General features: G+C 42.3%; 1 long non-coding RNA gene across 19 annotated transcripts; it reads left to right on the top strand.

Annotated features, from left to right (window-relative positions):
* Positions 1-30,857: 30,857 nt before the first annotated feature.
* Positions 30,858-271,678, top strand: LOC138843694 (uncharacterized). Of its 19 annotated transcripts, XR_016212870.1 has the most exons (7): positions 31,404-31,593; positions 31,754-31,853; positions 36,654-36,719; positions 94,608-94,700; positions 244,494-244,547; positions 249,234-249,317; positions 261,754-262,172. It is a non-coding gene; the product is annotated as an uncharacterized LOC138843694 (long non-coding RNA). The 19 variants fall into 19 exon arrangements; XR_016212876.1 differs by lacking the exon at positions 31,754-31,853 and having other exon boundaries at positions 30,858-31,593; XR_016212868.1 differs by lacking the exon at positions 94,608-94,700 and having other exon boundaries at positions 31,420-31,593.
* The last annotated feature ends 2,274 nt before the right edge of the window (positions 271,679-273,952 follow it).

Raw genomic sequence — 273,952 nt, 5'->3', positions numbered from 1 at the left:
TCATCTCTGGATCTTTAAATCTAATTATGAAGCCAGAACGAAGCCCCTGCAAGCCTGTCTGCTACCCTTCAGGCGGCCTTTTCAACATTGCTTTGTGCATGATCTCCTTATGTTTCTACCTAACAGAGCTCCTTTCATCTGACGGTGGCACAGCACTTTAAATAGCTAAACCAAGCCTCACTACACCCCCTTGAGGAAAGAAGCCATCATAACTGGCTTTTCCCATGTCTGAGAGGATGCGGGAGTGGGCAGTGACTTGGTTAGGAAGTCCCAGCTACTGCAGCCGTCCTAAAACAATAAGAGCACTAGCAGCAGTATCCTGCCATTGTACATTTCATTGGCATGGACTCACAGGTTCAGAAAGATCTTTGTCTATTTCTTATTAAACTGGCTGCTCCTCCTATATAAAAGTGGCGTGTGCCAACCTATCAGTCACCCGAGCCTGGGACTTCCACCTCTCCCTAGCAGGTAGAGATGTGGCCATGCCTATTCTACCTGCTTCTTGCCTGTCTGTGACACTTCAGGGTACTCCACTCGCCTAGATTACTACCACAGCGTGCTCTCCACAGTCCCCATTTCTCTTGTGTTTTTCTCCTAATCCATCTCCTGGCTGCTGTCAGAATAATCTTCCTAAAACACAAACATGTTTAGATCATGCCTCCACTAAAACCTTTCTACAGGATAAGGTGCAAGCTCCTTAGCCTGGGTCAACCTGTCCAACCTCATTGTCCATCTGTGACCCCTTGGTATTCTACCAAACCATGTTGAACCACTTTCTCTTCCCAAGACAGGATGCACCCTGCTTTTGCATGTGTCCCAGTGCTAGCCTGACCATCCTTTCAAGGGAAGTCCTCCTCTCCTGGTCCAGCCCTGGCTGCTGCCCACATTTGGGAGTGAGCCACGGGATGAATGGTCTCTCTGCCTTTCAAATAATATTAAAATAAAACAAAAAACTCAGCTCGAGAATAAACTTTACCCCTAATCATCAGATGGAGTTGACTGCTTGCTCCTTTTTTTGTTACATTATATTTGATTGGTTTTCTGTTAGAGCACACAGCAAGATAATTATACTTATTACTTGTTTACATGCTTCACCCTATTCCCAGAGAGTCTGTGCCTTTCTTCTTGATAAGTGTTGTGTCTTATTCATTTTGGCCTCTCTGGTACCCGGGACAGTGCCTAGCAAATTGTGTAGTCATTCAATTCAGATTTGGGTAGGGTCATCAAATCGGTCTACCAGATGTGCAACACTGACAGACAGGCAGATGGAGGCTCAGGGTTTTCTAAACTCATGCTGTGAATGAAGTACCAATGTAAGGACGAAAGCCCAGGTCTGGTTTCTAGATCATTCCATGTCTTTAGTCCCTCAAACCAAGAAATCTAGAACCCTGCTTTAGGCAAGAATATATATTAGTCTACATGTCACAGAAAACATTCATTTGTATAATCAACCAATATTTTTGAGTGTTTAGGGTATGCGAGAAGTGTGCAAAACATCCCTTCCAGCAATGAACTTTCTTGGACAGACACAAGACAGATAGAGGAGTAAATAAATGAGTCATGAGAATAGCAGGTGGGGACCAAATCAGGCAGAAACCTGTAAGCCAGAACAATTAGAAGTCATCAGTGGCTGTCAAGGAGGATGCTTGATGGTTGTGTGGACAAGAGTTTGGAATAGAGTAGATGACAGTACATGAGTTAGTGCAGGTTTCTGAAAAGATAGATGGTGGCTGGGATGAGGGTGATGGCAGTGGGAGTGGGAGAAAATGGGCCAATTCGAGATTTGTTTCACAGGCCACCTGCCAGTACTTGCTGATGGATCGGTTGTGGTTAAGATCTTTGGTCTGGAGGAGCAGTCTTAAGCCATTGCTCTCATTTGCCCGTCTCCCTGCATTAAGCTAATGACTGCTGAGGCAGTAAGTCAAAGTCTTAAGCTACTGGGAGATTCCAGCTTTCAGTCATCACTATTTCTGTGAACTACTGCATAACACTTTATTGTGTGAACAACATTACTGAAGTTCTTCTTGGGTGCTCAGACTTTCCTCTGTACCTCCTAAGGCCAAGGACAATAGCAAGAGGAACTGGTCCTGGCCACTACTGGGCTTGCTTGTGGCTTGGTAGGGTTTGACACCAGAGCTGGCATGGTGTAGGAAGAGCCTGGAACTCAAAGGTCTAGTCTCTATTTCAAGTCCTTCCTCAGCAACACACTAGCCCTGTGACTTTGGGAAAATCTTTAAAAAGTCAATCATCTGTAAAATGCGCATCAAGAGTATATACCTCATGGAGTTGTGGAAATTAGTGACATGAATATCAGGCACTCTCCTCCCTGGAAGCAGTAAGGGGACAAATAAGAAGAGAACGTTTTCGCATTTCCTGCTTTCAGTCTGGGCCCTGACGTGACTGCTCTCCAATAACCTGAATTTTCGTTTTCTTAGATGGGTGCTTACCTAGTTATAGGGGAGACATTTTTTTCCTCCTTGTTTATGGAACTTTGAAGAGATATAGGATGGAGTACAAACAACGCTTTTAAGCAGCTTGTAGCTTGCACTTGCCTTTGTCCCAGTGAAGGTGATGATAGGGTATGGTTGTGACAACATGATGAAGATGTCCATCTTTAGCTCATACTGGGCAGCCCCTGGTGCTGATTTTGGATCTGGAGGTTATGTGGAAAGTGCAAGAGGAGGATCCTGCAAGAACCCTTTTCTTACTGATTCTCACGTAAGTGTGTGGTTTTGAGTTGGTGAGTGAAGAAGGGCACCTCTTGGGCAGGTTGGCTCCACTGACAAAATTTGTTCCTGGCAGATCACTCACTTGGCAATTAAGTGGTCTTAAGCTATGACACCAAGAACTCAGAGGATGTGCCTTAGGCATGCAAAGGTGAGTTCTGACATTCAGCTTTTAAAATGACTGAGAATTCTAAAGTGAATGACAAGCTCTTTACCTCTGAGTGGTAGTTGATACCTGAGTGCTGAAACTGAGTCTTCACTCAGTAAGAAAAAAGTGTGTTGATTAGTGATGGTTGATTAGTGATGCCTGCCATGAGCACAAGTAGGAGACTGCAGCATGGCTATAGATTGGCCATGTCCTGTGTCCTGTGTAGAGATACAGGAGAGCCCTCTAGGAAGGCAATACTGCAACATGATCTCCACCACATGTAGGGAGGCCTCCCTACAGGGAGGCATTTATTAAAAACAGAGAAACTGGGGCTGGCACCGTGGCTCACTTGGTTAATCCTCCGCCTGCAGTGCCAGCATCCCATATGGGCATCCCATATGGTTGCTCCTCTTCCAGTCCAGCTCTCTGCTGTGGCCTGGGAAGGCAGTGGAGGATGGCCCAAGTGCTTGGGCCCTGCACCTGCATGGGAGACCAGGAGGAAGCACCTGGCTCCTGGCTTCGGATTAGCGCAGTGCCGGCCATAGCAGCCATTTGGGGGGTGAACCAACAGAAGGAAGACCTTTCTCTCTGTCTCTCTGTCTATAACTCTACCTGTCAAATTAACAACAACAACAACAACAAAAAAAAAAACAGAGAAACTACATTGTGCAAATCAGAAGGTCTATTTGCTTATTTTCTGCATATTTATATTTTTAAATCTCTTTTCTTTAACTTTTATTTAATGAATATAAATTTCCAAAGCACAGCTTAGGATTACAATGGCTCCCCCCCCCCCATAACTTCCCTCCCATCTGCAACTTTCCCCTCTCCCGCACCCTCTCCCCTACCATTCACATCAAGATTCATTTTCAATTATCTTTATATACAGAAGATCAGTTTAGTACATATTAAGTAAAGATTTCAACAGTTTGCACCCACACAGAAATACAAAGTGTAAACTACTATTTGAGTACTAGTTATAGCATTAAATCACAATGTACAGCACATTAAGGACAGAGATCCTACACAGGGAGTAAGTGCACAGTGACTCCTGTTGTTGACTTAACAAATTGATATTCTTGTTTATGGTGTCAGTAATCACCCTACGCTCTTGTCATGAGTTGTCAAGGCTATGGAGGCCTTTTGAGTTTGCCAACTCTGATCATATTTAGATAAGGTCATAGTCAAAGTGGAAGTTCTCTCCTCCCTTCAGAGAAAGGTACCTCCTTCTTTGATGGCCTGTTCTTTCCACTGGGATCTACCTCACTCGCAGAGATCTTTCATTTAGGTCTTTTTTTTTTTGCCAGAGTGTCTTGGCTTTCCATGCCTGAAAAACTCTCATGGGCTTTTCAGCTGGATCCAAATGCCTTAAGGGCTGATTCTGAGGCCAGAGTGCTGTTTAGGACATCTGCCATTCTATGAGTCTGCTGTGTATCCCGCTTCCCATGTTGGATCATTCTCTCCCTTTTCTATTCTATCAGTTAGTATTTGCAGACACTAGTCTTGTTTATGTGATCCCTTTGACTCTTAGTCATATCATTATGATCAATTGTGAACAGAAATTGATCACTTGGACTAGTGAGATGGCATTGGTACATGCCACCTTGATGGGATTGAATTGGAATCCCCTGGTATGTTTCTAACTCCACCATTTGGGGCAAGTCAGCTGAGCATGTCCCAAATTGTACATCTCTTCCTTCTCTTATTCCCACTCTTATATTTAACAGGGATCACTTTTCAGTTGTTTCAACACTTAAGAATAATTATGTATTAATTACAGAATTCAACCAATAGTATTAAGTAGAACAAAAAAAAACTACTAAAAGGGATAACGTATTAAGTTGTTCATCAACACTCAGGGCAAGGGCTGATCAAGACACTGTTTCTCATACTGTACATTTCACTTCAACAGGTTTCCTTTTAGATGCTCGGTTAGTTGTCGTCCATTAGGGAGAACATATGATATTTGTCCCTTTGGGACTGGTTTTTTTAATCTCTTAATCTCAAGGGGTCAAAAGTCTTCCAAAAATTCATATAAAAGTGTTGTGGTCAGATGTCTGCTTTGTCACAATGGAACATGTGTGGGCTGCTACAAGGGGGGAAGCACAGGCCTTTGAGAACAGTGATGCTGGCAGCCAAGACCCCAAGGAGAAGGCAAACCACAGGCCCAACATCCTCTTCTCATCAATGGGGTTCCCTTCACTACTCATAGGCAAGCTGAATCCTAAGTCCTTGTATGTAGCATTTCTTTTTTCTTTCTTTTTTTTGTTTTTTTTTTTTTTTTTTGGCTTTACAGTTTTCAGAATTGTACCTGTTGCCAAAGTGGCTAACCAGCCACTTCAATTTTTAATTCCAGTGGACAAAAAAGAGAAAATTCACAAAAGTAGATCCAAACCAAGAATTAAATGAGCAACTACGTTTGTATATTTTATATCATAATTGTCCTTCTAAGTAAGTACTACTGCCACCTTCTTATCGATGATGAAACTTAGGTTTGGGGGAGGTTCCAGAACAGACTGGAAGTGTGAAATCCAGTCAAGGATGGAGCCACACCTCAGCCCCTGAGGGGCAGCTCCCACTGTGCCTGCTGTCCGTTGACCTCAATGCCTGCTGGAGCAGGTCTGGTCTGTGGTCTGGATGGAGCCTCTCAGGGATGGGGCTTCTGATCTGCAATGGTTAAACCCCGGGCAGAGGCACAGGGTTTCCTGGCCGAGACAGCTGGGCCTCTTGGGGGAGGGCTGGGATGAACTTGAGCTCTTTGAACCAAGGAAGAGGGCAGCATCTGCTGCTGAGTGGGGTCACTGGGAATCAAGGTACTCACAGCTCCTGCTGGATTGCTGAGCCCTCGGGAGACTAACAGCCTGGATGACATGTGTTCAAGGGACCCCTCTGGGCTTCCTGTCTGGCCCTCTGTGCTAAAAAATGCTTTAAACCACAAGATTTGTTCTCTGGATTTTTTTTTTTTTTTTTTTTTTTACTGAGATAAATTTCCAAGCATGGCATGTGGTGCTGGTTATGTGACTTTCAGTGAGTTTGAATGGGGGTCGTGTCGCTGAATCACCAAACAAGGCATCCTGTGTTCTTGCTGTGTATGTGATGGTGGGGTGAAGAGGGGTGCAGATTTAACTTGTTATCACTGCGAATATTTTTAGAGACCTCTTGAATACAGTATAATCACACCATCTGTACTTTGGGCTTGTGTTATTATTCAGTTGACAAAATACTGCTAATTATAATAAACAAAGGACTTCTCTCTCTCTCTCTCTGTAAGAAAAGGTATATCTTCTTGAAACAGTCCCAAATAGCTACCAAAATAAAAAGAAATACCTAGGGCAGGTGCACACCATTTTTATCACAATTACATCTGTATCGCTTGACAACAAGGATGGCTCTCTTTACACCTTCTGTCTGAATGTTGCGGCAGAGATTAAAGGCGTTTGCTGTGCAAAGTTTGAACTGAAGCCTGGATTTGATGTGGCTAAATAGCAATGCTCACCCCAGCATTGTTTCCCGGCTGCCTCCAGTGTGTCAACAGAAGCCGGAGGAGTGGTCTGTGAACGAGGGAGAAAGGTGAGACTCGGCCAGTGAAAGCGGAGGTGGTGAAGAAGAGGGGGAGAGCATAGGTACCCTCTTTGGGTGCATCTGGGGGCTAAGTCCACTGGACAAGAGAGATGTGTGGGAAGCTGGGCTGGTAGACAAGTGGAATTTCACTCAGTGTGTGATCTGAGGCACATCCCCTTACCTTTCTGAGCCTCGCTGCAAGAGGCAAAGTAAAACAGTACCTCCCTTGCAGCACTGTGATGAGCGGATGCAAAGTACTCGGCATAGCGTGCATGCATAGAGCCTTTACGCGGTGCTGCCTATTATTTTTAAGATGTGCCCAGTAAATATGTTGTGAATGAATGAAGAATATTTGTTCTGATCACAAGATGCTTCAGGCAGCCTTTTCAATTTTAAGTTACGCCAGGAATAAAGTCTAAATGAAGTGCCACTCTCCCCCAGGAACCTTGTAACTTCTGATTGTCTCCAGCAAGGCTGGCTGCTAATCCTCCTGTTTAACTGTGGGCATCTGCACTTGCAGCGACAGCAGCCAGGCGCTCTCACTGGAGCAAGAGTGGAATTAGGACTGGGCTGAGGCAGCAGGGCCCGCAGGGGCTGGTAGGCGCTTCTGTAGCTAAATATAGCTGAAGTTGATGGAACTCGCCACAAGCCAGCACTTCATGCTCGGAACAACAGCTTCACCAATAGGCCCTGTTCTTAGCTACTCTTATTCCCATTTCACAGATGGCTTCACAGGCCTGGGACGGACAAGTCCACCTAGGAAGTCCTCTGAAGTCCCAGCGCTTGGAAGTGATGGAACCGGGATGGGAGCCCAGCCCTGTCCATCTGGCTCCACGGGCCTGTCCTTGCCTCTTCCCCCCCACCCCCCCCCCCACTCAGCTCACCGCTGACCACTGCACTCCCCTGCCTCCTGGGAGCTGGTAAATCTGAGGGTGGCCTGAGTGTGATTTATGTTATGAGTCAGAGTGCAAGTTGGGAGCAGATCATTGGTTCTGTGATCCTCAGAAGCCCTGCTGAGAAATGTATCCATAGTAGCAGCCAACTGGCCTGGTTGAATCAGAGATACACACACACACATACACACACACACACACACATACACATATACACACCTGGTCCTGAGTCTTAGACACACACACACACATACACACTTATACACACCTGGTCCTGAGTCTTAGAGACACACACACACATACACACATATACACACCTGGTCCTGAGTCTGAGACACACACACACATACGCGCCCCTGGCCTTGAGTCTTAAGCATTTTCACAGGGCTTAGGCAGGCAGATGAAAAGTAGCATGAGAACCACAGGGGAATGCTGTGTGACTAAATTAAGGAATGTTGAAGACAAGGGAAGAAATGGATACCCAAATACTTTATACTTGCTGGAAGGGCTCTCACAGATTTATCTTATTTCCATTTACCCTTAAACATTTTTTCGGTTGGCCTATCTGGCTGGAGAGAATGTCCCAACCCTCCCTAATGTGTCTGCCTCCCTTAGGAGCCGCTCCTGCTGTAGGCGAGGAAAGCTGCCAGTCTCAGAGATGGCCATGGACAGGCACTACATATCCACCTGTCTACCTTTCCCTCCAGAGATGTCAGACCTGTGTAAATCAGTCACGAGGAGGACTTAGTAATTAAGGAACCAGACACCAGGGAATTGTTCCATCCTCAGGGATTTCCAGACCTTTTAGAGCCGTGAAACTATGTTCAATCCAAGTCCTACCCAGATAGCCAGAGCATGAAGCAGCTAACAATGGAGCTGCTCTAGTGAAAACCAACGGGTTCCAGAACCTTACGATAAAATCCAGGGGGGCAGAAAACACAATCTTTTTTTTTTTTAAATATGTATTTATTTCTATGTATTTGAAAAGGGAGAAAGAGATAACTGCTATCTGTTGGTTCTTTTTCCAGTTGCCTGCAACAGCTGAGACTGGGCCAGGCCAAAGTCAGGAGCCAGGAACTCTGTCAGGGTCTCCCACATGGGTGGCAGGGACCCAATTTGAGGTATTAACTGCTGTCACCTAGGGTGTGCATCAGCAGGAAGCAGGAATTTGGAGCAAAGCTGAGACTTGAACTCTGGCACTTCAATGTGGCATGCATCCAATAGGCCAAAAGCCCACCTGGAGAAAAGCAATTCGAAAGCCACAGTGGGTGACCCTCACAGCCCCTGTTTATAGTTTGGAAGACCAGCTTGTCCCTGCTCTGTCTCCATTCTTCTCTCCTGGGCAGCTTTGTTACAAATAGGCACAGCTGAGGCCAGCACAGTGACACAGTGGGCCAAGCCTCTGCCTGTGGTGCCAGCATCCTGTATGGGTGCCAGTTCATGTCCCAGTCGTTCCTCTTCTAATCCAGCTCTCTGCTATGGCCTGTGAAAGCAGCAGAAGATGGCCCAAGTGCTTGGGTTCTTATACCCCCATGGGAGAACCTGGAAGAAGCTCCTGGCTCCTGGCTCCTGACTCCTGGCTTTGGATCAGCCCACTCGCCATTGTGGCCATTTGGAGAGTGAACCAGCAGATGGAAGATCTTTCTCTCTATCTCTCCCTCTCTCTGTCTATAACTCTACCTCTCAAATCAATAAAATTTTTTTTAAATGTAAAAAAACATACAGACACAGCTAGAGTATAGGCAGCATCAAAAGGTGCTTCCAAGGAGCCAACTTTTTAAATTTTTCTTTTCTTTTTTTTTTTTTTTTTGACAGGAAGAGTTATAGACAGTGAGAGAGAGAGAGAGAAAGGTCTTCCTTCCATTGGTTCACTCCCCAAATGGCCACCACGGCCGGCGCTGAGCCGATCCGAGGCCAGGAGCCAGGTGCTTCCTCCTGGTCTCCCATGCAGGTGCAGGGCCCAAGCACTTGGGCCATGCTCCACTGCACTCCCGGGTCACAGCAGAGAGCTGGACTGGAAGAGAAGCAACCGGGACTAGAACCTGGCGCCCATATGGGATGCTGGCACCGCAGGCAGAGGATTAACCAAGAGAGCCACGGCGCTGGCCCCCAAGGAGCCAACTTAACACTCATTCTGCTCCACTCTGCCCTACAAAATCAGAGTTTGTGGTGGTGCAGTTTTTCAAAGGTAGAGTTTAGTTTAGTGATTGGGAGCATGGATTTTTGAAATCATGCAGACTGGGTTCAGAGCCCAGGCACTTACTAGCTGCCTCAATTTTCTCATCTGTAAAATGAAATTAAGTAGTAGCAAAACATCTCATTGGATGTGGAGGCTTAAATAAATTAATAAATGTTGTGCACCCAGAACAGTTGTTGGGCAGCCTAACAGGTGTCTTGACTACTGCCTCAAATGCCTGCTCTAAGCTTATCCTCTAACTTGGTTTTCCATGAACTTTCTGAATCACCTTCATCCGTGAGCCTAGGGGAACAAGAAGGCCAGCTTGGGTTTTATGTGACAATTTTGCTTTACGAACCAGCACCACATCACCCAACCATTTTATAGTAAGTCATTTTCTTTCTTTCCTTTTGGATTTTATTATGTCAGATGCTGAGGTATTTGGAGATATTTGGGACTGGTAGCCCTGCTCCAGGTGCTGGGCTGGAGAGGCATCACGTGGTCTGGCTAGGAGATTTCCTGAGGGGTTGAAGAAGGCTGCGGGCAGAAATGCCAGGTTGCTCTGGCAGTCTCTAGCCTGCTAAATATAGTGGGTGATTATGCAGTTATTTAGCTGATTTTTTTTTTCTAATCACAGTTTACTGGAGGCCTTAACCTTTTGAATACTGAACAGCGGGAGGGTTGGAAAAGTCGTTCTGATGTCCTCCTATAGAAAACATCTTCAGAGAATAATTAAAGCCATGTATTGCTACCTTGGTTACAGAGAACCATCCCCAGAGTGTGAGTGTGGGGGTCCAGAGCCAGGGTGTCAGGAAATAAAAAGACTTCAGGTGCTTGGAGTCAGAACATGGCTGGGCCCGGGAGCCTAGAGTTCAACACTGGGACTACCACTGATACAGGCAGCTGGGTTATAACACATCAGCTGTGGATCCTTCCATACATATTTATGTATTTATGTATTTATTTATTTATTTGGAAGGCAGAGTTAGAGAGTGGGTGGGATGGGGAGGAGATCTTTCTTCCCCTGGTTCACTCTGCAGCGGCCATGGCTAGACCACTAGTCTGGAACTCCACCCAGTCACCCATGTGTGTGGCAGGGGCCCAAGCACATGGACGATCATCTATTGGTTTCCCAGGTATGTTAGCAGGGAGCTGAATCAGAAGTGGAGCATACAGGACTTCAATTGGTGCTTATATGGGATGCTGGCATTGCACGCCACAGCTTAACCAGCTGCACCACAACACCGGCCCCAAACCTTCAGTTTTTCCAAAGCTGAGAGCAACAAGAATTAGGTGCAACATAAATATAATAGGATATATAATATATATAAATATATAATAAATATAATAGTGTTAGAATCAAAGGAAATGTTGGACTAATGTAATCATAAGAGGTATATAATCATATATGGCACATTTATAAGATAAGACATTATAAGAACAATTGCAATGGAGACAGTGGTGATGGTATAAGGAAACCATGATGGCCATGAAGACCTATCTTCCTCCTATCACTCTCAGTTTTGACTTTTTGACAGCACTTTGATTCCAGAATCCAGAGCCAAATTGTTTAGTTTGCTGAGCGTACGTGAAGGGAATCAGAGCTACACATGTGGCTTTGTTAATGCTGGCTCTGGTAGTTATTTTGGCTTTGGGCTTGCAAGGAGAGGCCTGTGGTCAAGTTCAACCACAGCCAGTCTCTCTCTCTCTCTCTCTCTCTCCCCCTCCCTCTCCCCTTATCTCTGTCTTTCAAATAAATAAAATACAATCTTTAAAATATAAAAGGTAAAAAAAAATACTCTGCCCTGGCTACCCACCCCCAAATTTCTAAGGTAAACTGAGGAGAGCAGGGTATTTTGGAAGGAGCTCAATGCTGCTCTGAAGATTCTCTGAAAATGTTTAGCTTTTAATTTTTGATATTCAGCAGATGTTTACTAAGATTCCAGGCACTACTTTGAGACTGAAGGGTGGGCAATGAGGAAACAAAAATAAATATACATTTTCTGAGCTTAGTCTAAACCTCAAAGCAAGAGAGTAGATGTGTATACAAATAACACAAGGGTGAGATGGGAAAGTGGACTTGTTTTGAAATTATCCAGTATTAATTGGAGCAGAGGTAAAGGGGTCCCCCTTCTAAAACCCATTGTGGCCATGGTCCATGTTGGCATCTTGACCTGTGTCCCAGGATAGAGGACACATAGGTTGATAGGGCAGCTGCTACAGCCTCATCTCTCCTTTTTAGTATGGCAAATTCTACCCAGGTCTGGGGGACATTAATCTTTGTAATAACTCACTGTATTTTGGGTCATCGCACCTGAAAAAATGAACTTGTCAGCATTTTTATTCTTGTCCCTTTGGGGGAAGAGAGCTAGAGAAGTGCAGAAGGGCAGTCAGAAGCCCAACTGCCCATTTAGCCCCTCTCAGCATTTGTTCTTGAGAAAAGGCAGCCGGCCCAGATAATTAGACTCAGAATCCTGACGGAGGTGCTTTGTTCAAAGTTCAGTCACAGTCTGGGATGGAGAACTCTGCATGCCCACTTCCCTTGTTAATAGCTTTGCTGACCTTCTCCAAAGAACAAGTCATTAGAATGTTGAGTTATGATCTGTTTCTTGTAAAATTGCGCCAGTCCCCCATTTATAGCCCTGTATTTCAACCGATTCTAATTACCTCTTAGAATATACTTCCCAGCTCTTGGAAAATATTTAAACCCTGATCCAACCAATCAAGCACATTTCTTGGTCAGAAAGCTCATTGTAACCCACTACACACAAGTCTCAATGAATGATCCCCTCCCCTTTGCCAAAAGCTACATAGAACCCATAGAAATCCTGGGGCTTTCAGGACTCTGAAGAGCAGGTGTCGTTTGGTTACTTAACCTTGGAGGAATATGACATTTCATGGAGGATGTTCAGTGTCAGGAAATTAATGATGAGGACCAAAAGTCCCTTGCATCTCTTGCAATCATTTTCTGCATCACCCAGGCAGCTTATCTCCATCCTCCAATTACTAGAACATACTTTGAAGTCAGTGCCATCTTCTTCCAACTCTGGAGAGTGGGCTGGTCATTTCAGAGTCCACTGGGGTCCCGGGTAATATTGTTCTTTTTGTTGCTTCTTCTTTATCCCTACAAAATACGCACAAGTAAGTTGTATCTTGACTTCTGAAGTCAATTGCTCCTTGGTACATCTTGAACTTAGCTGTGTCCGGTGATTCCACCCCCTAACCCTCTTACCTTCTTTTCTGTATTATCTTCTGTTACTTTGAACTCTTCAAGATTGTTGGAGGTCTCTGTTCCTTTTATGCTTTGAATGGGACTAAAATCACCAGCACTACTGAGAGGGAACATTTTTATAGACTTTCTAAATCTCTCCACTGCCAAGAAGAATTACAAAGAAAAAAAGAGAAAGAGAGAGAGAAGCATTTCTCTTGTCTCTTTATTTCTAATCACTTTTTCCTTCTAACGGGACTGAAGCACCATGAGAAATGGCTCTGTTTTACGGCAAGGACTCATTTGCCCATAACGAACACTGAGTACAAAAGCAAATTAAAAAAACCCAACCCTATGCTTAGAGAGACCATTAGGAACGATTTGACATTTATTGAACAACAGATGGCGATTAAAAGCATAAAAGCTAGATTGCCTTGCTAGAAACAAAGGGTAGTTCTACTGAGGAAGTCTAACGTTTCAATTAAAATACCTCTCAATGTCAATTAAATCATATGAAGATAAGACTGAAAATGGTTTTTAGCTGCACTATAATCAATAGTGCAGTTAAAATCCTCATCAAGAAGCACCCAAGTTTTTAGTTTGACAGTTTGCTGAAAGATTAGCCAAAGCTTCAGGAAATCATTTCCTTCAGTATAGGGTTCAAAAGGTAAACATTTAACCAGAAGTGCTTCATATGGATTAAACAGATTTATTTCAACGACAAGAAGGAAGCCTCACTGCTGTTGCATTGTTTCAAACCTCATCCACTTTTCAGTATGGATTAGACATTGGTGAGGGGTGGAAAAATAACCCCATTACTCCACAGCAAGGATTTCACTTTGATGAAGTTAATATTCTTTTGTAAAGTGGCAAGTTGGCTTGGAGTGAGGAAGGACTCTGTAGTTACACATTGGTTTGAATCATAGGGTGGATACCTTGGGCAAGTATCTTTAATGGTCAGAATATGGTCTCTCCTTTGTCTCATTGCCATCACAATACCACCTTTTTTAGATTGCCTGTGCATTCCAGGGACCCAGTAAATATGGTCTCTATCCTTAGTCCTCCAGTGACTGGACTTTATGATATACAGTCTATGCTACCCAAACTGACTTCAGTGGAACACAGTTCTGATACACATTGCATGCATATGGCATTACTGTGTGCTATAGGTTGAATCATGTCCCTTCCAAACTTATAGGTTGAAGACTTCAAAAATGATTGTATTTTGAATTGGGGTAGTTGCAGATGTAACTAGGCAGGTTGAGATGAGGTCATATAGGAGTAGTCATACAGAAGTAACATGGGACCATGGTCAGGGTGATTCTACAAGCCTAGGAACACCCATGCCAGAAAACCAGCAGAAGCCAGGGCAGAGGTATGGAACAGATTATTCCTCCAAGCTTTCAGAAGTAACCAACCCAGCTGACCCCTTGATCTTAGATGCCTTCCCCCCAAACTGCAAGACAATGGATGTCTATTGTGTTCCTTTGCTAAGGCAACCAGGGCTAACTAATATACTCTGTCAAATACATCTGGGAAAACTTGGTACTGTGTTCTGCTTTTGAAGATTCATAAAAACACTGTGCCAGTCTAGTCTCTGAGAACTTCATTATTAATAATATTTCATCCAGTATTTCTCAAACATCTGACTAGGGTAGACTCAATTGTTTCCTTTTAAACCTATGTTAGAAAAGGATGCTCTAAAAAATTTTTATTTGAACCACAGCTCCTGTCTTGCATCAGCTCCATTTCTTCACCTTAGCCCAGGGCTTCCACTCCAGCTGTGGCCCCATCATCTGCTACTACCAGTCCCTTAGCCACATGCTCAGTACTACTCTAGAGGGATGTGAGTCCTTTATTCTTCACTCCGTCCTGGGGCACCTGCCTCTGCTACTCTTAGTGTCTTTCTCCATTTCTGGTCTCCAGGTGACAGGGGTTGCTTGAGAAAGTGACAGTGTCAAATTAAATCCCACGGTAGTGAAATGCAGTACACTTGGAGCTGGGTCTCCACTGTTGCTACTGCTCAGCAGTCTCTACAGGTCATTTCCCGACTGTTTGCACACATTCCTCCACACGCGCGTTGATCCATCATCTAGTGCATGCCTCACTATGTGCCAAATCCTACACCAGTCACTGAGCAGGAGATGAGAAGGGGCAGGCACTGGGTCATCTCTTCTCTCCACAGCTGATGTCTTAGAGGAGATAAACTAATATCATGATGGAAAGGCATTAACTGAAGTACTTTTGTGTTGGAACAGAAAGAAGGATACAGGGTCTTCAAGAGTGTGCCTAGCAGACAAGGTGGGAGAGTATATAACAGACAGCAGAAAGAGCAGGTATATTTGGTAAATTCCAAGTTCTGGTTGTGGGGAGCAAACCGGACTAGACTGTTACTGGAATTAAGACTTATTCTATGCATCTGCTCTCCCACAATATGGCGCTGGGAGAGAAGTAAACAGCTTCCGCACAGCTGCCTCCAGTTCAACCAATTAACTGTAGGACTTGCTCCTGATTGGAGAGCAGCGTACTCGGCGTGTGGGCAGCCGAGTTAGGATTGGCGGAGGAGGACTATAAAGGAGGAGAGAGACGGCATGCACCAGGAACATCTATGGGGAACATCTAGCTGAAGGAACACCTGTGCAGCCCCCGAGTAGAGCCGGCTGGCGGTGTGCCGCTCCCCTGCGGAAGTGGGGAATGTGGCCAGGGGGAACTGCCCTTCCACGGAGGTGGAAGGGATAGTAGCCAACCCGGGAGGAACCAGCAGCAAACCCGGGGAGGGCCGAGCAGACTGAAAGAGCAGCGCAGGGTCCTGTGTCGTTCCTCCACGAAGAGGGGGAGCGACATAATGGTGCCGTGACTCGGATAGGAAACTTAGGACGGATATGAAACTTAGGAGGGAAGAAACGGGAAGAAACGGGAAGAATTGGGAAAATATCGGAGAGAGAGACTAGCAAACAGCCTAGGGAAAATACCGGAGAGAGAGAGACTAACAAACAGCCTAGGGAAAAGCCGGACGAAAGAGGTGCCGGAGGAAGCTGTTGAAAGCCTAGGCATACCTTGCGGCGCCGGCACACCGGGTTCTAGTCCCGGTTGGGGCGCCGGATTCTGTCCCGGTTGCCCCTCTTCCAGGCCAGCTCTCTGCTATGGCCAGGGAGTGCAGTGGAGGATGGCCCAGGTGCTTGGGCCCTGCACCCCATGGGAGACCAGGAAAAGCACCTGGCTCCTGGCTCCTGCCAGGATCAGCGCGGTGCGCCGGCTGCAGCGGCGGCCATTGGAGAGTGAACCAACGGCAAAAGGAAGACCTTTCTCTCTGTCTCTCTCTCTCACTGTCCACTCTGCCTGTCAAAAAAAAAAAAAAAAAAAAAAAAAAAGAAAGCCTAGGCATAGACTCAGATACGGACTACGGGGGGAAGCTGGGAGAAATCTCTAAGGTCGAAAGCGAAAGTGAAAGCTAGAACAAACAGACTCGGACGCGGACTGTGGGGAGAGGCCAGGAGAAATGAGGGAGGAATATCGTTGGAGGAAAGCTTGGGGAAACATACCGGGTAGAGAAAAATGTTAGGGAAATTGAAGCCGCGGGGGGCAGGCCGAGGCGGAAACGAAAGCCACTTTGGGATTCTCAAGTTAGCCCGGGAATAGGGGGCGAAAAGTTGAAACCAGAAGCTGAGACGTAAGCCAGATTGGGATCCGTCTGATTAGCCCGGGGAGCAAAGGACGGGAAGCCAAACCGTGGGGCGGAGACGTACGCTGGGTTGAATTCGCCAGGCTAGCCCGGGGAACTTGGATTGAATGCTAGTGGTGGAGACGCAAGCTACGCTGTGTTACTTGCGGAAGCCGCCGCGTGCAGAGAGAGCACGGGGCGTGAATAGATAGGGAACGCTGGCGTAGGCCGTGGTTCAGACGCGAAAGGGTTAAGCGTGGAGACCGCGGAGCGCGCGAAGCCGAGCCGCGCAAAGCCGGGAAGCTGCGCAGATGAGAGAGGCGCACGGGCTGAAGCGGCGAGGTGCCGGGAAGCTGCGGGGATAAGAGAAACAGAAGTTTGGAAGTGAAGTAAAAGAGAAATGGGAATGCTGGAAGATAGAAGTGAAATGGGAGAGGTAGGAATGCCCGGAGATAGAGAAATAGAGAAAAATAAGGCCTCCCCTCAACATGCCAATTAGAAGGCTTGGATTCGGTCTGCCCGATTAGTGAGGCGATGAGCACCTGGGCGGCTAGCCGCAGGTCACCGAAGACAGGCACGAATTAACATCAGTAAAGCTTCCCCACAATGCAACAATTAGGAGGCTTGGATTCGGTCTGCCTGATTTAAGGCGGTAAGCGCCAGCAAAGCTCGACCAGAGTATGAGCTGCAGGTCACCGAAGATAGGCACGAACCAACACTAATAAGTCTCCCCCACAATAAGGCAATGAGAAGGCTTGGATTCGGTTTGCCTGATAGGTCTTGTAAGTCCCCTGCAGGCAGAGCAGAGCATGCGCTGCAGGGCACCGAACACAGGCACGCATCAGCGCCTAAAAACCTCCTCACAATGGCGAAGAGAGGACCCGGATTCGGTTTTCCTGATTGATAGGACTTGTAAGAGCCTGTGGCAACTCTAGCAAGTAGAGCAGAGTGTGTGCCGCGGGACACCGAAGACAGGCGCGTATCAACGCCAAAAATAAAAAGAAAGGGGGATCTGTGGGGAGCAAACCGGACTAGACTGTTACTGGAATTAAGACTTATTCTATGCATCTGCTCTCCCACAATATGGCGCTGGGAGAGAAGTAAACAGCTTCCGCACAGCTGCCTCCAGTTCAACCAATTAACTGTAGGACTTGCTCCTGATTGGAGAGCAGCGTACTCGGCGTGTGGGCAGCCGAGTTAGGATTGGCGGAGGAGGACTATAAAGGAGGAGAGAGACAGCATGCACCAGGAACATCTATGGGGAACATCTAGCTGAAGGAACACCTGTGCAGCCCCCGAGTAGAGCCGGCTGGCGGTGTGCCGCTCCCCTGCGGAAGTGGGGAATGTGGCCAGGGGGAACTGCCCTTCCACGGAGGTGGAAGGGATAGTAGCCAACCCGGGAGGAACCAGCAGCAAACCCGGGGAGGGCCGAGCAGACTGAAAGAGCAGTGCAGGGTCCTGTGTCGTTCCTCCACGAAGAGGGGGAGCGACACTGGTCAGATGTGAAGTCTGTAGTTGGGGGAGAATCACGTGTGAAGGAGAAGGATGTAAACGCTACATACCAAGTCTCTGCCTCTCAATACAATGTTTTTGGTATCTTGCAAAATTATTTAAAAATTCATATGGCTACAAAATGATGCATGATAAGCTAAGATAATTTTGAAAAAGAACAATAAGGAGTATCCATGTTGCCGTATATTTATAAAAAAATATTATGTTTAAAAATAACACATAGTCGGTAAAAGAATTTGTAAGTAAATCTGTAAGTAAATTTGTAAGTAAACCTGGATGGCATAGAGACCCCAGAAATGGGTTTAGGCATAGGAGTTGGTTTGTTGTTGAAATGAAATCAAAATCAGTGGGAAAAATATCCTATAAAATACGTGGTGTTGAATCAACTTTCTGCAAGGAAAAAATGTAAGTTGAACTTTAATAGTTCTCATTTATTTGAAAGGCAGGGTGACAGAGAGAGGGAAATGCACACATGCAGAGAGAGAGAGAGAGAGAGAATGAGAGAGAATGAGAGAGAGAGAGAGAGAGAGAGAGAGAGATCGATTGATCTTCCATCAGCTGGTTCACTTCCAAAATAGCTGCAATAGCCTGGGCTGGATCAGGCTGAAGCCACAAGCCCAGAACTTTATCCAGGTCTCCTGTGTTGGTGCCATGAACCCGAGTGCTTGAGCCATCATATTCTGCCTCCCAGGTGCCTTATCAAGAAGCTGGATTGGAAGTAGAGGTTAAATTAGTCCCAGGCACTCCAATATGGGATGCAGGCATTCCAAGGGATGGCTTCACCCACTGTTCTACAACGCCTGCTCCTGGAAATTAGATTTTTATTTTATACCATACACAAACAGATTCCAGACAAAACTGTGGATAATGAAACTAAAACTACCAGGAAAATGCATTTAAAAAATAGGAGAAAAGTGAACTTTGGATATAAAAGAAATTCCTTAAAAAGATAAAGAAGAGCAACCTGTTAAAAATGGTAGATAAATTTGACTGAGTCAAGACAAAATACTCCATAAGTAAGGTTTAAAAACAAGCTATAGACTAGGGGAAGGTATTTCTGGTGTACATGATAAGGGATCAATATCTAGAGTAAGTTAAAAAATTTCTGGGAGTAAGAACAAAACATACTGAAAATAGAAAAAACTCAAAGAATACAAATGACAGGATGTAAATGAACATTAAAATAAATATACAAAGACCTTTCTTTTATATTTGCTACCTAATTAAAACAGGGAGCAACATGTTTTTATTTCTTGTTTTCAAAACATAAAATCTGACATTTTCATGCATTAGTGGAAAAATACTTAATACGCCATTGAAAGGAAAAAATGCAAGAGTACATCAAAAAGTTCATGGAAATTGAATTAAGAGATCAGTCTATTTGGTGCAAAAAATTTGAAAGTCATTCATACAGAGTCATCAAACAATTTCATGGGAAAATGTACTTGAAAAAGCTATGCATGCATTCCCTTGTTGGTATGAAAATAAACATCTTTTAATTCCATTTTCCACAAACTTTTTCAAGAATCCTTGTATCTTCCATTCAAGCTAGTTCTTTACCATTTTCTTTTACCATTTTATGCTGATCCTGGCATAGAAATTAGCCCATGGGCACAGTAAATGGTATTTTTTAAGTGAAACAATCAAAGAAGCTGAGTATCATTCCTCCTTGACACTTTGTCTCATTTTCTTTGTATCTTTTTACTGCCTTTACATTATTTTGTGTTTGTTGGAGTCATTTGCTAATGTGTCTACTTGTCTGTCTTCAAACTATTTCCTTATTCTTCCAAATAATACAATTTTGGAAGGCTTGGGCCACTTTATATCTGACTTCCCTGTACTTCATAGCATATTGCCTTGAATGTAAAGGCACTCAATAAATACTTGCTAAATGGAATTCAATATAGGTAAAAATCATGTGATCCTCGCTAGAAAAAATATGTGCTGGTATGACCACCATTGTTTACCAATGAATTTCTTAGAATTTTCATGAATACATTTAAAGTGTTCCATAGTCTAGGAATGAAATGGATCTTTTCATACCACCTCATATCTTAAGATTTTCCTTTGGGGGGAAAATATCCCCTGGACTTATTTATTTTAGGAAAATTGTGCTTAGAGGAAATGAGAGTCATGTAAACAATCCTGAAAATGTGCTAGGTTTTCCTCAAAATTGGATTTGCCTTTCCTCAGACCACTGAGGCTCTCTGGAATTCTGATTAGTAAAGACAGCAGGATCAGGCAGTGACTTTGGGGATCCTGGAAAGTGAGTGTTGGTTTCAATAGGTCTCGCTGTATAAACTGCACACTGCTTTACTCTGGTGGGAAGAGGGAGGCAGGAAAAGAGTAAGTCTGCTTCAATTCTCCTTGCCTATCTCTTCCTAAACATCTGCCACTTCTCAGGCTGTTCAATTATAATTTAGTGCCATTTATTACCCACCCACCCCCACACATACCTATGGCTGCAAACAGTAGCGTACACAGCCTATTGCTTGTATGGGACCTTGGGGACTCCTTTTCCACTGTTGTTCGTGTCTCTGACCTGATGCTGTTTCCAGTGTTAGGCTCCAGACAGGTACTTGGGGTGCCTTTGGGAAACCTCAGGGCACAATGGCCAGGGTTCTCATTGGTCAAGCCATTATGACCATCTGCATCAAGTTGCAGAACAAGGGCCCTAGGCATGGCCAAGTTCAAGTTCTTGGACTGCCAGAAGATCCACATCTCAAAGATGTGGGGCTTTATCAAGTTTGCTGTGAGTGAAGTTGAGGACATAGTGACTGAGAAGTGGCTCATCTAGGTGTGTGTTAGCTCAAATACTTTCTCAGTCACATTCCCCTAGGCATAAGTGGCATTTGTGAGAGCTTCCACTGTGATGTCCCCTTGTTAATCACAGTGACCAATAAATCCTACCTCCTGTCCATCAGACAAAAACCCTTAAATCTCCATCTTACGCCTATGTCTGTTTCCACTTTTCTTTATCTGCACACAATTTAAAATTCTCAGAGATGAGGAAGAAGGATGCCTTGTGTATTAATGATACATAGTCTATAACATACCCTAGAAAGAACTATTGCTATTCAATGAATGTACTCCAGTGGTTTAGGAAATAAAATACTCACCTAGAAAGGGGGAAATTTTAGCAACTCAGGATGCCTGGGCATCACTGGGTAGAAATAATTGCTAATTAGTTTCCTACCAGCTTGGGAGCATTAATTGGCTTTGGGGGATCTGCTTTCTGGACCCAAAAGTGTATTTTGCTCCTTTTAGTTTGCTATATAGGATGAGAGAGGAATGACAATTACTGAAATAGTTTCATTTCAGTAATTCAACCTAACGAAGACTTGTCATTTGAATGATTATCCAGTAGTTGGTCCTTGTTTTTCTGCCAAGTTTTTCAGAAAAACAACTCAGATATTCCTCAAGCCTGAGAAAACACAACCTTTTTTTTATGGTCAAAATAATGGAGAAAATTTTATTCATGGATACAGAAATGCTCACAAAAGAATTGTCTTCCTATATGACTATGTAAGCAGAACACAAAAAGAAGATATCCTTTGAAATATTTAATTTTCATTTAGAACACATCCAGTAATAAAATAAAGTGCCTCAAATTGATTTAATTTTCTCCTAGAAAGAAATTCTTTAATTTTCTCCTAGAAAGAAAATTTGTCAGCTATTTTATGATTTATTGAGGCTAAAGGCATATGTGAGAACAAGTTTAGGATTAATTAAATGAAATTACTTAAGCATAATACTCGCAATGATATTATCTTTGAATTAAAATTCACTTGAATAAGATTGATGACATTTTCAATCAGCAGATTAATTAAACTCTTGTTAATTACACATAAGTCAATATGTTTGGATTATATTTCAATCAATATACTGAAACAACATACACTTAACTGTGTTGTAGAAAACAGCTTTGCTGATTTTTTTTCTATCAGCTTGATTTTAGAAGTTACAGTGCTTTCACTTTCTTTGTATCAGGGGCCTTAATATTTAGCAGATTTAGATGTGCAAATAATTATTGCAATGATATGATTTTTGCTGCTTCTTTCATCATTGTGAAGGCTTTCTTGTCTTCTGAGGACTCCTGTAATGATTGCTCTCTTAACTGAATTTTGACTTTGCCACTCAGATGTTTTTGTTAGAATAATGATGGAACCAGAGCTGACAAAGTCTCCAGCTGCATAGCTCGGCCTGCTGCCTGTCTGATTTGAGCTGTTATCTGCAGTTCTGCTTCTTACTTCCACGCAAGGCAGTGACAAAAATGAAATCTCCTATTGTGTTTAGCATTCTGAAGGATTATTAACTCTTTAGATGTCTCATACTTCCTTTGACAGTTTACCCTCCAAGTCCCATTTCTAGAGGTTTAATTCCTGAGGAGCTCATGTTTATCTCTGTAGTTGAAGGCTAGGGGGATAATGAATAGTGCCTATAGACACAATGCTGTAGAAAGATGCATTTTCTATGTCGTGGTGTGCTCGTGGGATAGCAATAATACTGCATACTGTTAACTTTTTGTTTTGAGTGCCTCTGTGCAGTGCAATAAAATCAAATGCTGTGGAGGGACAATCAATCCAGAACTTCTCCTCCTACATCTCTGAGCATTTATTTTCTATATTTTTATTCACTGTGCCAAATTCTCCTCTCAGCCTGGCAAGAGTTTGCATGCTACAAATAGCTACCCTTGAACGAGGAGGAGTTTTCTAGGCTCTCATCAGAGAATCCAATTTTGGGCTGTCATTTAGCTCCTGTCAAAGCCTGACTGAGACAATGGATAGCTGAGAAGTGGAGTTTATGGGCATACAGTTGCTGTACTCTGCATCACCAGAAAGCTCTAAATGTGGCTCTCATTAGCTTAGCCTTTCTCAGTACAAACTCTTTCGTGAACCACGTTTTAGTGCTAGGTCTTTATCTTTTTTTTAAGCGTTAATCCTAGAAACAGTGAAGTGAAGAATATCTCTGTAGCTTCTGTAAAAACTGCTTGAAGATACTGCCCATTATATTGTTCAATGTTCCTTGTGTAAGAACTCATGCGACGAATTCCTCTCAAACTTTGTTATCAGGAAAAAGTTTTTCTTGATTTAAGACGAGAAAGTTTTGCTTTCTTCAGACAACGAAACTCTCTCCTTTGTTGTTTCTCTTTCTGCATTGGCTGTCAGGAAATTCTAAAGAAAAGTAAATGTTACTTTAAAAGGAGAGAATGAGGGACCGGCACCGTGGCTCACTTGGTTAATCCACTGCCTGCGGCACTGGGTTCCAGTCCCGGTTGCTCCTCTTCCAGTCCAGCTCTCTGCTGTGGCCTGGGAAGGCAGTGGAGGATGGCCCAAGTGCTTGGGCCCCTGCACCCGCTTGGGAGACCGGGAGGAAGCACCTGGCTCCTGGCTTCAGATTGGCACAGCACCGGCTGTTGTAGCCATTTGGGGAGTGAACCAACGGAAGGAAGACCTTTCTCTCTCTCTCTCTCTCTCTCTCTCTCTCTCTCTCACTGTCTATAATTCTACCTGACAAATAAAAAAAAAAAAAAGGAGAGAATGAGAAATTACTGAGAGGTTCTAGGAGGAGTGAATCTTTCATTGTCTCCCCAATATCTATTATTCATTGATCCAATTGATGTTTATTGAATGATCACTACATTCCAAGCACCATTCCAAATGCTGGGGAGAAGAGCACAGTCCATACCCTGAAAAAGCCCTGTAGCCTATAGCCTAGGACGGGACAAAATGATTAAACAAGTCGACCAGTGAGAAGTGTTGGTGTAAATAAATGCATGAGGGCCAACCAAGGCAACACAAAGCTCTACTTGGAGACATCAGGAAAGGTCTCCTCCATGAATTGCAAGGAATAAGTGCTGGGTGGACAAGGTCAGGCTGGAGGGCAGAACATCAAGGCCTAAGGAAGGAATCCAGCACAGCAACCAGCGGTGTGGGTTATGAAATGAAGCTGGAGGGAGGTTGAAACCCAAACCTGAAAGACCTAGGAGATTGTGGATTATCCTCTGCGGGCATGGATTTGTAAGTGTTGCTTGCAAGCAAGGTGGCAACATGATCAAATTTACATTTTAGAAAGCCTTCAGGCAGCCTAGTGGAAGACAAGTGGGGAGGGGAGCCAGATGAGAAACTGAGGGCTCAGGTAGGAAAATCGTTGGACAAATCAAGGAAATATAGGGGGTGACCACAAGGAAGCTGGCATGAGGTGGAGAATAGGGAAGGTAAGCACAGGGAGGAGTATCAGTTAGAATCAGCAAGATTTGGTGTCCAGTTAAATGTTGGGCAAGAGGGGAAGGCTTGGCAAGATGGCAACCCAGGTTTCTGGCTTAGGAGACTGTGGATCATCGTGTAAGGAGAGAATATGGAAAGAAAACCAGGTGCAGCTATTTGTTGGAAGACGATGCATTATATTTTGATTGTGTAGAGCTGAAGTACCTGAGAGACAGATGACAGAGATGCTTAGTGAGCAGCCAGATTTAAGGATCTGGATCTCAGGGGGAGAAATCAGAACTGAAGACGTTGATGCGGGTGTTATTTCTACATGGGTGGGAGGCAGAGTCCTCAGTGCCAGCGGTATTCCTCAGGAAGTGCAGCAAGTGTGAGTACAGGAATGAGGATATGGAGATGACACACACTAAGGGAGGGGCAGAAATATAGAAGACCCTAGTGAGTTCTTGGAGTCAGGTACAGAGAGGGAGGGAGGGATCTAGGGAACCATGGTGTTGACTGATGGATCCCACTGCCTAGTGGTTAGTCCAGGCATCACAAACACAGTAGGTGAACAGCTGAGCTCTTCCCCCATCCATAGCCTCCATGAATATTCCAAGTGAGACCCCAATGAGTCTCCCTGGAGTCTTCAGTCACCAAACCTTACAGGGAACATTCAGTTTATTAATAAGCCCTTCCTTTCTCCAGGCTTGGCCATTGCCTCTGCCACTTCTGGCCTGGGTTTTGGCATTAACACCCAATGGGTCCTTGACTCTGGTCTTGTTGTCAAATTCAAATTTTCTCACATCATTTCCAGACTGCAAGGCACTCTGTGGATTCCCATTTCCTACTGGCTAAACTCCAAAGCTTTTGCTTGATACACAAGGCCAATGTGGACAGTGTGGTATAAGGCAGACATTTTGATGTGCTTCTGCAGAGTATGAAGAAGAAGTGGTACCATGGACTTGTTCCTTGGCTTCACATCATTGCTGAGCCTTGCTCCATTCTTTGTGCTTAACTTTTGTTAGTCTGTGGATGATAATGGAGTCCACTGACCCCAGGTCAGGAGAGAGAATGGCATGATGTTTTGTGGCATTGTGAAATCTACTGCTGTAGTATCATCTTTGGCAAATTTTCTGATACTGAACTGCAGTATTTTTCCTTTCATCACCATACTTTGGCACATCTTATTTCTTTTTGCTTGGAATGACTTCCTCTTCATTTTTGATAGGTTTAATACAAGAAATAGCACAGCTGTAGTGAGTTCTGTATAATACGGAACATTTGTTCAGGTTATAATGAGCCAAGATGTTTTCAACCTCTGCTCCTGACCCACCCCCCAGTTCTCCTCACCACCAAGTCAGGATTTATAAAATCTTTCCCGTTGCCACAATACAATTCAAAGAGAGAGAGCAGACTAAGAAGGTTACCTCTGAGTGACTATTAGAGGCAGCCATTGTTTGTAGAGAGAGTACACTTTAGAGAACGCCATGTCTCCCCAGAAATAAGCCTGATGACTTAAAGGTAAGTTTTGAACCATTGTTAGCTGGAAAGCTGAAAATTCTCTGTCATTTGAATGAAAGCCCTGATATAAACCAGTGTCCTTTGCAGAACACAATGGTGTCAGATGCAGAATTTTGTAAAGCAAAGAAGAGGATCAGCAAATAATATAGCTTTAGGGCAAAGGAAAAAAAAAGGATGTGCACAGTGTCTGTGAAGAGACATTTCTCTTAGCAATAGCTGAATAAAAGTTTCACCAATCTGAGTTGAGGAGGAATGAGGTTACATTTTCAGAGAGTAGGTTAAATGCTTAAGCTCATCATGTAATAATCCATATACAATAAATTCTAAAATAGGCATTGATTTAGTCATTCTCAGCTGGGAAAACAAAAATTATAAACATAAAACTCATGGTTAAAATTAAAAGCAACTGGGTGGATGTTTGGTACAGTAGTTAAGATGCTGATGGGACCTCCACATGCCATGTTGGAGCACCTGGGTTCCAGTCCCAGCTCTACTCCTGATTTCAGCTTCCTGTCAGTGTACACCCTGGGAGGCAATAATTGATGGCTCTAACACTTGGTCCCTGCCACCCGCATGGGTCCCTACCACAGTCTGGGCTCCTGACTTCACTCTGGCCCAACCTTGGCTGCTGTGGGCATTTGGGCAGTAAACCAACAGACGGGAGATCTCTGTGTCTCTGTCTCCCCCTCTCTCTGTCTCTCTTCCTTTCAAATAAATAAAATAAATTTAAAAATATTTTTAAAAGGAACTATAAGTCATGGTGCTATTTGATAACTTCCAGAAGGAAAAGGAATCCTATATGTCAAGTGCTTTGCATTTTGAAAGTGCTTCGCTGATGAGATAAAGGTATTTACATTCTGTGACTGTAGTGACAGAGCCAGAAAGAGTGTGGGCAGGAGAACAGACAGGAGGAGAGGGCAGTACTTACATTTAAATTTACCCAGGCTTTGTCTGTTATTAAGTCTATTGCAAAAGAGTTAGAAGCTTCCGGACAGGTTCAGTAACCATAATTTTTCCCCCTGAGATATTAATTTAATGTTAACTACAGAATCACTGTTTAATATTCATGGAATGCAACCTTTCACTGCCACATACACAGAAGATTCTATTATTGACTTAATCCATATTTGTTTTGTAGAAGACGGAAGTTGTTTACTTAATTTGTAAAGAGAGCAATAGCCTGTGTTAATCTACACAAAAATTGTCCTTGCATTTCTTGGAAAATCCTTCTATTTCAGGAACCCCCCCCCCTTTTTTTTTCATTGTAGGTGGCAAGTAAATACATGTTTTTAGTGGATTCAAATCCAAATACCACATGAGGACTGGTTTCTGTGGCAAAGCAACTTCAGTTTCTCAAGTGTGTACTGTGCGCCAGGCACCGTCTTGCACCTGAGACCTGCCACCTCCTCGTCTCCCTTGGTGACTCTGAGTCACTGTGGGGGGTGTAGACGTGGGGCTTAGCCTCTGGTGCTCTTCAGCTGGCTCCTGAGAGCTTGGTGTGCCTGTCTTCTCATGACTTAATGTCTGCGGCTTGACAGTTGGGAGTATTTACACCTCAGAAGTCAGCAAAGACATTCCCTGGGGAGGTGAACGTCTGGAAGAAGGAGGTGGAGGATCAGAGGTGTCATTTTTCCAGTCTTCTTGAAGCAGTAGCTTAAGTGGACAATCAGAGCTTGTAGAGCAATCAGAAAAGACAAGCACATCCAGCTGCCAAAGATGGATCCCTGAAGGGGAAACTGTTGGAGAGGACCCAGGGAAACTGCTGCCTCTTCAGGTTTGCAGCCCAGCCTCTGGGAGTAGCCCCTGGCTGTTGTCAATCAACAGAGTCAGCAGTTGGGCAGAGAAGCTAGGCATGGAGCGGGGGAAAGTCAGTACCAGCAGGGATCAGCCAGGTCCCACTGTCTTGCTCTATCACCATCATCTGACTGCAGAGCACCTCTGTTCTTCCTCTCACTTCTGTTGCACTTCCGCTTCACAGGTTTCATGCAAGCTCCTCTTGTGGCCAATCCTAAACTTGAATCATAGGCTCCAGCCTAATCAAGTTCACATAGCACAGCCCAACATGCTTCCACATAGTGCAATGAAACAGATATTATCTTTATTTTTCAGAAATAAAGATAATCAACATCTAACAATGTAACAAATACATCACTAGAGCTGCTAGATTCTGAAGATTGTCTTCCTAACTATTACAGTAAACTGGGAGTGCTGTTCTCTTTCTTTTTAATTTTTTAAAAAGTAATAATTTAGATTCAATAATTCCATTCCGAAAGTGCTACAGAAAACATGTGTGTTGGGTGGACTCATTTGACAACTCCAGCGAAGCTGTTGGGGCACTGAGTGGCTAGATCAGGTGAGCACTTACTAAATGCATCTTAGTGAGGCATGGTTCTGTCCAGGTATGTCATACTTTTCCCTTAGCTTCTGGGGACATAGAGATGAACGAAGAGATTGGACCCCTTCCATCAGGAAGCACATTGTTTATTTGGGAAAAAGGACACAGAAATAATTTTGGCACAGACCGTTTTGTGTACTTTTCCATGTTTGCTCAGTGCTGCCTATCCACCAGATACTGGATGGTTGCTCACTAGAGAGACGCCCTCAGTGCGTAGCCTGAATATTCCACCACTATTTAAGATATCAGTTTGGGCTCCATTTTGTCTACTGAGGCAGGGACTTTAGGGTTTCTTGACTTAGATCTGACTCACCAGAACTCAAGAAGGGGAGCTCTGACTTCCCCCACAACATCTTTTTTTTTTTTTAAGAGATTTATTTATTTATTTGAAAGTCAGAGTTACACAGAGAGAGAAGGAGAGGCAGAGAGAAACAGAGAGAGAGAGGTCTTCCATCTGCTGGTTCACTCCCCAATTGGCAGCAACTGCCTGCCAGAGCTGTGCTGATCTGAAGCCAGGACTTGAGCCATCTTCTACTGCTTTCCTAGGCCACAGCAGAGAGCTGGGTCAGAAGTGGAGTAGCTGGGACTCACTGGCACCCATATGGAATGCTGGCACTGCAGGCGGCGGTTTTACCTGCTACACCCAGCACCCCTCTCCCCCACTTCTGCCAGGGGAATCATAGTGTCTTCCAGGAAGAAACAGGTATGGTAACTGAGAAGTGGGTCAGGAGTTGACACTAGGGAGGGTGGCCTTTGACTAATGATAAGCAGGAGCTGGAGAACCCTAGCAGATAAATCATCCCCTCCTGTCCACCATAAACTCTTCTGAGGTGCAGTGGTTCCACACTGCATGGGGTCATGGGGTCATGGGGTCGTGGACTCGAACAACTGGCCATGCTTCCAGGGAAGGTGTTGCTAGTTGGTAATACACCACTCTGTTTATGCCATCTGTTGTCCCTTCTTAACTCTCCTTCCTCTCTGTTGTCACCTTAGGACTGGAACTCCTGTCTTTTAGCTCTGCCTCAGACCATGATCTCTGGAAATCAGGTAAAGGTAATTACCTAAAAGCAAGCAAATGCCAGTAGTGGTATGGAGAGGGTTGCTAAAAGACATAATTCTTAATTTTGATGTCTATCTTATATTTCTTTTCTTAAATCCCAAGCCTTTGATATCTAACTCATTAACTACGTTCTTAAATCCCTAAGCATTGACATGTCATGATGTGACAATATATTGTGACCTGCAGTTAATTTGTTTGCATTTCAAAAGAGAGGTCTTTAAGCCAAAGGAATTAAGTAGCATGGATTTCATCCTGTCAGTGGGGAAGACCTATGCGGGAGGGTGTTGCTCAAATTCCATGCCATCCATTGATAGAGATCTAGTCTATTCCAGTATCACAACCCTATAGGTAAGACTTGCACAGTAGGCATGACTTTATGTTGGAACACCTGTTCAAAATTACATGAATTAGCAATATTGGGAGGCAAACAACTACATGTTTTCTTTAATGCAGTTGGTAAGTGCTTTCTTTGGAAAAGATATACAATTATTATCCTCTATGGCTATGGAAAATAAACAAAAAAAATTATCGGAAGATCTGCAGTCTCATGGTCCAGATCTCATTGTAAAACACATTAAAATGAATAGAATAATGAAAAAGTAACAGATTGCATTAATGATAAACATGCTAGGGAACTTTAAAAAGTATATTACAAAACTCAGGAATAACATGCATGTATTCATATTTTTAAATGAGTTTGTTTGGCAACCACAGAATGGGAAAATTAGCTTCTCTTATTAAAAGAGAAGAACTTTCCCAAATTGACTTTGGAGACTAAATCCCAAACTGCAGATAATTGAAAATAAAGGTTAAAAATGAACACGCTGAGACAGCAGCCTCCTAGAACAGAATGTAGCATCACCATACAATTATAACTGGGTTTACCAGGCGGAAGATTAAAAGAGAAACTGTCATTTTCAACACTCTGGTCACAGTGATTTTTAGGAGAACTTTGTAGTAAAAACTAGGACGAAGGTCAAATAGTAGATTTACCCTAAATCATGTGCAGTCTCCAGAATAATTAGAGAAAAAAATTTTTTTCCTATCAAGATTTTACCTTTCCTTTTCTTGGTTGGAGACAGAATCATCTCAATGGAAAATTAGCAGTCACAGAGCAATGTTCAATTTCACTAAATTATGGTGCAATTCTGGCTCTATGTTATGAAGAGCCTTTACTGCCATTGCTGCAGGACAATCAGAGATTTCTCCAGTTCTTGGTACTTGAATTGCAAAGGAGAATATTAATAAGATAAAATCCTAGGATGGAAAAATCTTTCAACTTTGAAACTGTATGCCTGGAAGAATCATAAGATAGCATTTTCTCATAAAGTCCTTTGCTTTAGAAGATCCACAATCCTGATTATTATTCAAACCTAATTTCAGCTCAGAAAACTTAAGTAAAGGACAATCTTCAAGTTCTAAGGATTATAAAAGATGACAGGACGTATGTACTTTTGATAAAAAAAAAAAAAAAAAAACATACCGGGGGCAATGGCTGCCCACCAAAAGACGGCTCAGTGAGGCTGTCAGTCAGAATGACAGGGAGGCAAGTCAGACTCCCGGGCAGTAAAACTGTTACTCCTTAAATGCTGGCCAGTTAGGAGATGCTGCTGTAGCGTGAAAATGACATGATGGCATTCTCGGTTTGTTATTTCTCTTTAGTTTTCATTTAACGCTGATGTACTTGAGAAGGCAACCAAATTACACATTGTCCTCTTTAGGGTTTCAAACACAGAGTAATGTTTATTTCATTCTTTCGGCAAATATTTATTAAGTGCCTGCTATTTACCAGGCACAATGCTAGATTCTGGGGCTATAAAAATGACTGGGTCTTGATCCTTGTGCGTTAGTAGCTGATGGTTCAGTGGGCCATGGGAATTGAAGAATGATTAGAGATCATCTAATTTTACAGAGAAAGGCCCAGAGAGCATTAGGGGCCTGTTAAAGGTGACCTAACTCATTGGAGGATGAGCTGGGATGATCCACGTGTTCTTATTTCCAGAACAAAGTTCTTTAGAATTCATTCTTCATGCATTTATTTACCCACTTAACACGTAAGCATTGAGTGCCTGCTCTGGGTCACTTGCCTCCTTTCCCTCTTGGAGTAAGTAAGGAACATGACTGTCAAAATGGTGAAGAAGGGCCCAGTTCCTTAAGCCACAGCACAAACACGTACATGGTGCTGTTTCCTTTCTAAATAATCTAAGTGGTGTTTCAGGCATCCTGCTGATGGCAGATCACTGGATGGGATCAATTGCAGGTGCAAGGTATTTACGCCAGTTTTCTCACTTCTCCTCCAGGTTGTATTCATTGCTCCAGGAACTTATCGATCACTGAGGACCACCTGGTCCCCGGTCATCATCTGTGGATATGGGTTGAGATATCTGATTTTCCCCATCTGTGACTAATACCCGTGAACTCTTCTGGGCTGTGCTACTAGATTCCTGCATAAAACCCATTGTCTGGGCAACCGGCCCCTTTAGGTCTACTTCTCAGACTCTCTTTTCTTTTATCCAGTAAAAAAAGGTTTGTTTTTAAAAATCTTTCCTTAGCCTGGCAGACTCACTGTTACATGTTGTCTTCCAAATTTATTATCTAGGCTGTAAATATTATTCTTTTGAGTTCTTTAGGGCTTTGTCTTCTGATAGTCAAATGCTTGGATTTTTTTTTTTTACTCCAATTCTAGCTTTTTAAAGCTATTGTTATAGGGATGATTCTTGGAAAATGATTTCTGCAACTTAAAAAAAAGTTCCTGCATCTTTTAGCAACATAACCTGAGAGCAGAGGTAAGTAGTGAGGTGTTGTATTAGTCATTGCCCAAAGCAGTGATACTCAGTTATTATACTTTCTCATGGTTTCTGTGGGCCAGGAAGTCAGAAAAGGCTGCTGCATGGTTGGGGGTGGGGTGGGGTTGGTCTCAGCTGGAAATCAGCAAGGATGAGGGCCCAGAACCATCATAAAACTCACAAACGTGGTGTCTGGAGGTTGCTGTTGGCTGGGGGCCTTGCTGGGGCAGTCAGCCAGAAGAACTTCACGTGGCTACTCCATCCGTGTGCTGTGGGCCTTTGTTACCATGCAGTGGCTAGGTTCCCCGGCAAGGTTCCAGAGAGAGAGAGAGACAAAGTCAGGTAGAAGTCAAACTGTCTTTTACGATAAACCCTTTAAATCTCACAGCATCTTTTGAGTTGAGGCAATTACCCAGGTCTACCGTGTTCAAGGGGAGCAGAGGATATAGACCCCACCTCTGGGTGGGGAGGCTTGTTTATGCCGCGTTGTAAGCATGTGGAATGAGATTTATATTATTGTGGCTATCTTTGGAGAATATAAACTGCCACCAGGAGGAGATTAGCAAATACGGGAAATGGACAACATTGGCGCTTCACAGCAGTGTTTTGGCACGTGGGCAGCTGCCGCTGATAAGCATCATCCCCGTTTGCTGAATCTCCCTCCTTAGGGGAGGGACACTTTCCAGTTGCCTGCCTCCCACTAAGGAGCAGCAGGTCAGCCCTAGCACAGCTACGAAACAGCTGCGGTGCTGCTCCCCAGCCACCCCTTTGGGTTGTTGCCTGTGATGGCTAATGCTGTGTGCCAGCTTGGCTGGACCGAGGGAAGCCCACGTAGATGGTGAGACATTACTTTTGGGTGTGCCTGCGAGGGTGTCTCTGGAAGAGATTAGCATTTGAATGCGTTAACTGAGTAGAGTGCACCCTCAACTATGAGGGCCGGTATCAGCCAGTGTACTGAAGGCCTGGACCGAATGCAAAGGCAGAGGAGGGGTGAGGTTGCCTTCTCTTTGTAGGGGTCAGGGGGCTACCTCCTGCCCTAGGATGTTGGCATTCTTGGTTCTTGGCCCTTGGACTCAGACCACATACTGGCCTTCCTGGTTCCCCAGCTCTCAGATGGCAGGTGGTGGAACATCTTGGCTGTGTGACCTAATTCTCATAATGAACTTCCTCCTTATCCAAGTCTATATAGATCCACGGGTGTCTATATATATATCCTACCCAGTCTGACTAATGCATTGATTGCCCTTTTCTCCTTCCTGGGCACTGAATTTGTTTATGGAGCTTTTCCCCAGCCCTAGCACCAATTCTTGTCCATTTCCCCTCCTTTACTTGTCCCTGTCAGCATGAAACAGTCTAGTATTTTTCTGAGGAATTCATTGGAATTACTATGTCCTTACATAGTAATAGCTCTGTGTGTGTGTGTGTGTGTGCTTTTGCCCATTCATTTCAACAGCTTCCTAAAAGAAGTATCTAAAGCATGTGACAGTGAGAAAAAGGATGTTTTTTCTTTTTTTTTTTTTTTTTGACAGGCAGAGTGGGCAGTGTGAGAGAGAGACAGAGAGAAAGGTCTTCCTTTGCCGTTGGTTCACCCTCCAATGGCCGCCACGGCCGGCGCGCTGCGGCCGGCGCACCGCGCTGATCCGATGGCAGGAGCCAGGAGCCAGGTGCTTTTCCTGGTCTCCCATGGGGTGCAGGGCCCAAGCATCTGGGCCATCCTTCACTGCACTCCCTGGCCACAGCAGAGAGCTGGCCTGGAAGAGGGGCAACCGGGACAGAATCCGGCGCCCCGACCGGGACTAGAACCCGGTGCGCCGGCGCCGCTAGGCGGAGGATTAGCCTAGTGAGCCGCGGCGCCGGCAGGATGTTTTTTCTTTAAAAAAGGTTTATTTTCTTTTTTTAAAGGTTTATTTATTTATTTGAAAGTCAGAGTTACACACAGAGAGAAGGAGAGGCAGAGAGAGAGAGGTCTTCCATCCACTGGTTCACTCCCCAATTGGCCGCAACAGCTGGAGCTGCACCGATCCCAAGCCAAGAGCCTCCTCCAGGTCTCCCAAATGGGTGCTGGGACCCAAGGACTTGGGCCATCTTCCACTGCTTTCCCAGGCCATAGCAGAGAGCTGGATTGGAAGTGGAGCAGCCTGATCTTGAACTGGTGCCTATATGGGATGCCAGCACTGCAGGCGGTGGCTTTACCCGCTACGCCACAGCATTGGCCCCAATTTATTTATTTTCAGAGTTACAGAGAGAGAGAGAGAGAGAGAGAGAGAGAGAGAGAGAGAAAGAGAGCTTCCATATGCTGGTTTACTCCCCAAATGGCTCCTAGGGTTAGCGCTGGGCTGAGCTGAAGCCAGGAGCCAGGAGCTTCATCCAGGTCTCCCACTTAGGCAGCAAGTACACGAACAGTTGGGCTACTTTCTGCTGCTTATCCTCGGCTATTGGCAGCATGCTGGGTCAGAAGTGGAGCAGCCAGGGGTGGCGCTGTGGGTAGTAGGCTAAGCTTCCGCCTGCAACCAGACGTGAGACCTGGAAGAAGCTCCTGGCTTCTGGCTTCAGATCGGCTCAGCTCTGGCCATTGTGGCCATTTGGGGAGCAAACCAGCGGACGAAAGACCTTCCTCTCTGTCGCTCCCTCTCTCTGTCTGTAACTGTACCTTTCGAATAAATAATTAAAATATTAAAAAAAAAATAAAGAAAAGAAGAAGAGCAGCCAGGACACAAACTGGCACCCATATGGGATGCCGGCGTTGCCACAATGCTGCCTCAAGAAATGAGACCCAGGCAGGGTAGGTAAAAGCCTCTGCATAACTCTGGATAAATTACAGGCTGTGTGGTCAGAGCCCAGGAGTGCCCTGCCATCAGGAGGACTAGTTAACAGGGTCAGAGCTGCCTTTCTCATGTTCAGGAGAAGCACTTGATTTAGCAGACCGTTGGAGCCCAGATACTCTTCTCTTTACTGTTCTATGTTCTTCAAAATGAATTAACTTTACTATTTTATTCTGGTTATAAAATTAATGCATGCCTACTCTTAAAATTTTAAACAATCTTGGAATGTAGAGAGAAAAAGAAAAAAAATAATTTGAAATATTAGCCTCCAGAATTAAATATTACAATGTTGGGCAAACATCCTTTCATATATTTCTAGAAGCATGGGTACCTACAGCTATAGCTATAGAAAACCTTGTGTACGTGTTACACTATATATACAGTTCTGCATTATTTTCATCCAATAATAGGAGATGGTTTTTTTCTGTGTCAATAAATATAGATCCACATCATTTTTATAAACTGCATAATATTCCCTGTGGGACATATCATAATTTATTTAACTAATTTCTATTGAACAACAATTATGCCATTTCTAATTTTTGATATTGTAATCAATTCTCTGATGAACCTTTTTGTACATCCATTTTTATGTACTTGTTCAAAATTCTGTTTGGGATAAATTCCCATAAGGGGAAATAGGAAGATATGGCACAAAAAATAAGAGAACTATGGGTGAGCAGCCTGGTTCCAGAGAATCATGCAACAGAAATGCACACAAGCCGACGCTGTGTTGTGAGACTAATCTAGATATCTTTGAATATAGAGCTAAAGTGTCCTCAAAAGAATCTAGCTAGTGGGGAAGAAAGACTGACACTTAAGCCAGTAATTACTGCAGTGAGAGCAAATTCCCACTAGAGGTATGAACAAAGTAACATGAAGAGGATAAAATAAAGCAATTAAACCTGGGTAAGAGAGATGAGAGAAGAAAGAACCAGAAAGTGACAATTGAGCTGGTCTTTCATTAAAGAGGTGAGTAGGTTATTTGCTTGGGCTGCACTAACAAAGTACCGCAGTGGTGGCTCAAATAGCAAACACTGATTTTCTAACGGTCCTGGAGGCTGGAAGGCTGAGATCAAGTTCCTGGGGTCCTAGCAGGTCCATTTCTTCTGAATGTCTCTCTCCTGCTTGTGGATGGCTACCTTCCCCCTGTATCTGCAGAGGGTCTCCCCTCCTGTGTACATATATAGATCCAAATGGGTTCCTGTGGTAAGGACACAAGTCATATCTGATTACAGCTCACCTTAATGATATTATTTTAGGGGGCTGGTGCTGTGGCGCAATGGGTTAATGCCCTGGCCTGAAGCACTGGCATCCCGTATGGGCGCCAGTGCTAGTCCCGGCTGCTCCTCTTCCAATCTCTCTGCTGTGGCCTGGGGAAGCAGTAGAAGATGGCGCAAGACCTTGGGCCCCTGTACCTGCATGGGAGACCTGGAAGAAGCTCCTGGCTCCTGGCTCCTGGCTCCTGGCTTCGGATCAGCGCAGCTCCGGCTGTTGCGGCCATCTGGGGAGTGAACCATCGGATAGAAGACCGACCTCTCTCTCTCTCTCTCTGCCTCTCCTCTCTCACTGTAACCCTGACTTTCAAGTAAAATAAATAAATCTTTAACATGTTACCACTATAAAAGCCCTTTTTCCAACTACAGTCACATTCGGAGGTAGTGGGGACTAGGACTTCAACATAAGAATGTTGGAGGAGACATGATTCAGCGGTAACAGTGAGGAAATGCAGAAATGCTTGTCTGAAGGCTCTGTGTGGGGAATGGGTGCCGTGTGGCTGGGGAAGGCCAAGGAAGCCTGGTGGGCTTGGTGGGGCAGGTCTGGGCACTGGGGTTGCAGAAAGGGAATTGTGGAGAATGTCTCTGCTGGGAGTCAGGGGCTTGCACACAGCCCTAAGAGAGGCGGGCCTTATTCGTGCAGGAAATCATGGTTCATTTTAAGCAGAGGAGCAATGTGACCGGATTTGTCTTTCATTTAGATGTTGCTGTCAGAAGACCAAATGTTGGGGAGCATGGGAAGCACCTGGAACATTCCTGAACAGCTGGTAGGAGTATACAATGCAATAACTCTATTGGAAAATAAGCTGACAGCTTCTGAAAAAGCTGACCATAGATCTTCCACAGGATCAAGTGTTTTTCTCCTACGTATTTATTCAAGAGAAATGAAAGTGTATATGCAATGATTTGTACGTTAGTTAGCATTATAGCAATTAATATTTATATGATATATGTTTATATTAATATATAATTATATTATAATTAATTAGCATTATTCATAATTGCCAGAAATTGGAAATTATCCAAATGTCTGTTAAGGTAGATAAACAAATTATGGTATATCCATTCAATATAATTCCTCTTAGCAATAAAAGGAAGCAACTACTGATACCCATGACATGGGGAAAGCTTAATTATATTAAGTGAAACACTACAGCTCCCCATACGAGTACATACTGTGTGATTCCATTTATGTAAAATTCTAGAATAAATACAAACTAATGTGGGGATGAAAGTTGGGACAGCCAGGGTGGGGGAGGGAGAGAGACATTATAAAAGGTATGAGAAAACTTTTGGGGTGATATTAAAGTTTCATATCTTGATTGAAGGGGTTTTTATAGGTCTATGGATATGTCAAAGTTCATCCAATTGTACATTTTAAGTATAGGCAATTTATTTTATGTCAGTATCCCCCAATAAAAGCAAGCAAACAATGGAAAGCAAAACAAAAGTAAATAAGAAAAGATGTATGTGGGGTGGAGAAAGCAATTAGAACATAGAATTGAGGAAGGAACGCCAGTTAGGAGGCTCCTAAGGGAGATCAGAAAGATTACGGGAATCTCAATGAGGCTAAGTCGATGGTGTCGTGACTTTGCTATACTTCTGGCCTGGGACTCAGCATTTAGGAATTGAACTGCGTGCTGCAGAAAAGCGCTGTGTGTCTTTGTGATGGGAGGAGGAAGGGATTACAGGCAGGTGCACCTTCCTTCTTCTCGTTCCCTTATGCTATGAGTAACTTTAGGCATTTATGGTGGTGGAGAATAAGACAGGCAAATATCTGTTGTGCTCAGGAGGCTGCCCTTCTGATGGGGAAAAAAGTAATATGTCAGGTAGTGTTAAGAAGAGATAAAGGATAAAGGATCAAGGGATGGATGTCTTTGGGTGTGGCAACTCGTTTAGAGAAGTATTTCCAAAAGGATATGGAAGCCACACTGACCCCAGATCTGTATGAGGTGGCAAAGGGAGATGACTTGAGATCAGAGACAAGTATCCTAGGCTGAGAGATGGGTGTGCAAAGGTCCTGTGGTTGACCATGGTGGCCATGGAAGTGCTTTGTCAAGGAGAAGCTGGAGTGGTGGAAATTGCAGGAAGAGTACAAGTGGAGGCTTTGATAGTTCCTGACTCACTACCAGTACGTATCCAGGTAAGTTCCATGGCAATACATGTTGGGCATTTCCTTTTTTTTTTTTTTTTTTTTTGGACTGGCAGAGTTAGTGAGAGAGACAGAGAGAAAGGTCTTCCTTCCACTGGTTCACCCCTCACGTGGCTGCTATGGCTGGTGCGCGGTGCCAATCCGAAGCCAGGAGCCAGGTGCTTCCTCCTGGTCTCCCATGTGGGTGCAGGGGCCCAAGCACTTGGGCCACGTACTTGGGCCATCCTCCACTGCACTCCCGGGCCACAGCAGAGAGCTGGACTGGAAGAAGAGCAACCGGGACAGAACTGGTGCCCCAACCGGGGCTAGAACCCAGAGTGCTGGCACCACAGGCGGAGGATTAGCCCAATGAGCTGCGGCCCTGGCCGGGCATTTCTTTGTACAACAAAGTTCATGCTAGACTGTTGGAGGTGTTAAGTACTATTTGGAACATGGCATGGTTGACCACAGCTTCTATTCTCTTTCTTATGTCCTCCTCCATTCCTTTCTTTATTGGCAATGTTGGAGATTGGTCATGGCATTGTGGTCAGGAGACTTAATCTGTATCTCATTAGATTCTAAGATGTGAAAAGTCCTAGAAAAGTTATCTTTCTTTACCATCTGTCTTACCACTCAATGCTGGGGTGGATCCCAAATTAAAACAAATCTGAGCATGACCAAGAAATGGATCCTCACAAGTGGCTGACAAACTGAAATTATTGGCAGCTCCACCCCCATAAATTCTGCCTTTAAAAATGTTATATTGGGGCCAGCAGTGTGGCACAGTGGGTTAAAGCCCTGGCCTGAAGCACCGGCATTGGATGCCAGTTCTAGCCCCGGCTGCTCCTCTTCCGATCCAGCCCTCTGCTGTAGCCTGGGAAAGCAGTGGAGGATGGCCCAAGTCCTTGAGCCCCTGCACCCACATGGGAGATTTGGAAGAAACTCCTGGCTCCTGACTTTGGATTTGTTCAGCTCCAGCCATTGGGGCCAATTGGGGAGTGAGCCAGTGGATGGAAGACCTCTCTCTCTGTCTCCACCTCTCTCTGTAACTCTGTCTTTCAAATAAATAAAGTAAATCTTTTTTTAAAAAAAGTGTTATATTAAGAGGAAGCAACATTCCTGGCGAGCTGTTTATGAGGTGAGAATTTCTATGTATCTCAGTTGTCCCAATGACTCTATTGTGAGCACCATGTGACAGTGGCAGAAACTGAGGCTCAGGGGAATTAAAATATTTGTCCAAGGTCACACATAAGTACGTGCCGCGGTGAGGACTTGCAGCCACGCTGGACGCCTCCTAGTTTGGGCTGCTGTCATGGCAGCATGGCGCTCTTTAGTGCTCTGCTTCGCCATCGTGCACAGAGAGCCGAGCCTCTGCAGGAGCAAACAACTTCCTTGAGAAAAAGCCCCAAGGCTTTGTTCTCTTGATTGTCAGGCTTACCTATCTGCCTGAACGTTTTAAAGGAGCTCAGGTCTGGCTTTAGCCACCCCCTCTCTTCCGACAAGAATTCTCCGAAGAGACTGGTGACAGAACGAGGCTGGGGGAAGCGGCCGGGTCAGCCAGGCGTGATGGAATACTGTTCCAGTGTCGAAGACCTGATAAAAACCTGGGGCCTCTGGGCACTCGATTTTTAAAGTAATCCTGTCAGTTCCCTAATAATAGTAATAAATTAACCAAACAGCGGATTCAGTGGTATTTTATGTCCTAAGGGTATTGCTTTCACACTTCAACTTGATAGCATGATTTATCAAGAGATAAATTACAGCTGGGAACGAATGGATTTACTGATGTCAGGGAGACGACAAGTATATTCCGAAGATGTTACCAGTGATGGGCACGTACCTGACAAGCATACCTGAAAATCCCCAAACAGAAAGCTTCTCTTCAAAGGCTGAATAACGTTAAATTTCACTTTGGATCTAGGTCATTCCAAGGACAGAAGGATTTCGATGGCCCAGAGATCCTTCTCACCAACATCAGTGTGATCTAAACATATTAATTCCGTGCCTCTTTGGGAGTAGGGTTAGGCGGTGACCTTTTCTGAATCCAATTAAGAGGATAAGGAGATACAGGGAGTGGGAGTTACGCTGTCTATGACTGTACGTCTGCCCCTGCCTCCACTCGACTACTCCTGATTGGCCTTTACTGCTTATCTACCGTTATGGTTATGTAAGTGCTTATGAAATCAAATGAGAATCAAAATGGAGTCACTTTTGTCCAGCCTTAGAAAAAACAAATAAAGCCAGGAGAGTTGGGAAGAGGGGCTGGCATGCATATATGCCTGACTACAAGACCAGCTCACAGACGACTCTGCCAGAACCACAACCTTGCACAAAGACCACTGCAACCTCACGCACAGAAAGATTTCTGCAAGGACATTTATCTGGCAGCTGTCCAACCTCATACTGACGCCACTCTTGTTTGTAATTATCGTTGCCTAGCATTATTGCCTTGGAACATCTTATGTAATCTTCCTCATCTCACCTTTGGAACTTCCTCTTGTCTCAACATCTATGAATTTGCTCCTACTTTACGGTGGCATGTGTGTTTCTAAGTAAATACTATTATTGTTTGATGACTCCCTGTCTGTTATGTAGATTCTCTCTCGTGCGTGTGTGTGTGTGTGTGTGTGCGTGCGCACTATGCACACGGGCACGCGCACACGTGCACGCGCACACACACACACCCCTAAGATGGAACTTGGCTGTTGCACTTGTTCATTGAGCAAGCCCTTCTCATCCCTGGATGTAAGCGCAAGTGAGATCATTTCTGGGAAATGATCAGAAATGTTCAGAATGTTCAGAAATCAGAAAGCAGAACTGAGAAGGAGAGCCCAGCTCGAGGGCAGAGGTAACTTGGGCACTCAGCTTGAGAAAAAAGCTCCCTGGGGATGGATGAAAACAGTCCTCTCCAGACGGAGGCAGATCCTGAATTGTGAGCTGAGAACGGGTCCTGCCCTGCAAACCCGCAGATGCTTACGGGGCTGTCGAGAGTGCGCACTTTCAAAGAGAGGCACGGTAAAACATTTCTTGCTGAGAAATGGTCTAATGAATGTGTTCTGCACATCTTTTTGAGCCTTTTACAAGACTTAGAAGAAGAGTTTTATTTTTTGTGGGCCAGAGCATGAAATGGTGAGGAGAACTGGGGTTAGGAATGGGTGAATGCCATTAGCTGTTAGCAGCATCTTGAATGAAAAATAACTCTTAACCTCGAGGGACCAACCTTATAAAAGAAGCAAACCAAGGGTGTCTTGAGCCTCGGACATTGAACATGTTTTAAAAACAAACTCCATAAGTCTGAGCAGAGTACAATTAACAAGCCAACCAATCAAATTGCCCAAGAAATCAAAGCAAAAAAAAAATCACTCATTAGAAAAAGTAGATGTAGAAATAAGATTTCACTTCAGAAGCAACCAAGCAGATAAGCTCATTAATGAATAGTCTACTCACGGAACAAACAGGCTCTAAAATGCTTCTAGCTTTTGGATGGTTTAAAGCCAGCCATAACTAGACAAGTATGTACACAGATTAAAAGAAAATGGTGCAATGCAGTTTCTTGTTAAATCTCTTTAAAGTTTACCAATAGCCTGAAGCATCTGTCAAAATCCCAGGGAGGTGCTACAAAGAACTATTTTAAACCTCCAAATTCAGGGCACCTGAAGAAGTAAAAGTGCATGTCATTTTCTCTCTTGTGGATAAACAGCTTTGCCATATATAAATTGCAAAAACTATCGTAAACATATAATACTTCCCTACAATAGAGTCTATGTGAATTTATTTAGGCTTAGACACTTTTTAAAAATTGTAGAAGTATTTAAACTGTTTTATTTATCCTTACTTTTTTTCTGATCAAATCCTGGATATTTTTTTGTGGAAGAAAATGATCAAGAGTAGGCAGAACTCCTCCACTCTTGGGAGGCATCTGCTTTTCAGGGTAAATCTTCACAATGGAAGCTCATCATCTTGGACATCAGACCTCCAGATAAATTTTCCAAAAGAAATTAACAAGCAAACCACTCTGTAAGTGCCAGAGAAGTCATTTTTAAAAGATTTATCTATTTATTTATTTTTTATTTATTTGAAAGGCAGAGTTACAGAGAGATTGAGGCAGAGACAGAGAGATAGGTCTTCTATCCACTGGTTCACTCCCCAAATGGCCACAACAGCTGGAGCTGGGCTGATCCAAAGCCAGAAGCCAGGGGCTTCTTCTGGGTCTCCCATGTGGGTACAGGGGCCCAAGCACTTGGGCCATTTTTTGCCGCTTTCTCAGACCGTTAGCAGGGAGCTGGATAGGAAGAGGAGAAGGTGAGACTTGAACCAGTGCCCATATGGGATGCTGGCCCTGCAGGCAGAAGCTTAGTCTACTACGCCATGGTGTCAGCCCCTCAGAAGTCATCTTTAACACGCATTCTTCACATTCTCTAGGAGAAAATACAGTCACAGGCTAATGTGAGAAGCAGAGCAGAACTGGACAGAAGCTGGTCTTACTATCTGCTAGAGTCTTGGATGTGGAATGACTTTCGATAGGCATCAAAAGCAACTGTTGGTCTTAACGCTCTTCCTGTTGCCTGCTTCTCCAGGGGACAATCCATGGGATGCTGCTATCAGGAAGCAGCACAGCCAGTACCAGCTGTATTCAAGTTAAGGTAGGCAGAAAACCAGAGAGAGCTACCTGCCAGCCTGCTCTTGCACCTTGCACAGCTTTGCATTAAATCAGGAGCAGGAAGAGGGCAAGGGATGAATGTTTTTGTCTCTTCTGTTACTGCTCTTCCTTTGAGGCCCAGTGTAGACCAAGTGGGTAAGAAACATGAAATGGCTGATTTTATTGATTCTGTCTTCCACCCAGAAACATACTGTTCAGTATTTCATCTATTTTAGACCACTTGAGACATACCACTATTTTTTTTGTTGGGTTTGGTGATTATCAATTTTTTTCTGCTTTTGAGTTGGTTAAGCAACATTTGCTGAGTCTCAAACTTTTCCTGCTTTATCTAACCCCTTAAATAAAGTAGACTTTAAAGAAATGACACTGCAGAAATAAATGGCACCATTTTTAAGTGAAGTGTATTGTGTCATATACAGAAAAACATCTGATGGACTTTTATGAACTTCAAACTGAATGTTTCTGTATCATCCCCATCCCGGTGAAAAAATAGAAAATTATCAGCACTCAGTTGTTCCCTGTAATTCCTGTCCTGTTGAGGATAGCCATTGTTTTGACTTCTTTCACAATAGATTTTAAAAACACTGTTTTAAAAAGACTTATTTTATATGAAAAGCAGAGTGAGAGGAAAGAGGGAGAGTCAGAGAGTAAGCTTCCACCCATGGTTCATTCCCCAGATAGCTACAATAGCCAGGGCTGGGCCAGGCTGAAGCCAAGAACAGAAGTTCTATCCAGGTCTCCCATGTGGGTAGCAGGGACCAAGAACATGGGCCTTCCTCTGCTGCTTCCCAGGCACATTAGCAGGAAGCTGGATTGGAAGAAGAGTAGCTGGGCCTTGAACCAGCACTCTGATATGGGAGTCCAACATTGCAAATAGTGTCCTAACTCCCTGGGCTGCAAAACTGGCCGCCCCTCCCTGCCCCCACCAAATGACTTTAGATGCACGGAATCACGTGGTGCGTATTTTTGTGTGATATTTTTCGTCCGACATTGTGGTGGTGAGCATCATAGTGTTGTTTCTGCAGCAACAGTACACTCATTCTTGTTGCTCTTGCACTTCACTGGATGAGCACATCAGGCTTTATTTGTCCTTTCCACCATGGATGAACATTTAGGTTACTTACGGTGTTTGTATGAGTGACATTGCTGTGTACAATCTTGCTTGTAAGCTTTGCTTAATGTGTGCACTATTAGCATTGGTGGTCGTATACGTAAGGGTGGCATTGATGGGCCAAAAGAGTGTGCATATGCTCAGTGTTAGTAAATTCTAAACATTTCCCCAATGTGAAGATGGCAGTCAACACCATGGATTGAGGGTTTGGGCAGCTCTGCATTATCATCGTTACGTGATACTGTGTCTTCTGTTTGGCCTTTCTGGCAGCTATATGAATGGCATCATTTTTTGGAAGATATACTGCAAAATGTAAGAGATAAAAGAACATGCATTTTCATGTTTTGAAGATTAAATAATGTCACGAGAGAGATAAATGTGGGGGTGACCGCACTGGTGACAGATCACTTACGGGTATGGATGTTTTTGAGAATAGGTCTTTAGTCTATAAAAGATTGCAGAGTTGCTTCAAAATGTGGCATCTTAGAATTTAAATAAAAAATAAAGCCCTTTTTTTTGCTCTATTTCATGTTTCAGAGGCGTTTTGAAGAATTGTGATCAATACCCGATTGCAGGCTATTCCACCAGTGGATAATCCACATCAGCACAAAAAAAGGCTGCAGTAGGGAGTCTGCTCACCTGCTAAATACTCTGAAGCATTTTTCTCTGAGAAAATCTACATTCAGCTGTCATTTATTAGTGCACTGTCTTTTATTTCTACAACCTAAGTTTGGAAGGAAATCTATACATGTTAATTATTGCATCAGAGCTGTTGAAATTTGTCATTCCCTGCTCTAAAAATCACTCTGAACATTTTCGCAAAGTGCTCAGCCCTGTGCTGACCACACAGGGACATCTGAGCCTAAATGTCCTTTAGGAATGCATTTGGTGGTGGTGACCAATGTGTTGACTAAGAGTAACTCAAAGTACTTACCTCCATTCATAATTAGAGACAAATATTTGCTGCTAGTTGCAGGTATGTTTTCAGCTGCTCAGCAATGTCTTTAAAGCATCTGGTTTTCAGTCATTCTGCTCCTTTATCCTTAATGCAACAACTTTCATACTCTGCTGTTGCCTCATGATCACAAAATGGCTGCTCTACTTCAGGTATCACATCTGCACTCAAGAAGTGACAGGTCATGTCAAGAGTCTCAGGTGATCACTGACATCATAATAAGAGTGTTCATTGTTAAATCAACAACAGGAGTCACTGTGCACTAGCTTCTCATGCAGAACCTCTGTCCTCAAAGAGTAGTATTATAATTATATCTAAGTGCTCACAAAAGATGTATCATTCTTGGGTGCTTCTTTAAAGTTAATTAAGTTTCTAAAAAAAAAGCAAAATTAACTTCGAGATGCAATGACTTTGAACAGCCCTTGTCTAACTGTTAAGGAACGATTTTTTTTTTTTTCATGCAAATTGTGGACTCTTGGTATAGAATTGGTCTTCTGTGTATAAAGTTAATTGAAAAATAGATCTTAGTGGAGAATGGGACTGGGAATGGGAGGGGGAGGAGGAGGAGGGGTGGGAGATGGGTGGGAGGGTGGGTATGATGGGAAGAGTCACTGTATTTCTAAAATTGTACTTATGAAATGCATGAAGTTTGTAAAATGTTTCTTGGGGGGGGGGGAAGAAAATATCCTTGAACCCACAACTATGGTAGATAGGCCTAATCACAATAGTGTCTACACTGAGCCTTGGCATGTTTCTCAACTTAGGGCCCCAGGCAAGCACTGACAATCAAGTCATATTCAACCTTGAAATGAAACCTGGTTGCCACTCAGGGAGTAGATTAATCTGAAAATAAAAAACTTTCTTACCTAGCTTTTATAGTATTCTTGAAGTCCTCAAAGTTTTTATAGCTAATGAAGTAATTTTCTGGTTCCACTAAGATAGAGAATTGTGGTTCTCTATGTGCAAATAAATACAGTACAGTTGAAATTATAACTGTATTTCAAGCGAGGGATGTTTTGGTACAATGAAGTATGTGAACATCAGCAACACCAATAGTCTTCACTTCATCATGATTATCATCAGTGTCCCTGGAAAACCTCGCGCTCTTCCACCATACACTCAGTCTTGTCTTTCTGTTCCAACAGCCCTGGCCAGTATGGAGCCACTGGTGCTACTGTCATAGAGTGTGAGCTTTGTAGGGACAAAGTCCTGATCTTGTTTATCTGTGTAAACCTTCCCCCCAGTAGTAAAGGTTTCATTAATGTTTATTAAATTGGAAACCCTTAAAAAATAAAAAACACAGAAAAAGAAAAGTCAATTCCAACCGTATTTTTCCTATTTATCAAGAAAAGAGGCTCTAAAAGATGTCTGCTTAGACATCTGTATTTGTGATCTATTCTGTGAAATAAATAACCTTCAAAATCAATGGTAAGACAATAAGAAAAAGAATAGTGCATAGAATAAAACAGATTAAAAGAAAAACTAAATAATGATCACTTTTACAGTTTCTATGGATTGGGGATTCTAGAGGCTTAACTAAGGGTGCCCGGCTCGGGGTCTGTCAAGGTTGGTGGACAAGAGGTTGGCAGAGGCTGCAGGCATCTGAGAGTGTGACTGGGGCCCAAAGGGCCACTTCTTAGGTGGCTCCCTGCCAAGATGGCCATTGTCAGGAGGCCTCAGTCACCCGTCACCCAGGCCTTTCCATAGTCTCCATGGAAACCTCACAATATAGCAGTTAGTTTCCAAGTGACCCAAGAGACAGCAAGGCAGAAATCCCGCTGTTTATGAAGTAGCCTCACTAGACTCTGTGGCTTGACTGTGTTCCTTCCAAGATTCAGGGGCTGCTGTGTGAAAGTGATGAGGCCAGGTGAGCATTACTGTCATGGACGGGACCAAGGCCCTTATCCAAGAGGCTTCCCAAAGCACTCAGCTTGCTCGCCGGCTCTGGCGCCTCTGCCAGGTGAGACCACGGCAAGAATGCCTTCGAAGAACCAGATACTGTTGCCTGAGTCTCAGACTCCGAGCCTCCAGTACCCCGAGAAATAAATTTCTGTTCATTAATCACCCGGTGTGAGGTATTCAATTATAGAAGCACAAAGCAGACTAAGATAGTCACCTCTACCTTCTGCAGGGAGGAATACCAAAGAATTTGTGGACGTATTTTTAAGCCACTGTTGCTTCTTTAACCGACTCAGATTCACATGGTCAGGATAATGTCAGTGGAGTGGAGTCTGGGAAATAAATGTAACTTTGGAGGCTATGCCAATTCTTCTCTGGAATAAAACGTGGGCTCTGCCAGCAAGAGGAAAGAGGAAAGGAACAGTAAGGAGGCAACCAGCTCAGGAATTTCTATGGAATGTAATCTTTGAAAATTTGAATAATTCTAGAAGAAATAAACAGTTTAGAATAGGTACAACAATTTCGACTCTTTGAAGGTGAGTAGAGGAATGACCATATGTATTTGACGTCAAAATATAAGATGAACCAATATATAGATAAGTGAGTAGAAGCCAATGTACCTAAATCCTAATTTATAGGAAATTAATATTCAAAGGGAAGAATTTTTCACAAATGATATTGGAAACTGGGTGTTTGAAAAAGATACATTTATATTTTTTGCTACACAGTAAATTCTAGATAAATTAGAAAGTAAAACATGAAGAAGGAAACCCCTAAAAGAAACTAGAATACACATTAAGTGAATATTTACCTGATTCCAAATGAGAAAGAAGCATCTAAGTGTTCAAACAATGGAGCAAATAGCAAAATGAGATTGATTTTAATATTTAAAATTAAAAACTATGTCAAAAACACCATAAAAATTTAAAAGCAAATGAGATTATGCATTATTGATATTTTGATGGGATATGTTTATTAACAAGAAAAATACTTTAGTTTTGCTTGAGGTCTATGGCCCTTTTCTATGGAGTAAATATTTCAGAAATGAAAAATAAAACAGTGGGAAAACATTAATATATAATGGGTTAATATAACTGATAATAAAACTTCTATATTCTCAATAAAATAAGCCAAAATGTAAGGTTAAAAATTCACAGAACAGATGGAACAAATGGCTAGTAAATAGGAATAAATGGCCAACTTTGTTAGTAACCATACTGATACAAATAAAAGCAGAAATAAAATTTAACGTTTTCTCTATCAGATTAGCAGAGATTGCTTAGCATAAACACTCAGGGCTGGCCAGAATATGATGAACCAAGGATAATCTCGCATTGTTGCTGTAGGCAAAGCAATCTGACAACCTTCAGCAAGAGCTGTCAGCAGCTCGTTTTTATCTGATAATTTCAATCAAGAATGTAGCCTAAGGAACAAAAATATTTAAAAATGTATACATGAAGTCCTGTATATCAATATCATTTGTAGTAACAACAAAAAGGAAATTACCTAAGTGTCCCCCCATATACTCAGAGCTAAACAAATCATAGAATGTTCATATGATGGAATACTAAGTTGCTCTTGAAATATTTTAATGAGTTTTAGTGACTTTGAAAAATGTTCATAATATAATTTTAATTACAGGAATAATACACAGTAAATAAAGTATATGTTATACATGATTATGAAGTATATATCATATAGAGTAAAATAGTTTGGGAGAAAATACAACAAAATGTTTCAACAAAATATTTCCTGAGAGTCCTTTTGTAGAATTATGAAAAACTGTGTTTTATTTAGATTTTACATATTTCTCAGATTTTCTGCAAGATGTTGCTTTTGTGATTAGCAGAAAGTGCTCAATAAACTCTAAATGGACTATTTCATTCTATATTGAGGAGTCGCAGTGTATGAGAAAGAGACAGAGAGAATTTATGTACTATAATTCTAAGGAACTTATGTATAGAAATGTTAAAACTCATTTTGTCAGGAAGTGATAGATTAAATCCTACAATAATGCATTAACTCTTTCAGGTCACTAAGGGACCAATTAGTGCATTATGCTAAGGGGTACTAAATTGTATATTACTAGCCTGGAGGAGACCAGCCATGTCCCGAAGCTCTAACTCATATCGCCACTGGGAAGTGATTCAAATCTGGGAAGAAGCTGGTTCATCGAATATTAATTGAATGGGTGAATAAATGACGGGCAGGCAAAGAAAAGCTAACAAGCTAACATTTATTGATTATTTACCATGTGCCAGGGGCTTCCCATTCATTATCCCATTTAATTCTCATGGCAACCCTTTGAGGCCCATTTAATTAATACCATTTTATGGGGGAGGATACTGAATTCATACCATGGATGTAAACAGTTTCCTGTCTTTCATATAGCAAGAGGCTGGCACTGTCTTAGAAAGTCACTTAACTGCTGTGCTCAAGAACACAAAATCCCTTTTGGTTCCACAGTCTTTTTTTTTTTTTTTTTAATTTATTTATTTATTTGAAATTCAGAGTTCCACAGAGAGAGAGAGAGGTCTTCCATCTGATGGTTCACTCCCCAATTGGCTGCAATGGCCAGAGCTGTGCGGATCCGAAGCCAGGAGCCAAGAGATTCTTCCGGGTCTCCCATGCAGGTGCAGGGGCCCAAGAACTCAGGCCACCTTTTACTGCTTTCCCAGGCCACAGCAGAGAGCTGGATCGGAAGTGGAGCAGCTGGGTCTCAAACCAGTGCCCATATAGGATGCCAGTGCTTCAGGCCAGGGCGTTAACCCACTGGCCACAGCACTGGCCCCTCCACAGTCTTCTTTGGGCTGAGGAATTCATAAAATTTCACAGTTCAAGATATCATTCTTTGTTAGTGTGGCTTCTTTGAGCATACTATATAGTGCCTGGTATCTTAGGGAATAGTGGGCCAGGAGGAGCTCTGGGCAGTGAGAAACCTTCTAAGATGTCTGTCATTTCCACTGAAATAGGACTAAATTCCATATACTTTCTGAGAATTTTTAAAATTTTTCATTTGAAAGGGAGAGAGAGAAAGAGAGCGAGCGAGCGAGAAGGAGCTCCCATCTGCTGGTTCACTCCCCAAATGCCCACCGTGGCAGAGGCTGGGCCAAGCTAAAGCTCGGAGTCAGGAGCCCAGTCCAGGTCTACCCCGTGGATGGTTGGCAGGATCCCGACGACTTAGCCATCACTGCTGCTTCCCAGGGTCTGCATTAGCAGGAAGCTGGAATTGGGAACTGGAGCAGGACTCCAACCCAGGCGCGCAGTATGGAATGCGGTCATCTCAGCCCCTGTCTTTAAGTGCTAGATCAGACACTTACAGTAAAGAGAACTGGAGGAGGGCAAAAGAGTGTTAGGTATTCATGAAAGAGGGCAAGGCAGGCCCCAGGGGTAAAAGAGGCATAGAGTAAGGGGTTGGGGTTGCTACCTACTCACTGTTGGTGTCACAAGGGTGCCTAGAAGCCATTTCTCCTGCAGTCTCCTACAGGCAGAAGGCAGGCATTTGCAAGCCTGGAGGAGGGTGTTTTGTGCCCTGGAGCTAAGGAAATTGGTTTGTAAAAAGGAATGCTTTCCTGACTCATTTCATTAACAAGATGCTGTGGTCCAGCAAGTTGGCTGCTACAGACAAGTAAAGGACACAGGAAACTGACATCAACAGTGCTGGAGCAGAATCCATTTCTTACAGGAATCCTGACTAGGGGAAGAGCTGGTTGCTCTGAGTGTTTCTATTTAGAGGATTTTACCCCTGAGAGGAAGCACTTTCCTGTACAGGTGTTGAGACAGTTTCACATTTTAGACAGGTGAAAGTTTTGAGCATAGAATTTCCCATCTCTATATTTTATTGTAAAGAGTATTTGAGGAAGGGATACAGAAAGAGAGAGAGAGAGGCAGGGAGGGGGAGAGAGAGAGAAGATAGTGTGTGAGTGAGTTGCAGAAACCCAATCACTTGATCCATCACTGCCCTCTCTCCCAAGGTCTGTGTTAGCAGGGAACTGGAGTCAGGAGGCAGAGATGGGACTCGAACTTAGGTACTCTGATATGGGATTGAGGTTTCTTAATTGTTAGCACAAACCTTTACACCTAATTTTATTTTTTAAAAAAAAGACTTCAGGAAATAAAACCAAAGTTCTAAATGAAGCTTTTTTTTATTCTTGGTTTGGTTCTTGGTTTGGATACCAATTCCTTGAAAGAATAAGGAACCCAAATTTTTCATTCTCAGAAGTGAACCCAGACAACTAATGTCTTTACATAGATGTACACACAAATTATACACTGTAAGTATACAAGCACCTTCACAAGAAGTCATCCACCTGGCCTTTTGTATTGTGATCCTTTGTGTGATACTGAAACTCCTGTAGGAGGGAGAAAATCGTGATTAGGCGGAAGCAAATTGAAAAGATATTTTTCTCAGCTGGAAGCTGTTAATACTTCAGCTGATACAGACTTGGAGAATAACTTCTCTGTTGTGTGTTTAAAAAAATTAGTATACAAGCACTGGAATAACTCACAGGATGAGAAATCACAGGAGGGAGACAACAGCGGAGCAGATCTGAGGCTGATTGTTTTTCTGCTTATGGGGATGTTGCTCTTTTGCCCTAAGTCTTGGACTGACAGCTCTTCTGCGTGTTGTCTCCAGTCCTTTGGGCCTTGCTGTCTTTGAGTAAATCCTATATTGCCAGCTCAGCCACAGGCTCTGCATTCTCATAGACAGATAATTATTGGAAACATAGGTAGAGTGTGTTGGATTCTAAAATTCCTCCATAATTTAATGTTTTAAAAGATATAGTTTCCTGTTTTCTTATTGCCAAAGCAAAACATACACTTGGAAAACTTACAAAATGCAAGGGAGCAAAGCAAAAAAAGAGTCTATGTAGTAATCTTACTAGTGAGAAATAATCACTAATTAAAAGTGAGTGTATCTAGCCTACCTCTTTTAATCCAGCAGGAGAATATTTTACAAAAAATTGTCCTCATATGGAGCATATAGCTTTATAATCTTGTGTCTACTTTTTCATCTCTTGGGGTAATAGTTAAAAATGTACACTTTGGAATCGGATCCAAAAATCGGTCGAGTTCTGAGCCCACTAGTTACCGTGTGGGTGACATCAGTCTCAGTGTCCTCCTCTGCGAGGTGAGAAGCATGTCAGCGGGCTCACGTGGTGGTTGTGAGGATGAAGGTAAAGTGTGTAAAGTATTTGGCGTGCAGTAAATGCTTAATAAATGACAGCTTTACAAGGGTTATTTTTCTTCCTTTCTCTATTAACCATATTTGGGTCTTGATTCATCTTTTCTTGCTTCCTCTAATATAACTAAAATTGCTTATGTGATTAAAAAAAATCCATATTTCTTAATTTACCTTGAAGATATAGAAAAGACAGCTTTTCTATCTGGACATGATCACTTGTACTAAAGAAACAGTACTGAATATGTTCAGGTGTGGGTGATTCTATTCTATTTTAGAATATTTAATGTTGGTATGCTTCAGACAGATCAGATTAATCTGGCATTAAGTGGTCTGATGCCCAAATTTCACTATCTCCAACTCTGACTCCTCCAGTTGGATAGAGGTGAGCCAATAATCCCCAAGGCCTCTCTTCTCTGAGCACAGAATATAAGGACTAAGAGGATGCCCCTACTCCTGCTTCTGTTTTAACATCCTTTGAGAAATGGGGGAGGGAGGGACTGGGTCCTTTTTTGATAGGCAAGAGCAAGGAAGTGGCAAAGAAGGTTGAGATCCTCATTAAAGACAAGGGCTGCTGTGGGCCCTGTTTCCTTTGTTCAGCCTGCACTCTTACGATAGTCCCTGGCATGGGAAAGTGGAGGGGTGCACCCGGTAACTGGGGGGTCCTGGACTCAGAGGGGACTATATGGTGACATTTGATGTTCATCATACTCACATTCAGGGGAGTGCTGAGTCTGAGACGCCGTGCTTCTCTGGGCTCAGCAGTGAGGCAGCATTATGGCATGGGCAGCCGCGGTGAGGCGTGGGCAGCCATTGGCCTTCCTTTCTTTTCCTTCTTTGCTTGCTGCTCCCGGTAAGTGGAGCTATTTCATTGCCCATGTGTCTGGTATAACAGAACACACCATTTAGTTAGTCAATATGGGAAGAATTTTTTTAAAATTTAAAAATATTTTATTGTGAAAATCTTCTAGCACACATAAGACTCAGTGAACGGTATAACAAACCCATGAACCTCCCATAGAACTTCAGCAGATTTTGACATTTTGCCAATTTTGCTTCATCTTTTGCCTTGTTTCTTTCCTTCTTGCCTCACTTGTTACTGCAGTATTCCACAGGCAAATCTCAGAGATTCTTCAAATGGTTCAGTATGTATCTCTGCAAGATAGACATAAGAAATAGCATAATCACTGTACTATTCATACCTAACAAAATTAGTAGTCATTTCTTAATGTCATCTAATATCTCTTCAACATTCAAATTGATTATCTAAAAAAATCCATTAGTTTGTTCAAACAAGAAGCTAATCAAAGCCTACACATTGCACTTGATTGTTAGTTCTCATAACTATTTAATTATGATAGTTTTTCCTTCCCCACCTCCTAGTTTAATGCCAATTTGGTGTTGGGAGAAACAGGATTATTCCTCCTTTAGAATCAGTGCCAACTTTGGTTGATCTGTGCAGGTCTAAGATTCTTTGGCTAACTCAGAGACCATGTGGAAAAATGTAATAACAGTGTGTCTGTGAGCATGCAAATGTGAGAGCCAGACGCCTTGTTATGCCCGCAGTCCGTGGTCCCCCGAAAATCACACCATCAGAGACAGAAGTTGAAGCCAATTAGCAGGGTCGTTTTTATTACGAGTTCCAACCGTACCGAACGTACCGGCTATCAGTGCAGACCGTAAGTCTTTTTCCCTTTCCTAGTTTTAAAGCTTGGGTTAGGGCTCTCAGTTCCGCTTTCTGTGCCGAGGTGTCTGCCGGCAGGGGCTCGGCCCATATTATCTCAGTCTCTGAAACCACCGCTGCCCCCACATACCTCCGTCCTTGATGCACGAAGCTGCTCCCGTGGGTAAACCAGGTTACCTCAGCGTTGGGCAGGGGTTGATCTCGTAGATCTTCTCTTACTCCGTGCACCTGGGCTAACACTTCGGCACAATCATGGAGTGGGGCCTCCAGGTCCGGGTCAGGGAGCAGGGAGGCGGGGTTTAGGGTGGTTGGTGGCTGAAAGAAAATTCTGAGAGGGTTTAGCAACAGCCCTTGGTAGTGAGTTAGCCGTGCATTGCTAAGCCATCGGTCGGGAGGCTGCTTTAGGAGGCCTTCAACAGCATGGGGTGTGGTGACCTGCAGTTCTTGCCCCCCATGGTTAGCTTGTCTGCATCTTTTACCATCAGGGCTGTGGCCGCTATCATTGTGAGACAAGGGGCCATCCAGCGGCTACAGAGTCAAGTTTCTTTGATAAGTATGCTTCAGGCCGTTTCCAAGGGCCTATGGGCTGAGTCAGAACTCCCTTAGCTACCCCCTTACTCTCGTCCACAAACAGTTGAAAAGGCTTGGAGGCATCAGGGAGTCCCAGTGCTGGGGCCGAAAACAGCGCTGTGTTCTCTGTCCATTGGAAGGTGCTGATCTTTTGTCATCAGGTAGAGGGGTTTGGCCAATTCAGCAAACCCAGGGATCCACAATCGGCAGAACCCGGCTGACCCCAAAAACTCCCGAACCTGTCGTTGCGACTGCGGTTGGGGGATTCGGAGCACAGTCTCCTTGCGTGCAGGGGTCAGCCATCGTTGCCCCCCTTTCAATAGGTACCCCAGGTATGTTACCTCGGTCTTGCAGAGTTGGGCCTTCTTAGCGGATGCTCTGTAGTCCAGGCTCCCCAAAGTGTGCAAGAGGTCCTCTGTTCCTCGGGTGCATTCCTCGAGGGTCTGTGCTGCTATCAGTAGATCATCTACATATTGTGAGAGGGTTAGGTTTAGGTGTGTCTGTCTGTACTCACTCAGGTCTTCATGAAGAGCCTTATCGAATAGGGTGGGAGAGTTTTTAAACCCTTGTGGCAGCTGTGTCCAAGTTAGCTGTCCGTTGATGCCTCTTTCTGGGTCCGTCCATTTGAAGGCAAAAAGCTCTTGGCTCTTAGGTGCTAGGGGTAAGCTAAAAAAAGCATCTTTCAGATCTAAAACAGTATACCATTGTTTTTCGGGACTGAGAGCACTAAGAAGGGTGTAGGGGTTTGGCACTGCTGGATGGGTATCAATAGTTCTTTTGTTAACCTCCCTCAAGTCCTGCACGGGCCGATAGTCCCCTGTGGTGGGCTTATGCACTGGCAGTAGAGGCGTGTTCCAGGCCGATTGGCACGGTCGCAGAACTCCCTGGTCTAGGAGGCGCTGAATGTGGGGTGTAATTCCCACTCTTGCTTCTAGGGGCATAAGGTATTGTCGAATCCAGACGGGATCCGCTCCAGGTTTTATCTCTATGTATATGGCTGGTGGGTGGGTGGCCAGTCCCATTCCCCCAGTCTCAGCCCACACCTCCGGGAAGCGCTGGATCCACCGGTCAATTTCTTGTCCAAGCTCCTCAGGTTGTTGGTGAATACGGTATTCATCTTCCAGGGACAGAGTTAATATTGAAACTGGTCCACCTTGTGAATCCGTCACCTTTGGCCCATCAGGTAGTAAGCAAATTTGGGCTCCTATTTTAGTTAGTAAGTCTCTCCCCAGAAGGGGGTATGGACTTTCAGGGATGACCAAGAAAGAACGGGACACTCTGTTGGTCCCCAAGTCCACAGTTCTTTTAGTTGTCCACGGCTACTTTTTGATCCCTGTGGCTCCTTGCACCTAAGAAGAGGTGGCTGATAGCTTCGCTCTGGGGCTAGTGAGAACTGAGTGCTGGGCTCCTGTGTCTACTAAAAACTGGACAGCATTCCCCTCCACTTGTAGAGTTACCCTGGGTTCAGGGAGGGGGTCTGAACCCTGTCCCCCCTAATCTTCAGAATCTTGGGTCACTAGTACAGCAGGGGGTTGCGTGGGAGGCGTTTCCTGCCATTGGCCTGGCTTGGCCCTTTTCTTTTTCGGACAGTCTCTAGCCCAGTGGCTGATCTCCTTGCAATAGGCACACTGGTCTTTATCTAATTTTTTATAGGGTGTTTTTGGGCGTGTGGAATTTTCCTGCGGTTGCTTCCCTTGAACTGCAGCTGCCACTACTCTTGTCATCTTTTCTGTTGCCCTCAACTGCTTCTCTTCGGGGGCATCCCTGTTATTAAAAACCCTCTGAGCAATCCTAAGTAAATCCTGAATGTTCTTCCCCTCCAGGTCTTCTAATTTCTGTGACTTCTTTTTAATGTCAGGAGCAGCCTGATTTACAAACGACATAACTACTGCTGCTTGATTTTCGGGGGCCTCTGGATCCATAGGCGTGAACTGTCTGAAGGCTTCCATTAATCTTTCTAAATACCCTGAAGGGGACTCTGTCTTTCCTTGATTAACCGCATATACCTTGGCCAAATTAGTGGGTTTACGTGCCGCTGCCCGGAGAGCTGCCATTAGAGTCTGGCGATAAACCCGTAGCCATCCCCTACCTTCTGCTGTGTTGGAGTCCCAGCCATCTTGTGGGGGTCTGGTCAGAGGAAAAGCATCATTGATTAAATCTGGAATGGCGATGGGTTGACCATCGTCACCAGGAACCAATTTCCTGGCTTCTAACTGGATTCATTCTCACTCCTCTGTGGTAAACAGGATTCAGAGGAGTTGTTGGCAGTCATCCCAGGTAGGTTGATGATTAAACATAACACTATCTAAAAGAGAAATCAAATCTTTGGGGTTGTCAGAAAAACGGGCACTTTGAGTCTTCCAATTATAGAGGTCGCTGGTGGAGAAGGGCCAATACTGAAGTCTAGGGTTCCTGGTGCCTTTGGGCAGCCCGATTTCTCGTGATGGTAGGGCCACCATGGAGTCGGGATGGCGCAGGCTCGCCGCTCATTGGGTGCGACCCCTCGTCCTTTCTGCTGGTCCCCCTGAGTCAGCCCCTGCTTCTCTCTCTCCCTCCAGTGGGGCTGCCCGTGCTCCCTCGTTCACTGGCTCTGCAGGCCTAGGATGAGGGAGAAGGTATGGAGGAGGGTCAAGGGGTAGGGGATCTGAACTGTCAGGCAGGACTGGGTAAAGAGGAGCTGAGGGTTTAGTGGCTCGGGGTTTAGCAGCAGCCTCCCTTGGGGGTGTGGTTTTTGCTGACTCGCCCACTCCTGTGCGCTGTAGGGCTAGAATTTTAGCTGCGGGAAGGAAAGGTGCCAGCCAGGCCGGCGGGTTATTTATTAGATCTTGCCAGACAAGAATGTAGGGGATTTGATCTGGGTAGCCATTTGGTTCTGAGAGAAAGATTTTCTCTTTAACCCTCTGTAGGACTGACCGGTCGAGAGTGCCCTATGGAGGCCATCCAACACCAAAAGCTGGCCACTCTGACTTACAGAGAGTGGCAAGTTTGTCCTTCCTGATTTCCATGCTTAAATTAGAAGCTCTATTCCTCATGTCTCTGAAATGATCCATTATGATGGTGAGGGGGGTGGTCTGCATCTGCCCCATCGTGGACCTACAATCCCTGGTTAAAAAGGGGGATTTTTGGAAGGAAGGTAAGGTTAGTCAGATAAGGGAACAAAGCAGGAACGTGTAGAGTGTCCTCTTTTCTCATCCAAAGGTAGTAACCTGAAAAATAACAGCCTCAAACTGAGAGCTTTTGGCGGAACACGCAACCACACTGACACACAGATACAGATCGCAGGCGCATTGGGCTGTCTCTGCCCGACCCAATGGACTACAATTTACACTGATAGTCCCAGATGGGGTCCGAGGAACGTCTCCCAACGGCCCCGCTGACAGTCCTATAGCGCGTCCGCCAGGACTTTTCGTTGGCCCAGATACAGAACCTATAGGCAACTCAGATAATACAGTCGACTACACAAAGACAATGCCAGCAAACTCACCCGGACTGGTCCTTCCATGACCCTTCAACGAGGTGTCTGGGTGGGCTTCGGTGAATCCTGGACGAGCCCCCCAAATTTGTTATGCCCGCAGTCCATGGTCTCCCAAAAATCACACCACCAGAGACCGAAGTTGAAGCCAATTAGCAGGGTCGTTTTTATTATGAGTTCGAACCCGGGCCTCTCTGTGCCTCCAGGAGAGGAAGCCCCCGAGAAGCCCTGAGCCCAATTCTTACAGAGCTTTTATTATCATGTACAAGCAGGCTTTAGGGGGGAATGCTATAGATCAAGTTGACACTTCTGATAATTCCCGAGACACCTGTCGCAGACTCCAGGGTAGGGGCTGGTTGTTATCTCAAACTTTAAACCTCCCTTTAACATTCCTGGACCTGGGTCAGGGTAGGGTCACATCTGGCCAGGTGGAGGGAAGGGGGAGTGTACGATACGATAATCAACTTAATGTAGTTACTGGATTACTTAGCTCAAAGACACTTAGCATTGCTTTTTATTACTACTAGTTGCCTAATAAGCTAATGTGATTACACTTTAGGTTACATTGAAATAATAGTAAAAGCTGGTTGTGCAAGTGTCTTAGCCTGAGTGAGAGGACAGGGATAACAACTTCAGCCACAACACATGGAGACGAGGAATCACTGCTCAAAGGGACTTTCTTCTGCAGAGAAGTGGAAGCGACAGACAAGCAGGACAGCTGCCTTGTGAATGACCTCGCTGATCTCATTGCTGTTCTTTTCCAGTCTCTGTACAGTTTTGTGTGTACCCACTGTGTGGCCCCTTAACCACTGTGGCTGGCTGGTTTTTGTTGGCAATGCACTGTACTCTTTCTTAGTACTTCCAGCTAGCACGGGCGGAGCAGTTATTTATATACCTACTACACGCTCTGTGGGAGAACAGAGGTGTAGTGACACCATTTGAAAGGCTTCTGCTTGCTGTCCCCAATTCACACAGATGGACTCTGCAGTTTTTTGGAAGCCACACAATCCTGGCAGTAACTGGATGAGAAAAACAAAATCTTTCTTGACATGACCTCCGGGTTCATTCCCACCATTCTGCCCTGCTTCGGGCTCTGAATGGGTGATGCAATCAAGCAGGGCATGTTGTGTCCGAATTCCCCAATCAATGCACAAGGCACAGTCGTGGATGCAAAAGCAGAGATTTATTTGTTACCAGCCCGCTGGGACCCCCTACCTGCACACAGCCATTTAGCAGTGCACAGGCAAAAGGCCCTCTTGTTTGCATAAGAGAGGTTTTTATAGCCTCACACTTACAAGGGTGCAGGTCATCTCCTATGTAGGTTACCTTCTTACTCTCTATATGGCAAGGTATTGGGACCTAACATGTTCATTGGTTCATTTAAATGTAAAGGCTATATACGTTATGTGGCGGGAAGGCCACTGAAAGGAGATGGCATGGGGAGGAACTGGCGGGAAGCATCGGGCCATAAATTCCAGGGGAGCTGGTGGAGGGCAGGAGGTCATAAATCCCAGGGGAGCTTACTTTCTTTGTTCTCAAGGACCCAGCCTGCCTCCTTGGCTGGTCCGGGAGGAGGCCTATCATGGCATTATAGCAGGCCCGCAAGCAAGCCAGAGTACAGAAGCGGAACAGGCATTTAGCAAGCTAGGGACTCCAACTCCTACAAGCACTGATTCTCTGGCCCATGCCCACCTGGACGGCTCAGTATTTCTTGGACACAATGTATGCCTTTCCAGCGTGGCCTGCTGCTTTCTCTTTTAGAATCAGGCTCCTCCTGTGCCTCCACTGCCACCTCTTGAAAGTTCTGTGGCGGCCATAACTTCGCAGTGAGGACTTTGCCTGAGCTCCCCGGCCAGAGGTGCTGTTCTTTCCTCTGGACTTCCAGATGCTGACAGTGGAAGCTGCTGCGTGAGAACCTGGGCAGAGAGGAGAGCTCTCAACTTGACCCTTTTCCTCTAAACCCCTCTGAAGAGTGTGTTCAAACACCCAACCAGAGAAAAGGGGCCAGATCCCCAGGAAGCCAACAAAAATGTAAAAACTGACCAAGAGCGACCCTATGCAGTGATAAGCACTTGGTGAATTTTCCTCATTTCCTATGTCTTGTATGTGAGTGGGAATTGGAGTTCAGTTGAATAAACTTTTTTCTTTTAGTGTTTGTTGTGAGCTAAAGATGCTGCTAGATAGGGAGAGGACAAAGGATAACAGTAGCTTAACTTTCACGATGTTTATCTTATGTCAGACTCTGTTCCAAGCATAGGACAGTTATTATTCACTTAATCCCCAGAACAATGCTGTGAGTTTGGTGCTATTATTATCACCTTCATTTTATTTTTTTGGATAAACAGAGGCATTATGGGGTTAAGCAGCCAAGTTTATCAAAGCTATATGAAAGAGCTTCAAAAAGTCCATGGAAATGCATATCTTTTTTTTTTAAAAAAAAACCGTGCATATGCAACAGAATACATTTGTCTTTTAATTCCATTTTTTCCCCCACAAAGTTTTTGAAGCACCCTTCTAAGTGTCAGAGCTGAGATTTCGATGGAGTCAAACTGGCTTAGAGAAAAGTAAGACATGGTCCTTTATCCTACAAATGTTTACATTCTGCAGATTTTAACAAGAGTGGGAGTGTGATTCTCTCTCTGTCTTAGAATCCCAGACATATTCCGCAGAACTGGATGTAACCAATAGCAGTGTGCAGAAGAACTTTGGATTAGGACACTGTTGGATACATCACAACTAAGACCAGCGTTATAAAGGGGTCTTTCTAGCATGCACCAGGAGGAGAGGCAATCATAACCTGTGCTGAGCTGAGCTTGCATTTAAACGACAAAGCCGCCCATAGAAGCCAGTAGGGCGCAGAAACCATCCCCATGGAATGGGAGGACCACCCTTGAGGGAGGCCAGTCTTTCCCTGGAAAAATACACCTTTTATTCTGGTTCCCTATCACCAGTGAATCTCATGGAACAATGCCCTTTTGTGGTGCAGATTCACTGCCCATTAAGAACTGCCAGGAGGAGACAGGAACACATGTATCACCACTTGGATATTTCTTTAGAGTTTTGCTGCAAAGCAATCGATCCCACAGCAGCGATGGCACTGTGCTGACGAAGCCATGTGGAATCATGGCCAAACGTAAGGATGGCAGAGCAGTCTCCACAAGTACTTCTCTGGGGATTCGGAAATGTTCCGAGTAAGCCTCTCTCTTATACACTGTGTCTTTTAGCCAAAGAGGTTTTCTGAGAAAGAAGAGGTTTTAAGGGCTTCTCTGGAGATAAATGAACATATAATCATCTGTTCTAAGGGGAAATGGCTCCAAAGCTCTGGCATAAATCTGGGAAGTTGTTGCCTTAGAAACAGCTAATGTTGTGTAACTGTCTTCCCTGGACAATCATTTAGGGTTTCCATAATTTGTTCATTTCTACCCAGTTTCTAAACCTTTAACCCCGGTAAGAAATTTTAATCTCTTTCCCCAATAAGAATGATAACAACCTTCCTCATTTCCCTAGACCTAGTGGGTCTAATCCTCTTGTTCTGAGAGTCTGCTGAGATGGTAGACAGGTGGTAAGACATGGCAGGACCATTGGGGGTTCAGTGACATTTGCCCTAGGTTGCTCATGACCGAGAGGTTTCCTTGGATGTAGAGTTCTTCTTGCTAAAGCTGGATGGTTGTTTAGTAGGGATATGGGCAACTCCCCAGGTGAGGACACAGTGCTCCCTGGAACTCTGGGCTCTGAACAGCTCAGAAGCCTCCCCCAGAGCCAACCGTGGAAGACAGCTTAGAGCATGATCCCTGCTGAACTGCCCAGTGATTGCTTTTTCAGATTCCCTCCTGGCAGACAGTGTTACATTAGAGAAGCTGCTGGAAATATTACACACAGCCAGATTCGGTTCGGCTCATTCAATTTTACTGAATTTATCAAGCCCACATGGAGTTCCTATGAATACATGACAGTATATTAGAAGCTGGGAACACAAAGATGAGTAAGGCGCAGTCTTGTTCACTAGGGCCTCTTAGTGTAATGGGGAAGATGAAGGAGGAAAGGAAGGAGCCCCTCTCAGTGTGTGGTGTGCTGCAGTAGAAGTGGCAGACAAGGCGTGGAGAGGGACACTGGCGTTGACTACTTGAGGTCAAGACAGGCTTCACTGAAGAGGCTCAAGTGGGGCAGTTGGAAGACAAGTGCATGCCTGCAAACTAGACAGGAGGGAAGAGCACTTCCATCAGAGGTAAGAACAGAGACTGAGAACACAGTGATGGGAAGTGATCTGATTGGGTAGGAGCTTTGAGTCTGCTCATGACACAACAGGTGTGCCTGAAATGAAGGTTTTGATATTGAAGGAATGGTCTGGGAGAAGGCAGGAGGCAAGAGGCAGAGACAGGCTAGCAATGGCACCATATGCAATTTCAGTAACTACTGGTGGCTCCCTACGCAACACCTTTTCTCCCTTTGCTGATTTTTTCAAGGGATTGTCCTCCCCATAATCATGGGTTCTTTTGAGTCAATCATAGTGATCTCATTTCTCCTATCAGTGGCTTACTTAAGATTTGTCCTGATACAAGATTTTGGTTAAAGAGTTGTAAGAAGATGCCCTGTTGAAGGTCCTACAGGAAGAGACTCTCAATTCATGATCTCCTGTTAGAAGGTGCTATGCCTATGGGTGTGGCAGCCATTCTGTGAGCATGAGGACCCCTGGCTTTGAGACAAGCTGATTTGTTGAGGATGTTACAGCAGAATGGTGGAAAGCAACCGGGGCCTTGGAATCACTATCACTTAGTAAATATTGTTACATGAGATAAAAAAATTTTCCTCATTGTTCTATACATTCTGAATAGAGGTTTCCAGAACAGGTGGCTTAAAGCATTTAATTATATGATATAATATGCTATCAAGTTGAGACTGAGTGACAGGAGAAAAGGAGTAACATTGTCATGAATTTTGCTTTAGGGCATTGACTGCTATTTGCTATTTAATATCATGTTTCCTATATTTAAATCCTAGATGTAGAAACTCATTCACTCATTCACTAGAAAGTTTTTGAACTTGATGTCAAGTATCATTTTAGCTACTGCAGATACATTGTCAAGTAAGATGTGGTATCTAAAGGGACTTGGCAATCTCTTGGTAGAGACAGGCAAGTTAATCAAGTTCATTGTCTATTATGACATGGTAAACTCCACTTTGATAAAATTACACCCAGGGTATTGCATTAGGGCTGTAGGGATTCTCAAATCAATTTGAAAATTGTAGACCTTTACAAAGGAGGTGATTCTTGGACTAAATTAACCGAAATCTCCCTATGCAGAAAATGGTTGCCTGGAGAACTCCATTCTTGGTCCCTGCATGTCTACTTCCTTGTCCCCCTTGTTGCTCTTATGGTCCCACTGACTTCAACCCATGTCTGATACTGGAATTCAGTCTCAGTTTTGGTAGATTTTGATGCTTGCTCCCATCTCTTGAATTGATGAGTTCATCTATGCTAACTTGGATTTTTGTAGGTTACGTGGTGCTAACTTCCAGAGTTTCTGGGCATGTTGTTTATCTAGTCATGATTTCATGTTCCCCTCTGCTTTTACACATACCTTTGCTTAGTAGGCTCCTGGCTTATTTCTAGTCTGTTGAACTTCTTTACACTGTGCCTTTGAAATGGTCTCTGTGTGGACTATGGCTGTGTGTGGACTATTAGTTGTTGGAATACATGGATTGAATATACTAATAATGACTGTGGATCACATCCATGTGGTCATATTGGTGCTTATGTAGGAGGTCATATTAGAAAAAATCACTTAGGAGTAGACCAGTATTGGATAAAAAATAATTGCCATCTTTCTCCTTGGCATCTTTTTTATGGGAATTGGCAAAAGTGTCAAAATTTTTCAAACACACTGAAGGTATAAGTACATAACAGTATCACATTCCATTTATCATATTTATTTACATTGTGAATGATGCTGTTTAGTATGGAAAGAATATTAATAACCCCTTTAACATTATATAAATGACTATTCTTTCCAGAGTAAAACTAGAAAAGAATCTCTGGCTCATGCTTACTTCCTGAGAGTTAAGTACATCACCCCAGACGGGTAAGGGATTTGGGGAGGTAGATGACTTTTCTGAGGGTGCCCAGTAGGTTTAAGATGGCTTATTATTTACACTCTAGAGTCACTGAGCTTGAAACTCAATAGGAAGAAGGGGGTTTGAGCAAACAGAAAAGAAGCGGCACACGTTTATTTTATTTGAAAAATTTATTTGTGAGGCAGAGAGATGGGAGAGCTCTGATCTGCTGGTTTTCTTCCCACAGGCCTGCACTGGCTGAGACTGGGTCAGGTCAAAGCTGGGAGCTGGGAACTCTGTCCAGGTTTCACATGTGTGGCGGGGGCCCAACCCCTTGAGCCATCACTGCTGCCTTACAGGATGTGCATTCACAGGAAGCTGGAATTGGGAGAACAGGCGGGACTCGAATCCAGGCACTCCGGTATTGGATGCAACTGTCTTAACTGCTGTCATACATGTATCCCGACATTATTTTTTAAAAGTTAGGAATACTAAATATTAAGCTTCCCTCAAATATTGCATATACATTTTTCAGAAGAGTAAACATGTCAAATATGGGAAATATTTATGGAGTAAATGTGAAAAAATAGGAAAATTGTTATATTATCACTTTATCCTCTTAACCCCTACATAACATTTACATTCTATTCTAACGATTATTACCACTGTTGTTTTGTCCTGTTTAATATGTAAACGAACTCAGTGCTCACAAGCATGGCGTCTCTCCTTTGAGATCAGTGTGAAATCTATACCGTCATGTTGGGTTTCTTTGGTGAGTAGGAGTCCCCCAGAAACAATGGCAGCACTTCTCTGTTTTTCTGCTTCCTTTCAGAACTCTGGAGACTTTGCTCACTGTCTGCTGTAAGTAAGATAGGGGAAGGCCAGTGTGCATTTTCCTCTTTTTATAGATAACTTGGGTTTTTTTCGGTGGGGAAGTGGGGAGTCTGTGGTATCCATATTATTGTTTTCTTATCTTTTATATTAGTACTTCTTGCCATATATCAAATTTTTCTGAAATATGAAATTCTCTTTAGGGTTTTTATTTTTGGCAGAAAATTTTCTTTTTATTCATGTTTTAATTTTTTTGGTGGGGGAAGGGGTTCCATTTCTTCTATTACCTTCTTCAGGAACAGTAGATGTATATATATTGCCTCTCCTGGGTTTATTTTTCATATCTATCATCTTCTCTTTACTTTCACAATTTTTTTTCTTTTCAACTTGATTTTGTATGACTTCATTGTCTTTTCTCAGTATCTGTTTTCCCAGTCATGTTTGTACTGTTTATAATATTTCTGGTGTGGCTTTCACACTGTTAATTTTATTCTGAGATGCATAATTTCTGTAAGACTGTATCCTGGCCTACTCTGCCTCATGGTGTGTGCTCTCCACCTGCTTTCCTTCTTCACTGCTGTAGTAGCGACACTTCAGCTTTTAGAATTGCTGATTAACATGTATTTTTAAGCACGGTTACCTACCTGATGATAGTATCAGGCAGATTTGGCTACTGAGTTGGAGCAACCACCAACCTGTTAATTATAATGCTCGGGTGGAGTAGGAGGATCAGGATTCAGCAGTGACTTCTGGGAGCAGCTGTTACTCAATGCGCCACCTGTCACAGACTGTGTTGCAATCTGACTGTGCCTTCCCTCTCTTTTTCACCACGTTTTCATCTGTGGTCCCTCTTATGTAGGATGAGAAGTCCTACTCAACAGGTTCCTCCTGGGTCTCCTATTCTGTAGGGCTCTTCCCTGCTCATCTTGTGGCCTACCATAGTCATGGGTCTTATGGTTGTAGTGTGCTGGCCTGTGTGGTAGACCAACACAACATTTCAACAAGTTACTGTCTGATTTTTAATGCTTAAGAATCAGATTTTACATGCAAAAATACAGGTTTAAATGATATAATGACATTATGTACACTTTCCTTCTAGTCTACAGTGATCTAGAAGTAGGAATGCCTTCCTCCAAAATGCCAACATCCTCACACATCCTACTGTCTTTGGCATGCTCATATCAGCCGTTTGTATTACGTGCTTGCTATGTGCAGGATTTGAGTGTGTAACATTTGTTAATCAGAGTCATTGATTAAACCGTTTGAGTATAAGGTGATAACTTATTAGATAAACCTTTTGTGAGTGATTATTTGGGAAAACTTGGCAGGTAGCTGGCAGTGTGTGAGATGCCAGAGATACAAAGACAGTAATAGGTAGTCTCTGCTTCTAAGGAGTTCACAGTCCAGTGGGGGATATGAACACATTAATAGGTAAGAGTTGTGTCTGATGACATGTGCCTCTGGTATGTTTATAAACAGTGACAGTTAGCATCTGCCAAGTAGTTTATGAGAAATTGAAATAGTCCTGGAGTATATTTTAGGAAGGAAATAATGACCCCTATCTTGGAATCTACAGGGATGGGTAGGGATGGGTAAAAATTGAATCCCCAAAGCAGACAAGGCCTTAAGAAAACCTGAGTACAGAAATGGACAACAAAGGAGAGAACTGGGCACTGCAAGTAGTAGTGCTTGTAGAAGTTGAAGCTTCATTTTGGTAGTCAGAAGACATAAAGTTTGAAAGGAAGTTGGAGTGAGATGGGTAATACTAAGATCTGGATTTTATCCTTTGTACAGTGACAAGTGATTATAGGTTACAAAGTGGGGAGTGACATGATCAAAGTTAGGTTTTTGGTGGACTAGATATTATCCTTGAGAAGGATGGATTAAAAGAGAAATGCAAGGAAACTTAAAATTCATGAGGGAGAAAAATCCCATGAGCATCCAGGTAATGTTTTAACTTCATAGATACTAGGTGAATCCTTTCAAATGGAAGACTTATATCTTTTTTTAGTTTAGGAGTGACTTTCCTTTATTTCTTTGATTATTGATCTTTTTAAAAAATGTTTATTTATTTATTTGAAATTCAGAGTTACACAGGGAGAGGAGAGGCAGAGAGGCAGAGAGGCAGAGAGGCAGAGAGGCAGAGAGAGAGAGAGAGAGAGAGAGAAAGAGAGGTCTTCCATCTACTGGTTCACTCCCTAATTGGCCACAATGGCTGGAGCTGTGCCGATCTGAAGTCAGGAGCCCAGAGCCTCCTCCGGGTCTCCCACATGGGTGCAGAGGCCCAAACACTTGGGCCATCCTCTTACTGCTTTACCAGGCCATAGCAGAGAGCTGGATCAGAAGTGAAGCAGCTGGATTTTGAACCAGTGCCCATATGGGATGTCGGTGCTTCAGGCCAGGCGTTAACCCACTGCACCACAGCGCCGGTCCTGATTATTAATTTGACTAGTCTGTTCTTTCTTTCTTATATTGTTGTTACATGTAAATATTGAATATTTTGGATCATTACACATGTGTTTCTCAACTTTTTAAATACTTTATCATATTTTTATTGCTTATAATCAAGGTTATGGGAAAACTTCTTGAACTTGTCCTATAATTATACAGTTTTAGTTTTTCTATATAGAATCCATTTGCCATGTACTTAAGTTTATTGCATTTTAAAAGGTATCTGTCATTTTAAATAACTAATAACTGTTTTGCTGCAAAAATAAAATGACATTATAACTAGTAAGAAAACAAGAAGCTCTGTAAAGTAGGAATACACCCACAAATGACATTTACATTTAATTGCTCTTTAAGTTTATGGAAACTGAGGCTTACAGGTTTAGGAAACTTGCCTGAAGTTCTACATCTAGCAGTGTGAAGGCTTGTAGAATACCTCTCCTGACTGGCTGCCTTCAGAAACCACAGTCTGATGCCCTCCCCCAGGCCACGAGGAGGGACCCACATCACAGAGGTTGTGGAAATGATTATGCTCAGATTGACTATGCTACGATGCTGAAGAGATAAACAAGCGCAATTTATTCAGGGCACAGTCTCCACCCCCTTAGCCTTCTGCGTGTGGAAAGAGTTTGATAGACCCAGAGAAAGCTCTGAACCATATCCTTTCATCCTAAATCGATCTGTTAGGCTCTGAACCAGAACCACAGGAACCCAGACTCAGAAAACAAATATTCCATTGGTAAATGCTGATATTTTATTTCTTTTTTTTCCTAAATAGAGTTTTGCAGCTCTCGAGAGGGCGAGCCTCGACAGGGTGATGAGAATTCTCCTGCTCCATCTCCTTCTGAGCACTTGAGCCATCTGCTCTATGCAGGCTCTCCCTGCTGGCAGGTACCAGCGGAGTACAGAAGGCCATGGTTTGAAGGGTTGTCCGGCACAGTGGGCCTCCTTCTTGCTCTGCCTGCAGGTGTGCCTATGTGTGTATGGATTTCTGTAACAGAGCTGTTAGAAAAAGCCCAAAGTTATCTTATCTCACTCTCTGAGATTTTTGTCTCTCTAGTACCAGGTAGGCTTTCTTAACCTTTTCCTAAAAAGGTTAAGAAAAAAAAAGGGCTGGTAATACAAATAATCATTTCAATGACATAGAGATAGAGGAAAAACCTTACATAAAGGTACTGTGAGTGAGTTTTAGAAAGAGAACCATGATTTGATTTTTCATAAATTTAATGCTCTTAGGAAAGAGAGAAAAAAAAGTCCCAGGGCGGTATTCAGGCTGCTAAATCATGACACTCTTCCAAGATCTCAGTTTCCCTTGTGCATAACCCCCTTTTCACCCTCCTGGTCTGCCAGGGTCATCTGTGTTCTCAGAAGCCGTTCCCTGTTCCTGTGTGTTTCATCTTGATGCAGAGTGAAATGCTACAGAAACCACGTGGTAGGCTGGCTCAAAGCCTTCCCCCTTTCTAGAAAGCTCCTTCGTCAGGGGCCCTGGGCTTAGTAGCATCTAGCTTTGCCAAGGGAGAACAACTGGTTGAGATTAGTGCATCAACTATGACTGAACGCTTAGAAATCATGACAGTGGTGATTAAGGCTCACTGTGGATAACAGCTGGTGGCTCTTGGTATGTACTGTATGAGACAGCAGTGTGACAAACCTTAAAGCAGCCTTTGGGGTCATGTTTGGACCAGAATGAGGCATCCTCTGCCTGTGTCAAGGATGTTGGTTTTGGTTTTGAATGCCACACTGTGGAAGTGACAGGAACAAATTTGAGCACATTCAGAGGAGAGCGATGAATGCTATGCAGGATATGCCTGGAAATCTCAAGGCATTACAGGTTCTCCTGGGAGAAGGAGCCTGAGGGACCACGTGACTGCCCGGGTTAGCTGGCCGGGTGCTGCTCCAGGTGGACAGACAACAGTGCCACACATGAGGCCAATGGAAGGAACATCTTTCCTAAAACAGACAAAATGGGCTGTTGGGAGAGACAGTGAGCTCCCTAAGATCAGAAATATCCAAGTATATGGCCCAGGCAGCCTTCTAAATCACTCTGTGGCTTTATGATTTACTATGGTCTTGCAAGGGACCTGTTTATCTGCACGCATGCGCAGCTGCCAACCACGCTGGATGCCTCTTTCCTTTCCATGCAGTCTCTTTTCTCCCCAATCTCAGCCGGCTTCTAACCCAGCCACCCCATGGAGACTGGCTTTTGGCAGTCCCCAAATCTGGATCTTCCCGGTCCCTACTCTGTTTCATTTTTCAAAGGCATCTAGCACAATAGCAGCTCCTACTGTCTGGAAGCAGATCCTTCTCTTGGCTGGCATGGCCTCATGCTTGCCCAGTGGTTTTCTATTGTCTTCTGTTTCGGTCTCCTTTGCTATTATTCCTCCTCTGCTTCACATCCAAATATTGGTGGGCTCCACAGCCTGCCTTAGGATTCCTTTCTCTTCTTTATCCGTATTAATTCTGTGTGGTGGTTTAAAAACATGTCTGCAGATTCCTTCACACTCCTCCCATCCAGAGGTGGTGTCTATGTCTCTTCCCTTTGAATTTCGATGGAATGCAGTGATTCCTTTATTATCAACATAATGCAGGAAAAGAAATGATTTACCAGATGCTGCATTTATTTCACTTTCAAAATGTTATTTTATTTATTTATTTGAAAGTCGTATTATACCTGGTGGGGGTGCGGGAGACAGGGAGATCTTCCATCCGCTGGTTCACTCCCCAGATGGCTGCAACTGCGGGGATTGGGCCACGCTGAAGCAAGGAGCTGCTTCTGGTGCTCCTCATAGGTGGCAGGGCCCAAACACTTGGGGCATCTTCTCCCTGCTTTTCCCAGGCCATTATCAGGGAGCTGGAGTGGAAGTGGAGCACTGGGACTTGAACTGGCTCCCATATGGGACGCCAGCATCACACGTGGTGACTTAACCAGCTATGCCACAACACCGGCCCTGGTATCTGTCATTTTAAGGTCGCTAATAAAGGCTAGGTCGGAAAAGGCCATAAAAATTCTACCTGGTCCTCTTGGAACCTTGGTCTTTGGCATCCTGAGCTGCTGAATTTGCCGAGTTCTTAACCCACAGAAACTGCACACACAGAAAAGTGGTTGCTTTATGCCATTGTGTTTTGGGGAGGCTTGCTCTGCAGTGATGAACCCGATCCTCTCCCTAAGAGACCTCGTTCTGTAGCATGGCTTTAAATATCACCTATCAATGCTCATGAATTCCAAATTCACTTTCCAGCCCTGATCTCTGCCCAGCACTCTCAACTTAAATCCAAGTGTCTGCTTGATCTTTCCACCCGGGTATTTAGTAAGAATTATCTGAAATTCAGTATGACTAAACTGGAATGCTTCGCATTAACCCTTGATCCTGGAACTAGCTTCTTGCCTTTTCCCCCCATCTCTCTGTACATCCACTTTTTCAAGTTCAAATTGTTAGTTTTATTTCCAGCTTTTGCCCCCAAGATGCCATTAAACATAACAGAAGTTTTCATTCTTTCATCAAAGTGTATCTGGAATCGCTCCCTCCCGCTCTATCTTGTCTACCTCTGTGCTAATCTGAGTTATCCTGATCGTTTTTCATTTCCTGTCATATACACTGACCCAGTTTTTCCTGCCATTTGCTCTCCTCCTTTTAAAATCCATTTGCTACACAGTAGCATATAATTAGTTATTTATTACTGCATAACAAATTACCCCAAATTTTAGTGATCTAAAACAGGAATGCTGATTATGTCAGAGTTTCTGTGGGTTAAGTGTCTGGCACAGCTTAGCTGGGTTTTCTGGCAATAGATCTCGTGTCTTGACCCAGAAGGAGCTGCCTCTCAGCTCACTCAAATGATTGTTGGCAGCCTTCAGTTCCTCAGGGCTGTTGGGCTGAGGGCCCCAGCTCCTCATGGACTGTTGGCTGGAAGCCTCCTGCATCCCCTGACATGCGCCACTGTCCATAGGGCAGTTTACATCATGACAGCTAGCTTCCTCGGGGTGAAGGAGACAGCAGAAGAGAATGAACTGGCAAGACACAGTCTTTTGTAACCTAATGTGGAAGTGATAGCTCATCACTATTGTCATGTTCTGTCAGTGAGGAGCGAGTTCACTAGGTCTGACCCACACTGAAATGAGTGTGAATACCAGAAGGCGGAATCATCGGAGGCCATGGTGGAAAGTGCCTGTCCCATGGCTCCAGGGTGATTTTTTTTTTTGTTAAAGATTTATTTATTTATTTGAAAGTCAAGTTACACAGAGAGAGAGGGAGAGGGAGAAGAAGAGGGAGAGAGAGAGAGAGAGAGAGAGAGAGAGAGAAGGGTATTCAATCCACTGGTTCACTCCCCAATTGGCCCCAACGGCCAGAGCTGCGCCAATCCAAAACCAGGAGCCAGGAACTTCTTCCAGGTCTCCCATGCGGGTGCAGGGGCCCAAGCACTTGGGCCATCTTCCACTGCTTTCCCAGTCCATAGCAGAGAGCTGGATCAGAAGTCGAACAGCCAAGACTCAAACCAGCACCCATATGGGATGCCAACATTGCAGGTGGCGGCTTTAGCTGCTACGCCACAGTGCTGGCCCCCAGGATCATCTTTTAAAGTCATAAATGACATCAGATTGCCCCTTTCTTTAAAGGCTTTCAATGGCTTTATTTTTCACTTTTGAATAAAATTTGATTTCTTACTATTTGGCAGAGCACTACATAGCTAACCCTTGTCTTCGTCTGTCACCTCTTCCTTTGCTACACATTCTTTCATCCACTCCACTCCATCCATCCTGTTTTCTTTCTGTTCCTTGAATTCTGCCATGTGCTCCTTCCCTGGTGCTTTGCGTTACATGTTCTTCTCTTTAGATCACATTTCCCTGGTCTGTGTGGAGGTGTCTGCTTCTCTCCTGCACCTCCTCAGAGAGACTCTCCTCACTGCTGAGGTTTAAGGGGATGGCCAGTCTCCATCATGTCAGTCTCTTTCATCTCTGCATGGCTCTTGCAACTATCTAAGACGATTCTCACTTTATGTGCTCATTAATATATTTATTCCCTGTCTCCTTCCTTTCCCTCCCATAAGTAGAATGGATGAACTGATCAGTCCTAGCTTTGGTTCATTCACTCTATACCTTCAGCAATATCAATCTCTACTTAATAGAATTATCAGACATCTCCTAATGCAGTGTTCATTGCCAAGTTGATAACAGTAGCTAACAGTTACATAATACTTATAAGGTGTCAAATGATGTTTGAAATAGTTCAGATGTATCACTCATTTAATCATCACAGCATCCACTTCTATAGATAAGGAAAGAGAAACACAGAGAGGCTTAGTCAGTTGCCCAACAGCACACAGATAATAAGTAGGAAAGCTGGAATTTGACCTCACAGGCCAGCTTTGTAGTCCTTGCTCTTATCCTCCCATTCAGGGTATACAAACTTGGGCAACATCCTTCCATCACAACTCACCCAAGGAATCTGTTGGTTACCAGGTGCATGGAGTTCCTATTAGTCACGATTAGGCATTTTTTTCAAAAGTGTGCAGAACTGATGGTCTCTTGATTGTCTTCATTAACTATACTTTTACCATTGTGTTGACTGTGTTTTGACTTGTGGGACAGAGAGAGGAGAGATATTGAAAGTGCCCTTTGAAACTACTGTTTCACTCAGGGACCTGATTATGCATCTGAATATCTCTCAGATCTGCCCTGGTCTGTGGTCAGGGGAAGGCTTTCAGAAGTTTTTCTGAGTTGTTTTTTTTTTGTTTTTTTTTTTTTTGTTTTTTTTTTTTTTTGTTTTTTTGGCAGAAAGAGAACAACTATTAGCTTGGTTATGACCGAAAAAATACTCCCTTGCGCCAATGATGCTATTGACTCAATGATGCTTCCTGTGTTACACAACCCAACACCCCTCTTGGCTGTAACAGCACCGGATTTTACCGTGTAATGGCTCCATTGGCTGTCCACATGGAGCTATGCCATCCCGTATGGTTCTACTACCCCGTCTTGTCCCCCTGCAGACTTCTCTCCACACACATTTTGAAATTTAGCTGGTGCTTTTCCAGCGAAGAAATTTCTCCTGCTCAGATGATCGTGATCAAATGACAGACAAGGGCACCATCGGTTGCCAGGCACTGAGATGGAATAAACATCAACCCGCTTCCCGCGCCTTCTCCTCTGAGAAAGAGCAGCAACGCCTTGAGAGTCAGGAGTAACACAGTGACCAAATAAAAATGATTTATTGGAAAATATCCAGAGTTCCTCTGGGAGGTCTGTCACAGATATTGTCTCCACGGGGAGCTGGGTTCCTGTGCTGGCTGCACACGGCAAGTTGGCTAACGCCATTTTTCTTCGGTACATGCTGTCTCTGGGTAGGAAGAATGCTATTTTTTGTTTAAGCCTAACATTCACCTGAACAAATAGCAGATGTTGATGAATATTAATTTGTGCTCAGATTAATGCTTCAAAGTGTCAATTTAATTTCTGTTTTACTATTCAGACCCTGATTGTAATGAGCTCCTTCAGGATGTGGGGAGCGTACACCTGGCTCGGGGGTGGGGCTGCAGCTCTCCAGGGAGTGGAGCTGGGTCCTTGGGCTTTAATCTCTCAGCAGTGGGACAACTCCAGTGGAGTCCAGGTGCCCCCTGAAAGGCACCCAGCTGTGCACTGGCCCAGTGGAGAGGTGGCAACTCCCCATTCACACGTACACACAGGGAGGGAGGGAGAGAGAGAACAGACTTTTGATTTTTTCGGGAGAGGTCAGAAGCTGAGTGAATGCCAGGGCTGGGCTGTAAGTCCTAAGTGGAACAGGCTACTGAGATAACCTCTTAATGGTTTCGTTTTATTCTTTTAGAATCTGCCTTCATTGCTGACTTTTTAGGTTCCTGAAAAATTTGACTCTAATTTGTGTCTTCATAGGTCCACATGGAAAGGGGAAGAAAGCATGCTCTTGAAGTTAGGCATATCAGAATTCGAATTGCAGCCCTGGATCTTAATGCTTTACACACATTTCTTTACCTTTTTGTTTCTCACCTTGTCCAACAGAGCCTTGGAGTGAAGCACCTGTATTCTGTGCTTAGCAAGGCCTGGCACCAAGTGCTACTCACTGAGTGAGGTTTCCCTCTGATGGTTAAACCCATTCACAGATATTGTAAAAAATCAACTTCTTCCTTTCTGTGTTTTCAAACATCTCTCTGTTGTGTTTATTTCTCCAGGTTATCTGATTTTCTAATTCTTTGCCTATGTTATGAACTATTGGTAGGTAATTGTGATATAACAAGTCTATTTTGAGTTTTCTTCCAGAATAATGTGAATGATAGGATTTTTATAAAAAGGATGCGTATTTCACATTTGTCTTGTTCCTCATTGACCTATGTTGCTACTTGTCAGTTAGGCAAATGTGATGGATTTCTGTAGAAAATTGTCCTTGGGCCAGTGCCATGGCTCACTAGGCTAATCCTCCGCCTTGTGGCGCCGGCACACCGGGTTCTAGTCACGGTTGGGGTGCTGGATTCTGTCCTGGTTGCCCCTCTTCCAGGCCAGCTCTCTGCTGTGGCCAGGGAGTGCAGTGGAGGATGGCCCAAGTGCTTGGGTCCTGCACCCCATGGGAGACCAGGATAAGCACCTGGCTCCTGGCTTCGGATCAGCGCGGTGCGCCGGCTGCGGCGGCCATTGGAGGGTGAACCAACAGCAAAAGGAAGACCTTTCTCTCTGTCTCTCTCTCTCACTGTCCACTCTGCCTGTCAAAAAAAAAAAGGAAAAAAAAAAAAGAAAATTGCCCTTGGTAGCCCAGCCTGTGTCTTGCCTTGGACTTACCTTGCGCTTTTATCTTCTCCCTCTGCCTGCCTACCTTGCCCACTCTTATCCCACACACCCTGGGTGGTCAGCACTTGACCAGCTGCAATTAAGAGCGTGCTGAGCAGGACCTGTGTGGGAGGCCAGGCCTAACTTTCCACTGTTGGAACTGTTGATGGCAGTTTCTGCATACTCTGTGAGTCCCCTCCCGCAACATCTCTTTCTGTCCCATTAGTTTCCTAGGGTGGCTTAAACTGAACAGCTTAAAATAACTGAAGTTTAGTATCTCATAGTTTTGGAGACTGGAAGTCCACAATCAGGCAAGTCACCATCTTTCTGGAGTTGTTGGGGGAGAATCCATCCTTGCCTATTCTAGCCTCGTATGGCGGCTGTAATTCCTTAACATTCCTTGGCTTGTGACAGCATAAATCCAGGCTCTGTCTCTGTCTTCACATGCTGTTCTCCTTACATTGGCACATCGTCTTCTCTCTGTGCACGTCTGTGTCCTAATTTCTCCTTTTGTGCAGAGATAATAATCATATTGGATTAGGTCCCATCCTTATGACCTCATCTTAAATTGGTGAAATCTTCAAAGACCTTTTTCCTAGCAAAGTCACATTGTGAGGTACTGGTGGTCAGGACTTCAACCTGTCTTATTTTGGGTGACACAGTTCAACTCATAAAAGACAGAAATTACTTCTCATTTCTTTCCTCTTTAGGTTTCTGATCCGCTCTTTCGGGTTTTATCTTAATTTCAACAGCAAAGCCCTTCACAATCTGATCTTTGTTCATTTATCCATTTGCTCATCCATAACGGTATTTATTTAGCAGTTGGAACATGCCTGGCCTGGTACAATTATATCCATTATCTCATTTAACTTCCAAATAGCCTGGAAACGTCGCTATTACTACTCCCATTTTACAAAGGAGAAAACAGAAACCCAAATAAATTAAGAAGCTTGCCTATCACTTCCCAGTATAAATGTCAGGGGTTGTATCTGAGCTCAGCGCTTCTTACTTTGAGTCCATTGCATCAGGTCAAAACTGTATTGATTCAGCCACAGTCTTTATTTTCTCTTCAACTGTTACATCTTTACCCTTGATTCTAAGAACTCCTGTCAGTCCTTGCTCGCCCGCCCCCTCTCTCTCAGCACTCTGTGGTCACTCCGTCTTTATCTCCGGTTATTTCAGTGATTTTGGCCTTTGACCTCACTCTCAGACCAGCAATTTGGGCTCCTACTGGCTGCTTTCTCCCTTGCTCTTCTGCTCTGCTCCTTTTCAAGGACTTTCCCCCCACCCTTCTCTTTTCTGCTCTCTTTGTTCTCTGGGTTCTTTAAACACTGCAGCACACCGACCTCTGATGTCTCTTGCCTACACCTAACTCTGGCTGTCAGTTTCCATCCTTTATGTTTATGTGTCCTGGACATCAACATAGTTCCTCACCACTTCTGTTTGACACTCCTCTGCTTTTTCAAAGCAATGCTCATAGCTTCTGATGTATTTTAAATAGCCTTGAGACACTGCCTCAGACTGGATCACAGCCCAGTTTCCTACCTCCATTGTTTCTTCCAAACATGACATCGGTTCCCTGGAGGACATTGTAGGTTCTTTCCCAAGTACTCAGATCTGTCCTCTTGCTAATGTTATTGTGTGACACATTTTCAACAAAACTTAAGTAGTTTAGATGTCTGTTGCCCTTCTAAGGACCTTACTGCCCTCTCTGGGAGAGTTATTTGAACTCATTGGAAAATTATTCAGCTGAGTTCTGCCTGAATGATTGGCTACCCCTGACCGTAGAAAGGTGAAAATGCAGCCTATATTGGAACCTCCAGAAAATAAGGTTGAGATATTCCCTTGATATAATTAAAACAGCCCTAAATGACAGGGGTCCACCATTTCTTCTGTTTGTACTAGTCCCCCTTGTGTTCTCAGTGATCTGAGCTTTATCACCTACTAGGTACTATTTATATGCTGGAAAATGTCAAATTTAATTCCCTTGTCTTGGTGTCTTGTCCTGGTTCCAGATCTCTATTTTTAGCTGTATGTTCTGCCAGTGCTTTGCACTTGATGGTCCCCCATCACTGCTAACTTCTTCCTCTTGTAGTCCGGATTTCGGTTACCAGTATCAGTCACACCCTCTACCTTCCAAGCAGTGTTATCACTGTTCCTGGCTCAGTGTCCCATCAGTTAACAAACTCTGGCTTGGTAACTCAGATATATTCACATATCTGTTCTCTTCTGATCCATGTCCTCAACATTTCTCACTAAACTACAACACCCCCGTTAGCTGGTCTCTTCCCAGTCTCTCTTCATTCCAACCCAAATAGGCCCTTTTCAAAGTACTAAAGTATTCTCTGTGGCTGTATTGTTTTGAAGCTGCTGCTAGCTTCCCTGCCTCATGTAAATCTTTACACTCCATCAGTTGTCATTCTGGGTTTTTTCAAATCTGGCTATGACCTTCTTGTCACTCCTCAAGCTTGTCTCTGTCTACTCTCCCCATCCTCAGGCATACCAACCCCCTGCCAAGTGGGGCTTCTCATTGTGTCCTAGAAACAGCTTATCTATGTTTGCAGGGATTGTTTACCTTGTATGGGAAGCTCTGTCCTCCTTTTTTTGCCCAGCACATTCCTTGTCTTCTTCAGGATCTAGGCAAAGTTAAATTCTTGGTCAGGTTGATAGCAATCTCCTTGACTGGAGTAGGTGGTCTCTAATGTCCTAGGCACTTTATTGACAATTGTATACTTTAACTTTCTAATAATTTGCCGGTTTCCTCTTTTTTCTTTCCTTGGGGACCATGAACTCCCCAGCAGCTAATGTGGTACCTAATGTAATATCTAACTTACCTCTGTCTTTTCTTTTCTTTCTTTCTTTCTTTTTTTTTTTTTTTTGAAAGGCAGAGTTAGACAGTGAGAGAGAGAGAGAGAGAGAGAGAGAGAAAGGTCTTCCTTTTGCCGTTGGTTCACCCCCGAAATGGCCGCTATGGCTGACACGCTGCACTGATCCGAAGTCAGGAGCCAGGTGCTTCTCCTGGTCTCCCATGCAGGTGCAGGGCCCAAGCACTTGGGCCATCCTCCACTGCACTCCCGGGCCACAGCAGAGAGCTGGACTGGAAGAGGAGCAACCAGGACGGAATCGGGCGCCCTAACCGGGACTAGAACCCGGGGTGCCAGCACCGCAGGCGGAGGATTAGCCTAGTGAGCCACGGAGCCAGCCCTCTGTCTTTTCTTTACCTTCCTTTCCTTCCTCTTTTCTTGCTCAGAGAAAAAATCTAAGGTAGCATATCAGAGCACACACTCTACCAGCTACAAACGAACAAATAAGCTGAGGTTTAGAAAAATGATGATGAAATATTATTCAGCCTTAACAAAGAATAGGATCCTATCATTTGTGCCAACACAGATTGAACTTGAGATCCTTATGTTTGGTGAAATAAGCCAGGCACAGAAAGACAAATACTGAGTGATCTCACTCATATGTGGAAGCTAAAAAAGTTGACCTCACAGAAATGCAAAGTAAAATGGTGGTTAACAGAGGCTGGGAAGGATGGTGACAGGGAGGATGGAGGGAAGCTGGATAAGAGGCATCAAAATGCAGTTAGCTGGGTGAAATCAATTCTAATGTTCTATAGTGGATGACTATGGTCCACAACAAGCTATTGCATATTTTATAAAGAACTAGAAGGGGGGAGTTCAAAGGTTCCAACACAAAGAAATTATTCACATTTAAGGATTTGGAAGTGAGAAATTCAACAACAAAACAAACAATCCAGTTAAGAAACGGGCAAAGAACTCAACAGGCATTTTTCATAAGAGGAAATCCAAATGGTCCACAGACACATGAAAAAAATGCTCAGGATCACTAGCCATCAGGGAAATGCAAATTTCCACAATGAGGTTTCACCTCACCTCTGTTAGAATCAGTTTCATACAGAAATCAACAAACAATGGTGTGGTTGAGGATGTGAGGGAAATGGTACCCTAATCCACTGTTGAGGGGAATGTAAACAGGTGCAGCCACTATGGAAGATAGTATGGAGATACCTCATAAATCTAAGTATACACCAACCATATGACCCAGCCATTCCACTCCTGGGATCAGTACATGAAAGAGTTATCTGCATTCCCATGTTTATTGCAGCTCAATTCATAATAGCTAAGATATGAAATCAACCCAAGTGTCTGTAAACTGAAGAATTAAAAAATTATGGGATATGTACACCATGGAATATTACACAGTGGTTAAAAAAATTGGCATTTGCTACAAAATAGGTGAAACTGGAAAACATCATACTTAGTGAAATTAACCAGTCCCAAAACAAGTATCATATGTTCTCCTTGATCTGTGATAACTAGTAGAGTACCTAAAAGGTAATCTATAGAAGTAAAATTAATACTTAGAGAGGTAATTACTTTGAACAGCCCTTGTCTCAACTTTTAAGGAACAGTTTCTTTTTCTTTTCATACAATTTGTTGAACTCTTTACTTAGCATAGAGTTAATCGTATGTATACAAATTTAATTGAAAATAGATGTTAGTAAAAAATAAGAATGGGGATAGGAGAGGGTGGAGGAAGAAGGGTGAGAGGGTGGGTATGGTGGGAAGAATCACTATGTTCCTAAAGTTGTATTTATAAAATGAAATGCATCATGTTTGTATACCTTAAATAAAAGTTTTTTGGAAAAAAAACGGAACACTTGTTTATCATGTAAAAAAAAATCTGGAAGTGCTAATTGCCCTGAGATGATCACTGGGCATTATATGCACGTATTGAATTCACACACTGTGTCCCATAAGTCTGTACAATTGTTATCCCCAACATTTTTTCTTTCAAAAGGTGGGAGGATCAAGTCACGGATCGAGTGAGTGCATTGTTTGCCTTAGGTAGTGCTGGTGCTAGTGGATGGCTACAGAATTTTTCCTGAGCTCCTCTGCATCTCAAGCAAAAAGTACAAGAGTGGTTTATATGATAGCTGGTATCCATAGAACAAAGTCACTCATTGCTCTGGTAAGGAAGAGTGGCTGGAAATCTTGAGCCCTGAGGGAACTTTCTTACATGAACACCATGTGACTTAGGAAAGATCAACATCTTCTCTCTCTGATGAAACAGCCACTACATGGCAGGGTGATTCCTGGCTGAGCTAGTGGAAGGGAATGTGACATTTGTCCAGTGTCTACATTAATGAGTTTTAATTAGGAAAAGAGTATACAATATTTCCTCTTGGAACAATCCAACATGGGAAGTGGGATACACAGCAGATTCATAGAATGGCAGATGTCCTAAACAGCACTCTGGCCTCAGAATCAGCCCTTAAGGCATTTGGATCCGGCTGAAAAGCCCATGAGAGTATTACAGGCATGGAAAGCCAAGACACTCTGGCAAACAAAACAAAACAAAACAAAACAAAACAAAACAACCTAAATGAAAGATCTCTGTGAGTGAGATCCCAGTGGAAAGAACGGGCAATCAAAGAAGGAGGTACCTTTCTCTGAAGGGAGGAGAGAACTTCCACTTTGACTATGATCTTGTCTAAATAAAATCAGAGTTGGTGAACTCAAAAGGCTTCCATAGCCTTGGCAACTCATGACAAGAGCCTCGGTTGATTACTGATGCCATAAACAAGAGTGTCAATTGTTAAATCAACAACAGGAGTCACTGTGCACTTACTCCCCATGTAGGATCTCTGTCCTTAATGTGTTGTACAATGTGAATTAATGATATAACTAGTATGCAAACAGTACTTTACACTTTGTGTTTCGGTGTGGGTGCAGACTGTTGAAATCTTTACTTAATATATACTAAATTGATTCTCTGTATATAAAGAGAATTGAAAATGAATCTTGATTTGAATGGGATGGGAGAGAGAGTAGGAGATGGGAAGGTTGTGGGTGGGAGGGAAGTTATGGGGGGGGGGAGCCACTATAATCCAAAAGCTGTACTTTGGAGATTTATATTTATTAAATAAAAGTTAAAAAAAATTTCCTCTTGGTCCGTGTCTGATCGACAGGGACAGGAAAGTGTAGAGAGTCCATCTTTGGACTTAAGTCCCTGACAGAGTCATCCATTCCTTCATTCATTGTTCCTCAGACAATACTTCTTCATCTAATGTCTATTTTATAGGAGGTTTTATGGGGGATTTCCTTTTAACTTCTTATTGTTCAATTTCTCCCATACTAAATTCAGCTGGAAATTATCTTGCCATCTATCAGCTCTTTCGAATCAAAGGCCAGAGCATGCATCTGCCTAAATTGCCTTGTACAGAATTCAGCACACAAACCGGAGGTTTGTCAGTGGCAGCTAATGGTTGTCATAGGGAGGGGAAAAAAGGGCTCTTGGACATGTTTCTTTTTAAGCATCCAGGGAACATTTTCTGGCTCTGGAAAGATTGCTTTCACAGAGCAATTTTAGCCATTATCAACTGAGAATAAAACCTACTTTACGAAATTAAATTAGCCAGTCTTCCCTCCCAGATTCATTTTTCCTCCTTTAGTGTGGTGAAACCCATCTCTATTTAGCAGGCCATGTAACCTCTCCTACCTTGTTGTTCAAATCATTTAGTAAAATAAAAAGGCTTTAAAAAAGGAGGTTGCAAATATAAACACGCGTGCAATTAAGATCTCAACTCCATTACATTAATATAACTACTTTGCATGGAGTTCATTATGATGCGCATCAGGCTTTTAATGTTTTCTCCAGTTTAATGCCATTCTTAGTTAGGGAGAAACATCATGCTATAGGAAACAACTGCCTCTTGGGTTGGAAAATAGTTTGAATAGGATTCCATTGTGATTAATTAAACTCACACACGATAAAGTAGAGAGGACCGAACAGTTGTTCTTCAAATTGACAGTATATTCAGTGAACAAAAAAAGATTTATAACACTAAATTTAAATTTTCCTGATATAATAATATATTATGGAAATTGCTTATCTTTTTTCTTTTGCTTGGAAGCATGGTGAATTTTTAATGCAAAAAAAGAGAAGCACAAACAAGAATAAGGGAAATAGAAGAAAAGAGGACTTAAAGAGCAAGTGCAGGCATGATAATATGGATAAAAGCTTTTATTTTTCTCTCCATTACCCTCAAATTATTTCCCTCAAACATTTTATCAGATGATTCTTCTTTGCAGTCAGCTCTAATGGGGACTCCTCGTGCGGAGGAGTCGTCCATCTTTCCCCTGTGTAACAGCCCTCCTTCCTGGAAGCCATTCTCCAAATTGATAAGCAGATCCTTCCCCCTTCAGTTCATCTGCTGCCCTAAAACTAATGTCTCTACTCCCCTCAGCAGGTCTGCCAGGAAATAACCATTGTCAGCCCTTAGCAAGCTCCATCAGTGGCTTTAGGAACCTATAACTAACATGTCTGAAAAGAGAATAATGAGTTCTGCTTTCAAAGATGTCACTTGCACTCAGCCTCTGCTCTCTCTTGGCTTGCTGTTTTGCCTTGGCCTTGTTGTTCTGTCTCCTTGTATCTTTCTTTGCATCTGTGTCTCTCTGTGTCCTCCCTCCTCACTCAGTCCATCTATTTCCTATCCCAGATCACCACCTCCTCCCGGCCTCCTTCTCTGCAGCTCTCACACCCTTCCCGATCCACCTCTCCTCTTAAATTCTGAATCTCCACATTGCAATCAAGATCCTTGAAGCCAAATAAGGAGTGATGGAGCATGTCTCTGGAGAGTGTTTTATATTAACTGGCAAGATTCAGGAATTGCTGTTAATGAATCAAGGCAGCTCCCCAGGGTAGGCCAGTGTTACTAGGGCAGCACATTCACATTCTTTCCCTTGTGGAGAAACTCAGTTGGGCTTCACATACTGATTTCTTGTCTCCGGGAATGATGCTTCCAAGGCTGCAGCTGGATCCATAGGATGTGACCACTGTTGATGTTGTCTTTTGTCCAGACTGCCGGGATATGGCTGCAGGGAGCCCTCTGAGCTGACCTAGTTGGAGAGCACAGTGAGGCTGATGTGAATGGAGCATAATTTAAACTTGCTGTGTTTCCAGGAGGCACTGAAGAACATTTCCCCTTAAACACCTTCTCCGTTTCGAAAGAAAGCCGACTTCTAACTAGGGACTGGAAGCTATCTGATGAAGAGCCTAATGGGTTAAGGCACTGATAATCAGACTCGTTTGCTTGCGATGTGTAGGCTTGAGAAACAGAATTGCCAAATCATTCTCTAAATCCAAAGAGATGAAACATGATAGAAACTTATTGATTGGGCAAACCTGATTCTCTCTGAGCTCTTGATGAATGTCTAGAAGGAATGTACGGCAAATGCACATAGTTCAGCGGCTGCCTCCTGTTTTCTGATCCTTTCTCCCTCTGCAACCTCATATACCTTATTTTGCAGACTTTTCAAAATGGTTGAAATAATTGATTTTTAAGAAAATGATTTCTAAAATAAGATTTCGACTCACATTTTAGCCTTTCTACCAAGGATAGAGGAAAAAATACTCTTAAATTCAAACTATAAGGGAATTTATTATTACCTAATAATTTACTCCTTATGCTTTTTTCAGTCATTGATGCCATATGAAATGTTAGAAAAACAAGAATTGGAAAACCTCATGTTGACTCAATTTCAATACTTAACACCTGGTATGTGCCAGGTCCCGATAGAGGGTTGCTATCCCAAGTGAGCTGGGCCTGGTCCTTGCTCTCAAAGAGCTAACAGTCCTCACGGGTCTCACAGTGATCTTAGGAGAAAAGTGCAGAATAAATGTCATTTTTTTTCCCTGCCGATTACAGGCATCTCAATTCGCACCTTCACCTTGCTTTAAGGACTTTCTGAGCAGGCAAGCATATACCGTCCCTGCTCAGACTGCTCAATTCTTTCTTCCTTGTCCAGGGTTCTCCTAGGTAGAATGAACATCTCTGTACTCACCATGCTACATATCCATTATCCCTCAAATGTGAGGAAAGGATGTCTGTGGAATGCATGTTTGTTGATTATTTTTCAATGATTTGTATCAATCCATCTTTTACTTTGGACTCTGGGCCTTTCCAGGAAGGGAAATCCATGTTCTTCTCAATTTTGTGTCCTCAAATGATATCTGCTCACAAAACTCTTGGAGCTATGGTAAATTTCATTTCCTTGTTTTAGTAGAAAGAGAATCCCATCAGGCCTCTGTGAGTTCCACATCTATTGATTCAATTAACCTCAGGTGGAAGATACTTAGAAAAAAGTTGGCATCTGTACTGAACATGCATAGACATTTTTGTCACTATTCCCTAAACAATACACTATGACAGTTATTTACATAGAGTTTATATTGCATTAGATATTATAGGTAACTCAGAGATGATTTAAAATTCATAGAGGGAATGTGCATAGGTTACATCCAAATACTACACCATTTTATAGAGATGATTTAAAATTCGTGGAGGGAATGCGCATAGGTTACATCCAAATACTACACCATTTTATAGAAATGACTTGAGCATTCATGGATTTTTGTATCCAAGGGGGATGGTCTTGGAAAAAATTGCCTACAGATACTCAGGAATGACTGTACAGCCCTCCTTGCTCTCATCTCAGAAACACTGGGTATGGGGTCGTTATGAGGCCATATAAAGTGTAGAGCCTGGTGGGTCTACATAGCTTGGAAAGGAAGTGTTTGGGGGTGAGAGAGCGCTGCCATGACACCTCCATGAGCAAACATGGTACTGTGTCTGGCTTGTGTGTTCTGCTCTGAAGTGTCTCTGAAGAGGCCAGTGCTGCAATGTCAATGTTTTTCTTCTTGCTAGCTGTGAAATGAAGGTGTTAGCTACTTTCTGGCCTCCCCTAAACCTTCAGAGCATGGCTTTCTTCTTATTCCAGAAATCACACATAAATTCTCTGTAACTGACATGCATTTTGGCTCCATGGAATTTTTTCGGATGTCTCCTCCCTAACATACAAGTTCATCATGGTTCCTAACCCTTGAGCCTTCTCATTGTTGTTCTTGCATGGTTCAGAGGTGGCCCCTGATTTTAGAATTTTTAGAATACTACTGACATGAGTAGCTCTTGAGTTTTATTTCTGGAGATATCCAGGGGCATATCACCTAACTATCATCTGGTCCATGGGATGAAACAGTCTAGGCTCCTTGACTTTGTGCTAAATCCCAGGAGAAAATGCAATTCCCCTGGGAGGAGTTGCTATTCAGACTGGCTCCAGGTTTCTTGAGCAAGAGGAGCTTGTGAATGGATCTAAGATAAGAACTCTTTCTTTCTTGTACTTAGGATATACAGTTAGTCTGTCTTCATTCGGGTGTACAGGGGAAGTGGTTTGTGGGTGCCATCTGTATCTCCCTACTAAAGATAGCCAAAACATTCATACACTGGCCTTCGAAGGCCTTTGAAGGAGCTGGGAAATGCCATAAGGAAGCTTCCTGAGATAAGAAACTAACAAGAATGTTTCCTGCAGCATTAAAAAAAATCCAGAATTGGACAAATCTAAGCATACGCATCTGACATGGACTTAACGTCACTCCTTCACCTGAAGACATTCAACTCTAGAGGAAGGGCAGTGGTTGGCAGGGCTAGCTCTAAAGCTATGCAATGCTTTTTAATTTTTCAGGTCTCTCCTTAGATCTTGGGAAGCCTCCTTTAGACAAAAGACTGGGTTATGTGTTCTTCTTCAGTTCACCCTTACCACGCTGTGCCAGGATTTCTGCCAGCACCCAGCGCACTCTAGGGCCCATGAGTGTGAGACTAAAGGAACACTGTATGCAGTGACTTCTTTTTCTACATATGCCTAGTGCCTCTTGCAGAAATATCATAGACATTCAGTAAGGAGTTACTGAATGGGTAGAATAGGCAACACCTTTATAGCATGAGTTATCCAAATGTAGCCTCCAAATGTCACCCCAGTAACTTGTGCCTAAAATATGACTGCAGACTGTTGACTTTAGAGTTTATTTTTTCTCCTCAATTTTTAGTCAAACTCTGTGAATGAGTACCATACCTTCTCTGCCTGGATTTATGAAGACTGCCCACCCTAGCTTCTAGCATAGGCAAGTTTTCAGTAAGTGTCATTACCCTATTGTTTATATGCAAGCAACAATAGGAGAAGTGACATTTTAAACTGTTCTCTGGAATTAGATGCCACTTAATCTGAAGAAATTGGGTCAAAGGTTGTACTGGGAGAGAGTACAGAAAAAATTGCACATAATCAACATTATATAAATGCTTGTTAAATGAAGAAATAAAGTAATACTGCTGTTACGGTTAGACACTAAAATATTGTGCAGACAAGAATATTATTTGCTAAGCTTCTAAAGTTCTGGAATTTTAAAGGAAAAAAAAAACACTTTACATTTTGGAAGTGCCTAGAATAAAACGTGGAAGTACAGTTAGCTCAAGGTTTATTCTATTTAACACCTTTCAATAGGGCAGCATCTGGATGTTATCATGGCTTGGCAAGACAAGACGCCGAAATTACGAATTCTGGAAATGCTGTGCATTAGGCACTCTTGTCTTTGCCTGTAATTGCCTTAAAGATATAAAAGAGTCTGATTGTAATAACTCCCCTAGTGTAACTATTCTTCATTCCTATTCCACAGGAGAGAGAGCCAGAAGTTGTATCACTGTCAGGGTATAAGTAAGGAAAGAGGGAGCCTACCCTTAAATATATGTGCCTTGCATCCCAAGGAGTGCCGAACAACAGTGTGAAAGGGTTACTGGTAATCTCACATATATCCCTTAACCTATTAACTGGAATAATTGTTGCAGTAAGATAAGAAACCCATAAGTTTGCCAGGCTAGATGGCCCTAGGTCAGAAATCATTTATTATTTATTTTCTAAAGTCCTGTTCTCCAGTGATAGGGATGGAAATTTGGCAGACTGGGTCTCCCCTTGTCAAGCAAGTGAAATGGTTGTTTCATTTTTAATCTGGATCATTTGCCCTGACAGATAAATCTGGAGAGTGCTGTTAAGAATTTGATGAATTGGGCCCCTGGTGATGTCTGTGGGAAAGGGAGCAGATATAGCAGCCTGGAACTACGTTCATGGCCACACAACTGCAGGTCTTTTAAAGGGAAATAAGTAGCGTCAATAATTTCTGAGAAGACTTTCAAGTAAGGAGAAAATTTATTTCAAATAAACCTTGAATTCTTTCAATGCACTTCATGTCTCATTTCAGGGAATCTATTGAATGCCTTTGCACTAAGATGGGATGGTGGTAACAAATAAGTGCTATCATGGCTGGGTTCACTTCACCCTAAGTACCATGAGGCTTTGTGAGTAGTGAAATGGGTGATTCTGGGTTGTGGTCTAACAGCTCTAGTGAGAGCTGTGTGAACAAGAGAGGGTAGGGTATATCTGAGTTGCCATGGTATCCTGTGGCCAAATGTCTCCTCTGCCAATCAAAGAGACAAGTACAAGTGTAATCCTTGTTTGGATGATCTGACTCACAGGGACAGCCAATTGTATGCTTCTAGTTTCCAAATGGAGTTTTGTTTTGAATCCAAATATATTCTAGATTGAATCCTGCATATCATAAAAAGTCATTGCAGGTTTTTAGTAGGAATTGATATGATTTATATTCAGAAAGAACAAAAGTGTTGTTCAGAGTTCAGAGTTCAGGCAGGAGACAGAAACGACACAGTAGTAATTTATACAAGGAAAATTTAATACTGCATAAAAATTATGGACTCATTAAATGGTATTACCTGCTGTGAAATATGAAGGGAATTCTCAAGAAAGGAATAAGATGTAGGGAGCATTCACTCCTCACAGGGCTGAGACAGAGCATGCCAAGAAGGATCAGACTAGCAGGAATCCCTCCGCCTCTGGCCCATGGCTGTGACTCATCCAGTGTAGTCCAGCGGATGGGGACGTTCACTGAGGCGATGCAGGCTGGACTGCCACTCAGGATACCTCCTGTTGGGATGAGTGTGAAACTCCTTGAGAGTTTTTGTCATGGACTCCTGGCAAAGGAGCCAGCACTTTGGAGAAAGGAAAGCCCTTAAATCAGGAAAAGTTCCTTCCTTGTGTGTTGTCCCTGTAGCTCCCTCTACTGGCAAGACCTAACTGGTGCCTACTCCAAAGGAGAAACATTTTTTTTTTTTTCACCTAAGATTTATTTATTTGAAAGGTAGAGTTGGAGAGACTGAGAGTGAGAATCTTCTATCTACTTGTTCACCTCCCAAATGACCACAATAATCAGGGCTCGGCCAGGCCAAAGCCAGGAGCCTGGAACTCAATCTGGGTCTTCTACAAGGTGTAGGGGTCCTAGGACTTGGGCCATCCTCTGCTGCTTTCCAAGGTGCATTAACAGGGAGCTGGATCATAGGTGGAGCAGCTAGGACAGGCACTGGGGCTCATATGGGTTGCTGGTGTCGCAGGTGGTGCTTAACTGGCTGGGCCACAATGGCAGCCCCACGAGAAATGTTTATTGGCTACACCTCTAGTATCATAAAGCAGGGCAGAAAGGAGTACACCTGGGACTTAGAGACAATAAATATGTAACTTCCATAATTGGTGAAATATACATTGGTTTGAAGGAGCATAGTCCAGAGGCTGCAGTGGGTAGGGTGACGGTAAGAAAGCATTGGACTGGGCCTGCGCCGTGGCTCACTAGGCTAATCCTCTGCCTGCGGCACCGGCACACCGGGTTCTAGTCCTGGTCGGGGCGCCGGATTCTGTCCCGGTTGCCCCTCTTCCAGGCCAGCTCTCTGCTGTGGCCAGGGAGTGCAGTGGAGGATGGCCAAAGTCCTTGGGTCCTGCACCCGCATGGGAGACCAGGAGAAGCACCTGGCTCCTGGCTTCAGATCAGCGCGGTGTGCCGGCTGCGGCGGCCATTGGAGGGTGAACCAACAGAAAAGGAAGACCTTTCTCTCTGTCTCTCTCTCACTGTCCACTCTGCCTGTAAAGAGAGAGAGAGAGAGAGAGAGAGAGAGAGAGAGAGAGAGAAAGAAAGAAGGAAATCAGAGTGGTACTGACAAGGTGAGGGGGCTTCCATGACTGATGAGGGGGAGATGCACACAAGAAGGAGGAGTCAGGGACCTATATTAGGTTTGGAGTCAAAAATCAGGAATGTACACTAGGTTTGGAGGCCTTCACACTTGGGAAAAAATATCAGGTTTGCTTTCCAAGAGAGGATAATGAATTCTCTTTTGGCCATGTCAATTTATGATACCTACAAAATATTCTGACAACTTTCAGAATTTCCTGGAAAAGGCACAATGGATTTAAATGTGTAGCAGGGCTGTAGATTTCCACAAGTGCTACAAAACCCAGCTGCAAAGAAAAGGAATGGAAAATAAAGTTCCACCCTAGGAGAATTTAAATAAAAGTTTCTTTCAAAAATAAACTTTCTTAGAATTTGAAAAATCTTCTGAAATTTCAGTTAAAGCCTGGAGATTCAGTATTTTTTCTTCAAAATATCTTAAGCTTTAATTTAGGCTGGGGGTCAGTATTAAATTTCAGTTGTGTCGTATGTACTTATGTGTGTTTCCTTGTGTATTCCTGTTGTTTTGTACAGAAAGAAATATTTTCTTTTTTATTAATTTAATTTTTAAGGAATACAAATTTCATATATACAACTTTGGGACTATAGTTACTCTTCCCACTGTACCTACCCTCCCACCCACTTCCACCCCTCCTCCTCCTCTCTCTCCCCTTCCCAGTCCCATTCTCCATTAAAATTAATTTTAAATTAAACTTTGCACACAGAAGACTAACTCTATACTAAGCAACGATTTCAACAATTTGCACACACACACACACACACACAAAACTGTTTGATAACTGGTTTTACAGTTAACTCTCATAATAAAACTCATTGAGGACAAAGATCCTCCATGGGCAGTTAGTGCACAGTATTAACAATTAACACTCTTATGTATGAAGTCATTTTTCACCTAAGGCTCTTGACATGAGCTGCCTAGGCTATGGAAGCCTTTTGAATCCACAAACTCTGTCAGTATTTAGCCAAGGCCATAAGCACAGTGGAAGTTTTCTCCTCCCTTTAGAAAAAAGTGCATCCTTCTTTGATGGCCACTTGAAAGAAATATTTTCTATATATGTTTAAGTCCCAAAAAAATAAAGTTTATATATTAACAAGACTAGGAAATGTAATATTGTACACATTGCAACATTTTGGTGCAGGTAAAATGCTGGTTAGGTCTAGCAATTAAGATTCCAGATAAAATGTCCACATTGCATACAGACTGCCTGGGTTTAAATTTCAGCTGCACTCTTAAATACATTAGCTTCTTCCTAACGTGCACCCTGTGAGGCGGTAGATGATGACTCGAGTAGCTGAGTCCCTCCCAGCACAGGGAGACCTGGGCTGAGCTCTTGGCTCCCATCTTTGTTCTGGTCCAGGCTAAGCTGTTGCAGGGATTTGGGGAGTGAACAAGTGAATGGGAACTCTTGCCTGTCTGTTTCTCTCTCTCTTTCTGACTCTTAAGTAAGTAAATAAATAAACAAATACATAAAATTTGAAAAGGTTTGTTACACATATACAAACCCAAAGGAAGGAGGAAAGGTTAATGAACTGAGAAGGCAAAAAATAAACAAAGCAAAACAAATGTATTTTCCTCTAGCATTCATTTCTTTTTCCACACACCACAGCACAACAGCACTTAGTTTATTTTGTATTTTGTGTCTAGTTCCTTCCTGTATATAAGTCCTGCTTCCTTTTTTGTGTTAATTTGCTTGGGAGCAGGACAGATATCACATGTGATTTACTCTTTACAGTTTAATAAAAATTTATGAAAGACTTCATTTTTATTGTTCAATGAATGCTCGCTTATTAAGCACCATCCTGAGGCAGCAAAACCTGAGTGATCCTTATAACCAACACTAAAACACAGTTCTTGTCCTTGAAAAGCTTATGATTTTAATGAAAAACATAGAATAGGCCCGTTTTGATAACATAGGCTAGTTGTTTAAAATGAAAATCCAGGATAGTGTTGCAGCACAGTGAGTTAAGCCTGCCTACAGCACCAGCGTCCCATATGGGAGTACTGATTCGAGTCTTGGCTGTCCTGCTTCTGATCCAGCTCCCTGCTGATGTACCTGGAAAAGCAGTGGAAGATGGCCCAAATGCTTGGGCCCCCGCCACCTATATGGGAGACCAGATGGGGTTATAGGCACCTGGCTTCAGACTGGCACAGACCCGGCCATTGTGACCATTTGGGGAGTGAATCAGCAGACATACGATCACCTGAAAATCCATTTTTTTCTCAGATTCTTCAATTTTGAATGAATTTTTGGAATGAGGGAGCCAGGAAGTAACATTCATTTTTTTCCACCAAAGTTTGTGAGTTTCCTGGGTATCTGACACTATGTGTGTTAATCAGAACTCCAGTATTGCTATATGAAAAACCAAATGGATTTTCACATGTGTACCTATCATATGGAATTATACTGGTTGGGGTGGCACATCAGAAAAATCTGGCGCCTTATAAATTTGATAAGAATGTTGGGTAGAATAACAAATTAATCTTTCACAAAATGCTTTGAAGACACAAAGTGCCAAAATAAGTGCTAATTACTATTATTAGCCCCATGATCTTTTTCCTTCTCCCTTTACCATTAAATCTATCATAAAGCTTCTTAACTTCAAGGGAAATTATTGTTCTTTAGATGAGCATTTTTATGAAGTTAGATGTTAATATATGCATGTATGGAAAAGCCATTTCTTTCATTATTATTTTTATCCTTCCTAGAGGGTAGAGATTGTGTCATTTGTCTCTTCTGGATGGTGCCTAGCAAAGCAGTGAACATTTTGTCACCCCAAAAGTATGTTGGTAACAGCTGACTTGCCTTTAAGAGAAGTACAATGCATATGTACAATCCTAACTGGTTCTAAAACTAATGAAATATTTTAAAAATTAGAATTTAGGTAACTAAAGAGATTTGCATTTTAAAGTGGTCACCAGAGGGAGACTGTAGAGTCTACTCCACCATAGAAGCTGACGTTGCCCCAAATATTTTGATCCTCGTCATTTGGAATTGCTTTCAGAAGCATTTGTACAAACCACATTAAGAGCTAGTGTCATTACTTTATGTCAAATCTTATACATAGAAAAGAACACGGGAGACCAAAAGTGGAAAATATGCCCAAAGGGAGTGCTCTGTGTTGGTGTATGTAAGGATCAGGCAATCAGTGAGCTAGAAACCCATTGCAATTATAGGAAGCAAATCATCTTAGTATTAAACACACCCACACATGCTCAAGAAACACTGAAAGGTTTGAGGGCATTTTGAAATTTAGAATTTCTGTTATATTAACTTGTTTGAGAAACAAGTCGAAAGCCTATTTAAGAGACACAGAAGAAAGTAAATGGCAGAAATAACAACACACATAGATACACAAACACACACATGTACTCCATCCCTCTCCACTCTTGGTTCAGTAGCCTGATCAGATGTTCTGTCACACCAACCCAGAACACTGCTGCTTCCCCCACCCCACCTGGCTTGCTGATTTTTTACTTTCTTAAACACAGGCATTTATAGGCAGAAAATTTTTGGTTATTTTCCGTCTTTGTCTAATCAACCTGATCTGGGGTCAGTCAACTGCAGGAAGGAGAATGGGTAGCTGGATCAAAATTTGGCTAAATAGTTGCAAGACCTAATCCCTTTCCCTATCTCACACATCTGTGTAAGGTTCTGTTGCTTTGCTAAAGTTGCTATTACCAAGTTCTAAGAACAGGGTGACTTAATCAATAGAAATATTTTGTATCACAGTCCTGGAGGCTAGAAGGTCATGACCATGACCTCAGAAAAGTTGGTTTCTTCTGAGAGTTCTGAGGGAGAATCTGTTTCAGATCTTTATTGTAATTTCTAGTGGCTTCCTGGTCATCTTTGTCATTCCCTGGCTTATAGACATATCACCTTGATCTCTGCTTTCATGTTCAACTGGTGTTCTTTGTGTGTGCTTGTGTGTCTACAAAGTTTCCCGTGATTCAGATTCTAATGATCTCATTTTGCTTATCTCTGTGAGAAATTGTCTCAAATAAGGTCACATTCTGAGGTTCTGGGAGGTAATGACTTCAACATATAAATTTTAGGGGAGCACAACTCAACCCAAAACAGGCCTAAAGTGCGAGTGTACAGAGAAAGAAGAACATGGGGAAGCAGAAAGCTTAACATCTTGACATTGTGTCATGACAGATACACATATGAACAGGAGTTGTTCCTCTCACTTTAATAAATTGTCGTACTTGTAAGGATCTGGGCTAATATTTATCATATCAATCTCAAGTAGTCTTCTATAGCTCTTTACTTGAACCTATCTGATGCCACACACAATTTTCCACCTTGTACTACAGTTCCTTATGTATATAATTTATCTCCTTTATCAAACTACACTTCTTGAAGTAATTAATTTGTTTCTGTTCCTTCACCTGGCACATTACATAATATATCCAATAAATTACCATTTAATCTATGCTTTACTGTTCATATACCTCTTAGAAGGTTAAAATATATAAACTCATTGTTAAGCACTGTATCTATCAGGACAAGTTAGGTTGTGCTTTAGGGTCAACAATAGCAGACTCCCTTAATACATTTTGTTTTTGCTCAAGCAAAATCTTCTGCAGGTACAGGAAGTGCCCTAGTAGCCGTCTTCCATGTGGGAGAAAAGCATCTCAGCTTCAAACATCATGGTCTCCCACGGCAGGGGAGAGCCCGTGGAGAAGGCAGCTCTGGGTCTTAAACGCTTCAGATGAAAAGTAGACATTTGGCCTGGAGGTTGAGACGCCAGTTGGGACAACCACGTGCCTTTGTCAGAGTGCCTGGGTTAAAGAACCTGGCTTGACTCCCTTCCAGATTCCTGCTAGTCCAGGCTTTGAGAGGCAGCAGTGGTGGCTTAGGTGGTTGAGTTACTGCTCCCCTGTAGGAAACCAGGATATATTTTCTTCCTCCCTTCCTCCCTCCCTTTCTCCCTCCCTCCCTTCCTTCCTTTCCTCCCTTTTTCCCTCCTCTCCTTTTCTCTCTCTCGTAAAACACTACTGAGTGCTTCCTAGGACCAGGGTATATAGTATTTTGTATAAGTGTACAGAAATAAATAAAAAAATAGGCCGGCGCCACGGCTCACTAGGTTAATCCTCCGCCTTGCGGCGCCGGCACACCGGGTTCTAGTCCCGGTCAGAGTGCCGGATTCTGTCCCGGTTGCCCCTCTTCCAGGTCAGCTCTCTGCTATGGCCCGGGAATGCAGTGGAGAATGGCGCGCCGGCCGCGGCGGCCATTGGAGGGTGAACCAGTGGCAAAAGGAAGACCTTTCTCTCTGTCTCTCTCTCTCCCACTGTCCACTCTGCCTGTCAAAAAATAAATAAATAAATAAAAATAAACTCTTCTCTGGCATCAAACTTACATTCTAGTGAAAAATTATTCCTCATTTATCCTAAAAAACAAATTATCCAGAAGGCCTATTTTGGTTATTTGGTTGCACAAGAGATAATTTGAATGCAAACAAGCCTTGTTTTTGGTTCACCTCAGTTCACCTCTTGGTGAACTTCTCCCATGTTTGGAACACCTATCCCTACATATTTTCTAGGAATCCTTTGTTCTTTGGTTGATTTTCTCAAGAAAATATCTATCTATCTATCTATACTATTTCTTTCTTCTTCAATCCCCCAAAACCTAGCTTTCCACAAGTTCTGTGATATGATATTGGGTAACCATTGCTTTCTGTAACAAAATAGTAACATTTAGAGAGGGATATTCGGGGGTGGGGGTGTAAAGTCCAAACCTAAAAATGTTTAAAATTATGGCTGGGCTTGTGATGGAGATATTTAGAAGTAAGCTGGTCTCTCGGGCATCCTTAAGTTGCTATGGCAACTCCACGTGGCTCCTGTACCTCCTGAGATTCTCCATGTGACCAAGACCATGTGTTGGAAGAGGAACGCTTTCAAGAGTGGACAGAACCAGTGGCTGTGCAATCAACTTTATCCATGTTTTTCAGAGAGGTTGGCCGTGGAGGTCTGGCTTTGCACCTTCTCTTAAGAAGACACTTTCCAGCCCCTCAAGTTACTTAAGGAACTTCACTAGCCGATTGGTAAGAGCTACACTCCGTGGCCACCTGAACTTTGACTGCAAGGGTGACCAGTATCTGACTTTCCTATTTACCCGAATAAATTCATGTGTTCCCTATGGACGTTGAACATCTGAGGAAGAAGGTTTCTGACCCTGGCACAATTTTCTTTTATGGGTGTTTATGCCATAGTCTGCAACAGTTGGCCTGGCCATGGGAAGGGGTGACAAGAGAGTGAATGTGGCTGCTTGGCAGGGTCTTCAGCTCTTTAGCCACACTGGGATTTTTATCGGTGTGGACTCAATAGAAGGAAGGTCCGAAGCCTGGCTCGTGGAGAGGAGGCAGAGGACAGAAGCTGCTACAGTCCTGCGCCGCCTCTTGTCACTTGTCAGGGGCCTGTCGAGTTTGGAAACCACTCCGTTTCTGTCAGTGAGGAATGTCCCCAGGTGGAGAGAATAATGGGAAAGGCAACCACTTTAAATGATAGTTTCTTAATGTATAAAATGCACGTAATAACATCTGCCCAACCTTCCCGAAGAGGAGTTGTATTTACAGTTCTAGACATCACAGGTTTGTGTTCATAGATTTCTAACAGAATTTCTGCAAACCAAACTCAGCTTGAGTTCCTCTTGGTGGTCAACAAGTTTGCTTTCCTGTGCTCCTTTGTGAGCAAGTTGAAACTCAAGAGAGAGGGAGGGCCATTCCTTTGTACTTTTGCAGCTACCTAGGAGATTTTTTTCTTCCTTTTTTAAAAAAATAGGAATGAAAATAAAATCTAAAAATATTCCCTTTCTTTGGAGGTAGTTAGGTGTGAAACAGCTTAAAACCATCATGGAAACAGTTATGACAAAGCTACTTCTTTTTTTGGAGAGGGCCGATATAATCCTATTATCTTTGTGTGGTTATCAGCGCCACTTGAAATTCCAATTAGTGCAGCTAATCACCATGGGCTCCTCCGGTACTTAGCTGGCAAACAGCTCAGTCTAATTAATACTTTGGAGTGGTGGGTAAATGGCATTTATTTTACTCCTGTAGACACATTTTCTAAGTAAAATTCTGATTTGGGGCTTGTTTCATTGCAAATGCACAATTATAAAGAGGACCAAAAAATAAATAAAAAAGATTTTTGTATGAGATAAACAAAATAAGATCCTTAAATGGTCCTATCCAATCTGAGAGGAGCTGGGGTCCCAAAGAGAAAGGCAGCCTATTGCATAGCCAGTGAAAGGCATATTTCTCATCAATTTATTGTTTAAAAAAATAAATCTATAAAATGCGAGAAGCATTATTCATTTAAACTCAGCTTTGTAAAGAGGCTCATTACCATTTGACTCTTTAACAATGATTCATTTAGTTAGAAGCAGGATAAAATATTTTTAATAACCTGGGCCTCTGGGCTTTTTAATGCAAATGACTTGGAGCTGCGGGTCTCTGCCAAGTCCATTATAATAACCTGGGTGATCTCCAGGCAAAATAATACCTTCCCTATGGTCAGCAGGCATTTTAAATGGGACTGGAGCTTGGCTCAGGGAACACCATTCCTCTATGCAGAAATGCTCTATTCGCAGCTGCCCCCTTAGTCCGCTTACTCCAAGTCCCACCATTTCTGTCCTAGTGAGATCCTGGGGTTGGTCTGGCGGAGGATCAGCTTCCCATGGCTAAGAAGCAAGGCTTAACCCCCTACCCAGCCTTGACCTATGGCCTGATGTTGAGCAGTGTGGTTTGTGCATGCATTGGAGGAAGAGGCACGTAAGCTCACACCTTAGTCGAACTCTCTGTGGCTACTGAAGAATCCGTTCTGATGGGTGGTCATGACTGTCCCCTCCAAGTCTGTAGAAAAGCCCCACAACATGAATATTAATCCAAAGATTAAGGATCTGATTTACTCTCAAGCCGTCTCTCCTTAGGCCTGGTGGGTTCCCATGCATGTGTCCCTGAGTCACTTGTTTATAATGAAACAATTGCTTTGTTCTCTTCCCTTGAAAAACAAAATGGAAAAAAAAAAAACAACCAAAAAAACCCAGCCCGTATTTGCAGAGACTACCAGAGTTTTTAAACCAGAAAAAGCTGTAGAGGAGGATAATGAGCCTCAAAGAGTTGCAAATTTCTTTGGTTTCTGCACGCAAGTCTTTGACTGGATGCTGGTCTGGGAAAAGGGGATGCTTATTTTTGAGACAAGAATTCTGTGTTTAATTTTTGGGAATATGAAAGAGCTGAATGTTTACTTGGGAAGGGATTTGAAACCTTTTGTAGGCTTTTTGAGTTTTGCAGATAAAGGCAACCCACCACCGCTGTTCTTAGGGAAAGCAGTTCTGCAAGTCGCTCTCACAGGAGCTGGGAGCCGCTCCCCAATGTGTAAGCATTATTCTGTATAATTATGGATATTTTCCCTTCCAAAAATATTTTTTTCTAGAAGCTGCTATTTCAAAGGCTTTCAATTCTGTGTGTCATTATCAAATAATCTTTTTTGTACTCGGGTGTTTATTATTGGATTGCAACAACGATAAAGCTCTAGGGGTTTTTGTCTCCTTTGGTATGCTAATTAGCCAGTCTCCTTTTGATCTTTTTCATACTGAAAAGAGTGAAAAGCTATCTCGGTAGGGAATCTTAGTGCTGTACATTCATCTCCTCATCTCCCTAATCTGAGGATCAGAGGAAGACAACATTTTCACTGCTCAATGAGAGCTACCAGAAGCTTTGCTTAGAGCTCCCTGTTGCCCAATGATCCCACTGGCACCCAGATTGGGGCACCATGGAGGAGGACGCAGAGAGGAGAAGAGGTGTCAATGTTTCACGTGGCAGAGTGATCTCAGTCGTTTGTTTCTTCCCCCAGCGGTCAATCCCTGCAATTCTATCTCATTTCCCCTCACGTTTAACTTTGGCATGCTTTTGGTGACAACTGGCACTCAGCCTGAAGAAAATGTCCTGAAAAATGGGGAAAAAAAATACTGTACTGACAAAGCCTGTTAGACTATGAAGCTGCCATCCAAAAGACTCACATAGGTGGAGTAACTGGGCAAAAGGCTGTGGCTTTTAAGGGGTCAATGCATGTTTTGTATTAGATTTTGTTTAGGCATGGATGGAAAATTAAGTTTTCTTTTTTTTGGTTAAGGAAGGTTCAGCAATTGTCTGGTAAGACTTTCTTTTTAAAATTTATTTTTTAGGGGTCGGCGCTGTGGTGTAGTAGGTTAAGCATCTGCCTGTGGCACTGGCATTCCATATGGATGCCGGTTCAAGTCCCAGCTGCTCCACTTCTGATCCAGCTTTCTGCTGATGGCCTGGGAAAACAGCAGAAGTGCTTGGGCCCCTGCACCTGCTTGGGAGACTGGTAGAAGTGCCTGGCTTCTGGCTTTGGATCAGCCCAGCTCCATCCATTGCAGCCATTTGGGGAATGAACCAGCAGATGGAAGACCTCTCTCTCTGTTTCTCCCTCTCTCTGTCTGTAACTCTGCCTCTCAAGTAAATAAATAAATCTTTAAAAATTATTTTTAAATTTATTTTGAAGGAGAGGGATAGAGAGAGGGACATAGACACAACACACAGACACACACATCTTCCATCTGCTTATTCACTCTGAAACGCCTACTACCAGAGCTGGGCCAGGTCAATGCAAGGAGCCTGAAGCTCAATTCAGGTGTCCCATGTGGATGGCTGGTACCCAAGCACGTGAACATCACAGCTGCCTCCCAGGATACTCGTTAGCAGGAAACTGGAATCCGTAGCTGAGTAAGGTCTGGAACTCAGGTACTCTGATAATGTGGTGCAGGTGTCTTAAGTGGTATCTTAATCCCTGCACCAAATGCTTGCCCCTAAGTTGTTAGAGTTTTAGTCTGACTGCAGATTGACCCACTGTAGTTGTAAATATTCACCTTTTTACTAAGATCTAAAGATTTAGGGCTCGGGCTGGGAAAATGGGAAATTTTGCCATCAGTATCATCACTGGACATCTATTGAAAGTGCACAAAGTAGGCTGCATTGCATTCTGAGGACCAAATAAGTTGATATTTAAATACTGTAGTCACAGGAACTATACTCAACCTGCACAGGCAGGAAGGCAGGCACACACACACACATACACACACACACACACATGATCGAGCCATTTGCAAATGCTGTTTGTACTGTTTGGGAGGTGTGATCAAGGCAATCAGAGTTTATTTTTTAAAATAAGCCTTCATACATCCAAATTAGTGTTGACCTCTTCAAAGCCATCCCAGTAGTGGTCCGATTCCAGGAATGTTCCCATGGCTTAGGACGTGTTTGGTCCACAGCCTGAGGTTTTTCATTTCCTTAGCGTTTAGAAATCAATCTTTACCCTTTGAAGATGGGCTTGAAATTTGTAAAGAAAGGGAAGTCATCAAAATCACCTCTAGCAATTAAAAGTAATTTATACTGAATAAACTATTTTGAACACTTTTTAAAATGAGCAATATTCAAATGTGAATTACGTAATGGCTTCCATGGGTGACACAGCACTCACCAGAGCCATGCAAGTCTCCCTTTGGAAGATACTTTGGAGATCAGATGGAATTGCAATCCTTAAACTCTATTGAACTTAGAAATCCTCAGGAGAATGAATAATGCAATCTTGGGCACCTTGCCATAGAGATTCTGATTTATTAGATTTAAGGAGACCTGGAAATCTACAGGAGGTAGTCAACCATTCGTAGACTGGACGCTCCTGTCTACAGATACAGATGTGGAAGTTCAGTGACTTGCTGGGAGTTATTCTGTTACACAAGAGGCGGCCAAGAGCACAGCTCCTGTCTCCTGCACTCCCACGGGAGCCTTCGGAGGGGACTCTGAGGGTCTGAGTCATAGCCTGGTACTAGTTGAATGGAAGTCAGCTACTTTGAAACCCATTTTTTTAATTTTTAATTTTATTTTTTTAACTTTTATTTAATGAATATAAATTTCCAAAGTACAGCTTATGGATTATAATGGCTTCCCCCCCATAACGTCCCTCCCACCTGCAACCCTCCCCTTTCCCACTCCCTCTCCCCTTCCATTCACATCAAGATTCATTTTCAATTCTCTATATACAGAAGATCAGTTTAGCATATATTGAGTAAAGATTTCAACAGTTTGCACCCACATAGAAACACAAAGTGAAAAATACTGTTTGAGTACTAGTTATAGCATTAAATCTCAATGTACAGCACACTAAGGACAGAGATCCTACATGAAGAGTAAATGCACAGTGACTCCTGTTGTTGACTTAACAAATTGACACTCTTGTTTATGGCATCAGTAATCACCCTAGGCTCTTGTCATGAGTTGCCAAGGCTATGGAAGCCTTTTGAGTTCACCACCTCTGATCATATTTAGACAAGGTCATAGTCAAAGTGGAAGTTCTCTCCTCCCTTCAGAGAAAGGTACCTCCTTGTTTGATGACCCGTTCTTTTCACTGGGATCTCACTCACAGAGATCTTTCATGTAGGTTTCTTGGTTTTTTTTTTTTTTTTTTTTTTTTTTTTTTTTTTTTTTTGCCAGAGTGTCTTGGCTTTCCATGCCTGAAATACTCTCATGGGCTTTTCAGCCAGATCCGCATGCCTTAGGGCTGATTCTGAGGCCAGAGTGCTGTTTAGGACATCCGCCATTCTATGGGTCTGCTGTGTATCTCACTTCCCATGTTAGATCGTTCTCTCCCTTTTTTATTCCATCAGCTAGTATTTGCAGACACTAGTCTTGTTTATGTGCTCCCTTTGGCTCTTAGTCCTATCATTATGATCAACTGTGAACAGAAATTGATCACTGGGACTAGTGAGATGGCATTGGTACATGCCACCTTGATGGGATTGAATTGGAATCCCCTGGTATGTTTCTAACTCTACTGTTTGGGGCAAGTCAGCTTAAGCATGTCCCGAATTGCACATCTCTTCCCTCTCTTATTCCCACTCTTATATTTAACAGCGATCACTTTTCAGTTGTTTCAACACTTGAGAATAACTGTGTATTGATTACAGTATTCAACCAAAAGTATTAAGTAGAACAAACAAAAAAAATACTAAGAGGGATAACATATTAAGTTGTTCATCAACAGTCAGGGCAAGGGCTGATCAAGTCACCGTTTCTCATAGTGTTCATTTCACTTTAACAGGTTTCCTTTTTGGTGCTCAGTTGTCACCGATCAGGGAGAACATATGGTATTTGTCCCTTTGGGACTGGCTTATTTCACTCAGCATAATGCTTTCCAGATTCCTAACAGGGATCACTTTTCAGTTAAAATTTAAACACCTAAGAGTAATTGTGTGTTAATTACAGAGTTCAACCAATAGTACTAGAACAAAAAAAATACTAAAATGGATAAAGTATTACATTGTACATCAACAGTCAGGACAAGAGCTGATCAAGTTGAAACCCGTTTTTTAAAGCCCACCCCACATTTGCTCATCTGTGAATTGAGGGTAGTAGTGATACCAAGCTCACAGGAAGTTGCTTGCTATAGTGGTTGGCAGATAGTAATTGTTTGATAAACCTCAGCTCCTCTATTTTTATGCAAAGATTTCTATTATGCCTCTTTGAGGGTATTTTCTTTTCTGTCCCTGTCCTTTTTCACGCTGTCCTCCTTTCTGCTGGTTCTCCTTTTTGACATTCCTTCTCCATGATTTTGCCCACATCTTGCTTCCTGGCACTGCCAACAGATTGGAGAGTTGGTGAAAGGTTGCAGTCAGCGATAGCAACTCTCTGGATGCTCCCTGGGAGGAACAGCTGGGTCTTCTCAACATTTTGTCTTTATGCCCAATTAACCCCTAACTACAGCCCTACTGGGTTGTTATTGTTGCAAAAAGAATCCTCAACTGTGAAACCAAAGTGTGCAGGGCTGGAAGGAATCAGCACAGAAATTCTTTATTCGGAATGGTTGTAGGGAAAGGTGTGGGGTGTGGGGAAGGGTAGCCAGCACAGCTGCTGGCGTCTGCACTTGTCCACTGGCTCTTCAGACCTGGCTCTCAAGCCAGAGGCACTAATGATGGCACCAGAGGGAGAAAGACAGCATGAGGCATCCATGCGAGGTGCCAGTGAAGTACTTGTATCTCTTCCCCATCTGTTCCATTACCCTCACACCCTCCCATTTGCTCACAAATGAATAGGCAATGGGCGACCAAATGCTGCCTGAGCTACCTGATGCTGTTAATTACTATGACTGTTTAGAGCCAATTATCTCCACAAAAGCAAAACATCTTCATGTAGCATTCCAAATGGATACAGTTTCATCTAGGGCAGAGACAGATTGAGCAGTATGGCTTAATTCAAGCCAAAAGGGCTCATCTTTGGCACAGTTTCCAAAGACCTATTTGTTTTTCTTTAATTTTTTATTATTGGTTTGCAAGTGCTACGATTACTAAAAATGGAGCAAGCATGGGGTGGGATACTCATGTAGTCTCATCTGTGTAGCACAAACAAATTTATCTCTATATTTCAATTACTATCTCTGTAAGGATGTCTTATGTATCTCTACCCCTACCCCTACCTCTACCTTAGTATCTGTAAAATAGATGTAAGACTGTATTCAGTCACCTTTATAAATCTGATTTTATTTGTTTGAAACCCATTGCCACTCATTCTCTCTGAATCTTAGTTTGGTTAAAAGGTATCATGTAAATTACCTAGAATTTCAATGTTACACAGTTTTGAGAGTAGTTGCTCAAACTTTTGTTGAGAATTCATTTGTTTAGTACAAATGATCAGACAAGATCCTTTGAATTAACTCTCTTATCTTTAGTGTGAGGGAAATGATGCTTATATAAGACAAACGAGGTGTAAATCTGAATAATTTTCTGATTTTCTGGTCAAAACATTTCAACTAAGGGGAAAGGTAGGCTATGAATTATACATATTTTCAGCTGCTCTGATTAGTGTCATTGGACAATCGCTCAGCTCTTCCCCTTTTGTTCATGGGTGCAAGCGGAGTCATTTTTCTTTCATGCCATTATCAAAGAAACAATTTGCCCAGAAAATGTGGGCATGATTTCAGACTCTTCTCTGGGTGAAGGATGCTTCCACCATGAAGTCAGAACCTGGAGGGAAAGGCAGCTGATAACTGGGCGGTGGAACCATGTGGGCAAGCCTGGCTTTTGTTGGCAATGCTTCTAATTTTCTCCTTGCTCCTGTAGAGAAAAGAATTGCATGTTGTGCCAACTATCCACACATTGACCCTTCCTGGACATAGTTAATGTAAACTTGAGGGTTTTATCAAACTTCCCAGTTCATTCATTCATCACTGTGGTGCCATGGGCACCACATGGGTGGATGAGAAGGACACGCTAGGGTTCTCTCTCTCCCTGTGGGGTTTCAATTCTAGCTGAGGTGAATCCTATGGGGGAAATAGAAAGGGTTTATTCACTCACTGTAGGTAAAGAAGTAACACCAAAATATTTCAAGGTCTTAGAAATACTGTTTTTTTTTTTTGTTTTTTTGTTTTTTTGTTTTTTTTTTTGACAGGCAGAGTGGACAGTGAGAGAGAGAGACAGAGAGAAAGGTCTTCCTTTGCCATTGGTTCACCCTCCAATGGCCGCCGCAGCCAGTGCGCTGCGGCCGGCACACTGTGCTGATCTGATGGCAGGAGCCAGGTGCTTCTCCTGGTCTCCCATGGGGTACAGGGCCCAAGCACTTGGGCCATCCTCCACTGCACTCCCTGGCCACAGCTGAGAGCTGGCCTGGACACAATCCGGCGCCCTGACCGGGACTAGAACCCGGTGTGCTGGTGCCGCAAGGCGGAGGATTAGCCTAGTGAGCCGCGGCGCCGGCCAGAAATACTGTTTTGAAATAGTCCTGATTTGATGATTGTAGGCTACTTTGTTGAGATCTAAAAATGTCAAGATTATTTTTGATAGTGTTAAGACTTACCAGCTATCCATAGTGGAAATTTGGCTATTGTGGTAATATGTGCCAATATTAAGCAAGAACTGAATGTAGAGGCCTTGTGTTGCTGCAGATAGTGACCATACAATCCAGCTAACTACTGAGCTCAAACTATGGGGCGTCCCATTTGTCATCTTGTTGGTACCACATAACAGCTATTTCAGAAGTGAGCTCTCTTCACTGAGCTGCCTCCCAGCTAATTAATGGGTTGGGGTGCTTGGGGACAGAGAGAGAGAGAGAGAGAGAGAGGGACAGATGATGAATATGTATGTGTGGCTGGATGAACTTGTATGTGAACGTGTTGTGACTTTGTGCACCTGGGGGTCAGTGTGCATATGTGTGAGTGTATGTGAGTGTGTGTGTCTGCATGAGTGACTGTGTGCCCTCATGTAGACCATCATATGGCTTTCTTCATGTCTTACAGAGAACGGAGAAGCTCCTGGAGAGAGTCCTTCAAATCAGACAGCAGCGGAATAGCTCTAGGAACCAGTATATACCTAAATGTGCTTTTGAAAAGGGGATTATTGAAAAGAAATCTACCCTTTTCCATAAGCTTTAGGTTCCTATCATGTGACAAGGCAACACTGGGACAGTGGCCCTAGTGACTGGTGCAACAGTCCATGCAGTCTTCATTCAAATCAGTCATGTTGAGTTTAGCATTAAATGGCTGTTCATAAAGGGGAACTGAGCAATTTCTGAGTGGGATTCCCCACTTCCTTACCTATGTGGTCTATAAAACTGAGGTGGGTGTATAACATTTCTGCTCAGAATACATTGTCCAGAGCATAGGGATATTTCAGGATAAATATTATGTTGTTTTCTTAATGAAATAAATGTACTTGTTGTTAAAATTCTTTTGGAAAATGAACCATAAAGGAAAGATAATTATTTTTCAGTTTTTCCTATAAATCCTTTTCTGAATCATCTCCATTCTGGCTACTCCTAGGGATTATTGCATCCAGGGCTGGTTTTACAATGGCTGATGTGCTTCCGTAACTTCAGACTGGGTCTTACATAATGGAAAGGGAGCTCTATTACTTGTCTTTGTAATTTAAGCATCTGAGGGGCTTGGCTTTTTTAATTTCATGCTCATCATTTAGACTTAGTCAACAGAAACTTATTAAGCAAATTAAAAACATTATGTACTTGAGAGGTAGAGACACTTTCAGACACTTAGGCAGAGAGAGAGAGAGAGAGAAAGAGAGAGAGAGAGCATGCTTCCATCTGCTGTATTACTCCCCCAAATATCTGCAATGATCTAAGGCTGGGTCAAGGTCAAAGCTAGAAACTAGGAATTCAATTCAGCTCTCTCACATGGGTAGTAGGAACGCAATTACTTGAGCCATCATGTCTCTTTCCCAGGGTTTGCGTTAGCAGGAAGCTGGAGTCAGGAGACAGAGCCAGGTATCAAAATTGGGTGTTCTGTTATGGGACACAAATATTTATCCACTAAGTCAAACATCTACCCCATTATTGAACAAATTTTTGTGTCACCCATATGGCAATCTCTGCAGAGAAAATAATGAATATAATCCAGGACCCTGGAGGTGCTGTCAGAGTGGCAGGGGAGACATTCTGTGAAGAAGGGGACTGAGATGGGAACATTAAGCAGAGAGAAAGCAATGCTTCTCATGGTGCGGTATTAGGAAATCGCAGGAGAAACCATCTGTGAGCTAGGGCTTCAGTGATGGGTGTCAGATTGTCATGGGGAGGTTGAGAGAACATTCAGGGTAAAGGCCTGCAGTTATAAAAATGAATCCAACTGTTGAATTTCCATTCTTAGAGCTAAGCAGTTCCAACTTCAGACATACTGGTTTTCCTCCTTTTCCACTCACTATGCTCTAGTCTTGCCATTTTCCCTCCTTTCCTGTACCTGATTATCTTCCAAAATCTTCTGAATCAAGCACATCACTCACTATACAGATACAAAACAACCAGTCTACCAAACAGTCACTTCATTGTGCATTGTGTGTTTATTGTGCTGCTTTCCTGGCCAGGACAAACTGGTTTTTTGTTTGTTTGTTTAGAATTTTTGTTGGGTGGCAGTGTGGGATGTGGGGTGGGAACTGGTAGGGAATGAGGACAAAACAATGCCTTGTGTTCTCCAGAACTACCTGAGCCTCCACGCAATCACCCTGGAGAATGAACAAGCTCTCTAGTCCCCAGAAAAGACAGAGGCTGGATACCCTACCCTTCCTGCCTGAGCTCATCCTAGACTGTGCATTATTTCAAGATGTTTACATTAAATCAGGCCTAGTTTGAATACTGTCTCCATCTGCTTTTTAAATTCATTTCATGGTTTTGAATTGTGGGGCACTGGGGTTTAAGTGCCCTTTTGGACAAACCCATAAAACCAGACCCCAAAACAAAAAACAAAACTAATATAAAACAAAACAAAAAAAACCCACCTTGCCTGAAATTGCAGCAGACTCAGACCTTCCGTGTATAGGAATGGAAACTAAGCATGCATGGTCTGTACACAGGAAGTGAAGATTTAATGGAGTTAGATAATGACAGCAGCAACAAGGGGCCAGAGCAAATATTCCTCTGAAAACATCTATGACATTCTGCTCTGCTGCATACGAGGTGGGACTATAAATCTGCAAAGGTCAGAAAATGGTTTCCCTTCAGGCTCATCCAAAATGTTTAAAGATGTCTGTTTGCACCTATGTTAGTTACAATTTTATGCAGCAAACAAGGCTAAATTGTGATTTAATTCCTGCACATGTTTTCTTGATTGTGTCGATTTATGTAGAGCAGAGGATTCAGTTTATGACCCCTGAGATTATCTATTCTTGTACTAACACCTGTTTTGTCCTTTGCTTTGCATAAATGATAGTCTCTTTTCGTCTAGGAGATCATTTTAAAAAATATGCTTTGAGAATAGAATGCTCTCTATCCTTTTGATTCTGGGAACTTCCCTTTTTTTTTTTTTTTGCTTCCTTGTTTTAAATTTCCCTGTTTTCTCTAATTCCATAGCCTGAAGTGTAATAAAAGCCCGGGCGGTGTGATGGGGAGACTCTGGGCTGATCACTCTTACCTACTGTGGGGCTGCTTCTTGTCAATTGCTGCTGAGATGAGTGGCATTAGGTCTCACCCGGAAAGAGACACCTGCGACCTCGGGCTTCATTCTCTTCCACACTTCTTGTTGCTGCTTCACTAGTGTAAAAGACTTTGGGACCAAGTAGACAGTTCTGGCTAGTTAGACATATATTTATCAAATGTGTATGCAAGGCTCTGTGTTAGGTATAGGGGGTTGAAGGGAGAAAGTAAGATTTAGAATCGTAGGCAAAGATAAACAGGAATCAGGTCTCATTGATGAGGACCCTACAGTTTCAAATGGGAAGGTCGACTTGTAAACAAGAAGAAATGAGATGAATTTTGTAGTAGAAACATAAGCACGGTGCTCTGGCAGCCCAGAGAAAGGAAAGCTTTAGAAAAGCCAATTTTTCTTGAGCTGTAAAAATCCTTACAAACTGGAACTCATTACTTCTTAGCTTGATATATTCTCTGGAGCTGTGATATGAATAGATCCTAGTCCATTTCACATGTATATTTCAAAATTGCCTCTAGTTTTATTTATTTTTTATTTCTCTGATAATGTATTTTACAGACTATACTGATTCCAAAGGCAGAGAGTATTTGGTTAAATAGTTTTGAAAAGCAAGGTATTTTGTTATATTATCATTATTATTAGAGAGCTGTTCCATCCACTGATTCACTCTACAAATACCCCCAACAGCTGGAGCTGGGTCAGGTCAAAGCCAGGAGCTGAGAACTCAGTCCAGTTTTCCCACATGGGTAGCAGGAATACAGATACTTGAGCCATCATCTGCTGCCTCTCAGGGTCGATATTAGCAGGAATCAGGAATAAGTAGCCAGAGCCAGTTATTGAACATAGGTACTCTGACAGGGGACAGAAAACCTGATCCAGAAGCAAAATGTATAGTTTAGTAAAAGCAACTGTTTCAAGTCTCCCTTGAATACTTTTGCCTTGCATGTTGTCTTTAACATCAATACTTTTGACTGTGGATCAGGAAGTTTCAATAATTTGTTTCTTTCCCTTTTCCCTATATATTATGTTTTCTTAATCTGGAGTACATGGATGAGTTTCAGGGAAAAAATGTCTCTTTGTACATTTTTCCAGAAAGAATTTTTATTCATTTTGTCAGATTCTCAAAAAAGTTCATGAATCAACCAATGAAAAACTATCATCTCTTTTCATGATTTTACCCACTCTCAATATTTCATTACTCATTCATGTTGATGACTTTAAAATCCATATTTTTAAGTTAATCTCTGAGTTAGTCTCTTGTATCCAAGTAAAATAGCACAAGCCCAGCAATTCCAAGATTAAAACTGTGGTCTTTCATTCTACATCCTGCTCACAACTTTTCAGTCTTCATTGGTGCAACAACATCTGCTGAATTACCCAATATAGAAAACCAGGAATCATTCAGCTGATTATCTCTTGTCTTAGACATCTCAAATAGCTCTTGCTTCAGGAATCTCCTGCTGATCACCGGAAACATGGTGACTGCTCTCTTTGGGACTCTCATGGCACCTGTGCATGTCTGTATCATTGTTCAGTCATGCAGTAATGATCATCTTTTTATTTTTATGGTTCCTTCAGTAGTCTGTAAGCTTCTTGACAGAAGTGACCCTCTCTTGTTTGCCTTTATAACTCAACACGGAGCCCAGAGTCAAACACACAATTGATTAAGAGGAGAAATTGGAGGTCTTCCATGGATATATGATAAACTGTACCTTTGGTTTCCTGTAGTTAAGGTATAGTGACAGTGGCCTGAAATATTCTGATTTCATGGCCCATAAAAGTGTAGAAGAAAACTGTCCAATGTGGTCGGCTAATGAAATTATTTTACAAGACAGACCTTAATGCTGATTCTATGTTACTCAGTGGGGAAGGGGATGCCAACTGTGTAGTAATAGCCCATATTCTGTGTGTTCTTTCTAAACTTGAAAATCTTTGTCTCTCTCTAGAGGGAAAATATTCTATTAAGTTAAACATTTAGGTTTTAAAACATAATGTTTTAGAAACAAGTAATTAATAATTCATAGCATCACATGGCAATTTGTGTTAGATAAAAGCACAAAATTCTTGAGCTCTCATGAAAGTATAAAGGACAAATATAACTGTGCTTTGCTCATTATGTTCAAGACAGAAATACCTTGAAAAGAAGTTAGAATATACCCCTCAGTCTTTCACTTACTTACTCTTAAAATCATTATAATTTACAGTCAGATGAAATTAGAATTTTATATACCTCCCCTTCTTTCCCGTGGGCAAGGTAGAGCATCTTCCTATACAATATAAGTCAGAGGGATGTAAAGAAAGCATATTTTTGTCAGAGAGGGGCCTGATAACTCATCCTGGCTGTCAGCAGAGCTGTAGGAGCCCGTCTGTCTCAATAAATGGTGGAAGTATATAATACGGATGATCACAAAGGTGATGATGATGTTTTGTGGGGTTAAATATCCATGGGATGTATACACACGGCACAAACAAGAACCTGGAGAATGGGTCAGTGGAATTGTTGTTCTAGGATCCTGGCTTTATAGCATAATAAAAGTCAGTGATGTATGTTTTATTCTAGGATGGCCCCTAAAAAAAAGTCAGAGTATAGCAAACAAAATAATAAAAGGGGAAATGGAATAATATAAAATATTTAATTAAAAAGAAATGAGAGGAAACAGAGAATGGAACATATGGGGAAAAGAAATGGTGTACTTAGACTTGTGCATCTCAATAAGCACATTAAATGAAAAGACAAAACATCACAATTTAAATATTGTCAAACTGTGCATTAAAAAAAAGCTTCATGCTGCTCATAGTAAACAAATTAAAAAATGAAGATGACAGGATGACAGGAATGGATGATAAAGGTATCTCTTGTTAACATTAATGAAATGAAAGCTGTTTTGCTAAACTAACAGAGAAGGAAGATATTAAGGCAAGAAGAACTACTATAGAGATATTTTACAATGATAAAGTGGTTAATCTGCCACTAAGTTACACTGACAAATTTGCATGGATATGATAACACATCTCAAAATTTAAAAAGTAAAAGCTAATAGATCCAAAGAGAGATAAAGACAAAATAGCAAAAATTTTAAATAATTCTAATATACCTACCTCTTTTAATAACTAATAGGATATAGAGATAAAAAAACACTAAGCATATAGAAAAATTGAACAAAATGTTCAACATATTTGACCCCTGTGACATACACATGGCATATTCATCAACTGCAGCTGAACCTAAACAAGCCTTGACAAACTGTCAAATGTCAAATTCATACAGGGCATATTCTCTGACCACAGTGGAATTAAGCTAAAATCATTCATAATGGGCTGGCATTGTGGCACGGTGTTAAACTGCTGCCTATGACACCAGCATCCCATAAGGGCACTGGTTCATTAGCTCCCTGCTAATGTGTCTGTGAAAGCAATGGAAGATGGCCCACATATTTGGGCCCCTGTCACCTGTGGGGAGACCCAGATGAAGCTCCTGGTTTCAGTCCCACCTAGCCCTGGTCATTGCAGCCTTTTGAGAGTGAACCAGTAGATGGAAGATCAATCTCTCTCTCTCTGTAATTCTACTTTCAAATAAATAAATCTTAAAAAAATTAACCCATTGGCTGGCGCCGTGGCTCACTTGGCTAATCTTCCTCCTGTGGTGCCGGCACCCTGGGTTCTAGTCCTGGTTGGGGCACCAGGTTCTAGTCCCGGTTGCTCCTCTTCCAGTTCAGCTCACTGCTATGGCCCAGGAAGGTAGTGGAGGATGGCCCAAGTGCTTGGGCCCTGCACCCGTGTGGGAGAACAGGAGGAAGCACTTGGCTCCTGGCTTTGGATCAGCACCGTAGCGGCCATTTGGGGGGTGAACCAACGGAAGGAAGACCTTTCTCTCTGTCTCTCTCTCTCTCTCACTGTTTAACTCTGCCTGTCAAAAAAAAAAAAAAAAATTAACCCCTCTTCGGAAGTAATTTTTAAAACTATTTTAAAAATTAAATAAATAAAAGTCAATTGTAAAAAGATAATTTTAAAATCCCCAAATATCAGGAAATTAAATGACATTCTTCTAAACAACTTGTGGGTCAAAGAAGAAATCACAATGGAAATTGGAACTTATTTAGACATTACAGGGTGAATAAATTGTTACTGTGCTAAAACGATAACTGCACAGCTCAAATGGTTACCAGAGGAAAGGAAGTGAGTAGATTCTTTCTTTATTCATTCTCTTTCTGTTAAAATTTCAAGAACTTCCACGGTAGGGCTCCTTAAAAGGTTTCTGTTGTACAGAAGGAAGTCCTTTCTCTCTGTCTCTCTCTCACTGTCTAACTCTGCCTGTCAAAAAAAAAAAAAAAAAAAAAGATTTCTGTTGTAGTTTGGTATATTAATTTTGTAGGTAAAGTGGTCAACCTAGAGTGGGTTTCTGGAAGCAATAACAATCGTAATGTTAGAGGCATTGAACACTGTGGTCAAGTGTGAAAGTGGTATTTCTATCACCTAAAATATCTGCCAAATGGCATGAGTCCTTTCCCGTTTCATTTTCATGTAAAATGCTACTTTTCCTTGGGTAAAATTTGGCAGATGTTTAGGAGCCCAGGGAAGCACTTCACACCAGTATTTAAGCAAGCATACTGTGCGAAGTAATTACGAATCCTGCCATCTATTTCCCTGAATATGAAAGGAAAGGATAGATAAACCAAATGAGACAAACTAGATGCTTTTGTGTTCATAATAAGGGCAAAGATGATCTTTTAATGAAAATGTTTTTAATGTGCAAACTTTGAAATAATTGTTTCTTCATTGGATATGTCACATTACTAGATAATAATGTTGGAAAATGATGACATGGGAGGTGATTCTCTATCTTCTGTTTATGCCTCTGATGATGATCATATACTTCCAATGCCAAAGGCATTACAGGCTGGTCTCATTAGACACCATAAGAAGCCCATGAGGTCAAAAGTTAGGCAGTGGCATTACCTACTGTGCTCGGAGGCCATAAGTCTTCCATTGCAGGTTGTCACAAATTAAGTGCCATAAATGACTCATAGGACCTAAATTTAGGGCATTAAGGAGCTTGTTTATTTCTCTCACAGCCCCATAGTATTAGCCTCTGAGGCAAACTATCAGTCCATCAGCGACAAAACACCACTAGCTTCTACTGGAAATGCAAAATTCTTCCTTGATGTTAGGATGAAGGGGCTGCATTTGTAATATTGTGCTCATAAAATAAACTTCATTCTTTCTCAAGTAATTGGCTTCCTGCTGACAGTAGCTCTAAAGAGATGTCTGACAAGAGTTTGAATTGGTGTGTTAGTACCTTTCTTGTGTATCTCTCTCTCTGTTAGCACATTCTTCACTTGGGGAAGATGAATTTGGACTTTCAGTGTCTCCTCATACTTATTGCTTATTAGTGCTTTGCGATTGTGTAGAGTTCTTGTGCCTTTTAAACCATAGAATCTGTGGTTAGGCTGGGACACATGAAACTGTAAGGTCTTGGAATTCTGAGTAGCCCCAAATGACCTTGGTGTTTTTTTTTTTTACTATTTCCTGTTCTGGTGTTCTTTTGTTTGTTCTGAAGGACTCACTTGGCTTTTGTAAGATGCAAAAGGCAGTTCTATTTTCACCGTTTCTGCCCTTTAGCCTATTGTGTAGCACAATTTCATTCTTCTGGCAGAGGACAGTTCAGACCTACTTCAAGTGATTGCTTTGGGGGAAAACCATTCCCTGCCCTAAAGTGCTGAAATGGAAGAGTTTCTGGGGCAGAATAAAAATATTTTTTTTTGAGGATAACTATCATGTTAAAGCAATAACAGAGGTGCTGAAATTCCTTGGTATTTGGGTCTGCTTGGTGGAGTGAGGGCTCAGCAATGCTCTTGTTGAAGAAAGGGATGAGAGAGAATTCAGAAATAGGATTTTGCACCTGTCCTTATAGTAATACTCCTTCCTCATTTCTACCCACCCCCGAGCCACAAGGTGGAGTTACAACGATGAAATAGGTTCCTACCAAACTTGATGAACAGCAGGAGAGAAGAGAGTCCAAATATCTTCCATTTATCAATTTGGAAAGTTTAAATTTGAAGTCTGTGACTAGAATGCTGATCTTAAAGATAGAAAGTGAGGCAGAAGTTTAAGAGACTCAGTAAAGGCAGGACTGAATCACATGGAAATTATTTAGGATGCTTTATTAAGAATGTATTATGCTAACTATTGAATGTTCTGGATTTCAATCTTACTTCTGCCCCCTCAGCCTATGACCTACTTAAAGCAGATCATTTGATCTCTCAGGGCCTATTTTTCCATGTGTAACCTGAGTAACCTGAAGGGTTTCAGTGAATGTTAAAGAGCCATGGGTCTGTGAATTTTGCCTACAGTACTCATCAGACGTGGGTCAGTGTTTTAGTAACCACCACCTATGTAAGCACTGTTGATATTCTAAATATTTACCAGCCCTACATAACAAGTGCTCACCAATCAGAATGGAGGCTCGCTATAAACAACCCTTAGAACTGTACCTGTGCATGCTAGGTAAATATCAGCTATACTTAGGGGGCTAGAGCCCTGGATTCAAGCTGTCAAAGCAGAGAAGACTTTAGAAATCACCAGTTAGTTGTGCTTATTTTACAGCTGGTATTGTCTTCTTTTAGAAGCAGCACATTCTGATGTTGAAAAATTGCTGCAGAAAGATGACACAAGTGTACAAGGGCCTACATACATGATTTGATGCCTCTATAAGTGTGGTAGATTGTTAGGATAATGGCATTAATGCATCATATTTGCACAGCCTCTATTAACCTTTCCCACATTGACTCTGGGCTTGGCCATGTGATATGCTTTGGTGATGAGACAATTGCAAGTGTGCCACAAGCAGAGGCTCAACAAATGCCTGCTCATTAGGGCTTCCCCTGTCTCTCAGTAACTTCGGAACACAGCCACTATGTGAAGAAACCTTCTGGCCTACATGTGACACCGAGCCCAGCTGACAGCACCATCTACCAGACATGTACACATAGTTTAGAATTACAAGTTCCATTTTAGCTAACAATTGACTATAGTACCATGAGTGACCCTAAGTGACACCAGCAAAGCTACCACAAAGGTCAACTCAGCCCTAATTGCTGACTCACAGAATCAGAGCAAATGAAATGGTGGTTATTTAAGCTGCTAATTATTGGATTGGTATGATATGCAGTAATAGATACTTGATGCAACAAAAAAAGGATCTACAACTTAGGGAGAGGCTTCAGGGGGCTTCAGGGGGCTTCAGAATTGATGGGAGGAAAGACAGTAGTGGTCTCCACCATTTTCATCCTTGAAGTTGGGGTCAAGGCTTTGAGTCTGGTCCCTAAAAGCAGATCCCTTGCCTCCTAGAAGAGGAGGCTACTTCTTAAGAAGTAGCTACTTTTTTTTTTTTGAAGGTTTTATTTATTTATTTGAGAGGTAGAGTTAGAGAGAGAGATGGAGAGACAGAGAGAAAGGTCTTCCATCTGCTGGTTCATTCCCCAGATGGCTGCAATGGCTGGAGCTGAGCCAATCCAAAGCCAGGAGCTTCTTCTGGGTCTCCCACACAGATGCATATTCTACTGCTTTCCCAGGACATAGCAGAGAGCTGGATCGTAAGTGGAGAAGTCAGGACTCGAACTGGTACCCCTATGGGATGCCGGCACTGCAGGTAGTGGCTTTACCCTCTAGGCCACAGTGCTGGCCCCAGTAGCTACTTCTTAATTGTCTTTCTGGGCAAGCACACTTAATTTCAGGAAAAATAACAACCAGCTTGTCTTAATCACTCTCAGAAGCACAGCTGGGTTTTTCTTATGGCATTTGCCTCTGTCACCACGTTTTCCTTTCAGAATGCAAGACAGAATAGTTGGTCTGGCCTTTTCTTTTATATTCATTAGGTGGCTACTAGTGAGAAATTTTATCAGACATTATGAGAATAAATAAGTGTTCTTGGGGAAAGAGTGAAAAGGTGAGATTTTAAGTGACAGAGAAGCACTGATCTTTCCCAAATAGTTTCTAAACTTGCAAACATATTGTTTTCAACACTGTTTTGAGAAAAGAAAAAAAATCCATTTTATTATTGTCCTAAAGTTTTTGATAATCTTCCCTCTGGTAGTCACAAATTGATGAGTTGATACAAAACAAAGCTGTGTGGACTTCTGCATTTTGTCATAAATGACTCTGAAACTGGGCAAATATATGCAGCATTTGTTTTTAGGCATTGAACAATAAGCAGCAGAAGTCTCAACAGAGGACAAAGACCCAGTGTTCTCTGGCTCTGAGTTTCCAGCTGTAGCAAGGGAAGCTGGAGTCTCTACAGAGATGGAGTTCGGGGCTAGCTACCCAAGTGTTTGGAAACTCAATATCCAGGGAACTGGAGGGAAAGGAGATATTTGGGGAGTAAGCAAAGGAGAGAGAGAAGTCTCTATAAGGATTCTTGTGAGTTTTTGAGAACTGAAATGTACGTTACAGAACAAGGATCACACAAGGCCGAGAGTTAGAACAGGGGATACCAGAGACTGAACATTTTTGGAAGATGGAGTTCTGGCTCAACCTGAGGAGAGAGTTCTTATGTATCTACACCCAGGCATTCATCTGAGGTACCAGAAGGGTCACATCCTGGATGAAAGGAACATGTCTTGCAGTAGGGCCTACTCTAGATCCACTCTGATAAAGCCTGAAAATACCAAGCATTGACAGGGTCTGCAAGGGAAATAGAGTTTGGAGGTTGAGTCTACTAATCTGGAGGAATGGGAAATAAACAGGGCTTTCCACAACTGAAAACTGAGGTTAGCAAGTTCAAATAATTTAAGTCCATAATTAAAAGGCCCAACTGATGTCAAGAACAGAAAATTATAAATTAATATCCTTCATTAACATAGATAGAAAAAAACCCCTAAAATTTCAGCAAATCAAAACCAAAACCAGTACTATCACAAAGAAACAAGATAATATAACCAAGTGTGATTGATTTTAGTAATATAATCTTTAGCAGTTGAAAATGACCAGATTTAATTCAGCACCCTAACAAATTAAAGAAGAAAAATTATATGATAATCTCAATGAAAACAGAAAAAATATTGGTGGAATTCAATATCCATGTATGATAAAGATCTGTCAGCAAATTAGGAAAAGAAATAAACTTTTGGACATTAACACAAAGCTTATTCAGTATATAAATAGCCAGTTTTGATAATGGCAAAATACCCAATGGTCTTCTCTAAGACTCAGAATATGGCAAGGATATTATCCTAGAGGTGCTAGCTAGAAGAAATAGAGTAAGACAAAGGATGAAGATTGAGAAGGAAGAATTAAGATCATCTGTATCTACTCAAATGAAATAGTTGTCTGTATAGAAAAGCCTACACAGCCTATAACATACAGAGTAGCAGATAACTAGAATTAACAGATAAATTTATTAATGTCTCAGGATACACCCAAATTACAAAAAGCCTGTATTTCCATATATTAGCAGTAAGCAGGTATAAAATAAAAAATTTAAAAAACATTTAGTGTAGTATCAAAAAATATAAAAAAATTTTAAATAGATATAACAAAAATCACAAAAATCTTGTTAAAAGCAGAAAACATTCCTGGGAAAAATTTTACAAGTTTAAAATAAAGATATACCATGTTAATGAACTGGGAGTCTCAATGTTGTTAATGTGTTCATTTTCCTCAGTTTGAAATACAGATTCAATGCAATTCCAATCACAATCCCAGACTTTTTTTTTTTTTAAGAGATTGAGATTGCATTGCTAACATCTACAAAGGATACAAAAGACCTAGAATAGGTTAAAAAAAAAAAACTTTGAAAAAGAAAACAAAGTTGGAAGACATATTATCTGGTTTCCTAATTCACTATATATGCTACAGTAATCAGGACAATGTGGAATAGTCAGGATAGGCATCTATCAGAGGAACAAAATAGAGAACATGGACCTATACACATATGAATTATCTTGTTGTCTTTGTCAAAGCAGATTGACTCTATATAATGTATATTATTATATATGATTGATTATATATTACATATAATTGATTATGTAAAATGTAGTTTGACAAAGGCAGCAAGATAATTCAATAGGAAATGAATACTTTTTCAGCAATGATATGGAAACAACTGGCTATTCATATGAAAAAGAATAAGCTCTAATCCCTATTGTACACCACACAGAAAAATTCATTTAAAATGGATCACAGTTAGGAGCTGTTGTTGGGTGCAGTGGTTGAGACACTGCTTAGGACTTCTACATCCCATATCAGAGTGCCTGCCTGGTTCTGGTGCCAGCTATGCCTCTTCTGATCCAGCTTCCAAGCTGGTATACACCTGAGAGCCAGTAGATGATAGCTCAAGTACTTGAGAGCCTGTCACCCATGCGAGAGACCTGGATGGAGTTCTAGGCTCCTGGATTCAGCTTTTCCAGCCCTGGCTGTTCTGGGCATTTGGGGAATCAACCAGCAGATGGAAGATCACTTTCTCTATCTCTTTGACTCTTTTTCTCTCTGCTTTTCAGATTAAATGAAAATTAAAAAATAATGGATCACAGTTCTAAATGCCAAAGATAAAACTCTCATACTTTTGGAAAAGCAGATAGAGAAAATATTCTGTGCAATTAATCTTACAACAGGGAAAGAATTACTGTAGATAGAATACAAAAAGCACTAGTCATCAACTTAACAGATGATACATTGAATGTTAAACAGTTTCAAAATACATCATAGGCCAGCGCCATGACTCACTTGACTAATCTTTCGCCTGTGGCACCAGCATCCCATATGGGCTCCGGGTTCTAGTCCCGGTTGCTCCTCTTCCAGTCCAGCTCTCTGCTGTGGCCTGGGAGGGCAGTGAAGGATGGCCCAAGTGCTGCACCCGCATGGGAGACCAGGAAGAAGCACCTGGCTCCTGGCTTTGGATCAGCGCAACGCCGGCTGTGGTGGCCATTTGGGGAGTGAACCAATGGAAGGAAGACTTTTCTCTCTGTTTCTGTCTCTCTCTCTCTCTCACTGTCTAACTCTATCTGTCAAATAAAAAAAATACACCATTAAGAAAATGAAAGCATATGGACTGATGTCGTGGGGTAGCAGGTGAGATCACTGCTTGTAACACCAGCATCCCATAGGTGTGCCAGCTCATGTCCTGGCTGCTCCACTTCTAGTCCAGCTTCCTGCTAATGGCCTGGGAAAGGCTGTGGAAGATAGTCCAAGTGTATGGGTCCCTGCCACTCATGTGGGAGATTCTGATGGGACTCCTAGCCCTGGTTATTGGAGCCATCTGGGGAGTGAACCAGTGGATGGAAGATCTCTCTGTCTCTCCTTCCCTCTCTGTAACTCTGACTTTCAAATAAGTAAATGATAGATAAATATTAAAAAAAGGAAAACATAACCCATAGACAGAAAACATATTCACAACTTATATATCTGACAAAGAACTTGTAATCAGAGAAACAATTCTTACAGTAATGAGAATTCAAACATAAGAATTCAAGCATTCAAAATAGGAGAGATTTCACATATCAACAAAGAAAATATGCAAAGAACTTTTGGACCTGAATATGAAATTAATAAGAAGATAAATAATCCATGAAGCAGGAAAAACACTTGAACAAACACTGTACTGAAAACCATGTAAATGGCCAGTAAGGACACAAAGAGATGCTCAGCATCATTATTAAGCAGGAGAATGACTATTGAGCCCACAGTGACATATCACTTCACAATACCTCGAGTAAAAAATGGAGACTAAAACTATCCAGTGCAGGTGAGCATGTGGATCCATTGGAAGTCTCAAACACTGAAAGCAAAATGGTGCGCAATTATGGAAAATGGTTTGACTATAATGCAATTAAACATACATTTACTGCATACCCCTGCAATTTCTTTGTAGGCATTCATTCCCCCTCCTTCAAGATAACAAGCATGTCTGCAAAAATGTTTGTACACTAATTTTCATAGTATTAATAAGAGCCCCAAGCTGTAAGCAATTCCAGTATTCACTACAGGTGAATAATAATGTGATATTCATACAATAGAATATTAGTCAGCAATGAAACAAACAAGAAAATGAAAATGAAATACATGGAATAACATGGCTGCACCTCAAAAATAGTATACAAAGTGAAAGAAGGGAGACACAAAGGAATACACTGTATATGACTACATTTACATGAAATCTGAAAGCAGATTAAACTAATGTACATGATGGAATTGAAATCAGGAGTTGCCTAGAGTAGGGTTGAGGCCCAGTGCCTTGTGGAAACTTCTGGGGAGGCAAAAGTATTCTATATCTTGATTGAGGTCTTAATTTTCATGGGTGTATATCCTTTGTAAAAGATATTTATTTATTTGAAATGCAGAATTACAGAGAGGCAGAGGCAGAGAGAGAGAGAGGTCTTCCATCCGCTGGTTTACTCCCCAGTTGGGCATAACAGCCAGAGCCGTGCCGATCTGAAGCCAGGGCCCAGGAGCTTCTTCCAGGTCACCCATGCAGGTATAGGGGTCTAGTACTTGGACTATCTTTCACTGCTTTACCAGGCCATAGCAGAGAGCTGGATCAGAAGTGGAGCAGCCAGGACTTGTACTGGCACCCATATGAGATGCTAGCATTGCAGGTGGCGGCTTTACCCGCTATGCCACAGCACCAACTTATTAAAACCTCTCTGTGCACTTTATTATATGTAAAAGTTGATCAAAAGCCAATGTCCCTGATTCATAAAAATAACAAAACAATAGCAACATAAAAAAAGCCTGTGGAGTGTCTCATTCAATGTTTCTTTTTACTGAAGAAAATGAATTTATTATTCCTCTCCAACCAGTTAGGGAGAATATAAAATATTGAATAGCAATATAAAACTTAAGAATCAATTCAAGCACAACTGTGATTAAGGCTCTTCACATTAACACATTTAAACTTCACAAAAAGCAGGAGGTAGAGGTATTAACTGCCCTGTTTTATGTAAAGAAAATGAGCCTCCAAGAGGTTAAATTACTTGACTAGCGTCATAGTACAGTGGAATTGGATCCAGACCCAGATAGTTTGGCCCTCAGTTGAATGCCTTTTCCACTATACTCTGCTATTTCTCTTCCTTTGTGCCCCTTTTAAAATATCTTCAATGACTGCTGCTAACAATGTCCTTCCCATCACTAGGCCTTAAATTGTGTTTCCTTTGATGTTATTAGATAGAAAAAGGCTTTTTCAAGTGATATCGAGTTTTTTTTTTTCCCCAAAATCTTCTCCATCTCTCAATCTCTAGCTTTCCAGAGATGTTGGAACCTTTATCTTCCTCGCAGGAGGTATAGAATCTTTGAACAGTCAAATTAAATAGAATCTTATTATTAGCATTTTCTTTCCCCAATGTGCATTGCTGATGAGAGTAGAAATTCGTATCATATTTCTGGAGAGCAATTTGGCAATGTGCATTAAAACTCTCAAAATCTGGCATATCTTTGGACTGAGCAATTCCCCTTCTGGGAATTTATCCCAAGGAAATGGTTGGAGATGTTTGTGGAAGAATGCTCATCATAGCATTATTAACAATAGCAAAAAATGGAATAAGCTAAATGTCTCTGTCAGAGGCTGTTGTTTTTCTTCCACTAGTCTTCCTCTTCTTCCTTAGAAATAAAAAGTTGTGGTTTGTAAATGAGTACACGGCCACCCAGAGAAGCATTGCATGACTTTGCCCTTCCCTACAGCTAATTTGTGGCCATTAAAAATGTTTTGTGTGACTTTAAGTGCACACACTTTCCTCTGACCTTTTTCCTTTCAGGTCACTGGATGGTGAATATGATGGTTAGATTTCAGGCATACATGTTAGAACGGGAGTCAACACTCTGAGGATGATGAAACAGAAACACACAAGGGGTCTGGTTCACCATGCAAGCCTTGATTCACCATACCAGCCTTGAGACTTATTTTACAGGAGCGAATGTCAACTTTGACCTAGTTTAAGTGACTATATTTTTAATTTTTCTGTTACAAATGACCAAATATAATCCTAACAAAAATAATGTTCAACACCAAAGGGATGGTTAAGTTACACTGTATGCATATATGCATTTTAGGATATAATTCCAGGCAACTGTTAAGATATCATACAAGAGTATTAACACAAGAATATTTATTTTAGGGCTAAGAGGAAAAGAACTGGTCATACAAAAGCAAGATACAGACAATATTTGCAAATATGATTTTAATATATATATTTTGGGGGCTGGCGCTGTGGTGCAATGGGTTAACGCCCTGGCCTGAAGCGCCGACATCCCATATGGGCGCCGGTTCTAGTCCCGGCTGCTCCTCTTCCAATCTAACTTTCTGCTATGGCCTGGGAAAGCAGTAGAAGATGGCCCAAGACCTTGGGCCGCTGCACCCGCGTGGGAGACCTGGAAGAAGCTCCTAGCTCCTGGCTTCAGATAGGTGCAGCTCCGGCTGTTGCGGCCATCTGGGGAGTGAACCATCGGATAGAAGACCTCTCTCTCTCTTCCTCTCCTCTCTCTGAGTAACTCTGACTTTCATCTGGGGAGTGAACCATCGGATAGAAGACCTCTCTCTCTCTTCCTCTCCTCTCTCTGAGTAACTCTGACTTTCAAATAAATAAATCTTTAAAAATATATATATATTTTATATATATTGTTATATATATTTAGAGATATTTTAATATATACATATATTTGTGTATATGCATATATCTATATACATATATGTATCTCGCTCATATCTTTGTGTCTATAAATGTGTATGTGCATGTGCATTTATATATATCACCAAAATATTGACAGCTGCTCTGTTTGAATAGTGGAATTGAAGGGTGCTTCTAAAGACATTTTAGTTTATTTATTTTCATTTTATTTGAGAGGCAGAGAGACAGAGATCTTCCATCTGCTGTTTCACTTCCCAAGTGTGTCTAACAGCCAGAGTTGGGCCAGGCCAAAGCCGAGGCCATTATTTGGGTGGTAAGGACTCAAGTAGTTGAGCCATCACTGCTGCCTCACAGGTTGTACAGTAGCAGAAAGCTGGATCAGATTGGAGTAGACGGGACTCGAACCAGGCACTCTGATGTGTGATGTGAGTATCCCAAGTAGTGACTAAACTACTATGTCAAATGCTCACCCCTTAATGGAGTTTTCCTATTGCTTTCGTAGTAAGCATGTAATACATTGGTTACAAAGGGAGAAAAGTTATGCAAAAAAATAACCTTGCCACAAAATAAAGCAAGTTTAATTATGATTCACGAATTTTAAAGGAAAAGCCCATACTATCAGATAGGAAAAAAAAAAAAAAGGAACTAAAAATTAAGGCAGTCATACCTCTTCACAGTGTGCATTTTGTAATGTGCTGTGGTTGCATATCTTGTTATATTGATGCATGAACGATTATGATTACTCTTTAAAACCATATGTAAGCCAATTATTTAGTATATAGGTGAATGTGTATACTTTGAAACTCTTACTCAAATAGGATGTGAAGCAGGGGGACATTCTAAAGATGACATCTAGCGGTTGCTGTGGTAACCATACAGACTCCATTTTGGTAATCTTTCATGTCAGATTGTAGAGTTGAAATTGGCATATTCTTAGCTTTAACATACAGGAAGGAGGCAATAGTTGGTAGTCATTGACCCTTCCAGGTTGTATTTGCGATAATGATTTAGCTTTAAAGAGATGTGTGGAATCACAGTGGAGGTGTTAAAGGACAGCCCTAAAATGATTAAAGGATATAAAATATATGTTAGAGTTTTCATGGCAACCTTAAAAAGCTGTCACTCCAGCTAATCATTAAAGTTCATCTTTATTATAGAGCATTTACTATGCAGCCTGCACCATACTAAATGCTTTATAAATATCATCTTATTTTCATCTCTTTCATGATTTAAATCCTATAATAGTCCTACAAAGTCTATTTTCATTGCCATTTTTGAAGGAGAAAAAACTAATACATATATAGGTGAGTTGTTCAAAATCACATTGTTTAGACCTGGTAATGTCAGGATTCCAACCCAAGTAATCCGTCCATGCTCCTAATCACTACCCTGATACCTAGTCTGTGTCTATTCCAAATGCACCTTTTGAAGGGAGACACCTCATACCACTACTGGCTTATCTAGTCTGTCTTTTCTGTTTTTTAAGATTTATTCATTTATTTGAAAGGCGGGGTTACAGAGAGGGAGGGGAGGCAGAGGCAGAAGCAGAGAGAGAAGTCTACGATCTGTTGGTTCACTACCAAATGGCTGCACCCAGTTGGCCCGGGCCAGGCCAAAGCCAGCAGTCTCTGAGCTTCATCCAGGTCTCCCACATGGGTTCAGAGGCCCAGACAATTGAGCCATCTTCCACTGTTTTCCCAGGCACATTAGCAGGGAGCTGGATTGGAAGTTGAGCAGCTGGGACTCAAACCGGCATCCATTTGGGATGCCAGTGCTACAGGTGGTAGTTTTAGCAGCTATGCCGCAGGGCTGGTCCTGCAGTCTAGTCTTTTATTTTTTTAAACTTTTATTTAATGAATATAAATTTCCAAAGTACAGCTTATGGATTACAATGGCTTCCCCCCAATAACGTCCCTCCCACCCGCAACCCTCCCCTTTCCCACTCCCTCTCCCCTTCCATTCACATCAAGATTCATTTTCGTTTCTCTTTATATACAGAAGATCAGTTTAGCATACATTAAGTAAAGATTTCAACAGTTTGCTCCCACACAGAAACATAAAGTGAAAAATGCTGTTTGAGTACTAGTTATTATAGCATTAAATCTCAGTGTACAGCACACTAAGGACAAACATCCTACATGAGGAGTAAGTGCACAGTGACTCCTGTTGTTGACTTAACAAATTGACACTCCGGTTTATGGCATCAGTAATCACCCTAGGCTCTTGTCATGAGCTGCCAAGGCTATGGAAGCCCCCTGAGTTCACTGACTCTGATAATTTTTAGACAAGGCCATGGTCAAAGTGGAAGTTCTCTCCTCCCTTCAGAGAAAGGTACCTCCTTCTTTGATGACCCGTTCTTTCCACTGGGATCTCACTCGCGGAGATCTTTCATGTAGGGTTTTGGTGTTTTTTTTTTTTTTTTTTTCCAGAGTGTCTTGGCTTTCCATGCCTGAAATACTCTCATGGGCTTTTCAGCTGGATCCGCATGCCTTAAGGGCTGATTCTGAGGCCAGAGTGCTGTTTAGGACATCTGCCATTCTATGGGTCTGCTGTGTATCTCACTTCCCATGTTGGATCGTTCTCTCCCTTTTTTATTCTATCAGCTAGTATAGTGTCTGCAAATACTAGCTGATAGAATAAAAAAGGGAGAAAATGATCCTGCAGTCTAGTCTTAATAAGCCACACTCATTAAACCACTACCACTGTGAGTAGACACTGTGTGATTTCTGAAAGTGAGATATACCCTTGTCATACAATATGCAACTAAACTGACAAGAGTGATTGTACTTTGAAGTCTACCTCTAAGGTAAGTCAGAATGGCTAAATGGGGTAAATGTAGTAAGTGCAGTAAAAGACATGCATCACAGCTGAGGCAGTGAGAGGCTGCCTCCCTGAAGTGCTGGCCTTTGAATAAGCTGTAAACCTTCAGAGAGCAGCTGCAGAGAGCAGAACTGGCATCCCTTGTTTGAAATGCAGACTATCAGGCCCTACTAGATCTATCTGTAGATCAACTAGATCTACAGACTCTGTAGTAGAATAAGACTCTCACATGATTCACAAGTACATTAACTTTTTTTTTTTACTTTAAAATAATAGATTTATTTAAGTAGGAATTGTTATAATCATCATTGTCTGCTTAAATATGAAGTGTTAAGTGTTTAATTTTCCTTTCTGGATAAGTTTTACTTTCTTATCACTGTTTTGAAAACAATACCACAGGAAGAGGGTCCCAATTCCTGCAATTTTTCAGGAAAGTGACATTTCAGGAATGATTGTAAAATTGAAATAGATATTTGCTGATCTTACAGAGTTCCAATGAAGCAAGGCAGGATCTGTCACAAGCCATCGGGATTGGGGTCATTGTACCGAAGCAGATACTCTCTTTAAGCTGGGATCTTATGACCAACCATTCAGTTACACGTGCTTTGTCTCAGGAGTGTTGTATTTGCCTGGGTCAAGGGTGGTGGGTAGGTTGGCCAGGTGTGACAGCTAGTACTTTGCAAATGACATCTTAGCAACCTTCATTAAGATCTGAAAAGCACTGCTTTAGAGAATGTACCTGTAGCATTTCAATAGTGTATATGGAAGGAAAAAGCACTTAGACCTAGGGAACAGCATGAGCACAGGCACATCAGTGGGGACAAATAAAGCAGCTTCCCGACACTGCCATGTTTTGCAGGCTGTAGCGGACACTGTGGAATGGGAGATGGGGGGCAGTGGGAAGATAAGTATGGATCAGTTCTTGAGGGCCAAATCTTGTTCTAGAGCTATATCTTGTTCTAGAGATAAGAGGATTAACTGAAAGGTTTGGAGAGGAAATGATGTAATATTTTTATTTAATAACCTCTTAAAATTTATAAAGTATTGAAGCTTTGTAATAAATTTAGAACTTAACCTTTGGGTAACATGCAACTCCACATGTCTTCTTTAGTCTTTGTAACATCAAACAAATCCATTATTAATAAGTATTGAGTTTATGGAGGTTATTAAAAGAGAATGGAGTAAACCCTGAAGGCAAACTGGAATACTGAGAATTCTACACCTATCACTCATTCTCTGCCAGGGATTTGATAGTTAAATTGATCAGGGAGATTTAAAAGCCCACACAACCTTGTCTTTTGTGAGTAGAAGGATCAGGCAGATGAAGAATTGTTCTACTGTATTTTGCACGGGTCAGGCTCTCCTTTGCTCTTTGAGTTTGAAAAGGGCTCCCAAATCCCTTCCTCCAGGCTCCTTTGATGAAGAAACTATGAGAGACCGAAGCTATTTTGTAAAGCTGTCAGCTATCCAGAATAAAGCAGCCAGGAACAAGAGCAACAGATAAGAGGTGCACTCTCAGGCATGAGGGGGGAGCCTTGTCTGCTCAGGATTAGAAGGAGAAGGGAAGAGGATTTTGGAAGGCTGGTGAGTCAACTGAATGGAATCTTCACCTGCGGGCTGACAGCAATGCTGCTGACACAAAATGAGTCAACAAAGACGTCCTATGACTGGCTAAGCGACAAAGACAAGGAAGGGATAAGTATAGCTGGACACTGGATGCTTCCTGTCAGGGTGGTTGTGTTGATCAGGGAGGCTGAAGTCGAGGGAGGAGAAAGGTAGATCATCACCATACTGCCCCTAAATCTTGGGGCTTGCTTACTGCAAAAGACTTTGTTGCCACCAGTTGTCCAACTAACCAGCCCCCTTAAGGCAAACTCATATTCTAATGTTTGCTAGGGCCTGTGACAAGTCAGATCTTGGGAAAGTTTGCCTTGCTCTCGGGGTTGGTGACCACTGCTTTTGAATCCATTTTTTAACCTTCCTCAACACATTTAACAACAGAGAACTACAAAGGACAAAACCCCATCTGGAGAAGAGAAAACCACACGCAATGGCCAATGTCTGTAACATATAAGCATAAGCAAGGATCTCCAACCTGAATGAGGTGTGTGTTCTGACCTCAGCCAGTGAGTATGGCCGCAAGCATGGTCTTTCTTGGCTTTTGTCCTTTGTGACCACATTTGAGCTGGGCATTAGGACTGATGCACTTTACCAAAGTAATATGACTTTTTTTTTTTTTTTTAATTGAGGATTCAGCCATCACAGTGCTCTGTTTGCCAGGTCAAGGTTTAGTGTTAATTTGCATGTGATCAACTCCACAGTCGCAGCTGGAGAAAGTGCTTACATTTCCTTCCAGCATAGAAATTTCCATCTCTGAGCAATAGGACTAGGTGATGGGCTCATGCGCTTAGCTTTCAGCTTAAATGATGTGCATCTGGGTCTCTCCAGGGACATTCAGAACAATTTCTTGGGGTGAGAGTCACAGATCATATGTCTCTTTGCCCCTAGATTGCATCCCGGAGGATGGTTTTTGCCATGGAGTGATTATCATTTTTCTTAAATTAAATATGCCAGACTTAAGATGAGTTTGGGAGCAATAAGAGGGTGCAAGGCTCTGTGTGGTCTCACTCTTCTTGGTTACTTTTTGCTTTTATTTTCTTGTACTTACTTTAATTTGGTGGAGAAAATTTTGCTTTTTCTACCCTTAAAACTTGTTAAGTTTGCTAAATATCAGCCTCTTCAGATTGTTGGCCTTGGTCAGAAAGTGTCTAGTTCAGTGATACTGTATATTCTTTCTTTTCTGCTTTCAGAGGAACTGTGTTTAATTGGAGATGATCTTAGCAATGTAGCAGAGCCCTTCTAATCCCTGTGCTCCCCCAAACCTCAGTCTCTGACACTAGAAGACAGATTATCTGAGTTTCAAAATACAAACAACAGTTTACAGGTAACAAGAATGCAGATCAACCTTTCAACTCAGTGTTGAGAGGTACACACAGACCTTGTCCTTGAATCCTTTCAACCAATTAATCATGTTACAGTCTGTTACTTACAATTCCTTTCCCAATATAGAATTTGTCATAATTTTTAGGGGGCTAGTGATATAAAACCAACTACTAATTGGCTTCCACATAGTGGGGGAACTCACCATTTTGCTTAAATGAAAAACTCAGTAAGAGACCAGGAATGATTGGATCTAAGTGCTCAATGTCATGTCAGCTTTTCCTTGCAAAACATTGCCTTCTCTGTCAGACAAGTGCTCCAACCCTGGTGGTTTCACAACCACTTTACATCTTCTGAGATCCACAACCCCAAAGGAACAAATATCTTTTAGCAATTACTGTGTTAATCTCAGAGTTGATGCCTACTGGCCCTTGATGGCCTTTGTGGGGACATAGGCTTCTAACTGAATCACTCACTATGGCTAAGAAAATAGAATAGCTTAGCTTAGCTGGGGTTATGTGGATATCCTGTAATATCCTACATACATGAGTTGATTTGGTGAAGAGGTGGTTTCTCAAGAGAAAACTGGATGCCAAGCAGGTGAAACTAACAAAATGTCTTAAATATCCTGATAGATCAGAGTTGAAACTGGCATGAAAGTCCAGTTTTATTTTAATGTGTGGCTGGGCCAAGTCTCAAATATCATTCACTAGGTTTCACTTTTTGTAGAAGTCTTATATAATATATAAGATCCACATACTAAGTCTATGATCCTATAGGTAGCTTTTTAGCTTTGAATTCAGGCAATATTGTGGGATAAATATTTCACTATGGAGTGGCAGGACTCTCAACAGTAGTCCACAAACATTAATGAGCCTTTTTCTTGTGGTAATCACTATACTGGATGCTGGGATACAAATATTATGAAGACATATTTCATACCCTGGGAGGACTCAACAGGGATAAGAAATATATCTCCAAATAAGTGAATCACAATATAATGTGCAAATGCCTATTGCAAAGACTACACTTATCTTTTAAGATCCCAGAAAGTGCTAGGCACTGGGCTTTTTGTTCTTTCCAAATTTCCTTACCTAAACTTTAAAGCAACTGGCGGTAGGCATTGTTCCCTGCAGACATTGAGGCTTAGAGAAAGGAAGTCTTCTGCCTTCGGACATCCAGCTATTGAGTAGCAACAGCCTGTGAGAATTCTATTTGGGAATACTGTATTTCTTAGTCTTGGGGAATACTGAGAGAGTGTGACCATTCTTTAAGTAGCATTAGATTCATTTATTGGTTTCATCTTCTCCATTCCACACAGCTTATCTGCCACAAAGTCCTACCAATTCTCTGTTTGTACTGGTCTTCAGGTTCATCCAATGCTCCTTCCTACTAATTGCTCAGGCCTTCAACATCTTTGACATAGATTGCAGAGGCTTCTTGCTCCCAGTCTCTCTTTAATTCATTCTGCTACCATCTGGGTTTGAGGTAGGTGGATATTTTGTACCATGTAATACTGCCTTGATCATTCATTTGAGAAATAATATAAGCCAAATATCATGCTGGATGCTGATTTAAAGCTTCAAATAAAAAATAGTCTTTTTGAGCATTTCATTAATGTTTTGGGAAAGCAATCACATACATTATTCATCACAACAAAATATGTATCAACAACCCTCTGCTTCACAGACATCAGCACTCTCTCATGGCTACTTAAAAGTCTTGGCACTTGGGATCAGTATTATAGTGCTTTGGACACCCATATCCCATACTGGAGTGCCTGGTTCTAGTTTCAGCTACTCTGTGCTTCTGATCCAGCTTCATGCTAATGCTCCTGGGAGGCAGCAGATAGAGGCCCATGCAAGTGAATTCCTGCCACCTTGGATTTAGCCTGGCCTAACTGGCTGTTACAGGTATTTGGGCAGTAAAGCAGTGGATGGAAGATATTCTCATTCTCTCTCTCCCCACCTCCTGTTTCTCTCTCTCTCTTTCTCTCTCACCTCTCTCCCTCTTACCTGTATTATTCTGCTTTTCAAATAAACAAATTAATTTTTAGAAGAAAAGATATTGACATTATTAACTTAACATCAAGGTTCTTCCTCACCCATGCCACCCATGCCACCCATTCAATCTTGTCTTGCCCATTTTCCTCCTTGTACTCATTCCAATCAACTGGTGTATTCAGTCCCATTAGAAGGCTCTGAGCCTGCCCTTCTCTACATCTTGCTCACATCACTCCCAGGTTCTCCCCATCTCTGGCAGTTCTGTCTGACTGTAATTCATCTCTAAGTGGAGGTTACTTCTCAGTTGTACCTGCTACAACCTTCTCTGTGTCATCTGGCACTTGAAACCATCTCTGAACTCTGATGGATTTTTTTATGTTTAAGTATTTTCTCCTAACAGGGCTGTGTGCTTTATTCTGTCACCAATATGTGATCAAATCTGTGTTAATGAAGAGCTTGAAAGTGCTCTAATTAATGCGGATGTGAGCTTTTGTGCAGAGGAGAAATAAAGGGACTCAAATAAGAGGAAAAGATATGAGGATTAAAGTAAGGCACAGATGAAAAATTGCTTCTGTCTTTGTTGTTTTTATTCTTCCCCTGCATTGGTAGATTCTCTGTTGAAGGAAAAGCCTCTTTCTTACTGAGTGGAGGGACATATTATATAATCATTGAGTCAATGAATGAAGGGCAAACACCAAAGTCAAGTTTACTGGCTCACTAAGGATTTGCAGCATCTCTGAACTAAAACAGTAAAATGTCTTTCATTATTAATTGATTTAATTTCCTTCCTGCAGAGATATTAATACACACTACTAATACAGTAGTTTAAAAATCAGTTTTGTATAGTATTTGAACATTACATAGTTTTGACAGTATCTTTATTAACATGATGATCCTTATGGAAAACATTTTCCTGAGTGAAGATTACATCATTTCAATCCTGATTTTATATTATCGAAAAGTTATGATTAGTGTTTATACTCTATAGTGATTTTCTCTGGATTAAAGCACTTAAGTAGTTGATAAAATATCATTTGTTTCTGTGTTATGCTTATAGATGGTGTTTTGGCTGACTTCAGGGCTGAATTATTTTCCTTGAAATGATTTTACAACAAGGACCAGCAATTTTCTGATAGCTGTTTTTAATAGATGATTGTGCAGTCAAGACCTAATAACAAATTGATTATGCAATAGGGTAATAGGAATGCAAGAAATACTTGTTATCAGGTAACTAAAAAGAGTCACTCTAAGTTTTGAGAGTTATATTATTGAAGATGGAGTTTAGACTTTTCAAGGCATGGTTTTTACAAGAAAATACACAAATAAATCCTAATGTAAGTTAATTTGTTTTCTATCAAATATCCTTTAAACTTCAATATCTGGACGTTAGTCCTTGAAAATAGCAACATTGTGTTTGATGATATTTTGCCCATTCATTTGCAGAACATTAGTTTAGTTGAGAAATGAACATGGGTCTCAGTACAGCACATAGAGCGATTTGTTGTCAATGGCACTGAAGCTATCTCTTCCCCAGGAAAGTGTTAGTCCAGTGTCCTGTAAAAGTTGATGCTTGCTTAAATACATGAGCATGATAATACAGGCAAATTTGCACATTAAGAATTTTCCTTTAGCTTATTTTTTTCTCCAAATATACTTAGTTTTATGTAACAAGAACAGGGAAGTATGCAAAAACCCAGATACCATTCTGAATTGGTGGTAACTTTTTCCACATTTTTGCTGAAATTTACTTTGGTCCATGAAACGAACTTTAGTGTGTCAAGGAACACATTCATGTTGTGTGTTCAGCAAAGCAGAAGGTCTTTCATTTAAATGATTGGACTGCAAATCCTGTTTCACAGATCTGATTTCTTGATATTTTCAGACTGTCTGGTGCCTTTGTTTTAGGAACAACAGTGAACTCCATGGGGAGTTCACCAAATCCTCCCCTTTTAAAACCAAACTGAGCAAGAGGAACAAATTGCTCTTGATTTCCATGTTGGTTTTCCTGTGGTGTCGTATTTCCCTTAACCCTGTTGTTTGTTTTGCTTTATATCTGACTCCAACAGAGATCAAAATACATTTTATGGACTTATAGTTTGGCAATATGCTGGCAAATGGGAAAACAAGCAACATAAAGCAAATTTCTACCACAGTGCTTTTAATATTGAGACAGATTTTTATCTAACAGAGCCAACAGAATGGAACATGAGAGTACCAGCAGCTCAGGGCTGTAAACACAGCTTCCTGATGACACATCCCTAGGGGACAGATCATACAGTTTCTATATTATTCAGCTTGTCACTCTACTGGCACAGAACTGATTTTTGCCTCGGAAAATGTCTTTTTCCTGAAACTCCAGCTGTCCTCCATTCATAAAGCACTGTTTTAATAAGGTGGCTGTTTACTGTGAAACAATGAGAGTGCTAATAATGAATCACTAACAATGTAGCATATTCCTTATCATGGATGGTCTACTTGATGCCAAACAGCTGGAGGAGAAGTCAGGGGGAGGGGGGAAATGCAATCAAGCATTTAGACAGCATCGCTGGATGTTTCCAAACATAAGCGTCCAGATGTTTAGCACTGTGGAAGTCATATGTTTGATTGCCTGCCTTTTTCATATTTTATCTGGATCTTTTGATGTTCTGTGGATAGAGTCGTGGGCTATTCTTCATTTTCAGTCTGCAGAACGGTTTTGCTGATCGTGAGTGGCAACGATAATGCTGAAGACTAATAGAGGCCAGGCTTGGCGGGGATTGTGTGAGATGAGGGAGAAGAGACTTGGACTGTGGTTAAATGGGTCCCTCTCCTGGCTAATGTACATGGAAGCATGTACTTTTTAAAGGCACCAGCTGAAGTTTCAGGTTTCAGTTAAGTGGAAGGGACCAGATCCTCCTGTTCCCCCCGCCCCATGCCAGAGGCTGAATAACCAGGAGTTTCCTTGGCAGACTCGATCCTAAGAAACAAAATTGTCTAAGGTACCATGGAAGATACTGGTTTAAAGGGAGCCTGCTCTTACTATGCTGAAGTAGAGCTGTTTCCTTCTGTAGACTGATGCCTCACCAGGCAAAATTAAAAGCCTAGAATATAGGAACTGAAGCACTTTCTCTTTTTTAGGATCTCAGTGTATCCTACCCAAATCAACTCATGCTTCCCTCCATACTTCTCTGATGCCAGTTCTTGGTACTGAGAATTAGAGTCAGTGCCAAATGCTCTACTAAATTAAAGCCCCTGAAAATTAATCATCTTATCAAAAGTGGCTCAGTTTCAGAACTAGATTCATAAGTTCTGGTGCTAAAATAAATGCCAACTCCCTTCCAAGAGTGACAGAAAAAAGAAATCCAGTCATTTACTGACATGTCCCTGCAGGAATCAATAACAATACAGATCGTGGAGGAGCCAAAAATAGCCTGGGCATGTGAATAACTCAGCTGCTCCCTGCTTCAAGATGACTACTTAAAGAGCATTCTGCACTGAGGAGGACTTCGTGGCAGGAGGAACAATGTCATCATTAACACGTGGGACTGTTTAGCATTTAGAACACTTCGCACATAAAGAGAGCTTAACACAGAACTATATAGTGTGCTTTAGACAGATGGTTTAATGTTTTTTTAGCCTTCAGCCTAGAAGGCCACCCATGGTTTTCTTCAGCCAAGGGCTTTTTAAAAATAATTGCTCTATAGCAATTTTCTAACAAGACTGACTGCAATGTATTTCCCTAAATCTTTTTTTTTACCCCTAAGTATCCCTTGCAGTGCTTTGTGGTTGACGAACCTCCCTGTCTGACGCTGGTTCCTTACATGTAAGCAATTATGGACATAAAAGAAGATGAAGGAGCCGAGATTTCATCATTAATGGTTTCTTTGCTATTGAAGAGCTATTCAGAAATGATTACTTTGGAAAACAGTACTACTCTGATTAGACACTGCCTGACTCCCAAGAAGCTGTCCTCCCCCCGTCTCTACTCCGAATCTTTCAGTACAGGAAATGACAGCCCAACAAAGATGGATAACTGTGGGTGGCAAAGGATGAATTACACTGAGCATACATGTGTTCATCTTGAAATGGGAAAGAAGAGCCATTGGGTCTCTCTTTGAGAACAGTCAAGTGCGCTTAGGAAGGAATACACAAGCTTTGGATTTCCTGATTTTATTGTCAAAGTGAGATGTGAGTGCAGTGGAGAAGCTGACAAGGATATATCTTTCTTTTTAAAGATTTATTTATATACTTTGAAAGTCAGAGTTACACAGAGAGAGAAGGATAGGCAGAGAGAGAGAGAGGTCTTCCATCCCACTGGTTCACTCCCCAATTGGCTGTAATGGCTGGAGGTGTTCGGATCTGAAGCCAGGAGCCAGGAGCTTCCTCTGGGTCTCCCACGTGGGTGCAGGGGCCCGAGGACTTGGGCCATCTTCTACTGCATTCCCAGGCCATAGCAGAACCAGGACCATGGAACAGACCGGGAACAGCCGGGTCTCAAACTGGCGCCCAAATGGGAAGCCAGAACTGCAGGTGACGGCTTTACCTGCTACACCACAGCGCCGGCCCCAGGATGTATTTTAATTTAGTGCATATTTCAATAGGGACCTTAATGGCCCCCTGCACTGCCTTGGCCACAGTTCACCTCTCGCAGCCCTTCTGTGAACACTTTCAGATCAACAAGAAGATGCAGAGGCCCAGAGACCCTGGGGATTGGCCCCAGTGGATGCTTGTTTGTGTATTCTTCTCTATGATACTTCCCCTAGTGAGGTTCTGAAGAGGCATGCTTACGCACCTGGGACAGAGACAAGCAATCACACAGCAGAGAGGGTTTAGTGATAAGATATATTTAAGAGGGCAGCATCCCCTGTCAGAGTACTTGGAATTGCCCAAAAGTCTGAACACCGAGCCTGCAATTGGCTTTTCCTTTTGAGGAACAGGTATGTTTTGCTGGGGAGGCTCAGATATCCTGCTGATACTTTGAGCAGGGTTTGACCTGAGTCCTTTCTGCTTCTGTGGCTGCTGCTAGTGTCAGGGTCTTGCATTGAAAGTGCCAATTTCCTCACCTAAGAAGATGGAGCCCTTGGCATTGTTATCCGTGTTCTGTCTGGCTACCTGCTGCTAAATTTTAAGGCGAGGTGCCAAGCAAGATTGGCTTGAGCACCCTGCTCCAGGTGCGTGAAGGCTATAGGCAGATGATCATAGCGGATGCAGGACACGGCCGCGAAGTCCGTGCAACCAGGCCCCACAGTGTCCACTGGCCTCTGACGTGATCAGCTTCTCGCGGAGTAGTTCTGGCTGCTGCACGTGGAGGTGGAGGTGAGGGACCTCTACGACCACGCGCCTTGCTTCCCCTGCACCCAGATCCCCGTGGAGGTGACCGAGGGTGTGGCCCTGGGCACGCGCATTCCCCCTGGAGATGCTGGTGGACGAGGACGTGGGAGCTAACGTGCTGCAGAATGTGCGCCTGGCTGAGCCGCACAGCCCCTTCCGCGTGGAGTTGCAGACGCGCGCGGACGGCGCCCAGTGCGCCGATCTGGTGCTGCTGCAGGAGCTGGACTGCGAAAGCCAGGCTGCCTACAACCTGGAGCTGGTGGCCCAGGACGGCGGCTTCCTGCTGCTCACTGACACAGCTGCCCTCAGTGTGCGTCTGCTGGGCGCCCATGACTACTGCCCGGTTCTCCCGCAGGACGCCGTGGCCTACGTGGAGTTGGCGGAGGACACGCCCGTGGGCTCGGTGCTGCTGGACCTGCAGGCAGCCGACCTGGACGAGGGTCCCAACGGCGAAGTGGTGTTCGCAAGATCATCGTCTGCATCTGCGACGTCAACGACAACCCGCCGGACATCGCCATTACCCCACTGGCCGCCCCGGGGGCTCCCCTTCGCGGCCGCCGCCGCTGCAGCCCTCGGGGGAACGGACGCGACCTCATCAGCAGGGCCTGGGATGCCAGAGGCTGGCACCACCTCTGTGGTGCCGGAGGGGGCGGCGCGCAAGAGCCTGGTGACTCTGGTCAGCACCTCGGACAGGGACTCAGGGGCCAACGGGCAGGTGCGCTGCGCCATCTACAGGCACGAGCAGATGGTGACCGCGGCGTCGCTAGACCGCGAGCGCATCTCCGAGTACAACCGACGCAGGTGGCCGAGGACCGCGGCTCGCCCCCGCTGAGCACTGTGAGGCCCTACACGGTGCGCCTGGGCGACGAGAACGACTATGCACTGGTCTGCCGCACCCGGTCTACGAGGTGTCCGTGCGGGACAACAACCCGCCGGGCGCCCACCTGCCATGTGGCTGCCTGGGACCCGGACGTGGGCCACAACGTTCAGGTTGGCTACCGGCTGCTGGAGCGCCGTATCCACCTGCTGTGTTAGTTTTGCTATCTAATGGTGGACGCGATAACCAGGGAGCCGCACTCTCGACGGTGCTTTGACAGCGAGGAGCTGGCCGAGGTGCAGCTGGGACTACAGTGCAGCTTCTGGTGGAGGATCAGAACCCCCACGCGTCCCGCCTGGTGCTGCTGCTGTTCTCCAGTGGCTTAGGGTCGCTGTCTCTGCCCCAGGGTGCACCCTTGGGTTACCCAGTGACCCAATGCAGGCAGCAGAGGCAGACCACGGCTCCAGCGGGGAGCTTGCATCCTTCTCTGCAGCCTTTGAGCGGTAGCCTTGCACCTGGCTAGGAACGAGCGGTTCATGTAGCGCTGCTTCTCGGTGCAGCCCGCCGGCCCGCCCTGGGGTGTGGTCATCGCAGTGCGGGACGAAGGCCAACCCGCCTTGTGGTGCCTTGCTACGCTGTTTCTCGTGCCTGCGGACCTGGCGCCACCTGGTGGGGAAGTGGTATCACCGCCGCCCGCACAAGTTAGAGGAGGGACCCTCGTAGTGACACAAGGGCAGGTTGCAGGGCCTGAGCCGGACCTCTTCGCGGTCTGAGTCGGTGTGTTGGCCAGAGTTTGCAGATTTCTACTAGTGGTCATCGCCACTGTGACTTGTTCCTACCAAGGCAGAGCTAGGATGTGGAGGAGTAGGGAGCTCAGGTTTAGAACGAGGGGTGAACAGTCTGGCCCAAGTCTCACAGCCTTAGGGACTGACTCCAGGGGCTTCTGTGTCCGCAGAGGCCCGTGAGATTCAGCCTTTGAAGATTTCCCTGTCTGAAGACAGTGGGCTGTTTTTGTGTTTCCTGCCTCCCCGCCTCAGGAGAGCAGCAGGTTCTCATGGGACCAGGTGGAGCCTTAGCCCTCGGCCCCCTCACCACTTAGCGTCCTTTTTAATGTTTAGCAGATTTTTCAGGCTAGGAACCTTATGGAAATCAGTGTTTGTGACTTCAAATGGCTAATTGGGTCTTCTTTGTTTTTTGCCAGAGAGGAAAAATTCTCCACGGAGGAGGGCAGAAAGAGGCCTTGATAGGCCTGTGTTCATGCAGGTCCATGCCTGTGTCTGCTCTTTCATCCATTGTAGCTTCCTTGACTCCAGTTTGAATATGTTCTCCCTGAAACACCCCAGATGGGACTATGGCACCTGCTCTGTTAGTTTTGCTATCTAAGGAGGAAGTTTTATTTTAATTTGTAGAAAGTTTTTATTTTTTGTTTTTGAGAGAGAGGGGAGAGAGAGAGAAAGGTAGAGACAGAGAGGTCTTCTGTCTTCCATCCACTGGTTCACCCTCGAACAGCCTCAGTGGCTGGGTCTCCCACATAGGTGTCAAGGGCTTAAGCTCGTAGGCCATCCTCTGCTGCTTTCCCAGGCACATTAGCAGGGACCTGCATCAGAAGTAGAGGAGCCAGGACTGGAACTGACACAGATATGAGATGCCAGCTTTGCAGGTGGTGGCTTAACCCACTATGCCACGAGGCTGGCCCCTGTAGGAGTTTTACTTACTTTGAAAGATTGAATGACACAGAGAGAGGCACACACACACACACACACACACACGAGAGTGACAGAGAGAGAGAAAGAGGCAGAGAGATTGCTTTTGTCTTCCCTGATGGTTCACTCTTCAAATGCTTGCAGCAGCTGTGGCTGTGGCTGGGCTGAGGCTGAAACCAGGAGGCCCTAACTCCATCTGGATTTCTCACATGAGTGGAAAGAATTCAAATACTTGGGCTATCACCTGCTGCCTTTCAGGCACATTAGCAAGAAGTTGGTTTGGAAGTGGAGGCGAGCCTGAGTACCAGTGACTCTTTTTTTTTTTTTTTTTTTGACAGGCAGAGTGGACAGTGAGAGAGAGACAGAGAGAAAGGTCTTCCTTTGTCGTTGGTTCACCCTCCAATGGCCGCCGCTGCCGGCGCGCATCGCGCTGATCCGAAGGCAGGAGCCAGGTGCTTCTCCTGGTCTCCCATGGGGTGCAGGGCCCAAGCACTTGGGCCATCCTCCACTGCACTCCCTGGCCACAGCAGAGAGCTGGTCTGGAAGAGGGGCAACCGGGACAGAATCCGGCGCCCCGACCGGGACTAGAACCTGGTGTGCTGGCGCCGCAGGCGGAGGATTAGCCTAGTGAGCCGCGGCGCCGGCCATCCCAGTGACTCTTATACAGGGTATGGTCATCCCCAGCAGCCGCTTGACCTGTAGCACCACATCACCTGTCCTGGAATGAAACATTATTAACTATTGCTCTCTCCATTCTTTTAAAATATGGTCACTCTCAGTTCTCTTTTTTAAAATTCTTATTTATTTATTTAGACAGGCAGAGTTAGTGAGAGAGAGAGAGAGAGAGACAGAGAGAAAGGTCTTCCTTCCATTGGTTCCCCCCAAATGGCTGCCACGGCCAGCGCACTGCACTGATCTGAAGCCAGGAGCCAGGTGCTTCCTCCTGGTCTCCCATGCGGGTGCAGGGCCCAAACACTTGGGCCATCCTCCACTGCCTTCCTGGGCCACAGCAGAGAGCTGGACTGGAAGAAGAGCAACTGAGACAGAATCTGGCACCCCAACTAGGACTAGAACCCAGGGTGCCAGTGCCACAGGTGGAGGATTAACCTAGTGAGCCGTGGCACCGGCCAGTTCTTTCTCTTTTCTATCCATTTTCAGAGGGAATATATCTGCAAATTTAAGGTAATTTCAGAGTATTTATTGTTATCTCTAACCAATGCGCTTGATATTTTATACCATCTTTATGTACAACAAAGTAATTCTTTCCTTTTCACATTCAAATCCAGCTGAGTTTAGTGTGAACAACAGAAGTGGAGGTAGTGAATTGAATGATAGCAGATTGGATAGCAGTAGAGAGAGCCCTAAGAAAGCATCCCTTTGGGGGCTGGTGCTGTGGTGCAGTGGGTTAAGTCACTGTCTGCAGTGCTGGCATCCCATAGGGGTTTTAGTTCAAGTCTCAGCCACTCCATTTCTGATCCAGCTCCCTGCTAATGTTCCAGGGAAAGCAGTAGAAGATGTCCCCAGTCCTTGGGCCCCTACACCCACATGGGGACCTGGAAGAAGCTCCTGGCTCTTTGCTTCAGCCTGGCCCAGACCTGGCCCCTGAGGCCATCTGGGAAGTGAATCAGCAGGTGGAAGATCTGTCTTTCTCTCTTTCTCTGCCTCTGTAATTCTAACTTTCAAATACATAAATCTCTTGTCAAAACAAAACAAAACAAAACAAAATAAAACAAAAGAAACCAGAAAGCATCATTTCAAAACATTGCAAAGCCAGGGGGTAAGTTCATACTGGTGACTTTGAAGCCCTTCCTCTCAAAGTCATAATACATACATACCTCACTGTAAACAAGTGGTTCAACTATGCAATCATGGAGGGGAGTGTCTGAGATACATTTTATCTAGGATGAGATTTCATTTGTGGAGAATATAAGTGTGTCGTTGTGTTTGGTTTTGCTTTGTTTAGAGACTGCTGCTCCAGCACAACCTCATGCTATTCAGTCCATGTGCTATAATAGTTGGAGGTTTTTGTTTTCTGTAAACAATTCTCTGTAGTGGTCAGATTCTCTGTAATGGATATTCTGGAGTAGTAGCTAACAGTATGTCCTACTAATTCAAGTGCTCTTCACCATAATGGAGATGTTCCACCAGTCTGTGTTTAGTTCTTTCTACTTTCCTTATAAATGAGGTGGCTTCCAGAAGCATCTGCATCCTGATTACCTTCTGAATATTTTCTAGTTTGTTGGTATCTTTTCTAAAATGAGGCACTTAAGATGGATCACAGTACTAAAGAACTAGTCCTTCCTCAGAGCTCCAAATTCCAATAGTCTGTTACCTATTCAGCATCTATGCTTGGTGTCCACTGGACGTGATGCATTTTTGAAACTGAAATCTTGATATTCTATTTTCTAAACCTGTTGTTTGTCTAATATTTGTATCTCAGTATTTGGCAACTCTATTTGTTTAAGTTTTGCTTTGGCTGAAATCCTTTGTGATTTGTTTCTTGCTACATACATCCTCCAATCTGTCTGTAAATCTTGGGAAGTAACTTTTATCAACTGATTTCTCACCACCTCCACTGCTACTACCCTATCCCAGGCTCTGCCTTTTCTTTCCTGGACAGCTGAAATAGCTTCAAAATTGACCTCTCTGCTCCCACTGCCAAGAACAGTGTCTTGCAAACTATTCTCTATAAAAGAACTGGAGTAATCCTCTTACTTCACAAATCAGATCCTGTTACTCAACTCTCCAAAGGCTTCTCACTTGAAATGAAATCCAAAATCCTTATTGTGTTGTCTCAGTTACTACTGCTGTGTTGTTATTCATCCCCAAACATAATGGTTTGATGCAGTTCTGTTGCTGTGGTCATGAATTCTGTGGATCAATTTGGATAAGGCGAGGCTGGAATGACTGTACTCCAAAGTGGTTATAACCTTAGCTGGGACGTTTTGGTGGCTGGGTGCATCTGCAGGCTTATTTAGTTACATGTCTGACTTGAGACTTAGGGTGACTCTAATCTAGGGTAGCTGATTTCGGGGAGAGCAGGGGAGGCTCCATATTCCCCTTACAGATAGCTTGAACTCCTCATGGCATGGCAGCCTCATGAAAGTCACATGGCCACTCAGAGCTGCAAACATGAGTGATCTATCTAACAAGATGGAAATCACATTTTCCTTCATTATTCAGCTTCCAAAATGACACAGCCATTTCATCATGTTGTACTGGGCCAAGCAGTTTTAAATTCACCCAGATTCAGGGGGAGGAGACAAAGGCCCATGGGAAAAAATTTCAAAGAGTTTTGGGGGCTATTTTGTAAATCAGCCTCATATGACCCATGAAATATTATATTATATGGTCCCTATATGCTTCACTTACCTGATCTCAATCTTCCCATTGATAGCATAGATTCTTTTAGTAACCTTCTTGTTTTTTGAATGCACCAAACATCTCTTCATCTCTGACCTTGGGTCTTGCTCTTCTTGTACGCTCTGGTCCCATTCTGTAGACATCAGCAGGGTTTGCTCCCTGCATTTGTCTAGGCCTCTGCTTATATGTCCATTCTACTTGAAGAGGTCTTTCATACCTCAGATGGCTGCTTCTCCTTGTCATTTCCTGTTCCACTTCATCTTTGTTTTCCTTCACGGCATTTGTCACTACCTAGCAGTATTTCTTTTCTTTGTAAGATTTGATTGATTTATATTAGAGGTAGAGTTGTAGACAGAGAGAAACAGAGAGAGAGAGGGGTCTTCCATCTGCTGATTTGCTCTCCAAATGGCTGCAGTGGCCGGAGCTGGGCTAATCTGAAGCCAGAAGCCAAGAGCTTCTTCCAGGTCTCTTGTGTGGGTACAGGACCCCAACCACTTGGGCCATCCTCTACTGCTTTCCCAGGCCATCCACAGGGAGGTGGATCAGAAGTGGAGCAGCTGGGACTCGAACTGGTGTCCATATGGGATTCAGCACCACAGGCGGAAGCTTAACCCACTATGCCACAGTGCTGGCTCCTGCCTTGCATTATTTCATATACTGATTGGTGTATTATTTGTTCCCTGTTCCATATATAATCACCAGTATAAAACTACACTAAAAAAAAAAAAGAAAACAAAAACAAATGTACTAAACAAAAACAAAAACAAAAACAAAAAAAGAAAGAAAGAAAGAAAGGTGTGGTTTAACTAGTACATACACTGCAACTTACGTTCTTAAGAACATATTGCATTTTTAGATTAGAGTAAAACTGCATCGTTTTTCAAAAGAAGTTCCACTGTATGCCTTTACTTTCTAGAAAGTTTGAGTATCATCTTAAAATTGAAGATTTTATAGTGAATGTGTCTTTCCAGATTGTTGAATGTTAAATGAACCTTTTCAAAAAGGTCAAATTGCTGGAACGCCTACTGTTTATTCCCTGTTTAGGAAATTACCAGCTTTTTCTTGCCTTAAGTCAGTTTCCTTTTCCTAATAAGCAACCCTCTGAATCCACAATAGCTCAAAGTGCAGCAACGAGGAATGGTAATGTGATCAAAGCAATGCATTCAACCCGAGAGATGTAGTTTCTTGGTAATAACAATCCAAATGTTTCCTCTTACCTGTGCTCAACAATAAACTTTGGGTTATTTAATAAACACGTGACACTTTCCATGTGCCAGTAACTCTTCTATGTCCTTTCCAAACACCCACTTAATCTATCCAACAATGCTATTAGGTGGGCACTATCATTTAACCCCATTTCACTTATGGAGAAACTGAGACACAGAACTATTAGAGTAATTGGATCAAGGCTTCCCTCTGTAAGGGACAGAACTTGATTTTCGATCTGGGAATTTGATTACAGGGCCCATACTCCTACAGACTGCAGCATACTTTCAGAAGGTTTTTAGGCATTTATTTTATGGGTCTTTTAAAGATTTAGAACTGATTTATGTTCCTGAGGATGTTTCTGTCTTTGAATTTGAATGAGATGTTCTGATTTATGGTTTGGTTTATACCTCAATTCTCTGTTGCATTTTCTTGTAAAATTTTTAGTGGGATTATTGAAAGGATGACTTGTGGGTGATGGCAAGAAAATTGAATTAGAAGCTGATAGTGAGAAGATAAGCTTAATGAAGATATTTTTATGATTTTGGAATTTTATTCTTTATAGTTAACACAGAGAATGAATTGATGTATAAATCAACTTCTAATCTTCAGAAGTTTCATTTAGATAGTAATTTCACCTGTTCCTCCTATGAAACCTGTATCAAGGATTCCAGCAAATAATTTGACTGGCTTCAATTTTATTTCCACCTCATTTCCTCAGTGCACCAGCAGGTGGAGATACAAGTCACTGGCAGAAAATCCAGAGGCAGAAAAAGGGAGCCAACAGCTAGAAACCTAGTCCTTGAATAATGAAATATTTGCATTTTAAAGTGTGTTGCTGCATAACATTCTGAGTTTTCTTTTGATTTTAGACTAGCTCATTTTATTTCCAGGTTGTTGCAGATCATTCAGAGCCAAAAACATTTAAGGATATAGAAAGATTAAACCAGGAACTTCAAACCAACAAGAATCCTTCATCACATCATGAAAATAGCTACCGGATTGAACTTTCTTCAAATACCCTTTACCCTCACATTTCCCAGCTGAGAAATACGAGTTTCCAACACAGAACACTCAGGACTCAAGCGATGTTATTTTCAAATGCGTGCTTCCTGAAGTGAAAGGCTGGCAGGTGCATATGACAGAGTTCAAAACCACAGGCCAGTAAAGCCACCTCTCCACATTCTTGGACAGAATGATGAATTAAATCATCCTTCAGCAAAGGATCACCTTCACAGACCTCAGAAATAGCCACTTTATTCTGAACTGTTGCAACTCATATAGACAGTCATGTTTTGGGAATATACACATTTATGTTCCTGTCAAGTGTTTACAGGCTGAGTTACATGCATGAGCCTCCTGGGTTTGATAATACATTTCCTTAAGTTATGTCAGCTATCAGGGACAGAGTACATCATCAGGGTGTTTTACGAAAGTCTTAAAAGTTATCTTTGTTGCCACGAATATAATAAATGAACTTTTAAAAATTCTAGTACCATTTAGGGATATAATTGAAATATCTAACTGATCATTTACATTTGAATGTGCATGTAATTCTATGGGAATATAATTTATCTTCAGAATAGCTTTGGGCTGGCTTAAGAACCCCAAACCTTCATCACAAGACTTGGTGGGAAGGAAGAGGAAGCGGTGGACAGGCATCCCAGCTGTCAGAGGTTTCCAAATCATCCCTCCACCAGGCAGTCTGAGAAGAGTGCTGAGTGTTTAATGGGTAAGACAATGGCAGGCTCGAGCATTGGGTGAAAATCAAATAAAGGAGGCTGGCGATGTGTCTCTGGGCACTCAGCTCATTCTCAGCAGCAGCCGCTCCTTAAGGGGCTGGGGTTACTGGGGACAGTGGTGGTGAGAACTGGAGAATGTTCTCGTGGCTTCAGGCATCTGGGCTAGAGTTCCTAGGAGGACTGCTCACCTCACTGTGACTGGTAGGCTAGGAGGAAAGCATGGTGAAGGAGCAAAGAGGAGTTGGCTGTGCATTCAGTTACTTGAAGGCTACATGACCAACTGAAACTCATCTGTTTCTCTCATCTGGGGAGTGGGAAGGAAGCATCTAGATTGTGTCTTGTTTTCTGCAAGATTGGTTCAGACTGGAAAGAACTAAAACAGCAAGTGCAGGACATTAGTGCCCCCAACTGGAAGAGCCTGGGATCATTAAGAACTAATAGGCATGAACTGTACTGCTCCATGTAATAACTGTTAGCACATGTGGCTGTTTCAGATTAAATGAATTAAAATTCAATACAGTAGGGGGCTGGCACTGTGGCGCAGTAGGTTAATCCTCCACCTGCGGCGCTGGCATTCCATATGGGTGCTGGTTCTAGTCCCAGCTGCTTCTCTTCCAATCCAGCTCTCTTCTATGGCCTGGGAAAGCAGTAGAAGATGGCTCAAGTCCTTGGGCCCCTGCACCCATGTGGGAGACTGGAGAAAGCTCCTGGCTACTGGCTTTGGATCAGCGCAGCTCTGGTCGTTGTGGCCATTTGGGGAGTGAACCAGTGGATGGAAGACCTTTCTCTCTGTCTCTTCCTTTTACTGTCTGTAACTCTCTCAAATAAATAAATAAGATCTTAAAAAAAATTCAATAAAAAATCCAGTTCCTTGGTCTCAGTGGCCACGTTTCACTGGCTCAGTAGCCACACATGCTAGTAGCTTGCATATAGGACATCATGGTTAAAAAACATTTCCATCGTTATAGAAAATTTTAATGGACATTTATACGTGGGGGCAGATCAGAAGACCTTCTTTAGGGGCGGAGCTTAAGGGCAGTCTGTGACCCACCATCCTTGCTCAGCATGTCTCTACAAGAGTTCTTGCAAGTTCTCCACACATCTGTGTGTTCATTGCAGTTAGGCTTTTATTGGTTCATGTATTTCAAAGTGGATTGACATATTATTTATTACAAAATTCTTGAAAATTTTCTAAAGAATTTCCAGGAGGACAAGCTTTTCTGTGGGCTGGAGAATTTCTAAGGCCTCTTCTGAAGTGCTAGGTAGAAACTTAAATTTATAGTCCTATTCAGTCCTCTAAGCTTAGAGATTTTGTAGCAACTGTCATGATATAATGTATCTACTTTTCCTCCTAAACGCTCCCAAGAAATAATTCAGCAGTTTTCAAGACCAGTAATTCATTCTTTGGCCATGCTCAGCCAAGAAGCTAGTGGGTATATTGAACTTCTTTGACCACTGGATTTCCATAGAAACTTACCTACCAATTCCCTCTCAAATGCCCACAATAGCCAGGACAGGGCAGAAACTCTACCCAGGTCTCCCAGTGACTGGCAGGAACCCAACTACTTGAGCCATCATCTGATAGTTCCCAATTGCACATTAGCAGGAAGCTGGGATTAGCAGCAGAGCTGGGATTTTAACCCAGATATACCAATATGGGATAGGAGCATCCCAACAGGTAGCTTATCAACTACACCAAATGCCTGCCCCACAAAAGTTTTGAAGTATTTTCTTTTTACTTATAATACTTAATGAAATGTAATCACTCTGTGAATATTGTATTATTTAGGGAATGATGACAAGCTAAAAATCCACATGTTCAATACAGTTGCAATTTTTTTTTCCTGAATATTTGCCATCTGTGATTGGTTAAATCCACAGTTGAGGAATCTATGGGTGTGCAGGGTCAACTGAAATTTTTTATGTAAATGAATTATATGGAGAACATTTTTTGAAGCCAAGAATATAAAATTATCCCTCAATTTTATAAACGTAGAATTAGATGATTTGCTTTTCTTAGAACTATGCGTATAAATTCATATTCTTCATTGCCTGGTTCAGAATTATGACTATGAGCTTTATTCATGCTGCATATGCCAGTCGTTTGTACTTTCTTATTGCTGAGTCACACTGCACTGTATAAATCTGCCACAATTTATTTATACATTCTGTAGTTGAACATTAGGGTGATTTCCAAGTTTTGGCTTTTGTAAATGCAAATTAATTTACATATTATTTTTGGTGGACATAAACACTTGTTTCTGCTGGCCACATATCCAGGAGTAGCATTGCTGAGTCAAAGGGTGATGGATCTAGGGTTTAAACCTTGCTCTTTTTGCCTCCTCTGTTACCCATTGCACAATGCTCACTGCATCAATAAGAGCTAATAAGGACTGAGAGCACTCTGAGCTGAGCTATATTTTTCTAAGTAGGCTCTTGAATCAATTGAGAACTTTCTATAGGCTTAACTAATACCAGCAAGGGAAGTTTTATATTTATTCAACAAACAAGAGAGTCTTTTAGATTATCATTAAATAGCTGATGTATTACAACACTTAGTAACTTCTCTTTGAAAAGACCATAATAATAATACCCATATTTGACAGACTTGTTTTGCTCATTGAAATGTATACAGTAGGAGTAGAGTAGGCAGTTGATTATTCATTTACTTGTGTACTGTAATTAGCTAAGGAAGAAACAAATCAATTTAAAACCAATTTCCATAGTCTACACATGCACAGGAATTGATTACAGACTTGAATTTGCTGAATAAAAAGTGAAGCTAGCTAATCTCAATTTGTATTTCATCGAGTAAATGTCAGCTATTGATTTCTGTAGCTTACTTCTGGTGAGGTGATATGTCTGTCATTCTCCAAAGGTAGCACAGCACAGTCACTGTGCAGTTTAATTAGGTGTGGGCTAGTCATTTCACTTGCTTGAGGAAGATGAAATATTTCAGCTGTAGTGGGAGGAAAAATCTCAGCCAGCTGCCTGTTCTATCACCCTCTCAGACTCCTACTCATCTTCATTTAATGCTCATTGATTCTTATTGTTGGATGTTGTACAGAGAAGCCCTTTTGTAATGCAGTGTTGGAAGATTGAACTGAAACTTACTTTACAGGGAAACCGAATTCTCTCAAGGTTTCTTGAGCTCTTGACAACATAACATTACATTTTAGGGAGATGACTTGACCTGTGTGTTATAGAACAGGTTTCTATTGTGCCTAGTTTTCTTAAAGAGTAACCCATGTTGCCATTGTCACACAGAATTTATATGCTATTTGACAAGTTGGAATGCCTCCTGCCCTGGAACAACACAGAATGTGTAATATTGCATTGTATCTGAACACCATTATTTGTGTAAAAAGTGCCCTGAAGTACAGTGAAAATAATGTCTTCTTTCTCAAAAGTAATACTACAATCTCGTTTTTGTTTCCTTACCCATAAAATAGACATAATAGGTACATATTTCATGGGGATTTTGCAAAGGCTAAATGTGATGATACATATAAACATATTTAGAACATAGCCTTGCATATAGTCATTGTTTGAATAAATGTTTATGATTATTAACATCAAAAAGTTTCATTTTTTCCTTCTTATGTTTAAATTAATGTAGTTTCATCCCAGACTTTCCTAAAATTTTCTCTTTGTTGTTTTCTTTGGTGCAGTTAATATTTTTTTTATTTTAATATTTATTTATTTGAAAGGCAGAGTTACAGAGAGGCAGAGGCAGAGAGAGAGAGAGAGAGAGAGAGAGAGAGAGGTCTTCCATCCACTGGTTCACTTCCTAGATGGCTGCAATGGCCGGAGCTGCACCAATCTGAAGCCAGGAGCCAGGAGCTTCTTCCAGGTCTCCCACATGGGTGCAGGGGCCCCAGGACCTGAGCCATCTTCCATTGCTTTCCCAGGCCCTAGCAGAGAGCTGGATCAGAAGTGGAGCAGCCAGGACTTGAACTGGTGTCCATATGGGATGCCAGCACTGCAGGTGGCTGCTTTCCCTGCTATGCCACAGCGCTGGCCCCGCAGTTAATATATTTTTAAAATATTTTATTTATTTACTTTGAAATACTTACTTTAAAATATTTTATTTATTTACTTTGAAAGTCATAGTTACACAGAGAAGGGGAAAGACAGAGAAAGAGAAAGATTGTCCATCCAGTCAGGGCTGGGCCAGGCTGAAGCCAGGAGCCAGGGGCTTCATCCAGGTCTCCCACATCATAGCAGAGGCACAAGCATTTGAGATATCTTGTGCTGCTTTCCCAGGACATTAGCAGAGGGCTGGATTGGAAGTGGAGCAGCTTGGACACAAAGCAGTGCCTACTTGGGATTCTGGCATTGCAGGCGGAAGCTTAACCTGCTATGCCACCAGCCTGCCCCTCAATCAATATTTTTTCCTTTTCTTTTGATTGACAACTTTCGTTATTCAAAAAAATATTTTACTTGAAGGGGAAGAGATATTTGTTTGAAAGGGGAAGAGAGACATGAAAGAGAGAAAGAGAGAGAATGAATCTCCTCCTCCTCCACTGGTTCATTTCCCAGATCCCAGGTGCCTACAACAGCAGGGGCTGGGCCAAAATGAAGCCAGGAGTTAGAAACTCAATCTAGATCTCTGACATGGGCCACAGGGCCTCAACTTCTTGAGCTATCACCTGCTGCCTTAACAGGAAGCTGGAATCAGGAGTGGAGCCAGGACTTGAACCCAAGCGCTCTGAATTGGGCTGTGGTGTCCCAGATGGCATCATTATCACTGGACCAAGGCCCCAGTGATTTTTACACTAACTTTTCAAACAGGCAGGCAGTATCAGTTCAATTCCCTGGGGATCACAGCATTTTTGACAGCGGGATGAGACGCTGATCAAAAAAAACTCTTGAGTAGAAACATTTTTTTGTAGTAGTTCTTGTAAAGTTAGATCACTTGGTCATTTTGCCTACGGCTATGTTTCAAACCAGCCAAGATCTTGACAGACGTACAAGGGTATTTAAGTGAAAAGGTCAAAGTCCAGTAATAATAAATGTATCAATTCTTTAGTTCTAGAATCATGTAATAATTTCACCCAAACTCAGAATCTTACCCTTAGCTGCTTTGACACATGTTAATGTATATTTCATCTAACCTCTAGACTACTTGCTCAGCACCCCATATACCCTATCAGGATGTTGTCATAACACCCTGAAAGAGGCATGACATAATAAAACTGCCATGAGCAGCTTCTACCTCGAGCCACGCTAGGTGGGGAGAGGAAGACTGACAGTGAGAGATTTTAAAACAGTGGTAGAATGTTGCAGAAAGGCTATTTTTCTTCCAATGTGAAACTAGGAAGTCCTATAGAACTTTTCCCACATAAGGCGCAGAAGGCATTCGCAGGCCGTTGTAGATTTCTTGGTAGAGATTTTCCTAAGTTGCAAGTTCTCTGGTCTCTGCTTCCTTTTCAGGTCCTTCTCCTGATGGCTTTCTGTTTGTGCTGCTTTTCCCTGTCTCACTGGTCATTCTGCTCTACTATAGAGATCAACAGTCCTTTAAATTCTTTGTTCAATATGTTCTGATCCCAGGAGGCAGGCTCACCTCTCAGGGAGCCCTGAGGCCAGATGCATCCAAGGATCCTTACAGAGATGGACATCTGAACACTTGAGTCCATGTCCCCAAGCATCTTCTTTCTTTTGTCTATGATTTGTTTTCCTTGTAGCTTTACCTTCAAAGAGAGAGTAGGTTGAATAGGTAGAAGGATGCATTCTGTTACCATGAAGATTAAAATTTTTACCACAAATTAAATTCTGATTTCAGTTTTATATCATGAGGTTAAATTGATGTGATCTTCTGTTTAGAGAAGAATCCATATCATTGCTGAACAACTAGGATTTTGCATCTGCATTTCTGAGGGTTGGACCCTATATTATGGCCAGTTGACAGAGTTATCGTTTTGGAGGCCTCTCGGAGTAACCATTCTAGAACTTCTCTAGATAGGGTTCCAGTCTTGATTACATGCCCTGGGCCAGCCAGAGCATGGAATATTTTTCTTAATTAAATGTCCATATCTGGCATGATGCTGGAATAATAACTAGCATTAGCCTAGCTCTTCATGCATACAGTGATACCTACTATAATCCTCAAAAGCAGCTACCCTTATTATCTTTCTTTCACACATGGGAAAATTGAGGTGAAATTACTTAACCAAATCGTAGAAGCAATGTGCCGTGGAGCCTCAATGCCAGGCCATGTCTTCTGGGTTCAGCGCATGTTCCACTCTGCCTTATTGTCTTTCCTTTAGCTTGTTAGGCCTCCTTTTTATTAGGTCTATAGGTCTAAAAATCAAAGTACTTAAAAAGCCATTCTGGTAGTTTCTTTGCTCAAATCACCAGGAGGAAAGGAGCAGTCTAAATGCACGTTCAAGCCCTGGAAGCCATGACCGGTTCCCTGGTTGAGTGTCCTTCATCCATCATGCATGCTCCTGACGGGCAGGACAAAGAGGAGCTTCTTTCCCCTCTCTCAGTGGTGCTCCCTCTGAGGCATGCCACTGTGCAGGGCCCTGTTGAGATTTTGATTAAAAAAGACAGATATTGTACAACTTCCATTAATGTTCTATTTCTCCTGTAGCAAAATGTAGGCTCTTGCAACTTTCTCAAGGGAATTTAATTTTCCATGTCTGTTGGCAAATTCAATTTTGAGTTTTACATAAAACACTGGAAAACAGTTAGTGGCCTGGTCAGGGGTTATGCTTGTAATTCAATGATTCTTTGAAGTACCTTTAACCCTTTTGCAATCTATCCTCCTTTCCGTAACCTGTAAGCCACTAACTTTCTAAAGTAAAAGAAAACTGATTTTTGGAATATAGAATGGCTAAAATATTTAATTTTATTTTTCCCTTTTCTCCGCATTTGTGGTAATGCCATTTGGCTTATTTTTATAATGTTCCCTAAAGAAAAATAAAATCTTTTCTAAGTTAAGAAGCTATGAAAATATGCTTTCAGAATGCTTACTGCATAATAAGTAGTGTCAAGAGAGCACATTACATACCTGACTGGTTCTGTAATGCACCCAATGATACTGTGCCCTTGTGTGTGTGTGTAGTGTATGTGTGTGTGTGTTTCATTCTGTGTCTAGCTCAATGTACAGTGGGTCTTGATGAAGCTCATAGAATGTGCACATTATGAAAAACTATGCATGTATTTCAAAGTAGTTTTGCACCAAAATAAGCTTGTCTTTTAAGGAGAAGTTGTTATAGGGCCAGTGCTGTGGCATAGTAGGCTAAGCCTCCGCCTCAGTGCCGACATCCCATATGGGTGCAGGTTCGTGTCCCTGCTGCTCCTCATCTGATCCAGCTCTCTGCTTATGACCTGGGCAAGCACTAGAGAATGACTCAGGTGTGCTTGGGCCTCTGCACCCATGTGGGATCCCAGCTCCAGCAGTTGCAGCCATTTGGGGAATGAAACAGCAGATGGAAGACCCTTTTTCAGTGTCTCCTTCTCCCTTTAATCCTACCTCTTAAATAAATAAATAAAATCTTTAAAAAAACCCACATGTATGTAGCATTTTAAAAAAGTTATTATTTGTATTTTATTTATTTGAAAGGGAGAGAGAGAGAGAGAGAGAGAGAGTTCTTCTGTCTGCTGGTTCACTCCCCAAATACCTGTAACTGCTAAAGCTGGGCCCGGTTGAAACAAGGAAGCTTGACTAAATCTGGTTGTTTCCCACATGGGTGCCAGGGACCCAAGTACTTGAGTCATCATCTGTTGCCTTCCTGGGTGTGCATTAGCAGGAAGCTGGATTCAGAAGCAGTGCAAGGAGCTGAACCCTGGCAGTCTGATATGGGTGCCCTAAGTGATTTCTTAACCCCTATGCCCCAGTGCCAACCTCAGCTTAGCTTTGAATTACATTTCCATGAACTTTTTCAAGTATTTTTTTTGCATATAAAATTTACATTCATTGATTCTGGAACTTTGCAGATTATCTGAAATTTTTCTTCCTCCTCCTCCTCTATCTCCCTCCCTGAGTATTGTTCATTTTTGCTACTCACTAGTGCATTCCTGATGTTGAAACTAAGATGGGAGAGTCAGAAGAATCAGGTATATAAATCTGACTTCTTTTGTGATTTGGCCAATAAAGTGTTTATGAAAAGTGGTCAAATAAATCAAGAAACCAGTAAAAGTTTGGAACAGCAGTTCTATTACTGTTTTCCTAGAGACCTGGAGTGAACTGAGGTGTGGAGCAGCTATGAATATTATCTTTCTGCCACTAAAGTCTTCCGTAAGGCTCCTCTGTCCCCCTGGAGGTCCCACACTGTCCTATGTTTAATATCATTCATTGATTGCTCATAGTACCTCAGAGAGACTAAGGTAACCTTTGGGGAATGACTGTGCTTGATGTTCATGATTGTTTTTAAAAAGCTGCAAGAGTTACCTTTTTTAGACTTCACTTACCATAAACAAACTAAACTGAAAGAATGCACTTTTTTTTTTTTTTTGCCATAGGATGTCTTTTCTTTCACAGCTTCCTTTGCTGGAACCCGTGCTTTCTAAGGCAAACCAAAGAAGGGATTTAATTGAAAAAGTTTCACAGACTGAAGGTTACTCTTTTACTTACTCAGATTACTTTATGAGAAAAAGAAGTTTTAAAATGCATATTCTATCAGCCCTAAAGCTTGTCTGCTTCTGATTGGACTTGTGAATCCCTTTTCAGAGTTTTCCTTCTTTTTAACTGCTTGCTTGCTCTGCCTTGAGGGGAAGGAGACAGCTGAGCTTGGAGCCAGATGGGAAGCCAGCTGTCCGTCAAAGGCTTCTTTTTTAATAGCTGTCTGCTTCTTGCTTGGTGAGCTCCAGCAAATACCCGTGTCCGTAGTAAACTAGAAAGGTGATGGATTTCTCACTGCCCCTGATGGTTGAGACAACTTCCCCTGCTTACTTTTGTAGGGGCTTGGGCTGAGGTGGTTTAGAAAATAGAAAATAATAGAATAATAGAAAATAAACACTACTCTCTTATTTCATTCTTAAGAGCTGATAAAATGAGGGGGTATCCAACGTCTGTTTTTTTTTAAGGTTTTATTTATTTATTTGAGAGGTAGAGTTGCAGACAGAGGGAGAGGGAGAGACAGAGAGAAATGTCTTCCTGGGGCCAGCGCTGTGCTGTAGCCAGTAAAGCCACCACCTGCAGTGCCAGCATCCCATATGGGCACCGGTTCAAGTTCTGGCTGCTCTACTTTCGATCCAGCTCTCTGCTGTGGCCTGGGAAAGCAGTAGAAGATGGCCCAAGTCCTTGGGCCCCTGCACCCACGTGGGAGACCTGGAAGAAGCTCCTGGCTCCTGGCTTCGGATTGGCCCAGCTCTGGCTGTTGTGGCCAATTGGGAAGTGAACAGCAGATGGAAGACTCTCTCTCTCTCTCTCTCTCTCTCTCTCTCTCTGTGACTCTGACTTTCAAATAAATAAATTAAAAAAAAAAAGTCTTCCATCCACTGGTTCACTCTCCAAATAGCCGCAATAGCTGGAGTTGAGCTCATCTTCCAGATCCCCCACACGGGTTCAGGGGCCCAAGCGCTTGAACCATCTTCTGCTGCTTTCCCAGGCCATTAGCAGAGAACTAGATCGAAAGAGGAGCAGCTGGGACACGAACCGGCACCCATGTGGGATGTTAGTGCTGTAGGAGGAGGTTTAGCCTCCTTTGCCACAGTGCCGCCCCCCACTTCTGGTTTTGTGCAAACAAAAATGAAAGCAGATCAGCTTTTGATCAACTTCCTATACAGGGCTGCTTTGGACTGAATGCTTGTGTCTCACTAAAATTCACTTGTTCAGATTTAACTCCCAATGTGATCGTATCAGGCGAGAAAAGCTTTGTAGTAATTACATCATCAGGGTGGAGTCCTCAGGAATGCAATTAGTGCCCTTATAAAAGAACCCCAGAACAACTATATGCAGAACTTGCTCTGTAAGGCTCTAGAGTTTGTTAGAAATTGGCCAGATATTCTTGAAGTTAATGGCATGAATGTGGCTTGGCAACCTGGATCTCTTCCACAGGGAGAGCTGAATTTGGGTTGTGAATGTCAGCACATGTGCCAGGCAGAAGACTGGTGCTTCATGCCCCTTAACTCCAATTGTTGCCAACTTCTCAAAGGTGGACCTGGGTACCATATTCTGGCATGAGAAACAGACTCAGAAAGTTAAGTAACTTACCTAAGAAGCAAGTTATAAAATTGTCAGATTGGGATTGTAAACCACATAAGTGTGATTTGAAAGCCCAAATGTTCTGCACAGCACTTTGCTGCTGCCGCTAATAATTCTTTTACCCAGTAGTCACCCTCTTTAAATCTGGTAATGTATCAGCTTTGTATCAGTAAGCACAGTGGCACAGGTATCATGAACCACTGGACAAAGTGTTTCACCAAAGAGTTACATGTAAAGTGGATCACTAAACATGGCTTTTCGCACATGTATTGCTAAACATAACATACCCCAAATGATTCAACTTCATTTATTGGATGAGAGCCAGTTGTGTTTTTAATGGTTAGATGTCAGGAAAACAACAAACAAAATCTTTATATATCGGTCATCTCGCTAACAAGGTGAATGTGATTCATTTTAATATTTGCATTTGTCCTTGCTGGGGATTATCTAATGGAAATGCAGGCCATGTATTCTTCTGGGTACCCTAAAGGTATCTATGGATCAAACCTTGCCATTCTTTATCTTTATATCTGGAGTTCACAGATCTGTCCTCCCAAGGACTTGTTTTAACTAAACTCAGCTTTGGATTTATGCAAATTATGCAATGTTCCCCCATTGTAAAAAAGTTATGAAACACATTTATGTTTTTCACAAGAATGCTTTTGTCTGTTTTTTTTCCTGTTCTTTCAGTTTTTGCTTTCTATATTTTGAGGTTAAATGCAAATTTAGAATTGTTGTAACTTCCTGATATTGCCTGATCTTTCTAGTTGACCATTTTATTGTTATAAAATCCCTATTTGTGTCTAGTAGTGCTTCTTTCTTAAAAAAAAAAAACACTTTAAAAGACTTAATTGTAGAAAATGTAGCATGAAATTTACCATCTAACCCATTTTTCTGTGTCTCTAATTGTGTTGGGCACATTCCCATTGTTCTTCTCTGGTACTGCTTGTTTCTTGAAGCCTACTTCGGGTGATATTAGTAGAGCACACCAGGTTTTTTGTTGCTGTTTATTGTTTTCATGGAATATCTGTTTTCATGTGGTACTTTAAATATACATATATATATTTAATATTTATTTTTTTATTTGAAAGACAGAATTACAGAGAGAGGTAGAGACAGAGAGAGAGGTCTTCTATCCGCTGGTTCACTCACCAGATGGCAGCAATGGCCAGAGCTGCACCGATCCAAAGTCAGGAGTCAGGAGCTTCTTCTAGGTCTCTCACATGGGTGCAGGGGCCCAAGGACTTGGGCCATCTTCTACTGCCTTCCGAGGCCATAGCAGAGAGCTGGATCATAAGAGGAGCAGCCGGGACTAGAACTGGCGCCCATATGGGATGTCAGCACAGCAAGCCAGGGCTTTAATCTGCTGCGCCATAGTGCTGGCCCCTTTAAATATATATTGAAGTATATATATTTTAATTAGTTTAGGTTTTAAAAAATCCATTCAGGAAATTAGTCTTAGAATATTTAGTTAATTTATAATTATGTAATTACTATTTTGTGTACTTAAATCTATTTTGCCATTTGTTTTCCTCTTTATTATTTCCTGACTTCTTTAGAAGTAATCAAGTTTTAAATGTATTATGTTTCATTTTTCTCCTTTATTTGCCTTTGTTCATAGACTATTTTATGATCTTTTAGTGGTTAGCCTAGCGATTACAGCATGTATGTTAGATGTGGGTGAATGTTCTATGAATTACAACTTTTTACACTTTCTGGAAAATGTAAAATGTAGGAGAATTTGCCTGGACTGTTTTCCTATATTTTGTGCTGTTGTCATGCATTTTATTTCACATATATGTTATAAGATAATATTTGTTTTATGGTTGATATTTATTTAGTTTGAGTCACCTATTTGTTTTCTGTCACCTAGTACTTTTCTGTATTCCTGTGCTACCATATGGGATCATTTTCTTCTGTTTGAAGAACTCATATTAATAATTCTTTTACTCCAGAGTTATCTTCTGGCCATGAATTCTCTTTATTTAATTTGTCTGAAGAGATCTTTATCTTTTTCACTTACAAATAAAACCTTATCAAATTATAATATATAGAAAAGTACATAGATAATAAGTATGCAGCTCAGCGAGGCTTCATGCTCCTTCAGTTTGTGAAGACTTTCTGAGCTCTATGCTTATTATCTGTCTCTGAAATTCGCTGATGCTCTTGCATGCAGTTATAGAGTTGATGACAATCTGTTATTCCATTGTAAATATGTGCAAATATTTATTTACCCATTGAACTACTGCTGGGTGTTGGGTAGTTACCAGTTTTGTGGATTATATTTAGGGCTGCTATGAGTCTTTATATTGAACTATGTTCTTGTCACATACGAAATATCCTCATTTCATCCCAATGGCCTACAATGTCTTCACTGTAGCTTAAACTCCATGTCCAAAGTCTCATCTGAATATGACCTGAATGAGGTATGGATGAGGATCATTGTATTATTTATCCAGAAGCCAAATTCCTCTCCACTGTGAACCTGTGTGAGACTGGAAAATGTATTTGCTTACAAAATGCAATGATGGGGCTGGCATAGGACCAATATTCCTTTTCCAAAAGAGAGAAATCAGAAAGAAGAAATGGGTAATGCATCCCAACCAAGTCCACAACCCAGCTAGAATATTCCGTTAGATTTTAAGACAAGAGAACGATTCTCTGAGGTCTGATGCTCTGCCTCACAGGCCCACTGACGGGGCAGTGTCACCTCAGTGATCCCAGGCTGCAGCCTTGGATGGCAGCTTGGATCTCCAGGCACTGTGCAGTGGCGACCTGGACCTTAATCCAAGGATGAGAACACTTTGTCCTGGAGGGCTCTGGGCATGAATTGCCTTCCAGGCCACTCATTGTTTTTCCTATGGATAATGCAGATTCTCAGCCACATCAACTTGTGGTCCTATCCTGTGGGATTCCAAAGTCAAACAGTCCGCATTTTGTTCCATCTCCATCTCCTCTATTTAAAACTGCCTGTGTTTCCCTTCCTATGATACCATGTCTATTCCTGGTCTCTCCTGAGAGGGCTGCTGAGACTCATGAGTAAGCTCTTTTTGGTGTGATTATCCAGCTTCACCCTTGCTCTTTTCAAAACATGCATTATAATTATTGTAATACAGGTAGACTGAGAATTTTACATCTTGAAGTTGTGGTTTCTTTATTGTTTAACAGTTGGTTTAATTTATCGCTTGTCTCTTATACTCTACGATAAGGAGCAAGGATAAATCAGGATAAGCCTTCGACATTTAACGCAAAAATCTCTAGTAAAGTAAAGATCTGGTTTCACTGCTTGCAAGATCTTCCTCCTACAAAACACTAGAGAACAATTCATCAACGTTCTCTCCACTTCATGATAAGAATTGCCCCTTTTTCTACTGTACAATAACGAGTTACTCATTTCCTTTGAGATCTAACTGGAATCACCATTCACGTCCACATTCCTAGCAACGTCTCAGAATTCTTCCAGCTCCTGGTTCTGGAAGCTGGAAGCTCAAGGCCAAGGGTTTGTCAGCGTTCCTTTCTCCTGAAAACTCTCCTCAGCTGACAGGTGGCTGCCTTTTCACTGTGTCCCCACTTGACTTTTTCTCTGGGCGTTACATCCCTGGTATCACTTTATTTTCTTATAAGGAAACCTGTTTGATTAGGGCTCTATCTTTATGACCTCATTTAACCTTACTTATCTCCTTAAGGGCACCATCTCTAAATATAGCATTTTGGGAATTAGGACTTCAGTGTAAGAATTTTGGAGGATACAATTCAGTCTGTAAGAGTGCCTGGGTTACATCCCCCTCTCCCCACATGGTCATGCAATACATGCGGTACCACTTACTGAAAAGCTAAACCTTTTCCCACTGAATTGTAATTTCACCTTTGCTACTAATCAGGGTGACATGTATATGTGGGTCTGTTTCTGAGGATTCTATTTTGCCCATAGGTCAGTTCTCTGTTCCTGCTTCATTAGCATACTAATGATATATAGCAGAATAAGACCATAGCTTTTTTCCTCTACTTCATTGTTTATTTTTTTGCCTTCTTTAATTTCCTTATGAATAATCAGTGTATTTTGTTAAAGTATTGGCTTACAGTTAGATTTTGATTGCACTGAATCAACAGGTTTTGATAAGCGTCAAATATCTCTCATTAGTGGAGAGCTATTGAACATATTTCTTTAGATTTAGTTCTAGGAATTTGATATTTTTTGATACAGTTGTAATTTTTTTTTACATTTTTTGTTGATAAAAAGATGTTCTTGTTAGGTATAAATTTTTAGCTTGGGAGTCACTTTCTTTTAGCATCTAAAAATGCTATTCCATTATCTTTGGGATGACATTATTTAATTTGTGAAAAGTTAGTGTCTGTTCTATTGTTGCTCCTTTGAAGATAATGCATCATATTGTATTTGACTTGTTCATAATTTTCTCTCTGTCTTTTGTTTTTTATGGTTTCACTGTGCTGGTAAGTGTCCAAAGAGGTCTCCCTAATGAATTATGCCTCCTAATGTCAATACCCTTTTGATGCTCCTCTCCTTTAATCTAGGATAGCCTGTGACTCACTTTTGATCAATAAAGTATATCAGCTTTGACTCTGCATGACTTCCGAGTCTGCATGGCCTCTTAGAACACACACTCTTGGGATGCTTCATTTGGGAAGCTAAGTGTGAAGACGTGCAATTATTCCAAGACCACTGTGCTATAAAAGAGTATAGACATATGAAGCAGCCCTGGAAGACACTAGATGATGTATTTCCTTTGGGGAGAGAGGTGAGAAGGAGAGAGGGAGAGTCCCTTTTAGTTTGTTCACTTATGCATTGCTGTTTTTTCAGGGATCCGAAGATTTTTCTCCATAGTCTCAGTACCAAGACGAGTGCTTCTTCTAAATCAGCCAGTGCCTTTTTATCAAAGAGACACATGAACTGTGTAGTTGATCATGTTTTCCTCTTTTACTTCTATTTTGTATATGACAAACAGGTAGGAGTTATTAGAAATAGTTTTTTTCTTCTGGGGATAGAACTTAACATCACATATGGCCTTTCTCATTTACTCATTCACTATATTGTATTCTTGTAATCTTGAAAAATATATTTTGGAATAAGGTTGTAAGTTCACACACAGATCAGGATGTTGGGGAAGGGGTCAGTGGAAGCTTAACAATTATAGAGGACTCTTATGTATTAAGTTGGTGTTTACATAATCATGAAATCTTTCAAACAAAATGATGGTAATATTGGTCAGACCCTTTGATGAATGGTCTACACTACTCCCTAAATACGAACCATTCATCCAAGGGAGGTGAATAAACCTGAATTTTTGGGTAATAAATGACTTCGTCTGAGAAGCTCACTGATGCCCTGAAAAATAATATTTAAATATCAGGGGCAAGCAACTAACTGACAGAAGGGAAGATGCCTCTGGCACCTACTGTTTAGGTTTTTTGACTAGACTGTGCAAATACAACAAACTGCAGTAAAAAAAAAATAATAACATATTGTTTAATTAAATTTATTTGTCTAAGGAAGAGTCCTACACATAGTAGCTAACTGAGCATGCTAATTTGAAGAATTCAATTCACATAACCTACATGTGAGAAGTGTAAAGTAGTAATTAGTAATTCCCTGAGCCCTGCCTGCCTTTTCCTTCTCCTCTTCCTTTCCACTTATCGCGTACCATTCTGTCACTCAAATCAAATAAACAAATCAGAATCCACCTTATTCTATTGTGTAGTTTTGGCAAGGTCAATAATAAAATATTTAACAGTTGTATGACAGGGGTGCTAATCAATCAGAACAGCTGCCTGATCAATCAGAATAGCACTTGACCAATCAGGAAGGCTGCTTGATTAATTGCAGAGGGAGCAAGCAATGAGCCACAGACGTGCTGTGCCTGAGTGTGCAGAGCAGTTGAATATCAACTCTGGTCATAGCCATGTTAAAAAAAAAAAAAAAAACAGAGAAAAGGTAAGAAAATAAGCAGCTAAATTTCAATTCTTCCTCTCCCATTGTCAGTTGCCTACTAGACCATATTATTATAAACTAGATTACTTTTTTTTTTTATCTGAGGAGTCTTTTTTTTATGCTGTAAGGTGTTTAAAACAGAAGTGGTGATGAGTGAAAGACTGTCTTAGTGTAATTTATTTCTTTTCAAGTTAAAGAGAATTTAGAAAGAAAACATTTCACCTTATCACAATACTCATTTTTCCTCAAGGAAGTCAACAGCATAATGAAGCAGTTGGTGACTTTTGAGTTTAGGAATGGGAGCAAAGAGATAATATGCTATTTTCCTTTATCATTTAAATTGAAACAAAGTATGTGGTTGTAGTAATGAAGAGAATGTGTCTCAGGTGAAAAAAAATACACCCCTAACAATGTAGAAAAACATTTCCTATTTAATGACATAACTTGCTTGAGGAAAAGTTAAAATATTTGGAGGAGGAAAGATAAGTTAAATTATATTGTGCAGAGAGGTGGGGCTGGTTTGATGGAAGCAGAGCAGTGGAAACTGCAATTTGACATTGAATCAGGATTTTATAGTTGGGTGAAAAATTAGATGCCATTGTATCCTGACCCCTCCTATTTTATTGGAAAAAATAGAGATCTAGAAAGACAAGTTTAGTGGCTTACTTAGGATCACACAGCTAGTTATTTACTGAAGAAAATAGAAAAATAGATAACCTAATTCTTGAACAACTTAATTTTTAAAATTGTGTGTATGAGGTATTAAAATATCTGATTAATTCTCAATTAAAAACACTTAGGAGAATTGTGTATCTGTCCCCTGAAGTCTCCTCCTGTTTCTGCACCTGTTTAGGTCCATTCTGCACAGGTATGGAGAGGACTTCTTGCCAGTGTGTGGAAATACACCTGCCCCTGTCACCACCCTCACTTTGTCAATTGATAGCTATGTTATCTGCTACAAAGCTACCATTGATTGGAACTTCATAGGGGACTCTTATTTCTTTCCCTCCATCTCTCTGGGATATTATATTTACTCAGGTTTTTTTTTTTTTTCTGTCTTAGCTATTTTAAAGGATATACTTAACTATACTTAGAAGTTAAGCATATTCACATTGTTGAGCAACCAATCTCCAGAACTCTTTTCATCATACAAAACTGAAATTCTGTACTCATTAAATAATTCTCCATTCTGCTTCCCCAACTCTTCATGAATTTGAGTTCTGTGGATATCTCATGTAACTGAATATAAGTGAGTGAGCTGGTATTTGTTGTTTGGTGACTTATTTTATATAGCATAGTGTTCTCAAGATTAATCCACATTGTCCCATGAATCAGAATTTTTTCTTTTTTTCCTAAAAAAAAGGTTTATTTTATTTATTTGAAAGGGAGAGTTCAGAGATAAAGGAAGAGACAGAGAAAGAGAGATTATCCATCTGCTGATCACTCCCCAAATGTCCACAATGTCCAAGGTGGGCCAGGTTGAAGCCTGTAGCCTAGAATTCCATCTGAGAGTCCAATGTGGAATGAAAGGACTCAGATACTTGGGCCATTCTCGACTGCTTTCCCAGGTGCATTGGCAGGGAGCTGTATGGAAGTGAAGCAGGCAGGACTAGAACTGGTGCTAAGATGGGATGTTGTCATCACAGGTGGTGGCTTAACCTGCTGCACCATAATCCCACCCTTTCTTTCTCTTAAGGCTGATGAATGCTCCATTGTATGTCTATAGAGGTGTTCCTTGACATACGATAAAGTTATATTCTAATAAGCCCATTATAATGTGAAAGCGTTGTTGTCGCTCCCCCTCTTCGTGGAGGAACGACACAGGACCCTGCACTGTTCTTTCGTCTGCTCGGCCCTCCCCGGGTTTGCTGCTGGTTCTTCCCGGGTTGGCTACCGTCCCTTCCACCTCCGTGGAAGGGCGGTTCCCCCTAGCCACTTTCCCCACTTCCGCGGGGGAGCGGCATACCACCGGCCGGCTCTCTCGGGGGCTGCTCAGATGTTCCTCAGGTGTTCCTGGTGCATGTTGTCTCTCTCCTCCTTTATAGTCCTCTTCCACCAATCCCAACTCTGCTACCCACACGCCGAGTACGCTGCTCTCCTCCAATCAGGAGCAGGTCCTACAGTTTATTGGTTGAACTGGAGGCAGCTGTGTAGAAGCTGTTTCCTCCTCTCCCAGCGCCATATTGTGGGAGAACAGATGCATAGAATAAGTCTTAATTCCAGTAACTTAGTCTAGTCCGAGTTGCTCCCAGTTGCTCCCCACAGTTGTTAAGTTGAAAATGCTTACAATATATTTACCTTACTAAGCATCATAGCTTAGCAATACAGCATCCTACTGATGTTCTTTGGTTCCCCTTGTGATCAATCGTGTGGTTACTGGGAGCTGTGGCTGCTACCACTGCACAACATTGCAGGATTATCAGACTCCATATCACTAGCCCAGAAAAAGATCAAAATTCAAATTCAGGGTAGTTACTTCTGTGTATGTATCATTCTCACAACATTGGAAAGTCATAAAATTGTAAGTTGAATCATCCTGAATTGGGGACTAACTGCATCATATGTTGTTTATCTATGTATTCATTAATGGTCACTTGAGTTGCCTCCACCTGTTCCCTTTATATTTAACCATTTTGGACATGCAGGTGCAGTTCCAAAGTGCAAATTCAAAACAAAATATCTAAAGCATCTGTGTATATATATATACACACACATATATATGTATACATACATATATACACATATATATATACACATATATATATATGTGTCCCTAGTGTTACAAGAGAGTAAAGTGGGTGTTATTTTAAAGATGTAATGCAGTATGATAGGTCATTCAGTTAAGGGGTGAGAAAAGGGGTTCATAACTGGTCTGGCAGATGATGTGTAAAACACTAGACATTTCTCTTCAAATTTTTATTAATATAAATAGAGAAGATAACCACGCTTCCCTCCTTCCCTCAACAACCACTTTCTTTCTTTCATTTTTTCTTTCATTTTTGCAATTTTCAGTTTATAACCACAGGCTTGATGTACCACTAACCATAAAGTTCAACAATTAAAAAACAGAAATACCTTTGTTCCACAGGAGTATAGAGATGGGCTGTAAGTGATCATCAAATTATAAGATGTCAGTTTCATTCTTATCAATTAATGTTTAACTACCACGTATTATAGAAAACAGGGTATTTGTCTTTTGGGGACTGGCTTATTTCACTGAGCAAAATGGTCTCTGGATGCAGCCATTTTGTGGCAAAAGTCAGGATTTCATTATTTTTTATGGTTCAGTAGTATTCCATTATGTATATATATACCACATCTGGGTTGATTTCATATCTTAGCTCTTGTGAATTGAGCTGCTATAAACATGGAGGCACAAATAACTCTTTCATATGCTGATTTCATTTTATTTGGGTAAATTCCAAGGTGTGGGATGACTGGGTCATATGGTAGATCTATTTTCAGATTTCTGAGTGTGGGGAGCAACCCAGACTAGACTAAGTTACTGGAATTAAGACTTATTCTATGCATCTGCTCTCCCACAATATGGCGCTGAGAAGGGAGAAACAGCTTCTACACAGCTGCCTCCAGTTCAACCAATAAACTGTAGCTCCTGCTCCTGATTGGAGGAGAGCAGCGTACTCGGCGTGTGGGTAGCAGAGTTGGGATTGGCGGAGGAGGACTATAAAGGAGGAGAGAGACAATATGCACCAGGAACATCTAAGGGGAACACCTGAGGAACATCTGAGCAGCCCCCGAGAGAGCCGGCCTGCGGTGTGCCGCTCCCCCGCGGAAGTGGGGAATGTGGCAGGGGGAACCACCCTTCCACGGAGGTGGAAGGGACGGTAGCCAACCCGGGGAGAACCAGCAGCAAACCCGGGGAGGGCCGAGCAGACAAAAGAACAGCGCAGGGTCCTGTGTCGTTCCTCCACGAAGACAGGGAGCGACACTGAGGAATTTCAATACTGTCTTCCACAATGGTTGCACTAGTTTACATTCCCACCACCAGTGGATTAGAGTACATTTTCTCTACATCCTCACCAGCATTTATTAATTTTTGATTTTGGGTTGATAGCCATTCTGACTGTGGTGAGGTGAAACCTCACTGTGATTTTTATTTGCACTTATTTCCTTGATGGATAGTGATCCTGATCACTTTTGCATGTGTCTGCTGGCCATTTGTATTTCATCCTTTGGAAAATGCCTGTTCATGTCCTTTGCCCATTTGTTAACTGGGTTGTTTGTTTTATTGTTGTTGAATTTCTTGAGCTATTTATAGATCTTGGATATTAATTCTTTATCAGTTTCATAGCTTGCGAATATTTTCTACCATTCTGTAGATTGCCTCTTCATTTTGCTGAGTTTTTCCTTTGCAGGCAGAAGCGTCTTAGCTTGATATTATTCCATTTGTATATTTTTGCTTTCATTTCCTATGCTTTTATAGTCTTATCCAAGAAGTTTTTGCCTATGCCAATGTCTTGCATAGTTTCCAAGATGTTTTATCTAGTAATTGATAATATCTAGTCATAGAATTAGATCCTTGATCCATTGAGAGTTGATTCTTTTAGTAGGTGTAAGGTAGGGACCTTGTTTCATACTTCTGCACATGGAGATCCCATTTTCCAAACACCATTTGTTGAAGAGATTGTCCTTTCTCGAGGGATTGATTTTTAGCTCCTTTGTCAAAGATTAGTTGCTTGTAGCTATGTGGATTAATTTCTGGGGTTTCTATTCTGTTCCAATTTTCTACATGTCTATTTTTGTGCCAGTACCAGGGGGTTTTAATTATAACTGCCCTGTAGTATGTCTTGAAATATTGTACTGTGATACCTCTGGGTTTGTTTCTTTTGTATAAGATTGCTTTAGTTATTCAGGGTCTCTTGTGTTTACATAGGAATTTTAGCATTGCTTTTTCTAGATCTGAGAAGAGTGTCTGGTATTTTTATTGGGATCACATTGAATCTGTAAATTTCTTTCTATAGTACAGGCATTTTGATGTTATTAATTCTTCCAATCCATGAACATGGAAGATTCTTCCATTTTTTGTGTCTTATTTCTTTAATGTTTTGTAATTTTCATTGTAGAGATATTTTGCACCCTTGGTTACATTTATTTCAAGGTGTTGAAATATTTTTGTATTGTGAATGGTACTGAACTTACAAGTTCTTTATCAGCCACAGTATTTTTTGTGTATACAAATGCTATTGATTTTGTGTGTTGATTTTATAACCTGCCACTTTGGCAGACTGTCTTATGAGTTCCATCAGTCTCTTAGTGGTGTCTTTTATATAAGATCACACCATCTGCAAACAGGGATAATTTGACTTCCTTCTTTCTAATTTGTATCCCTTTGATTTCTTTTCTCTTTTTCTAATGGCTGTGGTTAAAACTTCCAGAACTATAATGAACAGCAATAGTGAAAATGGGCATCCTTTGCTGGTTCCATTTCTTGGTGGAAATTCTTCCAGCTTTCCCCACTCAATATGATGCTGGATGTGGGCTGTGGGTTGTGTAGAGATGTTCCTTCTCTATCAATTTGTTTGAAGTTTTTTTTTTTTTTAATCATGAAAGGATGTTGTATTTTATCAAATGCTTTTTCTGCATATATTGAAATAATCAATTTGTTAATGTGATATATCACATTTATTGATTTACATATATTGAACCATTCCTACATCCCTGGGATAAATCTCACTTGGTCTGGGTGGATGAGCTTTTTGATGTGTTGTTGGATTCAATTAGCTGGTATCTTTTAAGGATTTTTGCATCAGTGTTCATCAGGGATATCGATCTATAGATCTATAGTTCTCTTTCTTTGTTGTATCTTTTTTTTTTAAGTTTTGGAATTAAGATGATGCTGGCCTTATGAAAGGAATTTGGGAGGATTCCCTCTCTTTCAATTGTTTTGAATAGTTTTAAAAAAATTTGGAGTAGTTCTTCTTCAAAAGTTTGGTAGAATTCAGCATTGTAGGCATTTCTTCACATAAATTTTGCAATTGAAAAATATCTAAAAGCAGGTAGAGGTAGAATTTGAGCATTTGGATTTTGAAATCAGATACACCTAGGCTTGGTCTCCAGAGATTTATTGACTGGGCAACCCTGAGCAGACTCTTTAAACTCTGGAATAAGAAAGATGGTATCAACTTTATGGGCTTACTAAGGATTCAGAAACAATGCAATTAAGGTGGTTATCAAAGTTCCTTGTAGAGTGAGTATTTAATAAGATCTAGGTAATTACTGAATCTATTTTACAGGCAAACAAAATGAGCCACAGAAGGTAACATGACTTTCCTGTGATCACACGTACAAAACCCAAAAGGCTTGTATTTGAGTTCTGCTTTAAAAAGGATGAGAGAGATTTATTTTCTATTGCTCAGTGGAACTTTATAGTCACTTATGAATGCTCCCAGAGGCTCATGTTAAGACAAAACATGGGAAATATTCTGTTTTCACTACTTGTTAATTTGTTGTGTCATCTAGTATTAAGTGAATTCCTTCATTCAGTTGCAATTGATGCCTACCAATATAGCCACTGTGTGGGCATTGGGACATAACAGCTATTTGGAAGAGACAGGCAAGTGTGCTAAGTGTTCCCATGGAGATAAATCTTCAGAGAACTTGGGAGTGAACAGGTGAAGTGTCCAACCTGGTCTGTGGGGTCCGTAAGAGTGTGGAAGATGTGAGGGGCATGTGAACAGGCTTCATGTTGCCTTCCTTTCCTATAAAACTAAGTGTACCTGGCCTCTGGCTCTCAACTTAGTGGGAGAATAGCTACATGGGCAGTGACTGAAAAAGTACCCAGGTCATACAGTGTATATATCAAGTGCAAGGGGGCACAGCAGAGAGAGTGACTGATTCTGCTTGGAGGGTATTTCAGAAGGGTGATGATATGGGTGGAGAGAGGGCTTAATGAAAGAGTTGAAAATGAAGGCAGACCTTGTAGGATCAGTAGGAGGTCAACATCCGGAGAAGAAAGGGTAACTTACTCTAGAAAAAGACCCAATAAGTATGCAAGCATAGATACTTGGAATATAGGCTACCCACAAGAGGCTGGGGATATGGTGTTGGAGGGAGATGAGCTGGTCTTGGGAATGTCTTAGGCCTTACATGCTGGTGAGTATATGAGATCATGCCAACAGTCAAAGTCATAATTCTGGTGGCTTTTCACTACTATCTAATCCTTCAGGGTATCCCATGCCCAAAGTCTCTCCTAGGTGTTTATGGGATCGCCTCCTTCTCCACACCTAAGGCCATCTGTCTTACTTAAACTCAGGATGAGCTGCTCCTTTCTTCTGCTTTGGTGTCCTCATCGAGGTCCGCTGACACTGATGACTGTGCCTTCCACCTGAGCATTCTCTGCTCAGTCCAGGGCATCTTTGTTGGTGACCTCCCTCAACACTCAAGGTGTCAAACATGTCCAGTGATTTATAGTTGGAATGAGGATGGGGGAATGGATTAGGTTCACACATCTATTCCATTTTGTGTGTGCATGTGTGTGCGTGAGGAGAGGGAGAGGGAGAGGGAGAGGGAGAGGGAGAGGGAGAGAGAGAGAGATTTTTGAGGTTATATTTCTCAAAACAAAAATCTATACTCTTCAGTTTTTATGTTAAACTCTTCCCTCATTAGAGCTCAGTCATCTTCTCAGCCCAAAGGGGAGCCACTTGCCATTTTGCCATCCCATTCCCTCCACTAACTTTCTTCCACAATTACACATGCACAATTATTATTGCATTATTTTCTTCTTGCCTTGGTCGATTAGAAAAATCCCTGAATATATAGAAAGGGATGAAAATAGACACTTGCTCTGAAGGTGTCTGCCCTATGCCCTGTGTATCTGATTCTTAACTTTGATCTGGTTAGTAGCTTTTCAAGGTCTCTCATTGTTGAGCTGAGGAGTTCTTTGCATTGGAGAGTTAGTCAAGAATTAGTATTGATTTTAACTAGCTCTCCTATAGAGAAATAGGCTGCTGAGTTGGGCAGGTGAACTGTATCATCAGATCTGAGTCTTAAAGGAACCTGTGGATTTTAGAAGAGAGTTGTGCCAGGAAGACCAAGTAGGAGGCTGTAGAAGCCATCACAATGAGGGATGACAGAGGCTGGATATAGGAAAGGAGGATCAGTAGGGGTGAGGAGAGGGGAGACAACTGAAACACAATGGGGACAGGGATGTTATAGATGGATGAGGTATTGGGGTGCAGGAGATCACAGGAAAGGTAGAGACTGCAAGATTTGTTTTCAATTTGGGGGGCTTGGCAGGAGTTGGGTATCAACTGAGTCATTTTCTGTAGAGATTAAGTGATTTTCCAAAGGTGAGTGAGTACACCGAAGGCAGTGTTATGTGTCCTTGTTGTACTAGAAACTCCAAACCAGAATAGTTTGTACTTCATTACCCCCATGGCCTTTCCCTGCTATATCCAAACTTCTCTGCACAGAACATACTCAAATAATTTTCTAAAATGCCATGGAAATTAAGAAGGTACTTAATAGGACATATGAGAAGCCACATTCAACAAGTACAGAAATAAATTAGAGATGAGAAAATATTAAAATACCTGACCTGTGTGGGTATCTGCATAATATTTAAAATGATCTCATCCATTTAGTTCTAGTGTTTGGTGTCCTAATCTGAAGTATGAAAAATGTTCTCATAGAGAGGCAAGCGAACTGAAGGAAGATATCTTAATATACAGTGAAATATAAATTAAAAAGCTCTCTAAAGCTATTAGTAAAAGTAGCAAAATACATTAGCAGGTGCATGGGTTCAACTTTGGATGAATGTTCTTTGAAATCAAATTCATCATCAAAATTAATCTGAGAGGCATCAAATCTGTGCTGGGTTAAAAAGGTGACAAATGAGAAGGCTTCATTGAAGTTCCAAATTGTAAAATGATCAGAATTAATAATCCTCTGTCATCGGTAACCTGAGCACACAGGAGTGTAAGAAAATCACATCTTGAAAAAGGGTTGGAAAGCAACCCGGAATACTGTTGAAAAGAGAAATTTGATCATCATTGGGTTGATTGGTTTTGTGAATAACTTTAATCCCCATATGCCTATAACAACCAAGGCTAGAAGAGACTGAAGCCAGGATCCCAGAACTTCATCTGGGTCTCCTACAAAGGTGGTGGGCACCCAAATACTTGGGCCATCATTTACTGCCTTCTGGGAAACTAGAATGGAGAGCAGAGGCAGACTCAAAACCAGGCGCTCTGATGTGGGATGTAGGCAGTTTAATTGTTACACCAAACTCCCACCTCTCTTTGTTTTATTCTTTTTCTTGCTTCACTCAAAGCTGCTATGGATTGGCCTGTTCTATACCTGCTCCAGTCCACTTCTAGAGCTGCCTTCTTGTTCTAAAGAGGACAGAACCCCAATAATCCCATTTCCCAGGTCCCCTTGGAGCTGGAGCTCTGTGCATGGTGGAGTTCCACCAGTCAGATGCATGCAGGAGAAGCTTTCGCTTGGAACGGATCCATTTTGCTTTCACAGGTCGCGGCAGAGCTGCATATTTCAGGAGCAGGTTGCTGTGGCAGCAGCTCCCAGGGTGGAGCTGTGATTTTTAAGAATATTCTTGAAATCTCATCCTGGAATCACTGGTGGGTTCATCCCTCCAGTGATTCTGTGATATATATGTGTGTATAAACATGTATCAGTATTTCTATGTGTTATATCATGCAGTACTAAATTTATTATTCTTCAAGTTTACTAAATTATGCAGTTTCAATTAAGAATTTTGATCAATTCAGTTCATAATCCTATGTCTGTTTTTACAGTGAAAACTTCTCTATATAAGAATGGACTAGTCTATAAATTACAGAAAAAAATCCCAGTTTATCTGTTAGCTGTAGCACAACATCTTCACCTCACATATGAGCTTCTGTGAACTGCATTGCTGTAGCTCTCACTGCTTCAATATTTGGCTTTCTTTCTTCACAGATTTGTGACTAATGCTAGGCCTTAGGTCATCATTCCCCTGCAGGAAACATACTGAAAAATTCTAGTTGCAGATGTTTGTTGCCAAAAAGTGGCTTTCACACTTGGTCTTTTCTGGGCTATTTCCCCAGCACGGGTCTTAGGAAAGGTAGAGAATTTAAAGGCTGTATTTGCTTTGACCCAAAGAATAGTTTCTGGAAACATATGCCTCCTGCTGATAGAAGTTGTAAGATGCTATGTATTTCCTGAGTCTCACACTCAACTTCTTTCCCCCAGACTCCCAGTATCCTTCTCTCTCCTTCCCATACTATCATTTCAGACTCATCTTCAGACCACTAAGTGTCTGGCACCGTAATTCCCAGTGTAGATTGTTCTGAACTCACATTGTAACCTACTCTGCAAGACAATGTGCGCCCACAGAAAGACTTTGCAAATTACAAGATACTATGCAAGTGTTGGTTTTTCTTATTGGCTAATGCCAATAAGAATGGAATTAAAGAATTATAGAATTGGGCAGGCATTGTGGTGTAGTGGGCAAAGCTTCTGCCTGTGCTGCTGGCATCTCACGTGAGCACCTGTTTGTGTCCCACCTGCTCTACTTCTGGTCCAGCTCCTTGCCAATTGCCTGGGAAAAGCAGCAGCAGATGGCCCAAGTGCTTGGGCCCCTGCATCCACATGGGAGAACTATGGCAAGAAACATCTGCAGCTAGAAGCTCCTGGCTCCTGCCTATGGCCTGGCCCAGCTTTGGCCACTGTAGTCACCGAGGGAATGAACCAGTAGGTGGAAGATTCTCTCCTTCTCTCTGTCTCTTGCCCTCTCTGTAACTATGCCTTTCAAATAAATAAATAAATAAATCTTGAAAAAAAGAACTATAGGATGTTAGATGTAATCTTGGTCAGTTGTTTATAAGTAGTTATGTAGAATCCTAAGAGTCCACAATAATTCCTTAGGGTCTTCCTGAAGGGATCAGAGCTCCCCTCTTCTCTCTTTACCTTGAGTAGCTCTACTATTATGTCTTTTATGAACTGTTACAAAAACAGCTTGAAAATCACTGATCTTGGGACCAGCACTGTGGAGTACTAGGATAAGCCTTTCATTTATATATCTTTAATGACGCGTACATTGGTTAGGAGGTGACACTGGGTTGCCACAAACAATTCGATAGATAATATTGTGCTACATGAAATGTGGAACTGTGGTGGGTGGGCAGAGAGAACTGAATAGATGCGTATGTTGAGAGCCCACTTCGTGTTAAGCCCATCACATGTTTTTTTCTTACCAAATTCTTAGAAAGCCAACCTAAGGTTTTAACTTGAAGTGCAGATGCATTTAGCAAATGGTATGAAGTTCCACAGCCAGTAAGTTGTGGAGTTGGGATTTTACCCCAGATGGGTCTGATTCTGAAATCTGAGTCCTTCCCTCTGCCCCATAAGGAAATGCCCAGTCCTTGAGTTCTAGTCACTACCATCGCCATTATTATATTGTGGTAATACACATAGTCCCATTATAGTCTACAGTCATTTCCTCTTCCGGTCTCACTTTGCTTATCTACAAAGTAGTGTAATAATCACAGCTATTTCATAGGGTTTTTATTAAGGTTACAAAAGGAATTACAATTGATGCACTTAGCATCTTCCTGGCAGTAGTTAGGACGGGATTTATGCCAACTTTGTATTGTCATTGTTATTCCATGGCGTGTCCTTCTCCGAGCAGATTAGGAAGTGGAAGGCCATTCACGCATGAGTAGCTGAATGAAGAACTAGAGAAAAAAATGCCTATATTAAAATGTCTTAAACCTCCCTTACAAGTAGGAGCTTTGCTGAATTAGGTCATGATGGCAGAGGGCAAGGGGTGAGCATGGCGGTATGAGGTGGAGGAAGTGGTGGAGGGGAAACACTCCAGCTGCTTCCAGACTGGGAAATACCCTGGCAGATGCGCACACCTGGCACTCTGCATTCTGCAAGCATGGATCCAAGAGAGGAAGAGAGTCCATTTGATACGCACACCAGGCCATTTTGTGGGGAGCAACTCGGACTAGACTAAGTTACTGGAATTAAGACTTATTCTATGCATCTGCTCTCCCACAATATGGCGCTGAGAAGGGAGAAACAGCTTCTACACAGCTGCCTCCAGTTCAACCAATAAACAGCAGGACCTGCTCCTGATTGGAGGAGGGCAGCGTACTCGGCGTGTGGGTAGCAGAGTTGGGATTGGTGGAAGAGGACTATAAAGGAGGAGAGAGACAACATGCACCAGGAACATCTATCTGAAGGAACACCTGTGTAGCCCCCGAGAGAGCCGGCCGGCGGTGTGCCGCTCCCCCGCGGAAGTGGGGAAAGTGGCTAGGGGGAACCGCCCTTCCACGGAGGTGGAAGGGTCGGTAGCCAACCCGGGAAGAACCAGCAGCAAACCCGGGGAGGGCCGAGCAGACAAAAGAACAGCGCAGGGTCCTGTGTCGTTCCTCCACGAAGAGGGGGAGCGACATAATGGTGCCGTGACTCAGATAGGAAATCTAGGAGGGAAGAAACGGGAAGAAGTGGGAAAATACCAGAGAGAGAGACTAGCAAAGAGCCTAGGGAAAAGCCGGACAGAAAAGGTGCCGGAAGAAGCTATTGAAAGCCTAGGCATAGACTCGGATATGGACTGTGGGAAAGAAGTTAGGATTTAAAGTGAAAGTAAGAAGAAACTTAGACTCAGATATGGACTGCAGGTTGAAAGTGAAAGTGAAACCTAGAAGGAACACCATGGACTGTGGGGAGAGGCCAGGAGAAATGAGAGGGGAATATTGTTGTTGGAAGAAAAGTTAGGGAAACATACCGGGTAGAGAAAAATATGTTAGGGAGGATGAAGCCGCGGGGGCAGGCCGAGGCGGAAACGTAAGCTATGTTGGAATTCTTCAAGTCAGCCCGGGGAGCAAAAGGCGAAAAGTTAAAACTAGAGGCGGATGCGTAAGCCAGGTTGGAATCCGTCAGATTAGCCCGGGGAGCAAAAGACGGGAAGCCAAACCATAAGGCGGAGACGCGTAAGCTAGGTTGAATTCGCCAGGTTAGCCCGGGGAACTTAGATTGAATACCGGTGGCGGAAACGTAAGCTACGCTGTGTGACTCGCGGAAGCCACCGTGTGCAGAGAGAGCGCACGGGGCGCTAATAGAATGCGGGGCTGGCGCGAAGGCCGTGGTGCGGGCGCTAAGGGCACGGAGACTGCGGAGCTTGCGCGGAGCCGGGAAGCTGCGCAGATGCGAGAAGCGCGGGCTGAAGCGGTGTAGAGCCGGGAAGCCGCCGCGAGGCGCCGAGAAGCAGCCTTGGGGCGGGCGCTGGGAAGCCGCGGGGATAAGAGAAACAGAAATTTAGAAGTAAAATGAGAGAAATAGGAATGCTGGCAGATAGAAGTAAAATGGGAGAGATAGGAATGCCTGGAGATAGAGAAATAGAGAAAAATAAGGCCTCCCCTCAACATGGCAATGAGAGAGCTTGGATTTGGTCTGCCTGATTAGTAAGGCGATAAGCACCTGCAGGCAGTTCTAGCAGAGCAGAGCATGCGCTGCAGGGCACCGAACACAGGCACGCATCAGCGCCTAAAAACCTCCTCACAACATGGCGAAGAGAGGACCCAGACTCGGTTTGTCTGATTGGTAGGGCTTGTAAGCACCTGTGGGCAACTCTAGCAAGCAGAGCAGAGTGTGTGCCGCGGGGCACCGAAGACAGGCGCGTATCAATGCCAAAAATAAAAAGAAAGGGGGATCTGTGGGGAGCAACTCGGACTAGACTAAGTTACTGGAATTAAGACTTATTCTATGCATCTGCTCTCCCACAATATGGCGCTGAGAAGGGAGAAACAGCTTCTACACAGCTGCCTCCAGTTCAACCAATAAACAGCAGGACCTGCTCCTGATTGGAGGAGGGCAGCATACTCGGCGTGTGGGTAGCAGAGTTGGGATTGGTGGAAGAGGACTATAAAGGAGGAGAGAGACAACATGCACCAGGAACACCTGAGGAACATCTGAGCAGCCCCCGAGAGAGCCGGCCGGCGGTGTGCCGCTCCCCCGCGGAAGTGGGGAAAGTGGCTAGGGGGAACCGCCCTTCCATGGAGGTGGAAGGGTCGGTAGCCAACCCGGGAAGAACCAGCAGCAAACCCGGGGAGGGCCGAGCAGACAAAAGAACAGCGCAGGGTCCTGTGTCGTTCCTCCACGAAGAGGGGGAGCGACACAGTTCAAAGGCAATAACCATGGCACTGGTTTTTTTTTTTTTTTTTTTTTTTTTTTTTTTTTTTACCCCATTTCTATTCGTGACCCTCAGATTCAGGGAAAGAATTCATTAAACCAAATAGGATTAAGTTGCAAAGCCTGGCTCTGGATGTGGTTTTCAGGCTGCAGTCTCCCTGCTGGTGTCAGTGGGCTGTGGTGCAGAATCCTAACCTCAGGCTAGCCCACCACCCAGGCAAATGCAAGGCAGAAGGCCACGAACACCATACACTTCTCTAATGTGTCACAATTATGGAGACAACTGTGCTAAGTAACTTTCCAGGGATCTGCTCTGAAAACTTGCAGCGTGTTCAATAGCCCTCAAAATTTTTCATTTGGAACCTGTGGTGAGGTGGCATGCTGGTGGATATAGTCAGCGGTGGTAGAATAAATAGTCACCTCAAGAGATTTTTTTTCTTTTCCTTTGAAGTGTACAGCTTATAAAAGAGTTTGGGATCTTTTTAGCTTCATTTGTATCTCAATTTAACACACTGCAAGAGAAGGAAGGGAGGCTGCACAGACAGTCCACGCAGGTGCCAGTGGCTGCAGACCTGGATCTTGGGCTCTGCCAAGAACGAGGCTCACACCTCCCTGGGAACAATACCTTGCATTTACAAAGCAGCTGCCTGCCCGAGCATTCTGGAAGGGCTGCGCACATGAGTTACTCCCTCGGTGCCGTTGTGGAGCTGGGCCAGGTGCCCAGTGCCAAACACAGCCTGCGATAGTGCAGGGAGTGCTGCTCCTCTCTGGGGACATCTGCAGCAGGACCTATGCAATCCCCACTTGTCTCTGATGAGTGGAGTTTTGAAGCATCAACCTCTGGAAAGAAGCACTAATGATGTACTCTGAACACAATCCAGAAGCGAACCCGGATCTGCTAAATGGCTCCTGTGATTGTCAAGAGCAACACTTCTCAAGTCCCAGCTTTGCACATCAGACATAGGTGAAAATGAGATCCGAGGGAGGTGGCGGCTCCTGGGCCCCCTGCGAGGGCTCTGTGGCTGTAGCTCATGGACTTGCAGGCGGCTGCCTCTCCACCCTTCTCTTTCAGGTGACAGGGAAGGGCTCTGAGTGGTGGTCTCAGCTTCTTGGAGAGACCCTCACTCCACTTGCTGAGGGGCAGCGGGAGGAAGCCCAGCGGTGAAGGCTGAGAATGACGGTGGGCTGAGCATGCACCTACAGGCTGGGCATCATTTAACAGGAGTCCAGGAATAGACTGAGTTTTTCTAGGTTCCTCTTGGGAAAGCCAAGTTCTCGCTTCTGGACTTGGGTGCCAGAAGTGACTGCTCTTCTCTCAGGGGCTGCTTTGTCTTTTGGAAGGCCCCAGGCTGGCTTCTCACAGGGGACAGTGGGGCTTCACACAGTGGGTTGTTGCCGCAAGGGTCGTCCGATCTGGGATGTCCTTCTTTGGAGACTTAAAGGAAATATGCTGACACGCAAGGGCTTATCCAGCCTGCTTGGAGGCAGGCATCTGGCCCTCGGTAGTAAGTCATCTGTCTCCCGATCGTGCCCCTCCTCCCCAGCCCACCTCCAAGGTCCTCCCTCCATTCAGGGGCCTGGTCTCTTCTCTCTTCCTGGAGGCCCTGCTCTTGAAACACTTGATACGTTTTCATGTCTCCTGCCTTTGGGGTGTGGGTCTTTCTGTCAGCAGACAGAGGCCCTTCTCCCTTCCCTCCCTAACCACTCTGCAGTTGTCATCTCTGTGAGTCTCTGCCAAAGTCCCCGGGCCCACTCAGTTGCGAAATTGTTCTGGTGGCACCTCCAGCTTACCTGGAATGCGTCTCCTTTTACACTGTGCTCAGATGACTTCTGTACCTGCCTATCTGCTCCATTACCTTGTTAACCCCTTTAGAGAAGGACACAAGTCTCATTTATTTTAGCAATCCCGGGCTTCAAGACAGTAGACACTGAGTTTCCTGGAAGAAGAATTGCATGGAGTGGCCTGTGCATTTGGTGTGGTGTGTGGTAGTGGTCCATGGTGCTGTGCACCTCTAATTAAGATATCCTGTGTCTCTCTTTCAGCTTCTCATCTGTTATAGAGAAATGGGGGTGTGAATAGTACAGATCTGCCTTAGGGGACCAGGAGTGAATTAGCAAATAGAGAATTAGGCACCTGTTCACGTTAATGGTGGCCCAACCTTGAGATGTGGGGCAACTTTTGATTGGAAGCCAGGCAGGCTGCTCCAGCCCACGTAGACATAGATAATCAAATGTGCAGCCCCTCTAAAAGCCACTGATCACAGGCACTACTGAAAAAGAAATGGTCATAATGCAGGTGCAACACAGGCAAGCCTTCTGAGTGGCAAATTAGTGCCTCAGAGGCCCAGCTTGAAGGCAGGGGCAGCTGGTCCCCCGTGCTGCGGTGGCAGTAGTTGCTTATGTAGACACTCATTTACATTTTATCAGAAATAATTGGAGAAGTTTACAGACATTTCTTGCCAGCATGCAACTGTCAGGCATGGATGGAAAAGAAACATTTTTCCCCAATTGTGAGAAATTCTAATGTCGTGGCAAAAAATCAGGAGTCTGATGATTAAATGTGGAGAGCTGTCATCTCGGCATTATATTAAAATAACTCGCCTCCAGCAAGTGCACAGTATTTCTTCCTTTAAATCTGTCATTTCTCGGGAGGCCGAGGCTCTGGTTGGCTGCACTGGTGGCTTTGTAGCCATGGCAGTTTAACAGCAGCAGGGACATTCAGAGGTTTTCTGGGGGCAGGCGTAGGGGGAGATGAGGCAGGGTGGCAGGGGTGGAGGAGTTGGAAGTGCAAGGAAGCTCATTAACCACTGTGTGGCTGTAGCAAATCATTTGCTGATCTGTTCCTTTGTGATTTAGTGGGGTTTTCTGGAATCTGAAACTTTAAGCAGAATGCTAGCAGATAAATTATTTCCAGCAGGGCTCCTCAGACAGCAATGTCAGGCTGCAGGCGGAATGATCTGCATTTGTTTATGAAATCTGTTCCTTAATAGGACGATCAGCGTCTCTTTTCAACCTCTAGTCAGGACACTCTTAATGATGTCCACACTGTGTTGCTTTTACATGCAAACTGTATGGGAGCAGAACAATGGAAAAAGGCTTCAATCAGCTGAAGAGAGAGGAACAGGATGCGGTGTCAAGGGCCACAGCTCCGGTTCTGTCAAATTGAGCAGCTGTGTCTCTGCGTGAATCTCTTTCCTCGTGCTTTTTCTCAAGAGGCCATTTAACCTCTTTGCCTAGTCAAATGTTTCCTGTGGATCCCACAGAAGCCCCTCCTGTTTCTTTGCTTCCCCAATTCGTGCTGTGCAATACGGTGAAAAACGTGTCTTGCGATGTTTCTCATCCGTTTGCATCCCTCACAGTTTTGAAGGCACGTTCCCATCTAACTTCTACCTGTTCCCAACAAAGGAGATGCCGTGTGGACTTCACAGTAGAGATGTCTTCCATTCAGCCAGCACCTTGTGGTCTATAATGCTTGTCTATCCATCCAGTGTGGGTATTTTGCTTTTGATGCTTATGATGGTTTTCCCCATTACACAGGCGAGCAAAGTGAGAAAGAGGAGACAGCATGACAGATTATTATTGCTATCTTTTTAATTTTTAAAATTTATTTATTTACTTTCACTTTACTTGACAGAGACACAGAGACAGGCAGACAGAGAGTCAAGGAGTCAGAGACACACATTCAGAGAGATCTTCTGTGTGTTAGCTTACTCTCCAAATGCCTCCAATAGTGAGGGGTGGGTCAGCAAGAAGCCAGGAGCACTGACAGGAACCCAAGTACCTGAGCCATTGCCTGCTGCCTCCCAGGTATGCGTTAGCAGAAAGCTGGGTCAAACGTGGAGCAGCCAAGACTCGAATACAGTACTGCTGTTCAAGTCTAAATCCCTAGCAGCTACTTTACTGCTATGCCACAAGCCCACCCCAACATGACAATTTATTAAGAGAATGAGATTTTAGGCTCAAATATATTCTGTTGCTTATTTCTATGTGATCTTGGGCCTTAAACTTGCAAGAATTAGTTCAATTTATTTTGTAAAATAAGAATCAATTCTTTAGTGTTTATTGTGAAGATTAAACATGATGACATAAAAGCAAAGCATTTAGCACAGAGGGATTTAATAGTTGGAAGCTATTATTAGTGGAAGTATTTTAAGACTTGACTCAAAATGTTGGGGCACCATGACTGGGGCTAGAATTACACCTGCCTGGTTCCTGGAGAGCCGGGTCTCCCGAGTTCTCACCAGATTTCCCCTTGCCTTTGCCATCTTTCTTTATGCTCAAGGGGTGTGCAGATTTTCCACCTTTCAGCAGTTCCAGCTACAGCCTATAAGATATAAAAAGCAAACGAAGAGCCTGCAGAAACACAGGTGCAGTTTGGGGTCCGCTTGCCAAAAGTGCAACATTTCTTCAAAAGCCCTTAAATGTCACTTCTCCTTGCTCGGCCTGGCTGGAAACGCCCCCTCCATTGCCTCTTCAGCCCAGGGGTGACAGTGTCTGAGCCGTGCTCATCTGAAAGAGTCACCTTGACCTTCCTTTTTCCCAGAAGGAGACACAACACAAACGAGGCCATCAAAAGCATCACTGTTCCTCCCACTCAGCGTATCTCAAAGGCCTCACTCTGACCCCCATCGATCAGCCATAAAACATAAAATCAAGAGTTCTGCTTTTCCATTTCATGCAGAAAAATCAACCTCGACCAGCATGGAAACACAGTAAAAATGGAAGTGCCCACAGATTCCTCTCTCAGCTGCCTTTGAGCCTTTTCTTTGCCCTGGTCCCAGATGACAGCTGTGGGGCACAGCAAAATCCTGCCGCTAAGTACTAAGTAGGAGAAGCGTTCATCATTGTCCCTGCACGGAGGGTGCTTCCAGCGAGCTGGTGACTGACAGCCTGAATAAGCAGTTATTTCTCCAGGCTCAGGTGCAGGAGGCACGTGGAAGCCGGCGCCTGACCTTCTGCAGCTGAGCTTGGCACTCTGGGGCTAGTTTGCTGCCACCATTATCTCTTAAGGTTAAAACATTGTTGTGCTGATTGATGATGAAGCTCTCCTGCTGAAATAACTCGACTCTGCTCCAAGGCTTCTCGAATCAGGTCCAAGTCCCTTACTCTGGCTTTCATGGCTTGTATGATCTGACCCCAGTTTGCCTTCCCAGTTGTGGCTCTGATTACCAGAGTCCCCGAGTCCTGTGACACAGACAAGGGGAAATGTTCTCTGGACCTGTCTCATACTTTCTGATCTTTGAATCATCACTGATGCCTTCGTTGGAATCCTCTTTCCTCTGTCTGTTCAAGTCTAAATCCCATCTATCCTTCAAGCCTCCTCGAGAGTACAGCTTCCTCCATGAGGAGTCCCCTGTTTCCTCCAACTACACATAATTTTCGCTTCTCTTAGCTCACACAATGCTGTGCACATCCCTCTGAGGACATTCATGCTTTCAATTGTGGATTATGTTTTGCATGTATGTTACATTGTTTTGCAGGCTCTGAGCTCCTAGAGGGCAGCAACCATAGCTGTTTATTCTTGGATCACTAACATTTAACTCAGGATCTCTCATGTCCATAGAATACATTGAGTAAGAGAGCATCGCTACATGAATGAACGCTCCCATCTGCAGGAGGGCTGCACGGAAGTTGAAGCAGGTCTCCTGCTTGTGGCGAACTTATTGATACAGTCAGGGTCCTTTCAGATTGGCTCATGCCTAGCTGCCTGTCAAATATTTTAAATATCACTCTGAGTTAAGGGATCCAATCAGAATGGCTTTCTAGGCTGTAGTGTAGGGAGATGAATTATATTTCACACTCTGTAACAGTGAGGAATCTTTCTCTCTCATTCCTTTATCTTGGAAATGGTTTTGCCAAACTTCCTTGCAAATCATCTACTTTTATCTCCTTGGTGCAATTTTTATTGTTAATGTGAAAAAAAATCATAAACAACATTTTGAGGTCTTAATACTTTTAAGTCATTATACTGCTCCACGATCATGTATTAAGACACAATATTGTACTATGGACCAAAACAAAATTATTCTCCTTATGAGAAAACATGTTTGTCATACATTGTTTTCTCAGAAATCAGTCTTTCAGAACACATGAGGGGTGTTTCATGATTGTCACCTCCTTCACCACCACAAACAAGAGCAAGCACATCTTTTATACAGAGGGAATTAAACTATTTATTTTAAAGAATGAAAGATCTCCATGAGTGAGATCCCAGTGGAAAGAATAGGTCATCAAAGAAGGAGGTACCTTTCTCTGAAGGGAGGAGAGAACTTCCACTTTGACTACAACCTTGTCTAAATATGATCAGTCGGTGAACTCAAAAGGCTTCCATAGCCTTGGCAACTCATGACAAGAGCCTAGGGAGATTACTGAGGCCATAAACAAGAGTGTCAATTTGTTAAGTCAACAACAGGAGTCACTGTGCACTTACTCCTCATGTAGGATCTCTGTCCTTAATGTGCTGTACATTGTGATTTAATGCTATAACTAGTACTCAAACAGTATTTTTCACTTTGTGTTTCTATGTGGGTGCAAACTGTTGAAATCTTTACTTAATATACGCTAAACTGATCTTCTGTATATAAAGAGAATTGAAAATGAATCTTGATGTGAATGGAAGGGGAGAGGGAGCGGAAAAGGGGAGGGTTGCGGGTGGGAGGGACGTTATTGGGGGGAAGCCATTGTAATCCATAAGCTGTACTTTGGAAATTTATATTCATTAAATAAAAGTTAAAAAAAAGAATGATTTATTTATTTGAAAGGCAGAGTTACACAGAGAAACGGGGGGGGGGGTGGAGAGACAGAGAGAGAGACAGAGAGGGAGGAAGGAAGGAGAGAGGGAGAGAGAGGAGAGAGATCTTTCATCCATTGGTTTACTCCCCAAATGGTTATAATGGGCATGGCTTGGCCAGGCTGAAAAGCCAGGAGCCAGGAGCCAGGAACTCCATCTGGGTCTCTCATGTGGGTGGCAGGGGCCCAAATACTTGTGCCAACTTCTACTGCCTCCCCAGAAATGTTAGCAGGAAGCTGAATGAGAAGTGGAGCAGCTTCTTGATCTGGTGTTCATATGGATGCTGGCATCACAAGTGGTTTGACCCACTGGGCCACAACACGGGCCATGATCCATTTTATGTTCTTCTGGGCATATATTTTGAGACTTAGAAGGCTGAGTGCCTTGAATATTTCCTTAATTTCCTGCCAAGAAAATGTTACCTATGTGTAGTTCTTTCTCAGAGTGAAACGATTCATTAAAATACAACTTCTTGTGGCAGCCATGAACACAGCTTGATTAAGAAATGTGAACTCAAGAATGGCCCAGAAGCTGCTACTTCTGCCACACCAGGGCTGCTTTCCATCTGCATCATTGCAGGTGGAGGGAGATGCTGGTCTGCTTATTGAAATGATATCTACACATTCACACTTGGTTAATGCAACGTCACCAAAGTTCAGTAATGAACCTGTTGGTTACACTGATCGCTGATTCCCTTGCACCAAAAAACAGGTGGGATATAAGTATGGTAGAGATGACCTTTAGATAAAGGGTTCCAAGTTGTATCACTGCTTAAACACTAAGCAACAGGCCCCAGATAGAATACAGAAAATAATCCTTCCCACCATCAAGCCACTACCACCTGAAGCATGAAGGGGAGATCAAGGAGAGATCACGTCCTAAGCGCAGGCATTAGAACACCCATCCTCCTCCTCCTTGCCCCAAAGCAGTGCTTTTTATTTTCATTTCCATGCTAACAAGGTAGACCTGTCTTAGCATGTGTTCTGAAGAGCTGCTTTCATGCTCCGGGCCTGGGGAGCTTTAACATAGTTAGATGTACTCTAACAGCAGGTTGCCATCAAAAAATTCTATAATAGGATTAAAATAAAAGAGAAATGCACTTGCAGTGGAATGGCAATGATTATTTAACACATTTCAAGCACTTGGTGAGAAGATGCAGCACAAACACTGCAGACAGACCTGCTGTGTGGGTGTGCCGCCTTCTCAACAATCAGGGTTTTGTGTTGTGATCATGGATGTTTTGGGGCTTGGCATTGGAGAGCATTGATAAGCTGTACCACAAGGCAGTGGGGGAGAGAACCTTATTGCTGTCAGAGATGATTGCAGGTATTTCTGCTTGCTTGTGTGCCTGCTGCCCATTCATTCCACCTAGAATGTGAGCTTTCAGAGGGAGGGGCATCTGCCTGTCTTGTTCCTTTCTCTATTCTCAATGTCTAGAACTATACCTGGCATGTGATAGATGTTCAGTGAATATGTGTTGTCAGAAAGAAAGGGTTCCCAGCGTGGGCTCTGAGTTTAGATTTGGTAATGCATGCCCTTGAGTAGGTTTCTTAACAATCCTGAGCTTTTTTTATCCCTAAGTTAGGATGATAGTACAGTGATTTTCTAAAGCTTTTGTAAGGGTTTTTGAAGCGACTAAAGCTGTTTCCATCTCTGGCAGGCTGCATTTCACAGACAGCTGTTTGGGGTGGATGTGATAATAAAACTCAGCTCCGAGACCTGCCGTGGAAGTAACACTTCTGGAGGCCTCTGCTTCTTGTCTAACTACCAAGATTCTGCATCTGAGGCCTTTAGGGATTTAGCAGGCAGTGGTATCAGGGGAAAGGAAGAACCTCGATGATGTGCCTGGAGGTGGCCCTGGAATGAGTCAGCTGAACCAAGTCCGTGAAACCCACAGCACTGGTGTCATCCTGGAAGACAGGAAGGAATCTCAATGTAGCCCCTCCCTCTGGAGTCTAGAGAAGGGGCACTCAAGGTAGTCATAGGCTTGGTATCATCAAAATCTACCTTGTCTTGGACTATCTGTCCTTGTAACCTGTATCCTGCCATCTCATACTCCATCAGTGTCAGTCACTCATTTTCCTGTCTGCAATGATAGAAGAGAGCTTCTTGCTTCAGTCTGTGTTGGTGAGTCTCCATTGCCCCACCCAGCCACATCCCCTTGGCTCCATTAGCTGACTTGCTTTGGCCCAAGGAGACTGCCCCCATGTACCATATCACTCTGCCCTCTTGTCCTTTTGCTTCCAGTTGTGTTCCGCCAATGGGCAGCATTGACACGAGATAAGATGGGAGAAGAAATAGATCAGAATTTTCTTTCTCTACTGACTCCCCATTTTGGCACCATGGTCTGACAACAGCTTCATCCCTCTACAAACAGCTCCAGCCTGATAAACTCTGCTTCAGAGATTCTGCTTAGTGTGGGCTGTTGTAGCATGATTTTCTCCCATTTTGTCCTTTTCACACCCACGGAAGACAATGGTTTCCTATTATCATTGGTCTCTGATGCTGTTAATCACATGCATTCCAGGCCACTCTTCATGATTCTCCTTACCTGAATCTTTAGAAACAGGCCGTACACTAAGTCTTTTTATTTGAATTATCTGAATGGAATTAAATTCAGTTGTCTGCTAGAATCAAAGCACTATATAACTGCATCCATCTAAAAAAAAAATAAGACCTAAATGAAAGATCTCTGTGAGTGAGATCCCAGTGGAAAGAATGGGGCCATCAAAGAAAGAGGTACCTTTCTCTGAAGGGAGGAGAGAACTTCCACTTTGACTATGACCCTGTCGGAATAATATCGAAGTTGGCAAACTCAAAAGGCTTCCATAGCCTTGGCAACTCATGACTAGAGCCTAGGGAGATTACTGATGCCATAAACAAGAGTGTCAAATTATTAAGTCACCAACAGGAGTCACTGTGTACTTCTCATGTGGGATCTGTCCTTAATGTGTTGTCCAATGTGAAGTAATGCTATAACTAGTACTGAAACAGTATTTTATGCTTTGTGTTTCTGTGTGGGTGCAAACTGATGAAATCTTTACTTAATATATACTAAATCAATCTTCTGTATATAAAGAGAATAGAAAATGAATCTTGATGTGAGTGGAATGGGAGAGGGAGCCGGAGATGGGAGGGGTGCGAGTTGGAGGGAAATTATGGGGGGGTGGTGGAAGCCATTGTAATCCATAAACTGTACTTTGGAAAATTATATTTACTAAATAAAAAAAAAAGAAACCTCAACGTGCAGGCATCCCTCAGTATCCATGGGAAATTGGTTCAGGTTCCTCATGGATACCTAAATTCATGGATGCAAAGTTCCTTATATAAAGTAACAAAGTATTTTCATATAACATATGCACATCCCTCATATATATTAGATTATCTCTAAATGACTTATATCACCTAATAAAATGTAAATGCTATATAAATATTTGTTATACTGTGTTGTTTAAATGACAGGAACAAAAGTCTATGCATGTTTATCACAGATGCAATTATTTTTTCCAAATATTTTTGTCATGGTAGGTTGGATCCATGGATGTGGAGGGCCAGCTGTTCATTCTTTTATTTCTTTTTCTTCATGGCAAGCTCTTGAAAGTGTCTTCTACATTTTCATAATTAATGTCTATAGCCTTGTTGTCTACTCTTTGAGAAAGGTCTCCCACCTCCAGTGCACTCAACTGTTTCCCACGGCTCATCCAATGTAATCTTATTCAATGAATATTATTGAGCCCCTGATACATGTCACAAACTCTTTTGGGTGTGGGATGTGTTAGGAACAAGATAGTCAATAACTCATGCCCTTATAGAGCTCATGCTCCTATAAGACCAAACCTGTACTACTGGTCTTCACGTGATTGCCACAATTATGATTCCATTTATTCACTGAATGTCCAACCTACTCAGTGTCTCTGAACCCAGATCCACTATGATCAGAAGCCATAACTGTTTTCTCCCTTTGTTCAGGTACAATCACACCATCCCATAGTTTTAGCAGTTACTCATCTTGCCCTTCTCCTTCCTCTCTGATCAGATGCTGTCAATTGTGCTTCAGATATTTTTCTCCCAAGTTGCTCTCTTGCTCTCCATTTCTAATTCTCTGTACACAGTTAATGATCTGATCATCCCCTCACCAACACTGCTGCTATCGCCTCTTTCCTGGTCCTCCTATCTCCTCCTCTCTTTTCGTCCCACTCCACTCTTTTCTCCCCACTCCACTCTTTTCTCATCCCTACTGCTGCAGTTAATCTCCTTGCTCCCAGCACCCTGACAGCTTCCCATGGCCACACTTCTTCGTAAGATGTTCACTTCCGGCTGTTTTAGATCACATGACTTCTCCAGCCATCCCCTCCCGTTTGGCCCCCTGGACCAACAGGACTGCTCTGGCCTTCCTGCTTTGGCTCAGGCCCTTTTCCTGAATTGTCCAATTTTTGCTTGTTGTTATTCAAGGCCCTAGTAAATTCACCCCCTCTATGAGGTTTCCTCTGACCAGTCCCAGAACAACTAATTCCTCCATCCTTTGCACTCTTTGTACTTCTATCCATGTTGTTCTATGGTTAGTTTTGAAGTACCAGGGTACTTTAAAAAGTTCATGGAAAATGATATTTAAAAAAGTCAATTTATTTTGGTGCAATTTTTGAAGTCCATGCATAGTTTTTTTCCATAACATTCCATTTCCCATGATTTTTTTGAAGACTTCTATATGCGTAGATTTCAACATATGTATATCAAAATGAATTTAATTTTCCACAATTTTTTTGAAGTATCCTATATAAGTGTTGTTTCTCCTTCTAGGCTGAGTGCCCTTTGAATCTGGGAAATGTTTTGCATACTTGGTGTTTGACACAGAGATGAGCACGGGAGAATTATTGGGGCATATTTATATCATGCCTGAGAAACAGACAGACCTCACCATCATGCTTATCCTCCAGTGAAGCTCCTTGTAAGCCTCTAGCTCCTCTTCTGACCACCAGCTTTGTCCTCTGAAGGTAGCTGCTCTTGTCCATGAACCATACTCACGCCTCCAGCTTGGGTCCTCCATGTTTATTTCAATAGGTGAGTCGTTCAAAAGCTGATCGCTAGAGCAACTCCCAAGATTCAGCAAACAGAAATAACCCTTGACCTCCATTTTAATTTTTCCTGGAGAAGGATGTGTTGACATATGGAGATGGTGCAGACACTGAGTGGCCCCAGAGACTGGAAAACTAGAGTCTTCTCTGGAGGACACCAGCAAGTAGAAGTAAAAAAACCCTACATCTTGTCTGTGTGCAATCAAAATGTTACCATGCGGCTGCTTCTCTGGCCACAGTGCCTCCGAAATCACCCATACACCCAAGTCTGCTGGAAGTCTCTCTTTTCCTTTAGGTCTGACCTGGGGCTGGTTATAGGAGAGAGAACGTGGAGAGAGAATGGAGAAAGGGGAATTAACACACCATAGCAGTTTGCCTGTGATCAATAACTGCCTGGAGAAGTCCTTGCTAATAATATCCTGGCCAGAAGCATTTCCGAAATCCTTTGCTCTGGTTCCCAAATGGCTTAGGAGTTGGGCCAGACCTGTCCTCTCCTGCTTGTCTTTCCAAGGTTGCAGATACAGTGAGGTTGAGGCTGGGTTCAGATGTAATATTTCTTTTTCTGTGGTGATCAACTAATTTCCTGTGTAACTCCCCTACTTCCGTAAACAAACAAGCAAACAAGCAAGCAAAAATTAAACAAGGTGAGATGAGATGGTACCAGGGGGACACGATGAGCATCAAAGCTCCAGGTAGTTGTTTAGGGCTGGAGCACGTGCAAAAATGAAGCCCGGAATGAATGCACAGGGGGGAAAAAAAAAGAGACGAGGATGGTGCACTTCTCGTTTCTGTTGGGCAGTAAAAACTCTAAACCGATTTTGATTTTCTGAAACTAAATCTGGTGCCAGATTGTGAATAGACAGTGTATACTTGACTGTGTTTCCAGCACAAAGTAGATTTACAGCAGCTGAGATAGTTTGTCAAATTCCTGACAACCCACCAAACCAGAGCGCACAGCTGCAGTGACTGCGTCGGGCTGAGGGGAAGGCAATCCCCCGCCCCTTCCTCTTGCCAGAGAAGGACTCTGCAGAGACTTCCAAACATGTGAGAGGCAAAGGGGATGAAATTACATCCTTGACACATCTCAAGCAGGGGCTCATCTGACCTCACATTCTGCTCTCACCTCAAACAGATTCCTGAGGATTGGATGCTGGGACCACAAAGTTACGCACGCCAATCACTTGTGCTCTTCAGAAAGCATTCTCCTCAGGTCCAGAAGAAATCCAGGATGGATTTAAAGTGCAGAGCTTAGAGCGCAAAAGTATTGCTCTTAATTTACATTGTAATACCACAGCTGAGTATTAGACAACCAAGACGATTGCATCTAGTCCTCAGACAAAGGAGAGAAGAAGACTAAGCCATAGCTTAGCTTCTCCATCATCTTTTAGGTGGAGAATGAAGTAACTAATGTGGCTATTGTTCAATTCTTATTGCCTTTGGAAATGAATATCCGTCTTTCATATGAATGAGGAAGCTATTTGCATGTTGCAAGCTTATTTTATGGATTTTGACTTTTAGATTCAACTCTCAATATGCTGTATAAGGTTTGCTTTCTTTTGGTACTTAGAATTGGAGTCAATTGCTCTAAATGAATATTTGCTTCCGCTTAAAAAAATTGTTCTTTTACATGCTTCTGCAGAGTTAATAGTCTAGAAAATCCCCACAAGATGGCAGTGTCACTGCATGGCTAAAATGAATCTGGGCTGGTGATGAGGAGGAGCAGGCAACTCTGTCGAAGCCATCCAGGACAAGCCAGAAGGTGGCAGATTTTAGCTATTTATGAAAAGACGAGTACAAAGAACAATGCCTCTTTTTCTTATTTTTTTAAAAATTATTTTTATTTATCTTTCCAGGAGATTATGAGCTGCATAAAATTATCTGTGATATTTAAAATATTTGAAAATGTTTCACATTTTTAGAGCATGTAATACAAGCTGAAGGGCTGGCAAAGCTAACACTGACACAAAATCGAGGTGAAATTGACCAGTAAATTGAGAACTCCATTACAGGAACAATTTCCCCGAGTTTGAGTCATAGTGTTTGAGTGATAACCTAAACCTGTCTAAGCTTTGTGAAACGTTCCAGGCGAAGATAGAAGGAGATAGCAAGGGACACTGGAGGAGGCGGAGGGTGCAGCGTGGGCACTGTTGTTTGTATTTTTTTCACCAACTTTTCCAATCTCTTTGAGGACTTTCGGCCTACCTGGGCCTCGGAGTTCAGTTCTTTTCAAGGTTACTGATTACCTGAAGGGATCCTGGTTTTAAAAATGAAAAATGACAGCCTGAATACAATAGTCCAATTTAGAGGGATCACACACCTGGGTAGCTTTGCTGGCTTTTGGGAGCATTTGCAACGGATACAAAAGCACATCCCTTCTGTGGAAGACAATTCTGCAGTTGCAATTGTTCACCCCGAGTCTTGGGGTGGTGTGTGAGCTTGCTTTCAGGGAATGCCTGTTTCCCAGTCGATGCTGGCCCCGGGCAGGGTACACGGGCTCGCCTTCTCACCTCCTACAGGACATACACACTCTTGCAAGGGTGCCCGGGTGGCAGGGACAGCAGGGCAGCAGCATGGTAACCCTGAAGTCATTCTTCTGAGTGACAGCTCCATGTGGCTCTTGGCACTGTAATACAGAAGGGAACTGGTGCTCATTATTTATCTCGTTTAAATATTCCAAAGAGTGCAGCTTCTCTGCTCAGGTTACATTCATTTCCACCTTTGTGCTCTAAAATGGCCTGGCAGCTTCTCTCACATGGAGGGGGCAGCAGAAGGAAAGGAAGAAAAAAAATAGGAAATGCAGCAAGTGAGTGATATATAAGGTGAACACAGAATTCAATATCCAGGACAAGGACACATATGTCTTGGACCCCAGATATATAGCTTAGGATTGATGGAGAAACGGGCAGGAAGAGAGATAATCTTTATCTCTGTTCCCAAGCCTTTAGAAATAGCCGAGGCTAAATCACCCATAGAAGAAAGCAGGAAATGAAGACTGCTCCAAGTCACCCAGGAGATTTTAGGCCACTGGCTGAGTACAGTTTTTCTCTTCCTTTTTTTCTCTCTTGTCTTAGTGACGCCCTGAATTCAGAGTCGGTTAGTGTATAGAAACCTTGGTAAAAGTACTTGGGTCTAGCGTAAGCTCCTGGACTTCAGTTTTATTTAGGAAGAATTGCTGAATTTTTCTTGGATTTACCATCTGAAAGTTTTGTGAACAACAAAAGCTGCAGGGAACTGTGGCATTTGCCATAGTCTAATTTGTTTCTGGGAACATTCATTTCCTTTTCTAATATTTCAAATGCCTACTCTACTCATGTATGAGCATGTGAGAGTTTGTTTACCAACCAACTACACGATCTTCTGGGCTACCTGATTCTTTAGTTTAAGTTAATCATCACTGCAATAGGCTTTAAAATTTTTATTTTACTTACTTGAAGGGCAGAAACAGAGAGAGAGAGAGAAAGAGGAAGAGAGAGAAAGAGGAAGGGAGAGGGAGAGGGAGAGAAAGAGGGAGAGAGAGAGGGAGAGAGGGAGAGAGGGAGAGAGGGAGAGAGTTGTGTCCCATTGCTGATTCACTCCACAAATGCCTGCAAGCTGGGGCTGAGCCAGGCTCAGAACTCAGTCTGGATCTTCGACATGGCAGCAGGAATCCAAGTGCTAGAGCCATTACTTACGCTGCCCCAAGTACATATTAACAGGAGCTGGAATTGAGGACAGAGCTAGAACTTGAACTCAGGCAATCTGATATGGGATGTGCACATCCCTAGTAGCATCATAACTGCTGTGTCAAATGCCTAACCCAATTCTTAAAAAGAAATTATTTATTTATCTGTTTGAGAAGGGGAGATACATAGATACAGAGAAAGAGAGAGAGAGAAAGACAGAGAGAGAGAATCATTCCCATCCACTAGTAAACTCCCCCAAATACCTGCGGTGGTCATGAGGACTCAATCCAGGTCTCCCATGTAGGAAAGCCAGTTACTTGGACCATCCCTACTGCCTCCTGTCCGCATTAGCAAGAAGCTGGAGTCAGGAATGCAAGCTATTGAACACAGACTCCTCTAGTACAGGATGTGACTGTCTTAAGCATCTTGTCTTTTAGGCCAAATGCCTGCCACTGCAGCAGGCTGTTGATAGTCTGGAGTAATGACTGAAGGAGTGGAAATGGACTCAGAAAGTGTCATGATAGTCTCTAACATGTGAAACCTGAAGTCCATTATCTGTACTGGGGCTAATAATCCTGCATTGGCCCCATCCAGCCAAACCAATCAACGGAAATTGAGTTTCCTTGAATTGTTTGGAAAATGTTTCAATCTTCCAATAAACTGGCTTTGTTAGCCTACGGCATTCTCTAGTACACTTGCACTGTAGGGAATCATGTTGGTGTGGTTTAGTTGTCCTTGCAAAATGCCTCTACTTCAAATTTTGCAATTGCAAGCAGGCAGGAAAGCTCTAGTGAATTACTTTTGGCACAGTGAACTGACAAAGAATCACCTTTTCTAACTGCTTTCATTCCCGCAAGACACAGAGCTTTCCCAGTGGTTCTGTAGGATTTTGTCTCATGAAGATGGGTCAGAACCAGGATTCCATGTCTGCCAGAGTATGGACTGGAGCAGGAAGCTTGCATTACGTATCTGTGTCATTGCTGGGGACTCAGGGAAAAAAGGCATCCCTGGTCTCTGCAGGTGTTAGCTTTATTTGATTGTGGTTCTTTCTTCCTCTGGGTAGTTGTGAGACTGGGTTGAAATGGACAAATCAGTGGATAGAGGCCAAGGAGTCTGGTTCTCTTCCACCTCTGAACAGGACTGGCGAGGGCTCCTCAATCTGTTTATTCTTCATTTTTCTTGTTAACCAAATTGAAATCCTGCTCTCTCTCCCCAGGGGCACTTAAAGGTTCAAGAAAATTTGTGAAAGCTTTTGGACAGGAACTACTTGCTTCTCCCAACAAAATGAAGCACGAGTTCATAATTACCCGTGAGGAAGAGGAGGGGGCACTGAAATCAGTCATGCAGTGTATTTCTGTGGTTCTTTCCCCCTGCAGGTCTTGGTGTTGTGGCCTTTTCTTGCCCTCTTGAAGTCAGATGTGCTTTGGCTATGACACACACGTGGAAGCAACACACACCCCCATCAGACAGAAGCTTTAAGGACTTGGTCTTTCTGTCTGTATTCTATGTATCTCTATTCTGCCTTCTGCCAGTGGCACACCAGAAGGAATTTTGGAGATAGATTTTTTTGGTCAGTCTGGGTCCCCAAAAATGATTAGAATGAGAAAATCCCCCATCTCAACTCATGTTGAATTTCTGCATATATAACTCCATGTTGGCCATACAGTACAAGCGGGAAGTGAACTTTTGTTGTGCTAATCTACTGAGATTTTAGGAGCATTTGTTACCATTGCAAAACCTAGGCTCTCTGATTGATGCTTGGGAACCACATACTGATTAGTTTCCTATTGGCTCAAAAGGCAACCCCATGCTTCTGTTTTTCGCAGCCCTACATTTATCATTGTGTGTTTTTGCATTTACTTCTCTGCTGTTGAATGATGAAATCCTCTGAGTCCTTCTGAGAAGAAGCACTTGGATTGCCTGGCCCCTCACTCCCATGTCCTGTCTGCCTGGCGCACTCCTACTCTCCATCCTCTACTATCTCCAACCTGTCATCTAGGTGCTGGCTGAGACATCACTCTCACAGGAGCATTTTGCTTGGCTTTTTGATGGCCTCTTCTGAATGCTCTCCATCTCTTTGTGCCACCTTTTTAGGGTATTTAGGGCATTGCAGGTGCCTTCTCTTGTGGGTCTTTCTGCGTGACACCTTCCTGTATCTTTACCATTTGGCAAAACTATTAAGAGATGGCATATTTAAAGTATAAACACGCCTGCTAGAATAGAGTACTAAATGAAGGGAATGGAATCTGAATTTTTGTTTTTGTCACCCAGGTTGTATCGTGTTTCTTTTCTCCAAATTGGCCTTAGTGAGACAGTACTATTTATTTATTTATTTGTCCCCCCCCGCAAAGAAACCTTTTATTTAAGGAAAACAGACTTCACGTATTTCATAAGTACAACTTTAGGGATATAGTGATTCTTCCCACCCTACCAGCCCTTCCACCCACTCTTCCACCCCTCCTCCTCCTCCCTCTCCCATTCCCAGTCCCATTGTGGAGAAGTTCAGCAGCCAGGATTCACATCTGTGATCCACAGCTGGATGGGACACGGCCACATCTGTGATTTACCACTTGCCACTCTGCCTGGGGCACCACAGGCTCCTCAGGAGCTGCAGGGCTCCCCTCTTCTGTGCCAGGTTCCCTACCTCTCCAGGTTACTGCTTCCCCTGCTGTCTCCCCATCGCTGATCCAACATCCACCAGGGCCTCCTTCTACTGATTGTGTTGTGGTTTGGAGTGAGCCACAGGAACATTGGAGTGGATAGTGAAAGATAGTGAAACAAAAATGTAGGCCAGAAATGATTCAACTGAAAGCCCTTAGGCTACACATTAGGGGTGGGAGATGTCTTAGTGTTTTTTTTTCCTCTGGGCCTGATCCCACTGGGAAGTAAGGCAGCTGTCCAAGGTACAAGGCCTATAAGACCACATCTTTCTTCCTTTCTTTCTTTCTTTCTTTCTTTCTTTCTTTCTTTCTTTCTTTCTTTCTTTCTTTCTTTCTTTCTTTCTTTCTTTCTCTCTCTCTCTCTCTCTCTCTTTCTCTTTCTTTCTTTCTTTCTTTTTTTACAAAATCACTTTATTGAGGTATGATTGACATGGAAAAAACTATACATTTTTTTAAAAATTTTTTTTGACAGGCAGAGTGGACAGTGAGAGAGAGAGACAGAGAGAAAGGTCTTCCTTTTTCCGTTGGTTCACCCTCCAATGGCCGCTGCGGCAGGCACACTGCGCTGATCTGAAGCCTGGAGCCAGGTGCTTCTCCTGGTCTCCCATGCAGGTGCAGGGCCCAAGCACTTGGGCCATCCTCCACTGCACTCCCGGGCCATAGCAGAGAGCTGGAAAGGAAGAGGAGCAACCGGGACAGAATCCGGTGCTCCGACCAGGACTAGAACCCTGGTGCCGGTGCCACAGGCGGAGGATTAGCCTGTTGAGCCATGGCGCTGGCCAGCCATACACATGTAATATATATGGTTCGATGAATTTAGGGATAAGTATATATTCATGCTTAATCTCCTTACCTGTGAGATAGCAAAGATTAATTTCTTATTCTGCCTTATTTGTAAAAAAGATATTGATGCCGGCTGGTGCCGCGGCTCAGTAGGCTAATCCTCCGCCTTGCGGCGCCGGCACACCAGGTTCTAGTCCCGGTCGGGGCACCGGATTCTGTCCCGGGTGCCCCTCTTCCAGGCCAGCTCTCTGCTGTGGCCAGGGAGTGCAGTGGAGGATGGCCCAAGTGCTTGGGCCCTGCACTCCAAGGGAGACCAGGATAAGTACCTGGCTCCTGCCATCGGATCAGCACAGTGCGCAGGCCACAGCACGGCGGCCATTGGAGGGTGAACCAACGGCAAAGGAAGACCTTTCTCTCTGTCTCTCTCTCTCTCACTGTCCACTCTGCCTGTCAAAAAAAAAAAAAAAAAAAAAAAAAAAAAAAAAAAAAAAAGATATTGATGCCAATGCCCTGAAAGCAAAAGAGTGAGCACTGATGGGTTGCTTATTATATTCCATGAACCTTGCTGAGGGCTTTGTAATTGCAATGTTATTTAACACTTGCTACATCATTAACATGAAGTTACTACTGTTACTAATTGTTTAATTCCCCCTTTTTTTTGTACAGTGAAAGAATAAAGCTCAGCATGGTGGAGCAACTTGACAATGTCACACAGCTAATAAGAGACAGAGATAAGACCTGAACCAAGGTCCTTTGATTCCTACCTCATGCTTTCTGCACTTGCATTTTATTATCTAGGAGACTAATGTGCCTTCACAATATAAAAGAAGTAATTACATAATTTTAGAACCAAAATAAAGGAAGAGAAGCCAATTTTTAAAGCTCTAGCTTGGCCTTCTCCTCATCACATTGAATGAAAGGTCCCGTTTTGTCTATTCTTAGAGCCAATCCCAGGTACGGCTTAATCTGGACTTTTCCTTTTGGTAACCTTTTGGGAGCAGAAAATTTCCAGGAGATGTTCTGGCTGACACGGAGGCAGCAAAGGGACTTTTGAAAAGCAGCACCGTGCTTCTTTGGCATTTCATTCTAGGGTACTAAGATCTAATGAAACAAAGCAAGCACTGGGAGTCAAGGTCATTATGAATATAATTCAGATTCTAAATTGCTCTTTGTGAAAAATATTCTTTAGGTCTGGTTGTACTGGGTTCAATCTCTTATAGTGATTACATTACAGGCAATTACTTGGTCCTGTATTGCTTTTGCCTGTGTGGACACAGTAAGTTTTAAGTTCGTAGGTGGTAGTGCAGTACATAAAAACAGAATATTGTTATTGCTCTCCTTAAGAGAGGGCCTGATTCTTTCAAGTCTGCTGTAACAAGAGTTTTTGGAAAAATGAGAGAAATTTCAGAAGATCTGATTAATTTAGATTGAGCAATTAACGCAGTGACATAGCTAACAGTACTGTTCCTATCATTCATTAGGTTGTGTGCGTGGGAGGAAGCCTCAGTCTTAGGGAGGAGGCTATTAGAAGCAAGTGCACCACATATCTGCAAGTTAACCCAAGCAATCAGGTTCCTATCGCTGAGGCTTACAGAGGTTGAAAAATCTACTTTAAATTTGTACGTGATGCTGTGCTGATTTTTGTTCTAGCAGAGGATGAAATGACTAGAGAAATAATGTCACTTCCACAGCCCATATTTTCTTTAAAGTCAGAAGCCGTGCTGCTGATGGTGCTGTTTGTGTCTGTGCATCCCGGAGGAGGCTGGTGGATGCCCTCCTGTTCCTTCTATGCTGCCATCCTAGGCACAGGGTCCTGTGGCTTGTGGATAGACCAGCACTGGACCTCTACATCTGAGTGTGCTTGGCTGGGCTTCTCACTGGCTTTATGTGGTAGCAGTCGTCACTGAAATGAAATCATTAAAAAACCAAATATTATGGGGCCGGTGCTGTGATAGTGGGGGAAGCTTCTGCCTGTGGTGCCGGCATCCTATGTGGGCACCGGTTTGTGTCCTGGCTGCTCCACTTCTTCTTCCACCAGTTCCCTTCTGATGTGCCTGGAAAATGTGGTGGAAGATGGCCCAAGTGCTTGTGCCCTTGTGCCCACATGGGAGACCTGGAGGAAGTTCCTGGCTCCTGGCTTTGGATTGGTCTGGCTCCTGCTGTTGCGGCCCTTTGGGGAGTGAACCAGTTGATGGAAGGCCTCTCTCTTTCTCTGCCTCTTTGTAACTCTGCCTTTCAAATAAATAAATCTTAAAAGACAAAATAAGGGCCAGCGCTGTGGCACAGCAGGTTAATGCCCTGGCCTGAAGCGCCAGCATTCCATATGGGTGCCGGTTCGAGACCTGGCTGCTCCACTTCTGATCCAGCTCTCTGCTTTGGCCCGGGAAAGCAGTAGAAGATGGCCCAGGTCCTTGGACTCCTGCACCTGCGTGGGAGACCCAGAAAAAGCTCCTGGCTCCTGGCTTCGGATCGGCACAGTGCTGGCTGTTGTAGTCAATTGGGGAGTGAACCATCGGATGGCTCACTCTGCCTCTCTCTCTCTGCCTCTCCTTCTCGCCATGTGTAACTCTGACTTTCAAATAAATAAATAAATCTTTTTAAAAAAAGACAAGACAAAACCAAATCCTTCATATATTAGAGGCCTATCCAACATTCAGGTAGAGTGACCATGTGAAACTGACCTGGTTACTGGGTCACTTTGGATGGCTCTAATTAATAAAGAGCTATTTGGTATACTATTGGCTGCCTCAAGAGAGGGAAAATATGATTTCCCTTCCCTAGAACAATGTCAGTAAGGAGAAAGGCAGCTCAAATGGGAGTAAAAACACTAGGAGCCGTCTAGATGGGAAGTGTGTTAAATTGGAGAAGCCTTGAAGCCAAATGTTTGGGGCAACTTGGAAAGCACTTAGGGCCTGAGGGATGGAAGTAAGCTGGCCTTAGGGAGAAATCTATGTAAGGCCTGAGAATGGGGCATCAGCCAAGACCAATAAGAAGGGTCTTAGGAGTTACCCGGTGGTAACTCAGTAATTTCTGTTGAGCTGTGACAATTAGTGGATCTGAGTTGGTCCAATCATGGAGCCAGGGTCTTAGGGTACAGAGGCTGAATTCATAAAACTAGGTGGTGTTACAGAGTCTGGTCACACAAGGCAAGGCTCCAGCCACCCTGAGTGCAAAGCAAAAGCTCTGGTTTTTAGGGAGGAAGGCTTGTGGAGCAAGGTGTGCCACAGGTACAGAACAGATGCATCCAGACAGAGCCCAGGCAGCTGCTGTGGACTACACAGAGGAGGCTCATGAGGAAAGTCTATCTTGTGGATGGGGCCAACAAAGAAGGGACTGGAAAATGCAGTCAGGCGGATGCTCAGGCCTCACTGTGGGCACCCCCTGCCTTATTCTCAGGCTGTTGGATGTCAAGGAAATTTGTTGTGAGGGCAACATGAGAACTCATCAGTTGTGAAGACTCTTCAGATCCCAGGTATGAGACCCGTGCTCTGACTTGAAGTTGCTAAGAGCTGACAGCGTAGAGGCCATTGCTGTGTCTCGCCGTCTGACCAGTACAGGCACAGCAGCAGGAGGATCCAGGGCAGGAGATTAACTCCAGGAACTCATGCTCCTGTGATCTGGGGAAGACAGAGAGGAGCAGAGAGGAGGTGGCCCAGTTACCAGGAATCATCCCTCCGTCTCCCATAAAGCCTGCCTCCACCACGGCTGGGACTTTCACATTCGCCAAGCCACCCAGCAAACAGAATGAAGAGAATGAAGAGGCCAAGAGCAATATCTGAATCCTTTACATCTCTGATGTCTTTAGACAATGTGTCAAAATCTAGAAAGATTTTTGAAGTATAAAATCCAAACCATGGGTACTGGTCGTATGTTCCAGAGGCAAATTTTGTAACTTCTGTTTTCAAGTCTCTATGTGGTGTAACTTGGAGTTTGATAGAACTGGTTTGAATTCAAGCTTTGCCACTCACTAGCTAACGGCAAAGGCCAAGTGGTGTCTTTGAATGTCAGATTTCTCATCTCTAAGATGGGCACAATAAGTGTGTCCTCGTGGGATATATTGGAGATAATGTGGGCAAAATGACTGGCACAGAACTTCTGTTTAATAAATGGAAATCATATATCCAGCCTCAGAAAGCCTTACCATGGAGCACTGGACTAAATATGCAGTGAATTGGGGATATCAGAAACAATGATCAAATTATTACTTATTTTGTCCTTTTACTGTTGATCTTAAACTACAAACCGTTATAGGTCTGGCATTTATTTTTGAATATATTGCCCATTTGTGCACTAGTGGTTCCCACTCCTCACTCCCATTTGGATCATTGGTGTAAGAAGAACAGTAAGGGATAGAGGAGTGTTTACATCTGAATAGGTGCAGTGGTAGAATGGAAGGTTGAGAATCACTGATAGGCACTGCACATGTTGGAAACACTAAGAGATGCTACTCTTATGTCTCCATTTATTTTCTTTCTAAGGGAAAAATCCAGTAAATTGCATTTTGTTCAAGTTTATGCCAACACAAAAGCCAGAAGGAGTCTGTTCAAAAGAGAAGATGGAATTTCTTCTTGTTCTGATAGTAAAAAGACTGCCAAGTATCCTTTTATCTAGCTCAGAAAGCCTTGCAGAGGTTAATTTTCTAACAATTGTGAGTTTTATAACAGCAGAATGATTATTGCAAGCCAGACTGCTGCTCCATGGATAATAGCTGCCTCTGGTCACCAGTCTCCTAACCTAAAGAGAGCCTCTTGTTTTGGGTGGTATAGGAAGAAAATGAGGAATGAGATGGAGGGAGATATATATATATATATATATATATATATATTATATGTAGGGTCTCTCTCTCTCTCTCTCTCTCTCTCTATATATATATATATATATAGGGTCTATATGAGGGGAGGGCAGGGAATTCAGCTGACCCAGGATAAATAATTGGTTCTGTGTGAGTCAGTTATCTTGGTCCTGGGGTTTCTCTGCAGTAGAACTGTTCTATGCCTATGAAGCGATGGAACTTGACAGGTAGCTGTTAGTCAAATTCTCCCTTCTGGGTAACAACACACATAGGTGGGGTAGTGAAGGGCCATAAACTGAGTGGGGGAAGTAGGAGGGGCTGTGATCTCAGTTTACCTGAAGTAAAGTGAGCCCCATTAAGGCACCTCTTGATGATCGGTGATTGCTAGTCTTATGCAGGGCTGGAAGCTCAATGCAATTCCGTAGGAAACTGAGGATTTCTTCATTGAATTGGCATTAATTACTTTTTAAATGTAAATTTTCAGCTGCAAGCCTTTTTTAATATATTTTTTCAAAAACCCTCCAAGTATATCAGGGTAAATCAAAGACTAATTGGTGACCAAATTATAGGGTTTAAAGCTTGCTTGCTCCTTTTTTTTTTTTTTGCCATAAGTGAGTAAAAGATAATTAGCAAATGTGAATATATGCTTTTTCTTTCATTAATAATGAATCATATGGTGATAGAACATTTTTAGCAAAATAAAATTTTCAATTTTGTTTTGAGGGTTGCAATTTGATTATGTGGCACTTTATATTTAGCTGGTATGTTCATGTGCTGGTGACTCCTCCTGTCCAGACCAAGGTTGGTCTCATTCTCAGAATGGCTGTCATTCAAGAACAAGGTATGCTGTGCTCTGAATATGGTTTGAGTATGGCCCCCAGCAGTCCTCATGTTGGGAGCTTGATCCCCAGTGTGGCAATGCTGGAGGTGGTAGGACCTTTATCAGGTGGGACTGAATGCAAGGTAAGTAGGTGGTGGAGGTGCTGGCTTGAAAGATCAGGCATGGTCTTTCTCCACTCTGAGGCTTCCTGTCTCACCATGTCATCTCTCCCTTTTGTGTGTGCTCCTGTTGGGAAGCCATCTGTCAGGGTGTGACACAGCCAGGGGGGCCCTTACCAGAGCTAGCGCCATGCTGTTCAAACTTTCAGCCTCCAAAATGGTGAGCTTAAAATAAGCCTCTTTTTGTTTATGCACTACCCAGCCGCAGCTATTTTGTCATAGCAGTGGAACATGGAATTATACAAGGTGGAAATCGACAACCCTTTGGGGTAACGTGGGTGGGACTGAACAAAACCCATTACAAATGTGTCACTAGGGCTTCCATTTTAGAAGTAAGCTTGGAGAACAGCAGAGATCCAGGGAGCTGGGGGAGAAGTCTGTAGAGAATCTGAGGCAGTCCGCGGTCCGAGAACCTTTTTGGATGCCGTTTTCACTGGTTGACGATAGATCTGGCCCACTTTCCATCAGCCACAGTTATTTATATCTGGAGGCACAGATTCCACAGCTGGAAAGAAAGGGCCTCTCAGTGACTCTGAAATCAGTTTCTTCTCCCTTTTTTCTTAGCAACAATTTATAGAGTTGTTTTTGAGGATAATCAAGGGGAAAAGGCAAAGTAGAGAGAGCAGAGTTGTCCTACAGTGGAGGTTCCATGGTGCCCTCTATGGAACTTTCTAGACACTCTACGTCTTCTCTCTCCCAGATACCACTGTTGCCCCTCTTCCAGTTCAGACACCACATCCCTTTTTCACAGTGAATCAGTGACTTGCTCCTTATTCCTACTCGGCAGGAAAGGTGTTTTTCTCTTGGCTGTCTCTACAAGGTGCCACAAGCCTTCAGGTTCGGGTCATTCTTTAAGTCAAGCTACTAATGCTGGTTGTTGGAGAAGAGTTGTAGGGGAGCACTAGAAAGCATTGGCCATTTGAGGAGAGTCAGTGTCAGGAAGGGCATTGTGACATGAGGCAAGATCACTCATCGGGAGAGAATTAGAATCAAGGCCAGGTTCTGCCACTGAGGGGCTGGAGCACCAGAGGCAAGTCAACTCACCTTTCTCGCCTAAGCCTTTTCCCTGTGAGCAGAGGGTGTCTTACCCATGACCTCTGGGGTCCTTCACCACCACAATTTGCTGTGATTGCTGCAAGGATCATTTTTCCCCTTCCTGTGAAATGATAACAGCTCTGGGGTTAGAAAATGATCCAGCAGTGTTGCAATGTGAATGAAAATGTGTCTTTCCAAGAGATTTGCTGAGAACAGTCCAGTTTTCTGCATAGAAAACCACAGCCCCCCAAATGCAAACAGAGGTGGGGTGCTCTGGTGGTAGAAATGAAGAAGAATGCCACCGCTTTGTATTTTTACCTTTCATGATAAAACAGTAGTTTTAAACATCGTAAAAATGTACTAGTTTGATAAATGGCACATTTAAAACCCGATTTAGCAAAGGGTTTTTACCTTTGTAATTTTAAAACTGTCACTTGAACTAAAAATATAGGCTAGCAAGTTAGCCTTTCATATTTAATGTTTTCTTTTTTTCCCTTTTTATTTGCAATTCATTCTGTTCAGTGTTGATTAAAGAAGTGGCAGCAATGGATTGGAGACTGGCCAGGGCTCGGCTGATTCATTGCTGGGAAGATGGTGGATGTGGCTCTACTTACCAGTTTGGAATTAAAACTTTTCTACACCAACTCCTGTTGGTTTTAACATGTTAGGCACGTATCTTACCCTCCTGTGTTAACACAGAATCACGTAAGAATATTGAGTTTAAAGACAGTAAAGAAAACTGGAAGGCTGCTTTCTCCCGCACCGTAATCCCCAGGTGTTACATGTTTGTTAAATTACATACGTCACAGCCCCCATGAATGGGTAATTAAAGCAGGTTAGAAAGAATCGGGAGCAAAATCAATAATCTTGAGTGTTGTGGATTGTGGAATTTTACAAACAGCTGCTTAGGACTAATGGGCGGTTTTCAATATGCTTTCTCTTTTTAGATAAGAGCTAACCAGTGACCTTAGACAAGTCGATGCTTTTTTCTGAACTTTAGTGACCTATAGAATTAGAGTTGGAAATGATGCAAGCAAATATTATTACCATATATTCTGAGATCTATATTCATCCTGTTTTCCCTCCTTCAACAGGACTTTCTCATGAAAGGGGTACTTACTAAATATTTATTGCATTCAGCTGAGCTTACAACAACTCGTTCCAAGAGGCAGCAGAGACAGAGGAGAGATCTCAGCCCCAGGCGCTGGGGTTGCTCCCAGGACTCAGCAGTGTGGGACATTTGGGCAGATTCATAGCACAGCTTCTCTGTTTATAAATGGGGATTATAAGCCTCTCTCCTAGGACTCTTTTAAGACTCAAATGAGATAATGGAACTAAAGCTCTCAAAAGACTTTTAAAAGACTCTGTAAATGGAAGGTATTGGTATAAAAAGCTCTTCCTAAGGAATGTTGATGGAAACATCTTTATGCACCCACACACTTCATTATTGAACTGTTTATTCATTATTACTTGTCATTAGCTTCTGATTCCAGACTGTTCATCTATCACCACAGCATAACAGATGTGTTCACAATAACAGAGCTGAATGATACTGGATGTGTCTCGGGCTCGTATCCTGGGCATGACACGTTTCAAGTTTCATTGATCAGTGCCTGGTCTTGTAGAAGCAGCTCAGGGTCATCACTGCCCTCTCCCTGAGATGAGCATGCTTGTTACCACTTCACTCTCAGATGCTGATTGAAAATCTGTTTGAACAACTCCAGTGATGAATCAGATAGTTGGGGTGAGGGAAGGAGACCCAGCTGTACTGAGCAATCTGCTTTGTGCAGAGTCTGTGCCAAGCGCATGAGGCTCCTTAGCTCTTTTAAGTTTTGTCACCATCTCTCTACAAGTTGAACCTTATCATCCTCTTTTTAAAGATGAGGAAACTGAGTCAAAGGGGGTTATGTAAGCAGAAGCCAGCTTACTCAGTGGCGGAGTTGGGGTGAAGCTGTTACTCTGTCCACGTGCCGCATTTAGCACTTCCCGAGAAACTGCTATCTCTTTTCATGAGTTTTCCCCATCTTTTGACAGATCTAATTGTTAAACAAATAAACAAACAAAAACCCCAAACACTTATAGCACAAAAGAATGGTCAAAGCATGCTCCATGCTACAGCATGAAGGACATTCGTGTAGCTTGTTTGAAATGCTTAAACTTGTTCTCACTCTGGGTTTCCTGAATCAGCACCTGTCTCTCAGCCAGATTGCCCGTGACCCATGTGCACATTAAATTTGAGGCTCCCTATCTAAGGCACACAGAGCAGGTCAGATTCCTCCTTTATCATGATGGCCTTTCAAATCTCTCTCTGTGTCCGAACTTTTGTCTCAGAGCGTATACCTGGGACATCTTTAAGTCTCCACCTTTCAAACACTTTCGCAGAACTCTGAAAGCTTCTATGAAGTTTCCTTGACTAACTGGAGAGTGGTGATCCTTTCCCTGACCCCCAGATACATGTCTCATGACCTTTTCCATCCCCTGCACTGTGAAAAATGCCTGGATACTTGTGATTTTCTGAATTGTGCGTCTTACTTTTGCACAACTGCCTGCTAGTCAGTCAATCAGAAGTCAGGTGGGGGAATTTAGACTTCAAGGGCTCGATGTTTGAGCAGAAGAGTGACATGTAGAAAGTGGTGAGATGAGATGCTGGGAATTCTATCTTGTGGTGGTCTGCAGTGTGGTTAAAAACAGAGAATGAAGGCTCTGAAAGTCGTTATTTATTTATTTATTTTTTTGACAGGCTGAGTGGACAGTGAGAGAGAGAGACAGAGAGAAAGGTCTTCCTTTTGCCGTTGGTTCACCCTCCAATGGCCGCCGCGGCTGGCGTACTGCGCTGATCTGATGGCAGGAGCCAGGTGCTTCTCCTGGTCTCCCATGGGGTTCAGGGCCCAAGGACTTGGGCCATCCTCCACTGTACTCCCCGGCCACAGCAGAGAGCTGGCCTGGAAGAGGGGCACCCGGGACAGAATCCAGCGCCCCGACCGGGACTAGAACCCGGTGTGCCGGTGCCGCAAGGTGGAGGATTAGCCTAGTGAGCCGCGGCGCCGGCCTGAAAGTCGTTATAAGTTTTAGAAAATTGAAGCTCTTTGAAAGCTATTATTGGCTGTTATTTGATGCATTGACTCATGGATTTCATGTGGTGTAAACTTACTCCTTCTATACATGGACCAAATTTTGTAAAACATACTCAATGCATCTGAGGATTATTATTAAATAAACATATAAACATATGCAATTCATAGAACAATTAAGTTGAAACACAGTCCTCACTCTTAGGATAATAATAGTCTCTGCCTTATATTTATAACTGAGCATTTGTGCTATTATTAACATGTTAATCATCAATGTCAATCTTTCCATATAAGGATGGAGTATAGATCTGTTTAATTTGCTTATTTTGATGTAGCTATAATGGATCAAGTGAAACTCTTTATTCCTTTTTAAATATTTAACATGGAATAAAAGACATCTTTCTCCCAAGGAGCTACTAGGTCTCCTTAACCAGGAAATTTTGTTCAGCCACCAAGGCACAAGACGAAAGGGGGAGGGCTTTATCCGGGGACCATCTCTCTCATTTCTGCCTTCAGCCCATGGGAGGATCATTCTGTAAGTCCTCCCTATACTTCAGTGCTCTAACACGTCTCTCTCCAGTACTGACGATACTCAACAAGACTTTACAATTTCACACCTCACAGAAATAGGACTGTGGAAAAAATTCATAACCACTGGATTTGGGTTATTGGTTTAAATACCACCAAATTAATAAAGACCCAATGCCTTTTACCAGCAATGTTTCTAGAAACAAACACTGAAGCATGATGGCAAAAAAATATGAATACATGAGTTCAAAATCTCCAGAGTATCTTCCAATCTACTAAATGAATTAATGGCCTTGGGGAAGAGCCTGGCCCAGAGTGTTAGAGTTTCCTACGTGCTCATGCCTTTTGAATATGCATTATTGTTATAGATGTGGACAAGGTAAATGGCAACAATTACTTGAGTTTTATGCTTTGTAATGTGGTTTAGGTCAGTCCACCAGCTCATCACTTGTAGATAGTTAAAGCTGAGAGTGATCACCAATGGAAAGCTTTGCTGGAGCATAAGCTACCTTCAGAATTGCCAGTTCTGAGAGTGAAGCTTTTAGTCAGTGGAGCCTTGGGCACGGAGTCACACCTTTGGCATCTTCGGAGTTCTCAGTGCACCAGTGGTAGGAGATTGTGTGTTTGAGAAGCTCATTTGTATTCATGACTGGCAGATATGTATGGCATTCTTGTTATAGAAATATCCATTATTTCACACATAATGAACTCCTTAGTGTTTATTCTGACTTAGAATTGTTACTTTTGCTTTGGAAAAACTTAAATGTACTGGAAAAGATCAATCCCCATGATTCAGAAATGCAGGAAATGGGTCCTCTACGTACATGAGAACCAATCAGGTTGCAGTAGGAAAAGAGTACAGGCAGGAGGAATACGTGGTTTGTTTAGAGACCTCTCAAATGACCACAGGTGGAAATAGATAGGAGTCTATCACAGCCTTAATGGCAATAGGGAGGAGGCTGCAAGGGAGCTCTCAAGTCCTGCAAGTGACTTATAGACTGGGGCATCAATACAGAGACAGGTGCAGAAAGGGATTACATACAAGGTCTCTGCCTATTCATTAACAACTTTGAATGTCACTAGCAGATCCAGCCCTGTGTCAGGTTAGGCAAGTAGTGCTAGGCTGTGAAATGAGCCATAGGGTTCACAAGTCTTTCACAACCAGTCCTGCTCCTGCACTTACTAGCACTGCAACCTTGAATAGATAATGCTTCTAGTTTAGAGTCCATCTTTTTTTTTTTTTTTCATGTGTAAGATTTGGATCAATTGTTGTTTTCAGGGTTTAGTGAGATCATATTATTTGCACTACCTAGTAAATAAAAAGCTTTAATAAACATTAGCTATTTTCCTCTTCCCTTGCTAGGTGCCATATAGGTTGTTGAGGGAAGTGACTTATGTTTGGGATCTTAAAGGAGTTTCTATAACAGTGGGGACAAGAAGACCAGCATGTAGGTAGTTATCATATGGAACTAAATATATGTGTTAATAAGAGTGAGATATAAAAAGATATAGGAAAAATGCTGTGATTAATTCTATTGAGGGTTGCATTGGGAAGGTTTTTGGGGCAGGCAGCATTAGCAGTGGTACTGAGGGGTCTGAGATGTTTGATTCTGATCTGCTGACAAGAAATACCCAGGAATATGCAGGCAGAGTCAAACGCTTGAGGCAGCTTGTAGAGTGTGGAGGAACTGAGAGTATTAAAAAACAGATGTGTAGAGACGCAGCAAGAAAAGCAAGAAAACTATGTCAGGTTAATTCTCGAGGGGAGGGCAAAGTCTAATTACCCAAATTGAAATCTGGCTTCCATAGCAGACCTAAGACTTCTGTTGAACCCACAAAGACCTACTGTAGTAGCAGAGGCGTGCCTGAAATAATTAGCTTTAGATTTTCCCAGGAAGCCTGAGAGGTATTTTGAGAATGGTTAGAAAGTTGCCTGCGTAGTACCAAGGCTGGAAAAAGTAAAATCAATAAATAATCAGACTGAATTTTAATTGAATGTATTACTAAGGCCATGCTGACATGTAAATTTAAAAACTACTCACTAGAGAAATCAGTGCTTTTCCTGTGGTGGGTGATTTTGTCTCAGGGAATGGGACAGAGTCTGGGTGTTGCCTCCCAGCCTCAGCAGATTGCGTAGTCTCAGTTTTTCTGTTTGAGTAGGAGGCCAGTACAAAGCCATCTTCCTACCTTTGTCTTTTCTGTATAAAGGAGTTAATGTTTAGTTTGGAAAAAAATTACTTAACCTTAAATTAATGTGGAAACAAAGCCCATGATGTTCTATGGACATGTTTTCCCAGAGGGGATCTGAGTGTAGTGCGCTCTTCACCATCACTGTGTTTTGTGAAATCTCAAGGCCAATAGGGTCATGATGTGTGTATCCCAGATACAGATCTGTTCTTGTTTTATTTGAATTTTCTGTAAATATTTTGTTTGTCCTCTTGTGTAGTATTTGGTCAAATTATTTCTAGAACTAAAAAAAAATTAAAAGAAGTATTTGTTTATTTATTTGAAAGAGCTACAGTGAGAGAGGGAGAGACAGATGGAGAGAGACATCCCTTTGTTCACTCTCCAGATGGCTGCAGTGGCCTGAACTGAGCCAGGCCCCATGAGTGCAGGTGCCCAAGAACTTGGACCATCTTCTACTGCTTTTCACAGGTCGTTACTAGGGAGGTGGATCGCAAGTTAAGCAGCCAGGACATGAACTGGCATCCATATTGGATGCCAGCATTGCAGGTGGCAGCTTTACCTGCTATGCCACAGTGCCAACCCCTATTTCTGGAATGTTGAGTGAGCCTCTGCAGTACAGGAGAGCTAAGGAGATCTGTTTTGGTCCAAACTAGGGTTCAGGAAACAACTTCCCTCCCCAGGGACTTGATGGAAGGCATAGAAGGAGTCAAAGTGAGAAAGTCCTGAGACTTTCCTTGACTATTTTCCTTTCAGGTGTCTAATTTTGTACTTGATTCTGTAGCGCTGTGTGTGAGTAGGAAGGCTCTCGTCACCTTAACCTCTGCACAGACACTGTTGCTTAATTGAAGGAAATGGCTGCATGTGAACAAATTTGTTTCTACATGGGTTTAATTAGGTGCCTACCAGGTGCCCAATTCTGTGCTTGATGCTGCCAGGGATATGGAAGATTTATGAAGCAGAGCCTTTGACTTCAGAGGGTGCCAGCATGCTATAGAAATCTGGTAAGTAAACCTTAGTGTCTACGAGTCTCCTGCAGAGATTGTCAAACAGGAACCATGCCTGGAGATTGTGATTCTGAAGCTCTGGAGGAGGCCCTTGAATGCACATTTTAAGAAGTAAGCCAGGTGAATCTGGTTCAGGTGGCCCACGACTCAGACTTTAAAAACATTCACCTCTTCATTAGCGAGAAAGACTTGCTCTTTAAAGACTCGCTCTGCTACTTACTAGCCGAGTGATCTAGGGCAAGATATTTACATTTCTCAACTTATACTTATTCATCTACAAAATTATGGTGATGATGGCTATCTCGTGGGATTACTGTAAGCATAAATTAGTTGAAAGCTAGCACAGTTCCTTACAGTAACACAATAAGCACGTTTTCTTATCCTCCTGCTCAGTGCTCTGGTTGGGAAGGTAGCACAGGCTACTTTAGCATTCAATTTTCTTTTATTTGGAAAAATGATAATTTTTAGTCTGTGCCATGCACCTGGCTCATTGTATTGCCCGAATTACATTGTTAGTTTTCAGTTTTTGTTTTTAACTTGAGGGCTTTAGCAATATGTAATTGGCTCACCAAACCCAGGGACCCTGTGATGCCACCTTGGGCCACTGGAAATTATAATTGCATGAAATCAGAAGACAGAGCTTATATCAAAGATAAAATTAAAAAAAAGTCCCTGAATCTTTGAAGAAGATTTTCTGAAAATGTCAATAAGGAATGCTTGGTGAAAAAGTAATATAGTAGAAGGCTGAGGACACATACTCTATCTGCTTCAAGACACACTTAGGGCAAGGACTTGTTGATGGGAAATAATAGCTTACAGGATCATATCCTAGGTATATTTCAGGCCAGCTCCTGAGAGCTGGTTCTAGGTCTAGATCTTGGCTGTAACCATCTAACACTAGGGAGAACTCTGTGCTGGCTACCAGAAAAAGCTAAGAACAGTAGAGTAGGCTTTAGGACCTACCAAAAGCTGTCCAGCTCCGAAGGAGAGTTTAGAACTTGGGGCCAAAAGAGCTGTGATCACCAGGAGGTAGAGGTAAAGCTGACTATGGTGACAAGGAGGTGTAGGGAAGTTGGAGCTTGAAGAACTCTTAATGGCTCTGCTAAAAACTCCAGATCATCTTGGGGCCAGTAGAAATTCAGACATGGATAGGCACTAGTAATGTCATTGAAGCAGAGATGGATGGTCTTGACCCTGAAAGCCACTGTGAAGACTGTTGGCAATTCTCCTAGAGTAAGAATAATGATTGAAGTCAAACCAAATGACTTTTGGATTTTCACTCTAGCTCTTGATTCTAAATCCATACTGTCTCCAAACTTCAATCGCTACAGAATACAAGAAGTGAGGATTGTCTATGTGAATATGCTAGCACAACTGGGATGTGACTCAGTTGATCCAGACTGGTAGTCATTTCAACTCTTCTCTGCACAGCCTCATTCAATAGATATTTCATAGAATCACAGAATTTTAAAAAGAGAAGGAGCGTTATGGATCATCTAGCCCAAACTCTTTGTTTTTCTGAAAAGGAAGCAGGCCCAGAAAAAGTATATGACCTTTCCAAGTTCACATGGCTGCTCAGTAGCAGAGCTCCTTGTCAGGCCATGTTTTTTCTTATGACTTATACTTGCCTGGATTTTCATCTGTCTCTAGGAGTCTGGATTAATGTATTTGCACAGGCCAGGCAGACCACTGCTGATCTGTTAAAATACAACAGGCTCCCTTTGTTTTTGCTCTTCATATGCTAACCACAGAGTAGGAGATGGAGCTGCCACTCACTGCTCACACCAATGACAATTTCATTAACTCAGTGTTGTTGGGCTTTAGCAATCCACTCATCTCATAATTGTGCTAAGCTCATTCTGGTGAAAAGTACATGATGATTTTTGAGCAGTTCATAACGAGGAAGTCACTATTAACGTTTCAACAGAATTAGCGTTCTGTATTCATGAATACTTAAAAAACAGCGTTGTCTGAGATCAGAATAGAAACCAGTGCAGTGGGACTGGCCAGTGGCCTCCTGCATTTACAAACTTATTTCTCTGAGAGACAGCTTGGGCAGTCCTTTGGTTAGAGCTGGCTTTGAAAACTGCTTGCCTATAAAAGATAAGCATCCTTCACTTAGCAAACCGCCCTCTTGGGATGTGCAATGGGGGCAGCATTTTTGATCCTGCAACCATAGGGAATGTGGTACCTACAGTAGAAAGGAGATTTGTTTTTGGTCTTCCTTGTCCTTTCTTGCCCCACAATTACTGCTTCTAACTCTACGCGGAGCTTGGGTTGTTAAAGGACCTTTAACAGCATGAACACATTTTCATTTTATCAAGTTAGAGGAATACATTTTGGCATCACACACAACCAGCAGATAAGGAAATATATTCAGGATTTTTCTGTTTAGGTGGAAACCCTGGGCAGTGTAAGTTCTTTTTTTGTGCCAAGAATTCTGTGTTGTATGTCACTTACGTCTGAGTCATTCTAGTGAGTAAAGCTATTTTTCTTCTGATTTATTTTTCTTAGACTCATGGTAAGAGGGAGGTCCCGATAATGTCTTGTTTTGAATAGATCAAACAGCCCTGATGCGTGGTGTAATTTCATCCCATTCCTTCACAGTGTCCACCCCTGTTGCAGTGCTAATTGATCTGCCAATAGTCAGTCAGATCTTCCACTTGCAAACCCATGTGAAATGAAGGCTTTCACTTAAGGTGAACCTTTACTTCCTTTTAATTTTCTTTCGGGTCTATTTTCTAACCTTCAATTTTTAAGGACAAGAATAATAATACCTTGCATTGATATGTTTTATTTTTTTCCTAAAATTCACTCAAAGTACATTTATACTTGTCAGGTTCTAAGTGGCTTAAACTGAGGTTTATTTTTTTCAGGCACTACCAAAAGCATGATCTCTGTCATCCTCACTCTGGGCTACCCTTCAGGGTTTGGCCAGTGGCTGCGGAAAGGGGAAAAAGGAAGTGGCAAGTAAAGGTTTAGCACTAAGAGCTTCCACTCAGTAGTAATGCAAATCCTTTCCATTAATATTTTATCACACAAAGAAAGTCACATGGGCACAATAAAGATTGAAGCTAACAAAAATATGATCACATCATGGCCCCAGAGAGAGAACAGACAAAATTTGTTGAGGATCAATAGTGACTACCAATACTTTCTTAAGTTACCTAATTTTATTTCCAAATGTTTATGGTAGCTCCATTCTGAGCATAGCTGAGAGGGGACTGTAGATTGATTCTGTCTTTCAAGACAATAGTTCCCAAACATTTAGATTTCACAGGCTGTCTTTATTTAATTGGAGCTCACCTAGGGTTTTATATAATTTATTTCTTTAACTCTTGTCATCATCGTATTACAAAAGAAAATCCAAGCATTATAACATTTTGAAAACTTGAGAGTGTTGGAAGCATATGATCTCAGGACAAAGCTTAGTTTTTCAGCTATCTCTAGATTTACAAACAACTCTCATCTTGGCCAATTTTAAAAATATCTTCCAGGTAGCTTTTGTGATTTACTGTTTGAAAACTTCCACTCTGAGAGGTTAAGTTGCCAAACTGGCAGGTAACATGAATCCCATATACAGACCAAATACACAAGCTATTGAAATATTAAATGTGATGTATAAAAGTGGATGCAGGCTGGCGCCGCAGCTCAATAGGCTAATCCTCTGCCTGTGGCGCCGGCACACTGGGTTCTAGTCCTGGTCGGGGCGCCGGATTCTGTCCTGGTTGCTCCTCTTCCAGGCCAGCTCTCTGCTATGGCCCGGGAGTGCAGTGGAGGATGGCCCAAGTCCTTGGGCCCTGCACCTGCATGGGAGACCAGGAGAAGCACCTGGCTCCTGGCTTCGGATCCACGCAATGCGCTGGCTGCAGTGCACCGGCCGCAGCGGCCATTGGAGAGTGAACCAATGGAAAAAGGAAGACCTTTCTCTCTGTCTCCTTCTCTCACTGTCCCATATGGGCGCCGGTTCTGGTCCCAGCTGCTCCTCTTCCGATCCCGCTCTCTGCTATAGCCTGAGAAAGCAGTAGAAGATGGCCCCAGTCCTTGGGCCCCTGCACCTGTGTGGGAGACCCGGAAGAAGCTCCTGGCTTCGGATTGGTGCAGCTCTGGCCGTTGCGGTCAATTGGGGAGTAAACCATTGGATGGAAGATCTCTCTCTCTCTCTCTCTCTGCCCCTGACTCTCTCAAATAAATAAATAAATCTTTTAAAAAAAGAGTGTATGCAAAGTTTTAGTAACCATGTGTACAGAAAGTAGATTGGCAGGTTGAAGGATATATTGTCTTGAAGAGCTAGGTTGAAAAAGGCTTGATTGAGCAGGCCAAGCTCGAATCTAGAAGGACAGGAACTGTGAGCATTAACTGGGAAATAAAGGTTTGGATCACAGGTTAAAAGCTTTGGTCTTGGGACTTTTCAAAGCTATGTGTGCAGGAGACAACTTGGGAAGTAGTGGTGGAGTGAGAAGTTGGAGGAGTATATACTTATGTCTCAAATTGCAAGCACTGTGATAGATAATGGCTTGGACAAGTCACTTCACTGAGAGCACCCACATCTGTAGAGACTGTTAAACTGTTATATATGCAAGGAGAAAACACGCATGGGATCATAGTGGCCTTCTTGGATTCTGAAAATTCTGCCAAGAAGGCTGCCTCGTCTGTGGATCAGTGAAGAAGAATGTGGAAAGAATTACATGGGAGAAATTTACTGGGACAAAGAAAATTTTGAATATTGGTTCAATGTAAAAGTAAAGAAAGGTATTAAAGATGGATCTTTGGTTTTGGTTTCCAAATCCAAGATGCTGACACACACACACTTCTGGAGAATAATGATAAATGCCACTATAATTTGTTTTATCTGGTTAGAGGACAAAGGAATCTATCAGAGTACTCTCTAGAATCCAAATTTTTAATCCCTTGTCTTCTCCCAAGAGAATATATGAATCTTGAAGGGACCACCAAGAGAGTCATTTTTTGTTGCCTTGAAGATTTCTGTATTCTGCATAAAACACCATAATAATCAGCACAGTGCCCACTATCTTAGATGCTATGACATGGTCATGGAAAAACAGATCAAGAGTGGTTCTATAATTCTGGGGAATGTCAGTTGAGTTAGGCAAAATAGTCTTTTAAAAAAATTACCTAAACCACTCACAGGCATAATAGCACTTTATAGGAAGGACTATCATGCAAAATGTAAATTTATAACTACTGAAATTTATTACAAAAAAGTAGAGAAAACATGTTTGAAAGCATTTTTACCTTAAAAAAATACGGCGGCAACAACAGTTTGTTCCTTATTTAATATGGAATTTATTAGCCCTTTTATTAGGCTACCAGGGTCACCTAGAATTCCTGAGACAGAAGGATTCTCAGTGCTAGCTCAAAGAACTTGCATATGCACACAGAGTGTAAGTTTGAAAATACCACTGGAATAGTTCAGTAGGAGCTCTGTCTGGCTCTGTTCATAGTGGGCTTTTGGGACAGTTACTTAACCTCTATCATTTCCATATCCTCATGCATAAAATCAGAGAGTGAGCTAGCATGACCTCTAAGATCTGTTCTGGTTCCATGATTTTTATTAGTTTGTAATTCTCAGAGTGTTGATATAAAATGGCTCCTGGCAAAACTATCATTTCCAAAATAGTCACATAAACAACAACAACTGGACTTCATACCAATTCAAAATCCTTTCAGAGTGGCTTGCACCTTTTCTGATTTTTATTTTCTGTTCTCCGTATTTTTTGGTATACATAAAAACTCCTTGTAAAATTAAGCCTTCCCCTGCTGATTCATTCAGTGATGTTACAATCCATAGCTTGAGATATAACATTTTCTTTTATTTTGGTGAAATTGTGATGTCACAAAACTTGAAATGATGCATTCAACTACATTAAGCCGCAAAAGAAAGATAATCAAAAGTGGGGATGTTCCCATCTCTCCACAGATATGTCTAGGTAATCAGCAATTGTGGGGAGCAACTCGGACTAGACTAAGTTACTGGAATTAAGACTTATTCCATGCATCTGCTCTCCCACAATATGACGCTGAGAAGGGAGAAACAGCTTCTACTCAGCTGCCTCCAGTTCAACCAATAAACTGTAGGACCTGCTCCTGATTGGAGGAGAGCAGCGTACTCGGCGTGTGGGCAGCCGAGTTGGGATTGGCGGAAGAGGACTATAAATGAGGAGAGAGACAACATGCACCTGGGAACATCTATCTGAAGGAACACCTGTGCAGCCCCCGAGAGAGCCGGCCGGCGGTGTGCCGCTCCCCCGCGGAAGTGGGGAAAGTGGCCAGGGGGAACCGCCCTTCCACGGAGGTGGAAGGGACGGTAGCCAACCCGGGAAGAACCAGCAGCAAACCCGGGGAGGGCCGAGCAGACAAAAGAACAGCACAGGGTCCTGTGTCGTTCCTCCACGAAGACGGGGAGCGACAAGCAATGATGGAAAAGAAAACACGGGCAAGACACTTGGTAAAGACTTGAAGGAGATGGCTTCAGGATAATGCATTTTTAGATACAGGACCTTGTTGTAAACAATGTAGTGAAGGCTTGAAGCTGTCCCTGTAGAGAAATAATCCAGCATTTCCTGTGTACAGTGAACTACCACCAAATAAATCAAATCACTGGGTCTTTAGCCTTTGATTGCCAAGTTCATTAACCACAGAGATACTAATTTTCCTTAAACTTGGAGTTTCCCCTAATGGGCAAATTGTAATATTGATAGGCAACTTATCTTTGGTATCCTTGGGATTCTGACTAGAGAATTAATTCTGATTCACAGAGGAAAAGACAAACTCATTTCTTCTCATATAGATTATTTTTGCACAATAAGAATAGATTGGCATTGAGAAATGTCTACTCTTTTAGCATCAATCCAGAAAACATTAACAGTATTACAGCTTTATGGAAGAGTCCATAGGTATTTTTTTATCTTTTGTTTTTGATGTGAACCCTTGATGAAAATGTGAACATCCAGTGTTCAGTATTGTCATTTACTGAGTTAAAACATGAGCAATCTGGCAGGTTGCTGAAGATCTCTTCAATTTTCACCGTAACAGAAAAGTTTTCCCTTTAGCTGATTGTTTGATGTGGCAATTTTTAGAGAGTTTTGGAGTAGGACAATCAATCCAGAGTAAGGATGGGAAAGTTAAATTATATAGAAGTTTGTGGCTTACATGATGCTTGCTAGTCCCACCAGCAGGGACACAGAGAAGCTTTTATTATTGACATGGGAAATTAGTTTCACTCACCACCTCAGTTATTAGAATTCTAAATATACATCGGCTGTTCCCTAAAATTCAGTTCTTCTTCTTGAATTTGCTACTTCTGTGGATGTGACTTTGCTCCCTAGTTTTGAGGGTTGAAACATGGTTTTAACATTTAATATCCCCCTTTTCTTCTTTAATTTACTTCTGGTCACTTGACAATTCCTAGCTATTTTGTATTGCAAAATTATGTATCTCTCTGCTTTATGTCTCTGTAGTCAGCAACCACGATCAGATCATGTTGACTGCACACAGTCTGTGCCCATGATCTTTGCAGTCATCTTCCTGTCTTCTGAATTTGCATGATCCATTCCATTTTTCCTATCACTGACATGTTAATTGTAGTAAAATATCACTTTATGTTGTCCTTTTGCTTAAAAATCTTCAGAGGGACTCAATTTTTTTTTTAGCAGAATGAAGTTTCATACACTGAAAAGTCTAATATTTTCAGCCTCAGTCTTTCAATATTTGCCATTTCAACCTTAGACTCCAGCCAGTTTGGAAACTAGAAAGTAGAATTTTCCTGAACTTCTGAGGTGTATTATATTTTCTCATCCCAGGGGTTTTACATTTTTTCTCAGATATGCGAAACCACAAGAAAAACAAAGGGAAACACTATGAAAGTGTGTAATGTGGTGTCTTGGATAGTGTTAAAGGCCAAATATTTGAAACCCCTTCTCCCAGGTACCCCTCAGGGTAATGATATTACCGAGTGAAGTCTTTGGTTAGCTAATCAGGACAGGAGGGTGCAGCCATCATGAATGGAATTAGTGTTCTTAAAAGAAGAGGTGGAGGTGGAATGACCTCTCCTTGCTCTGTAATATCTGAGAATACAGTGAGAATTCAGCATCCGACCATGTAGGCACCTTGATTTTGGATATCTAGCCTTCATAATTGTGGGAAATAGATTTCTGTTATATAAAACACCTAATTTATGGCATTTTTGGTAAAGATTTATTTGTTTTTTATTTGAAAGGCTGAGTTAGAGAGATAGAGAGAGAGAGAGAGAAAGAGAAAGAGAGAGAATCTTCCATCTGCTGGTTCACTCCCAAAATGGCTGCAACAGGTAGAACAGGGCCAGACTGAGGCCAGGAGCCAGGAGCTCTTCCGGGTCTCACATGTGGGTGCAGAGGCCCAAGCACTTGGACTGTCTTCTGCTGCTTTCCTAGGAGCATTAGCAGGGAGTTGGATTGGAAGTGGGACACCAGGGACTCGAACCAGAGTCTGTATGGGATGTGGGCACTGCAGGCTGAAGCTTAACCCACAAAGACACAGAGCCAGCTCTATGACATTTTAAAATAGCAGCCCAGACTGAATAAGATAGATTGGGTCCAGCAAAGAAAGGACTTGAGGGAAAAAGTAAAGCAATGTGATAAAATAATAATGTATCAATATTGGTTGACTAGTTGGACAAATGTGCTATACTGATGTAAGATGTTAACAGTGCTTGAAACTGAGTGAGAAGCCAATGTATCTGGGAACTATCTTTATAACTTTTCTATAGATCAAAAACTACTCTAAAATAAGAATTTTATTTAAAAGTACAGTAGTAGAGTATGTAGGGAAACCAGAATGTGAAAGACGGAGATAATTAGGTATAATTATAAATGAAGTAGTGGTGTGGACAGAGAAAGGGGAAGGAAAAGCAAGTTATATAGTTATTACATGTCAGAAAAATGAATATGAGAATTTTTAAAACATTATTTAGTCCAGTTATTGATTTTCTATGTACTTATGGGCACCCAGAGCCAGAGGAAAAGATTCTGGGTTTATTTCCTTTGCTGCAAGAGCTGAAGGTAGTTCTGAGTGTGCAGATTTTAGAATTTGCAATCAACACATCTTTGAAGGAAGAAGGGTAGAGAGGACTTTGCCTCCAAATCCTTTCCACTCTCAAGTGAGTCTTGGTGAGGAGAATACTTCTGCCTTTAAGAAAGGGCTGCTCGGTATGAGTCTGTTTTTAAGGGTAGGGTGCTTACTACAAGGTTGCATGGCTTCCCTTCAATTTCCTGGTGTCTAATGACCAAGACAGCCTTAACATTGCCTTGAGTTCCACTAACTGTAACTAGGCCTCTTCCAGACTGTAGGCTCCTCAGGGTAAGTTCTTTCTTGCTGTTTGAGCTGTAAATATTGTACAACCCAGGAATGTTTTTCTAAAGGCCCTGGGAGCCATTCCTTTGAAATGTAATCTTTAGGAAAGATAGGGCCCTCACCTTCCTAACCTTGGCAGTTAGCAAGCACAGGTGATCCAATAAGATAGATCAACTAAGGTCTTCCACTAGGCTTCTAGGAGCTCATCCTCATATTTAAAAAATCCTTCCATCCTCTTTCAGGGGAGTTGAATTCTGTCTTTATCCTCTATTACAGAAGTCTTGGCTCTGATTGTGACAGTCTTGGTCAAGTTTTCCTGGCTGCTTGTAACAAGTATTCCATGAACTTTTCCTCTTATACTGGGAGTAGCTTCTAAAGGAAGCCTCAGTAGAACAGCATCACCTGGCCACATCATTGAGGAATTGAGCATTTGAGGTGAGGGCTTTAAAATTTCAAGTTACTTTTAAAGGACTATTTGTAAATTTAGGGAAACTCATTTAAGATTCTGAGAGACTGTAGAATTTTGCTGTCTTATGGGAGAATGCATAATGGTTTTATAAAAAATACACATTTTCTCTAACAGATTTGGATCAGCATACTTATGCTCTCCTACTGAGCTATCTGATGAAATTTCTCCAGGACTCTGAATGGAAGTTCAAACGAAAAGATGCAGGGCATTGGGGTAGAATCTGGAATTTTCACCTGCAGACATCTCTGACACTTCATTTCTGAACTTTGTAATGTAAGGACAACTCAATCACAACTGTTGGGAGATGTGCATCTCCCTTTGCAATTGTTCACTTCAAGAGGTCAGCGACTAAGATTTGTGGGCCAAATCAACTCTGTCTGTTTTGTCAATGAAATTTTATTGGTACTCAGGAATGCTTATTCATTTATGTAGTGTCTATAGCTATTTTAATGTGACTGTGGCAAAGTTGAGTAGTTTCAACAGGGATGGTATGGTCCTCGAAGCCTGAAATATTATTATAAGGATCTTTAAAGAAAAATATATGCTGACTTCTGCTTTATATCATTAGTTAGTCAAACTGCATTGATGAAATTTTTTAATATGTAAAAGGTAGACAGAGAGAGAGAGAGAGGTCTTTCATTTCCTAGTTCACTCTCCAAATATCCACATTAGCCAGGGATGGGCCAGACCAGGAGCTCAGTCTGGGTCTCCCACATGGGAGGCAGGGATCCAAGTTCTTGAGCCATCAGCTGTTGTCTCCTAGGGGGATAATGTGCCTCCTAGGATTTGGAATTGGGAGCAAAACTGGGAGTTGAACCTGTGCACTCTGTTATGGGATGCAGGCAACCCATGCAGTGTGTTAAGTACTACAGACACCAAAAAGCCTGCCCCCTGTTAGAATGCTTTTTTTTTTCCCAAGGGGAAAATACATTTACTTGTTTATAAGTCTATACAATTCAATAAATTCTCATATATAAAAGAGGCATATTATGGAAGCTAATGATATGTGTTATAGAACCAGATACAGTTTGGGTTTGGAACCTGACTTCACCATTTACCAGTTGGATGACAAATAACCTTATTAGTAGCCTCTTCATGACTTAGTTTCTTCATCTGTAAATGTAGATAAATTGCTGGGTCCTTAAGAAGATTACTTGGGCTGGTAATACAGGTACTCAGAGTATTGACACATAGTTGAAATTATATATGTATTAACTATGATTATTAATAACATATAGATTAGAGCTCTCTTTTATTAAGGAGGGTAAGAACCAATGAAGTCATTATTGCATAAGCAAGCCTGTTACCTGCAAGAACAAATGCTCAGAATATAGTGTTAGCAGACACTTCCTGTTCATTTTACCTTCAGCACTGTCCTACCCCTTCTTGGCATTTTATTATTTTGTGTCCCATTTTATCATGGACTTCTTCAACTTGTTGGTAAAAATATCAGAGACTGTGTTTATGGAAAAACATGCCTCATGTAAAGGAATAAGTTACTAAATGCAGAATTTCATGCTTAGTGGTGACAATGGGGACAACATAAATATTTTCATTTTTCCCTTTAAAATTACAGTAGTTTCCTAAAATTTAAATTTCTGTTCATGCTCATCTCGTGGTTTTCTGAATCACCACCTCTGTATTTGGTCCCGTCTGCTAACTCTCCTAATTTGGAATAAAAGATCCCTGAATTCAAGGTGAACTTCGGTTTCCTCAGCTGTGGAAGAGGGATACAGCTGCTCTGCCCATCTCTTTGGGGTGTGCTCAACATCCACTAATGACTGAAATGCAAAGCCTTCCCTTCAGTGACAGGCGTTGGCTGGCGAGCTTCCGGCCACTTCTGATCTCATGTCCGCTCCTCTCTTGCTTGCTTGCTTCTCATCGCAGTGCCTCCTTGGTGCTGTTCTGGCCTGCAGTAGAGTGGCGGCCTCAGTGCTTTTGCACTTGCAGCTCCTTCTGCTTGGAAGGCTCTGCCTTCAAACATTTCCTTCTTTGTGGTCCTTGTTGTCAATTCCCCTGGAAGGATTTCTTTGACCATCTGATTTAAGCCATTGCCGGTTATGGTATCATAACCTCTTCCCCACTGTGTTTTCCATCACAGTGCTTGTACTTTTACATTTACTTATTGTTGCCTGCCTCCCCTATAGAATTAAGCACCAGGAGGATAAACTTTTCTCTATTTTAGTCATTGTTATATTCCTAGCACTGAAAATAGACTGATATAGGGCAGGTTATTTAATATAAATGTGTTGAATAAATAAAGTACATAAGGGCTTGCATATTAATTGGCTTTGAAAAATCATGAAGCTGAAAGGCAATTTAAGTCACAAGACTCAAGGACTATTGCTTTTTCTGTTTCTTGCCTCTTGCAGCTGCTAAAACACGCCTTCTATCTTTCTGCACCGATCTCCCAGATCCCCTTTGTTGGCCCCTGGCTCCTTTCATCAGCTCTCCCTCACCAACTTTCAACTTAATTTCCAATCTCATCTGAAATCTCATTGTTTCTCGCATCTCAATCTGCAATCGCTCTCAGTTCTCTACAACTCTATCACCAAGAGGACATTGATGCATCAGCAAGCAGAGGTGTGTTGGAGGTGTGAGACATGACACAATTAAGTAATGGATAAAAGATGTACAAAGTCACAGCATCTATTGTTAATTTAGAAACTGTCAAATAAGCCCAACTACACGAATTCTGGAGTGGCTTTGGAGAGTGGAGTTTCTGACAAACATGAGAAAATACCGGTACATAATTTGAAATAGGGTACTCCCCTTGGATAATTCTTCCAAATCATTTCTGACAAATATAACAAGACAAGATTGAGTGGAAAAGATCCACAGCCTCTATTGTTCTGACTTTGCTTGTGCCTCCCCTGCCTTGGCTGTTACAGAAATTGTAGCAGAGATATTTTCCATACCCAGACCCTCACTTCAGGGACCGTGTTGATCTCCCTAACTTGACGTCTCTGGATTTAAAGCTAAGACTTTCAACAGTATACTTTAATAGAAACTCAGGAAAACAAAGAACTGTTATAACAACATTAAAGCAATGAAAAGAAACATACATTAAGACAGGTTTATGTGATCCCTTTGACTCTTCATCCTATCTGTATGATTACTTAATATGATCACTTCAACATGTAAGATGGCACTAGTACCACCCAGCTTAATAGGATTTGGAGTCCCATGGCAAGTTTTTAGCTTTATCCTTAGGGGTAAATCTGTGGAAATGTGTGCCAAACTGTACATTTTAGGCGCCTGTGTTGTGGCACAGCAGGTAAAGCTGCTGCTGCCTGCAATGCTGGGATCCCATATGGGCTGTGGTTTCTGACCACGCTGCTGCACTTCCCATCCAACTCCCTGCTAATGGCCCTGTAAAAACAGCAGAAGATGGTCCAAGTGTTTGGGTCCCTGCTGCCCAAGTGGGAGATCTGGATGAAGATCCCAGCTCCTGGCTTCAGCCTGGCCAAGCCTCAGCCATTGTGGTCATCTGGGAAGTGAACCAGTGGATGGAAGATGTCTCTTCCTCTCTGCCTCTCCCTCTTCCCTCTCTCTCTGTAACTCCAACTTAAAAAAAAAATCTTTAAAAAGTTTTAAAAGAGAAAGAGAAATCGGGGCTGGCAATGTGGCGTAGCAGGTAAAGCTGCTGCCTGCAGTGCTGACACCCCATATGGGCACCGGTTTGAGTCCTGGCTGCTCCACTTCTAATCCAGCTCTCTGCTATGGTCTGGGAAAAGTGTAGAAGATGGTCCAAGTCCTTGGGTACCTGCACCCATGTGACAGACCCAGAAGAGGTTTCTGGCTTCTGGCTCATGGCTTCGGATTGCCACAGCTCCGCTCTTGTGGCCAACTGGGGAGTGAACCAGAGGATAAGAAGATGTCTCTCTCTCTCTGCCTCTCCTTCTCTAACTCTGACTTTCAAATAAATAAATAAATCTTTTTTTTAAAAAGAGAGAGAAATCCAAAGTTTTTTTAAAAACAGGTTTAGAGGGCTGGTGGATAAACCAGCTGAGGTCTTTTTGTCATTTCATAGGAAGAACATATTAAGGCTGATATCTTGCTCCTCATGGCTAATTTCCAAGCATATGGGGGGCGTGGAACAAGTGCTACTAACCAGCTGCACAGGTGGAGTATCTGAGGAAGGAGGAATTTACATTAAGATGGAGGCAGGATCAAGAACATAAGATTCATCTGTGGATGATGAGTGGCGCATCAAATTGTCTCCAGTTCTGACTCCTTAGGAGAGAGGCAGTCATCAGATGTGAGTCCACTTGCAGGGTTTGGCCACACCAAGGACACATGCCCCTTTATCCCAAGGGTAGTAGTGTATAAGGTGGTTCCATGACTCAGGGATTATAGCATGATGTGGAGGTGGTGAGATATTACACTTCAGTGCCGTGAGTGCTAGAACAATGAGGATGGAGTCAGCACTGGAAACAGCAGCATATGCCAGTGCTGTAACCTGAGAGCCATGGAGAACACCACGATTTTCCATAGACCATACAAGTGAGTGACCCTCCTTGGAAAATCTTCGGAGACTGGGACAGATTTGCAGGAGTTGGATCTTTCTCCCTGCCCTCAGTGATGGGGATAGCTTCTTGTCCCCAGTGTTAGTGACAGGGGTAGATTTAGTGTTTCATTTTCATTTCTGGGATTTATTTCCAGGTTTGTGTTAGAGAAATCAGGGTTATATAGAGAAGTTATGCACTTTTCAGACAAGCTTAGAGTTCAAGACACCCAAGTCCCATCTCCACCTTCAGTTTGCCCTGTACTTTGTCTGCTACCCTTTGGCTTCTGACACAGGGACCATCCTTAACACCCCAGACTTGTTATTATTTACATTATATTTTATATATGATATATAAATATTTATATTATATATTTAAGGACTTGTTATTTGTTAAGTCCTGTACTATCTGCTTTTTAACTTATTTAATCATTCTCAAATAATAGGAAGTACAAATCATTGTGATCCCAATTTTTACTCAAGTGCACAAAGATAGGAAGATGCAGATATAGGATGTGAACTTGGCCTGGGCTGTCTGACTATAAAACCCAAACTTAAAAAAACTTTTTTATTTGTGAAAAGGGGACAAGCTTCATGTATTTCATGTACACAGTTTTAAGAGCATAACGATACTTCCCACTGTACCCTCCCTCATTCCCACCCTCCTTCTTATTTTTCTTTTGATTTTTACAATGACATACTTTCAATTTTCTTTATAGTTACAAGCTTAACCCTTCACAAAACACAGAATTCAACAAGTAGTAAGTAGAAAAACTATTCTTCCTCGAGTATAGACAAAGGTTATAAAAATAATCAAATGTTAAAATGTCAGTTTCGCTCATACACTTTTTTTGTAGTATGTGTATTAGTTACCACAAATCAGGGAAAACATAATATTTGTCTTTTTGAGATGGCTTATTTCACTAAGCATAATGGTCTCCAGTTGCAAACTCAAACTTTTAACCTCTATTTGATACAGATCTTTGAGTGGCTATAACTAATAGGACTTAGTACAGGGTTCATTCCAAGTACACACTCAAAAATGTTCAGGGGATTATTTTTTAATTATGCAAATAAGACGGGGCCTCAGGCTTGGAGCCTGAGAAGCAGATTTTCACCAGACTTTTAGAGAACAACCAGGAGCAAGCTCGGAAAAACACTTCAGGTCAATTGGATTCTGGGGTGGCCTGAATTCATTTACCAGAATTAAAAGCAATATTCTCCCATGGCAATAAGCCTGGAATTAGAGATATTGGTTAAGTTGTCAGTGTGGGAAATGAGTTTGAATTCAAGCAAGACAAAAACAACAAAGAACACCTCTACCTAAGGCTTAAGTTGAGCCAAGATTTGTCTAGCTCCTCTTGCTTTCCCAAGGACCCTGGCTACTCAGTCCTCCCAGCTTCCTTCCCTCAGTCATCTTATGTCCTCTTTGGCCACAAGTCTAAGGCCAGCACCACCTTTCTCACTCAAGTCCTTATGGTTGAGTTTTTGCCATCAGCACTCTTCTCTTCAGTTAAACAGTCAAAATGTATTCAAGACTTGTTGACTTCTAAAATCTGAAGGCTCGTAGCCCCTTCCCCCCAGGTGAGATAGATTTGCAAGGTGGCAAGCAACCTCATTTTATTCAACTTCTTAGGGCTGCTGAAAGGTCCATTAGAGCTAGCGAAGGAACTTACTTAAACAGCTGGGCTTCCTCAGGTTCCTTGCACCTGATGGAGTCAGGGCAGGAGGAGGGAGGGCAGTCAGGTTGGGCTGATGCTGTGCCAGCTTTTGTCCTTCAGTCAGTTGATCTACCTGGAGGACTGGTTTGAACATGCAAGAGGGCTTATTGTGTTCTTTCCCCTTGGGCAGGGATAATAACTCCCCAGCCACCCCCGCCAATGCACATACTCCCTTTTAGGTTCCCTGAGCATGCTTGGAGCAATTTTAATACCCAGTGTTCCTATACGAAATAAACTACACAATGCTCATCTAATTAATAAGGTAACAGTGCGCTGCCTTATTGTAAGGTATCAATCATTTCAGCAATTCATTCCTTAACATTTGCAGTTGGAACTAAATTCAGAGAGTGCAGTAGGGATGGCTATCATAGGAAAGCAGCAGGCACGCCAAGTCCTGACAGGTGATGGAGTGCAAGGGTTCATGTTTTCAGCACTGGCCTTGGAATTACTGACTCCGAGTCTTTCCAAGGATCACACTGTTTTGGATGATCTTGGACAAATCATTTAGACATGCTTAGTCTGGAAGTATGAAACTCACCCTTTCTAAACTAATCCTTTTAAATGCTGACAGTTTCCTTTTTGGGGCTGCTGGAAAAGACTCATGTTACGGCATGATATGTTGAACAGAATAGTAACCAATATTTACGGGAAATGAGGTTGTCTCTTTAGAACATTTTCCCTAACAAGTCCTGGTGTTTTGGAAAGGTAGCATAATACAACCCTGTGTAATATTGTTTTGTTGTGATGCATTGATGATAACAGCAAGGTTATAGTTGGCTGCTTGTCTAAAGCATCTAGTTTCCATCTATCAGTAGGAAAGTTGCCTGTGAAGATTATTGTCTGATGTTAACATTTCTGTGTTGAGATGAGTTATTCCAGAGACTACTTGTACTGGAAGACAGCCCTCCAAAAATTTTTGAAGTGGAAGCCTAGTTCTAAAATGGAACTGCAAATGAGGACAACATGAGGCTTCACTAGTTCTAAGTAGGTTCTAATTGTTACATGATTACTGTATGAGGGAAAGGCAATAAGTGTATTATGCATCTCATTCCTTGTTGGTTGCTTCCTTTTCTCTCTATAATTTCCTCTTTCAAACCCCCTACTGACTCAAATGTGTTTTCTCATCCTCAGTTTCCTATCAGTGGTCCTTCTTGTGTGTTACACTTTGTGGTTGATGTTGGATCTTAAGGCACTCTTGGGGCCTGCTGTCATCATAGGAAATCTCTAGGACATACTGTATTCAATATCAGACTTCCCATGAATGATCTAGAATGCCAGATCATACCCTATGCTATGGCTAATACATGAGGAAGTTGATATTTCCTGGAATTGATTCTCTCAGAATCACTGACTAGCCACATACTTCTACAAGAGTTTTAAAGGGGACAGGGTTTTTGCGGCTACTTCCGCAAAAACCAGTCTCTTGGTGAGTTAGACTGTACCACCTGAAGTCACAAGGAGTATTGGCGGGTCTAAAGTATACATAGGAAACAAGGTCTTCTTGAGTAAATCTCAAATCAGAAGCAAGGGCAGGCCTTAGGAAAAGCACATTAAAGATAAGAAGTGGTGCAGTAAGCCTGTAATTATAGAATGGACTGAAATTATTTATTTGCAAAAATTAAAAAAAGAGGAAGGAAGGAGGGAGATTGAAGTGAGGGATAGATAAAAGGAGGGTGTTATGGTTATCTTAGAATTGTATGGATGATTCTTATCTTGTTTAGACAAGGTCATAGTCAAAGTGGAGGTTCTCTCCTCCCTTCAGAGAAAGGTACCTCCTTCTTTGAAGACCTGTTCTTTCCACTGGGATCTCACTCGCAGAGATCTTTTGCCAGAGTGTCTTGGCTTTCCATGCCTGAAATACTCTCATGGGCTTTTCAGCCAGATCCGAATGCCTTTAGGGCTGATTCTGAGGCCAGAGTGCTATTTAGGACATCTGCCATTCTATGAGTCTGCTGAGTATCTCACTTCCCATGTTGGATCACTCTCCCCTTTATTTATTCTATCGGTTAGCGTTAGCAGGTACTAGACTTGTTTATGTGCTCCCTTTGACTCTTAGTCCTTTCATTATGATCAATTGTGAACTGAAATTGATCACTTGGACTAGTGAGATGTGTGGGGAGCAGCCCGGACTGGACTGAGTTACTGGAATTAGGACTTATTCTATGCATCTGCTCTCCCACAATATGGCGCTGGGAGAGAAGAAAACAGCTTCTACCCAGCTGCCTCCAGTTCAGCCAATAAACTGTAGGACTTGCTCCTGATTGGAGAGCAGCATACTCGGCGTGTGGGCAGCCGAGTTAGGATTGGCGGAGGAGGACTATAAAGGAGGAGAGAGACGGCATGCACCAGGAACATCTAAGAGGAACATCTGAAGGAACACCTGTGCAGCCCCCGAGAAAGCCGGCCGGCGGTGTGCCGCTCCCCTGCGGAAGTGGGGAATGCGGCCAGGGGGAACCGCCCTTCCACGGAGGTGGAAGGGACAATAGCCAACCCGGGAAGAACCAGCAGCAAACCCGGGGAGGGCCGAGCAGACGAAAGAACAGCGCAGGGTTCAGTGTTGCTCCTCCACGAAGAGGGGGAGCGACATAATGGTGCCGTGACTCGGATATGAAGCCTAGGCAGGGCTTAGTGTCGTTCCTCCACGAAGAGGGGGAGCGACATAATGGTGCCGTGACTCGGATAGAAAACCTAGGACGGATAGGAAACCTAGCTCGGATAGGAAACCTAGGACGGATAAGAAACTTAGGAGGGAAGAAACGGGAAGAACTGGGAAAATACCGGAGAGAGAGACTAGCAAACAGCCTAGGGAAAAGCCGGACGAAAGAGGTGCCGGAGGAAGCTGTTGAAAGCCTAGGCATAGACTCAGATACGGACTACGGGGGGAAGCTGGGAGAAATCTCTAAGGTCGAAAGCAAAAGTGAAAGCTAGAACAAACAGACTCGGACGCGGACTGTGGGGAGAGGCCAGGAGAAATGAGGGAGGAATATCGTTGGAGGAAAGCTTGGGGAAACATACCGGGTAGAGAAAAATGTTAGGGAAATTGAAGCCGCGGGGGGCAGGCCGAGGCGGAAACGGAAGCCACTTTGGGGTTCTCAAGTTAGCCCGGGAATAGGGGGCGAAAAGTTGAAACCAGAAGCTGAAACGTGAGCCAGGTTGGGATCCGTCTGATTAGCCCGGGGAGCAAAGGACGGGAAGCCAAACCGTGGGGCGGAGACGTACGCTGGGTTGAATTCGCCAGGCTAGCCCGGGGAACTTAGATTGAATGCTAGTGGCGGACACGTAAGCTACGCTGTGTTACTCGCGGAAGCCGCCGCGTGCAGAGAGAGCACGGGGCGTGAATAGATAGGGAACGGGGCTGGCGTAGGCCGTGGTTCAGACGCGAAAGGGTTAAGCGTGGAGACCGCGGAGCGCGCGAAGCCGAGCCGCGCAAAGCCGGGAAGCTGCGCAGATGAGAGAGGCGCGCGGGCTGAAGCGGCCCAGAGCCGGGAACCTGCCGGTGGGGCGAGGTGCCGGAAAGCCGCAGGGATAAGAGAAATAGAAGTTTAGAAGTAAAGTGAGAAAAATAGGAATGCTGGAAGATAGAAGTAAAATGGGAGAAATAGGAATACCCGGAGATAGAGAAATAGAGAAAAATAAGGCCTCCCCTCAACATGGCAACGAGAAAGCTTGGATTCGGTCTGCCTGATTAAGTGAGGCGATGAGCACCTGGGCGGCTAGCAGCTTATGCGCCGCAGGTCACCGAAGACAGGCACGAATTAACATCAGTAAGGCTTCCCCACAATGCAACAATTAGGAGGCTTGGATTCGGTCTGCCTGATTAAGGCGATAAGCACCAGCAGGCAGCTCGACCAGAGTATGAGCTGCAGGTCACCGAAGATAGGCACAAACCAACACTAATAAGTCTCCCCCACAATACGGCAATGAGAAGGCTTGGATTCGGTTTGCCTGATTGTTAGGGCTTGTAAGCCCCTGCAGGCTCGACCAGAGCATGCGCTGCAGGGCACCGAACACAGGCACGCATCAGCGCCTAAAAACCTCCTCACAACATGGCGAAGAGAGGACCCGGATTTGGTTTGCCTGATTGATAGGACTTGTAAGAGCCTGTGGCAACTCTAGCAAGTAGAGCAGAGTGTGTGCTGTGGGACACCGAAGACAGGCATGTATCAACGCCAAAAAATAAAAAGAAAGGGGGATCTGTGGGGAGCAGCCCGGACTGGACTGAGTTACTGGAATTAGGACTTATTCTATGCATCTGCTCTCCCACAATATGGCGCTGGGAGAGAAGAAAACAGCTTCTACCCAGCTGCCTCCAGTTCAGCCAATAAACTGTAGGACTTGCTCCTGATTGGAGAGCAGCATACTCGGCGTGTGGGCAGCCGAGTTAGGATTGGCGGAGGAGGACTATAAAGGAGGAGAGAGACGGCATGCACCAGGAACATCTAAGAGGAACATCTGAAGGAACACCTGTGCAGCCCCCGAGAAAGCCGGCCGGCGGTGTGCCGCTCCCCTGCGGAAGTGGGGAATGCGGCCAGGGGGAACCGCCCTTCCACGGAGGTGGAAGGGACAATAGCCAACCCGGGAAGAACCAGCAGCAAACCCGGGGAGGGCCGAGCAGACGAAAGAACAGCGCAGGGTTCAGTGTTGCTCCTCCACGAAGAGGGGGAGCGACAGAGATGGCATTGGTACATGCCACCTTGATGGGATTGAATTGGAATCCCCTGGTATGTTTCTAACTCTACCATTTGGGGCAAGTCAGCTTGAGCATGTCCCAAATTATACATCTCTTCCCTCTCTTATTCCCACTCTTATGTTTAACAGGGATCACATTTCAGTTAATTTTCAACACTTAAGAATAACTGTGTATTAATTACAGAATTAAACCAGTCATATTAAGTAGAACAGACAAAAAAAAAATACTAAGAGGGATAATGTATTAAGTTGTTCATTAACAGTCAGGGCTATGCTGATCAAGTCACCGTTTCCCATAGTGTCCATTTCACTTCAGGAGGTTTCCTTTTTGGTGTTCAGTCAGTTGTCACCGATCAGGGAGAACATATGGTATTTGTCCCTTTGGGACTGTCTTATTTCACTCAGCATGATGTGTTCCAGATTCCTCCATTTTGTTGCAAATGACTGGATTTCGTTGTTTCTTACTGCGGTATAGTATTCTAAAGAGTACATATCCCATAATTTCTTTATCCAGTCTACCGTTGATGGGCATTTAGGTTGGTTCCAGGTCTTAGCTATTGTGAATTGAGCTGCAATAAACATTAGGGTGCAGACCGCTTTTTTGTTTGCCAATTTAAACTCCTTTGGGTAAATTCCAAGGAGTGGGATGGCTGGATTGAATGGTAGGGTTATCTTCAGGTTTCTGAGGAATCTCCAGACTGACTTCCATAGTGGCTTGACCAGTTTGCATTCCCACCAACAGTGGGTTAGTGTCCCTTTTTCCCCACATCCTCGCCAGCATCTGTTGTTGGTAGATTTCTGCATGTGAGCCATTCTAACTGGGGTGAGGTGAAACCTCATTGTGGTTTTGATTTGCATTTCCCTGATTGCTAATGACCTTGAACATTTTTTCATGTGCCTGTTGGCCATTTGGATTTCCTCTTTTGAAAAATGTCTATTGAGGTCCTTGGCCCATCGCTTAATTGGGTTGTTGGTTTTGTTTTTGTGGAGTTTCTTGATCTCTTTGTAGATTCTGGTTATTAACCCTTTATCTGTTGCATAGTTTGCAAATATTTTTTCCCATTCTGTCGGTTGTCTCTTCACTCTCCTGACTGTTTCTTTTGCAGTACAGAAACTTCTCAATTTGATGCAATCCCAATAGTTGATTTTGGCTTTGACGGCCTGTGCCTCCCGGGTCTTTTCCAGAAACTCTTTGCCTGTGCCAATATCTTGAAGGGTTTCTCCAATGTTCTCTAGTAACTTGATGGTGTCAGGTCGTAGATTTAGGTCTTTAATCCATGTTGAGTGGATTTTTGTGTAAGGTGTAAGGTAGGGGTCTTGCTTCCTGCTTCTGCACGTGGAAATCCAATTTTCCCAGCACCATTTATTGAATAGACTGTCCTTGCTCCAGGAATTAGTTTTAGATCCTTGATCAAATATAAGTTGGCTGTAGATGTTTGGGTTGATTTCTGGTGTTTCAATTCTGTTCCATTGGTCTATCCATCTGTTTCTGTACCAGTACCATGCTGTTTTGATTACAACTGCCCTGTAGTATGTCCTGAAATCTGGTATTGTGATGCCTCTGGCTTTGTTTTTGTTGTACAAGATTGCTTTAGCTATTCGAGGTCTCTTGTGCCTCCATATAAATTTCAGCACCATTTTTTCCAGATCTGAGAAGAAGGTCTTCGGTATCTTGATTGGTATTGCATTGAATTTATAAATTGCTTTTGGGAGAATGGACATTTTGATGATATTGATTCTTCCAATCCATGAGCATGGAAGATTTTTCAATTTCTTGGTATCCTCTTCTATTTCTTTCTTTAAGGTTTTGTAATTTTCATCGTAGAGATCTTTAACGTCCTTGGTTAAGTTTATTCCAAGGTATTTGATTGTTTTTGTAGCTATTGTGAATGGGATTGATCTTAGAAGTTCTTCCTCAGCCATGGCATTGTCTGTGTATACAAAGGCTGTTGATTTTTGTGCATTGATTTTATACCCTGCTACTTTGCCAAAATCTTCTATGAGTTCCAATAGTCTCTTAGTAGAGTTCTTATGTCTAAACAAGATAATAATCGGAGAACTCAGAGGGCTTCCATAGCCTTGGAAACTCATGACTGGAGCATAGGGAGATTACTGATGCCATAGACAGGAGTGTCAATTGGTAAAGTCAGCAACAGGAGTCACTGTGTACTTACTCCTCATGTAGGTTCTCTGTCCTTAATGTGCTGTGCATTGAGATTTAATGCTATAACGAGTACTCAAACAATATATTTCACTTTGTGTTTCTATGGGGGTGCAAACTGTTGAAATCTTTACTTAATGCATACTAAACTGATCCTCTGTAAAAAAAAAAAAGAAATTATTAACTCCCAACTTGACTCTCACTGGGATTAAACATGACAATAGGTCTGATCTGATTTCATCATCATTTAAAAAAAATCATCTATTATTTTTCACTTTATGTTTCTGTGTGGGAGCAAACTGTTGAAATCCTTACTTAATGTATACTAAGCTGATCTTCTGTATATTAAGATAATCGAAAATGAATCTTGATGTGAATGGAAGGAGAGAGGGAGTGGGAAAGGGGAGGGTTGTGGGTGGGAGGGACGGTATGGGGGGGAAGCCATTGTAATCCAGAAATCGTACTTTGGAAATTTATATTCATTAAATAAAAGTTAAAAAAAAAGAATTGTATGGATGAAATACATGGAATCTATTCACTTTATACTAATAATTTTTTTAAAAAGAAATGCAAATTGGGAATATTCACCCCACTTCCTTAAAGGTTGGATTGTGTCCCCTTATAATTAATAAGCTTAAGTTCTAGTTCACAATACCTATGAACTTGACCTTATTTGGAAATAGGCCATTTCAGATATAATTATTTAGCATGCATTTTTAGGATGGATTGTAGTCCAATAGGATTGATAGCTATTCAAATGGAAATCTGGACACAGACATGCACACAAGGACAATGCTGTATGATAGCAAAGGCAGAGATTTAGGTGACTTTTTCTAACATTTATTTTTTATTTATTTGAAAGGCAGAGTTGCAGGGAGGAAAAGGAAAAGGAGGAGGAGGAGGAGGAGGAGGAGAGAGAGGAAGAGAGAGAGAGATCGATCTTCCATTCTCTGGTTCACTCCCCAGATGGCTGCAATGGTCAGCGCTGGGCCAAGTTGAAGCCAGGAGCTTCTTCTGGGTCTCTCACATGAGTGCAGGGACCCAAGTACTTGGGCCACCTTCTGCTGCTTACCCCATGCACATTATCAGGGAGCTGGATCCGAAGTGGAGCAACCAGGTCTCGAACCAGCACCCATATAGGATGCTGGTTTTGCAAGGTGGATTAATCTGCTACACCACAATGCTGGCCCCTAGATAACACTTTGGAACCCAAGGAGCACTAAGGATGGCTGGTAAACCACTAGAAGTTAGAGGAGAACATAGGCAGATCCTCCCACACAGCCATCAGAGGGAACCAGCCCTGCCAGCACCTCGACTTCTGTCTTCTGGCTCTCAGAAGCATGAGACAATAAGTTTTTGTCATGTAAGCTACCCAGCTGTGGCAATTTGTTATGGCAGCCCGAGGAATCTAAGACTGGCACTTACACTAAAACTTCTGTAAAACTTGGACAATATAGACCTCCTATTCCAGAGCTGTTTTGAGAGGCAAGGTCAAATATTTGGTACAGTTAATAACCCCCATTTTACACTCAATACATTTTGGCTATTATGGTTATGTAATTATTACTCCTATCATTGTATCTGTTTGAAGATCCCTACTATTCCCCATTCTGTGATTCTCAACACGCTTAAGGTTATTAAGTTCTGAAGTTGGTTGAAAGCTAACTCCCTCAACTGGGTAGAATGATTCATAGGTTTATAAACCAAGTTTTAATTTCAGAGCTGAATTAAGGAGATCCGAGCCTGCTTTTGTACCAGTGTAGAATGGCAGGGATGTAATGCAATGTAATACACATCCACAGGGAGATGGCATGAGAGTCACCTCCCATAACTTAATCTCTAAAGCTACTTATGGAAGGCTTTTGTTGAAACAGACAGGGTTTCTGCAATTAAATTACCATACGTTAAAAAGGTTTCATTATGGCGTGATTCTATTATTAAAATCGGCAGCAAATAAGCAGTGTGGGCTGCCTGGCTGCAAGCCTGCATTACTGAAACCAGCATTCTTTTTAATAGGTGAAAGAGTATTAACCTTCAGGAATCTCTAAAATAACACATTCTCAAGAATATGCAAATGGTAAGTTGTGCTCCACACTTGTTTAAAATGGAGGCTAGCCACTGAGAAGACTGATCCTGTTAATTTACGTGGCAGGCTATAGGCTGCTAGAAGCCACACTCTGTTGAGAGAGGGAGAGAGACAGAAGCAGGGTAGTTTAAAGCTGTTGGGATTAGTGGGACTTTGATGCTGTCCTAACATAGAAATGATGGCTGGTCCAAATCTGTCGTCTCTATCAGCCTCTATCAGCCAGCCTCCCTATCTCAAATAAGGCATTTATCTTCCAAAAGATTGTTCAGACTCCAATGAAACTTAGTGGACCCAGACAAATGGAATGCCTTTTTCGGGAGCTTGTCATAATTCTCACCGTGCAACCCTTTTATGGTTGCCAGGAGCTGTTTTTGTGGACTTTGAGTTGCCAATTTGAGATGGACTCAGAGATGCATACATAAATACTGACCCAAATTTGAAGTTATGATTTTTCTGAAATCATGGATCTTGCTTTATCAAATTGATCTTCCTTTATGTGTTTCCATTTTGATATTTCTGTCTACTAGCACCCACTGAAAAAAAAAAAAAACCTTCCAAAACTTTTCAAATCTGGTTTATTTTGCACTTGCTATTTGAAAAAGTAGCTGTTGGGAATAATAACAGAAATAAAATTATATCAGACAAATGGTTGTTTCCAACCAGTGTGCTGGAGGAAATAATCAATAGCTCTAGTGTTGGAAAATCAAATATGTTGACATTAATATTACTATGTTTTCCTCTTCCCACTAACATTTTAGATTGTGCCTCTAAAGCTTTTATTGTTCAAGGTTAGCAATCTTATTTCAGATATGTCTTAGTAATTCTGCATTTGTATCTTATAAGCTACTAATTGTTATCTCCTGTATATGAAACATAATTTCATTTTATGTTGTATTTATTTGCATATATATGCATTTTTTCTTCTCAGTAATAGGAGGTCAGTGTACTTTAATGCATTCATATTAATCTGTTTCTGTTTGCATACATACATGTACATATTCTTGGCTTACTAATAGGCTGTTACTGAATTTGCATATATTTGTATAGTTTATGGTGATGTTTGTTGTACACATTTTATTTTCTAAGCATAATTTATTTTTATGCATCTAATATTTGAAAAATTTATTATGATACAAACACCTGTACATCACAAGCAAACATCCGTATGATACTAACCCACAGTCATTGCCACCACTAGTTTCCGTTATGAGATTCTTTGTCAACACTGGGTTGTAGTCCTTGGCTTCTAATTGCAACAGGTGACTGCAAGTTCAGCATCTGTGGGCCAGGCATGTCAGCCTCAACACTCCTGAAACAGTTTGTTCAGCTTCTTCAGAGAGCTGATCTCCTACTTCTCCCTGGGGGCCCCATGCCATGAGTGTTGGCCTCTCTGTGCAGAGTTATGGGAACACAGGCAAGTTGTACAGACTTTCAGTTACTCTGTATCATATTCCACTCCTTCTTAGGAGGCAGGACTCAAAGCTGAGAGCTCCCCAAGGTTCTGTAGGAAGAGGAGCTCCTGCCTCTCATGACACTTCCTCTGGAGCCTCCTTGCTCAGGTTAGACTTCAATATGTTTCTGTTTTTTCTCCCCCTCTGCCCTTCATAAATTCAGCAGCATCTCTGAACTAATGTTGATCAATTCCTGTTCACAATGCACTTTGGGATTTATTTCTCTTTTGTGCAAGGTTCGCGTTACTTCATTGCGATTCTTTTTGAGAACATGGGGGTAAAGGTGTGTGCTTGGTCTTTCCTGGGAAGTCCCCTGTGAGGAAGATACAACCTACGGCAAACTCCGGAAGCAGCCCTTGGGAATGCTGGCTTTTCGAGTCTCTTCCTGCTTCCTTCCGAAGGGAGCTGCATCAAAGCCCAGGTCTACTTGTAGGAATAAATTTAAAATGAAAAATGTGTTCTTGGGTTATAAGAAATATGAGCAGATGAAGAAATCTGTAGAACACTATGAGCTTCCGTGTAGTCCTTACCTGGCTTCTGCCGCTACCTGACCAATCTTGTTTCTTCTTTACCTTTACTGTCACTGCGGTCCTCTCATTGCATTTCTTTGAAACAAGTCCTAGATAGCACAGCGAAATTAAAGCCAGGCATTTGGGAAGAGATATTTTTCTAGACAGACGATGGGGCTGCTCTGGTCCCTTCTACATTCTGTGACTGATGTTAGGTGAGTGAGCTCACATGGATGCTGCTGTCCAGGCTGTTCCTCATGGCCTAGTTAGGTAGGAGCAGTAGTATGGATAGATGATAATGGATCCCCTCCCCATTCTAGTGTATATTTTCCATGAAGGGATGAGTTAATCAATGAATAACTATCAAGGAGTAGTTAAGCAGAATAGAGTAGCTTTAAAATAGAGTAGCCTTAAAACCTATATCATGATATATAAGCATCTTTCTCATACTCTGTTGTTAGAGTGCTTTACTTTTTCCTCTGGACTTCCAGTCTTGCATGCAGGGAGAGTGAATAAGAAATATGCAGGCCCAGGTCTAGCTGAAAACTGCTAAAGTCAGTGTGTTAGGTTTCCTATGAAAAGCCGGGGGTAGCCCTGAAGGCAATAAGCATCCCCATCCATCTCTTATTCTTTGTCTCTGCTCTAGAAAAAAGATTCTATCTAAAAATAAGAGGAGGTCTCAATGACAGCTATAGTGTCAGATATGCTACCATTTTTTTCTTACAGTTTCAATATATCTCTATGTAGCCATCTATGTAAATATCTACATCTATGTCTATAGTTCCTATACAGCTCTCTTTTCAGTTCAGATTTATTATCCAAATTACAGGCTTTTTATCTACCTATCAAAAGCACTGACAATGGTACTTAGTACAAAATAGGTACTCAGATATCGATCTTAATAGACAATCAGACATCTCCAAACAGATACTCTATCAGAATTTAAATTTTTTTTTTAACTTTCAAGCCATCTTCTTCTGGTTCTACTGGTTGCCAGCAGCTCCATTGTTCTTGCTGACTGAGCAGATGCTAACTGTGGAATCCTCCCTGTCCTTCTTTTGCCACATCCAGTTATCCACTGAGGTCTATGTTTAGTTCCTTTGTATTTTTCTCATATTCAAGGGTACTGCAAACCATTTGTGGGAAAATTGAATTCAAAGAAAAATTTATGTTGGTGCAAAAAACTGTTGAAAGCTGCGCATATATATTTATTTTTTTGACAGGTAGAGTTATAGACAGTGAGAGAGAGAGAGAGACAGAGAGAAAGGTTTTCCTTTTGGTTCACTCCCCAAATGGCTGCTATGGTTGGCGCGGTGCCAATCCGAAGCCAGAAGCCAGGTGCTTCCTCCTGGTCTCCCATGCTGGTGCAGGGGCCAAGCACTTAGGCCATCTTCCACTGGCCTCCCTGGCCACAGCGGAGAGCTGGACTGGAAGAGGAGCATCCGGGATTAGAACCCACCACCCATATGGGATGCTGACGCTGCATGTGGAGGATTAACCAAGTGAGCCATGGTGCTGGCCCCAACATATGTTTTTTTTGACAGGCAGAGTGGACAGTGAGAGAGAGAGACAGAAAGGTCTTTCTTTTGCCGTTGGTTCACCCCCCAGTGGCTGCCGCGGCCAGTGCGCTGCGGCCAGCGCACTGCGCTGATCAGAAGGCAGGAGCCAGGTGCTTCTCCAGGTCTCCCATATGGGTGCAGGGCCCAAGGATTTGGGCCATCCTCCACTGCACTCCTGGGCCACAGCAGAGAGCTGGCCCGGAAGAGGGGCAACCGGGACAGAATCTGGCACCCTGACCGGGACTAGAACCCGGTGTGCTGGTGCTGCAAGTGGAGGATTAGCCTATTGAGCCATGGCACCGGCCATATTTTTTCATAATATGTATTTCTCATGAACTTATTAAAGACCCTTCATACACTTTTTAGTATACCACCATCTTAGTTCTCCTGTCAAATGAGTAAGTAACCTCCTGAATAACTCTTTGCTCCTGCCTTCCATCCTGAGATCAAATGTCTCAAAAAATCAGGTTGATTGTCACTCCCTTCTCGTACTTTTGATGGAAAAACCACTGTTTCCCTATTGCCTGTAGAAGGAAGTACAAATCTGGCATTATGGGTTTTCATACTATATACCAAATGTATTTTTCCAGTCTTCAGGCTAGTTATTTCAACTAAGCTACTTGGCCTATTTGTTTTTCTTTATTGTTTGCCACTACCTTTGGAAATAAACCCTATAAAGGCATAGACATGTTCTTCTATAGCAACTGGTACATGATCTGCTATTCCCAACACAATGTTTGAGATAAAGGAGGCATGGGTAAAAATATATAGATTGAATGAATGGGCATTTTTGACTCCTTTCCATAATTCTACTTGGAATCAGTTGAAATTTTTTTTCCATTACAAAATATTTCCTACTTCTTCAATTTCTCTTCTACATCCTTGGACTAGTTCCATTTCCCCCATCTCTATCTTTAAGAACTACCTCAAAATCTGTACTCTACATCCTGCTTTCTCTTATTCTGCTCTTTGAGGGTTCCTGAGCCTCATTGTACAGTCTCTGAGCACTTACTGCACTTACCTTATATTGTAGTTATTTGTGTTTTATATTGGCTTTCTATCAGAAATTGTAAAATCATAGAGAGTGAGAAGCACGTCTCCCATATTTTGGAAGCAAGATTCCTACGCAGTTTTGTATTTCCACAGTTGTGATACCCACCAAGGATATTTGAATGACTCACACTTGCATTCACTGGTAAATGAGAAGTTGAGATCTATAAATATTTCAATCGTTTCTTCTACACTTATTCTCTAAATCCCAGAAATGTTCTTTATAATGTCAATCATTGACTGGCCATTGAATTTTCTTCTATTTTCTGTACATTATGTATTTATGATGTGGTGAAACTCATCACTGGCCTTGGGAATTACAGACCCAACACATTGTGTTTTTGGACTCAAACTCTTATAATTGACTCTTGGATTTCTATTCTCTCATTATTAATCTGGATAGATATACTGCTGAAACTCAGCTCCAACCCTGAGACACTCTATGGAACAGCTTCTGAATTGCATGTCCTTCATTTGGAATCCGATTAGCCGGCCTAACGTGTAAAACATGGGAATTAAGGAGCCAGCTCTGCCACTTGCTAGCACTGTAACCTTGGTCAAATCACTTAACCCCTCTCTGACTCTGCTTCCTCACCTATGAAGTAGGGATAATAACAGGACCCAATTGACAGATTTCTTGTGAGGATTAAATGACAATATAAATAAATTAATTCAAATAGTGCCTGCATGCCAGAAGCAAACAGCCAATAATGTTTGCTGCTATTATTGAGGGGGGAGCCACTGGAAAGGAACTTTTTTAAAGGACTTATTCAGGCCTGACCAAAGACTTTACTCCCCTGAGGTAGAAGTGGCAAGAATCACCATGAATTCAGTGATTCGAGCCTTTGTCTGTTTCATGGCTTTGGAGAAAACTTCAGCTGGTTTTTTTTTCTTTTAAGATTCATTTATTTATTTTAAAGACAAAGTTAGAGAGAGGGAGAGAGAAAGAGAAAGAGAGATCAGTCTTCCATCCACTGGTACATCCACTGGTTGCAGATGGCTTCAACAGCCAGTGCTGGGCTAGGCCAAAGCCATGAGCTTCATGCAGGTCTGCCACATGGGTGGCAGGGGTCTAAACACTTAGGCTGTCTTCTGCTGCTTTCTCCAGGTCATTGGCACTGAGCTGGATTGGAAGTGGAGCAACCAGGATGTGAACCAGTGCCCATGTGGGATGCTAGTATTGAAGACAGCGGCTTTACCCACTATGCCACAATGCTGGACTGCAAAACTGAAGCTACTAACATGGCATTTATGATCTGGCAATTATTTAATTATTTAATTAATTATTATTCAACATTGCTGGTCAGCTATGTTGAAATTCTGTAGCTTATTCTAAAGTGCTATAGTTCTTGTTATCTTTAGGCATTCATATAAGATATTCTTTTTTTTAAAATTTATTTACTTAAAAGAGTTACACAGAGAGAGGAGAGGCAGAGAGAGAGAGAGAGAGACAGAGACAGAGAGAGAGACAGAGAGAGAGAGAGAAAGAGAGAGAGAAGTCCTCCATCTGCTGGTTCCCTCCCCAGATGGCCATAACGGCCAGAGCTGTGCCCATCAAAAGCCAGGAGCCAGGAGCTTCTTCTATGTCTCCCACATGGGTGCAGGGGCCCAAGGGCTTGGGCCCTTTTCTACTGCTTTCCCATGCCATAGCAGGGAGCTGGATCGGCAGTAGAGCAGCCAGGTCTCAAACCGGATTCTATATGGGATGCCGGCACTGCAGGTGGCGGCTTTACCTGCTACACCATAGCACTGGCCCCACTGTTCTTTTTTTTTTTTAAGATTTTTATTTATTTGAGAGGTAGAGCTACAGAGAGAGAGGGAGAGACAGAGAAAAAGGTGTTCCATGTGTTGGTTCACTCCCCAAACAGCCACAATGGCCAGAGCTGGGCCAATCCAAAACCAGGCACTTCTTTTGGGTCTCCTGTGTGTGGGACCCAAGCAATTGGGCTGTCTTCCACTGCTTTCCCAGGCCATAAGCAGAGAGCTGGATCAGAAGAGGAGCAAACAGGATATGAACTGGTGCCCATATGGGATGCTGGTGCTGCAGGCAGAGGCTTAGCCTACTACGCCACAGCGCTGACTCCATACAAGCTATTGTTGTGTCCAACATTTATGCAATTTTAGTGTCATTTCTTCAGAATATCATCCCTGATAGCCACTTCCCATATCTCTAAAATTATGTATTATTTCTATGAATTGTTATAGCCAAGGATATTAAAATTATTTGACAATCATTACAGCATGGACGTTATCAGTAAGCTCTGACAGGAGTTGTGGCACTGGCATGAATCTTGAGAGTCCCTGACATTATTCCTTTAGTTGCTGGTGTGTGAGGCATCTTGCAGGTTCAGAGAGGCTGAGCTTGCCAGGATGTTGGGGAGAAGCCCTCTGGGAGCTCATAGCAGCAGCTATGTACAGGTAGAGTGAACTAGTATGATATTAACAACTGGGTTCCATGGTAGTTCTTATCACCTAAAGATCAGCCTTGATTATTGCCCATCGTGCTTCATCCAACAATACACTTGCCACACTTCTTGTAATGGGATATTTTCTCATGCATAGCTCCTGCCAAACTTCAAGTCCTAATCTTCATACCATCTTAAAATTGTATTAGGAAATTGGAATAAGATGGCGGAGTAGGGAGGGAGCTTGCTGCTTGAGTCTAGAAGAAGATAGTTTAACAAAAGTGGAAAGAGTGCAGTCTCAGGGAAGAGTTAGGGAGAAAACGGAAACAAATGGAATCACATCAAATTGAGAAGCTTCTGTACTGCAAAAGAAATAGTTAGGAGGCAACCAACAGAATGGGAGAAATTATTTGCACACTATGCAACTAATAAAGGATTAATAACCAGAATCTATAAAGAGATCAAGAAACTCCAGAACAACAAAACAAACAACCCACTTAAGAGATGGGCTAAGGACTTAGACTTTTTCAAAAGAGGAAATCCAAATGGCCAACAGACACATGTAAAAATGTTCAGGATCACTAGCCATCAGGGAAATGCAAATCAAAACCACAAGAAGGTTCCACCTCACCCCAGTTAGAATGGCTTTCATGCAGAAATCAACAAACAAAAAATGCTGGTGAGATTTTGGGGAAAAAGGTAGCCTAATCCACTGTTTGTGGGAATCTAAACTGGTAAAATGACAATGGAATTCAGTTTGGAGATACCTCAGAAATCTGAATATAGACCTACCATATGACCCAGCCATCCCACTCCTGAAAACTTACCCAAAGGAAATTAAATCAGCAAATAAAGAGTTATGTGCACCTCCATGCTTATTGCAGCTCAATTCACAATAGCTAAAACATGGAATCAACCTAAATGCCAAACAGATGAAGACTGGATAAAGGAATTATGGGATATATACTCTATGGAATACGACACAGCAATAAAAAAATGAACTCCGGTCATTTGCATCAAAATGGCTGATTCTGGAAAACATCACACTGAGTGAAATAAGCCAGTCCCAAAGGGACAAACACCATATGTTCTTCCTGATCTGTGATAACTGATAGAGCACCTAAAAGGAAATCTGTTTTTTAAAGAAAGCTTTTATTTAATAAATATAAAATTTTATAGGTACAGCTTTTGGAATATAGCACTTTTCCCCCCATACCCACCCTCCCTTTCCCACTCCCATCCCCCCTCCTACTGCTTCTCCCATCCCATTCTTCATTAAGATTCATTTCTGGTTATGTTTATATACAACTCTATACTAAGTAAAGATTTCAACAGTTTGCATCTACACAGATACATGAAGTATAAAGTACTGTTTGAAGACAAGTTTTACCATTAATTCTCATAATACTCATTAAGGACAGAGATCCTACATGGGGAGCAGGTACACAGTAACTCCTGTTGATTTAACAATTGACACTCTTATTTATCACGTCAGTGATCACTCAAGGCTCTTGTCATGAGCTGCCAAAGCTATGGAAGCCTTTTGAGTTCACAAACTCAATTAGTATTTATACAGGGCCAGAAGCAAAGTGGAAGTTCTCTCCTCCCTTCAGAGAAAGGTACCTTCTTTAATGGCCCCTTCTTTCCACTGGGATCTCACTCACAGAGATCTTTCATGTAAGCTGTCGCTCCCCGTCTTCGTGGAGGAACGACACAGGACCCTGCGCTGTTCTTTCGTCTGCTCGGCCCTTCCCGGGTTTGCTGCTGGTTCTTCCCGGGTTGGCTACCGACCCTTCCACCTCCGTGGAAGGGCGGTTCCCCCTGCCACATTCCCCACTTCCGCGGGGGAGCAGCACACCGCCGGCCGGCTCTCTCGGGGGCTGCACAGGTGTTCCTTCAGATAGATGTTCCCCTTAGATGTTCCTCGTGCATGTTGTCTCTCTCCTCCTTTATAGTCCTCTTCCACCAATCCCAACTCTGCTACCCACACGCCAAGTATGCTGCTCTCCTCCAATCAGGAGCAGGTCCTACAGTTTCTTGGTTGAACTGGAGGCAGCTGCGTAGAAGCTGTTTCTCCCTTCTCAGCGCCATATTGTGGGAGAGCAGATGCATAGAATAAGTCTTAATTCCAGCAACAGTCTAGTCCGAGTTGCTCCCCACATAAGCCATTTTTTTTTTTGCCACAGTATCTTGACTTTCCATACCTGAAATGCTTTCATGGGCTTTTTAGCCAGATCTGAATGCCTTAAGGGCTGATTCTGAGGCCAGAGTGCTATTTAGGGCATTTGTCATTCTTTTTTTTTTTTTTTTTTTTTTTTTTTTTTTTTTTTTTGACAGGCAGAGTGGACAGTGAGAGAGAGACAGAGAGAGAAAGGTCTTCCTTTTGCCGTTGGTTCACCCTCCAATGGCCGCCGCTGCAGCCGGCGCACCGCGCTGATCCTGGCAGGAGCCAGGAGCCAGGTGCTTTTCCTGGTCTCCCATGGGGTGCAGGGCCCAAGCACCTGGGCCATCCTCCACTGCACTCCCTGGCCATAGCAGAGAGCTGGCCTGGAAGAGGGGCCACCGGGACAGAATCCGGTGCCCCGACCGGGACTAGAACCCGGTGTGCCGGCGCCGCAAGGTGGAGGATTAGCCTATTGAGCCACGGCGCCGGCAGAGCATTTGTCATTCTATGAGTCTGCTGTGTGGTCTGCTTCCCACGTTGGATCATTCTCTCATTTTTAATTCTATTGTTATTAGAAGACACTTTGTCTTATTTATGTGATCCCTTTGACACTTATTCCTAACTTTATGATCTGTTATGCACTTAAAATGATCACTTTAACTAGTAAGATGTCATTAGTACTTGCCAACTTTTTGGGATTTGGAGTCCCATGGCAAGTTTTTAGCTTTGCCCTTAGGGGTAAGTCTGTAGGAACATGTGTTGAACTGTACATCTCCTCCCTGTCTTATTCTCTTATTTTTTACAGGGATCAATTTTCGATTGGATTTAAATACCTAAGAATAATTTTGTGTTAAGTAAAGAGTTCAACCACTGATGTTAAGTAGAACAAGAAAATAGTAAAAAGAATAAAATAATAAGCTGTTCCTCGATAGTCAGGACAAAGGCTAATCAAGTCATTACTTCTCATAATGTCCATTTTACTTCTACAGGTTTCCTTTTAGGTGCTCAGTTAGTTGTCACAGATCAGGTAGAACATATGATATTTGTCCCTTTGGGACTGGCTTATTTCACTCAGTGTGATGTTTTCCAGATTTCTCCATTTTATTGCAAATGACCAGAGTTCATTTTTTTAACCACTGTGTCATATTCCATAGAGTACATATCCCATTATTTCTTTATCCAGTCCTCCATTGATGGGCACTTAGGTTGATTCCATGTCTTAGCTATTGTGAATTGAGCTGCAATAAACATATAGGTGCAGATAAGTCTTTTATTTGCTGATTTAATTTCCTTTGGGTAAGTTTTCAGGAGTGGGATATCTGGGTCATATGGTAGGACTATATTCAGATTTCTGAGGTATCTCAAAACTGTCTTCCATAGTGGATTTACCAGTTTGCATTCCCATAAACAGTAGATTAGGGTACCTTAAAAGGAAATCTATAGAAGTGAAATTTTTTTTTTTTTTTTTTGACAGGCAGAGTGGACAGTGAGAGAGAGAGAGAGACAGAGAGAAAGGTCTTCCTTTGCCATTGGTTCACCCTCCAACGGCCGCCACGGTCGGCACGCTGCGGCAGGCGCAACGTGCTGATCCGATGGCAGGAGCCAGGTACCTATCCTGGTCTCCCATGCGGGTGCAGGGCCCAAGGACTTGGGCCATCCTCCACTGCACTCCCTGGCCACAGCAGAGAGCTGAACAGGAAGAGGAGCAACCGGGACGGAATCCGGTGCCCCGACCGGGACTAGAACCCGTTGTGCCGGCGCCGCAATGTGGAGGATTAGCCTGGTGAGCCGCGGCGCCGGCCTAGAAGTGAAATTGACATTTTGAGAAGCAATGACTTGAACAGCTCCTGTCTTGACTGTTGAGGAACAGTTTTTTTTTTTTTTTTTTTCCTTAATGGAGCATGGGACTGGGCATGGGAGAGGAAGGAGGAGGTTGGGTGGGATTGAGGGTGAGAGGGCAGGTATGGTGGGAAGAATCAATATATTTCTAAAGTTGTACCTATGAAATTTGTACTCATCAAATAAAAGGATTTTGGGAAAAAATAAAGATGGTATTAAAATTGGTTCCTCTTAAAGTGAGTGTGAACTCAAAAGACTCAGTGAAAACAGTTCTTTGGGAATTGATCTCAGGACACCGGATTGAAGGAGCAGGGAAAGTGAAAGAGAAAAATATGAGAATCTTACGTAGGGATGTGCTCTCCAAGTCACTTCTGCAGTAGTTGAGAATTACATGCTGACTCACTTTCTTGGCTGCAAGCAGAATACCTTCTCAGATTATCTCATTTAGGAAGGGGGATTGGGATCCCATCTGCCTGGGGCTAAAGGTTTCTCTGGAAGCATGAATTCCCTTGTAGTTCAGGATTTTATGTATATGTGGCTGGAGGAGATTTTAACATCATCATCAAAGAATCCTAGATCAAAAAGTAGAAAGATGCTCAGTAATGCATGAAGTGTATATCAGTACAGGGTGAGTCCCTACTTGCATGCAACTGTCCACTGGGGTAGGAAGAAATTTGACATGGAACAGAGGTACCTCTTAGATGATATGCTGACACCAGGAACCCCAGTTTTTATGGAAATTTAAATAAATATCTGTCTAAATTTTGTGCTTTTCTTATTCTTTCTAAATTCCTCCTGAACTTCTCTTCTTTTTCTTTTTTTTTTTTTTGTATTTATTTGACAGGTAATTATAGACAGTGAGAGAGAGACAGAGAGAAAGGTCTTCCTTCTGTTGGTGCACCCCCCCCCCCAAATGGCCGCTATGGCTGGAACTGCACCAATCCAAAGCCAGGAGCCAAGTGCTTCCTCCTGGTCTCCCATGTGGGTGCAGGGCCCAAGCACTTGGGCCGTCCTCCACTGCCTTCCCGGGCCACAGCAGAGAGCTGGACTGGGAGAGGAGCAGCCGGGACTAGAATCGGTGCCCACATGGGATATTGGCTCTGCAGGTGGAGGATTAACCAAGTGAGCCTCAGTGCTGGCCCCATGAACTTCTCTTTCACGTACTCAAAATCCAACTAATAAATATTGAGGGCCTGTGGCCGGCTCTGTGGCGTAGCAGTAAAGTTGCCTCCTGCAGTGCTGGCATCCCATATGGCCACCTGTTCGAGTCCTGGCTGCTCTACTTCCTATCCAGCTCTCTGCTATGGACTGGGAAAGCAGTGGAAGATGGCCCAAGTTCTTGGGCCCCTGCACCCATGTGGGAGACCCAGAGTAAGCTCCTGGCTCCTGGCTTCAGATCGGCATAGCTCAGCCGTTGTGGCCAACTAGGGAATGAACCAGTGGATGGAAGACCTCTCTCTCTCTCTCTCTCTCTCTCTCTCTCTCTGTGCCTCTCCTTCTTTCTGTATGTAACTGTGACCTAAAATAAATAAATAAATCTTTTAAAAACTAAATATTGAGGGCCAAATACAGATCTGATTTTATGAATGAGTCCTGTGATACAGCATTGATAAGATCCAGTGCCTGCCCTTCACAGAGATTCAAAGCTTTCAGATTCAATGCTGCAGAAGTGACTTGAGAGTAGGGTGTATTATATTTAAGACTAGAGATTTTTGACTTGATAGAACATTAGACAGGGATGATGGAGACCAGTGGTTCTTTTTCCTTACTCATGTTATATCTGGGTTTCCTCACATCTTGAATGGAAATTATACCACAATTTTTACCATGTTGGGAGGACTGGGAGGTAATATCTATACATGCTACATAATAAACAAACTCAAAATAGCACTGTCAGCACAAAGTGCTTGAAAATGTGAATAAATATGTAAAATAAGAAAACCACTGAAATGTATTTCAGAATATATCTCCACTCCAATTTTGAGACTTCAAGGGTAATATTTATAAGGTATTAATCTGAAAGTATTAAATAGGAAGTCTAGTTCCTGTTTATTATGTTATACATGAATCTCACAGACCAAGGTCTTCCCCAGGAAGAGAGAGGGAAGACTGTTTACTCAGCATCTGCTGTATTCTAGCATGGGTTAGGCACTGCACAGGTGTGGTCTGCTGGCAAAGCTATGCAAGCATGCGTCTTGGGTTTTTGCTCCTATTTCCTCTTTGAATGCACTTTAAGTCTCTGTCCTTTTTCTTTTTGTCCTTCCTCAGCACTCGGTACTCTCTCACTCCTCTCACAACAGTGCTCAATGGATGCTAGGCTTCTCACCTCCCTCCTTTCCATTCCCATACCTTCTACCACCCAGGCCTTAGCACCTGCTGAATTATAGGCTAGTGTATCTAAAAATACCATCTTTATTGAGGAATGAATGAAGACACTGATATTATGAGGAGATTGTTTCTTAATGCAAATTATAATTCCAAGGCTGAGATTTAAGTAACATAGCACCAAATGGAAGGTAAATGTGGAGGACAAAATGGATATTTTACTACTACTTGAGTGACATCACTTCTAATATTTTTCTGCAGGGCTTCTTCTGCTTACATCATGATGTCAGCAACCTGTGGCTTAGCTCCATGAAGGTAAAGTTTCTGTCATCATTATCAATTCTTGTGTGTCTGACTACAGTAAGACCATGACCTTTTCAAGTGTTAAAATGGGATATTAGCAAAAGTAAGAAGAGTACAGGAGAGAAAAGGTCAGCTGAAACCAACAACATTTTACTTTTAAGTTTCCTGGGTAAGTGGACATAGTCTCAATGATAGTTAGCTTTTTTTTTTTCTGGCTCTGCTCTTAGCTCTGAGTTTCTAGCCTACTAAGGCAGTCTTGCTGAAAGGATAATGAATGATAATTCTGACCTCAAATATTGGCAGTGCTATCCCTGTCTGATTCATTCATTTAGTTTGCAATAATGATTTCTCATTTAACAAGGATCCAAAAGCTGAATAACCCATTCCATCTATTATGATACACATTGCAATTGTAATTATCATTAATCAAGAGCTTTTAATATGCATGTGTAGCACAAGTTTCCACCTTTCTTCAAAACCATTGTGAAGAATGAGAGATAATCAGAAACACCATTCCTCTATTCTAAAATGCTGCTGAAAATATTTTGCTGTAAGAGGGGTTCATTTCTAGCACCTGAAACTATATTCAAGTAATTTGGTTTGGGTTTCAGCAACAATGTCAAAGTACAAAATCAACAGAATTTATTTCCTTTTGTTTCTTAGAACTTTTCCACTGGCTTAGACTTTGAGTAGGATTTCACCATTCATCTTTTTTCCTAGACAAGGGCACATTCCTTTAAACTATGTTTTATGATTTTATAATTTAACATTTCTGACGAGGAATAAAACCTTAGGCAAAACACCAACAGCTCTTAAGAAATCTTTTTATTTCACTTTTACATTACAAAATAGTCTCAGACCTGAAAAGACATAGGATCTGGCACATGACTAGGTACAGAATAGTCAACTAAAAATGGGAATGATTGATCCAAAATGATTAGAGGAGAACATGTAATCAGGTTAGTTGAAATTCACCTGACCCCTATGGGTTTGTACAGAATGCTATTGTATCCAGGATGGGAGAATCTATCTCCTTACCATGGTAATTTATTTAAATAAACTCTAATGTAAGCAGATGCTGCACATTTTGTCTTCTCTTCTTCTAACTAGCTTTTACTTTGTTTGGGTTTTGCAAATATCAGAGAAAGTCTTTCAGTCCTTCCTAACTTGCCCTCTGTCTGCCCCTTCATATGACAAGCCGGAGCTTCAAGTCCATGTGCTTTCACTTTGACCACGTTCACCCTTTAGTATTAAAATAAGTGGAACTCAGCCATCTTCTTTGACAATTAATTCAGACCAGTTTCTGCTTTTAGCAGTTAAACTTGGAAAAACAATGAAACAGATTTTGGAAGCAAAACAGCATTTTCCAGCATGTTTCCCTGAACATGTTTCATTATATTATGTGGAAATCAAAGATTTATGATCAAATATGTGTGATAAATGCCATATGCAGTACCATTCCTAGTGTGGTCCATAATCTGGTAACCAATCACGGATGGTTCTTTGTCTGTGATGTGATACAAAAACTGAGAATAAGAATTTAGCAACTTAGAGCTCTGACAGAATTATTTTACATGTGTTAATTCTAATAGTGAAAATTTGAGAATTGTATTTTGTATATATTTATTTTTATTTTAGTCTTCCAGTAAGTCAGCTTTTATACCTTACTAAAATAATGCTCTTCTCTGAAATAAAAATCCCAAGTTGTCATCCTCTATGGATAGACACTGAGTGTCCTTCCCTAGAAATGCACAAGTTATGGTATACAACAAATTAAAGGCTGTGAGAAATTGCACAGTAAAGGGACATCTTTAATTCAGTGTTTGCAACACTTATTAGACCTCAGGAATCTATTTGCCCGCTCCTTTGGAGGGGACCTCTATTATTACTCTCTATATAGTTAATATCGACGCTTTTTAGGAAATGTTAAGTTATAATGAGCAATATGTGTAGGATACTTTACATTTTAAAAAGAATAGTAATATGTTATCTAATAAAATGTACGCAAAATGGAGTCAGTGGATAAGTACTACACACCTAACATAATGCCATATTACAAATTCTGAAATGTATGTGTTAATATTTAACTAGGACATAAGAAGTAGTAGTATCTACCAACATACCCTCAAGGTATTTGAGTGAGTTGATTTATGTAAAGCTAAACTAGTTTATTTCTGTTTCCTTATCTGAAGTAAAAGTGATGAGCAAGGAAGATTTTGACTATTTATTCCTGACAAAAATAGAAGGACACTTCATCTAGTTTCTATGCATGATATATTGGAGCTGCTGATCATATTGTGAATTTCCATCATGTTCACAACTGTGTCTTTAATCGATTACAATTTGGGTGATATTTGGAAAACCTCAAAGCAGAGACTGGAGTTTTGTTTTATTCAAACAGGAGGCCAGATCACTGACTCTGAATTGAGGTGCACAAGGAATTCAGATTCTAGGACTCCATGTGATATAGCAGACAGTAGTTTCTAGCTCAAGTGACAAAATCATTGGAACACACTTTGAAACTGCAACAGAGAAAAACAAGGGTGTAGTTCATTTCTTCAAGTGTTGCATTTAAAAGTAAATGGGCAATGTGGTGTGAGTTTTCCTGGGGGTTCTTGCATGATAACTCACCTGACAGTGTGGTATTACTTTGAGGATTTCTCCACAGTCCCAGCTTTAGATGTAGCTCTTCAGAGTTGAGAACATGATCTCATGAGTGCTTCACAAATGACGATGTGTCACTAATTCTAATTAGTGATACAGAAGCCCACAACAACCCTGATGATTTCACTAATATTATCGAGAGCATAGTAGTGAGTGGTAATAGTATAGATACAGATTTCTTAGGTTCAGATCTTGGCTTCACTAACTCTATGACCTTGGGTAAGTGACTTAGCTCTCTTGTGGGGACTGAATAAGATAATAGATGCAAAGTGCTTAGGATATTGTCTGGTGTAGAATAAGCAACAAATAACGGTTAGCTATTACAAGTATAATTTATGTTGATAAATACAATGTCAAGTGGACTATAGATTCAAATTGTCTTGATTAGTCTATTTCACCTTGTGGAAAGTTGCATTGGAAGCCGATTATTAGCAGCTGCCTGGTAATCATGGCTGGCATTGAAAGGAGCTACTTCTATCTGTATGCTTTGAAGCACTAGGCTCTGACCACATGAGATACCCTGGCAGGTTCATGGATGCAACTGTTTAACATATTTCAGTGCATTATGCATCAAATTGCTGTCCTGAGAGACACTCTCTTTACAGTGCTTTGCATGCCTATGTGCTGAATGGGGATAATCAAAATTATCCCCTCTATGTGGTAATGTTAGGTGTAGATTTCAGAGACAGCTTCTTTTCATACTCACACAGATCCTTTTAATGTTGTCCTCACCACATATATATATATATATATACACACACACATATATATATATATCCTGTGAAATGTGCATTTATCCAGACTCAAAGTTTATCAGTGTATTGAACAGTAAAGATTGACAATTCTACTGACAAACAACTGATATTTGAAAGAATCAGTAACTCAATGTGAACATGGTTAGAAACAAAGTCACAGTCTCAGAAATGGCATGGATTTTACTGAGGACAATTACATTTCTCCACTTACCTATTGAATTGGAAACTTGTGCATGAGCCCATGATTCTGTCTGTTAAATACCCATAATTTTGCTGTCTTGTTAAACATTATTGGGTGACTCCAACAGAGCTAGCTTGCTCTTTTTTAGAAGGAAAAAAAACTCCTGTTTTTGGACTGCTTTTTGTTTTACTGTTAAAAGTTGATATTCATGATTGGCTGCAAGTTGGCAGTAAAAAGTCAGATCTCCCCATATATGGATTATTGTGGAGCTGATTATTAAGCAGCTTGGATATTCTTATTTTTTATAATCTCCATTTGACACAGAAGATAGATTTTGCATGTTATTCATTTCTCCTGGATTTTAAGATTAGAGTATATGAAAATAAACATTTAATTAGCAAGCTAGTGAAGAAAATAGACTCATATTCAGATATTTCATTATGTCTTTTCTAACCACTTCTAAAGCCTTTTAAAAATAATCTCTATCATTTCAACTTGGCAATGAACCTCCAGCATCGTACTCAAAATTAACTTATAGTTTTCATTAAGTGCAGTCTAGACTGTGTCTTTACCCAACTCCAAATCACAAGCAATTTATTTGCTGCCTATCCAGAACGTCCTCCTAAAGAGAAAAATTGGAGGGGAAGTGTGTGTGGCTGCTTTCAGACCTTAGATGAGGTAAGTACAGTGTTCAATAACTTCATCAAACGAGGCCTAAATTTTATGGTGCAAATGCCAGGCTTCACAGGTCACTGAGCTTTTTTAAATGGTACACAGCCTGCCTATATCAACTTTGTACAAAAGAATTGATTTTGGTGGTTGGAATAACGCCATTTGAGTCTTGCTGCAAGCCTTCTAGAAATAATAGTGCTATATTAGAAGATAGATTATACACAGATTACTGTTTTTAAGTATTATTCAGAATGTTAACAACTAATATAATGGGCTTTCTATTGCAATCCTAAATAGCAAGTGTCAACCTGATTTTTCAAGTTCTCAGGAACCTTTCAGCAGTCATGTGGATTCTAGGGAAAGCAGTGCTGCCTGGCTGACTGAAACATCATGTTTTATTCTCACTCTTTGTTTTCTTCCTTTTAGGTCTGCTGTGCCTCTGTTAATGGCAGGGCAGCCCAAGCAGGAAGAGCGGACCTTTGATGGCTGGCAAAGTTGCAGCACTGGGAGGTAGGAAGATGAGGTTCTTGGTGTGTTTTACTTTTGTGTGAGATGTTAATTGGCAGAAAGATTGGTAGATATGAAAAACATCGAAGTCTGCAGCAGGTGCCCTAGTGACCTTGGATCTGTGGCTCCCGTCTCCGAGGGGGAGCTTCTCCTAAATTTCCAGCTTACTCTTTCTAAGAGGTCACTGGGGCACTGGGCAGAATATCCAGGTAACAAGCCTTTTGAGAGGACATTCTAGCTCCGTACCTGCTGCAGTTAGAACTGGATGTATGCAGTGTTCTGTGTACATAAAGATGCAGAGTTCTGTAGAAAAAGCCTTCTTGAATTCCTTTAATTGGACTTACTACTTAATGTATTGCTACGCCCGCTGCCTTTCCCTTGCTCTGTTATTTGTTTGTGGGTCTGTCTGCTTGACCAGGGCTGGATGCCTCGCTGTCATTGTTTTCCTCCTGGTGTTCAGCATACTTTCTAACACATAGTAGGTGTTTTTGTTTGTTAAGTAATTGCCATACCACCTGGGGACTGAAGACTAACATCTGGTATAATCAGACCCAATCTCAAAAATGTGTATTTGTTAATGTGAACATAGGACCTAGAACTGAGCCTCTATGACACTCAGGTGGAAAGGAATTCTGAAATGGTATTTATATTCTTAGAAAGGCCAGACTTTGCTGCAAACCCTAGGAAGAAAGAGATGCATGCTTGCATCATGTGAACAGCTGCCTTTCCTCTGCTGGTGGTTCAGCTGTGAAGGCAGAAGTTGGATGGATTTCAATGCTCCTTTCAAGCTTAAACATTTTTAGCATCTTTGGCATAAAGTATTAATTGTTTGTATTTTGCTTTTTGTATATGTCAAGGACTTTATAGTCTCTCTACTTTTCGGAGTGCACAAAAATATACACTCAGTCTAGAAGGGCTTTACGAGCCATGAAACTTAACAGATCTTAACTATGACCAGGAAAATACAAAGAAAACTTTTTTTCAATGCCTGAGTGATATTTGCATCTGGCAAATCAAATTATATATTTCATGTAAATTTAATATCGCATGACTACACTTTAAAATGCAAGTGAAGGAGGATAATTAATTTTAATAGAATCATCTCAAATTATCCTCCCTCGCACTATTAAAATGACCTCTCTAGGTTGAGAAAGGTTTATTTCCCTGTTAGTTCATTCATTGCCTCTTCACCTGGGTCTGTGTGTGTACTCAGCACACTGTCAGGACAGCACAGCCAGGCAGGCTGGTTTCAATTTAGCATCCACTCCAGCCTCGGTGGTTATTTCATCACTTAGCGTGATAGCAGTTCTCAGATATTGAATACATTTCCTGGTGCCAAGGTGTTTAGGACCATTGTGGGAAAGGCTGTCCCTTTTGAAGAAAAGATGATCTGATTCTCTTTTGGTGCCAGTCACATGTAAAGAGCCACCTGTCTGTTGCTCACTCTTCCATGTTTTACTTCCGGTCCTTATTCCCCTCCTTGAGAGAGAATGTGTTCTGTTTGTTTTTTATCATGAAACTTGAAGCTGAGGGTGAGCTCAACGTTCATCTGTAAGTTTCTTAGGTTTGGATGCTGCGGTCTGGAAAGGCCATATGACCCACTTGAGGTCCGGTAACCTGTTGAGGTCATGTGACCTGCTCATAGTCACATGGTATTGATGGGAGGATTGGACTTAGGCCCTGGGTCTTTTGCACTCTGTTCAGAGATCTTTCTCTTTTGTCAACCTTAGCAAAAGGCAATGGCTGTAGAGCCCTCCAAGATTCTGTGTGGCATTTAAAAATAGCAAGATTTTCTCTTAGTTTTTTTCCTTTTTCATAATTTTTTTTAACTTTTATTTAGTAAATATAAATTTCCAAAGTACAGTTTATGGATTACAATGGCTCCCCCGCCCCCCCATAACTTCCTTTCCACTCACACCCCTTCCATCTCCCACTCCCTCTCCCATTCCATTCACATCAAGATTCATTTTCAATTCTCTTTATATACAGAAGATTGATTCAGCATATATTAAGTAAAGATTTCATCAGTTTGTACCCACACAGAACAGAAAGTGTAAAATACTGTTTCAGTACTAGTTATAGCATTAATTCACATTGGACACCACATTAAAGACAGAGATCCCACATGAGGAGTAAGTACACAGTGACTCCTGTTGTTGACTTAACAATTTGACACTCTTGTTTATGGCGTCAGTAATCTCCCTAGGCTCTAGTCATGAGTTGCCAAGGCTATGGAAGCCTTTTGAGTTCGCCGACTTCGATCTTATTTAGACAAGGTCATAGTCAAAGTGGAAGTTCGCTCCTCCCTTCAGAGAAAGGTACCTCCTTCTTTGATGGCCCCATTCTTTACACTGGGATATCACTCGCGGAGATCTTTTATTTAGGGTTTTTTTTTTTTTTTTTCCAGAGTGTCTTGGCTTTCCTTGCCTAAAATACTCTCATGGGCTCTTCAGCCAGATCCGAATGCCTTAAGGGCTGCTTCTGAGGCCAGAGTGCTGTTTAGGATATCTGCCATTCTATGAGTCTGCTGTGTATCCTGCTTCCCATGTTGGATCATTCTCTCCCTTTTTTATTCTGTCAGTTAGTATTCACAGACACTAGTCTTGTTTGTGTGATCCCTTTGACTCTTAGACCTATCAGTGTGATCAATTGTGAACTGAAATTGATCACTGGGACTAGTGAGATGGCATTGGTACATGCAACCTTGATGGGATTGTATTAGAATCCCCTGGCACATTTCTAACTCCACCATTTGGGGCAAGTCCAATTGAGCATGTCCCAAATTGTACATCTCCTCCCTCTCTTATTCCCACTCTTATATTTAACAGGGATCACTTTTCAGTTAAATTTAAGCACCTAAGAATAATTGTGTGTTAATTACAGAGTTCAACCAATAGTGTGAACTAGAACAACAACAACAAAATACTAAAAGGGAAAATTTCCCAGTTCTTTGATTTTCTTATATGAAAGACTAATCTGACATCAAAATAAAAAGTGGAAAGCAAATGACATAATTGCTTATGGACTACAAGGGTCCTTAATGCTCCTTTCTTCCTCTAGTTCAGTAAATATCCCTGTCCTGATGGTCAAGGGAAAGGGAGAGGCAGAAAGCAGCTCTGTACAGAACATGGAGGACTATAGGCGGAGCAATGTTGCAATGGGTGAATGAGGGAGTAGTATCCTTGGCATTGTGATAGATCCATTTTTCCAGAAAATACAAAAATGCAGAATGGTTATTCCTAAAACTCAGAGACCTGGAAGCCAACAAGACTCCTTTCTAAGGCCCCAAGTAGAAGCCAGAAGGCAATATGCGCTTCTTTGGAGATCTTGGTTGATAAGCCATGCATCTCTGTGATTCACAAAGATCTACCAGAGGCCTGGCTTTGGTCTCCCAGTGAGAAGTTCTAACTCTGTAAGTCCCATGAGTATGTGCCTTCTTGGAGGAGGCAGAAATTGCAAGGAACACTGGGAGGGGAATCCAACCTTTAAATACCTACCTGTTGGGGCCTGAATGCAGGAAATTTACAACAAAACAGACAGGAGAAAGAGGGTCCCCAGTATCTCTTGCCTTTGACTTTTGACTCTTTTCTTTTTTTCCCCTTCCCCCCTTATGCTACTTTCCCTATCTCTAAACCCTAAGTAACCTACAAACAGCAAGACTTGCAGAAACATCTTTTGGGAGCCCAGTGTTGACAGTTTTAGAGATGGGATTGCACCAATGGCTAAGTAGCATTCCCATTTTGAGTTTTTGAACCATTAAAGATATAAACAGAAGGGGCCAGCATTGTGGTGTAGCAGGTAAAATTACTACCCGTGATGCCGGCATTCCATTTAGGTGCCCATTCATGTTCTTGCTGCTCCATTTCCCAACCATCTTTGTATTTTAGTTTGGGAAAAGCAGTGGAAGATGGTCGAAGTGTTTGGGCCCCTGCCACTCAAATGGGAGTCCCTGATGAAGCTCCTGGCTCCTGGATTCAGCCTGGGCCAGTGCTGGCCATTGTGGCCATCTGGGGAGTGAACCAGCAGATGGAAGATGTCTTGCTCTCTGTCTCTCCACCTCTCTCTATGTAACTCTGACTTTAAAGTTAATAAATAAATCTTCTTTTTAAAAGTTAGAGGCTGGCATTGTGGCACAGCAGGTGAAGCTGCTGCCTGCAATGCTAGCATTCCACGTGGGGGCAAGTTTGTGTCCTGTCTACCCCACTTCTGATCCAGTTGCCTGCTAATGAACCTGGAAAAGCAGTGGAGGGTGGCTCAAGTGCTTGGGCCATTGCACCCACGTGGGAGACTCAGAAGAATCTCCTGACTCCTGGCTTCAGCCTGGCCCAGCTCCAGCTGTTGTGGCCATTTGGAAAGTGAACCAGCAGATGGAAGATCTCTCTGTTTCTCCTTCTCTACTTCTGTGATTTCATCTCCATGATTTCTCTATGTGATTTCTGTATTTCAAAGAAATAAATCTTTTTAAAAAAAGATGGAAGCAGCTACCTGAGCTAGACCACAAAGCCACATATCCCTCCTATTTTCTCATCTGAAAAAACTTCAATCTCACTTCTTATCCAATCAGAAAATTCTTTGAACTTTAGATGCCTCCTGCTGTGTGTGGGTGGAACAAAGCTGTTAATCTTTAGTTGAGCCATTTAAACAATTTTCTTTAGACAGAGGAACAAGTGATCATAAATAAAAGGTTTTTATCTTTGATTTCAAGAATAAGTGTGAATGATACCTTTCAGGACACTAAATAGAGTGTTATGAGTAAATTGAGTAAGAAAGTGAGGGAGATACAGGGTAGGATTTAGGGCCAGTAGGAGCAGCATGAGAAACTAGATTTAAACAACTGCTTGCAGAGAGCATGTTTGTACCAAGAGGCAGCCAGGCTCAAGGATAAGGGTATAGTCCTCACACTGCCTAAGCCTTTCTAAGAATTCTGACATGAGCCATGAATTTGGGGGTCCCAAGGGCTACACTCAGATCAGCTTTCTATAAATTTGGGGTTTCATGTGAAATCCCTGATTTAATAATTTTCTAGAGTAACTCACAGAACTCTGGAGAGTGCTACATTTATAATTTATTTTGGCAACAGGGTACAAATCAGAGCCAGCAAAGAATGAGACATATAAAGTAGAATCTGGCCCTGTGGCATCCCAAACATGAAGCTTCCGTGTTATTTTCACACACATCACCTTTCTGGCATGCATGTGTGGTAATATGTAGAGTATTGCCAATCTAGGAGGCTTATTCTAGCTTTAGTGTGCAGTTTTTATTGAGTCTTCATTTGATAGGATGCTTGATTGAGTAATTGTTCACATGATTGAACTAAATCTGCAGCCCTTTTCCCATTTCAGAGGCCTGGCTAATTTTTTGTAGCCCAGGGTGTCAACTCTCATTGCGTGTTTGGTCTTTTCTGGCGTGGTTGGTCCCCAGTCCCATCTAAGTGGCTGACCCCACCCTGCATCATCTCATTAACCCAACACAAGTCACTTTTGTAGTATGAACTATGATATTGTTCTGAAGGACCACTGCCCATAACAAAGACAGGTTATATTTGAGGAGTTGGGATAAAGGCTAGACCTCCAATTGGATGAAGAAAATAGCTGACTGTGGAACTTTGGCAATCAAGATTGATGCAGAGCTTATGTGTGTATAAACTCCTCAGTTCGTGAGAGGAAGTGTGAGAGCAGGTGGGAAAGGGTAGTGAGATCAAAATGCTGGTCCAAGCTCCACCACCCACTATGGTCCAGAACTCCAAGTGCTGAACTGATTTACCAAGAGCCCAGGTGAGAGCTGTCATCAGGTAGGATGAAAACGACAAGCATATTTGGTCAAAATAATCCAATATCTGGGTTTGTGCCAGTTTTTACCTTCAAATAGGTCCCTCATGGCTGTGAATCCATCATTTAAGTTTCTATGCTCCCTCAACTGAAAGTAGAAATAGTAGTGTCATAATGATAAACATTGATGAAACAAATTCTTAAACTCTCAGTCCTTTATAGTATGATATGGTGTGTGTGTGTGTGTGTGTGTGTGTGTGACAGAGAGAGAGAGAGAGAGAGAGAGAGAGAGAGAGAGAGAATTTGGAAAAAATTTCTGGTTCTCTCCAAATAATTAGTATTCATATTTGAATTGTGCTGAGTTTGCATGTCCTCACTCAGATGCTAAGAATAGTCAGTAATCTTGCTCTGCCCTTCCTTAAAAACTGGAACAGGCAGTTGGTCTTTGAGGCTAATGCAGAGCAAGAGGCTTAGCTGATTCCTGTTTTCTCAAATTCTCTAAGTGATCGAGACTGGGTAGCTTATTGGACTTCAAAGTGTTTTCTTCATGAGAAGCATGTGCAAGGAGTTAAGATGTCCCTCAGAATAGGCAGAGACCAATGAGATGCTTTGCTCAGATCACCTGCAGGAGACAGGAAGCAGATGAGTGGCACTGAGGGTATTAGGATGAAGGAAAGGAAAGACTCATTCCAGGCATTTTATACTCCTCTTTTAATTCTCAGGACTTTTAATTGGGGCGACGGAATACAGTCATGTGCCACCTAACGATGTTACGTATGATGATATGTGCCGTATAGCCTAGGTGTGTAGTTAGGCTATACCATCTAGCTTTGTGTAAGTAAACTCTTTGATATCTGCAAAATGGCAAAACAGCCTAACGATGTATTTCTCAGTATCCCTGTCATTCTGCGGTGCATGATGGTATTAGGTTAGTAGTCCTTTGTACAAGAGAACTGCATTCAAATCACCTCTAGGGCAGTTTAAGGCAAAGGGCATTGTGTATAGATTCAGAAGAGCTACGTTTGAACAAGATTGCCTTATTTATTTGCTGTGTTAACCTAGGCTAATCACTAACCTTTCTATCTCTGATTTCTCATCTGTAAAGTGGGGATAAAAATATGTATCTTAAAGGGTTATTATCAACAGTAATGGAATAGTGCATTTAAAAAGATCTAGCCTACTGTCTTTGGTGTAAAGGGCGTTCAGGAAGCATTTCTTCTCTTGCCTTGCCTGCTTTCTTTCCCCTCAGCACTCCATGACCTAAAACCTCTTGCTACTCAAAGGCTTTTGAGCAGCCACTTTTACACAGAATCCTGCATTGTCTCTAAAAGTCTAATTCACATTGCAAACCCAAATTCTGCTTAATTGCTTCCTTCCCACCATTGCTCTTGGTAAGCGCTATATAACTCAGTTTGAAGTTTAACCCTATTTGCCCCTTGTCAAGGAGACTGTGCTGGGGGGTAAGCTGTTTCTGAAGAATTGTGCAATTTAGGAAAATTAAGTTTCAGGCTAGCCATGTGGCTCTGACAGCTTATACTGCTCAGTACTTAGCAATAATGGAGAAAATGCCAGTAAAAATGACAAAACGGCAGAGCCCTGACCCACCAGGTAATTGTATATTGAATATGTCTTGGCTCAAACTAGGGATGATTATGCTTAAATGAACTGAGGGCAAAAACTGCTCGTTGTAAGTCATATAAAACAAGACTAATGCCTGGGTAATTAAAGATGCAAACTAGCAGCATCAAAATCTTGAAAACGGAAGAAGGTACATATCACTGGCTTTCAAGGGTAGTGGTTGGAGAGGAGGGCAGACCATTTTTGTTTAATGAATTGATTTCATGCGTGTATATGGGCACCGAAAGGATAGGCAGACATTCTTACCCGGCTCTTTTAAAAAATTAAATATATATGTATAATCTTTTATATATGTATGTATATAAAAGATTAAAGATATTGGTTGCCCAGAGCAAGTAACTGCCCTTATCATCCTGCAGATGCACAGAGAGGGGCAAAGAAAGTAAGGAATTTGAAGGAGATAAGTACAAAACCACAGAGTGAATTTGTGCAGGAATGAGGATTAAAGCTGTTAAGTGCTTTAGTCACTTGATCCTTCTAATCTTTGTTCTCTAATGTGAAAAATTCATAGGCTTTAGCAAGAGACTACTGTAGGCTCTTCTATGAAACCAGGACTGACTGTCATTGTATAATCCCTACATATTTGTGCCCTATCTCTTCGGTAATCAGAAATGGGCAACTGGGGAAGGCAGAGAGAGATTAGCTCTCTATTTCCCAGCACATAGTGTTTTTGTGTTGTAGCATCTTTAATTACTGAAAAGTAATTCACTGAAAAACACCCTAGTGGCTTGAAAGAGTTAATGCAGTTTCCAGAAGTATCTAACTTTCTCCCAGGAGTAGCTTAACTACAGAGAAAATCTGGCTCGATAAATACTGCAACAACAAGAATCCATTGCTAAGGGTCAAACCCCACAAAATAAAATCAAACCAATTGCCAATTTCATCCAGTTCCTTCTCAATGAATCCTTTTTTACCATACAGCAAAATGTACCTTTAATTCCATGTATTGATGGCCATTCTTTCTCAATCCTTTGAGGTCAGGTCAATATACAGTTATTTCCTTCATTCATCTCATCCGTCCATCTCGTTGAGCATCTACAGTGTAAGATTTGAGACAAAACATCTTTTTCTCTAAAGAAATCAATTAATTGCAAGAGGGGGATGGGATAAGATGGAAAGAGATAACCAACTCCATAAAATGCTTGTAGAAAATCTCAAGGAGGCCTCATGGACATTCTTCCATCTATTCCCCAGATGGGGTAGGCTGCTCCTTCTGTGCTCTCGCTGGACCCTGTGTTTTGCCTGTAATGTTTTATTGTTAACTTCTTTTTCACCATCTGTCTCACCTCCTCCTATATGTGGACTACTTGTGGTGGGACTACTCATGTTTCTTCTTTCTTTTTTGTCCCCAGTGTCTAGACCAACCACTGGCATTGAGAAGTTAGTGATAAATGTTCACTAATGGGTGAATGAATGGAGATATATTTTTTCGGCTGTGTACCAACCTGTACAAGGCATGGTTCTGCGTTATGCATATAAACACATATTCCTGGCTGTTTTAAGTGATAATAGCTGAGAATAGCTATAGAATCTCAAGCTGTTGTATTTATGACTCAGGCAAAGTTTAAAATGTATGTTTTTGATACACAACTGCTCTCAGAATGAGAAATATAAATTCACCAAGGATATACATATACTTAAAGATATACACAGAAATTCTACACACACACACACACACACACAAACTTGTATCCTGTGTGCATGTGCACATACACACAATCTTAATTTCATGCCTTCCTTTACCTTACAAACTGTTCAGTCAATATCCTGTTTATTCTAGATCTTGATATCTTTAAAACTCTGTCCACTTGTCTCCATTCTTACTGCCACTACCTCAGTATAAGCCACCATCCTCCCTCACTTAATTTCCAGCAACCGTTCCTGTGTTGCTAGATTCCAGTTATGTTCCATCCTCTCCCAATCCTGTTCTCCATATTCAAGCAGAGTATCTTATTAAGGTACATTTTATTATTCCTTTGCTTGCTGAGTGCCCTCCAATGGTGCCCAGTCACACAGAGGATAACCTTCATTCATTATCACGGAGTACAAAGCGTGTCATGTTCACATCTCTAGCATCCTCCCCAGATGCTTCTCTATTGAGTTTCCTGTCCAATTCTCTGAATGTACAATGCTTTTTCTTGCCTCCCAGTCTTTGTGTCCCTTGTTCTTTGGTGGGAGTATCTTATTTCAGCCTGGCCCAAGCCTCATCCTTTCCTTCTTTATATTCAGTTAAGTTCCGTTGACTAAAACATCTCTCATTCAAAATTCTTTTCTCGAATGTCCACTCCTTCCCTTCTGAAAAACATGTGGGCTACAGGTAATTTCTTCATCCTTCATTGCATGCTTTGTCTTTTTCACAGTAAAGTATAGATGCTTATTGTTTGTATTCATATTGTTTGATGGCAAATTTGATGTCTTACTAAATTAATAATGTATTCTTTACTACTTAGCTTATTTTGAAGCACCAAACACTTAACAATTAAGATTAACACATGACACTTGCTGGTTCACTTTCCAGATGGCCACAAGGGCCAGGACTGGGCCAGGCTAAGTCAGGAGCCAGGAGCCAGGAGCTTTTTCTGGGTCTCCTGAGTGGGTGGTAGGGGCCCACGGTGTAGAGCCATCTTCCAGTGCTTTTCCCAGGTACATTAGCAGAGAGCTGGATCAGAAGTGGAGCTGCTAGAACATGAAGCAGAACCCATATGGGATGCTGACATTGCAGGCTGTGCCACAATGCTGTCCCAAACCATGTCTTCTGTAAGTGGACTTGTGCGAATCATTGGTAAAATTTTTATTGATGAGTAAATTGGAAATAGAATGGAAGAGCATTGCAAATGGCTTTGGTGTCTTTAAATTTTGTGTCTGAAGATCATAATGAAATTTTACAAACTGGCATACACCAATTGTCTGAGTTTGCTTTGGACTCTCCTAGTTTTTGTACTTAAAATCCTATTTAACAGGAAAGTTCCAAGTTTTGGCTTTGGCCATGAAAGTCTCAGATGCTGTGACATCCCTTAGTCCTGGGTTATGTGGGTAAACATGGACGGCCATTTGTCTAGAAGTCTCATGCCTTGGAGATTGTTCCTTTGTGCTTCTGCCCTATGTGGCTATAGAGCCTCCAGCACCTTCAGGGGATATCGCTAAAAGAGAAATATTCAACAGGTAGTACATACCATGCCTCTCTGAGATTATATCAGCTTTCTGAAGTCTGAGGAGACAGAGAACTTGGCAATATCCTCACAGTAGTCCTAGGAGGTAATTGGTAGAACTGACATTCAAATCCATGATGCGCAAGGAGAGAGGCGCCTTTCTCTGAAGGGAGGAAGGAACCTCCACTGTGATATGGCCTTGACTAAACAAATTCATAGTTGGTGAACTCAAAGGGCTTCCCTAGCCTAGACAGCTCATGGCAAGAGCCTTGGGTGATTGCTGACATCATAAATAAGAGTGCCAATTGTTAAATCAACAACGGGAGTCACTGGGTTCATGCTCCCCATGCAGGATCTCTGTCCTTAATGTGTTTAACTATGAAACTCAAAAACAACACTACTAGTCGAACAATACCCTATACCTGGTTCGGTTGTGTGAGTGCAACCTGTTGAAATCACTGCTTAGTATATACTAAGTTGATCTTCAGTATATGAAGGTAATTGAAAATGAAACGTGTTGAAGGGCAGAATGGGAGAGGCAGTGGGTGAGGGGAGGGCCACGGGAGGGAGGGAGGTTGGGGGGGAAGCCACAACAATGCAAAAGTTGCATTTTATGTTCTACTTAAAACTATTGGTTGAACTCTGTAATTAATACACAATTACTCTTAGGTGTTTAATTAATGCTATAAGTAGTACTCAAATAGTATTTTACACTTTGTGTTTCTGTGTGGGAGCAAAATGTGGAAATCTTTACTTAATATACGCTAAATTGATCTTCTGTATATAAAGATAATTGAAAATTAATCTTGATGTGAAGGGGAAGGGGAGAGGGAGTGGGAGAGGGGAGCATTGTGGGTGGGAGGGAAGTTACGGGGGGGAGGAAGCTATTGTAATCCATAAGCTGTACTTTGGAAATTTATGCTCATTAAAAAAAAAAAAAAAAAAAACCCTGATTCGGCACCTGCAAAATTCCCCCGGGCAGTGATGAGGGTTGCAGAAGTTCTGCATGAGTTGGAAGATCTTGTGGAATCTAGGAAGAGATTTCCCCCAAAGTAGTTGACCCTGGGTCATCTGTTACATGTCTCTGAGCCTCAGTGTCATCATTTGAGAAATGAAGTAGTGCTTTCTTATACGCTGCTCAGGGTTGTTGGAGGTTTAAAATGATAGTGTATGAGAAATTTGAAAGTTATGAGTCCTCTATAAATGTGAGAGTTTGTCATTATCCTGTGACACATGAACATGTGTTACACATGTGTCACATGAACACAGACTGTTTCTCCCACTAAAACACACAGCCTATGTTTCTAGAAGTGTCAGCTCTGAAGGTTATAAACTGTACAGTAACATGTAGCAAATCTGTAACCACATGTTACCCAGCTACACATGTTGAAGGCATTTATTGGTAACACATAGCTGGCTGGCCACAAAAACCACTGTCTTGTTAAGGAACAGCTTGGAATCATCTCTTTCACAGAACTGAATTGTACGAATCACATGACAGTAATATGACTACCTGATCATTTACTTTATTTACCAAAGTTGGACTCATACCATATACTAGATGAGTTGAATTTTGGAAACTTAATTGACATTTAACTTGCAATCCTTTATTACTCTAATGTGTGTGTGTTTTTAAGTGTGTGGAGGGTATGTATATGTATGTTTATAAAGCATAATGTTGCATTGCTATTTGATTCCCTTTCACAGAATCATAGGAAACCTCTCAATTCTGATGCCTTTCCCCTCTTACAGCATTTTGAAATTTAAGGATATAAAATATTTTGGGGACCAGTGCTGTGGCATGGCAGATAAAGCCACCACCTGCAGCACTGGCGTCCCATATGGGCACTGGTTTGAGGCTTGGCTGCTCTACTTCTGATCCAGCTCCCTGCCAATGTGCCTGGGAAAGCAGCAAAAGATGGACCAGCTCCTTGGACCTCTGCACCCAGGTGGGAGACGTGGAAGAAACCCCTGGCTCCTGGACTTTGGCCTGGCCCAGCCCTGACTGTTGTGGCCATCTGGGGAGTGAATCAGCAGATGGAAGATCTCTTTTTTTTATCCCTGCCTCTCTCTCTATGTAGCTCTGCCTTTCAAATAGATGAATAAATTTTTTTAAAAATAAAAGAAAATAAAAGAGTATAAAATATTTTCTGGATAGGACTTAATACAATACTGATTGCAGAAAATCTATGTCATTCCTCCTTGCCAGCCCACCCCTCCCTCTTTGCAACACACACTCAGTTACAATGTAATGTGTTTGCACCAAAGAAAATTACTGACCCTATGATCTGAACAACAAAATGTTCTCAAAATGTATTGCCTCATCTGTTAGTTTTGATTAAACCATTTATCAGCAAAAAATAAAAATGGCTTTTCTTTGCTTAACATGTCTGGCGATTCTGGAGTACTTTGTGGGGCTATTGTTGTCTCAGCATTTGCAGTTGAACTGCATACTGTCACTGGTTTATGGTAATATGGAGGTGAGTTGAAATTAGGGGGAGATTGTCTTATTTCTTTTATTTGTACTGCTTGTCACATCTGGGTTTGATTCTCACTGTATTTTTGGTCAGATTAGACCATCTAGATGCATTTAGTTTTGTAGTTTGTATATGTGTTTTATCCAGTTGAGGAAGTCTTATTACTCCTCCATCCATGGTATGTATACATCGAATTATTTTCCACCCATGGAGATGGTTTTATGGTATGCACTTTCTCAGCTTAGTGAAATATCTGGCTGAAATTAGGCACGTGGCCAGACATTAAAGAGCATCATTTTTCCTCGTGTAATGCTCATTGATCCCCAGGGTCAGTGAATTGCTATCTTCATCTTTTTCCCTCCATTCCCTACTCAGGGGAGTCAGTGACTCAGTGAATGTGAATTAGATGGTCATACACCTTGATCCTCTATGAGTCTGAGGGCTTATGTGACTTCATAGATGTAGTCGATTCTCTTAAGTTTCCAGATGAAGTTACATTGGCACGAGATGATTTGAACAAATTATTATTCAGCTCTCATTACAGACACAGTCTCAGAAGAATGTATATGAGATCAATGCCATCTTTATGTAGCCATGAAATTGAACAACAATGAGTCTTTCTGAAGTTTCTGAAGAGGTTTATGCAAAAGATTGGTAACATTCACATCTTCTTCTAATATTTATTGGGAAGCAACAAGATGCTATGCACACCCTGGAGATGAGACAATCAAGAAGCATAGTCCCTTAAGGAGTTGAATGTCTAGGAGGATGCTAGACTTGCAATCAACACTTACTAATGATAAATGCTGCAATTGAGTGTCTGATTTTCAGGGAGAACATGGGTGGAGGAGAATTCAGGTTTGCGTAGGACAAGAGTCAGGAGTGGTCAGGGAAGTTTTCTTGATTGGTATAGAATTAGAGTTGAAACCTCAAGATTGACTAGCAATTTAAAGCAAAGAAAAAATTAAAAGGAAAAAAAAGAGCTCTTCAGAAGAGTAAAAATATACTGAGAATAAAGAGAGCATGGTTATTCAGTATTTCTGAGGATTAAAGTCTCTCTCTCTCTCTCTCTCTCTCTCTCTCTCTGTGTGTGTGTGTGTGTGTGTGTGTGTAGTTGGTGGGAGATGCTGTGAGCTGGGTGGGATTACACACAGGCAGGCAGGGTCAACCAGATCATTAAGGGCCTTGGGTGCCAAGCAACAGAACTTAGCTTTTTATGCATTATCAGAGATTTTTTTTCAAAGTAGAGATTGTGACAAATGGCAATTGGAGGGTAGCAATTACACATTTCCAGCAGCCTAGCTGCAGCCTCCCCTGAGTGACTATAAAGCTGGGTGTATCCTTGAGAAGATGTCAAATCTAAGTGGAACAGAGCTGAGGACACTGCTTTGGCAGCTGTGAACTGGGGAGCACTTTTGAAAAGGGGCACATTGCATCACATTTACATGTTCATTTGACTAATGAGAAAAAAAGCTCAGAGAGGTTAAGTGACTCCCCTCTCCCCCCAGGTTAAATATCCAGTGATGTTCATAGCAGGATTTCATTCGGCTTGTCTAATGCAATAGTGCTCTTTTCATCTTGCTAAAATGCTGCAGATGAGCTTAAAAAGAATGGGGTAGATAAGGATTTACAGCACAGATAGAGGAGTGGCAAGTCAAATGCTTGGTGGTTGAATAGAATAGAAATGGAGGGGACAGCTTGTGGCATAGTGTATAAAGCTGCTGCCTTCAATGCTAGCATCCCACATGAGCACCAGTTTTAGTCCTGGTTGCTTCACTTCTGACCCAGCTCCCTGCTAATGTGGCTGGGAAAGCAGTGGAAGATGGCCCAAGTCCTTGAGCCCTTGCACCTATGTGGGAGTCCCAGAAGAATAACCTGGCTCCTGGCTTCAGCCTGGCCCAGCCCTGGCCATTGTGGCCATTTGGAGAGTGAACCAGCAGATGAAAGGTCTCTCTCTATCTCTGTATCTCTTCCTTTCTTTTTGTAAATCTAACCTTTAAATAAGTAGATACATCTTAAAAAAGTATCAGAGATGGAACAGCTGGAAGATTCTAAGGGGAGGTGAAGAATCTTCAGATTATTAGAGAAAACACTAAGATGGGTATCTGATAGAGATTCTAAGATTTCTGGGTAAAGAACTGTTACCTCGTGCTACGTTTTTGGGCAATTGTAACAGAATATAGGGAAAACTGTGATAGGATACTGACACAAAGACTCAAGAACACTAACAACAATGTTTCCCATCTTGCAGATTTTGATTGGAAGGATCTAGTTGGGGTTTGAGGGCCCAGATCCATTGTAGCAGAACTTGGTGTAACACAGTTCTTACTCATCTTCCAAATAGTAGCATTGGTTTTTAGAAAACACCCAAAGAGGTTCCAAGGGAACTGCTTCAGAATATTGCTGGTGCACAGTACTGGGAATTCAGCAATTTTCTCAAAAAATAAAAAAATATAGAAGATGGGAGGGAGGAAGGGATGGATAATTGCATTCTATGAATATATTTTATATTCTATATTCAATATTCTATATTGAATCTGTTAAAAACCAGTTTAAAAAGTTAAAAAAAGAAATCCAATGATTTTGTGATTAAAACGCACAATCCTTTGTGTCAGAGATAGCTCATACATACCACTCTTGTAAAATACATGGAGATAGAGCCTTCAAAGAAGAAGCATTTTGTAGTTGCATTAGTCTGCTCTCTATTGCTATAATAAAATACTTGAAGCAACTCAATTTACAAGAGAAGGTTTATTCAGCTCACAGTGCTGGTGATCCACAGTCTAAGATCAGGTAAACCCATTGGGTTAGTCTGTGGTGATGGCAGAGTTCCAAGCACGGTTCCCCAGCAGTGAAGGGCATCACGTGGCAGGAGTCAGACAGCGCAGTCATCTTTGATTTCTAACAAAGCCACCATCATTCAGTGCTGGGGATTCTACTTTTACGTTCAAAGTGCTTCCCAAAGACTCCACCTCCAGATTACATAATTGGCCTCAATTTCCACCTTGTAATACTGTTAACATGACTTTGGGAATGAAATTCCTGAATCTGGGATGGGAATGGGAGAATATTCAAACCAGAGCAATAGTCAATACCAATTGGCTGGGGACAACAAAATATTACCAACTGGGATTTATTGTAGACTTGTCACACTTTGGCTCTTCAGTTCAGAGCTGGTTTGGTCTTAGAGGCTCTGTGATATGATTACTTTGAGCCTATTCTTTATGATTTAATGTTTTGGCAATGCTCAATTCTCTATGCCCTTCTATTCCTATTCTTGCCCAACATATCTGCTTGATGCATACTAGAAGCTTCTTCTTTCTCTTCCTTGGTATCTTGGAAGCCTCCAGTGAGCACGAACTGGTGCATTAGAGATATGACATCACCCCACTTATCATATCACAAAAATATGAAAATATCTCAAAATTTACTGAGACTGTTTTACATATCAATGGTGTGGATCCTGAAGTGTGCTGGTTATTCCACATTGTGTTGCTTTCTTTTTGTGTTTGTATTAATATTTTCCTTGGACATATTCTCTGCTCTAGACATCATTTGAAGGATAACTTACAATGTGGATAAGTGACATAATTCTGGATTAAACTGCTTGGAGTTCCCTGAATAGGCCCAAGGATAAACCAGATAACTGTAGTAGAAGTACAGAGTAATAAATTTTTATCAGATTTCTTCATGGTGACCAGAAACCATCCCCGTCCCCCCAAACCCTCCCCAAACCTTGCATCAAAATCATTAATGTCAGCCTTTTACATTTTGAAAGTGAGCAAATAATTCTTTTGGATCTTGCCTTTTCAAAAGTCAGCCCCCCCCCCCCCCGCCCTTTTCTCTTTCTCTCCCTCTCTCTCTCGGCTTGCTTTCCAAACAACAATCTGGCTGTTGAACTCTGATTAAAGGTGAATCAAGCTTCAGTATGCATGGATGAGATATTAGAGGCAAAGATAATACTTGAAACCACACTTTTAACATTCAATTTCAGTGCTGTCCAGAGCAACTATAAAGCTGGGGAAAGGTGAGTAATAGATTTGACAGCTGTACTCTAAAATGGACCTTATTAGTGAAATATAAATTATAACCAGGCACTTCCTATCAGCAACCCGTGCAGTTAATGATAAGCAGTCAATGAGATTTATATACCCTTAGCATTTTTATAATGAGTCTGTTGCTTCGATGACAGTTTACTGTCAAACATTATACTTAGAAATTTACAGCATTTGATTCAAATGAATAGACAGTTTAGCTTCATTGCAGTCTGTTCTGATTTTACCTTTTCATGAGGCTCTCACTTCACTTCTATCTCTCTCATTTTCCTTTTTAATTTTTTCTTCCCTAGACCAGGCCCTTAAACCTGACATTGGAACTGAAGTTTTGAAGTGGGTGCACCTTGACCAGTGGAAAGTATGTGATAACTTGAGGGGAAATAGTTTAATGAATTCTAAGAATAGGCATGAAGAGTTTAAAGAGGAGACATGTTATGCTAAAATATTAAAAATTTATAGATGAGTCATGATGGTGGCTGCAGGGAAGATACAAAGTGTAATAACAAGAGATCAAGTGCAGAGAAAGGCTCACACACATTTGTGAATGTGTGACGCAGCATCTTCCTCTCTCTTGGAAAGAGTCCCACATTGGTTCCCACAACTGCCCACAGCCTTGAGGACAAGCTCGTCAATGGGCAAATGCCCAGCAAAGGCTGCTGACAGATTGACTGCAGCTGGAGAGGGCACACTGAGGTGATTCCAAGGGACACTCCACAGAGGCCCATTGCCCCCACAGGGTCATTCTTTTGCACAGTTCAAGGACACACAGCTGTTGGATTGGACAGCTTTCTCTATACAGCAGGGAGTGTGACTTTGGGTAGCTGGTACCTGATTTTTAGGAAATAGAACTGCTATTCAGAAAATGTGGTCTTCCAGGTAGGCACTGAAGACAGGTGCTTTCCAAATGTGGTAGTATTCGAATGGTATTTATGCAGCATTTAAAAAATAGTTCATAAGGCTGAAGGCATTTTTATCTTCTTTGCTCCCTGTATCTGACCCTTTGTACCTGCGCTGTCTACCCCAGTTCGTTTTCACTGTCTTGTAGGAAAGAAATGGAAACTGGAACTTTTAGTTGAGGTCCTCAATGGTTATCACCTGCCCCTCCATCTGTATTCCTGTTCTGACTTTATCCATCTTAACTCTGAAATCTTACCCTAATGTTTCCTTCACCTGGTCCTTTGGTGTCAGTGTGAACCGTCAACTTGTTTCTTGAAGAGTCTTGGAATTCCTAAAAGAATTCAGAGACAACTTGTCACTCTTCCTCTCACGTGCCATGCTGCTTTTGATCGGAGTCCCTTTTGGTTTAGGAGCCTAAATCTTGTGGATGACTGTTTTATTGGTGATTCATCTTGGGGCCGCAACAAGTACCCAGGTGGACATTGAGACACTTACCTTTTCAATAATTTCAATTCTGATAGTAACTTAATTGTCTGTGAGTATTTAAGTGCAACTCTGTGCTGGGAATTTTACAGACTTTGAGGTAATGTTACTATCCACACTTGTCAGAGCATGGATTCAAATCTAAATCAGACTTTTTCAGGAATTGTAGAACCATTCAGGTAGAGGTGATATGATAACCAAAAAAAAAACAACGCAAGGAACTGCTCTGATGCCACATCCATCTGTCTTGTTTGGAGGGCTCAGTGGGTACACTCATCTTTCTTTTTATGAGGGTACTGTTTTATGTGATCATTTTTGCCTCCAAGCTGATGGATGACAAGCACTCAGTTTAAATAATGCCACTTTTAGGAAGGAAGTGGCGAGAAATCTTTGGAATTCTCTGAGGCTCGGGTCAGGTGAAGCCACAGACAAAGTACCAGCCTGGGAGGTCTTACTAAAAGGAAGAGAAGGTTGGCAGTTTTGGTGTATTCACAGGGAAAATGCCAGTGTTGCCTCTGTTAGGAAAAAAAGACATTGACAGTGGAGGTCTCTGGAGTGCACTTAAATTATTGTCCTGTATTGAAAGTGAGCGTTGAGGAGGAGTGGTTGTCAGGGAGAATTATGAAGGCAAGAGAGTGCCATGGTGACAACTTTGGTAGACACTAAAGGATCTTAGAAAGGTCATGGATCGAGGGTAACATTTCTCCAGTGTGCCCCAGAAGTCATGCAGCTGAAGGCAACAGCCACAGAGCCTGCGAAGGATGCTGAGTAGAAGGCTTGCAGCTAGCAAATGAGAAGTACAAACTCTGCCATCAGGAGCTTAGATGAAGGCGAGATGTGTGATCAAGTGGTTATTGCACAGACTGGACTAGAAAATCCTTTCTAGCCATGGACCCACATTCTTTTAATATCACACAGTATGTGCGTAGGACTTCCTGTCATTCTTGGGGGCTTTTGAAATACAATATTACCAAAGACACTGACGTTTTATTTGTTGAAGATGAAAAATGATGCATCCGTTATCAAATGCCTTTTCATAAATATCATATTCAAGTATTTCATACAGCCTTTACTCAAGGTTTAAAAAAGCAACTTGTCCTTAGAAACAAGAGAAGGGCGCGTGCAATGGTTTTAAATGAAGATATTAATATTCACTTTATAGCTAAACCTTGCTAATTTGCACTAATGACTGGGAAACCTATTGCAAATTACCAAATTAGTGAGTAAGCCAGCAAGCAGGATTTCAGAAAACCCAAAGACAGAATCAGAAAATGAACCCTTTCCTGTAATTTCATCAATACAATAGAATTTTAGCTACTGAAAGGAATTTGTAGACTATATTTTGTCTATCTTGTAAATCTACGTGTATTTCAAAAGACTAGGCGTGGGGCTATTAAAAATTCATGTATATATTTTTGTGATTAAGAAATGTATATAACACAAACCAAACTCTTGGAAAAAGGTTTGTTCAAAGGATTTTTATTTTTTATGATCATGCCAGACATAACTATGTTCATTTCCGCTTTTTGTTAGCAATCAGAATATGCAAAAGCTTAATGAAATATTGCACAAAAGACCCATAAGCATCACAAAAATCTCTCAACTAAAAAGGCACCTTATTTGCGAGAAAGGTAATTTTCTAAAGCACAATTACATGAAAATGGAAAATTGACACAGGGAGTAAGGGAGGGATTTGCCGTTCTGTTGGCAGCGACAGTTCAGATCAGTGCTCTGTGGCCATGGACGGGGCCTGGTAGGGAGCACCCACAAGCTTGCCACCGATGTGTTGTACTTTCTTATGTTTTTCTTTATAAAGCTTCCTTTTCATACCTAATTGTGCAGTTGCAATTTTATGTTGTTATAACTGTATACATTTTTGCCCTGAATACTTTCTGATTGCTAGAGCCAATGGTCTGGATTTTTTTTTCCAAGGATGGTCAGTGGAGTGAGAAGAGAATGGGTTGAGGATAGAATAGATAGATAGAAAGCAAAGGTGGCTTGAGTTCTAGTCTTGGAGAGTTCCAGGAATGCAGAGAACCACCTTGCCCCCACTCTTGCTTCCTCCCATACCTTTTGGGAGGGAAGAGGCCTCTGTCTTTCCTGTGCTTCTCAGGGGACCCCAGCTTCAGCTGCCTCAGTGGAGATGGGGTCAGAGAAGAGGAGTCTGTTGTATCTATTATGTGGTTAAAAATACGAAAGAATCTGTCCCTTGTTTTTTTTTTTTTTCCCCTAAAGATTTATTTATTTATTTGAAAGTCAGAGTCACACAGAGAGAGGAGAGGCAGAAAGAGGGAAAGAGGTCTTCCATCTGCTGGTTCACTCCCCAATAGGCTGCAACAGTTGGAGCTGCCAGGAGCCAGGAGCCAGAAGCTTCCTCCAGGTCTCCCACATGGGTGCAGGGGCCCAAGGACTTGGGCCATCTTCTACTGCTTTCTCAGGTCATAGCAGAGAGCTGGACCGGAAGTGGAGCAGCTGGGTCTTGAACCAGTGCCCATATGGGATGCTTCAGGCCAAGGTGTTAACCCGCTGCGCCACAGTGCTGGCCCCCTCCTTGGGGTTTTGAAAATAGCCGGCAACGTGGCTCACTAGGCTAATCCTCCGCCTGTGGCGCTGGCACCCCAGGTTCTAGTCTTGGTTGGGGTGTCAGATTCTGCCCCAGTTGCTCCTCTTCCAGTCCAGCTCTCTGCTGTGGCCCAGGAAGGCAGTGGAGGATGGCCCAAGTGCTTGGGCACTGAACCCGCATAGGAGACCAGGAGGAGGCACCTGGCACCTGGCTCCTGGCTTTGGATTGGTGCAGCATGCCAGCCATGGTGGCCATTTGGGGGGTGAACCAATGGAAGGAAGACCTTTCTCTCTGTCTCTCTCTCACTGTCTAACTCTGCCTGTCAAAAAAAAAAAAAAAAGAAAATGACCCTTCACCTTTTTTCTCTTCAGGTCTTGGGGCCTCGCTAGTGATGGCTGAGGCTGGCATTTTTACCTTCCATAGAAGGTCACGATAGCAAGTACAAACCAGGTGCAACTGGTTAACTGTGACTTAAGGAATTTCTTAGGCTTACCCATCTCCACTCAGCTCCAAGGACATCACAGCAAGTGTTGAGCTAGTCCAGCTCTAGAGATGGTTGTCCTGACCTGCTCTCTATTTGCAAGCGTTCTCTTGAAGATTGTGGTGTGGGCTTAGGGAGCTGCTTATTTCCTCACCAAACAGGGACCATAAAGCAGGAGGCTGCTTCTCTCAGATTGAGTTAGACTGAGGACTAAAACGTATGGGGTGGGAGGAAATCCATCCGAAGTCATCTTTTACCCTTTAACCACTTAGCACACTGCAGCAACAGCCTGTGAATTTCAAAGACAGCCCTGGACAAGAAGGAAACCATATGTCCCAGGTGGAAAGTCTGGGAATGGGAATTTTGCCACTGTCTAAAACATATTTCTATAACAAATCTTGCCTAACCATGATTTAGCTACATACTTCTGGAAGCTAAAATAGAAACAGAAAAGAGGCACAAATAATTATATTTATAGAACTGGAGATGGAAGGAATTTTCTGTGTTTGTGGCTAATTTTAAACTTATCTAAACTTTAAACTGCGGTACAGTGGACAATCTTAGCCTCCCTAGTCTTTGAAGAAGTTAGAAATACAAACAACATTTTTCAAGGGAAATGGGCTGTTTTGTGTTAAAAATCCTTGGAATAAAAAAGAAATAGAGCTGTGTTGCGCATGTTTATTTAAGCAGAATTGTGAACTTGTTTTTCAGTTATTTAATTTTAAAGCTTCAAGTATGTTGGAGTGTTGAGCTTGTTGGCAGTGCCTTATGCTTCCCTCCTCACTTTTACAGCATGGATGGCTTCCTTGAGTTGTTTCCCTGGAGATGTGATGGTAATGGTCATAACAGGTACGCTTCGTCTCCATCATTCTTACAAGGATGCAGTTGATGTGACTGGGTAAAAACTTCTTGTAATGAAATCCCATTCCAATTACGACAGTGCAGAACTTAAAACATCAGCAGAATACACTGGGAACACTTCAGCATCTTTTTTTCCCCCACTCAGCTCAGATATTATTACTTCTTAAACTTTCATCTGCAGGAATCCATCAACGTCCCTTTTCAAACTCTCTAAAACACTCTCCAAAGAGGATTCACTGATAGGTAATTTTATCTTAGTTTTTGTGGAATTTTAGTTCAAATTTTATTGTATTCTTAAGAGCCCTCTTGATGCCTATAAAAGATAGTTGAGTTGAGTTAAAATACACATGATATAATGCATTCATAATATTAAAATATTCTTTAGGAAGAACAATCAAAGTAATCATTCCTTTATTCAGAAGAGAGGCTACACAAGCTCTTCTTTACACTTCAAAAGGTTTTTAAAAAACAACGCCCTTATCTGGCTATTATGAAATGTTCACAAAAGATGTTGAAAGTGTTTACAATATGTATTAACAAATAGACATGACCAATTTTATCCCAGAGCTGGGGACAGAATGTCAGTTCTAGAAATCCCTCAGAACATGACAATTTGATCCCATTAATGCCTTCATTTTGGTAAGATGGAAAAAGGGGGATTTTCATTCTCTTTGTTGAATTAAAATATGTTGCTATGAATTATCACTCTGCTAGAACAGTCAGTTGTTCAGAGAAAGAAGAGGCTAATGGGTATTTCCAGAAATGTTTGCTGAGACTTGACAAGCAGACTTAGTTCATTATACTCTATATTCAAGTATTGGGAATGTTAGAGTTTGACACTTCCTCCTTCTGTTTCTTCATTCTCTTCTGATTTCTAGGTGTGATTTTCAAAAAGAGGCAAGAGTTATTTGATTGCAGTTATTTTCTATTGAAAGACTTCTTCGTTCAGCTTCTGTCTTCAATTTCTCCTCTTCCTTAATAGCTTTCCTAAAAAGAAATGAATGAAAATTCTTGAGAACAGTGAAAAGAAGATTAACATTTGGTTACCGTTTTCTTGACCACTGAATTTCCAAACTCTAAATACTAATCTCAATGACAAATTTTAACTAAAACCATTAAAATTGTTTCTAGTTTTTTGCAATGTTGACTTTTGACTGAGATTAATCTATTCTGCAGTGACGATGTGTTATAGAATTCTGGCATAGATGTTATGGTTAGTAGAAATTCATTTGCTGATATGAATGCCATCTGATTATAGGCTAATTTGCCTACATAAAATCTGGAGAAACATTTAAGGCCATTTAAAATCAATCCATTTGCCAATCAAAATATATTACTTGATGACATACTATAAAGAAAATATGATGCTATCATTCTTAAGGACACAATGATGTGTTATGTATTGGCTTAATTTCAAGCAGTTTATAACTGACATAATTATTAAAGACAAATGAGATGGTGAGAGAATGGCAGCTCTAGGGATGGTGAGCTCACTGTGGCTGCTGTAGAGGAGGCTTCCTGGGTTGGAAGTCTTCTTATTTATCCTTGATAAATAAGGTATAAATAAGCTGTGGTATCTATGAGGAAGACGAATACATAGGTCTATAAAAGATGTAGAAGGGTGGGGGCTTTAGGTTGAGGGACTGTCACAATTAAAACTGCATCGGTAGAATGTTGCAGTGTTGGGTTGTGTGGGAAGGATGCTGAACAGATTGGTCAGCCTGGAGTGGTGAGGGAATGCAGAGGAGAGGAGAGACAGTATGTAAATACATGATGAAGTCGTTTAAATATTATTCACACTAGGATTTTCAGCTGTGATTTCAGCAAGTCAGGATAAATAAATTCCTGTGCAGGTGGGAATTAACCCTGTTGTCTCAGTAATTGATTCAAGTTTCAGTATCAAAGACTGGATGACTAAACAGCGCAGGTTAATGGTCTTTGTTTTGTTCACCATCCTTGAAAAGAGTAAACAAAACATATTTTCTGTTCAAAGTGTATCTGTCCATGAGCCGCTGTTAGGGTTCGCAGTGGTACTTCTTTGTGTGGGAACATGTGACCTGGTATAAGAGGCCATAGGTACACAGGTGCACATATACATCTGTGTGTGTGTGTGTGTGTGTTTGTATTTTGAAAAGAGGGTTTATAGAGGAGTTTCTGAAAATTCTGGTATATGGTAAATAGCCTTTGCTTCATCATCCTTAGGGGAAGGGTTGTCTTTGATATGCATCTCCTCCTGTTATTTACAGACATTTTTGATGATGAAAAC

The sequence above is a fragment of the Oryctolagus cuniculus genome, chromosome 9, assembly GCF_051225735.1.
Source record: "Oryctolagus cuniculus isolate XC-2025 breed Fujian yellow rabbit chromosome 9, ASM5122573v1, whole genome shotgun sequence".
In the NCBI taxonomy this organism is placed as follows: domain Eukaryota; kingdom Metazoa; phylum Chordata; class Mammalia; order Lagomorpha; family Leporidae; genus Oryctolagus; species Oryctolagus cuniculus.
This window is presented reverse-complemented; position numbering and strand designations above follow the sequence as displayed.